Below are 275,301 nucleotides of genomic sequence, written 5' to 3' on the forward strand. Positions count from 1 at the left end.
CAGCAGCCTTGTTTTATAATCCCCAAGTCCCAAGAAATATTAGAAACATTTCACAAACAGGGCATGACTGCATGGGTCTCCTGCGTGCTTGTTGGGGAAGGGTGCCAGACCATCTTTGGAGGCCCTTCCCTCTCAGTTCGAACTCACTTCTCTAACAATCAGCACCTTGTTACAGGCCAGACTGACCTCCCCGTAATGCTTATGACACCTTGGGCTTTAGATGGCTCCAGTCTAAGTATCCAGCAGTTTTGAAATAAAGTGAGCTGTGGGGTTGAGGAGCAGAATAGTTCCCTGGGAGTGTGCAGCGCCAGCGCCTGCTGTGGGATCATTTTCCTCCAGTCTGGGGCACAGTTGCCATTCAGTGCCTTGAAGGTTAAATGCTCTGGGGGATATTTTTAAACAGCAGGGGCTGGTTAATCTAAAAGTGACATTTACAGACACAGCGGTGAGCTGCCAGCAGCTTGGATCCGGGCCTTGGCCAACAAGGAGCTTGAAAAATTGTCACCGCGAATATACAGCTAGGAAGCTATGGGGAAAGCAAGGCCGAGGTGCTAACACAGTAAGTGAGCCCACCCCTCCCCCCTCCCCAGCGTAATGCACCTCACAGCCAGTCCCCAAGGGACGGGTGTGTGTGTGTGTGTGTGTGTGTGTGTGTGTGTGTGTGTGTGTGTGTGTGTGTGTGGTGTCCGTCCCAGACAAAAGCAGCCACTTGAAGGTTTTAGGGGACATTGAGGGAGCTGCTTGTTATACAACAGTTTGTTATAAAGCCCACTCTGATTCTGTGCTGTCATGTAGTACACACCCCTTTCCCAATTGCCATTCTATTGTTTTAAAATATAAACGTACTTACATACTGGTGGGTGGCCATCTCAACTTGTTGAGAGACCCAGAATTATCTTTTGTTGTGTCTTTGGCTGGTGTTTGTTTGTTGAGGATGTCCTGGAACTTGCTGAGTCATCTAGGCTGGCCTTGAACTCACTGCAGCCCTCTGGCCTTTTTTAAAGAAACAAACAAAAGCACCTGGTTTCTCCGAATCTTCAATGGACTCCTAGGTGAAGGTCTGGGACTTCCTTTGTCCATGAGTTCAACCAGAAGCCCTGGGAGAGTGTTGTAGGTGTGTTTGTCCCTATACTGGAGTTGGGCGAACCATCTTGCGTTTTTTTTTGTCGTATTTCGGTCCAGTGCAGAAATGACAAGCAGCATCAAATGCCGTTTTCAGGCCGTGCAGGGGTATAGGCACATTAGTGTTTTGAAGTGGAGGTGGCCTCTAGTTCTTCCTCTATTAGAATCTGGGCTATCTCTTGCCCTAATGCTACCTCCAAATTTCAAGTCAGGAATTTCACTTCCAAGGTGGGCCCGTGTGTCCGCAGGAGTGTGAGAACAGTTCAAAATTGCAGCAACCTGGAAAGGGCACGCTTTTCTCGTTCTCTTCAGCTGTTGCACTGACTGCAGTGAACTTACTGTGGCAGGGGTGGGGGGCTCCCTCATTCTAGGAACCAGAGCTCCCGTCTCAGAGTCCAGGCTGGGCAGTCCAGGAAGCTGAGGGGTTGGTCGCTGTGTGGCAGGTATGAACAGGGTGCTGAATGACATGACCTTCAGATTCTGAGGGCAGGGGAAGCCACAGAGTTATTTGTTCCATTCCCCAGGTCAGAAAGCCAAGCTGCAGAGAATTTCCCTGACGGCTCAGGCTTAGGCAGTCAAGTGGTGGATGGTGAAGGTCCCACCCCCCCTCCACCCTGCTCCTGTCATGCTCGGTGGCCTCTTAGCCACTCCATGCCTGCGCCCGGTCCGTGGGAGCAGCCGCTCTCTAGGAAAGAAAGGTCCCTTTAGTTTGCCCCCGGTTGCCATCAGTCTTTTTCTCTTCCTTGAACTTTTTTACATTTGTTTATTTGCGCAGGTGTGGAACATGTGGAGGCCAGTTGGTTCTCCCCTCCCACCACGTGGGGTCAGAGGGCATGGCAGCAAGTGCCTTTCCTTACTTGCTGAGCAATCTCATTGGCCCTCCCTCAATCTTGAGAAGTGAAAATAGTTCGCAAGTAAGCATGGTATTGAAAGATGGTCCTGAGCTCTCCTCTGTAAACTTCACTACTTAGGATTGTCAAGCACAGGGAAGTGTTGTCACCTGTCTGGAAGGCCTTCCTCATTGATGAAGGAAGGAGGCTGCTCTCATTTTTACGCTCCCATCAGGGTGGTGGCAGTGGGTGAACATGGCAGAGCCAGGCTGTGGGCCAGTCTGGGACCGACATTGTCCCTGAGTGCGCAGAGCCTTCGAGGCAGGACCTCTTAAAGTCCCATTGTGGAGCAACCTAGGGATCCTGCAGGGTGCGATTTGGCAGAGATGGGGACCCTATCACCGGGCCTTGGCACCCTCCAAACAGTTTGGCTTCAGGCTTTCCTTGTTTCTCTGGAGAGAGCTGTGGGCACTGGAAAGAGCTGTGGGTGGAGCTCGTTCCTTTAGGCTTCCAGTTGGACCAGGACAGGGAGAACAGAATAGAGTTAGATGGACAGTACTCACTTAGCTCCATCCCAGCTCTCCTACTTCCTGGGGACATTGCTACCAACATGCAGATCCATGATCTGATTCCTTAGTTTCTCTGAATTCCAAAAAGAAATTAGAAAGCAGACACCAGTAAAGGAAAGAGATACATTTACAGTTGGGCTAGGCTAGGGAGAGAAAGCAGCTGTCCCGTGGGCCTGTGCCAGCCTCGTAGCTGGCAGAAGTTAGAAGGATCCATGGATTTTGCTGTGCCACTGTAGCCTGTCCTTCCCTGGGGAGGGAGGGAGGACTCCTCCTAGGCCTCATCCCATGTCAGGAGCAACAGTCATCACGGGCATGAGGTCGGCGTCTGTGCATATTTGAAGGGGAAGGAAAGGCTAGTGAAGCCTGCAGGCCGTGTCATTGGCAGGCCCCTGTGTGCGTCTGCAGTATCTGCTCTGTGCCTCCGAGTTTACTGGATTTGCGACCTGTAAACAGAGTTCTTTTCATCATTGCCTTTCAAGTATCTTGGTGGAAAGAGGCTGCGCAGGGTCCATCAACCGGGAGTTCTAAAGCGAAGCCCAGGTTTTAAACCTTGTCTGATCTCATGGGAGCTTACCCTCCAGTAGGGGAGATCGCCGCTGCTGTCTGGGACGAGTCATGCAAACCCAACAGCCTCACATTCATCCCCAGAAACCACAGGGAGAGGAATGACTCCCGAAGGTCGTCTGCCCACCCCATGCATGCCACATACACACATGCTCATATGTCACACACAATTTTTTTTTGAAAGTCTGTTTTCAGAATAATGAGTCATGAAAAATCACCTGCACTTTTGCGTGACACTGTGATGTCCTGATCTCTGGAAAGATTGGTGACACATTTTGATCCCCTGCTGACATCCTTTTAACCCTTTTTTTGGCATGGGAAGCCCTGGGGGCTCCTTGTTTTTACTTGGGACAAGGTATATTAACTTGCCACATATATTTCTGCCCTGGCCATTTTTTTGAGGGTCTCCGTTTGTTTGAGTGGGGTAAATACTTTTAACATCATAATGTGGGTCCCAGGCACAGGTGTGAATCTCTTCTTCGGTCACTTTTTTTTTGTTTTGTTTTTTTTGTTTTTTGGGTTTTTTTTGGTTTTTCGAGACAGGGTTTCTCTGTAGCTTTGGAGGCTGTCCTGGAACTCGCTCTGTAGACCAGGCTGGCCTCGAACTCACAGAGATCCGCCTGCCTCTGCCCCCTGACTGCTGGGATTAAAGGCGTGCGCCACCAACGCCGGCTTCGGTCACTGTTTTTGAGACAGGGCCTCACTGTATAACCCAGGCTGGCCTCTTGTGAGTCCCTCCTGCTTCAGTCTCTGCAATGCTTAGGTTTATCACCATACCCAGTTGTCTGTGACTTCCTTATGAGATATTTTTGGCTCCTCTGTGCACGATAGGCCAGACAGGAAACAGGGAATGGGCTGCAGGCTTGTGCAATGGCCCAAGGGCTCATGGCAGCGGCTTGAACTTGACCTTAGATTATATGCTCAGCATGGTGCCTGGAGCACCGGTGAGCCCAGTTAGTATCAGCCAGCCCTTCTGCCACCTGCTTTCCTCGTGTATGTGAGAAAAGCAAGAATCAGGATCTTGGCAAGAGCTCAGATTATGCAAGAATGAAGGAATACTTAAGCCCAGGCCCTCTAGGGGCACCATGCAATGTGTCATCTGTAGGGTCTTTGGGGTGTTTGGTTTTTTGAGACAGTCTGGTGTGGCTTAGGCTGGACTCAGACTTGTGTGTAGGTAGCAGGGGCTGGCCCTGGGCTCCTGCCTCTGCCTCCTTGCCATCAATGACTGAGATTGTAGGCATGTGCCTCCATGCCTGCTGGGTTCTTGGTTTTTTAATTATTTTTTTATTAAACAAATTGATGAGTTACACACGCCACAGTGTGTGTGTGTGTGTGTGTGTGTGTGTGTGTGTGTGTGTGTGTAGGTCAGGAGACAGCCTGAGGGAGCCAGTTCTCTCCTTACACCATGTAGGTTCCAAGTATGGAACTCAGGTCTGTCAAGCTTGGCAACACCCGCCTTTATCTGCAGAACCATTTCATCAGCCCCTGTTTATTTTTTTAACTTTATTTTATATGCATTGGTGTAAAGGTATCAGATCTCCTGGATAGGAGCTACAGCTAGTTGTGAGCTGCCATGTGGGTGCTAGGAATTGAACTCTGGTCCTCTGGAAGAAAAACCATTGCTCTTAACCACTGAGCATTCTCTGCAGCTCCTGTTTTTGGTTTCTGACACAGACCCTGTTCCCTCAGTGAGGCCACCCTGCTCCCACTTGATGAGGTAGAAGAGGAGTAGAGGAGTTCCAGCTGGAGTTCTGGGGCTTGGGTCACACTTGTCCTCGTACCTGGAATTTCCACATCACTGATCTCGCAAAGCTGAAGTGGCCTCAGTGACCCACACAACCTTCCGGCCCTCCTGAGCCTCACTGCCGTCGTCACAGCTGCCAGGTCAGCCTTGGAAGGCTGCAGTACGGGAATCTGCCTGACCGGCAGCGCTGCAGAGCTCTGACCCCAGGGAGTGGACCTAGAGCGGCTTTAGGTTTTGTGTCTGGGAAGGGGAGACGGAGGGACAGATTGTTCCCTCTCAGGGAAGCCATTCACCCTGGAGCTCAGTTCCCACCAACACTGTCACCTCAGTCTCTGGGGCTGGGGAAAGTCCTGGGTCTTCTCCACCGGCTTCTGGAGGTTATTCCACTACACACAGGTTACGTGTTGCAATAGTCCATCCCCAGGACCTGCCTTGGGGAGGCCTCCGCCAAGCACACTTGGTAGAAGAAATCCACCAGCTGATACCAGGTCAAGCAAAGGATGAGGTTTCCCCCAGGGGCAGCCAGCACTACCTTGAGGAACAATGTGAACTAGTGAGGTACAGATATCATGGTGATCACTGTGGTCGTGAACTATACTCATGCCAGGCTAAACAGTCCACCACGGTGAACTCCGTCACTCAATGGGCCCGTGAGGTTGCCACTGTCATTGTCCCTGTTTTGTTGCAGATGGGAAAGTTGAAGCTCACATTAACTATCTTACAGCTCGAAGTTCAGATGGTCCTGCTTGGCGTTAATTGGGCACCTGCCATGTGGGCGCCTGCCATGTGCAGGGCACCGTGGTTGTGTCTAAGTCAGCACTGCCAGAGTGCCCTGGTGTGTGTGCAATCACCTGAGACTTTTATCTAAAGTGCACTGGCTTTTCTCCATTGTGTTTTCCTACACCTCCAGCGCTGCACACGTCCCATGCTCCAGGGCTGAGGGCCCCATGCCCCAGCACTGCGCATGCCCTGTGCGCACTGCGCATGCCCTGTGCTCCAGCCTTGCGCCTGCTTATTTCTTGCTTGCTCTAGACCTGTCATCTGGACTTCTCTGGAGACCCATTGTCTGGCATGTGCTGAGTTTGGGAACTACTGGCTCTGCTGTTTGTGGGTTATTTTTCTTTTGGGACCTGAAAGACCCTGCCTGAAGCTCAAGCTGGCTTCAAACGTGATGCCGTCTTCCTTGCTTAGCCATCAGAGTGTGGGGAGAACATACATGAACCACCGTACTCAGCTTCTTCTTAGCCAGTCAGATAACTGAATCCACAGCCTTCTCCCTCTACATTTTAAATCATCCATGTGCCTCTAAGCTGTGTGACGGCAGGTCAGCCACTCCACCTCTGCGGTTATGGGGGTCTCACCTTTCAGGGGCTGGTTCTTGGCACCCCTCATCAAGGCAACTAACTGCTGTCTGTAGCTTCAACTGGGAGATCTGATGGCCTCTTCTGCTCTCAGCAGGCAAATGCGTCCTTGTGCATAAACTCACACATAGACAGACACATATGCACAGAATTAAAGTAAAGTAAATCTTTCAAAAAGTTTTTTTTGAGCTAGGGGTAATGGTGCAGGCCTGTAATCTCAGTACTTGGGAAGCTGAGGCAGGAGGCTACTGTTAATTCAAAGCCAGCCTGGCTACACTGCCAGACTCTGTCCCAGACCCCCCACCCACAAAAAGAAAAAAAGAAGAAGAAAGAAAGAAAATCCCACACATGATAACCCATGATTTTAATTCCAGTACTCAGAGGCAGAGATAGGCAGGTCTATGTGAGTGCAAAACTAGCCTGGTCTATATACCAAGTTCTGGGCTAACCAGGGCTACCTAATGAAACCTTATATCAAAAAAAAAAAGAGCTTTTCATTTGGGCAGGACACTCCTGTCACCCTAAACCCTTTCCAGGAAAGCCCAAACTGTGGGATTCTGTCTTGTTCCTGTCCCTTAGATGACAGAACAGATTTAAAGGCAAGCAGCAGTTTTAGAAAACCAATGGCACACCCAGCATGGCTTCCTTTGAGACAAGATGGTTTATTTTTTTAATCGTATTTTAGTTTTTATGTATATGTGTGATCTAACTACCACACGCCATTGCATATGTGTGGTAGTCTGACAACAGTTTATGACAATCGTTTCTTGCCTTCTGTCTCGTGGGTCATCAGGCTTGGTGGCAGATACCCTCACAGGCCAAGCCACCTTTCCAGCCCTGACTGTGTAGCCCAGGCTGTCCTCTTTCCTTTCCCTCTCAGGTCCTGAGATTGCAGGCCAACAGCACACGTGGCCAGACAGTATTTCCTGCTCTCATGAGCTAGGCCTTCCTTGGGGTTCAGGAGGAGAGTACCCCACATAGGAATCGGGGGGGGGGGTGAGGGCTGGGACTCAGACTCTTTGAGTGAGGCCACCAGGGGCCAGAGGAAGTGACCAGGTAGAGGGACAAGGAGATGAGGTCAGGTGTGAAGCCTGGGCGGGGTGTGACTGTCCCAGCCTCCCTGCCAGTGGCCCTAGAGTTAACTGTGAGGTGTTAGGAACTGCCTCTCTCTGCCACGCTCCCTATGCTCCCACTTTGGGTTTCTCAACGTTCTCTCTCCCAATAACCTGAAAAGTGGTCCAGGTCTTAGCAACTCCTGTCCCTGGGCCAGGGAGCAGATGGAATATTGATGCAACTTAAGGCTCAGCACCTCCTGACTTTGGAAAAAGCCCTATGCTGTGTTGTTCTCAGCAGCTCATTGCTGGCGGCTCAGACATCTGAGTCCTTGATGTGTGTGTGGGTCTTCCTGTCTGGGCTGACTCATCCCTAGTGAGTGGTCCTACAGCCTGAGTAGGACAGGGTGGTGCCCATGAACCCACCGCGAGCCTGTTTCTTTCCATTGGTGGAGGGAGGTGCTCGCAGCCAAAGCTGCCTGCCTTATTCTATTTGGGAGACTGCGAAGATTGACACAAAATGACTAACCAGTCTTTTTGTTGATTCTCACAGTAATCCTACCAGGTGGGTGAGGCTGGGGACCAGCTCCTAGGAGGTGGGGCACATTGTGGTTCAGAGTGAGGTCAACATCTGCCAAAGATAATGCTGTCTGTGAGCAGCAGAGTATCACACTCTGCCCCAGGCTCTCTGCGTGCAGGTGGCATGTGGCCCACGTGTGACATCGGGCTTCTGTTTACTCGGGTGCAAAGCAAACTGGACACCGTGTCCTCCTACATCAGGCTGCAAATGGGATCAGCTTTGGAGAAATTCCGTGGCCTGTGATACCCTTGTCCCCAAAGACAAGGGCACAGATCAACCATCCCCAGGGGCAGCAGTTTGTACCCCAGTAGCTACAGTTGGCTTTGTGCCATTCTCCCGGCAGTTGGGGAGTCCTCGGCCACTCACTCTATTCCGAGACCATCATCTCTTTTTCCACAGGGTCCAGTGTGGCCCATTCCTTCCAGGCAGGTGTCTGAGGGCTGAGGACAAGGGCTGCATCCTGTATTCCTGCCCACCAGATGTCACCTGTCCTGGTTGCGGGAACATTACATTTAAAACGAATCCCTGGAAGCAGGCTAAGGCAAGGAGAAAGATTGCGGGAATCTGAAGTAGGCTTAGGTACAAGAGTGTGGCGAGCTAAGGCGAGGTGGTCGTCTGTGCAGCCGCATCCCGGATCACGGAGAGAGGCAGGTGAGGCTGAGGCAGGGCCAGAACGTGGGGGCAAGTAAGGGTGCGCTGCAGGGAATTCCAACCCCGCTCTGCCTTGGAGCACGGGCCAAGCCCCTCCCCTGTGGCCTGATACAGCACACCACAGCCTCCTGCTGAAAGGTGACACTTTGTAGGCTGGGTTCCCTTAGTCACCCCGTGGGCACTCGTGAGACTCGGATGAGAATGGAGCTGGTGGCCATGGACCCAGTGACGGTAAGTGGCCCCAAACACTCGGGAGCTGAACTGGGTGGGAAGAAAAAGTCCAAGTACAGATGGGGACTGCAGGCCACGAGCACGCTGTTGCTGTCCCTCCAGTACCCCGACTAGACAGGCTGAATGTGTGAGGCTTTGTTTTGGGGGTGGGGTGGGGGGCGGAATGAAAGCATGCTGTCCACCTGCTGCACTGCAGCGTTGGCTGCTGGCCAGCACTTTCGGGAGCCCAGCCGCTTCCTGCATCGGTCACGGGAGGTGGGAGCCTCATGGCTCAGGCACCAGCCTGCTGTTGCTTATGTTTGAATTGCAAGAAATAAAAATAAGCTTTGGGGTGTGGCTTAGTGGTTGAGCACTTGCCTCACTCATGCAAGGCCCTGGGTTCCAGTCTAGCCCTGGGGAAAAAGAAAATAAACTAAATAAAAACTTTGGCTAGCATCCAGTTTGAGGGTCCGTGTCAGTTCAGGGGAAGGCTCACTTGGAACCCTCTTCTAGTCTCTGTTGCTCACTTCCCTCACTGGCAGCTGTGAGTTGAGACCTTGATCTGCCATCCCGTCTTAAAGGTACACAACCAGATGTGGCATCTCAGCACAATGCCTGGGGTCATATGATAATTATTTGTATCTATGTGTTGAGAACGGGGAGGTGTGGGTGCCGGGCCAGGGTTGCAGCTGGGTTGAGTGACTGAGCTCTGAGCTTCAGGTGTTTAGACTATAAAGGGAAGTCAGGTAAGAATGAGCTGGTGTTGCTGGGCGGTGGTGGCGCACGCCTTTAATCCCAGCACTCGGGAGGCAGAGGCAGGCAGATCTCTGTGAGTTAGAGGCTGGGCTGGGAGGCTGGAAGGCCTGAAGCAGGCACATGTGTGTGTAAACGAGTGTATGCAGAGATACCGTTCTAAGAGCAACTTCCAGGCAGGGGGGAGATTCTGCATTCTGTAGGGGGGTAGGGGACTGTGGTGATATATTATTTATGATTTAATAAAGATTGCCTGAAGGATCAGAACACTAGTTAGCTATAGAATCTGGGCAGTGGTGGCACACATCTTTAATCCCGGGACTCAGGAGACAGAGGCAGATGGATTTCTGTGAGTCCAAGGCCACCCAGGGCTACATGAGAATGAATCAATCTAAAACAGAAACAGAACTTGGGCCTTTAATCCCAGCGCTAAAAGAGATACATAAGGAAGAAGCTGAGTCTCATGTGGGAATTAGTCTCCAGCCCACATTGAAGAGAGCGTTGCAGTCTAGGATTCTGAGCCGTGGTGGAGAGCAGTGCAGTCTGGAGATGCAATCTGGGGTTTGGTGGACCACCCCATCAGTCTGAGCATTGATAGAGGTGAGAATGAGAGAGGGGGGGCACACCCTTAATCCCAGCGTTTGGAAGGCAGAGGCAGGCGGATCTCTGTGAGTTCAAGACCAGTGTGGTCTTCATATTGAGTTCCAGGATAGCCAGAACTACATAGTGAGACCCTACCTATAAATAAATAAATAAATAAGGAAGGAACAAACAAACGAAGGAACGAAGGAAGGAAGGAAAAGACCCTGAAGGTTTCCACACAGGAAATCCTGGCAAAGCTTGGTATTATAGAATAACTGCTTCCTACCAGAATAGGATTGATATCATGATGTGGGAGGAAGCCAGTCGTGGGGAAGGGCTGCTTTCTCTGTTCATTGGTTTCCAGATTTGAGTGTGGCAGCTTGGCCTACCAGGCCCTGCACCAGCCACCTGTGTGTCTGCCACCTGTGCCAGTCACCTGCCACCTGTGTGTCTGTCTACCTGTGTGTCTGTCACCTGCCACCTGTGTGTCTGCCACCTGTGTGTCTGCCACCTGTGTGTCTGTCCACCTGTGTGTCTGCCACCTGTGTGTCTGCCACCTGTGTGTCTGTCCACCTGTGTGTCTGCCACCTGTGTGTCTGCCACCTGTGTGTCTGTCCACCTGTGTGTCTATCCACCTGTGTGTCTTCCACCTGTGTGTCCTCCACCTGTGTGTCTTCCACCTGTGTGTCTGCCACCTGTGTGTCTTCCACCTGTGTGTCTGCCACCTGTGTGTCTGCCACCTGTGCCAGTCTCCAGCCACCTGTGTGTCCTCCACCTGTGTGTCTTCCACCTGTGTGTCTGTTCACCTGTGTGTCTGCCACCTGTGTGTCTGTCCACCTGTGTGTCTGCCACCTGTGTGTCTGCCACCTGTGTGTCTGTCCACCTGTGTGTCTGCCACCTGTGTGTCTGCCACCTGTGCCAGTCTCCAGCCACCTGTGTGTCTGTTCACCTGTGTGTCTGCCACCTGTGCCAGTCTCCAGCCACCTGTGTGTCCTCCACCTGTGTGTCTTCCACCTGTGTGTCTGTTCACCTGTGTGTCTGCCACCTGTGTGTCTGTCCACCTGTGTGTCTGTTCACCTGTGTGTCTGCCACCTGTGTGTCTGTCCACCTGTGTGTCTGCCACCTGTGTGTCTGCCACCTGTGCCAGTCTCCAGCCACCTGTGTGTCTGTCCACCTGTGTGTCTGCCACCTGTGTGTCTGCCATCTGTGCCAGTCTCCAGCCACTGTTGTGACCTTCTTTCTGTGCCAGTTTTTTGTCTTCTGCTGCTGTAACAAAGTGCCTGGTGCCAGATACTTTGTTTTTAAAGAGGCTTCTTTAATTCAAAGTTCTGGAGATCTAAGAGCATGGTCCTAGTTTCTGTTTGGCTCTGGTAAGGGCCTACTAGTGACTTCACGTATGGTAGATGGCATCCCAATGGGACACATGAATACAGTGAGGCAAGAGAGCAGGCGGATTCAGGGGCAGGCTCACTCTTATTTTATGATGATGCATTCCCACAAAGACTTGACTCCCCTGGAGACCAGCACTTAATCCCTTCCATAGTCGGTATCTCTATGATGGATTAGCTTGCACTGACTGCGCCGCTTAAAGGTCCTGTACTCACCAGCATCATCCCAGCTGGGGACAAGCTCCCAGCCAGGACCCTTGAGGGGCACAGCATAGCTATAGTCCCAGGGCACTCACTGTCTGTTCTCCCAGGCATCAAGCATTTCCTAAGTAGGTTCTGTGGAGTTGCATAACACAAAACTTGCGCCATCTCCCCGGTTTCCCGGTGGGAATGGACACAAAGGGTGCGTCATTAGATCACCAGAGGTCCACTCCATCTGGGTGTTTTTGTTCCCATCATGCTGTTTCCACAGCAACAATTTAAATACTTTTCACGCTTGTTACTTCTAACTTGACACTATTTTATATGTACACATGTACAGCTTGCCTGTACCGAGGTCTTTCTCTGGCTCCCTCCTGCAGCGCTGTGGTGGTGACATCAGTTCATTCACGTTGCTCCCCGGTGCACTTGCAGAAACCAGACCTCTAAAATGTACACGTCCAGCTTGGCTTATGCCATTGCTTGGTGCTCAGTGTGTGTATGGGTTCATTCATTCAGTGCCATTATTAAACACCTACTATACGCTTAGTGCCATGCCAGGCACAAGGATTCATAAGTGAATGTCCCTATGGGCCTCATTGTCAAAGACGATGACGATATCGCTCATCCTGCGCCCTACCCCACCCACCCCATCTGTGCATACAGGCCATGGTGAAGGTGGACTGGGCCCTGAGAGCAAAGGAATGGGGAGAGAGCATGGCTGCATGGCTGTGAGGCTGCTTGAGTGTGCAGCCAGCAGGGTGTGTGAGATGGGCGTGACCTCTCAGCAGAAGCCAAGGGATGACAGAGCCCTTGACCCCTGTCACACCTTCCCTCCTGAGGAACCTGTTGGACCTCTGAAGGTGCCAGGGTCACTTCTGCAACCTTTTGGCAAACCCATCTGTCAGTGAACCCAGGAGAACTTCTCCTGAGGGCTTGTGTGTCTTGCTGATGTTTCATTGCCCTTTTGTGACAATTTGCCAAGGGCAAGAAAGAGTTAGAAGTAAATCCCAAACTGGGTGGTTGGTGGCGCACGCCTTTAATCCCAGCGCTCAGGAGGCAGAGGCAGGGGGATCTCTGTGAGTTTGAGACCAGCCTGGTCTACAGAGAAAGTTCCAGGACAGGCTCCAAAGCTACACAGAGAAACCCTGTTTCAAAAACCAAAATGAATAAACCCCAGCTAGGCCGCATTCAGGAGGCAAAGGTGGATCTCTGTGAGTTCAAGGCCACCCTGCTCTACACAGTGAGTTCCAGGACAGTCAGGGCTGTGTAGAGAGACCCTATCTCAAACACACACAGAGAGAGAGAGAGACACACACACACACACATGCACGCACGCACGCACACACGCACACAAGCCTCAGAAGTTTCCCATTCAGCGTCCAGAAGGAGGAGAGAGTCAGATGGGGTGAGGCATAGACATCAGAAAGACTGGTACTCACCCCGGGGCCGTTTTTTACCCTTTGATACATTTCTTAATTTGTGGAGACATTTTTTAAGTTTTAAAATTACGTTTATGGATGTGTGTGTTCATGCACGTTGGCATGTGCATGCCACAGCGTTTGCGTGGAAGCCAGCAGACACCTTGTGGGAACTGGCCCCCTCCTGCCGTGTGCGCCCTGGGGATTGAACTCAGGTCACCTCGAGCTTGGCAGCAGTTGTCCTTTAGCTGTGGAGCCATCTTACTGGCCCTGGGGACGTTTTCGGTTGTCACAATGGAGGGAGCTGATGCTAACGTTGTCTGTTGGGCAGAGCAGGGGTGTATGTCACAAAGCACAGGACAGTCTTGTGGGAACAGCCTCAGATGTCAAAGGCACCAGGGTTGAGAATCCCGGGGAGCGGGGTGGGGGATGGGTCAGGAGGACGAGAAGTCCTGGTAGGGACACGGGTGCCTGAGATCTACCTAACAGTGGGATTGCTGGATCTCATGGTGGTTTGGTGTTCTGACTTGCTTGTTTATGTATGTATTTGAGACAGAGTCCCAGATGGGCTAGCTCCAGCTCATCCTAGCTGAGAGTAGCCTTCAACTCCCCATCCTCCTGCCTCCACCTCTCCCTTACTGGCAAGGTAGGCATGCACCTCATGTCTGGCACTGTGTTCTCTTTCTGTTTTTCGTTTTGTTATACAGGGTCTTTCTGTGTAGTCCTAACTGCCCTGGACCAGGTCTGCCTCAAACTCACAGAGGCTCACCCGTTTCTGCCTATGCCACCCTCTAGGCCTCACACACTGTCCCTTTTAAGGTCCCCCATCTATACTGCCGTCCTTAGTGCTTGCTCCGGGTTAAACTGTCAGCAGCAGTGGGCGGCACCTCACCCACACTTCTTGTTTTGCCCCTGTATAAGTTTTCCATTGCAAGTATGGAGAAAGGGTTGGTTTGGGCTCAACATATTGGAGGTTCTAGTCCACCTGCTTCTGCCTCCCGAGTGCCGGGATTAAGGGCGCGCCACCATTGCCTGTTGGGATGACTTTTGGTCCTACAAATTAAATATACTCCCTCTAGTAGTGCTCCATTTCTCTGTGTAGTCTCCCTCTCCAGCCCCTGGATCTCTGGGACTGTCTGTCTGTGTGGGGTCAAACCCCCTGCAGATAGCCTGTGTTTCCTTCTCCTCTTTGTGCAACTGTTTGCTCTGGCTAGAACTCCTGGACAGGTGTCTCTCCCAGGTTCATCTCTGGTCTTAAGGGGACATCATTGCTATTTTAAGAGCCCCTTCTGAGCTAGGCATTGGTGGCACATGCCTTTAATCCCAGCACTTGGGAGGCAGAGGCAGGTGGATCTCTGCCTCCAAAACAATACAGAGAAACCCTGTCTCGAAAAACCAAAAAAAAAAAAAAAAAAGCGAGCCCCTTCTGCCCTTCTGTTCCTGGTTCTATAAATGTCTTTTTTTTTTTTAAAGTCAAGAAAAGGTATTGGACTTTATCAATTTTTTTTGTGTGTGTGTCAGTTGAGACAACCACCGTTTTGATGCTGAGTCACTCTTGACTCGATTTTCTTTAAAAAGAAACTCGATGACCTTAAAAGAAGATAAAACCCAAGTTTGTGCCCTACCCAGAACTATACCCTGGCCAACAGTTCAGAGATCCAGCTGCCAAGAGGTAATGAAGTCCATACATTTCCAGGAAGACTTAAGAACACTTCTCCTTGCCCTAAAGAACATTGTGTTGAAATCACAAAAAGAGATGATGTTTAGCCTCTACAGGGATCTGCCTGTGCCGTGTGTCCTGATTTTGTGGTGTTTCTGACATAAGCACAATAGCATCAGTTCCTTTATTTCCTCTTTGCAGGTCCCTGTGCTCATCCCAAGGCTGCACACATGCTTGGCAAGCACCTGCTCCTCAGCTACAGCCTCAGCAGGCAGATTTGGTCCAACCATGTTGAGACATGTACAAATTAAGATTTAAAAAAAGATTTATTATGTATAGTGTTCTGCCTGTGTGTATCCCTGCAGGCCAGAAGAGGGCACCAGATCTCATTACAGATGATTGTGAGGCACTATGTGGTTGCTGGTACTTGAACTCAGGACCTCTGGAGGAGCAACCACTGCTCTTAATCTCTGACTCATCTCTCCAGCCCCCAAGTCAAGATTTTTTTAAAAATGTACTTATTTGTGTGTGTGTGCATGGTGTGTCTATGGAGGTCAGAGGACAATTTTCCTGGGAATTGGTTTTCTCCATCCTCCTGATTTTTTGTTTGTTTTGTTTTGTTTTTTGAGACAGGCCTAGAGTTCACTCTGTAGACCAGACTGGGCCTCTAACTCACAGAGATCCACCTGCCTCTGCCTCCCGAGTGCTGGGATTAGAGGCGTGCGCCCAGCCCACCTGCTGTTTTTTGAGGCAGTGTCTCTCTGATTCTACCATTGTTCTGCTGCACCCACAGGAGTGCTGGATTCCAGGCCTGCCACTACAGCCAGCTTTCATGTGGGCCCTGGGGACTGAACACAGACCTTTGAGCTTACATAGCTAGCACTTTTACTTGCTGAGCTGTCTCCCTGGACCCAAATCCCATATTTTTTTTAGGACATTTCCCTCAGACAGTCATTATCTGCTCATCAGAGGACAGAGCTGTGAGAGGAAGAACTGTGGGTTAGAAATCAGAACATTCGAATTCACTCATCCTACACACACGCTTGCTCAGCCCGAAGCATGTACTACACTCCAGACCCCAGGGCTGGCTCCCTGTGGTTCTGTCGAATGTCCATTCTAGGTGTGAACACCTGGATCAGGTGTACTTGCTTTGGGTCAGGATGCAGTCCGTCCTCCAGGGCATGAGGACAGCAGTGACACTAGGAGGAGGAAGCTAGCCACAGCAGTGATACTGATCCTGGGTGGTTTGTAGCCTTTCTGGACTCCTCAGCTGATTGTGGGAGCCTCCACAGTTACCAAAATCCCTCCATACAGTGGTGTGTTTACCCGGTGCCTACACACAGCCCCTGCATACCCCAATCTCTGGGTTATTTATAACACCCCTCATACGGTATAAATGCTACACAGAGAGCTGTTAGGCACAGAGAACCATGACAGAAAAGTCAATGTGCAATTCCATAGATCCAATTTCCTCCAAATGTTTCAGCATGGTTAGTTAAATCTGCAGAGGAGGTGTAGAGGGTCAGCAATGTAGCTTAAGTCATTTATGTAGCACACAAGCCATTACATAGCAGACCATCCATTTGCATAACACACAAGTCATTTACATAGCACTCAAGCCATTTATTTACAAAGCATACAAGTTATTTTCAGATCACAGAAGTAATTTACATAGTATACAAGCCATTTATATAACATATAATGCCAATGCAAATAAAATAAAAAAGAACAAATTAGTCAAGAGCCACTCTTGCAGAGAACCCAGATTCAGTCCCAGCATCCACATGCTGGCCCACAACCATCCCTCACTCCAAGAAGTCTGATGCTCTCTTTTGACCTCTGAGGGTACCAGGTACACACATGGTGCACATACATGCATGCAGGCAAAATACTTATATACATAAAATAAATACATCCTAAAGAAAATAGAGCAAGCCAGTGCTGGTAGTATGCTCAGAGTGTTTGTCGTCACAGTCGACATTAGAACGTTCTCATTTTTCGTCTCCCCGAACAGAGATGATGTATGTTTTAGCCCTCTCCCCCATCCCACTGTCCCTCAGTAACCACTAATCTCTCTGTCTGCATGGATCGGCCTAGTCTGGACATTTTGAAGAAACGGAATTATAATCTGTGGTTTTTCATGATCAGCGTGAGGTCTTCAGATTCAGCCGTGTTGCAGTGTGGATCACGGATGGCTCGTTCCTTTTTTGTGGCCAAGTAATGCTCCATTATGTAGACGTACCACATTTTGTTTATTCATCGGTTGAAAGATATTTGGCTTTTGTTTTTGAAACAGGGTCTCAGTATGCATCCTAGGCTGGCCTCGTACTCACGGGGATCCATCTGCCTCTGCCTCCTGAGTTTTGGGATCAAAGGTATATGCTACAATGCTGGGCCTTAAAAAACATTTGAATAGTTTCCACGTTTTTGATGTAGTAAATAATGCTTCTGGAACAAGGTCCTTTATGGTATATCCCTTCTCATGTGTGGCTTATGTTGAGCATATGTTGGTGTGTGATCTTAAAATATTGGAGAGTATAATTTATAAAGAACAGATACATCCTTTCTAGTCACCTCCCCGCACTGTTTAATTGGGAATCATAATGAACTTTGGGAGGACACATTCAAGCCACATCCAGGAGGTTAACAGCATGCCCTGGGCCACAGAGCATGGTAGGAACTGAGGTCAGAGGAGAACCCTATTTCTCTGCTCAGTGTTACTCCAGTACAGGGACCCCAATACCCTTGTCCCATGTGCTGCATTAGGAGAGAAATCTGTTGGTCATAACTGTGAGCTCTCTCTTCTCTTGACAGGTTGTCTGAATGGTCTTGCTTCTCTTCCTAACCTGCCTGGTTTTCTCCTGCCTGACCTTTTCCTGGTTAAAAATCTGGGGGACAATGACAGACTCCAAGCCACCTACCCAAAGTGAGGCGAAAGCGAGCCTCTTTTCAAGTGAGGAGACCTTTCCAGACTCAGACAGGTCAGGGGAGCCACTGCAAACACAGGACGACTGCAGCTCTCTGCCAAAGACTCCTGACCAGGAGGAGCCAGCCTCCCATGGAGGTCCCAAAGATGCCAGTTGGCAGGAGAACGCCCTGCCACCCTCACATCGGAAGCCTCCAAGGAACCCTCTGTCTTCCAGTGACAGCTGGCCCTCCCCAGAACTCCAAACTAACGGGATAGCAGCCCAGGGCCCAGAGGTCCCAGATACCAAAGGTTTATCCTTCCCAGCCAGGCCTCCAGGCCAGCAAGCCAAATCCCCCTCCAGAGAGGACAAGAAGCAGGCGCATATCAAGAGACAGCTGATGACCAACTTTATCCTGGGCTCCTTCGATGACAATTCCTCTGATGAGGACTCCAGCGCTGCCTCCTTTAGGGATTCTCCTCGGAAGGGTAGCAGGCCCAGCCTGGGCACCCTGTCCCTGGAGGCTGTACTAAACTCAAGTGACCCTGAGTCCCACGCACCTACTATGAGGTAACTAAGAACCTCTTTATACTGGGAGATGGGAGAGAACTCGGAGTAACATGTGTATCCTTGATTTGCAGTAGGATTTGCATCCTTCCCTGGCTCCTCCCTCCAATCTGCCAACACCCGAGGGTAGCTGTGTGGAAGAGAAGGCAAGACCTGACTTCCTTGCTTCCCGCTCCCTCCTTTCAGAATCACTAATTGAGCACCTGCTGTGTGCACAGTGCCCAGTGCTAGCAAAGTGGCTTTCTAGAGCTCTCAGTCTCCTGGGGAAGATGATCCCGTGGGTGACCAGTTACCAGCTAAAGAACCCCAAACAGCCGGGCGTTGGTGCCTCACACCTTTAGTCCCAGCACTCGGGAGGCAGAGGCAGGTGAATCTCTGTGAGCTCGAGACCAACCTGGTCTACAAGACCTAGTTCCAGGACAGCCTCTAAAAGCCACAGAGAAATCCTGTCTCAAAAAAAAAAAAAAAAAAAAAAAAAAGAACTCCAAATAGAGTGGTTTAATCCTAGCACTCAGGAAGAAGAGTCAGGTGGAGCTCTGTGAGTTCGAGGTCAGCCTGGTCTACAGACTGAGTTCCAGGACAGCCAAGGCTACATAGAGAAATTCTGTCTTGCAAAACAAAAAGAATTTCATTGGTTCTGAGAAGTTCAGGAGTGGGCTTAGGCCCTGCCACCTACCTGGTGTGGGCCTGGCATAGCATCCTAATATGGCAACATGCCAGCTCAGGTCCCACTTCCTCTTCTTACAAAGCCATCAGTGCCATCATGGGGTGAGGGTCACATCCTCATGCCCTCATCTGATCCTAATTCCCCAAGGCCCCGTCTCCAGACATGAGTTCAACATGAGAACTTTTCGGGGACGGGGTGTTACACTCACGCTCCTATAATCTTGGGATACTAGTTTGTGTAGAAGGACGCCCAGACTAGAGGTTTAGCTGATGATCTTGGCTTTTGCCCATTTTTGCCCTGGGAGATGGCCTGGGAGACGGCCTGGGAGGTGGCCTGGGAGATGGCCTGGGAGACAGTCTGGGCGACAGTCTGGGTGTCTGCCCGGGGCCCTGCCTTTCTGTGAGAACAGTGGAAGAAAGGACATGTCTGGGGCCTTTTGCGGTTTCTGTCAAGCCCTCTGGCTCCAGCTCTGCCGCAGGCGGTCACCTCCTGGATGGACCTCTTCCTGCTGGATCACCATGGCAGGCGGAAGCACCTTCTCTTCCTACTGTGTCCTTACCTTCCCAGAGCCTGCCCTCCCCTCTTGGCTCTGTGCTCCTTCTACACTAAAGGCTCCTTTGTTCCCACCAGGGCTGGCTGTCCCACAGCAGGAATCTGTACCCTTCTCTTCTCTTGTTTATTGAGACAGAGTTTCTCTGTGTAGCTTCTGCAGTCCTGGAACTCACTCTGTAGATTTAGACGAAGTCGCAGAGATCCACCTGCCTCTGCCTAGTGCTGGGATTAAAGGCCTATGACAACTATGTCCGGCTTGGAACTTGCACTTTCAGGGGAAGACATGTGCTTTGACTCTGCTGTCAGTATCTTAGAATTCCTGGTGGTGTCAAGGGAGGACTGGCCTCCTACTTTTCATTTTGTAACGAGTCCTGCCATCCGTGCTCCCTGTCCCTGACCCACCTTTAAAGTATCCAGATCCTAGTTTCTTTATCTCCCACTCTGTTTTTACAACTTCAGTTATGACTTTTATGTCTTTATTTTGTTCCTTGTGTGTCACCTCTCTCCTGTGCTGGGAAGCAAGTCCCTGAGTGCAGGATCTGTCTTTCCTCACCGCCTAGCCCAGCACTGGCTGAAGGTAGCCTTCGAGCATTTGCCAAATGCCCGGACAAAATAAGCAATGTGTGCTCTCTACAGACAAAATCTGCATTCTGGACATGCAAAATACTTGGACAAATGTGGAAACCAATAGATGGATGGATGGATGGATGGTTGATGGATCACTGGGTAGATAGGTAGACAGATGGATGAATTGGGTAGATGAGTAGATGGGTAGATGAATGGATGAGTGGGAAGTTAGATGAATAGATGGATGGGAGACAGATGGGAGACAGGTTGATAGCTGAATGTGTGGTGGTGACTAGATGGATGGACGAATGGGTAGGTGGATGGATGGATGAATGGGTAGATGGATGGATGGATGAATGGGTAGATGGATGGATGGATGAATGGGTAGATGGATAGATGGATGGGTAGATGGATGGATGGATGGGTAGATGGATGAATGGATGGATGGGTAGATGATGGATGGATGGATGGATGGGTAGATAGATGGATGGATGGATGGGTAGATGGATGGATGGATGAATGGGTAGATGGATGGATGGATGGATGGGTAGATGGATGGATGGATGAATGGGTAGGTGGAAGGATGGATGAATAGGTTGGTGGATATCCATGCTCTTTGGCCCTTTCCTGGACTTGCTTGGTCCTTGAGGGTTGAAATTGTCACATAACTCATAGAAACAGATCCAATAAGCACATCATGCTGTGTGCCAAAACATTTACTCATAAACTCTGAAATCCAGGTCCAAACCCTGTATGTACTATGACCCATCCTACTGACTATGCATCCCTAGTCTTGCTCCACAGTGGGTCTGGTGTAAGATACCTGGTTTCCAACCTGCCTCTGCTTCTTGTTTTCCTAACAGGGACTCACCATAGTGTTGACTGCGTGCTGTGGGGTGGATTGAGTGGGACAGGTTGGGTTCAGGATCACGACACTGTGGTGCTGAGTATAAAGCTATGAAGGGAACTTTCTCCGTCAGTGGTGAGATGTCTTTCCTGCTGGCCTGTCCTTTCTGTTGCTGAAACAGCAGTGTGATAACACGGAGAATGCCATTAGCCTTTCTAAAAAACACATTGCAATCCCAAAGCACACTGGGCTCTGGGAGTTTCAAAGAGAGGACCATGTGCTGTGTCATGTACTAGAGCAAGCCTTCAGCATGCAGTAGGCAGAGCAAGTATTTGGATTTTGTGGTCGTGTGTGTGTGGTTGTGGGTGTAGTGTGTATGTTTCAGTGGGTGTGGTATGTGTGTTAGTGTGTGTAGTGTAGGTGTGTGGTCAGGTATGTAGTGTGTATGTGGTTGTATATGTAAGTGCATATATGGTTGTGCTGTAGTGTGTGGTATGTGCAGTATGTGTGTGGTTGTACACATGTGCCACGGAGTATGTGGAGGTCAGAGAACAGTCAGGAGTCAGGTCTTCCACCTTGTGAGTCCTGAGGATCGAACTTGGGCTGTTGCTGTCATCCTGCTCCCCCAAGTGCTGGGATCACAGGCATGTGCCTCCACGAACCGTTTACACAAGGCAGGGCATTGAGCCTGGGCTTCCTGTGTGCTGGGAACACACTACCAGCTGAGCTAGAGCCTTATCCCTTAGTTTTCTTTTGGTGCAAGCAAATTATAGGATGGTTTCATAGATCAGAAAGTGCAGAGAAGTGATTCAGTCGAGATCACATTGGAGGGTAAGGACAGTCAAGCTCATCAATACACAGCTGTCCACCCCACAGCTGTCCTCTTGCAGGTCTGCACGTGTCTCGTCACTGACCAAGATTTTCTTTCTGCAATACCCAGAAGTTTAATTTAGCTGCTGATAGCCCAAGAGAAAGGCTTAAAAATGAGGTGGGGCCCAGCTCCATTAGAGCTGTTTCATTCAAAAGCACAGCGGCTGGAGGGATGGCTCACGCCTGTAATCCCAGCGTGGGAGGCTGAGGCAAGAAGGTTGGGAATTCAAGGCCAGTCTCAGCTACCTGACACCCTGTCTCAGAAAAAAATAAAACTAAAATAAAAAAAAGGGAAAGAAAAGATAAAGAGGAAAACACAACCATTGGTTTTCATGCAGGCAGAGTGGTACACCAGGGTCTTCCTCCCTCCCTCCCTCCCTCCCTCCCTCTCTCTCCCTCTTTCCCTCCCTCCTTCCTTCCCTCCCTCCCTCCCTCTCTCTCTCTTCCTCTCTCCCTCCCTTCCTTCCTTCCATCTTTATTCCTTAATAGTAAACCCAGCCAGGGTGTGGTAGTGGCACATTGAGTCTGGCCTTGCAGAATGGCTGAGGCAGGAGGATGGCCCAAACCCAAGGGTTTAAAGCCAGCCTGGGCAGCAGAAGAAAAACCAACATAGAATTTGACCCCAGTGGTTTCTCAGAATACATGGTTGTGCTGACCTTGGTGGTTTGGAGAAGTGCAGCCCCGGGGATCAGTTGGGGTGGGCTGCATCTGGTTCCTTCTCCACACTAGGCTAGAGTATGGGGCTGGGGAAGAAGACCCCAGTTGTAAAGCGCCACTCTTACTGGCTATAGTGAGAGTCCATGCTGATAGCATGGCCATTGTACCAGTGTCGAGATCAAATGTCTCTGCTGTATCACGACTTGCTGTCTCCTGTCAAAAAAGAATTCAGACAAATCCACGTCAGGCTTGGTGCTGATATTCCCACAGTCTTCCGGCTTCGTAAACTGCTGTCCCCGGGCCTGGGGTGAAAGTTACAGGTGCCTTTCACACTGTTAACAGGGAAGTTAGAATATCCACAGAACATTGAGGGAGACTTGGAAATATGGAGTTAAAAGTCTAGCTGCTGTCAGGAAGCTGCAGAGCAGGGCTCTTCTGTAGGATCCTGAGCTGGCAGGGATGGAGACTTTTGGATATTTATTGGTTTGAAACTTACAAAAAAGAAAAAAGAAAAATCAACCCAATGTGGGTTTCTTTTCTTCTTCCTTCCTTTTTTCCTCCCTTCTTTCTTCTTTTTTCTCTCTCTTCTTCTTTTCCCTCTTCCTCCTCGTCCTCTTCTTTTTTTGAGAAGGTAAAGTTAAAACCATAGGGCAGGGAACCTTCTAGAAAATCTAAATTGAGAATTTTGCCCACTCATTAATGCAGGGCACATCAAACCTCTGCTCTTGTATAACTGGGGCAAGGGTACTTGTTCACATGGTGGTGGGGTGCTTAGTGGTCCCCTAGAGGGAGACCCTGGGCATGGAGCCCATCAAGTGTTATCTAAGCTATGCCCTCAGCCCCCCTCCCGCAGGCTTCATTGTAGGAATGTTAAATGCTGCGCTTAGGGTCATACTTAGGTATAGTTCTGTCCCTACGAGGCCCACGCCTTCCTCCTCTGTGAAGCCAAAGTGTGGTGGAGATGACACAGGGGGCTCCTGGGCTTTTCCCGGTTTTGTAGATGCTTAATAGGGGCCCCCGGTGGCTTCGAGATGGCTTCAAGGTAAAAAACCCGAGTTCAATCCCCAGGTCCCACGTGGTGGAAGGCCAGAACCGACTCCTACAAATTGTTCCCTTATCTCCACACTTGCTGAAGGAGGTCCACTCCTCGCCCATAAATAAATAAATGTAACTTAAAAAAAATCTTTAAAGTGCTTGTTGGAAGCTTACAGGGGCAGGATTAGCAGGGCCGTAACAGGCCCAGGAACACCGCCCTCTTCAGATTCAGGATTTTCATCAGATCCATACCGTGCTTGTCCAACGTATGGACTGCAGGATAGAGGGCTGTGAAACCTCGGCCGCCACCTCTCTCGGGGCGCTGGAGAGGAAGACGACAGACAGATCCCCTTGAGCTCTCTGGTGGAGCTCAAGGTCAGGGTCAGGGACAGCGGGGGTGGGGGTGGGGAGCGGAGGACTGGGCGGAGCTGGGAGCTGCTGTAGGTGAGGCCCTCGGGGCGTGGTCAGTGCGTCAGGACTTGGGTGGAGCCTGGTGACCCGGTGGGAGCACGTGATTCTGGCAGGGCGTGGACAGGCGGGGCTTCGCTCTAGTTTCCAAGAGTAGGGAGCAGTTTGGGATGGCCTGCGAGGTGCACTGTCCCGCTTGTTGCAGCTATAGCAGGCTGCAACGCGAGGCCCTCCGGGAGGACGCTTCCGCCTTTGGTGGCGACCTGGAGACCCTGTTGTGCCTTGGAAGCGGGACTTGCTCCCAGGGACTAGGGGTTGCAAACTGCGCATCCCCATGGGAGCCGGCTAGGATTGTCCGGTGGGCCGGGCAACATGAGCCCCGCCAAATACAAGGTATGTTTCCCTGAGCGCACTGGAAAGTAAGTAAGCCCGCGATTTTAATAACTGCTTTTGCAAACTCGTGCACCCCTCCCAGTACAGGTCCGCTGTCCATCCCTGAGCACCCTGCCTTTCCGAATCCCTTTCCTCCCAAAGAGATGCGAGTTTAGCTTGGGCCGCTATAGGATGGAGCCCGCCTCGCAAGCAAACTTCCGTCCTAGGTGGGCACTCAGTGATATTGTTTGGATAACACTGCTCAGCACACAAGTGCCTCAAGATTAATCCCTGGGTCACGGCACCCCCTCCCCCCTTGTCCCTTTGGCCTTGAGAAAGTGACATTTGTGGGAGGCAACACTCTTTGAAGCTGAAGCCTCCGGAGAAGCCAGGCAGCTTGAGCAAGCTTTGTATTTAAGGTTTCCTGAACGGACTGATTAGGCGGAGCTTCTAGCCCCACCTACTTTAAACTGTTAATTTCCTTTTCTCTTTTCATTTTATTGTACTTTAAAACAATCACCAAAGGGATTCTGTATTCATTGCTGGGAATTCAGCCTTTTAGCCCGGAATGTAGCACACATTTGTAAAATCAGCACTACTCAGGCAGGAGGATTGAGTTTGAGGCCAGCCTGGTCTATATAGGAAAACCAACGCATATAAAGCCCCAAACAAACAAATGCACAAACTTAGAAAATTATAGATTAAAAAAGGGGAGGAAAGATATAATTCCACCTGGACTCACAGTAGATACTAGACAAGTCTTGTTTTCAGTGCAGATGTTTAATTTATAAAATCAAACCATACAGAATTTATTGTATTATAACTCACTTTTGGTCTTTTTTTCAAGTGGGCTTAACAAATTATGAGTCTATCTGGCCCAAGAGCAATGGTTCTTATGTATTTAAATAGTTGAAAACAATCGAGAAAAACACCATTTATGTGAAAACCAGGGGGAATTCAAAGTTCAGAGTGCACAAATAAAGTTTTATTGGCACACAGCTACACTCACTGGTTTCTGGAAAGCCTGTGGCACCACTGGAGTAGTGGGACAGAGGCTGTGTTGTAACACCTGCAAGTATCAACTATCTGGGATTTGACTTGCCAACCCTTGCTCTATGAGCCTTGCTTTTCCTGCAGATGGATGCATTTTAAAGTGTGCAGTCACTACACGCTGTAGACAGTCAAGCTGTGTCTCTTCTTTGTGATGTAGGTGCAGCACTGCCAGCTGCAGCCTGGAGCTGAGTCACTGCCTCCTCCGTTGCTACTTTCTTGGGGTAGACTAACCAGATCCATCAGGGTCCTATGTGCACATTGCACATGTAAAGCTTGCCTCTGCAAACAAGCAGTGGTATAGTTGTGTTTGGAAAGAGCTACTTGTATTTTCCAGAGACTCCCTGTCCAGTGGGTATGGCACATGTCCGGTCAGTTCAATAGCCTCCCCTTCTTTATGGTTTTGCTTTCTATTGATCATGGTCTGGAAATATTGATTTTAAAAATTCCAGACATAATTAATATATTTTAGGTTGTTGACTACCCCGAGGAATGTGAAGAAATCTTGTGAGATTCGATCCTGAGATTCAAAGCGTCCTTTGGTACAGTGTATTCATTCTGTATATGCTATCTGCTCATTATTGAGTGCTTCTCCCTTACCGCATTGGCCATCATGTTACCATGCTACTGCTGCTCAACTGACTCTTATTTTCTTAACAATGGCCTAAAAGCAGGAGGGTAGAGATGCTGGAAATTTTATTACAGTACCTTGTTACAATGAGTCTATTTATTAATGTTGGTGCCAATCTCTTTTGCTGTTTTTTTTTGTTGTTGTTGTTTTTGATTTTGAGACAAGAGTTTTTCTCTGTAGCCTTGGCTGTCCTAGAACTAGCTCTATAGCTCAGGCTGGCCTCAAAAAGAGATCCGCCTGCCTCGGCCTCCCGAGTGCTGGGGTTAAAGGTGTATGTTACTGTGCCACCACACCTGTTATTGTGACTCTCTTACCGACTGATTTATAAGATAGGTGTGTACATATAGGAAAACAAGCCAACCATCCAGTATCTATGGGGCTCAGGACTAACCATAGTTTCAGGCTTGCATGTCAGGGCAAGAAACAGGTTCCCTGAAGATCTCCTGCAGCTCCAGTTCATGGTCTGGGGCTCTCTAGGTGACCAGGATGGACAGAACAAATATGCGTTACAGGGAGACTTATTAGATTACTGTACACAGTCATGATACCAGCTATCATTTTTTAAAAGATTTATTTATTTATTATGAATACAACATCCTGCCTCCATGTATGTCTGCACATACCAGAAGAGGGCCCCAGATCTCATTACAGATGGTTGTGAGCCACCATGTGGTTGCTGGGAATTGAATTCAGGACCTCTGGAAGAGCAGTCAGTGCTCTTATCCTCTGAGCCATCTCTCCAGCCCACTAGCTATCATTTGTGGGGTGCTTTTACTGTGCTGGTATGAGTACTTTGTAGATGTCATGCTAACTTCATGTACTGTAGCCTTTAGTTTCTCTTTTCCTTCCTTTTTTTTCTTTCTTTTTCCTTATGTTTTCCAAGGCAGGCTTTCTCTGTGTAGATCTGGCTGTCCTGGAACTCACCCAACTCAGATATCTGTCTGCCTCTGTCTTCCATACACAGATTAAAGATCTGTGCCACCATGCTCGGCCTCCTTTGCCTTTTTTATCTCCTTTGCTTCCCTGTGGTCTGGGATAGAATCCAAGGCCTCCCGCACGCTTACATGAGAGATCTAGCCATGGTCTGTATACTGCTGCTTGTAGAATTTACAGGGATTAGAAAACTAGTTTCCTGGGTCACCTACCCTCTCCTCCTAGAGATAGGGTTCATTTTAGGCCTCGGCACCAACCCTTTCCCTCTCCTTCTTTTGATATTTTTGAGACTTGATTTCACATAGCCCAGACTGGCCTCGAGCTCCCAAGGATACCTTAAACTCCTGATCTTCCTGCTCCTACTTTCTGAGAGTTGGGATTACAGGTGTGTATTCAGGCATCAATACAAAAGCCCCCATGTCAGTCTAGCTCAGAGTCTCTGTGCTGTTTTCCTAAAAGACCAAGTAGTAAATACTTTCCACTTTGTGACCACATAGCTTCTTACAGCTACTCACACTGCCATTTCTAGTGGCAGTCGCTGCACAATTAAACAGGCCTGGCTGTGCTCATTAAAGGACTCTGAAACAGGACGTTTGTATAATTTGTTGTGTCACAATATAGAACTCTTTGGACGTTTCCCACCAGCCACTTGAATCTGTTAAAGCCATTCATGGTAGGTTGGTTTTGGCTCAGGGACCATCTTTCCTCACCCTTAACCTGGCATCATTCTAGAAGGCATCAGGTATGTCCTGAGAAATTCCCAAGGGCTGGGCTGGCAAGACAGCTCAGCAGATAAAGGTGCCAGCCACCAACCCTGACCTGAGTTTAGTTCTTGGGATCTACATGGTGGGAGGAGAGAACTGACTCCCAAATCTGTCCTCTGACCTCTGCATACACATAGTAGTTTATGCAGCTCTCTCCAAATACATTAATAAATGCATTTAATTAAAACTTCTAAATATTATTTGGTATCCTAGTTATTTGTAAGGTTTGTTTTTATTTCTCTCTTTGTGTCTGTATATGTGTATGTGTGTGTATGAATATATGTGTGAGTGTATATGTGTGTCTGTATATACTGTGTGTGTCTGTACATACCATGTGTATCTGTGCATCTCTATATGTATATGTGTGTGTGTATATATATACATATATATATGCCGAATATGTCTCTGTCTGTATATGCCGTATGTGTGTGTGACTGTATGTATATGCCATGTGTATATGTGCGAGTGTGAATGTGAGTGTATGTGTGCATGTGTTTGTGCTTGTGACTGTGTGTGTGTGTCTGTATATGCCATGTATGTGTATGTGTGCAGAAATGCTTGGTGCAGGTGCTATGTTCCTCCCGCTATGTGGTGGTGAGGGTGCCACCTAATGAAGATGGGAGGGGGCTTAAGTGTTGGAAAACACTGGGCCTGGACAGGGAGGGCTGCTGTACTGGTCTCTCCTGGGGGGAGTTTACTGTGGCCCTGTTCATTCTTTTCCAGATTGTTTATTCCCTGGTCCTAGGATGGTAACCCAAGGTCTCCTACATCACAGGCAAGAGTTCTACCATTGAATGGCACCTGCCTCTCCCTGGGAGCTTTGTGTTTAATTTATTCAAACATTTATTAGAGAGAGAGAGAAAGAGAGAGAGAGAGAGAGAGAGAGAGAGAGAGAGAGAGAGAGAGAGAGAGAGAGAGAGAGAGAGAGAGAGAGAGAGAGCAGGCGCTGTGGCAGTCAGAACAATTTGCATGAGTTGGTTCTCTCTGTCTACCTTGGGGGTTGAAGGGCTCAGACTCAGGCTCCTGGCAATCACTTTTACTTTTAACCTGCTGACCCATCTTGATCTTACTTTGCTGAGACAGAGACTTTCTATGTGACTCAGGCTGGTCTTGAATTTACAATCCTCCATCTTCACCTCCCAGCTGCTGGGATTTCAGGTGTACATCACCATTCCCCGATTCATATCTGAATATTTCATCGTGTGAGAGGAGGCGCAGGGTACCGTAGGGAGGAGGGATGCGGCAGGGATGTGCAGGCAGCAGGCGCCTGGTTCCCCATTAGAAGCCCGAGAGGACGACTCCAGGCCACCCAGGCTTCCCAGCTGGAGCTCTGCTGGTGCTCGGGGCCGGGCCGTCCTGGGCATTCCACAGGGCTAAGCAGCAGCTCTGATTTTGACCTCTTAGGTACCATACTCCCTGAGTTGTGACAACAAGGAAGGTATTGTCACACATCCTCCTGGGGAGCAGAGTGCCCTGCTTGAGGACGCCCATGCCACAGTGTAATTTCCAGAGGCGATGTTGAAGGATTTGTCTTTGCGTCCCAATCAATCTTTTCTACTTTAGTATTAAACTCTGAGGTTAGATAGGGCTGGATGACCCGTCCAGTTCTGCTACTTGTCAGCGCTTGAGCTGAGGTGAGCGGGCCTCCCTGAACCCGTTTCATCATTGGGAACAGCCCGCGGCAACCTCTCGTTCGCAGAGCAGTAAGCAGTCAGTGAGAAGGTCCAGGCCATCGTACACCTTTGACAACATGGATTTCCTCCCAGGACAGCACTGCTTGGGGTTGTGCCCCAGCAGCTGACTGGGGTTGGTGTTCAGCTGGCACCTATGTTGTTGATGGCTACTCAAAGCCACCATGGGACATTTTGGCCCTCACCCTTGTCCTTCTGTGTAAGGCCAGGGCTCAGCGCTGGGCCAGCACTTAGGAAGGTTCTCTCTCAATTGGCTCCAGCGCCAGGGCAAGGCCGTCTGTCTGGAGCCAGCGTTGCTTGGCCTCCAGCATTGTCACGGCCATCCCTGCAGTCTTGCATCCTTCCTTCCTTGACGGTCTTCAGGCATGGACTCTTGGCCTGCCTGATGAGCGGATTCTGTCACTAGCCTAAAATCAAAGTGACACCACAGATGCTTCTGGGCCTCAATGGAGTTTGTCTTTACTGCGCATTTTCCATCAAATCATGGGATGCGGAAGGTTTGTGTGTCTGAGAGCTGAGCGGTCAGACTTCCTGGGCAGGTCACCGACAGGCTAGACTAGACTTCAGATGGGGACTTCTTGGTGAAGGAGCAGGTGGACCCTGACTCTTTTGGTGAGGTTATCAATTTGGCATGCACCACATGTCACCCTGAGCCCTTTTCCTTCCCTCCAGACAGCCTCATTTAATCCTAGGGAAACGTGCAACACTATTGAGTGAGGTGTGTGTTATTGTCCCCATATCCCAGGTGGGAAAACTGGGTGCTTCAAGGGACAGTGGAATGGCTGTGACTTTGGAAACAACAGATGTCATTCAGGAGAGGAACTCGTGAAGCCGGGCCACTACTGTCCTCACTGGGGCCAGCAGGCCGCTGTGTGCCAAGGAGTAGGATGCTCTAAGGAGGGGACATTTGGGTTGGGACACGGCTCAGTCCATAGTGCAGGTTGTGGGAGCTGAGTTTGATTCCCCCAAACCCATCTAAAAATAAATGCCTGGGAGGCAGAGGCAGGAGGATGTGTGGGGTTTGTGTTCAGCCACTGCAGCCTAATTGGTGACTCCAGGTCACGGGAAGACTGCCTCCAAGGAGGTGATGGTGTCTGGAGGATGGCACCCAAGGTTGTCTACTGGCCCCCACATGCATGTGCACCCATGTGCACATGTACCCTGCACACATGTGAGCACACATGAATACACATGCTCTATGAAAACCAGAAGGGAACATTCACATACCCCCAAACAAACCCCTTTGTCACAGAGTCTGACCCCTCCACTCTCAGACACACAAGCCTTACTACACCTCTTGTGATTGATGGAAATGTACTGTATTGTGATGTGCTTTGTGTTTTAACTGTATTATTTTTTAGTGTGTGTGTGTGTGTGTGGACATATCTTGGTGCCTGTGTGAAGGTCAGAGGACAACTTTTAGGAGTTGGTTTTCTCCTTCTACTACATGGGTCCTGGGGGTTGAACTTAGGTTATCAGGCTTGGCAGCAAGCACCTCTACCCACTGAGCAATCTTGTCTCCCTTGTCATATGTTTTTCCCTTTGTTTTCAAGCTTTTAAGTTTCCTGAACCCTCAGCAGTGAGTTCTTATCCACACTGACTGTATATAGAGGGTTTTTTTTTAAAGATTCTATTTGTTTATATTTTGTGTGTAAGAGTGTTTGACTAATGTATGTCTGGTGGGGGAAGTCCTGTGTATATGTCAATAAAGCACTGTTGGCCAATAGGGAAGCAAGATAGGTGGGACTAGGAGTCCAGGAGGACTCTGGGTAGGAGAAACACAGAGAGTCAAGATGTAACTGCCATAGGGGTAAGAAGCCTGGAAACTTTTCTCTGGTAAGAGAAATACTTAGATTAACAATTATGGGGTAAATACGTAAGTCAGAGCTAGCCAATAAGAAACAAGCAAGGCCAACAGCTTTATAATTAATATAGCGTCTTGTGTGTTATTTGGGGACTACAACGCGGCAGAGCCCAGGCGACTGGTGGGGAAAACCCAAGCGGCTGGCAAGGAAAAGGCTTCACTCAACAGTATGTCTGTGAACTGTGTGAGCAGTGCTTACAGAGGTCAGAAGAGGGAGTTGGATCCCTGGAGTTGGAGTTACAGGAAGTTGGGAGCCACCTTGTGGGTGCTCAGAACTGTACCTGGTCCTCTGCAAGAGCAGCCAGTGCTCTTTTGTGACCGTGTAACAGGGACTTGGGTCACCCCGGTCCAGAGGGTTTGGTGACTGCTCATTCTCACAAATGCACAAGAAGTGACAAGGAAGATAATTAATTCCATCTTCCTTTGGCCCAGAAGCCTTGTTGTGTCTGCCGTCAGCGTGTACACCTGGAACCCCGTCTGCTTCACGTCAGTTTCCCCAATTTCTTTGAGTGTGTGTGTAGGGTGTGTGTGTATGTAGAGTGTGTGTGTAGGTGTGTGTGTGTGTAGGGTGTGTATGTGTGTAGGGTGTGTATGTGTGTAGGGTGTGTATGTGTGTAGGTGTGTGTGTAGGGTGTATGTGTGTAAAGGGTGTGTGTGTAAACGGTGTGTGTAGGGTGTGTATGTAAAGGGTGTGTGCGTGTAAAGGGTGTGTGTAGGGTGTGTGTGTAGGGTGTATGTATGTGTGTGTGTGTAGGGTGTGTGTTTGTAAAGGGTGTGTGTGTGTGGTGTGTGTGTAGGGTGTGTGCGTAGGGTGTATGTGTGTGTGTGTAGGGTGTATTCGTGTAGGGTGTGTGTGCGTGTGTAAAGGGTGTATGTGTGCACACATACTCTCAGCCACTAGTTTTGCCCTTACAGCACCAGCCTCCAACTCTGCCCTGGATGCCCCAGGCTTCCTCCCTCATGGCTCCCATCTTCCTCTCCACAGGCCCAGCATGTCTGGACTCCACCTCGTGAAGAGAGGCCGCGAACACAAGAAACTGGACCTGCATAGAGATTTCACTGTAGCGTCCCCAGCCGAGTTTGTCACCCGCTTTGGAGGCAATAGGGTCATCGAGAAGGTACAGATGAGTCGTGTGTGCTGGTAGGAGCAGGTCCCGTATGCTGGTGGGGGCGGGGCCTGTAAACTGGTGGGGGCAGGGCCCGTATGCTGGTGGAGGCGGGGCCTGTATGCTGGTGGGGGCAGGTCCCCGTATGTATGCTGGTGGGGGCAGGTCCCCATATGCTGGTGGGGTCAGGGGCCTGTATGCTGATGGAGGCGGGGCCTGTATGCTGATGGGGTCAGGGGCCTGTATACTGGTGGGGGCGGGGCCTGTATGCTGGTGGGGGTAGGTCCCTGTATGCTAGTGGGGGCAGGTCCCCGTATGTATGCTGGTGGGGGCAGGATCCCCATATGCTGGTGGGGTCAGGGGCCTGTATGCTGGTGGGGGCGGGTCCTGTATGCTGATGGAGGCGGGGCCTGTATGCTGGTGGGGGCGGGGCCCGTATGCTGGTGGGGGCGGGGCCCTATGCTGGTGGGGGCGGGGCCTATATGCTGGTGGGGGCGGGGCCCGTATGATGGTGGGGACGGGCCCCGTATGCTGGTGGGGGCGGGGCCCCGTATGCTGGTGGGGGCGGGGCCTGTATGCTGGTGGGGGCAGATCCCCGTATGCTGGTGGGGGCGGGGCCTGTATGCTGGTGGGATGGACTCCTTTCCTTGGTTGGAGGCCCAGCTTCAGGGCTTTTCTTCACACTTCAGAGGGAGGGTAAGCCACCACTTGGGACACTTGCTTGGGTACTTACTGGGTGCTTGACTTCGGGAACTTTTCACCCTTTCCCCCACGCCTGGGTGCATTACCTCATTCCTCACAAGGGGAGACTGAGGCCATGGGCTTGGTCAGGAGGCTCCTGGGTGCTTTGGGGGAGTGGCGCTGCTTCCTGGGCTGGTGGTAGGAAAGTATAGAACCTGCCCCCGCCCTCTCTGAGGTTAGGCTTTGTAGAGGACAGGAGATCGTGCTCTATACTATAGTGACATTACCATGTGTGAGGTTTCACCTGGTCCCTGCTCCTCCTCACAAAGCAGGACCCTAGTGACGAGGAATCAATGCAATGGGGAAACAAGTATTTTTATTAACAGGAGAAAGCGCTTACACACAAGCTGGGAAGACAGAAGCGTGGCCGGCTTCCGAGAGAGACAGGGCTTTTGCTTTCTCTTCCCCTTATATCCCCACCTGTCCCCAGACACCTGTCCATGCCCCTTTGGGGGCTCACTCCTACAATCCCTCTTTCAGTCTAAATAAAATATTTAAACTTGATACAAAACTCAAACATATGCAACATATATACATAGAAGGTGATAAGCGAGTTATAATCTACTTATATCCTAAACATATCTATCCCATCTAAATCCTAAACTTATCTGAAAGGGGTACCCAAGTCTGAACACCTCCTTCCAATCCCAACCCTTAAATAATTGAAAACTAACACTAACAGGTATAAACTATCCTGTAATGTCAACAGTAGGGAAGGCGGTGTAGTATTCTTAAAATTACCCCTACACCCTAGTATATGGTTATTCCTGCTACGTTCATGACAAGCTACAATCCAGAGGATGTCCAAGGTCATAGTAAGTGGAACGGAGGTTCATCACTTTACAAATAAGGAGAGCAAGGTGTTGAGAGGAGAAACAGATGAACCTGGCTTCCTGGTTCCTCCATCTTGCTACAAACACTCAGATTTAGAGTCCCTTGGGAAAGATCTAGAAATTGCTTTTTTTTTTTTAGATGGATTTTGTGTATCGCAGGTTGGACTCAAATCCCAAGGATGAACTGGAACTTGGGATCATCCTGCCTCTACCTCCCAAGTGTGTGCCATGATACCCGGTGTGCTGTACTGGTCATGGAACCCAGCCTCTGTGCATAGTTGGCAACAAGCCCTCAACCCACTGAGTTATACCCTTCTGTCCCTCACTTCTAGACACTGGGCTCAATGGGAGACTATTTTGTTGTCAGCCCCACTATGGGCTGATGTTACATTCTCAGAGTGTTAAATAGATAGCTTCAGCAGTTCCACTGTGGCTGGTGTTGTGTTCTCAAAGTGTCACGGCTAGCCTCAGGTAGCCCCACTGAGGCTGGTGCTGCATTCTCAGAGTGCCATGGCTAGCCTCAGGTAGATCTCGTCCAGAGCTTTTACACTTTCAGACTTAGGAGTTGACCTCTGCTTGCCCGAGGTGCTGGCATCTCGTGGGAGTTGCCTGGGGTTGTGAGCTGGAAGCTAGCCCCTCCCCCGCAGGGCTCCCAGAATGTGCCCTCTCTTACCACCTCTGTCTTTCCTTCTGGACCAAGCCTTACTTTAGCAATGAGGAAGCCACAGCTAGGGTGTCCCCATTCCTTCCTCAGTGATGTTCCCCACAGTTAGCGGGCTGTGCACCTGAGTCAGGAGCCTTGGCCAAAGCCTGGGGCAAGTCACAGGTGTGAGCTTACTGTTTCCCCATCTATCCAAGGAGGCTGGCCCTCAGCAGCATGGCCAGGACTGTATAGCAGTGGAAAAGAACACAGGACGGAATAGCTCTGTGAGCCAGAGCTTGAGATCGGAGACCTAACTACTTTTTGTATTTTTTATTTGTTTTGAGACAGGGTCTCATTATGTAGTCATGCTACCTGTGACCTTGAAATTTTTCTCCTTCAGCTTCTAGATCATTGGGGGTTATAGACATATGTCTGGATTCTGTCTTCTTCTTTTTTTTTCTTTTGAGACAGGGTCTCTCTGTGTTGCCCCGGCTATCCTGGAACTCACTCTGTAGACCAGGCTGGCCTCAAACTCATAGACATCTGTCTGCCTCTGTCTCCCAAGAGCTGGGATTAAAGGTGTGCAAATTACAGCTGGCTCAAATGATTTATGTATTTTTATTTTATGTGTGTGAGGGTTTTGGCTGCATATGTGTATATGCACCATGTGCATGCAGTTGTCTCAGAGGCCAGAAGGGGGCAGTGGATCTCTGGGAACTGGAGTTACAGATGGCTGTATAAGAACTGCCTCATGGGTACTGAACCTGGACCCTCTGAAAGAGCGGCCAGTGCGCTTAACCACTGAGTCATCTCTCTAGGCCTGAGAATTCTGATTATTTAATTGTCTTTCTTTAGTGCTGGAGGATCAGACTTTATGCTAGGGGAGTGCGCTACTCCCGAGCTGTTCCCTCAGCCCTGTATATTATATGTGTGTGTACAGTTATTGTTAAAGTTTGTTTTTCCGAGATCATACACAACACTGATTCCTGGGATCAGTCCCTCTCTCCATCCGTGTCTCCAACTCTTCATGTATCCCCCTCCTCCAAAATTCATGATCTCTTCTTTAACTATGTGTGTGTTTTATACACACACACACACACACACACACACACACACACAAAACCTACTGAGTCCATTGAGTGTTGCTCAGATGTACAGGTTCCCTGAGTGACCACTTGGAACCCGACAACTTACTCAGGAAGGCTCTCACCCCTGGAGAACAGATTCCCCCCATCTCAGCAGCCATTGGCCACCTATGGCTCTTCATCTAGGGGCGGGGCCTTGTGGGTCCCCACCCCATCTGTGTCTCAACAGCCGGCGTTCTGGTCCTCCAGCTCTTATGGTCTTTCTGCCTGCTCTCCCCAGATGTCCTGGACTTTAGATGTGAGGGGTGAATTGCAGATGGGTCAGTTGGAGTTGGGCCCACACTGGCATTTATCATCTACACACTGACCAGTGTGAATTTCTGCAGTAGTCTCCATCTGCTGCAAAAGAGTCGTCTTTGATGAGGGGATGAGAGCTACGCTTACCTGGCCAGGCTGGCGCACAGACTCCCATATATATAAAATTTATTGAGCCAGGATCTCACTATGTAGCTTTGATTAGCCTGGAACTCGCTCTGTAGCCCAGGTTAGCCTTGAACTCACAGAGATCCTCCTGTCTCTGTCTCCTGGGTGCTGGGATGATCGTTTTAAAAAACCAAACCCAAGCCTTCTGGTTTGAGAGATCTGGATTTGAGCCTGAGCTGTGACACTCTCTGTCTGTGTGACCTTGAGGAAGTGTCTTAACTCCTCTGAGTTTTAGTGTCTTTTTAGTCTCCGTATAGGACAATAGCAAAATTTCCTTCAAAGGGTTGTGGTGAGGGTGGAGTGAAGCAGAGCAGGTGAAACACACGACACTGTAACCTGGCATGTACTGAACACACAAGAGATGTCAGAGGGTGATGGCAGTGCCACCCAGGGCACCTTTGCCGTCCAAGTCCATCCTCCTGCTCCTTCACCCGCTCGCCCTGTCATCCCCGTACCTGAGCGCCAGTGCTGTGTGGGACCGTGTGCCCTGTGCAGGGCACTGCAGCCCTGCCTCGCCCTGCTGTCTCCATCAGGTGCTCATCGCCAACAACGGCATCGCTGCGGTCAAGTGTATGCGCTCCATCCGCCGCTGGGCCTATGAGATGTTCCGGAATGAGCGTGCCATCCGGTTTGTGGTCATGGTGACCCCTGAGGACCTTAAGGCCAACGCAGGTACCTGAATGTGACGTCTCAACCCCATGCTGTGTGCACCTCTGCCAGCCCTTCCCTCCTCCGCCCTGCTCAAGCAGCTGCATCCTGGGCTCCAGAGCTGTAGGGTCTCTTTCACTAGCTCATGGGTTTTTGTTTTTGCTTTTGAGACAGGGTTTCTCTGTGTAGTCCTGGCTGTCCTGGAACTCGCTCTGTAGACCAAACTGGCCTCAAACTCAGATCCCCCTGCCTCTACCTCCCGAGTGCTGGGATTACAGATGTGCACAGCCACTGTAATCTTACAAGTTCTTTTGCATGTGTGTGTGCATGCATGTGTGTCAGGAGTCAGCCTTGGAGACTGTGCCTTTTGTTTTTTATATTTTAAACATTTTTTATATTTTAATTGTCACACATCATATTAAGCTTCATTATGGCCTCTTCAAGCAAAATCAGTTCTTGTTGATTCTACTTCTTCGCTTCTCTGTCATTCCCACAACCCTCGCCCTTCCACCCCATAGCTATTTCTCTAGAGGTTTCCTGGCAGCCACGTGTGTTGTATTTCATTTGTTAATTTCCGTTATCTGTTTACCTTCAGTCCTGTTGAAATAGAGCACACTGTAAAACCACTGGCAGAAATTTGCTTTTTAACCCTTTTACAGGCCCTTCTCCACTCAGCGGCCAAAATGAACTTTAAAAGCAGGAGTCAGGTCTTGCCTCCTGCTTACAGCGCTTCCTGATGCCAACAACCTCGGCATTGTCCCCAGTCCCTCTGGAACATGCATGGGTCCTGGGCTGGGCTCTGCCCAGACATGGCCTGACTTGTTCCTTGGTCCCATTTAACAGATATAGCAGTAGAGGCACAGAGATATAAGTGCATCACTGCATGTCGTCCCATCACCAACATGTAGCGTTCTCCTGTGGGGCCTCCTGTGACGTCACACTGTCTTCTCCACATGGTTTGATCCTGTTGGCTCCTGACTCCAGTGTGGCCCTCTTGCTCTGTGAGTCTGGGTCCCTGCTGTAGGTCCCCAGCCACTCATACAGCTTTCTCTCAGCAGGATTACTCTATGGTGCTGCTCCTTGAGACACTTTCTGTGCCCCCCCCCACCTCTCAGTATCCTCCCCAAGCATCCCCCAGGCTCTCAGTTCCTTCTGGCACAGGGCCCAGTCTGTAGCTGTGTTTATCTTCTCTGGCATTAAAGAGGACCTTGGAGGAGACCCGGTGGCCTTTGTCAGGCTGTCCTCTGTTTCACCGTAACAGTTACAGGATTTTGGGGAGTTCCAGTTCCAATGCATCCACCCTCATCTTTAGATTAGGTCTGAATTTATGGTCCAAACGAAGCATGGTGACCGTCCTCCAACCTCATTCTTTGTTCTTGTCACAGTGGATTTTTAAGGAAAGAAACCCGTTCACTTCTGTAGTCCAGCCCCAGGGAGACAGGCAGGAGGACCAAGCACTCCAGGGTAATCTGGATACAGAACCGCTCTTTCAAAACCAAAAGCAAACAAAGCAAAAGATAATCAGGGCATGATCACTCCCCCACCCCCCAAGAGCTCGCTATGAGGTGAAATTTGTAGGGGTTGGAATGAGCTTCCAGAATCTGCAAGAAGGAAGCTTTGGGGAATTGTTCATGACCCTGGAGTGTGCTACCAGCGCCCAGCGGCACTTCCCCTTTTCCTTTCCTTTCCTTTCCTTTCCTTTCCTTTCCTTTCCTTTCCTTTCCTTTCCTTTCCTTTCCTTTCCTTTCCTTTCCTTCCTCCCTCCCTTCCTTCCTTCCTTCCTTTTTTTGAAACAGAATAGGATTTTTCTCTGTGGCCTTGGCTGTCACAGGAAGTTCTGTAGACTGGGCTGCCCTCAAACTTAGATCCGCCTGCCTCTGCCTCCCCAGTGCTGGGATTAAAGGTGTGCACCACCACTGCCCAGCTATGTTTTTGCACTTTTACATGTAATAAAAAATATTGTGGGTCTAGAGTACTTGCCTGGCATGTATGTAGCCCTAGGCGTGGTGGCGTATTCCTGTAATTCCTGTGCTTGGGAGGTGGAGACAAGAAGCTCAGAACTTCACAGTTCATTCTCAGCTTCCTAGAGTTTGAGGCTACCCTGGGTTGCAAGATACCCAGTCTTCAGACAAACAATACTATAGTCTGGGCATTGGTGGCACCCACTTTAATCCCAACACTCAAGAGTCAGAGGCAGGCAGATCTCTCTGAGTTCGAGGCCAGCCTGGTCTACAGAGCGAGTTTCAGGACAGGCTCCAAAGCAATACAGAGAAACCCTGTCTCAAAAAACCAACCAACCAATCAACCAACCAACCAATCAACCAACCAACCAACCAACCAAACAAACAAAGCAAACATTGTATTTAATGACAGAATATGAAGACAAATTCTAAGTAGTAATAACACCCACCCTAATCTCTTTCTTTCCATTCTACGGCACAGCTTTTGTCATATAACTGAAATTCTTGGTTTTCTTCTGTTTTAGTGTGCGTTACCCATTGTTGCCATGTAGTCTCCACAGCTGTGCTCTTCATGGGCAGATTGTGTCACACCTCACTGTTCTGTGTGTGACTTGTCTGTCCCTGGTTCGTCCCCCTTTCCTGTTTAATTGCAGAGTACATCAAAATGGCGGATCAGTATGTTCCTGTCCCAGGAGGGTCCAATAACAACAACTACGCCAACGTGGAGCTGATCATAGACATCGCAAAGAGAATTCCTGTGCAGGTGATGGTCACGGGGTGGGGACGGTGATGGCCCATTACAGTTCATGATGACCCGATAGGACACAGCAGATTGTTGGGTGCAATGGCTGGTGGGGTCTTGGAGTATCCTTGTTCACTGCCCCCCTCTGTGTTTGCAGGCCGTGTGGGCTGGCTGGGGCCACGCTTCAGAAAACCCCAAACTTCCGGAGCTGCTGTGCAAGCATGAGATTGCTTTCCTAGGTAGAGTGCGCCCTCTCTAAGAGGTGTGGGGTTGGGTGGTGTCAGGTCAGGGTCTCTTTCTTGTGCTGTTCTCCAAAGTGGATGTCACTTTGCTGCCTTGTGAAGGGCAGGGTGGAAGGCAGTGAGTGGGCCAGGCTACGGCAGCAGGAACCTCTGCCTTGGTTACTGCCGTGGAGTGATGCTGTGGCCAGTGACACCCTCTGCTGGCGTTTCCGTTGGTGTGAAGGGACTAGCCAAGCTGGCCTAGGGGTCACATTTCTGAGAGGGCCATATCTTCGGTGGCTTTTTGTAGAGCCAAAGCCCCTCCCATTTTGTTAGGTGACATGACTGTGTCTGATGGCATTTGTGGGTTTCAGGATTTTTATTTGTGGACATGTTGGTCAACTCTGTATGCACACAGGCGGTCCCTATATCCTCAGGTTTTGAGGATCCAAGAACACCCATAGACATCGATGCCCCTTCTATGAAAAGGCATAGCCTTTGCATTTGAGTCATCTCTAGGCTCCTTCTAACCCAGTTTAGCGACCATACTGGGTTCCAAAATACTAATTAGGTAATTATTAATTAGGTAATGAAGACAAGGAAAAAAGTCCATGCAAATTCATTACAGATGCATTTAAAGAAATTTCCCATCTGTGCTCATTGAATGCTCCATGCTGGATTCAGAGTAGAACAGAACTGAGTGTCCCTGCAAAAATGAAGGAACTTCATGGGGGATGCTGGTTGCACAGGCTGAGAGCTCTCCTGTCTGTCACAGGGAATGCACACTATGCCGCGGTCTGGCTCTTGTTTGCCTTCCTACAGGTTGTTTTTCCTTCCCAGAGTGAGTCTTGCATCTGCCACAGCTCAGTTTCTCTCCGATCAGGTTATGGTCTAGATGCTGGAAGTTGACCTGCACAGTAGCGAACTTACAGTCCCCGAGTGAGGGAGAGCGGACCTGAGCGCTTTCCTCCGTCTCTGTCTCTTTGCTCTCCCTGGCCCAGTACACTAGGTTGGCACTGGCTCTGCCTGTCAGTGGCTGACTCCATTCACTCTCCTTTCCCTACCTTGCAGGTCCCCCTAGTGAGGCCATGTGGGCTCTGGGAGATAAGATTGCCTCCACCATCGTAGCCCAGACATTGCAGATCCCAACTCTACCCTGGAGCGGAAGCGGTAAGGGATGCAGACCTTTGGGGTGATGGGAATGTGTTTTAAAAATCCTTTCGCTTAAAAGTTTTAGACAGATAGGAACGTGACTTCATTGTAGCAGATTTGGAAAATGTGGGAGGTATGAAAATGAGAAGCAGTTGGGGTGGCTCATGTCCCTAATCCTAGCTCTGGGAGGCTGGGACCACACACAGTTGCAGGGCAGCCTAGGCTACATACAGCGTGAGGCCCAGGCTCAAAAACAAAACACTACCACCACCACACATACACCCGCACAGCAAAAATAAAATAAAACAACAACAAAAAGAAGAGTCCCGTGTGACCCAGCGTTACACACCAAACAATAACAAAAAGAAGAAGAGTCCTGTGTGACCCAGCGTTGCACACCAAACAATGACAAAAAGAAGAGTCCCGTGTGACCCAGCGTTACACACAAAACAATAACAAAAAGAAGAGTCCTGTGTGACCCAGCGTTGCACACCAAACAATGACAAAAAGAAGAAGAGTCCTGTGTGACCCAGCGTTACACACCAGCTGTCTGCGTCTCAGCCTTTTTACGATGAGCTCTAGGATTCTCAGGCGGTCTTACCCATCATCCTCCTGCTTTAGCCTCCCTAGTGGCTGGGGTCACAGGCGTGCGCCCCATGCCTGAAGCCTGTGCCGGATTTTATCATGTGGATAGATTGTGATTTACTGAAGTTTTACAACTTAGGCCAGTTCCCAATTTGTTTCATAATTTAAAAATAGTTCAAGGTAGATGGGGCTTTGGCAGTCCTACAACTAAATATATGTGATTATAATCACCTCTGGATAAAACCCCCAAAGTAGAACTTTTAGGGCCGATTAAAAAACAAGAGAGCTGGGCAGTGGTGTCCCATGTCTAATCTCAGCACTTGGGAGGCAGAGGCAGGTGGATCTCTGTGAGTTCCAGACCAGCGTGGTCTACAAGAGCTAGTTCCAGGACAGCCTCCAAAGCCACAGAGAAACCCTGTCTCAAAAACCAAAAAAATAAAAAAATTAAAAAATTAAAAAACAAGAGAAATGGGGGCTGGAGAAATGGCTTAGTGGTTAAGAGCACCAGAGGTCCCGAGTTCAATTCCTAGCACCAACACGGTGGCTCACAACCATCTGTAATGGGATCTGGTGCCCTCTTCTGGTGTGCATGGAGACAAATCACACACACGCACATATATATGTAAATATTTAAGAACAGAAAAGGAGGAAAGTGTCAAGGTTTTGCTAATTTATTTAAGTTTTACATGTTTTGGAAAGCAGTGATTCCCTGAGGAGTGACTCCCTAGGGTAGACAGGGACTCTCTCTTTCTAGATTCAGGTTTACATACTGCTCGGTGTGTTTCTTTTTAAAGACCTCAAAAACTATTATTTGTGTGTGTGTGTGTGTGTGTATGTGTGTGGTGTGTGTGTATGTGTAGTATATATGTATGTGTGGTGTGTGTGTATGTGTAGTATATATGTATGTGTGGTGTGTGTGTATGTGTAGTATATATGTAAGTATGTGTGGTGTGTGTATGTGTGTGTGTGTACCATGTGTGTGCGGTGCCTTTGGAGGCCAGGAGAGGCCATCAGACCCTTTGGAGCTGGAGTTAGCGGCTGCTGTGAGCTGCCTGACTTGAGTGCTGGGAATGGAACTGGGATCTTCTGGAAGAGCAGCAAGCGCTGGTGACCACTGAACGTCTCCAGCTCTGCATGAGTCCTGCTCAGGGTCCCGAGACACGTGGGTGTGGCTGCGGGGCTGTGTTCCTGCTGTCCTCAGGAGAGCACAACTCTTTGTTCCCTTCAGGTCTCACAGTGGAGTGGACGGAGGACAGCCGGCAGCAGGGCAAATGCATCAGTGTCCCGGAAGATGTGTACGAACGAGGCTGTGTGAAGGATGTGGATGAAGGCTTGGAGGTAGCTGCAGCACGTGCAGGGCCAGCCTGGTGACTGCAGGCCAGCGGGACACAGCCTTCTCTACTGCCTGGTATTGGACTTGTCCCACATTTAAAGGGGCCTGTTTGTCCTTCTCCCTCAGGCGGCCAAAAAGGTTGGATTCCCACTGATGATCAAAGCCTCCGAAGGCGGCGGAGGGAAAGGCATCCGCAAGGCTGAGTGCGAGGAGGACTTCCCGATGCTCTTCAGACAAGTGCGTACTCTTGCCTGTGTCCCCTGTCTCCGCCTCAGTCCCTGGCTTCCTTGTCTTGGGTTGATTCATTCCATTGCTGGCTGATTGATTTGATTAGCAATACCATCTTTTTCTTATTTGTTTGCTTTGTTTTTTGAGACAGGGTTTCTCTGTGTGTAGTCCTGGCTGTCCTGGAACTCACTACCAGGCTGGCCTTGGAGCAATACCCTCTTAAGCGGAGATGACATTTGCAGGAACTGGGTCTATATAGCTGGGTTTTGTTGTTGTTGTTGTGTGTGTGTGTGTGAGCATGTTAGTGTTAGGGTTGAAGAAAGTCAGAGGACATCCCCAGTTGTCCATCCTCCACATGTTTGTGACAGGTTCTCTTATTGTTTTTGCTGCTGCACAGACTAGGCCAGTTGTCCCGTGAGCCCCCAGGGGTGCCCCTGTCGCCACCCCATCTCTATAGGGTGCTGGGATTACGGACACACACTACTATGTATGCAGGTTCTGGGGATTTGAATGCAGTTCTCACCACTGAGACCCCTCCCAGGGTGCGCTCTCTCCCTCCCTCTCTCCCTCCCTCCCTCCCTCCCTCCCTCCCTCCCTCCCTCCCTCCCTCCCTCTCTCTCTCTCTGTCTCTCTCTCCCTCTCTCTGTCTCCCCCCCCCCCAGTGGTGGTGCTGGGGTGGGAACCCAAGGGCTCATACCTTCTAGGCAAGCTCTCTGCCACTGAGCCACACACCCACCTTGTGTTGTGTTTTGAAGCAAAGGCACACATCATTGCTCACAGAGGCCCATGGCTCCTGCTCTCCGTTGCAGCATTTCTTCAGATGGGCAGGGTCTTGTAGTCTCTGAAATGGTCGCCTCTCTGCACAGGGTATTTTGTAAATCTTACAGTTTGGGGATTATGTTTTCAAGTGTCAGGATATAGAGTTTCTGTGTGGGCGTGGCTTCTGTGCTTGTTTATAGCTGGCTTCCCTCTGTTAATACCGCCTTTCATCACAGTGCATTCAAACCCGATACTGCCAGGCTGCAGGCACCTAACGAAGTGTGTGTGTGTGCGCGCGTGCGTGTGCATGTGTGTGCATGTGTGTGCGCGTGCGTGTTTTGGCTTTTCCAGGCAAAGTTTCTCTGTCCTGGCTGTCCTGGAACTTGCTCTGTAGACAAGGCACGGATCATACCAAGTTCCACCCAGTGTGTCGTCCTTAGGATGTAGGATTGTTGGGGAAATGTTACCCTTTTAACAGTGTTTGAGTTAAAAACAATGAGAAAGTATAGTATATGTCCTCGGCAAGAGCCCCTACCCATATCATTGCTGTTATCTAATGTCCTCTTCTGAGAACTTCCAGAAATTTCCCGAGTTGGAGTCTCCTGGGATCAGCCGTCACCTGTGCTTTCCCCGCAGGTGCAGAGTGAGATCCCAGGCTCGCCTATCTTTCTCATGAAGCTGGCCCAGAATGCACGGCACCTGGAGGTCCAGGTCTTGGCAGATCAGTATGGAAATGCGGTGTCACTGTTTGGACGAGACTGCTCCATCCAGAGGCGGCACCAGAAGATTATCGAGGAGGCGCCAGCCACCATCGCCGCTCCAGCTGTGTTTGAGTTCATGGAACAGGTGCCTTTGACAGAGCTGGGCTTGAGGCACCTCAGAAGAAGCTGGCTATGGGATGGTAGCCGGAAGATGTGGATGTGGCAGAGAGTCCGTGTGTGTGTGTGTGCGCGCGCGCGCGCGCGCACGCGCATGTGTGCATGCACACACGTGCAAGAGAGAGAGAGAGGTCGCAGCATGGCACAGATGTGTTGCTCACTGGTCACTGCGGGCTCCCAGGTGGCAGCACTCAGAACGCACTGGGGAGAAGTGGTGTCGCCACTGATAATGACTTTAGAGCTGCTGGAAATGCTTGACTCTGTCTGTATCTGCAGTGTGCTGTCCTCCTGGCCAAGACGGTGGGTTACGTGAGTGCTGGGACGGTGGAATACCTGTACAGCCAGGACGGCAGCTTCCACTTCTTGGAGCTGAACCCCCGCCTGCAGGTGGAGCACCCCTGCACAGAAATGATTGCAGACGTCAACCTGCCTGCTGCACAGCTGCAGGTGAGGACCTGAGGACGGCCCCAGGGCCTGGCGAGCGCTTCCCCAACTCTGCTTTTATGTAAAAGGAGGAAGGGTTTCTTTTTTCACTCTGTGTCATAGGGAGTCACGCTTTAGACTTTGAAGGGGTTATTACGTATACAGCAGATGGGAGAAGGATAAAGCAGCAGGACGATGGGAGAGCGCTAGACCAGTCGCATGGGCCATCAGGCAGGACACCCTGGGGAAGCCTAGGACCCAAACAGCCTATGGGAGCATTTGGCTGCTAAGAGGGTCCTGGGCAGAACATCTTCTCCCAGCCAAGGCAGCTGTCCCCACCCCAGGGAACAGTGTGAACTACAGCCCAGGCCTTTCTGTATTTCAACGTGAACAGTAGCTCAGGAGGCTCTCGCTTCGGGAAGGTGATGCTCAAGGATGCTGGTATCGCTTCCACTCTTTACTTTCCTTCTGTTCTCAAGGCCACAGTGACCTCACTCTTTGACATGGTTAGCATGGCTGGGCCTGGTTAGCATGGCTGAGCCTGGTTAGTGCAGAGTTTATCCTGACCTAGCCTGCATGCCAAGGAGCCAGGTACTGAGTAGGAACATAAATTTACCACAAGGCTTTGGGGAGGGCCTGCAAGGCCCCAGCACGGCACAGTTTCTTACCTGTGTTGGGGGTGTGTGGCCTGACTTCTGGGAGAGAAAGAGGCAGAGAGGGATAGGAAGCAACAAGTGGGACTGAGCCTTTGTGGCTGGTCTCTGAATACTGCATATAAAGGCATGCAGTGTCTGGGTGTCTGGGGCAATGTCACAATGTAGTTGTAACCCATCGGAAATATAGTGTTTAATTGATACACCGTATTAAACGTTTCTAATTGTCCCAGCAGTTCCCTTTATGGAAGTTTTTATGTCGTTTTTACAAATGCGATCAACCCGGAGATATAGTCCCTTTCCGTGTTGTGTGTACTCTTTTTTTTTTTAAGATTTATTTATTTACTACATATACACCAGATTGAATTGTAGATGGTTGTGAGCCACCATGTGGTTGCTGGGAATTGAACCCAAGACCTCTGGAAGAGCAGTCAGTGCTCTTAACCTCTGAGCCATCTCTCCAGCCCCTTGTGTGTACTCTTTTAAGTCTGGAATTCACCCAGTCTTTTCTTTCTCATTCTTTTTGGGGGGTGCTGGTCATGGGACCCAGGGCCACATGTGACATCAGTGGTTGTTTTTTAAGACTTTGATTGACTGACGTGTGGGATGGGTTTTTCCATTTAGATCGCCATGGGTGTGCCCCTGCACAGGCTGAAGGACATACGGCTTCTGTATGGAGAATCCCCCTGGGGAATGGCCCCCATTTCTTTTGAGAACCCTCTGAGCCCTCCCAGTGCCCGAGGTCACGTCATTGCGGCCAGGATCACCAGTGAAAACCCGGATGAGGCAAGTGTGGGTCCCCTGTGTTTCCAGAAACACAGACTCTCAGATAGACTCTCAGATAGACACGCCCACAGCGGTGAGTTGTTTGTTGATGCCCCGCCCGCAGATAGACATGCCCACAGGCAGACACACCCACAATGGTTGCAGTTGTTTGTTGATGCCCCACCCACAGATAGGCATGCCCACAGATAGACATGCTCACAACCATTGCAGGAATTGTCTGTTGATGCCCCTGAACTTTTGCTTGTAGTAGGCTTTCCCGGATTGTCGCAGAACTGAATCTCCACGAAGACGCAATGTACTCGGAGTAACGACTGCTGTCTTATTTATTTATTTTTCTGTCTGTGCTCCAGGGTTTTAAGCCAAGCTCCGGCACAGTCCAGGAACTGAATTTCCGCAGCAACAAGAATGTGTGGGGCTACTTCAGTGTAGCGGCTACTGGAGGCTTACATGAGTTCGCAGATTCCCAGTTTGGGCACTGCTTCTCCTGGGGCGAGAACCGGGAAGAGGCCATTTCGTCAGTATCTCCTGCTTAATTCTCTTCCCTCTCTGTCTCTGCCTCCCCTTCCCTCCCCTTCTCTCCCTCCCTCCTTCCATCTCTGCCTCCCTCTTTAAAAAAAAAAAAAGATATTTTATGTATACAGTGTTCTGCCTGCATGTATGCCTTCAGGCCAGAAGAGGGCACCAGATCTCATTATAGATGGTTGTGAGCCACCATATAGTTGCTGGGAATTGAATTCAGGTCCCCTGGAAGAGCTGCCAGTGCTTTTAACCTCTGAACCATCTCTCCAGTCCCTCCTTTAAGAAAAAAACACTCAGAAGTGCTGTGTACAAATCTGATCACCTGAGTTTAACCCTAGCTCTCACAAGTCAGCGGAAGGTCAAGAAGAAAGTCTTTGTGTTGGAGACGATGAAGAGCAGAGAGCTCACCAAGGCCACTGGGTCTTGAGCACACAAGAGGTCTAACTTTAAGTAGACACAAAACTATTCAATGGTGTCTAAGGGTGCCAAGATCTAGGCTCGGAGGAGGCAGAGACACCATAAAATGTCAACCTCATAAATAGTTCCATCTTCACTCTGAGACTTGTTTCTTCTGGGGGTGTCCTGCTGCTCCCTGGTCTCCACCCCATACCTGTGACAGTGGCCTATGTTCTCTGCTTAGTCAAATCCCATCACAGTAGTTTCTTCCGACTGAGAAACTCATGTTAACCAAGGACTCCCCTGCCGCTTCTCTTAAATCTCACTGCCTTGACATGGGCTCAGGAAGGAAATATCCAGTTTGTGTTGTAATTAAACATCCCCATGCAGCTAGTTAATCACTCCCCAGAGTGAAGAGCCCAGAGACATTGGGGATTGTTTCATTAAAAACAACAACAACAACAAAATAAAACATTAGACTAGGGGGCTGGAGAGATGGCTCAGTGGTTAGGAGCACTGACTGCTCTTCCAGAGGACCTGGGTTCCATTCCTAGCACCCACATGGCAGCTCATGGCCACCTCTAACTCCAGTTCTAGGGTACCTGACACCCTCACCAACATGCAGGCAAAACACCAGTGCACATTAAAAAAAATCATTAGACTGGCCCTGGGTGTTTAACCATGAATTAATTTAGTTCAGTGTGACAGTTTGATGGTGGCACACCTCTGTCCGCTTAAACTAATTCATTTTAATCACGTTCTGTGGCGAACTGAAGTCTTTGGAGAGTGTGGAGGGAGATTTGTAGCAAACCAGACTTAATTAACTGGAGGAGGTGGACCCAGCATTTGCCCAGTGAAAGCCCCGAGGCAAATCTCTAACTGTGGTGCTGTGTGCAGCTGCCTCGGACTTGGGAGGGAAACTCCAGCTTTTACTGCTGTTAGAATCTAGCAGAGGGGGAAGCACTTATCTCGTGTTCTGTGATTGGCTCTCCCATGTCAGTGCTAGAGGCAAGCCACCTGGGACAAGTTGGTCTCCTTCAGTCATGTGACCATGCCACATTCAAGTCCAGGTGCTGACACTACACCTGTGGCCTGTTGACATCTTCATTTGACCTCACTGTATCTTTGTTTTCCTCATGGCTAAAACCTAGATGTTATCGATTTCACTCCATAGCTGCTTGTGGCGCGTGGTGACACTGTCACTGGTTGGAACCTTCTCTCTAGGAATACGCTCAGCCTAGTGCCTGCCCCCAAAAGCATTCACTGCAGGCCCTCAGCCTTGCAGCTTGCCAAGCTGCTGAGGCAGGGCAGCAGACACACCTGCCAGGGGACAGGCAGAGTGGCTCTCCTGAGGACAGGAGACTTGAATAAGCCAAAGGCAGCCAGAAAGACATGCCCCTATTTATGGATCATTGCATATCAGGGCAGTTAGGGATTAGGCCCCAGGGCCTAATCACACACAGCAGCTGACGTGTTGACCTGAACTGCTTTACACAGAGCATCTCTTTGCAAACTTCATACTGCAAGTGACAGGGTTATCACCCCATTTTTTTCAGATGAGGTAACTGAGGCTGGGGTTAGTTTAGCTATTCATATGAGATCACTCAGCCAGTTCATGTGGAGCAGAGACTGAGAGCCTAGTCACCCCACCCAGAGGCTCTCAGGTGCTCCGAGAAACACATCACAAATGCACACAGGAACTGTGGGTAAGTGTGGAAAGGAATCATGTCTTTTCTCTCCAGCAACATGGTAGTGGCTTTAAAGGAATTGTCCATCCGAGGTGACTTCCGGACCACTGTGGAATATCTTGTGAACCTTCTGGAGACTGAGAGCTTCCAGAACAACGACATCGACACGGGGTGGCTGGACTACCTCATCGCTGAGCGGGTGCAGGTAGGAAGCCGCTTTGCCTGCCCTGGGGTGGCTGAGATCCACACTTCCCGCAGGTACCGAGACTTGGAGTCTTTCCTAGGCAGAGAAGCCGGACATCATGCTCGGGGTGGTGTGTGGGGCCTTGAACGTGGCAGATGCAATGTTCAGAACCTGCATGACGGATTTCTTGCACTCCCTGGAAAGGTAGGGCGGACAGTTCCTTTGTTTCCCTCCTGTGATGTGTGGGCAGCGCGGAGGGCAGGATGGGCTTTTTGTTATGTTTGAAAATAGACTCTCATTAAGTAGTCCATGTGGCTGGTACCAAAGCTGGATCCTCCTGCCTCTGCCTCCTGAGCACTGGAATCATACTTATGTGCCACCATACCTAGTGGGATGTGCTTTGAGGGTGACTCCATCACCAGGGAGCTAGGGTGCCTCTCCTTGGAGCTTACCTTCAACATTCCATGGATAAACATGTACTGCTTGGAAGAGACTGGGGGTGAGCTCAGAGAGGTTTTTGGGTGTGGAGGGTCCATAGGGTGCGGTGAAGCCTGCAAGGCAACTTGTGCCTGGATCATCGTTTGGGAGGACTGTCCTGTGTATTGTAGGGTGATAGCAGAATCCATGACTCCTGCCTGCTAGAGACCAAGGGAGGCTCATCCCTGAGTGTCCCAGCAATAAGAACGAAGTGCCCTCTCTTGAGAAGTATCGTGACAAAGAATGACGTCCCCACAGAGTGTCAAAGAATAAATAGTAGTGCTTGCTCACCGCCTTTGAGTGACAGTACATTCACAGCTCATGTGCTAAAGGGTGGCAGGCCCCCCACTCTCCCCCGTTTATATTTTTGTGAAACAGTTTGGGTATGTATCCCAGACTAACTTATCCTCCTGCCTCAGCCTCCCCAGTGCCAGGCTAATAGACACAGGCCACCACAACTGACTTGCTTACCCTCCTGTCCTCCCCTCCCACCACACCTGACTTCCGTGTGGGACTCTCCTGAAAAAGCCATCATTCAGGGTTTGAAGTCATTTTCAAATGTCCCATTCTTCATGGGTGCCAATTCCTCTCTAGGGTCCGTGTCCCACACCTTTGATAAGTCTCTGCTCTGCCTGGTTTGATGATTCTATGAAGAGCAAAAAGCTAGTTAACCAAGTTGGGAGGTGGTGGCACACGCCTTTAATCCCAGCACTCGGGGAGCAGAGGCAGGTGGATCTCTGTGAATTCAAGGCCAGCCTGGTCTACAGAGCAAGTTCCAGGATGATGCTGGGGTAGAGCCCAGGACTTCACACTTAGGGGCACCCACTCTTCAACTTTCTGGGGGACATCACCTAGCCCAAGAGGTGCTATAGGGATCTCTGTTCTTTCTTGGACTGATGCCGTATCTGTCTTCTCCATCAGGGGCCAGGTCCTCCCAGCTGATTCTCTGTTGAACATTGTGGACGTTGAGTTGATTTACGGAGGTGTCAAGTACGTTCTCAAGGTAAAGACACATCCTCTGTGTTCCCAGACGTTCCCACCATTTTGAGCCTGACATCTGGGTACATGGAGTGGAGTCTTCATTTGAGAGTCTGAGCTGTGTGTCCCTCAGGACTCTCTGTAGTCCATGTCATTGAATCCTAAACACTCATCTTAGGAGAGGAAGGCCAAGTGGTACCCAAAGAACGCTGAAATGTATTTCCCTATCTTTTATTGCAAAACATTTGTCTGTGTGTGAGTTAACACCTGTGTGCATGTTATGAAGACATGCTGAATACTGGCCAGGTTTGGGCTGGCATTTCATTGTAGTAGAAGTGTAGAGCCGGGTTGGAGCTCACTGTACACAGCTCCCTCCAGTGCCCCTCTGGTAAGCCACAGTCCATATTCAGGATTTTATAGAAGAATACCATAGACCAGGGGCTTGTAAGCAACAGATGATGTTGCTCAGTTCTGGAGACTGGGACATCTAGGATCAAGGCACAGGCCAGTTCAGTATCTTCTGAGGGCTCATTTCCTGGTTTTTAGTGGATGCCTTTTTGCTGTGTGTCTTCGTGTGGTACAGAAGAGGGAAGGGAGAGCTCTGAAGTCCCTTTAATAACTTTTAAATTGAATTTGTTTATTCATTCATGGTGTGTACATATGTATCTATGAGAGTACAAAGTGTGTGTGTGTGAGTACAGCAGTGTATGGGTAGGTATGTGTGTGCTTGTGTGTGTCTGTGTGTAGGTATGTATGTGTAGGTGTGCATGTGTGTGTAGGGGTGTGTGCACATGTGTGAAGGTGTGTATGTGTGCAGGGGTGTGTGTGTGTGTGTCTGTGTCTGTGTCTGTGTATCTGTGTAGGTCAAAGGTAGCTTTTAGGAGTTGATTCTCTTCCCACCATGTGGATCCCGGGGATCAGCTCGATGGCAAGTGCCTTCACCTTCTGTGTCATCTCATGACCCTGGGTCCCTTTTATAAGGTGTTAAGAAGGCTCTGTCCTCATGAGGTGTGCACTTGAACCAGGGTTCCCACTTCCGACTAAGCTCTCCTTTGAGGCTTGGTTCCAGCATGGGAATTTGGGAGGCACACACAGTTTAGTGGACCAGATCCCAGGTGAAGCCTCCACTGCGGCCTCACCCAGAGCACAAGCCGCAGTCCCTGCCAGCCCTAGTAACACCTGGAAACAGATCCCAAGGAAACCCAGCTCACAGGGCGTGTGTCTGCAGCCTGAAGCCATTTGTCCACATCCAGGGCAGAGTAGACAGCTGGCTCACACTCATCATCACAGGGACACCAGGGTTCTGATGTCCCCACAGGTGGCCCGGCAGTCCCTGACTATATTTGTTCTCATCATGAACAACTGCCACATCGAGATTGATGTCCACCGGCTGAACGATGGGGGGCTGCTCCTGTCCTACAATGGCAGCAGTTACACTACATACATGAAGGAAGAGGTGGACAGGTGCGTGAGTACTGTGGCCCGGGAAGCATGGAGGATGTACTGCTTTCTCTGTAGGAGCTAAAATGCAAAGCTGGCCTCCGTGCAGGCCTGAGGTTCCGGCTAAAGCCTGCTTTGGTTCATTCTGGGGCATTCTGAGAAAGTCTCCATCCTGGCTGGAACTCCATGCACCTGGCCGGTGTTTGAGGGTGGGGGTTCCCAGGCAGTTCCCATTTCTAGTTACCAGAGGATTCAGGGACAAACAGGACATGACAACCAGAGCCACTGTCCCCAGGGTAAGTGAGGAGGCACCAGCTACTCTAGGTCTGAGCTACAGGACCCATAGACCTGCAGGATGAGCATAGACTAGATCCACCATCCAGCGGTTGGCCACTGAGCTACCGTGGACGGTAGTGCTTGCCTAGGGAGGAGGATGGCACCTCTGATGTCATCACTCCTGGGCTTCCAGCCTATGGCAGAAGATGAAACACTGAACAGACAGTGGCAGGAAGTGGCTGGCTTTGTGTCCTGTTGGGTGGAAGGATGCTGGAAGCTCTAGGCATGGTGCATTGCAAGATGGGTACAGATAGTTCCAGCTCCTTTTTGCCTGACCATGCTGAGGTCATAGTGATACGTGGCTGACCCAGGCAGAGGAGGCCACTCAGACCCTGGCAAGTGTGGAGTGTGTGCATGGGTTAGAGCCCACTCCCGGAAGTTGGGTCAGTGAGGGGGACCCCGTTCTCAGTCCCCTATATTTTAGAAGAAAGTAGGTTAGAGTCGTACCCCAGTGTCACTTACTCTGCCTTCAAATCATGTTCTATCTGCTAAGAATATTCAAGATTCTTGTAGGCTCCGCCCAAAACTGACTTCCCCAGTTCAGTTAAGGAAGGATTTAGAATCGGGTGAGGGTTATTGAATAGTATTGATTGACTGATTGCCCTGTGCCAGGCTCTTGGGGATTATGTCAGTAATAGAAACTAGTTTTCAGCCACAGGAAATAAAGGTCCTAATGCCTCACAGAGGGTGATGGAATGCCCGCCCTAGGAAAGGGGTCATTCCCCTACAGTCTGGCTCCCTCGCTGACTTCATCTGTCTCCCATGTCCCTCTCTCCATGCCCCCCCCCCCCCAGTTACCGAATCACTATCGGCAACAAGACCTGCGTGTTTGAAAAGGAGAATGACCCCACAGTCCTGAGATCCCCCCTCGGCTGGGAAGCTGACACAGTACACGGTAGAGGATGGAGACCACGTGGAAGCTGGGAGCAGCTACGCTGAGATGGAGGTCAGCCTTGGGAATGTGGGTCTGTAGCCCGGAAACCCTGCCCCTCAGCCATCAGGCCTCACCTCTGTCCCTGGCCTGTGAGGGTCAGCCTAAATGTGTAGTAGTCAATGAGTATGTTTAAAAATAGAGTCCAGACCACCCACATCTCTTGGAAGGAGTAAGAACTGCTTAGTAAGCCAGGCGGTGGTGGCACATGCCTTTAATCCCAGCATTTTGAAGGCAGAGGCAGGGGGATCTCTGTGAGTTTAAGGCAAGCCTGGTCTACATAGCGAGTTCTAGCACAGCTTCCAAAACTACACAGAGAAACCCTGTCTTGAAAAACAAAACAAAAACAAAACAAACGAACAACAACAACAAAAAAAAAACCCTGCTTAGTAATGGTGGTGACAATGACTGAAGCCACGACCAGAACTGACCAGAACTGACCATGCACTGAGCGTCCAGTGGGCGCTGATCTAATGTGATGAGGATGGACCCTGAGACCTCCAGCACACTAGGCAAGCATGCTACCACTGAGCTACACCCCAACCCCGTCTTTGCCTTCATAACCTCAGCAAGTTGATGAGGTGGGCACATGTGTGGTTCCCGTGTCATATGCATGAAGAGATCAGACCCAGGAAGGCTAGCTAAGTCTGCTGTTGCCTGCGAGCACACAGAGCCACCCTGCAAGCCTGGCCTCCCCTCTCTGCTGTGAGAAAGGCGAGTGGCTCATCAGGAGAACTGTCCTTCTCCACTTCAGCTATTCTCGGTGAGGGAGGGGACTAGCTTCCCGTTTACAGATGGAGACATCCAGGTTCAGAGACAGGAAGGCGGTTTTTGGAATTCACGGAGGTGATGGATGAGGGGGACAGCCAAACAAGAAGCGGCATGGTACCACGGTCCACCGTTGGTGGTCGCAGATCTCATGTCTTTGGCATCTTTCGACACTGGGTTAGGTGAGCGAGTTGCAGGGTAGGTTTCAAGCAGGTGCTTCATTTTACAAAGCTCTCTCTAGAGGGCGCCCTCCACCATGGGCATGATGCTAAATGTCTGTTTTAGACAGCCGGGGTTGTGGAGGGAGGCTGAGAGTCCCGTGTTGTTCAGAAATGGTGTATGTTCTGAGAAATGTGTCCCCGGACAGCTTTGTCATGTGGACACTGTAGAGTGTATTTGCACAAGCCTGGAAGGTGTCTTTTAGTCACTTGAGGTGTTGACATGAGCTCTAAGCATGAGATGGAAGGGGCTGGCGCCAACAGTATCTCAGCATTACGTGTGAGTACTACACTGTGCTTCCCAGACGGCAGTGCGACAGCTCATCACACTAGCATCACCATAGTTTGGACATGGCTATGGTGTCATTAGGTCATCAGTCACTGAGTCAGCTTCCTTATAGTCTTGTGGCACGGCCATCATCTATGTAATCTCTCATTGACCAGCAACATCATAGTATGTACGTGACTTTATACTGACCACTGGAGGTAATAGTACTTAACAGTGTTTCTGAGGGACAGGCTTTCCTTTGAAAATAGTCAAGAGGGGGCTGGAGGTGCAGCTCGGCGGTAGGGTGCTTGTCTATCATGCATGAAGTCCTGGGTTCCATCGCCAGTACCACAAATCAAAAGGAAACGGTTCCCATGGCTGTGTAATGGGTGGCACATACACCAGCCTCCCTGGCTGGCCTCGTAGATGGAGACCATTCTCGGATGGCGCCCGTGCCTGGTACACAGCAGGGTGGAAGGAATGACAGGTTTCTTGTCTCATGCTTGAGTGGTACCCAGAGATTTGCTGTCACTGGATTGCATCCCCTGCTCCACAGTCACTAGTTGGGGGTGACTCGGGGTGGCAGCACCAGGGCACTCTGACCTAGTCTTCTTTCCTGCCAAACAGGTGATGAAGATGATCATGGCCCTGAGAGTGCAGGAGAGTGGCCGGGTGAGGTATGTCAAGCGCCCAGGGGTCGTGCTGGAGGCTGGCTGCGTGGTGGCGAGGCTGGAACTCGATGACGCCTCAAAAGTGCATGCAGTACGTAACACGTGGTCCCAGCATCTCTGGCTGGCTCAGGATCTCCCACTGTGTCACGCTGTTCAGAGCGAGCAGACCCGAGTCTCTGTCCCTGGGCTTGTCTGCATCATCTGTAGGCACACTGGGCCCTGGTGACCGTGTAATGTGGAGGCCCCTGGCAGCCATGTCCCCTGTCTTCTCCAATCCCTCCACAGCTCTTCATCCTCTTGGAGCGAAGCCCAGCTTCCAAGAGCCAAGCAGAGCTGCTGCCAGTGACCATTAGGCTTTCCCTTCTGTCACTGTCCCCAGCTTCAGGAGTCCACACAAGCCTCCCCCTGGAGCCTGCTTCCTGCAGCTGGAAGGACCTGCCCCAGGCAGTGCCTCAGCTCGCGCTCACCCTACATGGTTGCTTTTGCTTCTCACCCAGCCCGTGAAGCTGCTTTTGTTTTGTTTTGTTTTTCTTTCAGTTCTGGGGGTGAACCCAAGGTCTTTATCATGCATTGAACTGTATTCCAGCCCTTGGATTTAAAAATTACTTTATCAATTATTGTTATTATTATTATTATTAGTGTGTGTTTGTGTGCCATCATGTGTGAGTAGAGGTCAAGGGACAACTTTGGGGTGTTGGTTCTCTTACTGTGAGTTCAGACTTGTATGGCAAACATTTACCTGCTAAGTTATCTCACCACCGATATATACATACACATATATATTGGACAAGGTCCTGCTATGTAGCCCAGGCTGGCCTTGGCCCAGGCTGGGTTTGAATTCCAGGTCCTTCTGTCTCCACATTCCAAGTTGTAGGAGTATACCATCGTGCTGGGATCCGTGAGCCATCTGGGACTACCTTTAAAATATTATTTTATGTGCCACGCGGTGGTGGTGCATGCCTTTAATCCCAGCACTCTGGAGGCAGAGGCAGATGGATCTTTGTGAGTTCGAGGCCAGCCTGGTCTACAGAGAAAGTTCTAGGCCAGCTAGAGTTACACAGAGAAGCCCTGTCTTAAAGAATTATTGTTTTGTTCAATTAATATGTGCTATATAAGCCAGATTTTATATTTCATACAGCTTTAGACTTGCAGGATTACAGATCTTCCAAAGGGTTTTCATATTCCATGCACCCAGTTGTCCTGATAGTAATTCAACAATATTTATTAGTAATTACTATTCAGGTAATTTATATTGTTATCATAATAAGATCCATTAGTCACAATGGACTTCTACTGATGTGTTATTAACTAACATACATAATTTACTCAGAATTTAGGATTGTGGTTAAATATATATAGCTTACTCTCTCTCTCTCTCTCTCTCTCTGTCTCTCTCTCTGTCTCTCTCTCTCTGTGTGTGTGAGTGTGTGTGTGCGCGCTGGCCACCATCTACCATTGAGCTCCCTGCTCCATCCCTGACTTTGTCATTTTGAAATGGGCCATTCCGGGTGTTAGGCCTACATTGTTGAGCAACCATCACCGCTGATCAGAACACTTTTCTTTCTTACAAAATTAAAGCCGTGCCCACCAGATACCAACTTTATATTCCTTCCTTGCCCAGCCCCCAGCAACCACAAGTCTACATTCCCCCTGGGATCTGACTGCCCTAGGTTTCTTGGAGGGTGGGGATCGTACAGTACTTGCCAGCTTGTCGCTAGCTTATTTCACTTAGCATATATCTCAGTGGTAGAGTATATGCATAATATGTCCAAGGCCCTAGGTTCAAGTCCCAGTACCACATACAAATAAATAAATAAATAAATAAATAAATAAATCGGGGCTGGAGAGATGAATCAGTCAATGTGATTAATAACATTTGCTGCTCTCACAGAGGAGCAGGGTTTTGATTCCCACACCCATGCTGGGCAGCTCACAACCTGTGCCTCTGACCTCCACAGGCACTTGCATGCATGTGCACATACCCACCCCCACATGCACACAACTAAAACAAATATTACATTCAAAATAAATTTAGAATTTTAGATCACACTAATTAAGTCAGGCATGGTGGCGCAGGCCTGCAATCGCAGCACTCAGGAGTTCGAGGCATGAGAAGTGTGATTTCGAGGCTGGTCTGTGCTGCCTCAAAACAAAACAGGGCAGGAACCTACAGAGAAAAGCAAAAAGAGAATAAGGAGGTAATCTTTATCAAAAAGAAAATCATGGGCTGGAGAGATGGCTCAGAGGTTAAGAGCACTGACTCCTCTTCCAGAAGTCCTGAGTTCAATTCCCAGCAACCACATGGTGGCTCACAACCATCTATAGTGAGATCTGGTGCCCTCTGCTGGCCTGCAGACATACATGGAGGCAGATGTTGTATTCATAATAAATAAATAAGTCTTTAAAAATAAGAAAAAGAAAACCAGAATAAAAATAGAACGTCCCCTATAATTGTTTGCAGTGTAAGTTGCCAAATTTGTGTCATTTGCAAAGGGGATAATGTGAAGAGCTTGGACCCAGACCTGAATTTAGCAGTGTTAGGTTCCCAGGATGGTGTCTCTTGTTCTTTCTCAGGCTTCGACTGAGTGGGTCGGTGGGGTTTTGGGTCAGTTTTCTGCCCTGTCGTGAGCTGTCCTCGTGTCCCCCCAGGCGCAGCCATTCACAGGGGAGCTCCCTGCGCAGCAGACCCTGCCCATCCTTGGGGAGAAGCTGCACCAGGTGTTCCACAGTGTCTTGGAAAATCTGACCAATGTCATGAGTGGCTACTGCCTGCCCGAGCCTTTCTTCAGCACAAAGGTGAGAGCCGGCGAGCCCCTGGTGTACCCAGGGCCCTGTGCTGAGCCAGGAGGGTTTCCTGCCCGCTGAGTAGCTTCGGGTGACCTAAGTGACCTCTCTCCATTTTCATTTCAATTGTGAATGGGGAGTGATCATTCTGTCTGCCCGCTGTGGCTGTCTCTGAAAACACAAAAAGACAAACAAGAAATAGGTAAAGAAGGAGAAGAGGTTGCTCAGTGGCCCAGGGGTTGGGAGCACGTACTGCTCTTCCAGAAGACCCAAGTTCAGTGGGTTCCCAGCACCCCTTGGGACAGCTCACAAGCATCTGTAACCACAGATCCAGGGTATCAGACACCCTCCTCTGACCTCTGAGGGCACCAGGATTCATGTGCACACCCCACAATGCAGACACAAACACATGCACACAGTTTTAAAGGGACAAAAATAAGCTAAAAAAGATGGGGAAAAAAAGATTTTGGATTCTTCCTGGTGTGCTAATCAAGTGTCCCACGCGCATTAGCTTGTCACATGATCTCATTTGTTCTCCCATGCCGTGCTGGCTGTCCAGTTAACCAGAGGGACACGGGCCTCTCTGTGGGGAAACTTGAGCAACTCCACTCCAGACTGCTGGAAGGTGTGGCCTGCGTAGGTTGAGTTGGGTAGGGTGTCCATGGCAGATGGAGTTGTCCATACATACTTGATGCGGTAGCTGATGCCATTGTCCCTCTGCAGCTGAAGGACTGGGTCCAGAAGCTCATGATGACGCTCCGGCACCCATCCCTGCCTCTCCTGGAGCTGCAGGAGATCATGACCAGCGTGGCAGGTCGCATCCCAGCACCCGTGGAGAAGGCGGTCCGCAGGGTGATGGCCCAGTACGCCAGCAACATCACTTCAGTGTTATGCCAGTTCCCCAGCCAACAGGTGCGCTGCCCAGCCAGCTCCAGCCAGCCACACCTATGCTCGCTCCCTTGTCTGGCCGCTCATAATCTGGGCCAGCACCAAATGTGGTGGGCCCATGGTTTCTTTCTTTTTCTATAGAACTCCAGCCGATTTGATGTGCACCCCAGTCCCCAGGCCTCACTCTAACAGCTCAGGTTCAAGGAGTCAGGGAGAGTCATGGTGCTTATAGAACTAACTGCCTTAGCCCGGGCTAGCTCAAATCGTTTTTGGAAGTCCGGAGCTGTGGGGATGGAAACCATCACTGTATACATCCCCTTAGTACAAAAACTGTTCATTCTCTCTGGCCTGTCTCGTTTATTATGAAGGACGTTTTCCCACCTGCCTTCACCATTCCTTCCTGCTGTCGTCACCCACATCCCTCACGTTCCTTAGTCCCCGAGAAGCTGAGCCAGGCCATTGCCGGAAGTCAGCATCTCTAAAGGTTGAAACTGTTTGTGTTGTTAGCAGTGCTGGGCCTCAGGCATGCTAGGTAAGCACTCTATCACTGAGCTACACCCCGAGCTCCTGAGGGCTGGAATATTGTTCACCATAAAGAGGAATGGTGCTAAGAGTCAGCTCCACATGCACGAGCCTGGTGCTAAGGGAAAGGAGCCAGTCAAAAGCACACAGTGTCCGGAACAGGCAATCAGTGTAGAAAGGAAGTCCGTTAGTCGCTGCCAGGGAAGGGGTGGGGCGTGGGGGGAGAGGAGAGGATAGCGGCACAGTTGAGTGACTCTCTTCTCGCTAAGCCTATACGTCACAGCTGGAGGAGGGACCGGTTGTTTCCCAACCAGAAATAGAGGCTCCATGGAGAGACGGATGCGTTTGGGACTTTTCAGAAATTTCACATTAATGCAAGTTTTATTTTTAGTTTTCATTAAAAATGCCTTTTTTGGGGGGCCGTGAGATGGCTCAGCAGGGAGAGACGCTTGCCAAGCAAGCGTGATGACCTGAGTCAGATCCTCAGAGCCCACATAAGGGTAGAAGGAGGGAACCAACGTCACAGTTATCCCGACCTCCTCATGTGCTAGGGTGCTTATATCCCCCATATATCATGTACACATACCACAGTAATTGTAAAAGGAAACGTGCCAGTCACATGAACTTTAATATAAAGACAGGGCCCTTCTCCATCCTGAGCCCACATTTTGCTGGACAGTCCCTCCTCCCCTGAGTCCTGTCAGAGGGGAAGGGAGGAAACATTTCATTAGCTCATGTCTTTGTGTGACTGTTGGCATTCTGATTTCCTGGTCCCCAGAGAGACATCGAAGGGGTGAACAGGGCTGTTAGGGAGAGGCCAGGTGGCTTGGGTCTTTGAGTACAATCAGGCTGGGACCTCCCTGGGAGCCTGTGGTGGGTCCCTCATGATACTACCCTGTGGCAACTGGATCAGGTGGCTGGCAGTGACCTAATCTGTTTTGTGTTCTTATCTAGATAGCCACCATCCTGGACTGCCACGCTGCCACCCTGCAACGTAAGGCGGATCGTGAAGTTTTCTTCATGAACACACAGAGCATCGTACAGCTGGTCCAGAGGCAAGTGCATCCAGGGGCTGGAGTATCTCCTGCATGTGTGCGTGCATGCGCGTGCACGCAAACATAGAGGGATATCACATTGCATTTTGTTTCAGAAAGGAAGGGAAATTTACAAAAAGTGTTTTTGCAAACATTCTTAAGTTTGACTTCTGAAAACATCTTTCTATGTTACATAGGTCATGGGAAATTTTTGTTTTGTGATTAAAATCTGCTACAACCCACTTTCCTCTTTTAGTAGCTCAACTCTTAAGGTTTTTCCCTTCTCTCTGGGCTTGCCTAGAGGCTTAGTCCTGGGGACCGACCCGGTCTGGACTCTGGATTGATGAACAAGTCACGGCTATATTGACCTGCCTAGCTAGCACTAAGCCCACTCCATATTCCCCTAGGCCTGAGGAGTTGGAGTGTACTCCCCTTTTCCCTCCTTCCTCCCCTCCCCTTCTCCCTCCCCTTCCCCTCATTCCCCTCCTCCCTTCCCACCCTCTCTCTCCCTCCTCCTCTTCTTCCAATGCTGACTGTAACCAGGACTTTGCACATGCTAGGGAAGGATTTTACCACTGAGCTACATCCCAGCTCTTGGTTTTCAGAGCCGGTCTCCCTGAATCGTGCCACCCTCAAATTTGAAGTCCTTGCAGGAAGAGTGCTCTTGCAGGCATGGGTCACCATGCCCGTGCTTCCCTTCTTAAAGCAGTAACAGCGCTAGCTGAGACATCTGGTGTTCAGGAGGCGGTGGGCATGGTGACAGAGCTGATTTTGGTTCGCCAGGTACCGCAGCGGGACCCGTGGCTACATGAAGACGGTGGTGCTGGACCTCCTGCGGAGGTATCTGAGTGTGGAGCATTATTTCCAACAAGGCAAGAGATGCCACCCACCACCCGTGTCGGCCACAAGCTCTGGGCGGGGCAAGCGGGGAGGCGCCGGCCTCACGGTTCTGGGTCTCCTGTCTCCCCCACAGCCCACTATGACAAGTGCGTCATCAACCTGAGAGAGCAGTTCAAGCCGGACATGAGCCAGGTGCTGGACTGCATCTTCTCCCATGCACAAGTGGCCAAGAAGAACCAGCTGGTGATCATGCTGATAGTAAGATGGGGACCCGTGCCCCAGGTGGGGGTGGGATGGGCCGTTTCTCCCTCTCCCTCCCTCTCCTCTCCTTCCTTGGGTTGATCTTGAGCCACATAGGGAGTCATGATGTCAAAATTAATAACAACAACAATAATAAAATGGATTAAGTATATGAGCTTATAAACTAATACATGTTTAAAGCAGTCAAGAGGGTCTGGCACATAGTAGGTGCTTTGTGTCACTGCCTATTATTACAATAAGGTTTTATTGTGCCACCACACTGTAAGCAATGGCAAAGACAAGTAGTTAGGTCAGAAACAAAACACCTGCAAAGCCTAATTCTTTGCTTTCTGGCTCTTTCTTGAAAATAGTTGAGGACTAAGCTGGGATGTGGCTTCATGACAGAGCACTTGCCTAGCAGGACTAGGACCTGGGTTCCATGCCAGAACTGAAAAGGCGGGAAAGGAGAGGAGGGAGAGGAGGAGGAAGGACTTAGCTGACAAAGGCCACTTAAGAAGGAAAGGGTTCATTATGGCCCTCATGAGGGCACACAGTGCATCATCCCGAGACGTCTTGCTGGCTGGTCACTTTGCATCCACGGTCAGGAGGCGGGCACACATGAACGTTCAGCTCACTTTCTCCTTTGCGTTCAGTCCAAGCCCCCACGGGGAATGGCGCCGCCCGCATTCAGGATGGGGATCCCCACTTCAGTTAACCTAACCTAGAAACTTCCTCACAGGCAGGCCCAGAGCTTTGTCTTCTAGATCCTGTCAATCAGGATTAAGTTGAGCATCGCTGACACTTGCATCAGGGACTTTCCAATGGAACAATGACCCAGGAATGAACTTTGCTTCCTAGTCTTGGTTCTCAGTGTGGTTCAGAGGTCATAGGACGTTAGTGACGGTAAAAATAGAACGCAATGCTGTTGTCAAAATTGTACGATACCAGTTGCTTCCTAGACATGAACAAGAAAGTGTATTTTTAAAAATTTATTTATTTTTAATTTATGTGCATTGGTGTTTTGCCATGGGTGTTGGGTCCCCTGGAACTGGAGTTACAGACAGCTGTGAGCTGCCATATGGGTACTGGGAATTGAACCCTGGTCCTCTGAAAGAGCAGTCAGTGCTCTTAATCACTGAGACATCTCTCCAGCCTCTGGCAAGTGTATTTTGAGTTGTTTTATGTAGAAGGTGGTGACCTGGTGTTTTAATGCTCGTGTGTGTGTGTGTGTGTGTGTGTGTGTGTGTGTGTGCATGCTTGAATGCACGAGTCCACAGAGGCCAGTAGAGGGCATTAGATGCCTTGGAGCTGGAGTTACAGCTTAGTAACATGAATGCTAGGAACCTAACTGGGGCCCTTGACAAGAACATTACACGTTCTTTACCGCTGAGCCATCTCTCCAACCTGTACAAAGTGCATTTTGAATGCTGTACCTCTTAGAAAGCCTTAGACAGCACCTGAGCTTTGTGTGCTCCTTGCAGTCACAGGGGGGGGGGTGAGAGCTACTGCTCTCTGATCCTGCCTGGACCTGAGAGGGTCTGAGTGACAGACTGTTCTTGGGATTACACTTGTTATGATTGGAGCATAGCATGCACACAGGTGAGCGGTGACAATCTATAGGTAGCGAGGTGTCTTAGAGGACAGCATGGGCTGATATGGATAGTGGAGGCCAGCGGCTCAGCAAACCTGCTTCACATCACAGATCCAGTGACTGTTTAGGCGTCCCCTCCTCTGAGATGTCCCCAAGCCCCTCTTACAGCGAAGACACAGGAAACACAGGGGCCATGCGCACACAGCACAGTCTGCAGCGGAATGGCTCCTCGCTTGGCAGAGGGATGTGTGGCCAGGGAGATGGCTCAGCAGGTAGAACACTTGTTGCACATATGTGACCAGAGTTTGGACTCACAGCATCCACATAAAAAGCCAACGGGTGTGGTGGCCTACTTGTCATCCCAGTGGAAGCAGAGATGAGGGATCCCCAAGGCAAGCTGCCTAGGGGACTAGCCAGACCAGTGAGTTCCGAGTTCCAAGTTCAGGAGAGACCCTGACTCAGAAAATGCAGTGGAGATCAGTGGAAGAAGACATATGAGGTGGTCTGGTCTTGTTCCCCAGGCATGTGTGCACGTGTGCATGCTCACCCACACATGTAAAGCCCCCTGTACATGGTAAAGGGTTCTGCTGTACTTCTCTTCCCATCGGATGTTGAGGGTGTATGAGTCAGTGAATGAATGTGTGATGTGAGTGAGTGAATGACATGTACCCATGTAAAAAGAGGCAAGGCCTTTTTTTAAAAAGCTGGCTGGATGTGTCCAGAGAGTTGAGATTAGACTGCCACCCCTGACCAGCCAGATGCTGGCCGGATCACTTTAAACAAAGCCAACCTAGGTTCTGTTGTCTTCCCTGAAGGATGAGCTCTGTGGTCCAGACCCTGCCCTGTCAGATGAGCTGACCTCCATCCTCAACGAGCTCACACAGCTGAGCAGGAGTGAGCACTGCAAGGTGGCCCTCAGAGCCAGGCAGGTTGGTGTCAAAGTGTGTTGCCGTGTGTGTGTGTGTGTGTGTGTGTGTGTGTGTACATGTGTGTGCATGTGCATATGTGTGTTTGTGCATTTGTATGCGTGGCATGTGTGTACGTGTGTGTATTTGCCTGTTCATGTGTTGCATTTGTATGTGTGCATGTGTGTGCATTTGCCTGTTCATGTGTGTGTCTGTGTGTTCTCGTGTGAGTGTGCATGTGTATGTGTTTGTACATGTGTGTGTATGTGTGTATGTGTTTGTGTGTACATGTGTGCGCATGTGCATATGTGTGTGTTTGTGCATTTGCATGTGTGTGCATTTGCCTGTTCATGTGTGTGCTGTGTGTTCTCGTGTGAGTGTGCATGTTAGTGTCTGTGTGTGTCCCTCCCAGCTTCTCTCATCTGAGTCCTGCCTCCTATCACCTACAGGTCCTGATTGCCTCCCACCTCCCCTCCTATGAGCTGCGGCACAACCAGGTGGAATCCATCTTCCTGTCTGCCATCGACATGTATGGCCACCAGTTCTGCCCAGAAAACCTCAAGGTGAGTCTTTGGGACCATAGGCTTTTCTTCCCTTCAAGGAGCCCCCAGTTTAGCGACATGAAATTCAAAGTGGCTAGGATGGCCCCAGGGGACACCTGCAGGCTCTGGGAGTTGCAGGCATGGAAACCCGTTCCCAGGATGCACCAGGCAACAGGCTTGAGGCTTTCCTGGCCAGTACAGGGTTTAAATTAAGGTGTTCTGGAACCTTCCAGAGGGCATGAGTCCTTTGTGTGGGGCTGGGGGTGGGGCACTTGGCCTCCTCTTCCCAGGGTCTTGCCAACTTCTAGGCACCCATCAGCATTTGAAACTGGGACCTCGCCCTTGGCACAGTCACCCCCACCCCCCTTACTTGTCCCATCTCCCAAGGCTGTGTGCAAAGGAGTCCCCTGCATTGTGGCCCAGCCTACTTGTGCCTCCTGCCACTACCCAGCTTCTGGGTCAGACCTGCTCATTTTCTGTTTGCCTTTTGGCCCCTTCTGTTTCCCATAGAAATTAATACTTTCAGAAACAACTATATTTGACGTCCTGCCAACTTTCTTCTACCATGAAAACAAGGTCGTCTGTATGGCGTCACTGGAGGTAAGAAGAAGCAAGACATCTGGAGTGTTTGATGCCTGCCCACCGTGTGGCCCAACCCTGAGCTGTGTACCTTGCAAATGTGACCTATTCTCTCTAGGGAGGGTTACTATTCTGCTCTCACAGAGAAATGAATTGAGCTCAGAGTGGTGAGGTGACATTCTCAGTGTCACATAGCCAGAGACAGAATCAGGATTCATACTTTAGCGGTCTTCTTGCAAAATCTGTGCCAGGAATGCTGCTGTGTCTTGGCATCACAGACCCCTCCAGACAGGGCGCAGCTTGAAGCCACACCCCAGTGCCAAGCCAGACATATCTTGTTGTGTGTATTTAGCAAGATGTTCCTGCCTGGAGCAGAGAACACTGCAACCTCCCATGGGGCAGGGAAGGGCTTTTCCCGTGGAGCATCTAATGGGCTCCCTGAATTCCAGAGCCCAGTGGTGTTCACGTCCTCTCAGGACGGCTGTTTGCTTCCTGCAAATAGGAGGTGGCCACTCCTGTCCTCAGGACCCTCCTTAACCCTGGACTGAGTCCAGTGACTGATGGTTTTTTTGAGACAGTTTCCCTGTGTAGCCTTGTAGACCAGGCTGGCCTCAAACTTACAGAAATCCGCCTCCTTACAAAGTTGTCGCTTTGTAAGGAGTCCTTTGAGGCCAGCATGCACATCAGATATTGTTCTGACATGTGCTAATCCCTGGTTGTGTGTGTGAGGGCCTCTTCTAGGATATACCTTTTAAAAACTTTTAGTTAATAAATTCATTGTGTGTGTGTGGGGGAGAGGGCGCATGTACTGTGGGACGCACATAGAAGTTTAAGGTTAAAGGTCGTCTGTTCAGGTGTGGTTCACCCTTTCCACCTTGCCTTTTTGAGGCAGGGTCTCTCATTTCCATGGCCAGGCTGTGTACTAGACTCTGAGCTTCCAGCTGGTTCTTTATTGTAGGGACGCCGGGGTGACAGATGTGTGTCACCACATCTGGCCTTTTCTGTGGGATCTGGAAATCAAATTGGGGTCGCCAGGCCGGCACAGCAGTTGTTTTACCCACGAGCTGTCTCTGTGGCTCCAGGACCTGCTTTCCCACGTCCTAGTTCTGCATCAGCGTATTTATGACTCAGCCTTGTGACTCAGGAGCCCTGGGAATACACACACAGTCTAGGCTCAGTTTCTTGAGAAAACAGAGGGTTTTTTGGGGGAGGGGTTGTTTGTTTGTTTTGTTTTTGTCCCTAAATGGGTTGGGAGCCAAGCACACTCCAGGTCAATGATTTACAAGGACACACAGGACTCTGGTAGTCATGGTGATAACGGTCACGGATCACACAGAATGGAAGGCAGACAGCAAGGAGGAGGGCACATCTGTGATGCTGATGGGGCGAGGGTGGGGCTCCTGGCGTCTTCTGGGAGGGGCATCACAGTGAGTGAATTCCTCTGACAGTCAGTTATGACACATGGGCAATGAAGTGCACCTGGGCAGCTCATGCGACACCGGGTGTGTTTAGCATCCGGGGTTTTTAGTGGGGACTGGGCTCAGTCACCCTCTGCCTGGTGTGTAGTAGTCGAAACTATGAAGCCAAGATCTTGTGTCCATGGAGCATCAAGGCATTTAGGTCCCAGGAGGTTTATCTGAGAGAAGTGGGAATCTGCCCCCAATCCAAGCTCCCACAGCAGCCTCTCCCAGGACAGCACTAAGGCCCGCGTTGCTAACTCCATGGCTCTCCTGTTCCCATTTGAGCTGCAAAGCTCTGCTACCCCATGGGTCAGTGTGGCTGCCGCTCACTTGTGTTAGTGAGAGCTCGGAATGGGCCTTGTCCCCTCTGAGCCTGTGTGTTGTGTACATTACACGCCACTCTAGAGACTTAGTGTGCAAGAAAGAATGTGAAACACCCACGTTCTTTACTAAATCGATTGCGTGTTGAGATGAAAATATCTGGGGTATTTAGGGAAAGAGGAAACGTAGATTTTTTTCCCTAAGTGGCTACTAGAAATTTAAAATTTGTGGCGTGTGTTGTATTTCTGTTGGAGTGGAGTGTACAAACTGTAGCTCATGGGCCATCTATGCCACTACTTATTTCATTAAATGAAATTTTTTTAGAACACAGATACACACACTCACAGCGGAATGGGGGGCTGCAGCAGGACTGTCTCCCCCACTCTGAAATGTTTGTTATTGGTCTCTTGAGAAATCCCCTTTCATGCAGCCCAGAGCACCTGCAGCGGTCCTGTGTACAACCTTTCACCTCTTCAGAGCCCACGGTGACTGCCCACTGTCCCTCTGCTCTGACAGGTTTATGTGCGGAGAGGCTACATCGCCTACGAGTTAAACAGCCTACAGCACCGGGAGCTCCCAGACGGCACCTGCGTGGTGGAGTTCCAGTTCATGCTGCCGTCTTCCCACCCCAACCGGTATGGAGTGGTTTCTCCTTGATTCTTGCCTCACTGTCTCTGGAAGGTTCCGGCAACTCTGTCTGGATGCTGGGGATCCACAAAGGAGATCCTTTCCCACCTGGAGGTTTCCTGCAGCCTTGCGCCCTCGTTTGTAGAATGGAACTAATCACCCATGCCCATCTCCGTCTCCTGTCGAGTGACCCGTGTGTGCTGCCTTAAAAGATGGCAAATGACATGAAATGACAATGTAGAGTCTCAGTCACACAGCAGCAGATAAAGTGCGTGGCGTGGGCCTGCAAGATGGCGACACGGCAAGCCTCACTCATCGTTTAGGAAAGAGAACCTTCCCCAGGTCCAGTTTCCCATATGCCCCCCGAGGGCCGCCATGCAGCAGTCCTTCCCAGGAGGGGCGGGGCAGTTCTGGTCTCTGTGCATATTCTTTTCAGGCTTCATGGACTCACCCCTCCCACACCTGACTCCAGGGGGTCCCTGGGAGCAGTGGCCCTCTAAACCCCTAACAGGCACTGATGTTATCCCAAGGGAGACTTGACGGTAGGAGAGTGAAGGGAGTGGAGGCCTGGGGTGATCCCAGGTCCAAGTTTGCATCCTTCCCAGGTGCCTAGAGCCAGGGCTCTACAGGGGAAACTGAGGCTGGGAGCTTACCCCTCTGTGTCTTTGTTCACCTCTTTGGATTTACCTGAGAACTGTGTTGGGACTGAACTTTGAATGAATCATCCATCCACTCATTCATTCATTCATCCATTCATTCATTCACTCACTCTCTTCCTGGGCTCCTGGTCTACTCCTTGTCCCAAGGATTCTCACATGACCCCTCAGCACCTGCCCTTAGCTGCAGTCTCCGCCTTGTAGGCCCCCATTTCAGACGCCACCTAAGGAAGGCTCTTATCCTGCCTGCCCTCACTCCCCAGGCACCCTTGGCAAGAAGAGCCCTTAGGGCAGAGTCGGCAGCTGCTGCCTCAGCCTCTGTCTCTTGTCACCCCGCAGGATGACCATGCCCATCAGCATCTCTAACCCTGACCTGCTCAGGCACAGCACAGAACTCTTCATGGACAGTGGCTTCTCCCCGCTGTGCCAGCGCATGGGGGCCATGGTCGCCTTCAGGAAATTTGAAGAGTTCACCAGGTATGGCGCAGGAGCTGTGCGGCTTTCCCAACCCCCAGCCATCCATTCATTAACACTTGGACTCAGGGAAACCCAGACACAGGCACAGCAGTTAATAATTCCAAACTTAGTGGAGCCCACTCTCTATGGAGAGATGCCTTGCACAGCCTAGACACAGGGGTGTGGGGGTGGAGAGGTGCCTGGGTCCTGCCTCAGTGAGATGGTGGAACAGATTTAGTAGACATCCTCGGGAAGGCCTCACCCTCTGGGAGGAGCAGATGGGAGGTGGGAAGCGGGAGGAGAGGAGGGAGGAGGAACTGCGATTGGAATGTAAACAATAAATTAATAAAAGAAAAAAAAGAATTACAGACTCCTTAGGGAGCGTTGGGAAAGGCTGGTCCGTGGTCCTAAGGGACATGGCTAGGTAGGAGCCCACAGTTCTGGCACGCTGTTGCACCTCGAGGACTGACCACGCCCTCCTGAGGCAGGAGTCCCAGCTTTCCTCTGGCCCACACCCCCAGGAACTTTGATGAAGTCATCTCCTGCTTTGCCAACGTGCCTACGGATGCCCCCCTCTTCAGTAAGGCCCGCACCTCCCTGTACGCTGACGATGATGCCAAGGTGAGCCCCGTGGGTGGCGCGCACTGGGGTGGGGCAGACTGTGGCCCCGCCCTCTTGCCCCAAGCTCTTGTTCTTCTCCCACAGAACCATCGAGAGGAACCCATCCATATCCTGAATGTGGCCATCCAATGCGCCGACCACCTGGAGGATGAGGCGCTGGTGCCAATTTTCCGTACCTTTGTGCAGTCCAAGGTATCCCAGGGTCGGCTGTCGGTCACCCGCTTTGTGTTGCTATCACAAAATACCTGAGGGTGGGAATAAAGTAATAAGTTCATGGGAGGCTAGAGAGATGGCTCAGAGGTTAAGAGCTCTTACAGGTCCTGCAGGGGATCAGGTCCAGTTCCCTGCACTCACATGACAGGTCACAACTGCCCATAACTGTGGCACACAGATATACATAGGAGCATAACACTCATATACATAAAATAAATCTAATTTTTTAAAGCTTATGCAGCCCACAGTTCTGGAGGCTGCACCAGCAACCGTGTGTGGTTCTCACCACGGCCCTTGCTGCCTCACAGCGTGTGAATGGTGTTGCACCAAGGGGATGCATGCAAGCGAGGGAGGGGCCGCACTTGCTCTTGGTATACCCCCTCCCTGAACTGGCCCTTCCTGTGAGAGCATTGGCCTCTCCAAGGGTGTTGTCTCCAGGACCCACGGCATCACTTAGATGTACCCCCCCAAGCCTTTCACACTGCAAGGGACCACACCTGACAGTTTCCACGGTAACCATGGGCACATGTTTCCATAGTAACCAGGGAGGGGAAGGTTCCTTGGGGAGGGCGCTGAGCACCTGAGGTGGACTGGGGGAGTTTCAGAGGCACAGACCTGGTGTCCTGCCCTAACTCTGCTAGTCCTCGTAGCCAGGGTCCTTGTGCAGAGGACAGGGGTGGACCACAGCCTCTTCAGCAGGGATGCAGGAAGAGAGAGGCTCTCTCTCCCAGGATGACTTCATGATCAAATGACCAGAGTTATACACAGTTGCCTGGTTAGAAGCAGAGATGAGAAGTAGTTTGGGGGAACCAGGAGCTTCTAAAGTGGTCACAGGTGTGTGCAAGCCTGCAGCGGCTGTCCCTTGCAGATGTCCTCACACAGGGCCAGCTATTGTGTCTGTTCAAGACATACAGATACAGACAGGTGTAGCAGAGTTGTGGGTATGGCAGGTCACTTTCCCCTCTGAGCCTCAGTTTCTCTATCTGCGAAATGGGTTGTGTCCTGAGTTTCATCTGCTCTTGGGTTTTCTATACATAGCATCAAGTTCATACTCTTGTACACATCTCTTAACTTGTAGTGCATACAGCATTTTAATAAGCTATAGGTCACCTAGTGTATAGCACAGTCATTGAAAGTGTATAATTCAGACTGGGGATGTAGCTCAGTGGTAGAACTCTTGCCTGGCATACTATAGGTCCTAGGTTCAAATCCCATTACTAGAAAAAAAATCACAAAATGTACAATTTGATGCTGTTTAAGTATGTTCACAGAGTTGCATGGCCTTCATACTACTGTCAGTTTTAGAACATTGCCTCTCTGAAATCTAGAACCCAAAGCCTTCTCACAGCCTTCTCCACAGCCCAGCCTAGGCAGCCACTGACCCACTGCCCTTCTCTGTAGACTTGCTGATTCTGAGTGTTCCCTGCTAGGTGGTCTTTTGACTGGCTTCTTGCATTTATTACACTTGTAGGATTCATCCACATAGCAACATACATCAGGACACCAGCCTTTACTAACCAAATAATATTCCACCGTGCTTGTGGTTTTTAATGCAGAAACACATCCTTGTGGATTACGGACTCCGAAGAATCACATTCCTTGTTGCCCAAGAGGTTAGTCCCGTTCCTTAGTTCATTGTCCTCTCTGTTCTCCAAGCCTCTGGGCCAGATATTTGATATTTATTCTCTAGGGTGGGGTAGAAGCAGTTAGTTTCTAGGGAAATCTTTCCGGATGGCTCATTCTGGAAGTAGACCGAATCGTCTTTATTTAATAGAATAGACGGAGGAAGGGTTCAGAATCTTAATCGCTTCTTGCATGGATTTCTTTTTTAGAGAGAGTTTCCCAAGTTCTTCACGTTCAGAGCAAGAGATGAGGTATGATTGCAAGTGCTGATACTGTCCTCCGTGGGTATGTCACACTCCAGGCCTCCGGGCATGCTTAGAGCCTGAGGTGTGGGCCCTCACGTTTCCCTGGAACCATGCTGCCAGTAGGAGTGTCTCCTGCTGCGAGCTCAGACACACCGGGCTCCCAGTCATTGGATAAGTTTGCATTTGCTGTGTATTCAGACTGGCTTCCAGCTGCCTGCTGTATAAATGAATACCGGAGCACAGCTACAGCCATGTGATTAGACGTCACCGTGGCTTTCACACTGTCACCAAGTCTGCTGTGGTCATCACCCTAAAACACATAGTACCCAGCCCTTTCGGGCTCTGAGCAGGTGGCCACACTCTCAGTGCAAACTCAAGAACCCAGCAAAGTTCAGCATTTTGCATTTTGATTGATTCAGGATCTGCTCACTCAGCTAAACACCATCTTTTTGGATGGGATGTGGTGGAGACGTCTCTCTAGTTCAGTTTCCAAAACTGCCAGTTGGTTCCTTTGGGGGCACTTATTTGTATAAAGAAGTCAGGATTCAGAAGTTGAAGATAACAGACAGCAGCCTCATGACTCTGGCATGTCCTGGGGCAAGCAGGCTGCACCCAGGAGGTGGTGTAGCAATGTCTGTGGCCTCCAAATCTCGTCAGCCTCATGATGAGGTTGCACAATGAATTGGTCATTTCTGAGTACCAGGGGTTGGCAGCATGGAACTTGTTCAGGCGTGTCCTCACAGAGTCAAACCAACTTTCCTCTCTCTGGCCTGCCTACAGTTTGCAGAAGACCGGATTTACCGCCACCTGGAGCCCGCCCTGGCTTTCCAGCTGGAGTTGAGCCGGATGCGTAACTTCGACCTGACCGCTGTGCCCTGTGCCAACCATAAGATGTATCTTTACCTTGGTGCTGCCAAGGTGAGGGAGGGGCTGGAGGTGACCGACCACAGGTTCTTCATCCGTGCTATCATTCGGCACTCGGACCTGATCACCAAGGTAAGGCGGCCCCACTCTGAACTCATTCCTCATGCTCTGGACTCATTCTTCATGCTCTGGCCTCCTTCCCCAAGTCCCCACATGGGCTGCTTGCTGCGGACCAGGAAGTGTACTCTGCACACAGGGCGCTGACCTTGTAGACATCCCAGCCAGTGGCGTTTCAGTCGGATTCTTGTATTCTGTGACATTCTCTGTGTGAGCAGAGCCCGAAGGGATGGAAAGATACTGGTTTTCTCAGGAAATGTCTTGTTTGCTGATTGACCACGAATGATCACATTGATTTTAAAGTCACTTGAGGGGTAGGGAAGATGGCTCACTTGCCACACAAGCCTGAGGAATGGGGGTTAGAGCCCAGAACCCACATAAGAAACTAGGTAGGTGTGGCACCTCCTTATGATCCCAGCAGAGGCTGGGAATTCCCAGGGCAAGGAGGCTAGAGTAGCCGAATCAGCAAATTCTAGGTCCAGTGAGAGACCCTGTGTCAAAAAATAGAGTGGAAGGCTGGAGACACAGCCCAGCTGCTTGTAACTCCAGCTCCAGGGCATCTGACACCCCTGGGTCCCCTGGGCACCTGCACTCACACACACACACACACACACACACACACACACACACACACACTCAGCCTCAACACACATGTGCTCACACATCCTGAGCATTGAGACACACAGGTGCAAACATACATGCATACACCACACACACATACACATACACACACACATATACTTTTAGAATACTATGTGAAAGTACCAAGAATTCTGCTGTGGAGGGGCCGGGGCCAGCCCTACCAGTAACATTGATTCCATCCCGAAATGGAAGGTCAGAGCCAGTGTGAACAGACACCAGGACATTTTTCTTGTGAACCAGGCTCTATGTGAACAAAGACCCATTCACGATACCTGCTATTTACACGCTCATGGACGTACTGTGTGTGTGTGGGGGGGGTGGTTTAAAAAAAGTTAAATCTGCCACTGATGGTTTCTTAAAAAATTACAAAATTACATTTATATGTGTACTTATTGGTGGCGGGAACACTACTTCACGTGTATAGAGAGGTCAGAGAGTCAATTCTCTCCTTCTGCTGTGTGGTTCCAGAGACCAAACTCAAGTCATTAGGCTTGACAGCAAGCACCTGTCCCTGCTGAGCCATCTCCTGAGACGGGAGTCATTGCAATACGGATATGTTTATTTACCAGTGAAAGAAAGAAAGAATTACACAAGCTGGGGGGTCAGAAGCGTGGCAGGCTTCCAAAGAGGGCTTCCTTCTTCTTTCTCTTCCTTTTATCCTCACCTGTGCTAATTTCCTTATCTCCACCCTTATGGATGTGAAGAGTTTTGTAGGCTCACCCCTACAATTCCCCTTTTAGTCTAAATAGAAGATTTAAATTTGATACAAAACTCAAACATATACAACATATATACATAGAAGGTAATAAGCAAGTTATAATCTACTTATTTCCTAAACTAAACATATCTATCTCATCTAAATCCTAAACTTATCTGAAAGGGGTACCTAAGTCTGAACACCTCCTTCTAATCCCAACCCTAAAATAATTGAAAACTAACACTAACAGGTGTAAACTATCCTTCGATATCAACAGTAGGGAAATAGGGCATGGAATTCTCAAAACTATTTCCTGCTGAAATGGGACGATGACAATCTCATGGGGATCTGTGGAAAGAAAATGTTAATGTAACAAGAGTCTTAGGTAGGTTAACTAGTCTCTGATTGGCAGGAGATGCTTGATTGAAGTTCTTGACTGGAGTTCTGATTTTGATTGACGCTCTTATCTGAAGCTCTGATCAGATTGTAGATGATGCACTGTATCAGTTCCTTGTTCTGGAGTTGTGTCGAGTGATGTAGTCCCAAACTGGTTTCAGGATGGTACCTGTCAGGTGGAGTTGATGATTTGGGGCAGTTCAGATGTATCAAGTCGAATCAGGTGGAGTTGATGAGGTGGGGCCCCATTTTCTTTCCAAAGTGTTTGGAGATTGCTGTCAGGAAATTCCTTGTTCTCTGGAAAACTCAAACATTAATGCTAACAAAGAAATTTTCAACTTTTATATGTATGTATACTGGGAAAGGCAACCCTAAGGAAGATAGTAACGAGAAGGAGATTAGACTTTCAGAAACGGAACCGAGTATCCACAGATGACAGTCCCTAATTTTGTATATCAATGGCTCTTTGATATAATACAAAAATTCTGAATTTTATTTTAACAATACGCTTGGGTTTAAAGTAGGAGAGCCAATCCAACTCTAAAGCCAGCTTCAATTAAATGAATTGGGACTAAAGCATAATTAGAAGCAAAGAGAAATGGAAATTATAATAACAAGATAGATTCAGACATTGATACCACATGTTGTATTATTGTATGTTTGATGGTCCTCTGGGTAGCTATTCTTTCTTCTTTAGGTATCCGTACGTCCAGTATTTTTTCGCTGTTTGGAGCTGAGCTTTCCTGTAAAGACAAAAACAAAACACTTCTCTTTCCTTTTATATGGTCTCCTTACACATAGTAGAATATGACCTTGTAGATGAGCTGTCATCTTTCTTCCTCCTGAGGTTTCTTCTGTTCGGATCGAATCTTGATTAATTTTGATGGAATCCAAAGTTTTTCTTCTCCTGTGGAAACAAAAGCAAAACCCCTTCCCCAGTGTAACACATGTCTTGGTTTCCAGACTGAGGTCATATCATCCTTGAAATACACCGGTTGGTTCAGCTCAGAAGTCTTCTCTGTAGTCCAGTGTCTTTCTGCAGCTGTTTGTCCTTTTTCATTAGCATTAAGAAAGTTCAACGTTAGTAATGTATTATGTAACCTGCATTTGGGGGTCTTTGTTCCCCCTGGCTGTTTATGAAGCATTTCTTTTAATGTGCAGTTAGATCTCTCAACCACTGCTTGTCCTGTAGGATTGTGAGGTATACCAGTTACATGCTACATATTATATTTGAAAAACTGTTCCAATTTGCTGGAGACATATGCTGGAGCATTGTCAGTTTTTATTTGTGCAGGTATACCCATAACAGCCATCACCTCTAAGCGGTGTGTAATAACAGAATCAGCCTTTTCAGAGCTGAGGGCAGTAGCCCATTGGAAGCCTAAAAACGTGTCTATGGTATGGTGTACATATTTCAAACTGCCAAATTCTGGAAAGTGAAAAACATCCATTTGCCAAATTTCATTCCTGCAAATACCTTTGGGATTACTGCCTGCTCGTAACAGAGTTTGATTACAGAATGAGCAAGTGGGGCAATTTCTTACTATTTCCTTGGCTTGTTGCCAGGTGATAGAAAAATCCTTCTTTAAACCTTTGCTGTTGACATGGTGTTTCTTATGAAATTCTGAAGCTTCCAACATACTTCCTATTACTAAACGATCAATCTCTTCATTGCCTTGCGCCAGGGGACCTGGCAGACCCATATGGGATCTGATGTGTGTTATATATATATAGGATGAGTTCTGTTTCTGATGGTCGACCAGCATTCCTTGGTCCAGTGTCTGCCTTTGCCACACCTCCTGCAAAGACCAGAAGGGTGAGGCCTTCTGTTCTAAGCATTCCTGGTAGAAGCATTATTTCTAGGAATGCTTTGTCTACAGTTCCTACTTAAATGTCCTATTCTACCACAGTTAAAACATCTAGAGTTTTGATGTCTTTTGAAACTTCTGGAGATTGCTTCCCCAACCAAAGTCTGTATCTCCTCATGGTTAGGCCATTTGTCATCTTGATGCTACTTTAATCCTTTAGAAATGGCCTCTCCTACCCAGGCTCCTGTCTCTGGATTGTCATACTCAATATTAGTTGTATACAAGACCCATTCCTCCAATGGTGCTGATCTGAACTTTAGGGGCCACAGCATCTGTTTGCATTGTGGGTTTGCATTCTCATAAGCCAAAGATTCTGTAAGAAGTCGCCTAATATTTGGATCAGGATAATCTTTGTAAGAATTCAGAGAATCTTTCTCTTGGACCCTGTATCACTTTTGAATATGATTCAACTTTTTCTCCTGGTTCACGAACCTTATTCAACTTGTTCTGTGCCGCTGTTGGGCATAAATAAAATGTATGCTCATCAAAGCCAGCTTGGACCTGTGGGTCAGCAAATTCTCCCTCCCAAATAATCTTACTTTGGGGAGTTTCAAAGCCATCCTTCAAACCTTGAAGTTTGAGGGCCTTGGCTTCCTGTCTCCACAAAGCTTTCCACTGTATTTGGGAAGACTGGTCCAGCACCGCAGATATTAAAGCATGCCAATCTGAGGGAGTGATCTTATTAGCAGTCACCCATGTGCTTAATAACTGCTTCACATAAGGGCTGTGGACCCCATAAGACATTATCGCTTGCTTTATACCTTTCATTTCTTTCATGGGAATAGGTTCCCATTTATGTGTAGTGGAACCAGTTTGGTTCCTCTGCGATGCTGGCCTTTCTGTTATAGTTACTGGAAAGGCCAGTAACTTAGGATGTCTAGTAGCTATGATTCCTTTATTTCCTGGTAGCCTAGCATCTATTGCCTCAGCATCTGCTGTTTCAGACGATGTATCTTCTAAAGATTGAAATTTTGTGACCATGTCATCTCTGAGGTCTTGGATTTCCTGCATTAAAAATTGTTCCAAGTCCTTGGACTGTTCAGTTAAGTGTGATTCCAAGCTTTTCATACCATCCTCCCGTAAAACTCCAAAGGCATCTATTTTTTCTTCCAGAAAACATATTCGGTATGCTAGATGGTCATTATTGTCAGACACAGATTGAATTAACCCTGCTAATTTGGAAAGTTCCTCCTGCCTAGACTTCATCTTAGCCATAAATGCAGTGGACATTGAATTAAATGTGTCTCGAAGGTTGTTCTGATTAAATTCCAAATTATCCGTTTTGGTAACTAAATCCCCTTTTTCATGAATTTTTGACTCTAAATTTGTCTATTATCTGTCTGTTTGCCATGCTTCTTCCATGTGATTACATGTATTAACACACTAATCACAAGCATGGTACACAAATACATATGAAAAATATCATAATTGTCCTTTACTGCATAACCCATGATCTTGTTAACAAAATCTCTAAAATCCTGCGGTGTTAAGTTACATGCCATGCTATAATTAGATGTTCTTACCAACAATTAGTAATTCTTGAATTGGAAAAATCCCCATTAGTTTTGTCTTAGATTAAAATACCTGTAGTTAACCGCGCGTGGCCAGCAGATGGCGAAGGTGTACTGCCAAACACGGCTTCTCCTCGGAAGATCGCTCTTCACCAAAACGAACCTGGAAATGCTAATAACAGCCTGTACAAGATTAACGAACAGATATAGGAAGGGAAAGGCCTGAGGATGTTGAGAGACACAGCTACAAAATGAAACCCTATGAGCTGGGCTTAGATGGCGGACACTAGAACCCTGAATCCAGCCTGTAACAGCAGCCGCTGCAGGGACCCCGGCATCCAGAAAGCAGGCGGGGGAACCGAGGGGAGCTGTTTATCCTGAAGCTGGAGAAGCGGCCTGCCGCCACACTGTGTGCGCCGGGCCTTGCTCTGACTTCTGTGCTGCTCTGCTGCACCACTCCCATCACAAGGAACTCAGCAGGCAGCAGTGTGTGTGTGTGTGGGGTGGCAGCGACTCTGCAGCGGAAGAAGTTTGCTGGAGGAAGAGGCGGTAAAACACAGCGGTTGAAGGTTGGGGGTCGCCCGGCAGCTCCTGTGGTGGGAGCGCCTAATGGCAGTGCAGGCGCAAGTGGACACTTGAAAACTGAATTCCCGTCCTGCTGGCAACGGGAGGTGGGTACGCTTGCACTGCGTCCCTAAAGCCGGTGTTCTGTGTAAGTGTGCCAAGCAGAGTCATGCTCGCTGGACAGGTGAGAGAGAGAGAGAGAGAGAGAGAAAAGAAGCTCGGGAGAACACAAGCACACCGCCTTCCAAGGGCTGGCGTTCTTTGGCCCAGCCGTGACGTAGTGGGCTCCGGGCTGGGCAGGTGGAGGCTCCTACCTCTTTGAAGGCGTGGGCTTTCTCTCCTGACAGCAGCTGAGACGGGAGGCCAATGCAATATGGAATATAACATGTTTATTTACCAGAGAAAGAGAGAAAGAATTACACAGGCTGAGGAATCAGAAGCGTGGCAGGCTTCCAAAGAGGGCTTCCTTCTTCTTTCGCTTCCTTTTATCTTCACCTGTGCTAATTTCCTTATCTCCGCCCTTATGGGTGTGAAGAGTTTTGTGGGCTCACCCCTACAATCTCCCAAGCTTTCCCTGTTGCCACAGCCCCAGATATCAGAGCATCAGGGTGCAGAGGCCAGAAGTCTGACTGTGACACTCAGCCTCGGTTTCTTCCTGCTCTCAGCCGGGCTCTGCATCTCACCAGACATCCTAGGAGGAGGGAACCATGCTCCTCACCAGCTAGGTGCAGGCCCGTGGCTGAGGGTGGCCTTATTCCTTTGGCAGGAAGCCTCCTTCGAGTACCTGCAGAATGAAGGCGAGCGGCTGCTCCTGGAAGCCATGGACGAGCTGGAGGTGGCGTTCAACAACACCAGCGTGCGCACCGACTGCAACCACATCTTCCTCAACTTCGTGCCCACTGTCATCATGGACCCCCTCAAGGTCGAGCCGCTGGGGCTCTCCCAGGCTCTTGATGCATTTTCCCGTGGTTCTTCATGCCACAGTGCTTTGAGGTTGTGTGTGTCCGTCCCCCGTCCCGTTCCCCCCCCCCCCCCCCCGAGTTTCAGGATGAACTTGTAGTTAGCTGAGTCCGGAGAGAACAAACCTGCCAGTCTATTCAGATGCATGGGCTCGGACAACATGGGACTTATGTCCTCCGCAGGCGCTTCTGGGCAGGAAGAGAGCCTAAGGTCTGAGGCTGGGGCACTGTGTGCAGACCTCGGAGATGATAGTTCAGGGACCAGAGAAGACTTCAGAATCTGTAGGCTCACAGAACCCATGACTAGTACACACAGTCTAGAAGAAACCCGTGCAAGGGCCTGGGAGGCGGGGAAAGACGGGGTGACACGTGACAGTGACTTCCGTCCCTTGTCGCCCTGTCAAGGGTGGATGTAGCTCACCGGCTGTTGGCAGCTAACAGCTTGTGTTGGGTGCCAGGCCCCCTGCCTCCTGCGGCTTTACTGTCCCTTGCTGGCAGCATTGCCTTGTTGTGTAGGGTAGACTCTGATGGCACCACGTCTCTTAGCAGATTGAGGAGTCAGTGCGTGCCATGGTCATGCGCTACGGCAGCCGGCTGTGGAAGCTCCGTGTGCTGCAGGCGGAGGTCAAGATCAACATCCGTGAAACGACCACAGGCAGCGCCATCCCCATCCGCCTGTTCATCACCAACGAGTCCGGCTATTACCTGGACATCAGCGTCTACAAAGAAGTGACTGACTCCAGATCTGGAAATGTAAGGGTGGCCACCAAAGTGTCAGAGTCTAAGCAGATGCAGCTATCTGGCCATCAGGGAGAGGCCGCCATCGTGGCCCTCGCCTCGCTTTGTCTCGGATCATGGCAGCCTCCGATAGATAGCTTCAGGATGTGGTGGGCATCATAGTTTCCTGTGTGTTCACCCTCCTAGGCAGGGCTATACAGCCCCATGGCAGAGTCCATTCTGTGGCCATGCTGCAGGTAGAAGTGGAGGGTGTGACAGTTACCGTGCAGAACTCACACTGGGCCACTTAGATATACCCGTTTCCCCTAGCTGCCTTGCAGAAAAGAGTTTTATAAATGAACCCAAAGCTATTTTACATGTGTGTGTGCATGTGTGTATGTATGTATATATATGTATATTTATGTGTACATATATGTATGTGTGTTCCTGCGTGTGTGTATTATATATATATACATACATACGTGCGTATATGTGTGTGTGTGTGTACTTTTATTTTGAAATGAAACTCAAAACTCGTAAGTTACAAAAATAGTACAGAACAAAATATTGGATGGGGTGTACCCATCACTCGGCCTCTCAGAGGACATATTTCAGCTGACTACAGTATGCTACTGTAAAGTGACACAGGTATAGTGCCGGTGGCCTGATTTCCCCTGGTTCTTGTCTGCATACCTTGCGGGGTGGGTCTAGCTGCCATCAGCATATTGGAGCTCTGTCTCCTGTCTTCCACACCCCTCCTTGCTCTGGTAGTCACATGACAAGGGGCATAAGCTCTGCACTGCGGATCTGCCTCTCCATTGAACTTTTGCTGAGGACTTGCAACCCAAATCCAGGTCCTCTGGAAGAGCAGCCAGTGCTCTTAGCCTCTGAGCCATCTCTCCAGCCCCTTTCCCTTTTCTTTCTGTCTGCCCAGATCATGTTTCAGTCCTTTGGCAACAAGCAAGGAAGCCTGCATGGGATGCTGATCAACACGCCCTATGTCACCAAGGACCTGCTCCAGGCCAAGCGATTCCAGGCGCAGTCCCTGGGGACCACCTACGTGTACGACTTCCCGGAGATGTTCAGGCAGGCAAGTCCTGAGGGCTCAGGTGTTCACCACCTTCGAGGGCCCTTTCCCCTCCTTCTACCAGAATCGATCTCTTATCCCAAGTTACACTTCTGAGATTCCTTCTAGATGAGGTCTTCCTGGAGAAAAACTGATTAGTACAGGAATGACTTCATGGTACTTCACCCCCAAATGAACCTAATCGTATCCTGTTGATAAGTGATACTTTAGAAAACAAAGTACGCACTCCTTTAATCCCAAAACTCTGGAGGCAGAGACAGGCAGATCTCTGTGAGTTCAAGGCCAGCCTGGTCTACAGAGAGAGTTCTGGGATGGCCAGGACTGTTACAAAGAGAAACCCTGTCTCAAAAAACACACAAACAAACAAAAAAACCCAAGCAACCAAACAACAAAGGGAATTGGAGGGGCAGGAAGGAGAAAGTAAACTCAAAAGTCTATGACCTGTGACAAACTGCTCAATAGTTTAATGTTTGTTTCTGGTTTATGTATTTTGCATGTATTTGTGTGTGTGTGTGTGTTGGTGCATGTACACATGTATGCATGTGTGTGTGTAGGGGTCAGAGGTCAGCATCTGGTATTTTCTTTATTTGCTCTCACCCCATTTTTTTTGAGGCAGGGTCTTTCAGTTAAGCTGGAGGTTGCCAATTTGGCCAGAGTGGCCAGCCAGCAAGCACCCTGGTTCCTCCTCTCCCCAGCTCTGGTTTTTACTTGGGTGGGGATTGAACTCACGCTTGTGAGGTCTCTGCTTTACTGGCTGGGTCATCACCTCCGGCCCCTGCTTCTGATCTGTTTGCTCATTTATAAGTTAGCTGCTGCTTGCCAGGCCTCATTCTGAGACCTGGAGAGGAGGCTGTACATGTGTATATGTGCATATGTGTAGATAATGTGCATTTTGTTTTAAAGTAATTAGTCTCAAAATAGTCAAGAAGTCATAAAAACAGTGCCGAAAAAAATTGAACTGAACATTCCCACGAGCCATTTCCCCAGTGACAACAGCGTTACTCTGTTCCATTCCCCAGTGGCACGTTCTGGTCAGTCATGGTGTTACCAGGACAGGAGATGGGTACTAGCTTTGACAATGTCTGGGGGACTGGGTGCAGAGGCACCTTCCCGTAGTCTCAGCTGTTTGGGAGGCTGAGCCAGGGGCACCATTTATGCTGGCCTGGATAGCATAGTGAGACTCTGTCTTGGAAGGAAGGGAAATAATGTGTTGTTAGGTTTTCCTGAGAGAGAGAGTAATATAATATCTGCAACTCCCCAACTAGCTCCTGGAACACACAGGCACAAAGTTGGAAATGACCAGGCGTTCTTTATTAATTCTTACTTATGTGCCTGTGTACACCCTGAGTTTATTTGCACTACTCTACGTGAAGTCAGAGGGTGTTGGGTCCCCCTGAAACTGGAATTGTGGGTAGCTGGGAGCTATGTATCCAGTACCAAGTTGAGTCAATACTTTGAAAAGTATGACCTGGCTGGGAAAGCAACTCAGTGGGCAAAGGGCTCGTCATGCAGGCATGAGGACCCGAGTTCAGACCCCAGCACTCGCTTTAAAAAGCCAGGCATGGTGGTGTGCACACACAATCCTGAGCACTTGGAGGCAAAGGCAGGGTAATCCCTGGGACTTCCTGCAGCCAGTCTAGAAAATCAGTGAGGTCTGGGTTCAGTGAGAGACACTATCTCAAAAAAGAAGGTGGAGAGAGAGTGAGTGCAACCCCCGATGTCAATCTGTAACACACACACACACACACAAACTGGAGCATGCACCTACACATGTGCATGTGCACATACATAAATATAAAAATGCAATAAAAATCACCTCCACCAAAACTGAGCTCAGATGGTTTAAAAGAATGTATTTTCCTCCACATTATTATTAATATTATTATAATTTTGTGGAATATGCTTGTGTGTGTTTGAATGTGTGTGAATATGTGTGTGTTCTTTAAATATTTCACAGTTTAAAAAGAGGGTGAGAACAAGGCAGTGTTCTGACATGTTATCTCTAACTGGGAAGGGCAGTGCTTCCCTCCCCGTGACCCCAAGATTTTCCTCCCCCAGGCTCTCTTTAAACTGTGGGGTTCCCCAGAAAAGTACCCCAAAGATATCCTAACATACACAGAGCTGGTGTTGGACTCCCAGGGACAGCTGGTGGAGAGGAACCGGCTTCCTGGTGGGAATGAGGTAGGAAATGGGCGTGGGACGGGAGGTGGTCATGGGGGCAGGACGGGAGGTGGGTACGAGGTAGGATCTGGGTAGAATCCAGATGGGGTCAGCTTGCTTCAGGTGTCACCTGGAAGAACCGAAGTTGCTTTGCTTAGCATGTATCTCTTTCCAGATAGGCATGGTGGCTTTCAAAATGAGGTTTAAGACTCCAGAGTATCCAGAAGGGCGGGATGTCATTGTCATCAGCAACGATATCACCTTCCAAATCGGCTCTTTCGGCATAGAGGAGGACTTCCTGTATCTGCGGGCGTCTGAGATGGCCCGGGCAGAGGGCATCCCAAAAATCTTCCTGGCAGCCAACAGCGGGGCCCGTATGGGCCTGGCTGAGGAGATCAAGCAGATATTCCAAGTGGCTTGGGTGGACCCGGAAGATCCCCACAAAGTACGTCATGATGCGAGGGTGGTAGCACGGTAGCACTTACCTCGAAGAGACCATCATGCCTACTCCAAAAACCTCACGTCTGAAATGCTTCCAGACCCAAAGTTTAAGTGTCAGCATGATGTCCCAAGTGGAAGGTGCCCCCGACCTCATTCCCAGAGTCAGTCAAAATGCAGGGGCCTGAAGATGCTGTGTGTGAGGCATCTGTGTAACATAGATGAATGCTGTGTTTAGGCCTGGTGCCCACTCCTAGGACATCTCATTATTACATGCACATACGCCAGTCTGAAAAAAAAGTTCAAAATCTAAACTCCTTCTGGCCCCATGCATTCCAGCTAAGAGACACAGCGGGCATTGCATGGTGGGTGTTGATGGCTGCTGCACGACTGTGGGAAAGGATCTCTGTGTGCGGTGCACACATGCGCAGTGAGCATAGGTAGCCCGCCATGTGCGCAATTCACACTCACTGAGCCAGGCACAGTGGCACATACCCGTACTGACACTCGGGAGGCTCAGGCAGGAGGAGACAGAGAGAGCTCAGGATCAGCCTGGCCCAGGTGGTGATTCCTTGTCTCAAAAAAGAAAAAGAAGCAAAATAAATGCCCTGGGACATGGTAATTGGCAGAAATGTCCAGAAACACCCCCCTAGGGGGGCATGATAATGAAAAACTTGTGGACATATAGGTGACATGTGCCAGGTTCTCAATTCATGGGTACTCAGAATGCAAAGTGATTAATACCACTTAACCTTCTTTTTGAGACAGGTTCCCTCTTTGGCTTGCGATCCATCAAATCTGGGCTAGCTGGCAAGCAAGCTTCTAGGAAGCTCTCACCTCCCCATTGCTGTGGCTGTAGGCACGCACCACTGATGGGAGACAGTGGGACGGTCACTTTCCCACGGAACATGTTCCTCAGATATATTTAGTCCATCCCAAACCCAAACATCTAAAATTCAAAATGCTCTGTCATCTGAGCCCTCTTGGCCACTGACTTCATCCCTAAAGTAGTAAATTCTGTCCACACCTCAGTTGATGGGATGGGTCACAGTGAAAGTACACCAAATAGCGACAGCCTTTAGTCCACAGGTGCTTACAAAACGTGAACGATCTCACATTTAGACATGGGTGCCACCCCTAAGGTGTCTCATTAGGTAGAAGCAGGTATCCCAAAGCCCAGATGTACTTCTACATCTGAAGCGCTCTGGTCCCTGTCATTTGGGCTGTTCGACCTGTGCACATGGACACGCATGTCCACACATGAGTGAACGCACATTTCCTACACAGTGCATGACCGGGCAGAGCATGAGGCTGTGTGTGGGGAAGAGAGGAGCTCAAAGTAGCCCTGTGGGGCCGGGCGGTGGTGGCGCACGCCTTTAATCCCAGCACTCGGGAGGCAGAGGCAGGCGGATCTCTGTGAGTTCAAGGCCGGGCTGAACCGATAGCCTCTGAAACAATACAGAGAAACCCTGTCTCATAAAAACCAAAAAAAAAAAAAAAAAAAAAAAGTAGCCCTGTGGTTTGCAGGTGTTGGGAGTCTGCAAACTGCACCTGTGCAGTTGGTGATAAGAACAGCTGCCCTGGACGGTGTTGACACCTTGAAATACTTGGAGGCTGTCGAGTCCATGGAACTGGATTCGCAGACTCACTGAAGTGTGTTTTTAAGGGATTTAGATACCTGTACCTGAAGCCCCAAGACTACACTCAGATCAGCTCCCACAATGCTGTGCACTGCAAGCACATTGAGGATGGAGGTGAATCCAGGTAAAGTGGCTGGCGAGCTCTGGTGTAACCACATTTCATCCAGCGGCCTGTAAGGTTTGTGGGTGGTGGGCTCCTGAGCTTACGTGTGGGGTGCTGATACGCCACTTGGGACAATCTCCAGGTGACTCATCCTGGTCATCCCCAAATGACTTGTTGTTCCCTCCCTCCCTCTCCCTCTCCCTTCCTTCTTCCCCTTCCTTCCCTCTATCTCTTCCCTCCCTCTTACCCTCTCTCCCTCCTTTCCTACCTTCCTTCCTTCCCTCCCTCTCTCCCTTCCCTCCCTCCCCTCTCTCTCCCTTTTTTCTTCCTTTCCCTCCTCTTCCTTCCTTCTTTCCCTCTCTCCCTCCCTTCCTTCCTTCCCTCTCTCCCTTCCTCCTCTTTCTTTTTCTTTGCTGAGCCTTGTACATGGCAGGCAGGTGCTCTGCTGTTAAGTTATAAAGTTTCATCCTTTACTCAAAACATCAGCTCATTCAGGGAAAAGTAGACTCAGTTTTCATGATGTCTCAGGGGACACATTCCATGACCCAGCTATCCAAAAAAGATTCAGGGGTCACCTGGGGCTCGTTCTTGGAGAATGTCAGAGGTTGGCAATTTAACAAATGGACAAACCAACAGTCTCTAGGTGACTTCCTGGAATGCGAATGACATGAAAAACATTCTTAATTCCATAGTGAAATAAATTTGGGAAATACTCAGTTAAATGTGTCCGTCAGAGCACATTCCTACAGGCCTGATGAGATCCCCTAACACACCAACTCTGGCCAGTGTGTCACACCCTTTTGGGGTTATGAACTAAGTGTCTTCACTCCTGGTCCCTGGTGTCACCACAGGCCAAAGGCTAAGCTAGTTTTCTGTGTGATGTGGGGGTAAGGTTGTGGTGATATATTGTTTATGGTTTATTAAAGCCACTGGAGATCAAAATAGCAAAGCAGCCATATTAGTCAGCTATAGAAGCCAGGTACACACCTTTAATCCCAGGATTTGAGAGGTATAAAAGGTAGAGGCATTCTGTGTGAGAGTTAGTGTCTAGCCACATTGAGGAGAGCATAGCAGTCTGAGTGACTCCGAGGAGCAGTGAGGTCGGGAGCAGTCTGAGTGACTCCGAGGAGCAGTGAGGTCGGGAGCAGTGTGAGGATCCCGCTTTGGTCTGAGCTGAGGTACAGGTAAGAGCTGGCAGCCGATTGCTTTGCTAGACTCACTGAGCCATCCATCTCCCCAGGCCTGATCTGATCTTCAGCTTGAAGCTCGAACCCTAATATCGGTCTCTGGGTCTTTTATTTTTCCTGCTACTAAGGTGGCACCTCACTAAGAGCCTCTGTTTGGGGGAGGGACAGTCACTGGTCAACCGTGATCTTCTAGAAGCGTAGTGCCCCGGGGTCCTAAGCACTCCCACTTTGCCTCGGACTCTTCCATGCCCCAGGGTTTGTCTGTGCTCATCCCTCCTGCCCCAGCTCTGTGGGAAATGTGTGCTTCTGTTTCTGGTTCTGGAGAGCAGCCTTGACTTTAGCCGAGTTTGGTCCTTGCAGATATGTCATCGTGGATGTCATAGGGAAAAGTGGCAACCTGGGCGTGGAGAACCTGAGGGGCTCGGGCATGATAGCAGGAGAGGCCTCCCTGGCTTATGAAAAAATTGTCACCATCAGCATGGTGAGTCCCCTCCTGTGTCTCTTCCTTTTTTCACATTTTTTGGGGAACCGAGAGTCTCGCTGAATCTGGAACTTGCCGATTTGGCTATGGCTGCCAGCAAGCCCCAGGGATCCTCTTGTCTCTGCTTCCCCAGCACTGAGACTGCAGGCGCACACTGCCGTGCCTGGGTTTCCATGGGGACTAGGAATCTGAACTCACATCCTTACGGTTGTTTGGCAAGCACTTTACTGACTGAGCCATCTCCCCAAGCCCTCCCCTCTCTTCTTTGAGACATGGTCTCACTACATAGCCCTTGCTGGCCTCGAACTTGCAATCCTTGCTGCCTAAGCTTCTTGAGTGCCGGCACCAACCACACCTCCCTTATTCCTTAGCATGTAACTAGTTTGTCAATCCAGCAGCACCTGGAGCTCCTTAACTTCACAGAGCCCAGTCTTGTCTCACTTTTAACAGTTGTCTCAAAACTGTTTCTCTGGTTTGCAGGAATCAGATGTCAAACTTTTCCAAACTGTAATCTCAGCACTCAGGAGGTAGAGGCAGGGGGGTTGCTTTGAGTTCAAGTCAGCCTGCTCTTTGCAGCAAGTTCTGGGAGAGCCAAGGCTACATAGTGAGACCTTGTCTCAAAAACAAACAAGCATAAAATTTAAAAATAAGGGCCCATAGCTGGGCGATGGTAGCGCACACCTTTAACCCCAGCACTCAGGAGGCAGAGGCAGGCAGATCTCTGTGAGTTCGAGGCTGGGCTGGACTGACAGCCTCCAAAACAATACAGAGAAACCCTGTCTCGTAAAACCAAAATAAATAAATAAATAAACAAACAAACAAATAAATAAATAAGGGCCCATTCAGATGGTTCAGTGGGCAAAGGTGGTTGTCATTCAGTCTGTGAAATCTGCGTGCTAGAAGGAGAGAGCTGACTCTAACCTCTGACCTTCACATGTACACTGTGACAAGTACACTCACACATACAAACATATACACACAAAATAAATGTACACCCACACATATATACACATACACACAAAATAAATGTACACTCACACATACAAACATATACACACAAAATAAGTGTACACCCACACATATATACACATACACACAAAATAAATGTACACTCACACATACAAACATATACACACAAAATAAATGTACACCCACACATACATATACATACACACAAAATAAATGTACACCCACACATATATACACATACACACAAAATAAATGTACACTCACACATATATACACATACACACAAAATAAATGTACACCCACACATACATACACACAAAATAAATGTATACTCACACAAACATACACATACACACAAAATAAATGTACACCCACACATACATACACACAAAATAAATGTACACCCACACATACATACACACAAAATAAATGTACACCCACACATACATATACATACACACAAAGTAAATGTACACCCACACATACATACACACAAAATAAGTGTACACCCACACATACATACACACAAAATAAATGTACACCCACACATACATATACATACACACAAAGTAAATATACACCCACACATACATACATACACACACAATGAGATACCCCTCTCTGTGGGGGCTGAGCCCACCAGCTTCTGGAGTTCAGAAGGGTCCTGTCTCCACAGGTGACCTGCCGTGCCCTCGGAATCGGGGCCTACTTGGTGAGGCTTGGCCAGCGGGTGATCCAAGTGGAGAACTCACATATCATCCTCACTGGAGCCAGTGCTCTCAATAAGGTGCCGGAGGCGAGGCCTGGAGAGGGGTGGGGTGGTGTGGGGACCCAGCCAGGCCTTGAGTGGCCCCGCTGTCTTAGCCAGTTTCTGTTGCTGTGAAGACACCATGACCATGGCAACTCTCAAAAAGGAAAACGTGTAATTTAGGTTTGGTCCAGTTTTGGGGGGCATTGGTGGCTCCTCAATTGGGTTGCACATCAGAATTTCCTGGGAATCTTAAAGATGTAGGAACCACCAATGCCTGGTGTTCCCCCTGAAGGCTCAGAAGGTATGGGTTTAGGTACAGCCCTTTGCAGGTATTTCAGAAGCTCCCAGGTCATTGTGACAGGCGGCCAGAGCAGAGGACCCAGTAAGATGGAGTGGCCTTGTTAACTGTGCTGTGTCAACTCAGGTCCTCGGAAGAGAAGTCTACACGTCCAACAACCAGCTGGGGGGTGTGCAGATCATGCATATGAATGGGGTCTCCCACGTCACTGTGCCAGATGACTTCGAGGGAATCTGCACCATTCTGGAATGGTTATCATACATACCAAAGGTGCGCTATTCCCTGGCAGCCTGGAGCCTGTGAACCGGTGGGGTTAGGCTCATGGTGATAGGGAGGATGGGAAAGGAGCACCACAGATGGGACCAGGCCTGCTTGGCCTCCCACTCTCCCTCTCTGATGCCCAACCCCATCCTTTGCTTTTGGGGGGAGGCTCTGAGGTGTCATAAGGACTTAGGGATGCTGTCTGCTGATCCTTTAGAAAAGGGTGACATTGGACCAGAGCGGGCCTCTGAATCCATTCCTGGCTTCGTCTTCAGGGGTACTGTAATCCTGGGCCAGCTCCCAGTCCATCTGAGCCTTCATGTTCCTCCTCTGTGTAGTTGTGTTACCATGGTGATGAGGAGGACTGATGCTCATGACTCTGCTCTCTGCAGATCCTCCCAAGGCTACCCTGGACAGTCCTGATAGTTGTCAATAGTCCCACAGGGCTGCTTTACCTAGATCTTGACCAGCAGATGTTTGAGCCTCCATTTCTTCAATCATGTAGCTGGGAGAATTCTGGTCCTGTGTGGCTCCCAGACTCTATTTGAACAGCCTCTTAAAAGGTCTCAGAAGAATTTAGACAGGAGGTGCCTATCATTTTACAGCAGGAGCAGTGGCTTGGAAGCCCCGGTAAGGGCATAGCTGCACAGCTAGACGTGTGCAGTCTGGGGAAAGCACTCGGATGTGTGGTAGTCCTCCCTGACACACCCCAGGGACTGAGTGGGATGGCTTTGCCTTTCTTTCCTAGGACAATCACAGCCCGGTCCCAATCATCACTCCTACGGACCCCATCGACAGGGAAATTGAATTCGTCCCCTCCAAAGCTCCCTACGACCCCAGGTGGCTGCTTGCAGGGAGGCCTCACCCAAGTAAGTCCCAAGGTGTTTGCAGGGGACCCCAGATTTGGGCTGTCTTGCTGGGAAACTTTTATGTCTGTTCCCGTTTCCCAGGGTGGGTGCTGTGAGCCCAAAGGAGGGGGTGGAGACTGGACTTTGCTTTTCCTGAGTCACAGACCAACAAGGCTTGGAAACAGCTCTGGTTTCCGGAGCCAAGGCTTAGGGTTCAGCACAAGCCGGGCCTCTCTCCTACCTCTTTCCCTCAGCTAGACCCTCACAAAGGAAGTTGGCTTCTTTCACACACACACACACTTTCACACGCATGCACGCATGTTTCCCCCTTCTCCGAGGAAAGCCTCTCCTGGAGGTGTACTTTGTTCTGAGACCCACCCACATGGGAAAGCTGAGCTGTCCCATCACCCTGGCCCATGTTTAGAATTTCACGTACAGTTGCCTTCAGCTGTGCCGTGCAGGAGACAAGGATATCCTGTCACCAGCAGAAGGATCCCGATGGCTTCTTGGGTTTATAGACCCTTTCCCTCCAGCTGTATCTCCCTTAGAAGGCGTTCGGTTTCTTACCTACTGTGTGTTCTGTCCTGTGGAGCCAGCCCTGAGCCCCGAGCCCTGAGCCAGAGCCTGAAGCAGGGTTTATTCCCTGGCATCCAGCCTCTGCATCATTCTGAGTCACATGCTGCCAGGCCTTTTACCTCTTGTGAGAGGGACAGCCATTTGCATTAACTCCGGACCCTCAGCCATTGCACTGTCAAAGTGGCAGCCGATTGCATCACACACACCCCAACACCCTCCGCCTCCCCCTCATCAATGGCTACAGTGCCACTGTCACAATGTGTCTGTCCGGGACATGAGTGGCTGGCTTCCTCTCAGGGATACTGAGCTGAAGCTCAGGGCCAGAATCCGGTCAAAGATGGGCCACAGCGGTGTGCCCGCCAGGCAGACCCTGGGCCTCCCCAGCTCTCAGCTAGGACTTCCATCCTGCCCACAGCTCTGAAGGGCTCCTGGCAGAGCGGATTCTTCGATCATGGCAGTTTCACGGAAATCATGGCACCCTGGGCTCAGACTGTGGTGACCGGACGAGCGAGGTAACGTGAAATCGGGGTGGGCTGCACTTGCCTGCTTACCAGGCACGGGACTCTAGGCACTAGGCTGGGGCTGCCAGGGCCCTTTTCTTCTTGGTCCTTAGATTTTTCTGAATGCAAAATCCAGTTTAGGGAGTAGGGAGATGGCTAAGACAGCTAGCGTGTAAGCATACAGATCCCTAGCACCCATATGACAAGTCGGGTGTGGCAATTTGGGGATTCCAGCACCAGGGTTACAGAGTCAGAGCCAGCAGCTTTCTGGTGAACTCCAGGTTATGACAGACCCCGTATCAGAAGACAGGTGGAGAGGAAGAACCCTGACAGTGAACACACACACATACACACACACACACACACAAACACACATGCACAAATACACTCACTTACACACAGACACATACAGACACACCATACACACATACATCATACACACACAGACACAGACACACAGACACACACATGCACAAATACACTCACTCACACACAGACACATACAGACACACCATACACACACAGACACACACACATGCACAAATACACTCACTCACACACAGACACATACAGACACACCATACACACATACACCATACACACACAGACACACACACATGCACAAATACACTCACTCACACACAGACACAGACAGACACACCATACACACATACACCATACACACACAGACACACACACGCACAAATACACTCACTTACACACAGACACAGACAGACACAACATACACACATACACCATACACACACAGACACACACACACATGCACAAATACACTCACTTACACACAGACACAGACAGACACAACATACACACACACACCATACACACACATATGCACAAATACACTCACTCACACACAGACACATACAGACACACCATACACACATACACCATACACACACAGACACACACACACATGCACAAATACACTCACACACAGACACAGACAGACACACCACACACACACACCATACACACACAGACACACACATATGCACAAATACACTCACTCACACACAGACACATACAGACACACCATACACACATACACCATACACACACAGACACACACACACACATGCACAAATACACTCACACACAGACACAGACAGACACACCACACACACACACCATACACACACAGACACACACATATGCACAAATACACTCACTCACACACAGACACATACAGACACACCATACACACATACACCATACACACACAGACACACATACACATGCACAAATACACTCACACACAGACACAGACAGACACACCATACACACACACACCATACACACACAGACACACACACACATGCACAAATACACTCACTTACACACAGACACAGACAGACACAACATACACACATACACCATACACACACAGACACACACACACATGCACAAATACACTCACTTACACACAGACACAGACAGACACAACATACACACATACACCATGCACACACAGACACACACACATGCACAAATACACTCACTTACACACAGACACAGACAGACACAACATACACACACACACCATACACACACATATGCACAAATACACTCACTCACACACAGACACATACAGACACACCATACACACATACACCATACACACACAGACACACACACACATGCACAAATACACTCACACACAGACACAGACAGACACACCACACACACACACACCATACACACACAGACACACACATATGCACAAATACACTCACTCACACACAGACACATACAGACACACCATACACACATACACCATACACACACAGACACACACACACACACACGCACAAATACACTCACACACAGACACAGACAGACACACCACACACACACACCATACACACACAGACACACACATATGCACAAATACACTCACTCACACACAGACACATACAGACACACCATACACACATACACCATACACACACAGACACACACACACATGCACAAATACACTCACTCACACACAGACACATACAGACACACCATACACACATACACCATACACACACAGACACACACACACACACACGCACAAATACACTCACACACAGACACAGACAGACACAACATACACACACACATGCACAAATACACTCACTCACACACAGACACATACAGACACACCATACACACATACACCATACACACACAGACACACACACACGCACAAATACACTCACTTACACACAGACACAGACAGACACACCATACACACATACACACACCTTACACACACAGACACACACATATGCACAAATACACTCACTCACACACAGACAGACACATATAGACACACTATACACACACAGACACACACACCATACACACACAGACACACACACACATGCACAAATACACTCTCTCACACACAGACACAGACACACCATACACACACAGACACACACACACAGACACACCATACACACACAGACACAGACACACAGACACACACATGCACAAATACACTCACACACAGACACAGACAGACACACCATACACACACAGACACACACAAACATGCAGAGTTAAAGTTTTAAAAGTTGTGTGTCATTGGCCTTCAGTTATAGTCCTCCAATTTATTTTACAAACCCTTTTTGTACAACCCTGGACCAAACCCCCCACCAGGGAGCGCCCCCTGCAGAGGCTGCCCCACCCGGCTTCCCTGGTAGAGTTGTGGCAGGGGTAAAGGGCGGCGGTGCAGTGGCAGCTTTGGTTGTTAGCCTAGAATGATGGGCATGGATGTCCCGGTCTCCTCTGGGCCAGGCTCTGTGGCACTTGACTTGTTCACCCCTCCCTGGTCTTGAGTACTGGGGATGGAACCCAGGGCCCCATCCATGCCAGGCAAAAAGCTGAAACACCGAGCTACATCCCAGCTCTTTGCTTTTTATTTTAAGTCAGTATCTTGTTATATAGCCCAGGCTGGCCTCGAACTCTTGAACTCCCTGGCTAAGCTTCCTAGGTAGCTGGGTAACAGACCTATGCCACCAATCCTGGCTTGCTCCAGCCTTTTCCCTGGGTGACTTGGTTCAGCACCCAAGGTAGCCAGTGTGCAGCTGCTGGCCACCTGAGATGATTTAAGTCATAATTTAAAGCTGGGATGTGGCTAGGTTGCAAAGTACCTGCCTGGCATGTGCCGAGTCCCGAGTTCCATCCTAGCACTACGAAGGGGGACAATCTGAAGCTGAAGTGGGAGGAGGACGCTGGGAACTGTGTTTCACAGTCAATGTCTTAGATGCACAAACAGTTCCCATGGGTACCACCTGCCCTGACTGTCCTCACCCTAGCCGGCCACTTATAGCTCTGCCCTCCTGTATGGTTCTCCGTAACTTGGGGCTCCTATCTTGCTTTGCAGCCAGCTCCCCGACATGCCCTCAGTCCCACCTGGAAATGCCCGCAGCAGACTGGGTAGACCCTGGAGCCCTGAGATCTGCTTGCGGGGCAGCCCAGTGCTGAGCTCATGTGTGCTCACCTTGCAGGTTGGGGGGCATCCCTTTGGGGGTGATTGCCGTGGAGACTCGGACAGTGGAGGTGGCTGTCCCTGCTGACCCTGCCAACCTGGATTCCGAGGCCAAGGTGAGTGGCCAGGAGCCATGGTCACTGGACCCTTTCATCCAGCCCAGAGACGCAGCCACATTCCAGACAGCCAGGGAGCAGAGGCCTCGAGCAGGAGTTGGTCCCGGGGGTTCTGCCTGCTGCCCCGCCACATCTCCATGGGACACATAACATTCCATTCTGGGCTTCTTGCCTGGGGCAGTAGTGGCCCTTTGTGGACCCCAGCCCCACTTCCACACTACTCCTGCTGCTGGGGGTGGCAGTGAGGTCTTAACTGCTGTGGTGCCAGGCTGGGCATGAGAATGGGGGACTGCTGAGGTCCTAATCATGGGTTCCTGGGGGAGTCCTGGCTCTGGTACATGTATATGGGCACATGTCCTAGTAAGGGTTACTACTGTGATGAAACACCATGCCCAAAGCAACCTGGGGAGGAAAGGGTTCATTTGGTTTCTATTTCCAGATCATAGTCCATCATTGGAGGGAGTCAGGACAGGAACTCCAGCAGGGCAGGGACCTGGAGGCAGCAGCTGGTGCAGAGGCCATGGAGGGTGCTGCTCACTGACTTACTCTCCATGGCTTGCTCAGCCTGCTTTCTTATAGAACCCAGGACCAGCAGCCCAGGGATGGCCCTACCCACAATGGTCTGGCCCCTCCCCCATCAATCACTAATTAAGAAAATGCCCTACACCTGGATCTTAGGAAGGCCTTTTCTCAACTGAGGCTCCCTCCTCTCCAGGGACTCTAGCTGTGTCAAGCTGACATAAAATAGTAGAGGGCAAGGCCCTGTTGTCCCTATGTCTGACCTAAGTGTCCCTCGTCACAGATCATCCAGCAGGCAGGCCAGGTGTGGTTCCCGGACTCTGCCTACAAGACCGCACAGGTCATAAGGGACTTCAACCAGGAGCACCTACCCCTCATGATCTTTGCCAACTGGAGAGGCTTCTCCGGTGGCATGAAGGGTGAGTCTAGCCCTTCTGTGTCTCTCTCCAGCTGTGTCTCTCCAGCTGTGTCTCTCCAGCTGTGTCAGTCCAGCTGTGTCTCTCCAGCTGTGTCAGTCCAGCTGTGTCTCTCCAGCTGTATCAGTCCCTCTGTGTCAATCCAACTGTGTCACTCCAGCTGTGTCTCTCAACAGTCCCATGAGGCCACAGGTCAAGTAACTGCCTGGTTTATAGATGAGGGACTGAGCGCTGGAGGCAGGTGACTCCTTGGGGTCATGAGAAGGGCAGGGCAGGACGGTCCGCTCTGCAGGCTCCCTGGTGACCTGGGCAGTCAGTCACTTTCCCGTGTGGTTAGATGAGGCCCATCCACCTTCCTCAGAGCTGACCTCATGGCTGCACGAGTCCCTTTAAGTCACCCAGAATGTCCAGAGAGATAGTGGTACCCTCTGGCTGCCGAGGGAGGAGCTGAGGAGGGAGAGAGGCCCACGTGTGTTGGTACCTGGGTGACTTCTCTGAGCCCCGAACCCCTCGTTTGTGAATGGGGAGGCCTGCGGTGAGGGTCGCATGCGCTGGTTCCACACATGTCCCTGATCCAGTATTAAAGTGTCACCACATAGGGTGCCCGGGGACTTGGAGGGATCTCCTGGTGATGCAGAGCAGGGACCTGTTCTATGGTTGTGTGTACTGGATTCGTGGGTGGGCTGGGGCATCACTCAGTGCTGGAAGGCACTCAGGAAGCTGCAGTCCATGCTCTTGAATTCACGGATGAGGACATACCCATGCAGGAGAGCAACCTGCCCAAGGTCACATGGCCACTGAGGGAGGGAGCCAGACCCATTCCAGCCTCCAGATCTCCCAGTCTCCTCCAGGAGCATGGGGCAGAGAAGGCTGTATGCTTTGTGGCTGTGTCACTGGGACTCAAGTCCCCTAAGCAGGCTTCGCTTTGTAGACATGTATGAACAGATGCTGAAGTTTGGAGCCTACATCGTGGATGGCCTCCGGAAGTACAAGCAACCAATTCTCATCTACATCCCACCCTATGCCGAGCTCCGTGGGGGTTCGTGGGTTGTCCTGGACTCCACCATCAATCCCCTGTGCATAGAGATGTACGCTGACAAGGAGAGCAGGTGGGTGTGACTCACGGGGTCGTCTCTCCGGACAGGCTCCCAGAGGACACTGTCCGGAGAAGGGCGAGAAGCTGGGCGTGGCAGTGTGCGCCTGTAACCTTGGCACCAAAGGTCGTGGGCAGAGATAGGGAGGCCCTGGGGCTCGCTGGCCAGTCAGTTTAGCCAAATCAGTGAGCTCAGGTTCAATGAGAGACGGCAACAGGAAGACATATGACCTTTACAGGCATGCACACACAAGTACATATACACCACACATACAGTCATAATACATGCAAACATAGGTGTTGCTGGATTGGTTTTCTTTGTCACACCAGGTCCCACCACCCTTCTCAGCCCCAAATGAGCACACAGAGACTTATATCAATTACAAACTGTTGGCCAATGGTCAGGGTTTCTTATTGACTAGCTCTGTCTTAATTATTAACCCATACCCACTAATCTATGTATTTCTACATGGTCTTGGCTTACCAGAGAATGTCTGGACCTGTTACTCCTTTGGTGGACTCTCTGGCTACATTTCCCAGAATTCTCCTCATCCTAGTCCCGCATATCTTCCTTCCTCATTGGCCAAACTGTTTTATTCATCAACCAATAAGAGAAACATACATACAGAAGGCCATCCCCCATCAGATAGGAAAATATTTTTAGAAAGGAGCCATGGGCAGGAGAGCAGGGAGACCTGAGGTCTCTGCCCCCAGCCCCCCCACCTCTTCCCTCTTCTCTGTTCAGGGGGGGCGTTCTGGAGCCGGAGGGCACTGTGGAGATTAAGTTCCGCAAGAAAGATCTGGTGAAGACTATGAGACGGTTAGACCCAGTGTGCAAGAAGCTCGTGGGACAGCTAGGTAAGTGGGCACACAGGTGCCACCCCCAGGTCCACAAAGGCGGAAGTTGTATTGCATTGAAAGTAGGATGAGATGAGTCAAGCTGAGACCCTAAAGCCCATCGGTACTTGTAATCAGCGCCCTCCACGGGACACAGGAGTGGTCGGACAGGAACTATATCAATGACAGATATGCTGGAGAGTTGCGGTTTGTATGTCCACAGTGAGCTGTCTTGGCGAAGGGGCCAGATATAAACATGAAATTAATTTTCCGAGCTTCTGTGTTTGGATCACAGCCCCCATTTGTGGGGCCAGGGTGGAACATTCTGCTATGGCAGCCTATCTGCTCTCAGAGCTTCAAGCTTTGGAGTATTTAGCTGAGGGATGTTCATCCTGGGATCTCATAGTCAGCTCACTGTTCCATACACATAGAGATGATTGAGACATCTAGGGCCTACGGGGAACACCAGAACTTGGGTAATGATAATGTCTCTTTAGAGGGATGTCCCCGATCATTTCTAAATGCACCCATTTCATTTGCTTCACTCCTGATCTCTGACGCCGTGCTCCCCACATGTGGTGACTGTGTGTAGATGCGGACTGCACGTTTGTTACAGTGTGTGGTTCCTTTGGGTTCGCCTCTGAGAGGTGGGTCTGCACTTCATGACTCCGGGTTTGTGTGGAATTATGTCTTGAAATACCTCTGATGAGGTTTCTTTCCTTTCTTATTACATTTATTTTGTGTATGTTTGTGTATACACATGCGACAGCTCTTTTGTGGAGGAACTTACAGGAACTGATGTCTCCTTCTGCCACGTGGGTCCTGGGACTCAAACTCAGGTCATCATGCTTGGCACCAGGCACCTTTCTCCACTGAGCCACCTCGCCGGCCCCTTAGTAGGAATCTACTAACTCTGAATTCCCTCGTTTTATACAGTGTTGCCTTCACTACTTACTACCAGTTTCCGACTGGCAGAAATGTGTTGGTTTATGCATTTCCAGAATCTGTCTCGTGTTTTGTTGCCATGGAGTTGGCATAGCCCCACTATAGTTATTACATGTCTGCAGGCAGCAGCTGAAGCCTAGGATAGGGCTGGAGCTTCGCCCAGGTGCTGTCTAGGGGCTGTGAGCACGTTTCTGAGGCTGCAGGGCAACTTGATTTAGGAGTAGCTTTGGCAGACCAGACTATCGCAAGGCAAGGCCTCTTGTTTGGTTTTGTGACTTTTCAAAAGACAACAACAGCAATAAAAACCAACCCATCCCCACGTGGACATCTCTCACAGCCTCTGAAGTCCTGACCCGATGTCTGCTCACCTGCAGGGACAGCCCAGCTCCCTGACAAGGACCGCAAGGAGCTGGAGGGACAGCTGAAGGCCCGAGAGGACCTGCTGCTCCCCATCTACCACCAGGTGGCAGTGCAATTCGCTGACCTGCATGACACACCAGGCCACATGCTGGAGAAGGGAATCATCTTGGTAAGTCCCCCAAGGCCACCTGGGCCCCAGACACAGAGGAATGCATAGGGGTTTGGGATGGAGCCAAGCTCAGAGGGCTCTCAGGGGCTGTTCAGTCTGAGTGTATCAGCAGCAGCCCACGGCCTCTAGCTCCTAGGAGGCCCAGAGTAACTTTAGTGAGTTCAGACGAGATGGCTCTTAGTTTGCACCTTGGGTGAGGCTTGAAGACTTGTCTGTGCTGACATTGGCCCGTGACTTGCTCCTGAGAGGACATCCTTGTCCACTGGCCCAGATTCTTTTGGGAATCTGCGATTGAGTTTTGTGTCAGCAGAGGTAAATGTCGGACGCCAGTTTGGAACATGCCAGGCACTGTGGGGTCCTGTAGAGTCCTGCTCTGTGTCCCCCTATGCACAATATCCCTGCTTATAGGATGAGGTGGTGACAAGCCAGGTAGCCAGCCTGGGGCACAGTCTTGGCCGTTTTCTGTCCCTTCCCTCCTTTGTGTGTACTGAGCTGGACCTGTCCCTAGGACGTGCTGGAGTGGAAGACCGCACGCACCTTCTTCTACTGGAGGTTGCGCCGGCTGTTGCTGGAAGCCCAGGTCAAACAGGAGATTCTCCAAGCCAGCCCCGAGCTGAGCCACGAGCACACACAGTCCATGCTGCGACGCTGGTTTTTGGAGACCGAGGGCCCCGTCAAGGTGGGCCCGAGCAGGGGGAGGGGAGCTGTAGCACGTAGGCACTGGGGCATAAGGGCTGCCAGCTGTGTCCCTTTGCAGCATTGCTACCCGAGGTAGACTGAACCCATTGACCCCACCCCCCAGGCCTACCTGTGGGACAGCAACCAGGTGGTGGTCCAGTGGCTGGAACAGCACTGGTCAACTGGGGACAGCCTGCGCTCCACCATCCGTGAGAACATCAATTACCTGAAACGGGACTCCGTCCTCAAGAACATGCAAAGGTGAGACGCATGCCTGTGGTCAGCCCCTGGCTCATCGGCCTGTCACAGTGCCAGGGTCAGGCCAAGCCTCACGGGTGGGGTGACAGCTCGGGGTGACCCCCCCCCCGCCCCCGGCAACGGAGCTGTGGTCTGAGACTTTCTTGCGTCACAGCTGGCACCTTGTTGATTAGAAGCGCCCCAATCACAAACCCCGGAGGAGAGGATGCTGGCTCCCTCCCTGTCAGTCTCCAAGGAGGTGGCTCATAGGACACCTGGGACCCTATTTTTGGTGTGAAGCTGGGGCTCGGGTGTGTCACACCTGGAGTCATATCACACAAGCAGTGACTGGGAAGGGCTATGCCACCCCGAGGCATTCTGTTCCCCAATTCAGAATCCCTCCTGCTGCAGGACTGTCCCCCCTTCCTCTCCCCCACCCCACCCCAGTCTCTGAGTGAGGAAATGAGAATGCTGGGCTGGCCCCAGCCCCCTCAAGAGAAACACGTCTAGACTAGGACACTGCCACCTAGAGGCCACCAAGTGACCAGAGTGACCCTCCTGTCCTTCCCCTTCCTTGCAGTCTGGTTCAGGGGAACCCAGATGTGACCATGGACTGTGTGGCATACCTGAGCCAGCACCTCACCCCGGCTGAGCGCGTACGGGTGGCTCAGCTGCTGTCTACCACGGAGAGCCCGGCGTCCTCCTGAGCTACTCTGGCCATCCCCAGGACCCTGGACCACGGGAATGGTCGTTGGGCAGGCCTTCTCAGGACCCTGAGGCTTGTTGTGGGAAAGTCCACAAATGGATCCTGAGAATTCTGCAAACAAAGCTGCTGACCAGTGTCTTCCTGTACAAAAGGCCCCCGTCGTCCTGCCCGGCAGCCACAGCCTCCCCTCACCTGGGGACTTCAGGGTTTGTCCCAGTGGATAACTCCGCTGCATCTCTGAGGTGAACTGAACCGGGTACCCCGAGTTCCTTGTGTTCTGCCTGGAATGGGGGTCCAGTGTCTCGGGTCGCTGCCTGATCTGCAGACACTTGCACATTGGTTTGCACTCAGCACTTGTGCCTTCAGCAGAGTGAATGGGCCAAAGAGAACACCCCAGACGACACCCAAGAAACCCTCTTTTTGTGACCAGGCATAAGTCACTTAGTCACCCAAGCAGGGGCAAAAAATGATTTCCTTTTTTCAATTGAGAATAAAATGACATTTTGTTCTCCAAGTGGCCCGAGTGAGACAGGAAGACCGTCCTATGGACAAGCTGTCTCCAAAGATAAAGAGACAAATGGTAGGATGCTGGAGGAGTTGTCCTGCCTCAGATCCCAGGTTCTGTAAGTCCTTCCTTCCCAAGTGGAGCAGATGGGACCCCACACCATGCCTCCCGCAGATTGGCCACCCTTGGGTACCAAGTACCCTCCTCCTGCCTGAGTGCGGAGAGGCTGTCCCTAAACACAGTGAGTGTCACTGTCCTGCTTACCCCTACCCCGGGCCCCTAACCAATACACTTCCTCACCTTGTGCCTTGATATGACAGTGGCAGGAGCCAACAGCTCCGGACCGATGACCTGGGTCAGTGCTACGAGCACTGTGGATGTTCTCATGAGGACCTTATCAGCACCTTCAGGACCTGCAGTGTCAGGGTCTGAATGAGATATTCTGTGCCAGTGACAGAGGCTAGGGAAGTTGGCTGCCACCTGCTGTCCTTCTGGGCAGTGTCTGAAGATATGAAGCATCACTCCAGGCTGAGGCCACAGCCAGCCAGGGAACAGTCTGCAAGCCAGGCTACTTGAGGTGCCCCAGGTTAAAACAGAAAGGTCCAGCCATCAGCCAGAGACAGCCCTGGCAGCTGAGGGCCCTGCTGCTGCCATTCTGGGGGATGAAGGGTTCTTCTGGGCAAGGTCCTCTTAGTATCAGAGGAGAGTCCAGACCGTGGCTAGCTGCTACCCAGACCATCTGTGTGAGCTGAAGAGGCTGCCGGGAGATCTACAAAATAAACTATTTTTTGAAGGAAGCCCTTTGGCCTTGACTTATTCTGTGGACCAGAAAAGCCTGACAGGTAGAGAGGATGGAAGGTTCTCCCCATTCTCCCAGTCTCCCTCTTTGAAACGTCAGAGAGCTTTGCGCCAGCCGCACTACTCAGGGAAAGATGGAGGTCCAGGGAGCTTTTACTTGTTTCCATCCCTTCCCATCAGAGCGCAGACGCACACCCTCAGTCACACAGGGCAGACTGGGGTCTAGTCTTCCTTCTGTGACGACGGGCTGTGGTGTGTCCAGGCATCTGAACCACACTTGGGATCCAGCTGTCCCTTCACAGGAACCTCGTCCCCTCCCACAACAGCTTATCCACTCATAGGGACTGCTCATTCTCAACCCTCAACAACTATTACTTTAATTTTGGTCCAGCGTCTTTCCGAGGGGTGGGTCAACCCGAGTTCTCCAACACCCGCCCACTGGGTAGAGAGAACTTGACACACACAGGGACGAACCACAGAGAATGAGGAAGAGGCGCAGGTCTATTGGTGATTTTTGGATGCCTGAAGCCAGAGGCCTATCAGGAACCTATTCGTGTTTTTGTTTTAAAAGACTCTCCCTAGTTTGAAGACGAGTAGCCTCATCCTCAGATGGCTCAGTCTAGAGGCAGCTGTTAATGTTTTTATGATGCCATTCTGTGTCACCAGATACCTGGGAAGGCAAGTAAGCTGACACTAGGCTCTGGAAGACGGAGGGGGCTTAGGCAGACTTCCGGCTGGATTCCGGACACATACCTAGTCACTGTCACTGTAGTGGTGCTGACATTTAGTCTGTGTGCAGTCAGCAGCAAGCGCCGTTGTCCCTGACAAAGCCAGTGTTTCCATGACCCCTCAGGGGACTTAGCCACTACCCTCAGGGGAAGGGAGGAAGGACCAGCTACCTCTGTGTGGACAGAGTCCTTGTTGCCCAGTTCGGGTCCATATAAGGTGGCTATTTGGTCTATTTGTACAGATGTGGGGCCATCCTGGAGCCTCCCAGTGTGCACATTCCAGAAATAAGTCCTGATTCTCCCTCCCCTAACAGCCATCATCTATTTGCCAATACTTCCTCCACCAGGGTGGGGTGTGTGAGCCCACATCCCTTCAGATTGTTGACTGGCTTGGTCTTGTTCAGGTCTGGTGTTGTAGCCACATGTGCCATGTGTCTGTCATGATGAAAAAGATTTGTTTGGCCACAGTCTTCTGCTATACTAACCCCATGGATCTTATGATCTCCACACCCCCAACACACACACACACACACACACACACACACACACACACACACACACACACACACACACATACACACTGATCCCCGAGCCTTGGTGGTGAGTGTCTGTGACATACAAGACTGTGTATTGAACAGGTCACAGTCACATATTCTCTACACTTTAGCAAGTTGTAGGTCTGTGAACTGCTGCCCACTGCAAAAAAACAAAAAAACGCTTCTCCACGGATGGGGAGCTGCCCTCACCATGGAGGTAATGGTAACTATTTAGAGGGCAGTTTGATAATGCATCCATTTAGCAAGATGATAAACAGAGGTTCCACTTGGGGCCTATTTGCTTCCTCTGTTAACAGTGCCTAACCCTGTCATGGAAGTATTCAACTACACAAAGTAGGGATGTTTTATTGAGGGGGAATTCACTTTACGTGAGAAGTCAAGAAAGCCACACAGCCAAAGGTCTGCAGGCTGCTGCTCTCTGGGACTCAACCAGACTGCAACCGGAACCCAAAATGAGAGGGAGTCTCCTCCCCCTAGCTCCTCCCCTCCCCCGGCCCCGTACCTGTGACCTGTGACCACGTAACCCAGTTAACATTTCCAGGCATGACTTCAACCTTGAGGAGCACATCTGAAATCTGATTAGAATGCAATTGGTGACTTCCCTATCATTCATGCCACTGTTGTATGTGTGAGTGTGCCTTGCCAGGCTGGTTGTAGCTCACAGGGGTTTAAAAATTGATTAGTTTTCTTCCCGAGTCTTCGTGGTGTCTCTGGCACTGTCACAACTAGCCAGTACGGAGGACACTTCCGGGTCAGCACCAGCTTCAGCAACAAGCTCTGTTAACAAGTTCTGGTGGGCACCCAAGAGCAAAGCAATTGCCGGTGTTATTTGGTGGAGTGTCAGTGGGACAACCCAACCCAAACCTGACACTTTTTTTTTCCTTGGGTTTTTCGAGACAGGGTTTCTTCTCTGTATTGTTTTGGAGGCTGTCCTGGAACTCCCTCTGTAGACCAGGCTGGCCTTGAACTCACAGAGATCTGCCTGCCTCTGCCTCCTGAGTGCTGGGATTAAAGGTGTGTATCACCAACGCCCGGCTTTACTTTTTTTTTTTAAGTACTTTTCGCATCTTGCAAAATGGCAATTCTGTACCTATTGCAATGAATTCCTGTTTCCTGACCTCCCACCCCCCCTCCCCACCCTACCTTCTATCTCTGTGGATTTGGGAACCTTATCACTGAACTCGTGTTGGCTCATTTCACAATGTCCTCAAGGTTTGTCCGTACCATGGCATGTGTCATGATTTCCTTCTTAGAGACTGAACATTTCCATCACGAAGCTACCACACATTCCTTTACTCCCATGGGAGGCTACAGGTAGCTTCTGCCTTGTGGCTGTGGTGGATTATACTGCAGGGGGCTTATAGGGTTACTCTTTGTTGACTTTTAGAGGAACCTCCAGGGATCAGTGCCCAGCAGTGAGGTCCCAGAGTTCTCCTACACGTCCTTGCCTACACATGTTTTCTCAGAGATTTTTCTTTTTTTTTTTTTCCCCCTGATTTAGATTGTTCACTTATAACCATGCAAAGAGGTGGAAAGTGATTTAAACTCAAAAGTCACTGCAAGGGCTGGAGAGATGGCTCAGCAGTTCTGAGCACTGGCTAGTCTGTGGGAGGACCCAGGCTTGGCGGCCGGCACCCACTGGGTGGCTCACAACTGTATATAACTCTAGTTCCAGAGGATCCGACGCCCTCTTCTGGCCTCTGCAGCTACTACACACATGTGACCCACGTACATACAGGCAAAATACCAAGACACACATTTTTTTTAAAAAAATTGCTTATAGTTGGACCTTTAACCTGCTATGTCTGTTGCTTGACACTGTGATTGCAACGTCTGACAGAAACATCTGAAAAAGATGGGATTTATTTGGCTTGTGATTTCAGTCCATCACAGCTGGCGAAGCAGAGCAGTGGGAAGTGTGACCAAGGATGTTGACTTCTCCCTGGAACCTTCCAAGTCCCAGCCCTGTGGCCTTCTGTCAGCCGGGCCCCAACTCCTAACAGTGTCACAGCAGTGTCACAGTCTCCCTTCATAGTGCCAGCAGCTGGGAAACAAGTATTCAGGGTCACACGTCACAGAGGCCAGCAGCCTATATCCAGGCCCCTGATGCTCAAGGCTTTGCCCAACGTCCCTGCCTCTCTCCCATCCCTCTCAATTCTGGTTCAGTGAAGCCGCTCCCAAGGCTGACCCAGCCTGGTGGAGACAGACCTTCCCAGAGGCAGCCAGGCTCACCCTCATTGTGAAGGAGACTGTGGGATGTCCATCCTTACCCCGAGGCTGAGCTGGGGATGGCTCTGGTTTCTGCTACCCATGGATCTGCCTCACTGTGTCAGCAACGTGCCTGGTGGATCCTTGTGTTCTTTGCCTTGGAGTCTCCCTCCCTCCCTTTGATTTGTTCTTAAATTGAGCAGGTTGCTTGCTAAAAACTCGGTTTAGCTGAGCAAAATGGTTCATACCTGTCATCTCAGCACTGGACAGCCTGAGGCAGAAGGTCCAAAACATAAATTGTCCTTGGTTTACTGTCTCATTCAGGGTCTAGAGAATTATATCTTTAAAAAAGATTTATTTTTATGTGCTCTGAGTTTTTTGCCTGCATGTATATCTGTGTGAAAGTATCAGATGCCCTGGAACTAGAGTTACAGACAGCTGTGAGCTGCCATGTGGGCGCTGGGAATCAAACCCCAGTCCTATAGGAAAAGCAGCCAGTGCTCTTTTTTATTATTAATTTATTTTTTACATTCCAATCCCAGTTCCCCCTCCCTCTTTTCCTCCCACGCCCTCCACTCCGCCCTCCTCTCATGTGCTCCACAGAGAGGGTAAGGCCTCCCATAGGAAGTCTACAAAGTGTGTCCCATCATCCAGTTGTGGCAGGACCAAGGCACCTCCTCACCCCCCACACCCTTGTGTCTAGGCCGGGCAAGGTGTCTCTCCATATAGAATGGGCTCCACTAAGTCAGTTTGGACATTAGTGTTAGGTTTTAGCCAGTGCTCTCAACCGCTAAGCTGTCTCCAGCCCTGAGAGTTGTATCTTATCTAGGATACTAAGGGCCCAGGATTTACTAGTCATCCACAAGCTTGCCCAGGTGTACTGGTTAATTGTCATTTTTCTTCAGTTTGACACAGGCTATTGTCATCGGGGGCAAGAGGGAACCTAATTGAGAAATCACCTCCATCCAGATGGCTCATAAACAAGTCTGGGGAGCATTTTCTTGATTATAGAGGGAGAGCCCAGCCCACCAGATAGTCAGGTGGTCCTGGGTTCTATAAGAAAGCAGACTGAGCAAGCCACGGGGAGCAAGCCAGTAAGCAGCACCCTCCGTGGCCTCTGCATCAGCTCCTGCCTCCAGGTTCCTGCCCTGCCTGAGTTCCTGTCCTGACTTCCCTGGTGACGGACAGTGACCTGTAAGTCAAACAAACCCTTTTCTCTTCCAGTTGCTTTTGCCCGTGGGCTTTATCACATCTACTGAGAGCAACTAAGACACCAGGCTTCCATGTTTCCTCAGAGACGCTGACCAGTTCCAGGGGTGGGAGCATCAAGGAAGCGGCCACTGAAGATGCGGGGGGGCGGCTCAACACCCCTCAAGCACAGGGGAAGCAGGGAAAACAGTCCCCAGAACTAAGCTGACGCCTCCTGTCTTCCATCTGCTGGCAGAGCGGAGGGCTATACCGAGGGACAGGTGGGCCCAGCTCAGGGAAGCAAGATGGGCAGGAGGCCACTGAGTTGCCGTAGGTTGTGTTGGTTGCTCATTTGGTCTCTGTCTTGTCCTTCAACTAAGACTTGGAGACCTGAGGCCTGGCATCATGCCACAGGACTGTCTGAAGAGGACGTACCTACCAGTCCACTTCCAACACTTAGCAGGTCTCTAGCCCTTCTGTAGCCCCCCGCAACTGCTGTTGGGAGAAGGGGCAGGTATCTAAACACCCAGGAGTCAGTCCTGGGGGAGGTTTGTGCCTCTGTAAGTCAGTGGATAAATGGGACCTGGTGCTGCCCACTAGGGCACCTCTGCTTACTTAGCTTCTCCAGACAGCCCCAGGCTACCCCTACGGCACCAGTATGATTGTTTTTCTGTAGTTTAAAGTGCCAGGTTAATCCCCTCACTGAAGTTTCAGCGGGCTAAGACCATGTCAGTGGGAACATTAACTAGTCACAGTAGTGGCTGGGGACATGATGCCTCTGTGGTTGAGCCTGTGTCTCAGGGTATGGCTAATTGAAAAACCACAGCGTCGGGTCCCAGGTGCTCCTTACTTGGGCTTGTCCAAACCACATTTCTTCACCAGCAAAATGGTTAATTAATAAGCCACGGCCTCCCCAGGTGCTGCATGAGCTCATGGTGGTGACCATCCCTGGCCTGGCATGTCGTGGGTGATGAAAAGGTGGGAACAGCCCCACAGGAGCCCGAGGGTGGCGCATGAAGACTCAGTCCCCCTCCCGCCCTCTCCGAGTCACCGCTTTAGGAGTAGCTAACAGTTGTCTACAACTCATTCCCAAGATGCTACCTGCCAAGTGCTCATTCTGGGGGGCAGTGTGCCAGCCGTGTGAATTTCATTGATGACCCCGCCCTTAGGCTCAGATTCGGTGGGAACATGGTGTCAGAGGACCCGGTTCCTGTGCTGTGTCGTCCGTCCGTCCCCTCCCCCCCCTCTGTCTGCACTGAGCCACACGGCTGCTGTTAGCCTTTATTGACAGTTACTCAGTACTACACTTACAGAGTCTGGGCACTGCCCGGAAACAGGGTTTTAACACTTAAACAACACGACCTATTGAGGGCCTGGCACACACAGCAGCTGAGCAAGCCTGGCCAGCTGGGCTAGCCTGCACCATCTGGGGGGGGGGAGAGAGAGAGAGAGAGAGAGAGAGAGATCCACCAGGTTCTAGGTAGGGGATGGCCTTGAACACAAGGTCTCACAACGCCCTTCCAGACAGCCGGCCCACCAGCTGATTCTTCTGAGCATTGGGCTCTAGGGTATGAACCCCCAGATGTGGGGTCAGACATCAAGGTGGAAAAGGACAGGTGGCCCCCACCCCCACTCTCCTGCCTGCAGAGCCCTTACTGGAAAAAGCAGCCATGGAGCAAGAGAGCAATGCAAGAACAGACACAGGGGAGACGAGGCAGCCGGCTCCAATGATACTCCACGATGTACGCTGCACAGGGTGACGGCACTCCGGGGCTCACATGGTCCTGTCGCAAATGTTCCAAACCTGGCACAGACAGGTCTCTGCCTTTTCCTCCTCAACCCCACAGGCCCTAGAGAAATCCTCTCCAAACTCAAGGCTAGGGAACCTCCCCTTCTGGGTGTCCCCAGGAGTGGATGCGAGCCATGGCTAAAGGCTGAGGAAAAGATCTGGCCTGGTAGGAAAATGGCCAGGTGCTTCCCAGTAGCAAAAGAGCTCGCTCATTCTCTGAATTGCAGGGCTGTGGGGGAGGGGCCGCTGCCCCAGCAACCTGGAGATGCGACTCGGGTCACTAGGGAGTTAGGGTCTCTGAGTGGTGGGGACTCTGCCCAGAGTTTCATTCCAGGGACCTCAGCTGGGGTCACAATAAATATAAATAAATTTACACAAGGTCCCAGTGGTCAGCACGCTCTGGAAACTCCAGGAGAAAAGGGCAGGAGCCAGTGCAGAGGTCAACTGTCTCGCCTCCAAGGCAGGTCCAAGGCTGGCCAGGCCTTTCTCCAGCTTTGGGTCACACTCTGAGGCATAGGCGAGGGTCCTCTCCTGGGAGAATGTGTATGCTCGGAGCTTCCCCTCCTGTGTCTCTGTGACAGGCCACTGTGTCCCAAGGTGGGTCGCGGACCATCCAGGGCCGGCCAACACCAGGCTAAAAATAACCAGACCTCAACATGGCCGTGCCTGTGTCTCAGGCCCTGCAGGAGAAGGGGAGGTCGGGTGCTTGCCACTCTCCCATACTTCTGATTTGGGTGCCCCAGAAGTGTCCTGTGGTGGCGTGGGGGGAGCAGGAGGAACTAAGCATTGTCACTTTTCAACCAGCAGCTGGGGACGCTGTTGGAGCCACAGTGCCTTTCTCCAGGCTGGTGGCTCAAAGTAGAGCTATGGGCTTATTTCCTGGAGTACCCAGGTACTGAACAGAGGTGGCCACTGCTGGGGCCATGCTGTCTGGGGTGGAGTATGCAGCATAGAGACCTGTCACCTGCACATCAGGGAAGGACTGGTCACCGCTGCCAGACACGGGGGTCAGGCTTGGGGCTCCCAGGTCACAGCCAAGTGGGGAGTCTCCGAAGGCCCCCAGCGTCTCCAGGCTAAAGCTGTCCTCCTTCACCTCTTCCCAGAGGTTACCTTGCAAAGACAAAAACATTTGGGTGAGCTGGCTTAGGGTCAAACAGCCCTGAGTTCAAATCCCCTTCCTAGAAAAAGAGGCAAAGATCGTGCATGTGTGACATTCAAGGCCTTGTGTTTTCACAGAGTGGAGGGAAGGTAGAATTCTAACTCTGGTCGTCTCCTGCTGCTGTGTGTCCCTGGGGAAGCACTTTAGTCTCTGAGCCACGGTGTAAGAGATGATGGAAACGCCCACCTTTGAGGTAAGGCGGAGACGGTGAATGGAAAGAATTTCATTCTCGTTGGGTGAGAGGAGGGACAGGAAGATGGCATGTGCCTTTCGACTGTGACAGAGCTCTCGGCTGACTCCCCCACCACCCGATTCTGCTCCCTACTGAGGGACAGGACACAGCAGGCACATGCATGTTAGGGGTCGGATGAGTTGGGAGCCTTCACCAAAGCACATAATACCCCGGTTGGTTCTTGGATATGTCTATCCGCTTATCCACTCACCCTTGACCTACTGAAGGGGGCGCTGTGCCACAGTGTAACCCCCCCCACCTTAGCATGCATAGCTTTGAAGCAATTACTGAAGAAAGTTTGAGGCAGTAGGCTTAAATCCTAGATTTGTCACTGAGTAGCCAGGGGACCTAGGCTGGTAACTAGACTTCTCTTTGTTTCTGTGTCCTCATCGGCAGAATGGGGTCCTGAGATGCCAGGGCCTTGGGGCTGTGGCAGGTGATGCCTAGGAAGTGCTTGGTTGGTATACAGCAGGTGCTTTTTAAGTGTTCAGTGGGTGGGGTGGTTGTCATAGTGATGATGCTAAGTGCGGGCAGACTGCTGCTGGGCTCCCATCTCTGTCCCCAACCCCGTCCAACCCCCATCTCTTGCATCTCACCCTGTAGAGCAAAATCCATGATGCTGGGGTCCAGGGCATCCACCTCCGTGTTCATGTCGGTGCTGATGTTGAGGAAGTCCCCAGGAGGCCTGCCCATGGATGGCTGGGGGAGAGGCCCTGGGCTGAGATTGGCCAGGGCATGAAGAGGTGGGGTCTGGGCTGGTGCCGGGGAGTCTGGGGCCAGGTGTGCCTGGGGTTGGACCTGGTGGTGCAGGGGAACTGATTGCAGGGACAGGGTCATCAGTGGCTTTGGTGGGAGTTGGGAGATGCCCAGGCAGCTGCGGGCCATGGCCACCGTGGTGGCGTGAGTCAGCATAGGGGCCTCAGGTTCTCCTGGCTTGCCAGGACGCCGGCAGCTTTCTGGCCGGTCTGAGATGAGCTTGTCCAATTCCTCTGCAGACAAGTAGGAAATGTCACTTAGAAGCCCCTGCTGTCACCAGGCCCTAAGCCCCTGTGCCACCACCCATGTGAGTTTAGCAACCATCTTAGACCGTCTCCTCTTTGAGACTGCATGATACATTCCACACAGGGTTGCTATGGAGATATTATGCCCTGCCAAGCCATTAAAAGGACTTTGAGGAACAGGAGTTGTCATGAAATCCTAATAGCCCCTCCCCTGCAGGTAGGACCTTACAGCACAGACCTGTGGCCCTAAGACTTAATGAACTCTCACCAGTCCCTGAGGGAGCTGAGGCAGGGACAAAGGTCCCAGGAGACAGCCAGCCAGATCATTAATGCCTGTGGAGACCTCCCTACTCTGTGTGTAGAAACACTGGACATCATTGCTACCGGCTAAGAGCTGGGTCTCCTCCCGTGACAATGCATACAAGCAAAAAGCAGACATCACCCTTCTCTAAAAAGCATGCATATGCGTGTGCACCATGGAGCACGTGTCAGGGCCAGAATACAGCCTCGGGTGTGGCCCTTGCCTTCTGCCTTCCCTGAGACAAGGTTTACTGGGGCCAGCTCGCCCTTCTCTACCATCCGTCTTGCCAAAGGAGCGCTAGCATTACTGATATGTACTGCCACGTCTGCCTTTACCTGGACTCTGGGCATCCAAACTCGAGTCCTCGCACAGCAGTATGTACCTTTCCTACTCAGCCATCTCCCCAGCCCCGGAAATCACTCCTGTTTGGCTGTTGCCTTTGTCTCACAGGAGTCCTGGGATGATTGCCACGCTGAGCCCTCCTGCCACTTTCTGCCAACACCCTACTCTCTGTCACTCAGTGTAGCATTGCTGTCCCACCCCAGCCCTGTCATTTGAACCTGGAGCCTCCACTCTGGCTAGACTGTCTGGCTAGTGAATCCCAGAGATCCTCCCATCTCTGCCTCCCCAGGACAGGGCTCACAGACACGTGCTGCCAAGCCCCCACCCTGGCTTTTACATAGAGTGTCTCTCTGTCTCTGCCTAAAAAAAAAAAAAAGCCAGATGCTCTGTATCTGGAGCTACAAAAAGTCATGAGTAGCCCAAAGGGTGCTAAGAACCAAACTTCTGCCCTCTGTAAGACCGGGAAGTGCTCTTCACTGCCCGGCCGTTCTCCAGCCCTCCTATTATCTCAAACACCCATTCCAACGCCATCCTACAGCCGTGAAGTTAGAAACTGGGGATGGCAGATTCGACAGTCTTTCCCATTTCTCACCAGGTCCCTGCACTTGCCAGCTTCTAGACAAGGGCGGGAGCCCTGGAGGCTGGGGAGGAGGTGGGCGTGTGAGTCAGGGGCTCACCCGGGTTGGCCATGCTGCGGTGGATAGCCGCAAGGTCCTTCCTCTTCCACTTGTGCATCTCCTCCTCCATCTTGTCGATGCGTGCCAGGTTCAGGGCCCACAGGCAACCCTTGCGTGAGGAGCCACTGGACTTGGTTTCCACCTTCTCGAAGCATTTGTTCAGTGACAGGTTGTGCCTGACCGAATTCTTCCAGCCGTCAGGCGCTGTCTGTGGGGACACATGGGTACCCAGTAGACTCCTCAGGTGACCTCCCTAGCCATTGTTTACCTGTCTGGAAACACTCAAACTCATGCCTCTCAGGGTGGGACACAGGGAAGTCCGTCTACAATACAAGCTGTGGAGATGAGAGGGGAGCGTGGGGAATGGCACCCCAGAGGTCCTCTTGCCTTGGTATCCTGGGACCTGTAGTTGGACCACAGCCCAGGCTTCAGAAATGTCCCCCCTTCTCTCCCACTGGGTAGGGATTAGGGGAGACTGATCCTGGTGGTTATGTAGCTGCCCAGTAAGTTCAATGCAAATCACTTTCAAATGCTTATACTTTGTTGCTAGGCAACCAGATGCCGGGACCCAGTTCACCCAACCCATGTGTTCCAGCATTTCTACTTGGGATGCTGTCCAGGCATGAGATCCTGTGATCTGGGACTCTTGGCTGCCTGTTGGTCTTTGGGTTTGAAGTTTACAGGGTGGCTCAGTTTAATGTAGAGGAAGCCCTGGATGGTGGCGGTGCCGGGGGGGCCGGGTGGTTCCAGCGCTACCCCACCCTGGGCCAGAGCCCTCACCTTGAAGTAGGGGAAGTGCTCCTTCATGAAGCTGTAGATCTCACTCACAGGCAGGCTGCCAGTCTTGCTGTTCTTCAAGGCCATGGCGATCAGACAGCTGGGGCCAGAGATGGGGCCCGCAAACAGCTCTCAGGTGACAACCTAAAGTCCCTCTACCTGTACCAGCCCCGCTACACTCCTAGTGTTAGCTCCCTGTCCACACTTTTCCTGGGCCCACGCCTGTCCCCTCCCTACCCTTGTCCCTGCTCAGCCACAGCAGTGAGCTGAGAAACTACTCTTGCTCTTTGACCCCCCCCCCACCCACTCCCAAGGGCTTTTAGACTTCACCCAAGGTGCTTTCTTCCCCACCCCACCCTTGAACCCCAAGAAACATGCTCCCTCTTCTGTAACTGACTTTTTAATCTGAAGAAGTAGGCTGGAAGAGGCCAAGCCATACAGCCTGTGAAGATGGAGAACCAGCCTGAGGCAGGGTCAGCAGGCCACATGCCAGCCCCTCCTGAGAGTGGGTCCTACTTGGGGGTTTCCCTTGGGAACCAGATCACCTTTCCTATCTGCCTAAGATGCCCCAGTGGCAGCCTCTGTGCCACCCTTCTGGGCAGTCAGACCTCACCTGTAGGAGTAGATGGGTTTGGGATAGTGTTTGGGGTGCGGCTCCTGTGATGAGTGCGCTGCCATGTGGGCCTGTGGGTAGGAAGGCCGCGCTGCGAATGGAGAGCCATAGAGACCTGCAGGAGGGCACTTCACAGGAAGGGGCAGGGCCAGGCAGCAGAGAGAGAAGGGCGGTGAGACAATGGGGAGGTGAATTACAAACCCCAGCCCGGTTCCTAACTGCAGGGACTTAAACACAGAAGCTGTTCCCATGTCCCCAGCAAGGCACGAACGGTGCCAGCACCATGGGCACGGCACGAATGAGTGCAGGATGGTCTATCTCCGAGCCCCTGGTACCTGCTGGGGCCCTGGGGGCAGAGGGAACTGGAGTTGGGTGGCAGGTGAATACAGCTGTGGCACTTCCGGTAGGCCCGATGGTGGTGCTGACTGTCCTCCTATGGGGAACTGGTTCATCTGCTCAGCCTGGAGGGCAAAAGACAGAAGGTCAGGGAGGAACAGTCATCCGCCCCCTCCTTCCCAGCGTGGCACTTACGCTAGCTCTGTGGCTGCCTATGGGGCCCAAACCCAGCATGCCTCTGGGGGCCATGGCAGCCTGGCCTCGGAGCAGGGGACGTGAGGCTGCACCCACATGTAGGTCTGCTGCTCTGGCCAGAGCACCTGTAAAAGGAAGGTCAGGATGGTGGCCACAGTGGGAGTGGGGGCCGCCTTCCACCCCAGCACCAGGCATACAGCAAGCACCTCCAGACACTTTTCTGGAATGTGGTGGTTAGCAGTGGGGTTCCTTTAACCTGTATGATCAGGTGCCAGCCTCAGTGTTCCCTTTTCTGCTGACCCCTCATCTATTTACAAAATTGTGGTGGTTAAATGAGATGCTGCCTACCAGGCGCTTAGCACATGATCGGGCAGGTGATAAAATCCTGATTAATGTGACCCAATAATGACAATGACGATAGACTACCTTGGTTCCTGTCCTTTATGAGCTAAAACACCAATTTATTGTTCATCTCCTGAAAGGCTTCATGGCTCCTTGAACTCTAGATTTAGATACAAGTGCTTTTGTCCCCTCTTCTTCACTGAAGCTCTGCTAGTCACCCAAAGATTAGCCCAAGGACAACAGATGTGCACCTGCATCCAGTGCTGGGCCTGTGACAGACATTACTAATCCATCACAGATTCTCATTGCACGGCCTCTAATCAAGTAAAAGTGACCTGCAAAATGCTGCTAGGCTCTGGCTTATTTTACCATGTACCAAACCTCAACAGCTTTAAGATGTCTCCCGTATGGACCACTGGCAATACCCTGTAAGAATAGTTCTGCACACATTCCCTGAAGATGAGGAAACTGATCGAAGGGGCAGGCGCATTCCAATGCCACATAGATGTCTTCCAGAATTCTAGATTAGAGTTAGAAAACTGACCAGCAGGCCAAATCTGGCCCATAGTCTGATTTGTCAAGCTTTATTGGCACACACCTATTTGTTTACATATAGTCTGTGGCTGGGTTTTCACTGTCAACATCAATACCAAATAGCTTCAACTTATACCTTATGAATTAAAAAGTCTAAAATAATTTATTTCCAGCAAAGGTATAGCAGAGCACACCTGTAATTCCGACACTAAAGAGCTGAGGCAGGAGGATCTAGAGTTCATAGCCAGCCTGGGATATTTAGGGAGAGCCTGTCTCAAAAGTAGATATTTCCTGGTCCTTCATGGGGGCATACGTTAGCTGCCTTTTGCTGTGCACATTGCTCAAGAAAACTTTGCCTGCAGAGCCGTCCTGCCAGACACTGATGCCCACTTTGCCCTGCTCTTACATGGTGATAGCTTTTCTGCCACCATTCTCCATCAATGCTGTCTTTGGTCCACTTCCTTTGATTATAGCTCCCTGTCATTTATGGAGCACCTACTAGGTGCCAAGATTATCTCAGAATCTTCTACAACAGAGGGCAGTACACTTGTTTTCTAAAGGGCCAGACAGCAAAGGCTTTAGGCCTTGCCAGCCGCCTGGCCTGTCATCTTCATTTTCTTACAATCTTCAGAAAATCTAAACCCCACCTTAGCCCTTGCAAGGATGGGGCCTCAGCTTGCATCTGGCCCACCATGAGTTTGCTGACGGCGTGAGGTGTTGGAGATGTCCCATGTGTTGTCTTCTCCAGGGCTTGGCAAATCACTAAGGAAGTGTGGGCCTGTTCCCATCTTACAGATATGGACAGAGAGATCAGACAGAGGGACCTCTCCAGGGCCACCCAGCAGGCTGAGGGCAGGGCCAGGGGTCACCTCCTCCCCTTGAGCCTACCTGGGTGCGGCTGTGGCACACTGGGGTTGCCCAGGTCTATCCGTCCGCTTGCCATCTGCTGCAGCCTAGGCACGTCCACGGCTGTGAGCCACGACAGCGACTGAAGGTCTCCAGGGAGGTCATCGTCACCCATGGTTGGCAGGAGCCTGTTCCAAAAACCAAAGCCTCAAAATACAGAACTTCTTGAGTGCCCCCATCATGCCACAGTGGACAACTCCACACCTTGGATCATTTGGGGGATCACCATCCAAATGTGGGTCCAGTGAAAATAGGGTATAAAAATCCCTTCAAGCTGGCCATGTGAGACACAGGAGACATCTGTGAACCCCATCTTTAGCCTCCAGCCTCTCTGCAAAGATGCCGCACAGCGCCTGCCTCAACACTCTCCAAACGGCCAAATCGAAATTTAAAACACTTCTGGTCTCAAACACTTTGCCTGGGTATATGCATAGTGTGTCCCCTTTTATTTATGGTAAGCTGAGGTTCAGCACAGTGAGTCCCTTGGTCAAGACCACTCAGCATGGGACAGCCTGCAGCCAGGGCTCTTCACTGTGGCCCAGGGAGCCCCTGGAGCCCCACAGGCCTACAGTCCTCAGCAGGCCAACACATACATGGAGTACACATCCATTTCTGCAGGAAAAAAAGCTGTGCTGTACAAGGACCCCAACTGGGGGGATGCCTCTGGTATCCCTGAAGTCCCATGTGTCATGTGGCCAACAGCTTTGTGGTGGCATCTTGTGTATTCTGTACTGGGATGCCCATACTGCACCCCAGCACTATCTACATCATCAGTACCGGGAGCTGTTTGCTCTGTTGCCAGGAGACTGCCCACACTGGAGTTCAAGCCGTTGTGAGACAGGGTCTCAGAAAGAGGAATGAGGAGGACTTGTGTCCTAGAGCCACAGCCTCTAGGTTCCTCCACATCTGTGGGGGTTGCCACTGGCCTGTCATTCCTTCGCTCACATTCCTGTCACCTCCAAGCTCACCCTCTCCTCTTCCATCTCTGTCCTCTTGTGTTTTGGAGCCACAGTTAGTGTTGCCGTGAGTACCACTGCTCAGCTGTCAGAGGCCTGGGACATCAGCCCATGAAGCCGCTCTCAGGTGACTATTGGCTGCCTCGGCCATTGGTTGCCTCACAGAAAAACAGGGCCTGGAAATCATTTGAAAACTGGCTGGTCCGTGTCAGTGGCAACAGTTGGCCCGGCTGCTGTCCCCTGGTGGCCCATTGTGCCACAAACGACTGTTGCCCCTATGGCACGTGGCTCCCATTGTTCCCCGTCTCGATGCTATTGTTTCTGTGGTTTCCTGAGTGCCACCCCTTTGGCCTGCTCATAACTCATCTGAGTGACAGTCCTGGCCCTGGCCTGGGCCACGCCATCTGTCTCCTAGGCCCCCAGAGACTACGGTGTGAAGGGAGGGGCTGACCCCTCTCTCGTCCTCACCCCACAGCCAGCAAACCTCCCAGGGCCGGCTCTGCGTAGGACTAGGGAGATGGAGAGGCGCGCCTCTGCCATCGGGTTTCACAAGGCAGGAACTCTGCAAGGCTCCAGGACGACAACATGGACTAGAACCTGCCAGGGGTGAATCCAGGAAGCAATGCACACAATGGTGGAGGCTCAAGCTTGGGGTTCTAATCCCGGTCTCCCTTAAGTCACTCAACCTCTCTGAAAACCACAGACAACTGTCACCGTCACAGGACGCTTTAAGTGTCAAGCCTGTGAAACACTGAGCAGTACCTGGTTCCCAGCACATGCACTGATACCATTTCTTTGGCAGCCGTTAACACCAATGTTAGCATCGCAATTAAGAATAGCCAGGCTCAGAGCCAGTGAACACACACCCAAACCACTGTCTCTAACCCCTTCCACTCATTGAGACACCTTTAAAGTTAGGCCCTAAGCTGTCCCCATTTTCCATATGGAGAAACTGAGTCCCTGGTCTGTCTGTCCCTGTGCCATGGGTGCTTCACCGGAGTGGAGCAGGTGCTTGGTGGGCTTGGTGCTGTCCTGGTGGCGGCCTCCTTTCCTTGCATTCTTTTGTCCCTCCCGTGCCTCCTGCAGCCACCACCATGTGCCCAGCTGCCACCTGCTCAGCACACCCAAACACTGCCTGCGTCTGCACTTCTGCCTTTGCTGTTCCCCAGGGGCCTGGCCCTTTCTTGTCCTACTTTCCCAAGACCATCCTAACCGCCTTCTGGGTATTTCACCTAGGATGCCCCTCGCAGGTCCCCTGCCTGCGCTCTAAGGTGGTCCAGGGAAGCCAGTGTCACAGGGAGACATCCACACTATGACCCCAACTCTGCCAGGACAGGGCGGGATCATGAGGGTTCCGGGCTCCTCGGAGAGGGTTCTTCCTGTGTCTGTGGACAGCCGTGTCACCTGTGCCTCAGCTCAGTCACCATCTGCCGTGAGTGCTTCCCACTGGTCCTCCGTAGCTCACCAGTCTACCCTTAGCCCTCCGGGGGCTCGCTAAAGACCCAGACCCCGTGTGCAACCAATGCAGCCTTTATGTGCCTGCATGGCTGGTTGAAATAGGCTGAGCCCAGGTCACCCACCCTAAGAAAGGCACAAGAGTGACAAGTCAGTCCTTGGCCCTGCTGGAGCTGCCCTCTTCTCTCATGAATTCCTTGTGTCGGAGCACCAGGGTGGCTACAGATAGCAGAACACCTTACTTTACAGATGGGGAAACTGAGGCTGGCACAGTAAAGGTCCCTTTGCATTCAATTGAGGCAACAAGGACTTAAATCTGGTTTCTGCTGTACTTCGCCTTTTCTCCTGAGCCCTGTTCTCCATTTTGGGTTTTTTTTTGCTATTCATTTTAGGGGTCCATGATAACCCCTGCTGCCTCAGGCATGTAAGAGGCCATCTGCTCCTTCTTTCCCCCAGCCCCTAGACAGAATGTCCATCTCTGTGTGCCAGCCCTGCTCAGCCCAGCCAACCCTGCTGCGTTCCCTTGACGGAACACTGGAAGGAGCCCACTAGCTCCAAGCCTTGTCCCCTCCTCTCCTTAGCATGCAGGGTACCAGGGACTGATGTGTGGGAGGGCAAAGGAGAATGGACTGTCCTGACTGTCCAGTCCAGGAACACAGCAGGGTACCCCTCTTCACAGCAGCACAGGGCCCTCCAGACTTCTTCCCCACCAATCCCTGCATCTCCCCATCCAGAAGGCACCGGGTGTTCAGCCTCGCTTTTCCCCGGTGCCTCGTGGAGTGTAAACTATGGGCCCAGGGCACTGCTACAGGAAAGGAGTCCTGATTTTAGGAGCTACCTCTGGCTTCCTGCCACCAGCCAGAACGCTCGATCCCTAACCTTGGTTTTCCGAACTGTAAAGTGGGTACGAAGAGTGACGCCTCAGACCCACAGAGTGGTTTGGAAGGGTGACGGAGAGGTGGTTTGGGATCAAGAGGGGGCAAAAGCAACAGGCAGATGGGGAGACAGAGAGCAAGCAGCTATGGCCAGGCTCAGGAGTTCCCGTTCCCTCTACTGGACACACAGGAATGAAGCTGAGGGCAAGGGAAGCCTGGCCTGGCCCTGGGGCCTCGTCAGTCTGTTCACGGTCTCTCCTGTTCCTCCGTGAGGAGCAACCCTGGGGTCGCATGCCTGCCAACTCCAGGGGGGCAGAGAAAAAACCACCCAAGAGCAGCTCTTCCGACCCGCGCCCCTCCCCCACTCTCCTCTGCACCTCTCTGAGTTTCTGTCACTGACTGACAGACTCTGGGATGAAGTCCTGGCCCCGCTCTTCCTGTGGACCCATCTTGTCCCATGACCACCTTCCCCCACCTGATTACCATGTCCCTGCTGCTCATCCGGCCACCACTACACCAGGTTTTTGGATCTGGGACTCAGGCACCTGCAATTAGTGATCACCCCGTGTCCCCTCTTACACATCTTCAGGAGTTGAGTCAGCCTTTGGCTGACTGACTGGGTGACCACACTCTGACCCAGGAGTGGTGTGTGTCGGCTGCAGGGACACTGCAAGTCCCTGGGTAGGGTGGAAGTCACTGCCGTGGTCTCCAGTGACTCTGCTGTGTTTTCTCTGGGGGCCCCGGCCTTCTGCTTGCTCACGGCGTTTCTGGGTAACCAGGCCTCCCTGTCAGGCGCCGGTTTCTCTGAACCCCAAAGAGTCAGTCCTATAGTTGCCTACAAACCTCCATTCTCTTGGGCCCCGCTAGAGTCCCCAGCTAAGGCAGGCACCACCCAGGTTTTTTGGGGTCCTTGAGGGTTTAGAAGCGTGAGGTTAATACAGGAGTGGTGCCTCGTGCTAGGTACAAGCGATCCCAGGAGCCCCCACTATCTGTAGTGGGTTAAAGGGACTTTGTCTCCTCTGTAGGAGGAGCCACAGCGCCCAACACAGGTCTTGCTTGGCACACAGTAGACACTCAACATAAATGCACCCCACTTTCCAGATGTTCAACTCTTACTCTCTTGGGGCCCAGCAGGGGTGGGAGACCCAGGTGTCCCCCATGGCAACAGCTCACCCTGATCTTACAGCCTCCTCCCTACCCCCCAGTGCCCCCCATGACTGCGGCTGGTGAGAAACTGTTACATCTCCACAGACCGTTCTTGTAGCCAGTCTCCAGGATTAAGATTCTGAAGGCCGTGTTTACCCAGCTCACATATCCTTTGTAATAGCTTTCAGAACGGTTTACAGAAAAAAAAATTAAATGCTACTTAGCATGCTCAGAAATTCCCTGAAAGACAAGAGTACACTATGCTGTCATGTGACTTGGGGGGAGAGGATGGTGCTGTTCCCCTTTAGAACAATAGCTGGCGTAGAACTGTGTGTGTGTATGGAAGGACGTGTGTACATTTGGGGGTGGGTAGCATGACTGGACTCCAGGAAGGCTACTTCTTGCCTATGCAGTAGCTACTGCAGCTGGGCTGCTATTCAACATACTGAGGATGGAGTATGTAAAGATGTTAGTATCCCCTGCTAGTCTACCCGCGAGGTTCCGGCTGGTGGGTGGTGATCCACCTGCACACACAGCGAGGGGACTCTTCAACAGTTACCCATCACTATGCAATATTTGTCCGCTCACCCATCCACTCAGTCAACCCTGAACTAGCCCACTGAAGAAAACTCTGCCTACTCTGCCCACTGAAGAAAACTCTGCCTACTCTGCCCACTGAAGAAAGAAAACTCTGCCTACTCTGCCCACTGAAGAAAGAAAACTCTGCCTACTCTGCCCACTGAAGAAAGAAAACTCTGCCTACTCTGCCCACTGAAGAAAACACTACCTACTCTGCCCACTGAAGAAAACTCTGCCTACTCTGCCCACTGAAGAAAACTCTGCCTACTCTGCCCACTGAAGAAAACTCTGCCTACTCTGCCCACTGAAGAAAACCACTGTGTGTGTGTGGGGGGTGGAAGTGGGAGCGGGGGGGGGGGCACTTCCTTTCCCCAGGATCATTTCCTTTTTGGGGGCAGACCCTGACATCTTGGGAAGTCAATGGTCAGGGCAAGGACTCCCCGTGGAGCACCATGAGTGGGTGTGGCCTGAGAACACACCAGTGAGTTTTCCTTGCTCATCTCCCACTCTTCGGAGGGAAGGCGCTGGGTCTGACCTCTCTGAACTAAGTTCCAAAAGTTGAGGCATCTGCTCAGGGTTTTTCCCCCCTCCTTCCTCTCCCCAAATATAAGCTGTGGGCAAGCACCACTGTCCGTGGTTTTCTTGTCTTTGCTGGAGTGGGATCGTCTCTGTAAGGATAACAGAGGAGCACTTGCTGGGACCGAGAAAGCACCTGGTAGGTACTTTAACACCCCATTCCTCAGCTTCCCTCCTACCCTCTGAGGTAAGAAGAAACCCAGCTAAAGCTAGCAAAACTCAAGGCTGCGCTGGGACAGAGCTGTTCCCTGGCTGCTCTGGTGTCAGCCACTAAGAAGAGGGACGGGCTAGCGACCGCCGCTGTCTGGCTTCCACCACTGACCCGACAGCTGCCCCAGAACTGGGCGGTTGGCTGCAGTCAGCAACTCGCCCTCCCGGGATGTGAGCATTGAGGGTTAACTAACGGCCAAAGTAGCCCCAGGGGGGATGGAGCACCAGGCAGCTGCTTGTGGCCTGCATGGGGGCCCCAGAGGTGGCTGGATTCACAGCCTACAGATCCAATCCTCAGAGCGGTCCCTGGAGACATAGGAGTGCAAATGAGAGGCCCATAAACTTCTCCCGCTGTTATTCAGGGAGAAAAATGGGAGTTGTTGGAAGCAAAGCAATTACAAAATTTCCCTACCAGGAGTAGGCACTATCTGGAACTGGCCCACCGCCTTGTCTGCCTGTAGCAGGCATGACCCCGCCCCACCCCCCATCCCCAGGAGCTTGCTGATTGGTCCTCAGGGGTTCCATTTGAGAAGAGGATCAGAGACAGCAGTACCCTGTGTGTGTGTGTGTGTTCGCACAGTGGTGAGGTAATGTGTTCTTTACCTGTGGGGGTGTGGGGCTAGGGGCACGCTGACTATGGGGTGTGTGGCAGTTTCAGGGTTGAGTTCCCATTCGGCCTGTCATTACCAGACTGGCACAGGAAGGTTGCAGAAGCGGTGATGGCCTCAAGGGGGTCTCAGCCGCTGCAGTGAAGGTTAAGGTGTTCTGCTGTCTGGGTGCTCTAACTGTCCAAGGGCTGGGTCTGGCAACCTCTGGATCTGGAGCTGACAGCACTGGGCCTGCTTCTAGACCTCACATGCCAGCTGGTCATGAACAGGCTATACCTGCCACCCCCACAAGGGCGCTCTCTGTCTGTCTTCCCCTGGCTTTCGAACTGGACAGGGCACGGTGCGGCAAGCAGTTTCTGGGCTGCGCTGGCCTGGCCGTGTAGTCCAAGCCTCATGGGCACCTCCATTAGATGGCACGTGTACAACCCCATCCCCAGATTCCATCTCCACACTGCCCGCAGCCCCTCCTTGGTTCTGACGCCCACAGAGTCCATCCAACACGGCTAGGTTGGAAGCAGCAATAATGACTGGTTAAGCAGCCCGTGCTCTGCAAGCTTTGCCGTTAATCCCCGTGGCAGCCTAATTGCGCCCATTTAAACTTTTATTTGGGGGAGCACGCATATCGAAGTACATGTGTAGAGGTCAGAGGACAGTTTTGTGGAGCTGCCTCTCTCCTTCCACCTTGTGCGTGGGCTCTGGGGATGGAGCTCTGTTCACCAGCTTGTGCCACAAGCACTTTTATCTACCAAGCCAGCTCACTGACACCCCGGATCTGCTCACCTTAAGGACAGAAAGTGACCCCTCAGCAGCAGGCCCAGGAATTACCATATATATGTCTGTGCGAGACTGTCATATGACAGTCTTTGTCCATCCTATTCCCTTTCCTGACCCTTCTATGGAGGTGGGATCAGAACCCATGCCTTGAGCTCTTATCTCCAGCCCTGGGGAGAACTGGCTCTCTCAAGGTCTTGCCCTTGGAGAGCAACGGTAGCGTCAGGCACATGCCAGGCCTGCTGGGTGTCTGTTGATTTCATAGTAGTTTCTATTGTCCATTGCATTAAACCAATGAGGGCTCAAAGGTGATATGGCCCAGGAGCGTCATACCTCGGCAAGTGGCCGAGCCAAAGATGGATGCTTGGCTGCCACAGCAACCCCATACTGTGGGTGCCATTTATCTCCATTTTACAGATGGAGAAACTGAGGCTTAGGAAGTGCCAGAGAAGCCGGAATTACCCAAGTTAGAAATGCTCCCACAGACTCCGCTCGTGATTATTTATCCCTGACAGCAAGAAGGACACCCAGGGGTCATGGGCTATGCGATGCTGGCCTCAGTTTCCATACCTGAGTGGTGGGCTCAGCAGAGGCCAGGAATGACAGGTATAGGAACTGCCTTTTCACCTGGGCCAGGTGCTACATACACCCACACACAAGCACACGTACACACACACACACCCCAAAATAAATGAAGCCCTTTAAATCCTTGGCCTCCTTTGTGCCCACAAGCAGCCTTCTAATTGGAGGCAGCTTGCTGCCTCAGCAGGCACTGCTGGTGCCACAGTGGCCCCTGGGCCAGACAGCCCTGGGTAAACAGGGTTGATCTGAGGTGACAGCCTGCCCTCCCAGGGCAGCCCCCACCCTGGCCCCACTCCTCCACCAAGACATGGTGCTGGCTTTAGGGCCCTGGGAACCAGGTCAGGCTACTCCGTCTCAAGGAAGAGAGGCTTGCAGGGGACCTGGGCCATTCCTTCTCCTCCTCCTCTCCCTCCCAACTGTGTGTACTTGACTGAGCTCCTTTGGGCCTGAGTTCTCTCACCTGTAAAAAAGGTTTCGTTTTGGTTTGGTTTTTGACTGAACCTCTCATGGCTGTCCTTCAAAGAGGCAAGGTCCACTAGGCTCCCCACCCACGCCTGAACTTTGATTTTACTTGGGCTTCACTGCCCGTCTACTTGGCCCATAGAGCTCAAAAGAGATCCTGTGACCACCTAAATTGAGCAGCGTCATTTATTTACGCGAGGAGGAAACAAGACCCAGAGGGGGCAATGGGCTTGCTAGAGCTCACACAGCCGGGCAAAGAACTCAGAGGGTTGAAGTCAGTTTTGGGGGCACATTTCCTGGAGCCCCTGCTAGGGTCACCGGGTGGGAAGCACCAGTTGCCGCTGTCACCAGGCTGCCCACAGTCTAACCCAGGAAAGACTGTCCCTTGGAAGGGACACTGCAGAGAGATCCACTCTGAATTTGAAAGTTTCTAGCATTCAGCACACAGACAGGGCCCCTCACCTGTATTCCTGTGGAGAGCGATGGTGACTGAGCCCGGAACTTCTTATCATTCCTGACATTTTGGGCAGGATGTCACTTTGTATCATCTCCTTAGAGGGGGGGAAAGTTCCCATTAGCATCCATGTAGGCAGGGCAGAGACCCACAGCCTCCCACAGTCGGAAGCCACTGACAAAGGGTCGCAATCCCAGGAAAATCCTACAGGAGTTTAAGAGCCAAGTGAGGAGAATGGGTGAAATTCCAAGTTCTTTCAAATTCAAGGAGGAGGGGGAGGGGGAAGCCCCTAAATGGAAATGTCAAGCTTTGGAAAGCCCTGGCAAAATTGAAATCCGAAGGACTCGGTTTGCTTCCAAGCCCCATTCTCCATCGCTATTCAGCCACAATCAGCTTAAAAATGCGATCATCAGAAAAGTGGGATTTAGTGGGTCCGGGAACCATCCCCGGGGTTAGCGCCCTGGAGGAGACTCCAGGCCAGGTGCTGGAAAACCAATCCACGCAGTACGCCCTGCACCGCGCTATCTACCCGGCCACCCACAAACACGGCATTAAATAAGATTCCCGGTCCCCCCTTTAGTCCTCCAAGTCAGGCCTGAGCAGGCGTGGGAAACTTCCAGCCTCACTGGGGGCCTCCCGTAGGTCGGACGGGGCTCACAGCAAGGGTTGTACCGTGGTACCTGGAGCGGGTCCTGGGTGCGCTGGGGGCGGTGCTGGGGGCGGTGTTGCGGCAGGGGGGGACTCCCTTGTGCTCGCCCCTTGCTGTCCACAATTTGGCCGCCGTCGCAGCTCGAACCGTTTTTAAATTTCCCTCTCTGGAGCTGTCCAGCTCTGAGCATGCGCGATAGTGTGACGGGGGTGGGGGGTTGGGGGGCTTTTTTCTTTCCCCCTCCTTTTCCCCAGGGGTCAGTTACGGGGCAGGGTCAAGGGGATCTCAGCGGGCGAATCCGAGCAACTCAGCCTCCTGCGCCCCCCGGGACTCCCGTGCTTGGGGTGGGGTGGTTACTGGGGGAGAGACACCCCTCTTCCAACTTTGCGAGCATGCGTGCGGGGTGATGGGCAGGGCTGAGATGCAGATGCTGCAGACAGAGGAGGGCAGAGGAGGAGAGAGATGCGCACTGAACTGGTCCCCCACCTCCACTACCCGGGGAATGTTCCGGGCCACCTGTGGCTCCGAGAAAGTTGAACCGACACCACACAGAGGACCTGGAGCTCCACAGGCCGTTGGAGACAGTGGCCCGCCAGGGCTCCCGCGTTGCTCTGCGCTCCGCCCCTCTCCCGCCGCGGGAAAGGTGGCGGGCAGTGCAGGAGGCCCTCGGACAGGGTGCGGCAACTCCACACCTCTCTGTAGTGTCGCTCGAGACATGAAAGGGCATAGGGCCCTCTCCGCTTGGGGATGCCCCCTGCCCCGTACCCCCTTGCGTGGGCTCGGGTATCACTGCTGGCCCACGGGACAACTACACTCTGCGTGCGCTCCCGCCCAGCCATTCCTGATTGTCCCCATGTTGGGTGTCCTGAACTGTGACCTTAAGTTCAGGTTGAGCCCCGGCTTCTAGGGCTGAGTGTCGGAGTTTCAGTCCTATCTAGTTCATGTCCCCACCCCACCCCACCCCCAAGACACCTGGCCACAGCTTTCTTGTGGCACCTAAACGATTCCTCCCTTATCCTCTGCACAGAGTAAATATGTGGACTTGGGCTTCATTTCCAGAAGTTGATCCCAACTAATAAATTGGAAAACTTATTCGTTTTCCTCTCTTTGACGGGCCCATGGACTTGGGTTGGTTGCAAAGGTGGACGAAATTGTTCACATGGTCTGTGTTGCTTTGACCGTCCCCAGATGGCGAGGACTAAGTCACCTGTTTGGTTGTATGTATCCCAAGCGTTTGTGGGTGTCTTAGCTTCCCTTTGAGGTAATCCTTTTCTTTAAGATGGGATACGGCTCCTTAAAGGGTCTGGGAAAGAAGTTCTGTGTTCTGAAGGCTGGTGTGCCCATTAGCAATTAAACCTGTAGATTGTTAAAGGAAAAAGGGCCAGGGGTGGAGAGGGAGGGAGAGAGGAGGAGGAAGAGAGGGGAGGGAGGACAATACTGTCTTTGAAAACTCTGGCTTCACTGAGTTTTGACTGGGAACTGTCATCATTTTAAACTAAAGAACAGAAATTTGGAGCTCGTTGCTCAGAGATCAGTTGGAAGAAATAATGACACCCAGACAACACTGTTAGGATGATTCGGAAACACTTTGATAAAATTAATGTATCTCCTCCCTTAATGGCATCTCTGGTGACATTGGAACCTTGGAGGGATGAGCTGGGGACAATTATTCTTTAACAAGTGTCAGGGCTGTTTCTATAATCAAGGGGAGTTGAGGCACTTGGGCTGGGGGAGGGGACCCATCTTGAGCCAAGGGTGACCAGCGCTAGGCTGTCTTTCTTGGTTAAGTGGAAAAGGACACAGTCCACCTGTCCCCACAGCTTCCTGTGTGGGGAGGGGACCCCAAGCCTCATACTGAGTCTGATTTTGCTGGCACACTTACGATTCTCAACAGCAAGAGCCCCATAAGGCCTCACAGACATCTCCCTACATAGTGAAGTCTCAAAGGGAGAAGGAACAGGGTTGGGTGGCTTTTGTTAGTCCTGATCTAGGGCTGTGTGCCTTATGTTTTGAAGGTCAGTCTGAGGAGACTTAGGGATGTGGCTGGGAGAAAGTATTTGTCCCTGCTGTTGCTGTTGACTGAGCTGGCCATAGCCAGTTCAGTGGTAGCTGGGAACATTCATTTATCCTATGAAACAGGTTTGGACAGCATTCTCACTGAACAACCGACAATGCTAACTCACTAGTGAGGTTGAACAAGCCAGGTTTTCTTTGGCTGAGGGGCTCGGTTTCATCACAGGTCATGAGCAGTTCTCTGGCTTTCCCCTTGCTCACTGCTCTCATCTTTTTAGTGAGAAGGACAGGTAATCTGCAGCATCAGGACCAATTCTCTCTCTTCCTACCCAGGAGTCACCCAAGCTGCTCAGCCTAGTGAACTGCAGGGCATGTCTTCGAGAGGAGTCACCAGGATCTTTCTTCACTCAGAAGCGTCCACGGTCACAGCCCCGCCCCGGGCTGTGTCAGGCACAGGGTGGGCACTTGTGAGCCAGGGGTATACTTTTTCCTTGGCTCTGTCAACTGCTAGAAACAAAAGCTGCTTAGGTGACTGGAGAAATTTCTCCATGGAAACAAACTCTTCAGCATCCTCTTCAACAGGTGACCATGACGCTGATTTCTGAATCGATTTCTTCAGGTTCAGTAGCTCAGGGAGACTACTGCCAAATGTCTGAAAACAGTCCTCGAATACTGAAACATGGATTCTTTCAGGAGAGATGGTGGAGGTCATTGATCTCTCTTACTTCAGCCTGTGTGTCAGAGTCCCTTTGGGGCATGCCTGTAGAAGGGCTGCCACTAACTTAAGTTACTTATATTTCACCTTTATGAGATCGGGTTGTCCCCACCTAGACCCAGCTTAGTGGCTGTGGCGTTCACATCTCAAGAAAGGGCACCGGTCATTTATAAAATCAATCAATCCAGCTAAGGAGTGTGGGACAAATTGCAGGAACTTCTGTTTGGTTTTGAAGATTTTCCCTTCCTTCTCAGCTTAGAACAACCTGTTTGGTTTTGTTGGTGTCATCAGTGTGTCCAAGGATTCCTGTATGGTCATTTTTCCTGTGGGATGTATTGCTTTAGAGATTTTTTTTCTTTAGGGTCTAAAGAACAAAAAAGGGTGGGGGCTTTTTCCCTGGGGACTTGAGAGAAGCGTTAAGACCACTGAGTTGAGTGAGGAGTCCTTTGGTCAGGTATCAAACCTCTCAGGCTTCCAGAGCCCTGGGCTGTGTGTGTGCGCGCTCCGGCCTGAGCGGTGGTGCAGTAACAGAGGGATCCACAGGCTGGAAATGGGTCTGTGATAGACTGTGAAGGTTCTTAAAGTTCAGAACCAAGTGCAAGCACGTTGATAGCAGATTCCCCACATAAATAAAGAGTACTTTGTTTTGGGGACGAGCTTCATGTTGTAGTTCCAGTGAATATGGTCTTGGCTGTGATAACACCTGAAGCACGGAGCAGTTCGCCTATTTGGCTTAAACCTTAAAAGGGCTAAATAAATTAACGTCGGAACTATAATGGATGCCTACAATCAAAACGGTTTCACCTTGGCTATTGCTTGGTGGCTATTGCTAAATGCACATCTCCGTTATTATGCTGTTAAGTGGCAGTCATTAGTCAAATTTCTGAGACACCTTCCAAATCTCTGCAGACGTGATGGGTTGGTTGTGTGGCATAATCTTAGCTGGAAGCGCTTTGGGGGAGTGAAAAACTTGTCTTGGCATCTCCTGCAGAGCAGCTTAGGGCAATTTGGCCTTCCTGAAGGAGTGGCAGCCCTCAGCCTGCAGGACTGAGGCTGAAGGGGGGGGCACAAGGCCCTCCATGGTCAGGGTGGAGTTTCTGGGTGGTTCTGCAGCGTGGGCCTCCCAGGCAAAGGCAACAATCAACGTCTTTGTTTTGAGAGGGATCTCGACTTTTTCAACCAATAAAATCGGGTTTTCGAGGATGTGGCCAGGAAAGTGTGCTACAGCTCTGCCACCAGGAGGGCTGGGTCCTTCAGGGCGGCGTCCTAGTGGCTCTGTGCTGTGGTGTGCTCTGTTCTAGCCCTCAGACCTCATCAGGAGACACATTCTACTGTCAGCAGTGAGGACCACTGTCTTGCCTCTGAATTCCATAACAGATTTCATTTAGCCACTTTGTGCATCTTTTACGGTGTGGTTTTTCTACCACGCAGGGCTTACTGCTCTTCTGCCTCGAGAGTGCCAGGAGCCTGCTCTCTTCAGTATCACAAACTGACTTTGGGGGCTCCTCTTCTGTTCATAAAGGTCCCTTAGTAGTTCACTGCTCAACAGACCATCCGAATGGGTGCTTTCCCTGTGAGCACTGTGATTCCTTCCAACAACCTTTGGAGAACTGTGTAGAACTCTTTCTCAAGCCTGACAGCTGCTTCTTGGTCTGACAGTGCTCCCTATAACAGAGTCCCCTCTGACAGTGCTCCCCAGTAACAGAGCGTCCCCTCACTAACAACCTGTTCCCAAGGTTCTAGACTGGGCTGTCTCCATCCTTTTCCATTTATTTCCAAAGTGAAGGTGAAGAGTAGCATGGGAACTATTTAGATGCAGCACTTGGCAGCCTCCTCTTTATTGCAAAGTAGCAGTTCCCCGGCTGTTTGTTTTAGAAGTGGTAATGTCTCATTGTAACAAATTATACTTAAAAATCATTTAGTGTGAAATTGCAGATTAATCCCACAGGGACCGGGTATTAACAATCCCCCAGCCCTTTGGAGCATACAGATGGTGAATCTGGAGTTTACAATGGGAACAATTGCTGATTACATGCATGGGTGTAACGGACTAAAAAGACCTCCCCATCTCAGAATGGAGAATACGGTGGAGGTCCTAGTGCCTGGCCTGTTCAGGACATTTCAGTCCCTAAGAACGTTGTTTACTACATGTGGGCTTCTACAGCCATTCTGTGTGCTCTGAAATCCCTCAAGTGAGTGTATGGAAAGTCTTCTCTGAGTGTGCTTAGCTTTAACTCTTCAGAGTGCTTCAGACTGTTTAAGCACGGTGTGTCATGGAGAAGCCTGTCATGACGATGTGGTAGATGTGTCAGCTGAGAGTCCCTTGTGGGAATAGATACCTGCTGCCCGCTATCAGAAAGAGAGTCCCTTGTGCGCTCTGTGGATGGAGGTGAGATTGTCACTGACTCAAAAATTAATCGGTATCTGACCTAAAGACAACTTGAGTACAATGACCTACCTGGTCTTGAGACTGTCGACCAGCTGAGACCCCAGCTGAACAGTCCTGATGTTGAGAATGAGTATGGCATGCTTGGACACAATGTGTGATTGAATATATAATCACTCACATAGTCATCTGGAATTTCAATAAATTACAGATGGTCATAAACAGGCTGGGTTCAATCCCCATCACTCATCCGTAACTCCATTCCCAGGAGAATTGAAGCTGTCTTGTGACCTTGGGCACCATACACACCCACATGGGGCACAGACATATGTGCAGGCAAAACACCCTTACACATAAAGTAATTATTGAAATGCCTGAAGTGGGACCAGGAAGCCGGACATTCATCCTTGGAGAGATGAAGAGGATGCTCTGTCTGGGGTTCTCTGAACTGGGGACTCAATAGACAATACGATGACTAATCAAGAATTGTGTCCAAGCATGCCACCCTCATTTTCAACATTATGAAGGCCAAGGAAATTTCAGTTCCACCCAGGTCCTCTGGAAGAGCAACCAGTGCTCCTAATTACTGAGCTATCTCTTCACCCCGACAAGCATTTTTATTCCAAGGGGTAGAAACTGTACCCTCTGTTGAAACTGGGCTGCTCTCTACCTGTTCCTGAGAAAACAAAATTTTAACCCTTTACAAGGCTTGCTGTTTTCCCCTCTCCCTGTCACAGGGTCCAGGGATCAGTCTGACACAGGATAGAGAGTTTCAGAAGACAGCTGATGCAAACATGCTGGAGTCTGAGATCGGGAGGCCCTCTCCATCCCCAGAGTCCACTTTGAACAGGCTGAACAGCACAGACAGTTTGCCAATACAACATTACTGCTGCTTATCCCCGAAGCCAGGGATTTGGGACAATGTTGGGCTAGCTCAGGAATAATGGCAATGTCCTGTTTCCTGGGCCAATTAATGACCTCCCCAGAAGGGGCTTTACAGTCCTGTCTTGAAGGGACGCCTATAAAGCGTCTCAGGCTAATGCCAGTGGTACCCAGAAACTGTGCCTATTAACTGTCCCTCTGGCAATGGACTGGATAATGTCTCATTCAGAGAAGCCAGCCAGCCTTTGCTGTAGAAACCAATGACACAGTAACCCTGACTATGACAAAGACCCATTCCTCAGAATGTCTTTTAAAAAATAAATTTATTTTGTATGTATATGCTATAGCACATGTGTGGTTGTCAGATGATATCAGTTTTCTCACTTACCATGTAGGTACCAGGACTGAACTCGGGTTGCTAGGTTTGGCTGCAAGCACCTTTACCTTCTGAACCATCTTGCCTGCCCCAGAAAGTCTATTTCTATCCAACTGGAATATCCATTGAAGTGCCAAATGCAACATTTATAATCTGCTGGTGCACTGTTTAAAACAGGAAGAGACAGCCAGAGGTGACCAAACTCAGCTTACACCTCAAAGTATTAAGTAAATATCCATGGACCTACACAGACAAAAAAAAATACTCCTGATGGAAGAATTTCAATTTGGGTGGTGGTGGTGCATGCCCTTAATCCCAGCACTTGACAGGTGGAGGCAGGGATGCTACAAGCTTGAGGCTAGTATGGGCTACAGAGTGGGGCCCTGTCTCAAAATCTCAAAACAAAATTGGGACATACCAACACAGGCTTCTTAGTTGAGCAAAACACATCACATAAAGTTGGGTGACAACAGGTGGGTAGGGGAATCTATGGAAACCCAAAACTGACTTTGCAGCTGCTTATATTCCAAAGTTACTGCAAAACAGTTAATTGACCCAATGCAAACCCAAAGGAACGGGAAGCAGGGACAGGAACAGACACCTGTCCATGCTCGCAGCTACATTACAACAGCTCAAGCTGGGAGGGAGACGTGTCTATGGACAGATGGATGAATGAGCAAGATGCGGCACATCATATATGCTATGGAGTATTATTCAGCTTTGAAAAGGAAATCTTTGTTATTTGTGGCAATGTGGATAACCCTTGAGGGCGCTGTTGAAAAATTTCTATACCCCGACAAGCCTCTCCACAGATGCAGCAATCCAAGTCAGACCAAATCAAACTGAATTAGAAAAAACCCATGTTTAATGGATACAACACTCCTGGATGGCCTTCCAGCCCCCCAGAGAGGAGACAGGAAAAACCACAAGTCCGTTCTCTGGGGGACAGTTTAAATACCCTGTGGGAGTGGTCTTGAGCATCCCTGGGGGAGGGACCATCATTTGGGAATTTTCTGAGGTGCAGCAGGGTTTGAAGGGAGATAGGGGAGTGGGGCTTGGGAAGAATTTCTACCGTAACATCCCAGACTCTTTGGGTATACGGATGCCAGGGGCTGGGGTGACGCTTTCACCTTAGCAGCTGTGTTCACTGGAGTAAGCCAGCCACGAAAAGATAAACTCAGTCAGTGCCACTGATGTGAGGTTCCTACGGTCGAGATCATTGAGAAAGGAAATGGAGTGGCGGCTGCTGAAGGCCGTGGGTTACAACAATGATTCACACTTAGAAGCTGAGCTAACTCTGCTGCTCCATTGAACGGGAATGTGTGCCACATTCCTGAACTACACGCTTTAAAATGCTGAAGGTGTGAGATCAGGCATGGCAGAGCAGGCCTATGACCCTAGCACTCAGGAGGCTGAGGCAGGAGGATGACAAGTTCAAAGCCAGCCTATGCTATATTATATCCCATTTTCCTTTTCTTTCTTTCTTTTTTTTTCAAGACAGGGTTTCTCTGTATTGCTTTGGAAGTTGTCCTGGAACTTGCCCTGTAGATCAGGCTGGCCTCGAACTCACAGAGATTCACCTACCTCTGCCTTCCGAGTGCTGGGAATAAAGATGTGAGCCACCAATGCCCGGTTTATATGTCATTTTTAAAGACAGCAAACTTGGGGATTTTCCTACTATGATTATTTTTTTTTCAAGACAGGGTTTCTCTGTGTATCCCTGGCTGTCCTAGAACTCTATGTAGACCAGTTGGCCTTGATCTCAAAGCTTCACAGGCCTCTGCCTCCCAAGTACTGGGATTAAAGGCATGCACTACCACTGCCTGGCTTGCTTTATTTTTTTTAAGCAAAGTAAATTATTTAACGATTGTAGTATTTGTTCACCGGGAAAAGATGTCTGGGGGTTCAGGCTGAGGGGTAACTGCCTCTTTCTCTTCTCTATTACTGGAGTGCTGCAAATGAACCCAGAGCCTCCTGTCGGCCAGGCTCATACCTTCCCTCTGCACTCCTCCCCCAGCCCTCGGGCAGGTTTTTAACTGACATTACTAAGTGTGCATATTTACAGTGCAGGTGATGGCAGGCACTCTTGTGCAGTGATCAGAGTGGGGCCGTTGCTGTCTCCACCTCCTAACATAGCCAGAGCTTTAAATGGTATTCTCATTTGGAAGTCTCCGTGGTGCAGACGCCATCTGGCCATGTGCATCTGGGTGCAGCAGGGTGCCAGAGGCTGAAGGGTGCACACCTTTGTGGGGTGACTTCAGGGCTCTGCTAGTCAGAGGATTTCCTGTTTCCTTATTTAATAACTGGAATCCTAAGGGCTTGCTAAGCTTGAGTGACCCCCACTTTGTTGCCGGACCTCCCTCAGTGACCCCTACCAAGATCTCTGTCCCAGTTCGTCTGTCAGAGCAAAATGAAGGGACTTCAGGAGCCATCAGCCCTCATTCCGCTAATTGGGTCTGGTGGCTGGAGCCAGGCCTCGTTATTTTTAATTGGGGCCCATCGTTCTGGAAGGAAACGACATGCAGATCATGCCTGGATGTTTGCCGTTTGCAAGTTCAAAGTGAAATTGCAGTTGGGGGCTTCCAAGAACTCGCACCATTTTCAAGTCTTTTCTGTTGTCGCTCGAGTTGTCAGGCTTAAGACAGCCCTTGGGTTGGACTGGCCCATGTCTGTGTCTGCAGACCTGGGCTTCTAGGCACAGTCTTAGCCTAGAATTCACAAATATTACAATTGTAGGCAGTCAGATAGATCCCTCAATTAAATATCATTTAGATGTGACTGTGGGCGTGGCATCAGGGATGAAGCAAACTTTGTTGTGGAAAGGAACCTGTTTCCATTAATTAACTTCCAAATGAGTGACTCTTCCAGCGACACAGACCCCTGTCATTTTTATGGCTCTTCTGATGGCACAACCAGGCAGAACTAGGAAATCCAGTTTGGAGAGGCCACGGCCACTAATTTACTTGCCTAGCGACAGGGTTTTGATACATAGACTGGGGTGCTCTTCCTCAGCCTCTCCAGTACCACCATGTTTGGCCTTCCCACTATGAAGAGCTTTGAATTGGATGCATGCCTTGGAGGCAGAGTCAGGTGAATCTCTGTGAGTTCCAGGCCAGCCTGGTCTACAGAGCGAGTACCAAGACTACACAGAGAAACCCTGTTTTGAAAAACAATAACAACAACAACAACAAGATAGTTCTGAATTTTCCCAGCACAATTACCCTAATAGTTAAAATATTTATTAATTTTAATATTTATTCAAAATATTTAATGAAGCTAAATATTAGTGTCTGTAATTAAAAGATATAAACCAGCAAAGAAAACAAATAATTTTATGGCTAAATATCTGAAAACTCTGTTATAATGTGATCTAATTTCTTTTAACAATTTTTTATTTAAAAATAGTTATTTTTAAATAATTATGTATGGGTATTTTGCCTGCAGATACATCTGTGTACCACACGCATGCAGAGCCCACAAAGGCCAGAAGAGGGCATCAGATTCCTCATAACTGAAATTATAGATGGGTGTGAGCTACCACATGGTTGCTGGGAATCGAACCCGGGTCCTCTGCAAGAGCAGCTGGTACTCTTAATTGCCAAGCCGTGGCCAGTCCCTGATTTGTTGTTTCTTTTGAGTTTTCATACCCGTTGTTCCCTGGACATTCCACTGTGCTTTCATACTGAATACATAATATGATTTTGTATGTCTATATAAAATGTAGGCCCACAGACGGGAGAAAACACACACTTCCGAGACTGGCCTAATTTGTACAATACAATTCTCTACTTGTACCTAAGTTCAGCCTTCAAAAGACAGCTGTCCTTGCAACGAGCCAGGTGACACTGAAGGAATCCCATTTTGACCATGTGATGTGTATCTTCAAACCCATCCTTCATGTTCGTCAGCCTTCCATTCCCCAGACACGTGCCAGAGACCCCAGACACGTGCCAGACCTCCTCTGACCTCTGTGGGACCAGTGTCATCCTCGGTGGGAGTTCTGAGTTTGGCCATGAAGTGGGCAATGAGGAGCCATTCTAAGATCCCTACACACTTTGCCAAACATCCAGACACAATGTCTGAGTCTCCTTGGTGACAAGAGTCTGTTAGAGAGAGATCACTCTCCAGCAAAGAGACTTGCCTTTTGATCACCTTGCTTCCTCAGGGAACAGAGGCCAGGCTCTCTAACACCATGACTGGCTTTTGTCTCGTGTGTTCTTCCTGCCCTGGCATGGGGAGGAGAGCAAATCCATCATGTGCCCTGCTTAGTCTCATGGGTCTGTTAAAAGCTTGTGTGGGAGTATTCTCAGAGATCTTATCCCCTGGGGAAGCGGCAGACTGGTACTGCTGGAGAAGTAGCTGAGAGTTTTACATTTGGATCAGTAGGCAGCAGTAAGGGAGAAAGAGAGCACTGGGATTAAAGGCAAGCACCACCATCGCCTGGCTATGGTGTGTGTGTGTGTGTGTGTGTGTGTGTGTGTGTGTGTGCGCGCGCGCGCGCGCGCTTTGGCATGAGTTTCTGTGCATTGTGTGTAGTACCCATGGAGGCCAGCAGAGGGTGTCAGATTCCCCCTACCCCCGGGAGCTGCCTTTTTTGTTGTTGCTTGGTTGGTTGGTTGGTTGGTTGGTTGGTTGGTTGGTTGGTTGGTTGGTTGATTGGTTGTTTTTTGGTTTTTCAAGACAGGGTTTCTATGTATTGTTTTGTAAGCTGTTCTGGAACTCACTCTGTAGACCAGGCTGGCCTCGAACTCACAGAGATCCGCCTGCCTCTGCCTCCCGAGTGCTGGGATTCAAGGCATGTGTCACCAATGCCCCGGGGAAAGGTGTGTTACTTTTGTTTATGCTCATTTGTTTAATAATGAAAAGATGTGTAGCATTTGTTTCACCTTGCCTGTCTAAGGCACCTGATTGGTCTACTAAAGAGCTGAACAGCCAATAGCTAAACAGAAAAAAGGATAGGCAGCCTGGCAAGGAGAATAAATAGGAGGTGTCATTTAGGCTCAAGGGAAGAGAGGAAGGAAGAGGAGGAAGAGGAGAGAATGAGGAAGATGCTTGGGGCCAGAAACCAGGCAACTGCCAGCCAGCCAGCCACGAGGGTCAGTGAAAGTAAGACACACAGAAAGAAGGAAAGAAAAAGAAAAAGCCCAGAGGCAAAAGATAAACAGGTTATATTTTAAAAGCTAGCCAGAAAAGAGTTTAACTAAGGCTGAGCATTCAAAACTAATAAGTCTGTGTCATGATTTGGGAACTGGTTACTGGTACAATCAACTCTTTAACGTCTTTTAAAATGTATTTGAAATACCTGTAGCTCAGTCCCAGGCTTTGGTGGGTAGAATGGACGAGTTTCTGTGAGGAGACACGGGGATAAGGTCTCCCTGTGATTCAGCTCCTTGTTTGTTATGAGCAAGGAGAAGCAACACCCCTAATCCCCCCAGCAGTTTTTCTGACTGATGCCAACCAGAAACCAGAGCTGAGGAGGGGGCACTGCCTCTGGCATCCAGTGACCTGACCATTGTTCCTGGAAGGAATGTGGATCTGCATATCTGAAGACGTCCGTGTGTGTGCACACATGGGCGTAGAGCCTTAGGAACTGCTCGTTTGTCAAGTATTCTACCGCTGAGCCAAGGCCCCAGCCCAAAACTCTTATGCCTTCAGTGTGTGTTTGCTTTTCCTTTTTCTTTTCTTTTTTCTTTTTTTGTATGTGTGCAAGTGTGTGCAGAGGCCGTTGGCATCCGTGTCACTCCTCGGATGCCCTTCACCCTGTGTTCTGAGGCAGACTCTCTCCTTGGCCTGGAGCTTACTATAGACTGGGTGGCTGACAAGCTCAGAGATCTATCTACCTGCCTGTCTCCCCAGTGCTGCACCAACAAGCAAGTTCTGCAATTCCCAGCTTTTGTAAAAGTGTAGGTTCTGGGTATTGAACACAGGTTCTCGTGTTTGCAGGACAAGTGATTGCCTGACTGAGCTCCAGCCTGTCTAAGCCCCACCCCAAAGCTGTCCAAGCCCCACCCCTAGCCTGTCCTCGGGAGTCACAATGTGCATGTGTGCGTGCGTGCATGTGTGTGTGTGTGTGTGTGTGTGTGTGTATGCATGCATGCATGTGTGCATGAGGGCGTGCATGCGGGCGTGCATGCGTGTGTGTGTGTGTGTATGCGTGTGTGTGTGTGTGTGAGTGTGAAGACCCCTGAGCATGTTTACTTATTTGTAAATAACAAGTTGTCACTCCTGAAATTGGGTGGGCACCGGCTCATACTGCAGGTGGGTGCAAACGAGCCGGGGAGGTGGGAGAGAGAAAGGAGCTGATTGGAGATCACTGGTGACTGCAAGGATGGCATGTTCTCCTTGTGTAGCATGCACACTGTCATGTTACATCTGAGACGAGATGTTCGTCTAACTCAAGTTGGCTGTCGATCAGTTTATCAGAGGTTTGCAATCTGCCTTGTGAAACTGAAAATCCCGGGGAGAGGATGGGCTTCCGGCACAATTTGATCTAAGCATTTCCACAGGGGCATCAGGTCCCCGACTTGATTTCTAAGTGGTTTTGTTCGGTTCTGCACCCCTATAAAGCCTTCATTCTTGGGCTGTGCCAGATTTCTTTGTCAGCTTGACACAAGCCTAGACACATCTGGGAAGAGGGCTGGTCAGAGGAGGAACAGGCCTCCTTCAAGTGGTCATGTGAGCGTGTCTGTGGGGCATCTAATTGATTAGGAGGGCCCAGCCCGCTGCGGGTGGTGCCATCCCAAGAAAGACAGCTGAGCGAGCCGGGAAACCAGTGTGCCCTCCATGGTCTTGGCTTCGGTTCTTGCCTCCAGCGCCTGCCCTGGTTTCCATTGATGATGGACTCTAATCGGTAACCTGTAAGGTGACATAAAGCCCTTCCTCTCCAAGCTGATGTAGTGTTTCTCACAGCAACAGAGGAGCAGACTGCGGCAGGCTGGTTTGCTCTGGTAGCACTGATGGCTGTGAGGGCCACATGCTCTGTACCACCAACCAAGGGGAGGAAGGACTTAACGCTGGCCCCTCCTTTCCCTTTAAGGAAGTGTCCACCTTGTGCTGGTGGAGTCAGTTGCTGGGACAGAATCAGGCAAAACAGTAGCAGGGAGGTGGAACCATGCCCCACAGTCACGTGACTGGGGTGCTGTAAGGACAGGGAGGGGGGACCGTCAGCATCGCCACCTTCACCGTTAGAGGATGATCAAGGCTATCCAGTCTTGAAAGAAAGCCTGTCTTGTGTGTGTTGGGTAGTAGAGGTGGTATCCAGAGCCACAAAGGCCCCCTTCCAAAGCCAGCACCCTCACTAACTGCAGGGTGTAGATGGAGAGTTCCTGCAGGTGTCTGTGGAACTAGAGTAGGTGTCAGCATAGCCCAGGGAGGGCTCCAGCTGGTCTCAGCAGTCATCCGAGGGACCAATCAGAGGTCAGCAGTGGTTGTAATGTGATCCAGTGGGGGTCCGGTTTCCAGTTCTTGTAACCTTGAAGGGCCTGTGTGTCCTCAGGTGGGCAGCCTCAGGTGCAGTCCCCACCCCCCACTGTGAATTATTCACCATTCTCTACTTGGCCATCTGGAATCTCCACAGACCTTGACGCTGAGTGTCACATGTCACAGGATCGCCAGCCACTGCGAGGCAAGTTTTGTACGGCTAAAGCGAGCAGTTCGAACTACAGCTCTCTCTCCAAGCACTATGGAATCCCAGGTAATGGGCTCCAAGGTGTCCTCACTGGGGACCTCTCTTCCACCAGGTCTGAGTGGCAGTCCCCATGGGCTTCCAGCAGGCAAGAACGAACTGGGTTAGCTTATGAAAGTCTGTACTTGTTGGGTGAAAGTTTTGTCTCCATCGCCCAAGGGACGTGTAGTTCTTTAGAACAAGAGTGGGTGAAGGGGGCAGAGTTTCTTGTCAAACTGGGGACAAGGTAACATCCTCTGATAAGAGTGTCATCTGTCGTCATACTGTCCAGTGCTGGACTATGAGCCAAGGGTGACTTCTGAGGACTTGAAATGCGGCTGGCATGTCTGGGGGATGGAAGCGCTGTTTTACCTAACATTTATGAGTTGTATAGGCAGCTAGTGGTTATAGTGTTGACTTAGGTAGAGCATTGAAGAGAGTCATAGTGATGGTTGGCTCCTCCTCTAAGAGTGCCTGTGATTTATGTGCCCCAGAGACTCTACTGAATTTAAATACAGCAACTTGAAAATGCCTGGGGCAGAAACAGTCACCGTGTAAACCCATTACCCTTTTCTAGGAGTTAATTATGCATGTACGTTCAAGGACAATTTTTCTGTTTGTTTTCTTCCCCCAAGAATAACTCAGCATTCTATTTAGAAAACATGATTTACTGATGGACTGTCTCGTCCTAGGCGACCAAGGGGAGGGGTGTGTCACAGAAACATTCACCTATGTAGTCAGGATAGTTTAGTAGTCACCCACAGGCACCACCCACACCAGTAATACCAGCAACAGTCTGCCATGGATCCATTCAGTCAATTATCCACTTCTATGGCACCAAATACTGTTGCCTTGGCAACCAGCACTCACAATGGTGTCAGCCATGCATCTGAACACCCAGGTGTGTGCATGGGGGATGGCTTTCTGTGCCATTGGCCATGTGAAACTTCTCAGTGGAATCTGCAGGAGGCTGCTTGGGTGGGAGAAGATAACCTGGTTGCTCGGTAGAGAGAGTTCCTTCACAGATGTGCAAGTGACAGGCATGTCCTCAAACAAGGTGGCAGGTAGCATTTAATGTTATGGCTGTGTGCGTGTGTGTGTGTGCCTGTGTTCTGAGTACTTGCGGCACACCTGTGGAGTCAGACGACAACCTTGGATGTCTGCCTTCACCTTCTACCTTGTCTCTCATGGGGTCTCTTCTGTTTGTCACTGTGTGCACCATGCCTGCTGGGCCATGAGTTTCCTGGGGGTTTGCTCTGCGTCGGTCCCCTCTTGCTGTGGGAGTGCAGAATTTACAAGGTGAGTGAATGTTTCCTTCCTTGCCTGGCTGTACTTGAGCTCTGGGGATTTGAACTCAGGTCCTCAAGCTTGCACAGCAAGGGCTTTGCCCGCTGAGCCATGTCTGCAGCCTGAAATACCATCTCTCAGCAAGCGTATGGGCTTGGCTCCCTGTGGTTTCGTGGTTCTAAGAGAAATCCTCCTCCATTGTGACTCCCCAGCTTGCCTTTGAAAGAGTCAGGTTGCAGCTGAAAACACCCAAGGACACACAGCTTTGGGAAGAGACAGCTGTCCCTAACACAGCAAGCCATGTTGATTCTTTTGGAAGAAGCATCCCAGTGCCCCTCCAGTCCCTCCCATCCCTCCCATAACAAGATTGGAAATGAGCCTTGTCACCTGAAACCTGGGCTTAGGGGAGCAACGTGGGAACCCTAATCAACCACGTCTGGAGGGAGTCTGTCCCCAGCAAGCTTCTACCCAGCGTGTTTCTCATCCCAAGAATTACCTGCCTGGGCCCAAAACCATTTTATCTAACATCCCTTCATGTATAACGCCATTCCATCTCTAGAATGAATCAAGGCACAATTTAAAAGATGTTTTTGGGCCAGGTGGTGTTGGCACCGGCCTTTAATCCCAGCACTCAGGAGACAGAGGCAGGTGGATCTCTGTGAGTTGGAGACCAGCCTGGTCTACAAGAGCTAGTTCCAGGACAGCTTCCAAAGCCACAGAGAAACCTGTCTTGAAAAACAAAAACAAACAAACAAAAACAAACAAACAAACAAAAAACCCAAAAAGATATCTTTGGTTATATGTAGTAAATATGTAGTGTGTGTGTGTGTGTGTATGCATGTGCCTGCGTGTGTGCGCTCATATGTAGGGGTTCCAACACAACCTTTCTGTAAGGCAGGGTCCCTTGCTCACCACCGTGTGTTAGTGACGCTGTGGCTGACAGAGAAAGCCAAAAGAACAAATGGTGTGCGAGGTGCTGGTAGCTCCCAAGTGCTTGATCTATGCCCCGCAGTGGTGTTCAGGGTGACTCATTTTTTAAAAAGCCTCATTTTTAAGGCATTTCAGGAGGTTGACTGTTCCTCCCAGTGAACTGGTAAGAAGTTGGGAAGCTGTGTCAGTCATTGAGCAGGAGACCTAGGGCTTGCACGCATGTCCGAGAGCCCCAGCCTACACCTTGCCATGGCTCAGGGGTATTATATGACTTTCTAATGCGGTAGGCTGAAGGCAACAGACTCTAACATCTTATTGAAAATAAGTACAGACACACACAATCTATAAAATGGAATGTAAAAGTCCACACACTCTCGAGACCAGCCTGGACTACCAAGCGAGTTCCAGGACAACCTCCAAAGCCACAGAGAAACCCTGTCTCGAAAAACCAAAAAAAAAAAAAAAAAGTCCACACACTCTGGCCCTGCAGGTTCCTTTAACCTAAGTGTGCCTGGATTTCTGAGTGTAAGCTCTATGCCGTGTGACACAGAGCTGCGGTTCTGTGAGACAAGCCTACGATGGAGAGGACATATTTCTGCCCTGAGTGCTTGGCACTAACTCAGGTATTTTCTGTCCCTCATTAGTAAGGGTTCCCTCTAAGGCAGCGAAAGGGTGTGTGACAAGGAAATAATGGGTCATAAGTCCCACAGGTGTCATTGCAGGTGCCACCTTTAATTTTGCAGCTGATTTTGGTGTGCCTAACTTAATTGATACTACATATTTTTGTTTTGTATTTCAAGACAGAATTTCTCCGTGTAACTGTCCTAGCTGTCCTGGAACACTCTGCACCAGACTGGCCTCGAACTCACAGGGATCTACCTGCCTCTGCCTCCGGAGTGCTGGGATTAAAGGCATGTGCCAACACTGCCCTGCTAACGTGTATCTTTTTATAGTCTATGTTTGTGTGTGTGTGTGTGTGTGTGTGTGTGTGCGTGCGTGCGCACATGCATGCAAACAAGGCTGTGCATGCCACAGCAAATGTGTGGAAGGTAGAGAACACGTAGGAGTCAGTTCTCTCCTACCGTGTGGGTCCCAGGGATCTAACTCAGGTCATCAGACTGTGGACAAATGCCTTCCCTGGGCCATCTTCGTATTACAGAATTGTTCGACATTAACAGCGACAACAAAAAAGGTCATTCAAGGCTCCCCAACTCAGAAGCAACTACTCAGCTGTGTTCGGGGCGCATCATCCATGCTGGGAATAGCTGTGGACAGGAAGTCGACACATTTCTAAGGTTCGGATAAGCCATTTCTAACGACCATCTGGTTTTACTTGACTCCAACAAAAGAGAAACAGAATCGCTGTGTCTCAAGCACAGCACCAGAGAGGTCATTTTATCAAAATAGCCTCAAAGTAAAAAATTACTTTGTCAAACATTAAATTTTATTTATTTATTGTGTGTGGTGTGGGGGGGGGGCATCACAAGATTGTGTGACCAGCAAGCATGTGGAAGTCAGATGAAAATTACAGCAATTGTTTCCTCCCACCGAGTGGACCCCCAGGATGGAACTTGGGCAGCAGCTTCGAGCCAAGCTCCTTTTACCGGCTAAGCCATCTTGCCGACCCAGCGTTCTGTATAAAGAAGACACTGAATTACCTGAACCAAACAGCTCAACCTCGGGCCGAGCTCTGAATGTGAAAATGGAGGCTGTGCTCACCCTATACTCGCGCTGATCTTTAAGTAACGTGTCTCTCATGGTTAAGGCCCCGGTACATTCTGTTCTGACAGCAATGTTACTTAAATGCTGCCGTCCGTGGCTCCGTACCATTGGCTGCCATTGGAAGCAGAGCTCTGTCTAGAGTGTGCGGTGCGTTTTTACATAGCTGCTGCGAAAAATGCTTTCGTCCAGTCTTTCCCTCCAGTCAACCTCAGCTGTGAAATCGTTGTTTTATACTTGGAAGGAAAGCCAGGCCCCATGTCATTTGACCACGGGAACTGAGGACACTGAGTGACTTCCCAAGGAAGCGTGCTTTGATTGGCCTCCACTTAAAAGCCGGGAGAGGGGAGAGCCAAGATCCCAGAGCTCATGGTCCAGTCAGGAGAATCGGCAGCCCAGTCAGCTCTGGGTTCAGTGGAGACGGTGATAAAGGAAGGGGCCTGATGCACACAGGCAAACATGCATGCACACTTTCACACACACATCCACACACGTGCACAGCACACACAGATTATAAACTTCTAGGGACTGGGTACCTCCCATGGTGCTTTGTATGTGTGGCTCAGAAAGTATCTGTTGATTTGCTTGGGTATTAGAAACAAAACCCTTAGAATATTGATTGTGGCCTTGATTGCATTTCTAGCAATTATAATTACTCAAACTTCCAAGCTGAGGCTATTAGGTTTTTTACTACTGGAATGGAATACTAGAGGCTAGGTAACTTTATAGAAAAAACAACAACAAAAAACCCAGAGGTTTGCTTAGCTCACCCCTCTGGAAGTTCAAGAGCAGGAAGCTTGGAGAGAGATCACACTGCCAGAGAAGAGACCAAAGCACTGGGAACCTTCCAGCCTCATCCCCAGATGACCTCTACCCCAAACTGACAAAGGGTCCCTTGAGAAGGCCTTTAACCCCTTCTGGGGGTGTCACCCTCAGTGACCCATGGACTACCACTAGGTGGCTCCTCTTTTAAATGATTTATTTATTATGTGTATGTCATTCTGCCTCCATGTATGCCTGCAGGACTGAAGAGGGCACCAGATCTCATTAGAGATGGTTGTGAGCCACCATGTGGTTGCTGGGAATTGAATCCAGGTCAGTGCTTGGAACCTCTGGGCCATCTCTCCAGCCCCTAGGCTGGGGCTCTTAAATGTATCACTATCAAACTAAGGGCCAAAGCTCCAGCACGTGAACTTTAAAGATGCATCCAGGCCACTTGCTCTTCAGGTGACAACAGAGAGACTAAGGCAAACATTTGCCACAGCTACTTTAGACCTCACAAAACCATCCCATTCTGTAACTGGGAGACAGCTCAGTCAATAAAGTGCTTACTGTTCAAGCTTGAAGATCCGAGTTCAGATCCCTCCCACCCACATAAAAGCTGGCATGAGGGTGCATGTCTATACCCCCAGTACTGAGGGTGGGAACAGGAGAGACCCTGGGGCAGACTGGCCAGCCCAACTAGTGAGTTCCGGGTTCAAAGAGAAACGTGGCCATGCACTTGTAAATATTCTCCCTCTGTAACTCTCATGAGCCAATTAAGAAGTCTTGAATTGTCCTCAGCTTCACCAGTGACCCACCTAATCCTGGAGGTAATTTAGAGGCATCATTTGGTTTATTTGGTTTGCTGATATTTGTAATTACACTCATTGGTGATTAAGAGGCTTCTGGATAGTAAACTGCTAACTGTCTGCCGGTCGTTAGATCAGAAGATAATCCTCCACTTCAGTCCCAGGCTGCCAGTCTCGAATCCATCCTTACACAGACCTTTGACTTCAGCTGGCCTAGCATTCAGAGTGGGGAGAGCACTGTCCAAGGGGCTTCCTGAGAGCCTGGCCTATCTGTCTGTATCTGACGTAGCTCAGTCTGTCCTTAAACTCATGTTCCCATCTTGTCTCAGCAGCAGTCAGGCTCCCCCAAGCCTGGCTGGGATTTAGCTTAGAAGCGTTACAGCTCCAAGGGGCATAGAGAAAACCTTTGAACTGTTTTGGCATGGTTTCATTTGCCATCTCACTTTTTTCTGTTAGTGCTGTGACTTTAAGTGCCATTAATGCAAGGATTGGGTTCCTAAGGGAACTTGACTACACAGCAAGTCTATGCCACACATATTGACTACAAGGCCCTAGAGAGAGGCTTGGAAGACTTAGGAGAGAGGGTGCCTCTGTGACAGCCACACAGCTCTACAGTGAGGCAGTGGCATGCACACATACCACATGCACAGAGTTACGCACAAACAAACACACCACACACAGAGATATATACCACCATACACAAAGACACACACACACACACATACTACAGATGCAGAGCATGCACACATACCACATGCACAGAGTTATGCACAAACAAACACACCACACACAGAGATATATACCACCATACACAAAGACACACACGTACTACAGATGCAGAGCATGCACACATACCACATGCACAGAGTTATGCACAAACAAACACACCACACACAGAGATATATACCACCATACACAAAGACACACACACACACATACTACAAATGCAGAGCATGCACACATACCACATGCACAGAGTTACGCACAAACAAACACACCACACACAGAGATATATACCACCATACACAGACACACACACACACACACACACTACAGATGCAGAGACACAGACAGAAACACACAGACATACACACCACACAGAGACAGAAAACAAAGACACACCACATACAGACACACGCACTTGCCAAAGAGACTCACATGGAAACAGACATAGTCACACACAGACACGGAGACACACACCACACAGAGAGAGGCAGAAACACACCAACATATAAATACACCACAGAGAGACAGACACACAGAGAGACAGACACATGTGCACATATCACATACACAGACATATATAGAAATACCACACAGACATACACACCACACAGAGACATACACACCACACACATTCACACACACCATATGTACACACAGAGAGATAGAAACATACGCACATACATATCACACACAGACACAAGCGCATATACACACTATACACACAGAGACAGACACACACAGGAACAAGGCTAGCTGTGCTTCATTGAAGATTCACACAGGGAAATTGAAATGTGACACCCATGGGGTGGGCTTTTCTTGTTACTAAATATTATTTCTTTGATGTCCTCCAGTCGTTTTAAAGGTGAACGTGTTCTTGGCTTTCAAGACAGGCAGTGTCTGGACCAGGCTTTCTGGCTAGTTTGTTGGCCCCTGCCTAGCACATGCCGCAGACCCCTGCCTAGAGCCCGCTGCGTATTCCGTCTAGAACGTCACTAGCCTGGCCACGTGCCGACAGCCTCATTAGGGATTTGATTCCTCCCTAGCATGCAGCACGCCAGCTAGCATATCCTTGCTTGGCACCGGCAAACCACTGGCAGGGTTTATTAAAGTGCTTACTGTATTTATTTTTACATGTGTGCAGGCCAGAGGACAACTTGCAGGAGTCAGTTCTCTCCATGGCACCCCGCAGCAGGCTCGGCAGCAAGCGCCTTTACCCGCTGAGCCGTCTTGCCAGACCCCAAGAACAGACAGTAGTTGATACCACGTGGATATAATCAGAAGCGAGTGAATGACGCATGGGATTGCTGTGAGAGGGGCAGTTGCAGTACAGGCATATGAAAGCCAGCACCTACCGATGCCAGAGAGCTCACTTCTCCTGCCCCCATTATCAGTGCTGTTGCTGCTGACCGTTGTTGCTCCTGTTTTTTAGACAAAGCCTCACCCTCTGGCCCAGGCTGGCCTTGAACCCAAAGACCTCTTGCCTCAGCCTCCTGGGGCATTACAGGTATGAACCACCAAGTCTGAGTACCTACTGATTTCTTCTGGGTACATCACTGAGTGCCTGTGGCCGGCAGTGTGAGCATATATAGCATGCTAGAAGCCCGTTGTGTCTGAATGTGCATGTGCACACACACTCGTGCATGTTTGCTCAGCCCCTGTTGGATGCCCTCCCTGACAAGGCATTCAGGCTGCGTGTGTGTGTGTGTGTGTGTGTGTGTGTGTGTGTATGTGTCTTAAAGGCTCTAAGAATTTTCCAGTCCCTCCTACCGGCAGGCCTCTGGCTTGGGACACAATGTTTTCTTTCTTAGCAAATGTTTGGAATTGCAGGCACGAAGGGATATGCACATAGCTCTTCGTTGGGTTGATACGCTATCTCTTGCCATGATAGCAAACTTTGGCTGTTGTCCTTATTAAAGGTGATTTGCAGCCTCCCTGCCCAGGAGGAGGTAGACTAAGAGAGTGCAAGAAGGGGCTGGGGAGCTGGCTCACCCGCTAACTAACCTAGCCCAGAGCAGGGTGTCTGGCCTCAACCCAGACATTTGAGTGTGCGTAGGGAACCTGACAGGCAGTTGTGTTATGGAAGCTGACATGCTGAATAGACCCTTTTCTCATAGTTCTCCACCTGTCTCTTTGTGTTAAAGGGGGAGCTGGCAAAGAGGCAGAGGAGGGAGTGGATGAGGAGGGAGGGGGAGGCAGGTGGGTGAAGTATCAGGCCGGTTCCATGTGCACTCTGATGTAGACGGCAGGCAGGCACGAAAGGGCTGCGTGGAACAAAACTCTATTGTTTGCTGTCATCTTGAAATGAGTGTCAGAGTAGGCGGGGGTGCTTTGACCGTTAACCGCACAATTTAGCCAGCCTGTTGTGTCCTTCGGGCCCCACCTCCTTGGAGTCTCTCAGATTAGAAAAGAAGGCTCCAGCCCCTTCTAAATGGGCCATCTCTCGTCCTTTGTGCCCAGACTGCCCAGTGTGAAATCAACAGTGACGTTAAATGTTTTCTAATGAATCATTACTGAAAGGAAATGGAGGGCTATATGTGTAATGGATTGTAGCGCATTAAAATGTTTTATTTTGCACACAAAAATGTTGTCCTTCACAGGCACCATGATTGTCGCAGAAAGGCCTTTGTGCCGGGAACCGTTTCAATGGATTATCGGCCAGTATTTCCATCGCAGATGGGAATCAAAGGGCGCCTTTGGCTAACTAATGTTTTTCAAGATGGCAGCCATGAAACACATTTAGTATTTAAAGTTGTGGTTGTAAAGGAATGTTTGAACTCAGGCGATTTTCTCACTTACTTCCCCCCCAACTTTGGGTTTGGGAAAGAGAAGCAACTCCGACCTCTGTCCATTCCAGAGGGGACAGCCGCTTCTCAGCCACAAGCCCTTGGCCCCAAGCATGGGGGCCGAAACTTTCCCTTCGCTACATTTGGTCTGTCTTTTCCTTCTTCCTTCCTTCCTTCCTTCCTTCCTTCCTTCCTTCCTTCCTTCCTTCCTGCCTATTTAATGCCTTTCTAGGACAGAGTTTTGGTGCTCATATCTGAGTGATTACCTCTCTGTCTGGAAGCATTTGGAGTTTCTGAATTGGGGCAATGTGAAATCAGTTCAGTGCTTTTTTGTTGCTAATGTGACAACCAAGGTGCGCAGGGTCTAACCCACACTCCTCCATCTTCCTCTTTGTGTGTGTGTGTGTGTGTGTGTGTGTGTGTGTGTGTCTATCAAATTTGCTAATATTGGGGAGTTAGTGGATTGGCTGCAGCCGCTCTCTGATGCCCGAGGCCACATGCACCTGTATTTGGCACTCTCTGAGGTTGTGTGAACTGGAACCTTCAGCCTTGTAAACACTTTCATGAGTGTGGCATTTTCCTTTCTAGAAACTTCAATTCACAAACCCCAAACATCTTCCATCTTGCTTCCCCTCTCCCACATAGGACAAAACCACACTGAAAACATATACAAAGAGCGACTCTCTCTCGTCTGTGCATTTACAGCCACGGACAGACATGATGAGTCTTGGTTGCAAAGTGAAGTCTGAAAGCTTTGCTCTCTGAAAGTTTGGAGGAGACAGACTCAGGACTTTGTGTACCCAGAAAACATGAAAGATATTGGCACAGGCCTCAGTAGAGACAGTGATCTCATCTGCTTCCCTCTGAGTGTTAGAACTGAGATGTGTCAGCTTATAGAGTCTTTTGGTCATGGGGTGTCACCTGCATATGGGAAGTATGTAAAAAATGTGGAGCTTACTGGATTATTGTTATAAACCATGTGCTTGTCTAACTGTCTGGGTCTAGACAGAATGTTCTAGTACCCCAGAAAGCCTCATCCTCTCGCTTCCCTTGACACCAAACACAGTCACAAGTTGGGTTTTCATGCACTGTGCATATCTGTCTGTCTGTCATCCGGAGGGGACAGCAGCTCTTCCTAGGATACCAAGAAAAACAATGTATCAGGCCTGGTGGTGCACTCCTGTCACCCCAGTACTCAGGAGGCTGAGGCAGGAGGATTGTGACTTAAAGGCCAGCCGGGGCTCCACAGCAGTTTGAGACCAGCCATCTGAACCATCCTCTGAACCCCAGCAGCTGGAGAGAACTCAGCAGTAGAGCCTTGCCTGATGAGCAGGAGGCTTTGCAGTTGACCCTCACATGGGGCGGGGGAGTGTAGAGGGAATAAGGATAAAGAATCAGCGAGCTGAGCCACTGGGAAGGGTCTTCAGTTAAAGCGAGACAAGTAGAGGCCTCTGGGTAACCCTCACCACTGGAGTCATAGCAAAGGGCATTTAACCACAGCAAGCATTGCGACTGAAGTGGGGGGCCTGACATTGGTCAAGGTGGGTGTCTTTCTGTTTACATCTGGGAAGAGAAGGTAGATGTGAACAATATTTGTCATTCAGCACCCAGAGGTTTTGGAGCCTTTTAAGCTCAAAGGAGAAATATACCCCGAACTGTGAGTCACCAAATACTGAGGAGCACCCCTGAGCCTTGTGTTCCTCACTGTTTCCAGGGGGGACCCAGTCAGGGGACCCAGCTCAACATTCTACCTCATCAGCACACGGTTTGAGATCTACTTTGAGACAAAAGATGATCTTTTTTTTTTTCCTCCAATGTCTTCATAGTTCCAAACTTCCATCCTGGGCTAGAGATAAACCGGAGGATTGAGGGTGCAGTCTCTTCCAGATGACTTGGGTTTGGTTCCTGGTACCCAAGTTGGGCAGCTCACAACTGCCTGTAACTCCAGTCCTGCGGGCCCAGTAGCCTGGGGTAGGAAAATGGCACAGTGGGTAGCGCTTGCTGCCCAAGTATGAGAGTTAGGCACAGAGCACCATCTATAACCTCCCCTCCCCATCCTGGGGGACAGAAAAGCAGCTCCTGGGGCCTGCCAGCCAGCCAGCCAATCAGTGAGCTCCAGGGTCAATGAAAGAAACTGCCTCCAGATATATGGTAGGAGGGACTAAGGAGATGACTCAGCTGTTAAGAGCACTTGCTGCTTTTGCAGAGGACCTGGATTAAGTTCCTATAACCCACAGGGTGGCTCACAACCATCCAGAACGCTAGTCTCACCCTTTTCTGGCCTCTGTGTGCACTGTACCCTCATGGTGCACATGCATGCATGTAGGCACACATTCATGCACATCAAATTAAAAGTAAAACAATCTAAGGTGGAGAGCAATAGGAGATGCATTAACCTCTGGCCTCCATGCATACATACATGCACAGGCATACATGCACAGGTGATTGCCTGTGTACGCCTGTACATGTGCACACATGTTGCAGTAGGCTGGACTGGGGCTCAGTGGCAAAGCACATGTCTCACTGCATGAGGCTTGAATTTGATCCCAGGACCAGAAATGATGATGGTAATTTCATGCATTGTTGTGTTAGGGGAGAAAAAGGACCGTCTCACCCACACTCATCCCAAGGTTCAAATCACCAGACTGAAGACAAACCTCGTATCTGTAAAGGATACCAACACCTCCTTTCCACACCTTAAGAATATGTTCACTGTTTTCCTTCTATTTATTTTTTTGAGACAGGATCTCGGCATGTAGCCCAGGCTGGCCTTGAACTCATGACTTCTCCTCCCTCATCCTCCCACGTGCTTACTTGCATGTGTCATCAGACACATCCAAGACTATGGTCTTAAACTTAACACGTAAAATTTCCATAACTGGGGGCCGGAGAGAGAGCATCTGGTGCTCTTGCAAAGGACCTGAGTTCAGTTCCCAGCACATACGTCAGGTGGCTCACAACTGCCCATAGCTTCAGCTCCAAGGGATCTGATGCCTTTTTCTAGCCTCCAAAGGCACCTTCACACACACAGCATCCAGTTACATGTAAATGGTATGTCAGCGTTTCTAGCAACATCTCTTCAGAGTGAGTGAGTAGGCACAGCTTCAACTTTTTTTTAAGGATTTTTTTTCATTTTTATTTTTAGAAACACTCTTATTTACATATCCATGCCCCCATTCCCTCGCCCTCCCATCCTCCCTTGCTTCCCACCAACCTCCCAACCCACACACCACCCACTCTCCATGGGTAATGACACCCTCCACGGGGGATCATCAGAGTCCATCACATCATTTGGAGGAGGGCCAGGCCCTCCTTTCCGTATGTGGTCTGCAATAGTATCCTTCCATAGGGAAAGGGCTCCCAAAGTCCATTTGTGACCTAGGAATAAACCCTGGCCCCACTGTTAGAGGTTCCATAGACTGCCTTGGCCTCCTAGCTGGTACCCACATTCAGAGGGCTTGGTTCAACCCAATGCTGGTTTCCCTGCTTTATGACTAGAGTCTTCATGCTCTCATTAGGTCAGGTCAACTGTTTCTGCGGGTATCTCCAGTCCTGTCTTGGTTCGTTTGGTCATCTCTCCTCCTCCTCCGCAACTGGATTCTGGGAGTATGGCTCAGTGCTCAGCTGGGGTACCTGTTGCTGCTTCAATCAGCTACTGGGTCAAAACTCTAGGAATGGTAACCAAGGTGGTCATCAATCTCATTATAGGAGAAGGGCATCAAAGGCAGCCTCTCTGCCACTATCTAGATTCTTTGATAAAGGGAACCAGTATACGTTTAGAGAGAGGGAGGTCTGATACATAAGAAATGCAACTTTTTTTAACATATAGAATTAACAAATATTCCACCATTAGCACTCTAAAAGTCGGGTTAATAAAAGCATGGCTTACACCAGGCGGTGGTGGTGCACGCCTTTAATCCCAGCACTCGGGAAGCAGAGGCAGGCGGATCTCTGTGAGTTTGAGGCCGGGCTGGACCGATAGCCTCCAAAACAATACAGAGAAACCCTGTCTCGTAAAAACCAAAAAAAAAAAAAAAAGCATGGCTTACATTATTACATAACGATATGATTTATGGTAAAATTCGATTTTTAATAAGATGCCTCTGAGGTCAGTTATCAAATAATAAATGCTGTATGATTGAGATTAGCTCTGTCTTCCATCATTCTTTCTCCCTGAGCTCGTTCCCTCCCTCCCTCCCTATTTTTGAGACAGGGTTTCTCTGTGTAGCTCTGGCTTTCCTGGAACTTACTCTGTAGCCCAGGCTGGCCTTGAACTCAGAGATCCTCCTGCCTCTGCTTCACAAGTGCTAGGGTTAAAGGCAAGCTCTACCTGAGTGGCTTCTGTTACTGTAATATATGTGTTGCCAGCAAGATAGCTCAGCAGGTGGAGACCCTTGCTGCCGAGCTGACGATCTGACATTGAAGCCACTGATGGAAGGAGAGAACTGCCTCGTACAACTTGTCCTGTGACATCCACACATGCACCACGCACGTGCACTTCCCCAAAAATGAATGAATAAATGTAATGTGAACCATCACAAAGGCCCATCTGCCTTCACCACCGAACAGTGTGGAGGACCATCCTTGGCTCCCTGTAGCTGCCTCACACATAGGATGCCTTGTAACACAAAAAAGACCCAGAGACCGATATTTGGGTTCAGTCCTCAAGCTGAAGATCAGAAGCAAAGTAGCCAGCCACTAGCTGAAAGAGCTGATCCGCGCACGAGCTCTTCAAGTCTCAAATTGCTGCCTCTCAGTGTGTCGGGAGAACAAATGCCTCTTTGAGACCTTGCTCCTGCTTTATATACTTCCCTAATGTTGGGATTAAAGGTGAGCTATGATTCTCTTTTAGACTGATTTCACTCTTGTGTAGATCCGGGTGGCCTTGGACGCACAGAGATTTGCCTGTCTCTTAATCCTGAGTCCCAGGATTAAAGGTATGTACCACCTGTCCTAGATTCTGGCTGCTGGGGTTAAAGGTGTACATCACCACTGCCTGATTTCTCTAGCTTGAGGCTGACTTTGCTTTTCTGAACCCTCAGGCAAACCTTAATAAGTCATGAATAATATATCATGACAATGCCTTGTTGATTCTCATCAGAATCTTTTTTGAATAGACTTGGACTATACACACTAATGTGACCTGCTGTCCTTGAATGTGCCGTTTCTGGAGACTGGGTAGGTGTTGAGAATACTGTGTTGCCTTCACTCTAGCGGCGGTGTGATTTGTGTTTGTCAATTCTTCTACATCAATATGATGCGTGCTTTCCATTCTTGAAGTGTGAATGTGAGGTCAGCTTGTTTCTGCCTTGTCTCAGGTGACGCTGGCCAAACGATGAGTCCTTTTCTCCACATCTGATTTTCCACCTTGTAACGCGTGTGCTCTTCCCGTGATTTCTCCCTACACCACCTGTAACCTCAGGTACCCTCCCCCATCCCCACAACTGAGTGTAGGCAGTTTTGAATCAATTCACAGGCGCCTGGTGTGGTGTTCCACTGTGAGACTGGGGAGTGATCTCTTGAAGTTGTCATGGGTGTGTCATTGTGGACATCTCTTCTTGCTTCTTCTCCACTGCCTGTGATGGAGGAGTGGCTGCCGGTCACTGTGTTCACCAGGCCTTGATGAATGACTTCCCTCTGAAGTGGTATAAGATTCCCAACCCCCCACCCCCATGCTCAATCCTGCAGCGGGCAGGGCTTTCTCCAGCTCATCCTCGTCAGTCTGTCCTTTGTGGCAGAGCTGGGTTTGCCATCCATCGGTGTGCTAATTTGCATATTTGGCAAGTCTGTTTGATTCTTCCGTGAAATTTTTTTTCATTTGTCCCCTCTGAGATTGAGCTGTTTGTTTTTGTTATTTCCAAAGTATCTTTTTGGGGGGTTGGGTGGGGTTTGAGACAGGGTTTCTCTGTGTAGCTTTGGCTGTCCTGGAACTCACTCTGTTGACCAGGATGATCTTGAACTTACAGAGATCTGCCTGCCTCTGCCTCCCTAGTGCTGGGATTAAGGGCGTGTAACACCACTGCCTGGCCCTAACATCTCTTTAGACAAAGCGTTTCCCCATTCTGTAGCTTTTACTCCTTATATTGTGTGGGGGTGGTGTGTGAGGGAGGGCGTGTATGTGTGGTAGTTTGAATGTAATTGGCCCCCATAATCCCAAAGGGAGTGGCACTATTAGAAAGTATAGCTTTCCTGGAGTGGGCATGGCCATGGCCTTAGCGGAGAAGACGTCTCTGAGGGCGGGTTTTGAGGTTTCCTATGCTCACAATACCACTTAGTGAGTCAGTCAACTTCCTGTTGTCTGTGAGGTGTAGGACTCTCAGCTTCCTCTCCAGCACCACGTCTGCCTGCATGCTGCCATGTTCCCCACCATGATGATAATGGACTGAACCTCTGAAACCGTGAGCTGCCACCCCAACTAAATGTGTTCTTTATAAGAGTTGCTGTAGTCATGGTTTTTTACAGTAATAGAAACCCTAACTAAGACACAGCCACTCCAAGGATGTACAGTATAGAAATCATTTCAAAAGGCAGGACACTGTAAAGATTATTTTTAGGTTTGTATCTCACTATATAGTTGAAGAACAAGACTTAAATTATAAAGCTTAAAACTTTGGAAAATTCATCAGTGTTCCATGAAAGTTAAACAATTGTGTTTCTGTGCTGGAAAACTAAGCTTGGGGGATAAAGTAAAGATAATATGTTTTAAAAGACTTGGCCTTAGCACTTACTATTTTTAACATCATACTTTCAGTGAAACGATAGACCAATCCACCAAAATTTAAACATTTCTAGGTTTAAAAAAGCTGTGAAGTTATTAGAGTTACTTGTATGTAATGTGTAAACATTAATCTGAAATTTTAAATGTTTTCAAATTATAGCATTTCTCAAGAGGCATCTTCTTGGGATAAGTTCATTTTTTAAATAAGATGTTTAGAGACAGTATTTGCTGCTGTCTTAAAAGCAAAATCTGTTATATAGTCTGTACTAAACTTAATAGGATTTTTATTTCGTATAAGGTCTTTGCTATTTTGAATACCAAAGTTACCCTCAAAGTTGACTCTCTGAGTTTTTAAAGTCAGTTTTACAAAAAAAAAAGTTTAGTCAAAGAAATTAAACTGTTTAGTGTGCATGTGTATTTAGTTAGAATGGCTGACTGCTGTTGAAAGAAATGGCTGTTAGGATTATAACGCACATTAGAAAAATACAGAAAATAGACTATACCTTGAATTGTTGTATTAAGTGTTTAATATATTTTAAATAGTATTTCCATGGTACATGCACTACAATTTTCTGTGTATGACATACAAAGTAATTAATTTGTGACCTGCCATCCAATTTAAGGGAAAAAAACCTATTTTCTATGAATTTACCTGTGTACACTTAGTATATTTTTCTAATCCTAAGCCTCTTTTCAAAAGCAGCCTCTTGGTTGAGTTCATGTTTAATTTAGTTTACAAATAGTTTTGCTATAGTGTTTGCATTTACAATCAATATATAGCCTGCTTTTGCATTTTCATATGTAAATAAAATCATATAGCTTTGTAAAAAAAAACACAGCCATACACATACCACAGAGCTACACACATATACATACCGCACACACAACATACACACACTCAGAAAATTCAATAAATGGACAACATTTTTTAGAACTTCATTTGAAAATAATAGCTTTTTTAAAAAACTAGAAAATCGCCAGGCGGTGGTGGCGCATGCCTTTAATCCCAGCACTTGGGAGGCAGAGGCAGGCGGATCTCTGTGAGTTCGAGGCCAGGCTGGACCGACAGCCTCCAAAACAATACAGAGAAACCCTGTCTTGAAAAACCAAAAAAAAAAAATCCTAGAAAATCGGTAGTTTCATTCACATGCATGAAATTCACGTTCCATTACCGCAGTGTGGCTGTAGTGTGGAGCCTGCTGGGTCACAGGGTGATTCTGGAGAAGCTGGTGGACCAGTGACTGCTGCAATCTGCATTCCCTTCAGCAGGGGGTGGCGCCTACCTTTCCTGCTTCCTTCCCAGCAAGTCCTCCTAGCTGACATTGGCCATTGTTGCCATCTTGGCAAGAAGGAGGTGGTCTCTCCTTGTGCTTTCGATGTGAATTCTCATCTCTTAACTCACAGGCTCCCCAGTGGTGTCACAGAAACTGGATATTTATTCTGTAGAGCTGTCCATGTGTTTCAGGGTGATCACGTACACTACTGACCTGCAAAGCAGACCTAGGGCCACAGGATGGCTCAATGGGTAAAAACTCGTAGTGTGCAAGCCCAATGGCCTGAGTTCAATCCCTGGAACCCATTGCGGAAGGAGAGACTTCACTCCAGAGAAGTTGTCTACTGACCTCTGCATGCATGCTGTGGCATATGGCCCCTCTCAGCCCTGGTGATGGTGGCGGTGATGATGATGACAACTAAGGTAGACCTGTACTTAAATGTGCATTTAGTGGCCACTCCAGCCACAGAGATCAATTATCTCGAGGGGAATTAAACCACAGCACTGTGTTCTGACTGGTGAGGTGTGTCTGGAGAACAAAGAACTCATTAAACTCAAATTACTGCGCCTGGAGAGATGGCTCAGTGTTTAAGAGCACTGTCTGCTCTTGCAGAGGACCTGGGTTCAATTCCTGGCATCCATATGGAAGCTCACAGCTGCCTGTAACTCCAGTTCCAGGGGACCCAGTGCCCTCTTCTGACCTCTGTGGGTGCCAGGCACATTGTGGTGCACAGATATGCATACAGACAAATCACTCACTCATATAAAATAACAATTTTTAAATCTCTCAAAATCCAAACCATTGCTGGCACAGTGGTGCATGCATGGAATCCTAAGCCTTCAGGAGGCTGAGGCAGGGGGACTGCAAGTTTAGGATCAGCTTTAGTTACACTTTGAGAACCTGTCTCAAAAAACCAAAAAGCCTCAGTGGATTATAAAAATAGGATATGAAGGTAAAAAAAAAAAGGCATGGGAGTTGGAGTAACATGATCATGATACATTGTGTATGTGTGTGAGGTCAAAGAATAAACTTCAGATATCCCTTAAGAAACCCAGGTGCTCAGTGATTGCATTAATGACAATGGTGATACTGCTTTTACAAGTCTATTGTATGTATAGTGTGAGGCGACACCAATGAAAAATTTCTCAGGTCACCAAGCTAGAATTTAGATGAGGGAGACAGGGGAGGAGTTTCAAGACAGGTACAGGGAGGGGCAAGAGCTTCGGTAACCGACTCAGTAGGACCACCGTTGTGCACATATGCAGACGTGCCAGGGCTCTGGTGTCTGTGGCATCCACCCATCTTCCCAGGGAGACCCAGAATCAGGGCCTGCAAGTCAATAAATAAGGCTAGAGCATCTTGATTATTCCTCCTCCTCCATTTTATTTTGTGGATGATGTTCATTTTGCCTTCCCATGTGACTATGCACCATCATATTTGTGCCTGGAAGTTAGAAGAGGGCACCACATCCCCTAGAACTGAATTTATGGATGGTTATGAACCACCATGTGGGTGCTGGGAACTGAACCCGGGTCCTCTGTAGGAGCAGCCAGTGCTCTTAACCGCTGGGTCATCTCTAACAGCCCCCATCTTGGCTACTTGGCAAGCAGTAAAGCTATTGAAGAAAAAGAAGCCATGTCACAGAATCCCAGAACCCACTTAGAAGATTCCCAAGAATAAAAAACTGGGCTACTTTGAGCATCAGTGAGGATGACTGGCATAACTGAAACACATGGGATGCGTAAACCAACCTGTAATGAGTTTATTGTACATAACTGAAACACATCGGATGCCCGTAAACCAACCTGTAATGAGTTTATTGTCATCTCTGGGTTGCCTGATGTGGACTCCCCATGCACGTGCCTGCCTGCCCTTTACTGCAGCATGCGGCGGCTGGATACTGATAAGGGACATTTCTCTTCCTAGGAAGTGTCCAGCTGGGGCTGGAAATGGCTCCACAGTTGAGAGCACTTGCTGCTCTTCCAGAGGACATGAGTTCAGTTCCCCCCATACCCATACGGTTTTGTTTGGATCTTGATTTCAGTAGACCAATTATAAAAGACAGCAGGGAGGGTAGATTTGTTTTTTCTGGCTCCAGTGGGTTAGTGTAGGGAGACATCTGCTGGCCATTGTTTTAAAAACTTTTTTTTTGATATAAGAAGCTTTTTAAAAAAACCAAACAAACAAAAAAAACCCAAACATATGCAGACAGGCTAGCATGCTGCCCCAGCTACTCCACCTTGCCATGTATTTTCGTATGTATGTTACCTCCATCTCTCTCTATCCAGGTCCATCATTTTTATGGTTCCGTCTAGTAAGAACTGATCGTGCACACCCAGGCTGAAAGCCACACGTTAGTGATGTGTTTGCAGTTTGCTGACGTGCACAGCTCTATTGAGAAAGCTTCTATTACTGCGCAAATGTCCTTCCCCCTGGCAGCTCCCACCAGACGACAATTGTTCTGAGTGTCTGCTGCAGATTAGCTCTGCTTGTCCCAGACAGTCACACAAATGCAATCGCACGGTGCATGCCCTATTGTATGTGGATTCTTTCACAATGTCCGGGAGGGTCTTCCACGCTCTCTCGAACCCTTTACTTGGCTTTTATTGCTACATTCGGTCTTCAGTGCAGATGGCCACACCCGTTCTCCAGTTGATGGGTCTTTGGACTGCGTCCAGTTCCGGGTCACTCTGAATGAAGCTGTACATGGGCTGAACTTGGTGTTCCAGGCTTATGTGGACCTGGGCTTACATTGCGCTTGTGTAAATACTTAGGGGTGGAAGTACTGATCAAAGGCTAGAGATGTGGCTGACTTCATTAGAAGCTGCCAGACCTTGTCTGGTGAAATCTCCATGGGTTTTTTCATTGCATTTCCCTGATAGCCAATGGCCTTGAGCACTGTGTCGAGTGATCATTTCTCTATTTTCCTTTGTAATAAGGTCTATTCAAGTCTTTGGTGTACTTTTTAATGATTTTTTTCTATGGCTCTCTCTCTTGCCCCCCCTCCGTGTGTGTGTGTGTGTGTGTGTGTGTGTGTGTGTGAGAGAGAGAGAGAGAGAGAGAGAGAGAGAGAGAGAGAGAGAGAGAGAGAGAGAGAGAGAGAGAGAGAGAGAGAGAGAGACTAGAGGAGGGCATGAGGCATCTTCCCTTAGGGATCTCCACCGCTTACTGTCTTTGCTATCTGTAATTATTTTTTAAATAGTTTAGTTTTATTTTATTTGCATTGGTGTTTTTCCTGCATGTATGTCTATGTGAAGGTGTCAGAACTTAGAGTTACAGACAGTTGTGAGCTACTATGTGGGTGCTGGGAATTGAACCCAGGTCCTTTGGAAGAACAGTCAGTGCTCCTAACCACTGAGCTGTCTCTCCCCCCTGCTATCTGTAATTGTATCTGGGCCAGATGTTTCTGGGTTCTTGGCCTTTTATTCAAGGAACTGAAATAAAGCCCCCAAATATTCAAAGGAAAGAGCTAGAACAGCTCAGAAAGAAAATAAACTGTTGATATTAGCATTAGGCCCAGTGGTGGTGTCATGTGATGCTAACCCAGCACTTCAGAGGCAAAGGCAGGCAGATCTCTATGAGGTCAAGGCCCACATGGTCTCCATAGCGAGTTCAAGGCCAGCCAGGACAACATAGAGAGACCCTATCTCAAAAAAATATTGACAGCAGACCACATAAATAGGGGTACTCGGGTCCTCAGTTATTGCAGTTTCTTTCCTTAGTTCCTAGGCTGCTTTCATGCCTTGGTTCTGCCTTTATCAGATCTTGGCTGTGGTTCATAACATCCCTCAGTTTCCTCACCGACAACAGCAGAATCAGAATTAATATGAGATGAGACACGACAAGCCAAGCCTTTAGAATGGTATTGCACACAATAGGTGCTGGGTTTCTGTCAGCTGCCTTTGCTGTTTACACACACACACACACACACACACACACTCTTAACACACACACACTGCACACACACACACACTGCACACACACACACACAGACACATGTATATGTCATGTGCACTGAATGGTGGATATGTTCTGAGACATGCACCATTAGTCAGTTTTGTTACTATAAGCACATACTATAACCCAATGCAGGCTTGGACTATATGGTATAGCCCGTGATCCCCACATACATACACATATGTGCACACACATTGGCTCCATACCCAAATAGGGTCAATTTCTGCACAATGGTGAGGATTTGTGAATCCAAGCATTACCTAAGCATGGAAAAGCATGGTAAAAACACCAGCGGAAATACGTGCTTGAAATAGCTTATCGGCTCCATCACCATTACTGTTCCAGGGTTTAGAATCTATTTGTTGCAGGCACTAGACTCTAGTCAGAGTTTCTGGCCCACTTGATCCCACAGCCATTTAGTCCCAAATAAACACACAGAGGCTTATATTAATTATAAACTGTTTGATGATTCAGGCTTCTTACTGGCTAGCTCTCTTAATTTTTAGCCCATTTCTATTAATCTAAGTATTTCCACGTGGTCTTGCCTTATCGGAGAATGCCCAGACCAGGACCTTTTACTCCTTTGGCAGCTACATGGCCTCTCCCTAGTAGCTTCTCTCTGCATCCTCTCCCCAGAATTCTCATCTGGTAGCCCTGTCTATACTTCTTGCCTGGCTACTGGCCAATCAGCGTTTTATTCGTCAACCAGTAAGAGAAACATATATACAGAAGGACATCCCCATCACTAGACTCGCTAGACATTTCTGGATAAATAAACTGCAGCGGGAATGTTCTGTTCCCCACAGAAAGAAGAAGTGAGGAAGAGACATATTCGTCTGCACATGGAAGGGACGCTCACCGCCCGGGACAAGGTCGGAGTGCAGGACTTTGTGCTACTGGATGCCTACACCAGCGAATCCGCCTTCCTGGAGAATCTTCGCAAGCGTTTCAGAGAGAACCTTATCTATGTAGGTAGCCTTCCTGAGCCGTCCCCTCCCTGTGCATAGCCTGGATGATGTTGAATGACCTCACCACAAAGGGCCTGTAGGGGGCGCTCTCCACCCAGTCCTGGAGAGTTGGGAGGAACTTAAACGACCCTAGGCCACAGGAGATGCTGCATCAACTTAAGTAGCTTCAGAATCTAGGAACAGACTAGGGTTTGCGGCAGCTACTGCTCTCTGTCTTCCCTGCACCTGACTCCTCCTGATGCAACTTCTCCTGGCTGAGCAGCAGGGCGAAGCTGGTTCCTCAGCTTAGTGTTGTTTTCAGGAAGAGAGCAGTGTCTTTCAGGAGACATCTCTAGCAGATGTCCAGAGTAGATGCTGGCTCTGATTGGCCCATCTTAATGGAGATTGGATTGGTCAGGCTGGGTTACTCTGGGGGTGAAAGCGTAAAGTCCCAGCATCCTCAATGCATGTGTATTGACAGCTGGGACAGGGTTCCTTAAAGGAGACTTTTGGAAGAAGGGGAATAGGTGCCAGGCCAGGAACTAAGAGATCGCCTTTGTAAGTCTTCAAGGACCAAGAAAACAGCTTTTTACCAAACCACCACCAACAGGTCTCATCCTGACTGGCATGGACAGAGACCTGGGCTGGGTCTCCAGGAGAAACAAAAATACTTGTCTTTGTGTGTGTGTGTACTATATATATGATATGATATAATCCAATGTGTTGAAATCAATGTTACTAGAAAAAATCTTTTTTATCCTTTTTCTTTAAAAAGCAGATGCTCGCTGGGCATTGATGGCGCACGCCTTTAGTCCCAGCACTTAGGAGGCAGAGGCAGGCGGATCTCTGTGAGTTCGAGACCAGCCTGGTCTAGTTAAGGGCAGCCTCCAAATCCACAGAGAAATCCTGTCTCATAAAACAAAAACAAAAAGACAAAACAACAACAAAAAGCAGATGCTCTGCTTTTAAGATTTATTTGTTTTGTGTATGAGTGCTCTATCTGCAAGTACACATTTATCCTAGAAGAGGGCATCAGATCCCACTGTAGATGGCTGTGAGTCACCATGTGGTTGCTGGGAATTGAACTCTGGACCTCTAGGAAGAGCAGTCAGTGCTCTTAACTGCTGAGCCATCGTTCCAGCTCAGAAAAAAAAAGCAATTTCTTAAATTATATGTTCCAACCCTGACTTTAAAAAATTATCACCCGGCACGCCGTCTTCGAAGCCCGAAGGAACACATCGGGAAACAGTACTCTGTCTGGGAAACGCCCGGGAATGGTTGTCTAGGAGCTTGGAGGGCCGCTTAAAACGCGGTTCCCTTATACTTACCAGGAGGGAGCCCTGTAAAGGTCAGAGGTCAACTTTCAAGAATTTGGGTCTCCCCTTCCACCAGAAGTATAAAAATGAATTTTAATGTCTGGAATATCAAAGAGATGCTCAGTATTCCCTCAGGCTCTGGGATCACTAAGCCATCTAACTGGAATAGTAATCAGACTGATTGTTCTTCTCCCAGTGATTCCCAGTTCCTATTTGGATCTCAGTTTTGTCCGGAAAATTCAGAGAGTCTGTCTGCATCCTTGGATGTTGGTGTCTACTCAAGACATCCAAAACAAACACAACATAATTCTGTAGATGTGAGTCTTATTTCCAGCTAGTTAAATTTTCTGAGGCAGAATCTTTCTGTGTAGACCAGTCTAAGGTCCATTCTCCTGTCTCGACTTCTTGGTTCTTGGGGTTATGGGAATAAGCCACCACTTTAGCTCTGAAAAATAAAAATAAAAATAAAAAATTATCACCCTTAATTGTAAAAATGGAAACAAACAAACTTTCTGTACAAGCAAAGTGTAAATGACATGGGTCATTAGGGTCATCGGGGTTGACCCTAAGACCAAAAGCTGCCAGTTTTGGTGAGTGAACTTCAGGGACAACTTCCCACCCCCAGGGTCATTGATTGCATTGATTAAAATAGAATTTTTATCAAAATACATTCTCCCTTCTTGGTCCACAGTTGATTTTTTTTGTTTTGTTTTGTTTTTTGAGACAGGGTTTCTCTGTATTGTTTTGGAGACTGCCTTGGAACTCACTCTATAGACCAGGCTGGCCTCGAACTCACAGAGATCTGCCTGCCTCTGCCTCCCGAGTGCTGGGATTAAAGGCGTGGCCACCAACGCCCGCCTCCGCAGTTGATTTTTGTCGTAGTAATTAGAAAAGTCAGCAGCAATCGTTTGATTGTGTCTGATGTAGACGTCTCCCCGCCATGGTGTGAAATAGCAAATTTAGAATCTGAAAGCGCCCCACGTATTTTCAAAGGGAACCACGTGTTTTTGTTTTTGGTTAAGACCTTAGAGTGCCTCATTTATTTATGATGGCATTCCAAGGGGTCTTTTGTCAGGGGTTGGATCCCAAACATGAACACTTGGAACAGTTTGACTGTAAATGGAGTCAACAGCTGAAGTCTGGGAAAACACGGTGATGGGAGGCTTGTGTGGGGCTGTAGAGCTCAGGCGAGCAAGCTCGCCCTTCATGTTCAGCCAGCACTCAGGAGACATCCGTGAAGCATTATTGGGTGCCCACTCAGGACCATCCACTCCTGAGAGAGTAGTAGGCTGGGCTTCATTTCACTGGGAAAGAGTGTCTTCCCCACCCATTGTATTTAGAACAGGGTATCGGCTCCGGCAGCGCTCCGGCCGTCTCTCTGACAGCCCCCTCTTTCTCCTCACTCCCCACACCCACGGGCTTTAGCTGCACCGGCCTAGCGCCGTCCATCCTTCTGTCTGGACCCTTTGTCCTGAAGCACACTTCTTGATCACAACTAGCTCTTATCCTTCAAGCTTCTATACAGATGCCCGCCCCTCGATGGAATCTTCTGGAAGCCCGCTAGCTGATGCAGCCCTCCTGCTCACTGCCTTCTTTCTGCACACCTCTGAACACTTTGATGCTGAGGGGCCCGGGCTGTTTCTGTGCTCTCATTTCTCCGCACACAAGCTCTGCGTCAACAAAGCACACAGCTGTTGGTTTACATCCCCAACGTGGAGTCAGCCCCTGGGAGTCTGAATGTGGGACACTACTTACACACAGACTCCCTCACATATGGTGTGCTCCCGTCCTTCAGACATACATTGGGACGCTGCTCGTGTCTGTGAACCCGTACCAGGAGCTGGGGATCTACACCGCCAGCCAGATGGAACTGTATCAAGGGGTTAATTTCTTTGAACTACCACCACATGTGTAAGTAGCTTCCCCCAGGGTCACATCTGGGCCCAGTTTCCTTTTCCTCAGTGTGTGTGTCTGTCCGTCCGTCCGTCCATCCTCCCACCTCCGTGATAGATGTTCCTTTAGGTCTTGCAGTCTTGCATGTCAAAGCAGTAGAAAATGTTAGCAGGTCACTTTAGCATCTCAGCCTACATGGAGAAGAGGAGGGATCTTTGTGGAGCCTCAGAAACTTGAGTTATCTTCTCTGGGATGTTGCTGCTGTGGTGCCACCTGCTGGTGCCTGGGAGTCACTGCAGCTAAGGGTGCCTTTGGTCTGGCCCTGAGCAATTTCTTGCCTAGCTTGCACAATGTGCTTTTCAGCTTCCTGCTTCCCTCTGCTTGACTTCTAGACTAGTTCATCCCTCGTGTGTCTTGGAGGCTAAGCCATTCCTCTTAAAACATCACAGATTTTTCCTCATCAGTACCATCAATGATTCCACCACTGAGCCCTGAGCTCACCAGCTCTCAGGAGAGCTTCAAATTTGGTTTCTGACCTGGGGATAAAATGCTCATAGTAGTTTCACCTCAAGGGCTGATTGTATCAGAGGTTTCCATCTTTGGTTTCCTCTGCAACCCCAGGTGCTGAGAAGAGAGAAAACAGCATTTTATCGTATTTATGGAGTTATCTAATACAGTTTCTACCTACGGTTAGCAGAATGTCTTACAGGGATGTGACTTAGCATCTGGGTTTATTCTCAAAAAATGTAAATGGATAAAAAAATAAACTTGTTGGGGCTCAAGATATAGCTTGGTGTGGTGGGCAGTGTGCTTGACTAAATCTCTAGAATCAAGTCAGTTAAGCTGTGTGGGTTACTTTTCTGTTGCTGTGATGAACTCTCATGGCAGAGGCAACTCCAGGGAGAAGGGCAGAGTCCGTCCTAGCGCAGGAGCTAAGGAGGCGGGGGGCGGGAAGCAGCTGGTCACATGGCATCGGCAATCAGGAAGCAGAGAGTGCTGAACACTCACCACTGCTCAGTTCTCTGTCCCTAGTTACACAGTCCAGATCCCAGGCGTCATCTTCTCCCCTCAATCCCCCACAGACCCTCCCACCTCCCAGGTGACTCTAGATTCTGTCCCATGTGCAGTTACCACCAGCTATCACGTGGATAGATTTTGAAAGTGCATCCCTGGCCTTTAACTCCTGTGTTACTGAAGGTTGTCATCAAGCGCTCTTAGTACTAGGCTACTTAGGTGATCTGGCAGAGAGGCTCTCTGGGGTGGCACAGTCTACTTGTGGCTTCCCAGAGGCAGGGCATTTGGTCTTTCTGCCCAGCAATATCAGAGCCGGGGCAAACTAGCCTCGTTAAGAACCAGCATGCACCGGGCGGTGGTGGCGCACGCCTTTAATCCCAGCACTCGGGAGGCAGAGGCAGGCGGATCTCTGTGATTTCGAGGCCAGCCTGGTCTACAGAGTGAGTTCCAGGACAGCCTCCAAAACAATACAGAGAAACCCTGTCTCGGAAAAACCAACACAAAAACAACAACAAAAGAACCAGCGTGTTTCTGTCCACGCCCCCTCCAGCTACGCCATCGCTGACAACGCCTACCGCATGATGTGCTCGGAGCTGAGCAACCACTTCATTCTCATTTCTGGAGAGAGTGGGGCTGGGAAGACAGAGGCCTCCAAGAAGATCCTCCAGTATTTTGCAGTCACCTGCCCGATGACTGAGTCACTCCAGATAGCCCGGGACAGACTGCTGCTTTCCATCCCAATCCTGGAGGTGAGTGGCCTTGAGGACCCCTTGAGGGGACTTCCAGGAGGCCCCCAAGGAAAAGGAGTCCTCTGCCCAGGTATAGCAATAGAAATAGGCATGTGGCTCCTGAGAGTGTGGGCTTGACAGGCGTTGTCAGAGTGAGTGACATGACCTGGAAGCGAGGCGGGCAGGCTCGGATGTCATCCAGCAGGCCTCCACAGAGTCATCTTCCCAGCTGTGGAGTGTGTCTGCTCCACAGACTCTAGAGGCCTTTGGGGGGCTGGGGGGGTGACAACGGCACAGGGGATTAGTGTGACTAGTATTTACCTCTTATTGAAATCATCTGAATTGTCACTTCTGCCCTGACAATGCACCGACCTGCTGACTGATGCAGAGCAAGCCACTGTCCCGTGTGGCTGCCCTGACTGTGACTGTAAGAGATGCTCGGCTAAAGGGGTTTGCACCTGGCCCTTGGCTATGAGAAGGGTGTGGTGACAGGCCGCCCGCCAGCCGAATCCTCGAAGCCGCGCATACTGTGCTAGCTGATTTTTAATAGATCTCAGGGATTCTAGGGGGACTCCCAACCTCCCCCGCTTTCCCTGTGTTCAAATACAGCATTGGAGCTGGATCCTCTGTGGCTAAGGACTGTTTTTTAGAAGATAAAATACGATTCCCCGCCGGGCGGTGGTGGCGCATGCCTTTAATCCCAGCACTCGGGAGGCAGAGGCAGGCGGATCTCTGTGCGTTCGAGGCCAGGCTGGACTGATAGCCTCTGAAACAATACAGAGAAACCCTGTCTCGTAAAAACCAAAAAAAAAAAAAAAAATACGATTCCCCTCACCGCCCTCCATTTTCATAGTGAGCATGTTGTTTGGGGGCAGGGATTTGCTGAGCTTAGTGAGTCAAAGTCACATTTGTATTCAAAGGCTTTTGGAAATGCCAAGACACTCCGGAATGACAACTCGAGCAGATTTGGAAAATATATGGACATACAATTTGACTTTCAGGTATGCCGCAATTCCTGTGCTTGCTCTTGGGGATCCTTTACCCAGGGAACTTTCAGGAAAGGGGCATTATTGACCCAAGCGGTGGGAAAACACAGGGTCAGGATAGTGTTTAAAAGTCTGTGTGTGGCCGGGCGTTGGTGGCGCACACCTTTAATCCCAGCACTCGGGAGGCAGAGGCAGGTGGATCTCTGTGAGTTCGAGGCCAGCCTGGTCTACAAAGCAAGTTCCAGGACAGCTTCCAAGACAATACAGAGAAACCCTGTCTCGAAAAAAAAAAACAACAAAAAAAGTCTGTGTGTGTATGTGTGTGTGTGTGTATATATGTATGTGTGTGTGTATATGTGTATGGGGTGCACTGATGATCACTCTACGGCTGGCGAGAGCTCACAGTGCCACCTGAGAGAGGACTTTTCGTCTACTTAAAGGCACAGCAGGAATGTATGGGACAGTGTTTTACCAGTCTCCCCTTACAAATATTCCAAAGTGAACAGGACAGGTGAGTTGGTTCAATGGGTAAAGGGGCCTGCAGCAAAGCCTGAGGACCTGAGTTTGATTCCTGGGACCCACATTGTAGAAGCAGAGAACCCATTGCTGAAAGTTGTCCCCTGACCTCCCCTTACAAGTGCTGCAGCACGAGTGTGCCCACATGCACATGCACACGCACACTAAATAATTCACATGGACAATTTTACCTACAGCAAATAGATTTCTCAAATGTATCGTGTTAACTGAGGAAATCTAGGCATAAAATATATAATTCAGTGTAATGCCCCACACTGTAGCCCAGCCAGACCTAGAACTTATTACAAAGCCCAGGCTTGCCTCAAATTCATGGCTATCCTCCTGCCTCAGCCTCCTGAGTGCTGGGATTGTGTGCCACAGTACTCAGCCATACTCTGGATTACACGACAACATCCTCACTATACACGAGCCTATCGTTGGTACAATCTGTCACTTTCTAATGGCTTCACCTAAGAACCCCAGCAGCTGTGTGAGGATCCTAGCCGCCAGTGTCTCTGCCCATACCCAACATTGTCAGATAGGATTCTTTTTTAATTTTTTTTTTTGTTTTTTTTGAGACAGTGTTTCTCTGTGGCTTTGGAGGCTGTCCTGGAACTCTCTTGGTAGTCCAGGCTGGTCTCGAACTCACAGAGATCCGCCTGCCTCTGCCTCCCGAGTGCTGTCAGATAGGATTCTTGTCCAGGAAGACGTAGAATTATGGTTCACTGGAGCCTCAAAATTAGTGTGGTGGTGAGGTGGGGATGGGGGGAGGGCTCAGAGGAGAAAGTCACTTGTCACCAAGCCTGACAGCCTGAGTTCAGTCCCAGGACGCACATGGTAGGAGGGGAGATGACCCCTGAAAATGGGGGGTCCTCTGACCTCCACACCCGCACGGAGGAGCACGTGTCCTCGTCCTCCCACCACACACACAGATAAAGAAAATGTGCACTTTAAAAAACCCGTGTTTACATATGTGAGCATGTGCTATGTGTGGGGGTGCCCACAGATGCCAGGAGGAGGGGGGTCAGGTCCCCGGGAGCTGGAGTCACAGGAGGTTGTGTGCTGTCTGGGATGTGAACTCCCTTCTGGAAGAGCAAGAAGTGTGCTGTCTCTCCAGCTATAATTTAAAAAAAATCCTATTTAAAATCGCACTGACAGTCAGTAGGGATGATGTTATCTTTCCAATGAATGAGGCGCTGGAGAGATGGCTCGGAGGTTAAGGATGCTCTTCTGGGTTCAATTCCCCATAACTGCATGACGGCTCACAAGCATAAAAAAATAAAAAATAAAATGAAAAACTCATTAAATCCAGTGAATGATGCTTTAATTGACACTAAGGTACTAATAATGATTTTAGAAGATCTTTGACCCCTGCTTCACACTATGTACAAAAATTAAATTGTGTAGGTTGGCAAGATGATTTTGAGTATACAAGCACAGGCTACACGAGCCCAATGGCCAAGCTTGGATTCCCCAGAACCCACATGGTGGAAGGAGGGAACAATGAAATCCTTGAACGTTCTCTCTGACCTCCACATATATGCTATGGCACATGTGCACACATGCTGGCACACATGCGCATACAAATTTTAAGTTATTTTAGAATTACCATGATGGACCATAGTCTAAAACATTGAAAGGTAAGACAAGCAGAAAAAGTATCTTCATGACCTCGGAGTGGGCAAAAGCAGAGTCTAGGAAACACCAATCATTGACCCTGGGAGCTTGTTATTCATTCAAATCTCAAAGCGCTTGGGAGATGAGGCAGGTAGGTTCAGGGCTAGCCTGGACTATACAGTAAAACTGAAACCAGTCTGCTACTGAGACCCGTCCTCTGCTCCCCAAGAAACCACCCTAAGCTAGACCACTGCTGTTGGTCAGGTTCGAAGTGGGAGGGGCTTTTCATAGCCATCACCCTGCATTTTTTGTTTTGAAGGGTATCCCGGTAGGTGGACATATCATCAGTTACTTGATCGAAAAATCCCGAGTTGTGTATCAAAACCACGGGGAGCGGAATTTCCACATCTTCTACCAGCTGTTAGCGGGTGGTGAAGTGGAGCGCCTCACCTCCCTGGGACTTGAGCAAGACCCCCAGCTGTACAAGTACCTCTCACAGGTTAGAAGAACCAGGCTTTGGTAGCCCTCGGGAGGAGGGGCCGGGGCATTTGCTATTCTGGTTGTACCTTCCTTCGTGACCCTTGTCACAGCAGACTGACATATATTCTCTCCTGCCTGACAGTCACCTTACCCTGGTAAAGCAAACCAATGTCTAATTCCTGGTAGAAATTAGATTCCGTTGAACAATTTTAGAAACAGAGGGAACACCACTAGGAGTAGAGCTCTGGCCTCCTATGTGCAAGGCCCTGGGTTCAAAACCCAGCATCAACTAAATGAGCAAACAGATGTTGGAGCCATCCCTCAGATATTTAGATTTGGTCCTTCCAGGGTGAGACAGAGCTGCCAGAGCTGTTGAGATGTAAGCACCCACGCTTTGAGGATTACAGGTCAGTGGTCCAGCGCCTGCCCAGGACGCAGAGCCCTAGTTTTCAGCGTCAAATACACTCCCCGTAGATTTGGAGCACAGTCAAGGTGCGAGTTGCTGGTGCAGGGGTGACAGGCATTGCTGTCTCCTGTGCCCCCATCCACCACTCCGAAAAGAATTCAGCCCGGCTCCTGCCTTCCCCTTTGAGAATTCTGCCGCTGAGTGAAAAGTGCTCAGCTGTCCCTGGAAGTGGGCCTGGCCGCTAGCACTGTCAGACAGAAGCTCGGAGTTTAACTCCGAAGAATTACTTTTTCTGCAGCCTAAGACACCTAGGCTGTGTGAAGCATTTGACCCCACTAGCACCTTCCTTTGCCCAAAGCTTTTCTTCCCCTTTCCTTCTCCCTGGGCCTGGGTTTGCACTGAGGTCGCCAGGCAGGATGCAGGTGAGAGAGGGCAAAGGTTTATAGACTGAAGTGAGGACAGCGTGGCAGGAGAAAGGCAGGAATGACTTTAAACCTGGAGCCAACTGGAAAGAGCAAAGCATCTCCTGATGCCGCCCTGTGTCTGATAAGCCTGCAGCTGGGTCTTAGAACACAGCAACTGATTTGGGCTTGTTTGCATTTCTTCTTAAGGACCTGGTTTTCCCAGCGTAACCACATGTCTGCCTCATCTTGGTGCATGACCAGGAGGGACTGACTGGAACAAGAGTGAAGTGACATAAACTTCAGTCAGTTCCCCAAACATTTTGTTTTCCCTTTGAGAATCACACCTCTCTCTTTTTTTTCTTATTATTTATTTATTACATATACACCAGATTGAGCTGTAGATGGTTGTGAGCCACCATGTGGCTGCTGGGAATTGAACTCAGGACCTCTGGAAGAGCAGTCAGTGCTCTTAACCTCTGAGCCATCTCTCCAGCCCCCACACCTCTCTCTTGGAGACAGACAGACAACACCTTTATTTTATAGGATTTTTCCTCCTGGCCCTACCGCTTTAATCAGACCCTTATGCCCCATTAGCTTTGCCAGCATGTGTGTTTTTAATCCATTTCCCGATGCCCCACAACGTCAGGGCAGATCTGCACACGCTTCATATGGGAAGGGACAGCTGTTCAGGTTCCATGGAGATCATTCTAGGACCCCTCATGGATGACAACATCCAAGGACGCTCAAGTCTTACATAAAACACCAAAGTGTTTGCAGATGACTGGTGCACCCTCCCGCATATGCTAAGTTGTCTCCGAATACGACACAAATGCTGCTATAGGAAGATATGGGGCTGTGGAGACGATTTGGTCAGTAAAACACTTGCCACACAAGCATGAGGACCTGAGTTTGAATCTCTGGCATCCATGTCAAAAGTGAGGAGGCAGAGACAGGAGAGGGACCCTTGAGGCTCACTTCCAGCCAGTCTAACTGAAGGGGACTCCTGCACAGTGGGGACTTCCTCCCAGACCCCAGGTTAGGCACAAACCCCTGTTTTCACAGAGAGAGACCCTTTATTAATCGGGGAAGAAATGTTAAAGTGGCTGCTTTCTGCTCAGGCCTTGCAGGTGTCACTTTTAAGAGGGGAGAGAGGAGAGAAAATAAGGAGCTGTCAGCATACGATCTGTTCGGTGCTTTAAAACCTTGTCTACAGGCCGGGCGGTGGTGGCGCACGCCTTTAATCCCAGCACTCGGGAGGCAGAGGCTGGCAGATCTCTGTGAGTTTGAGGCCAGGCTGGACCGACAGCCTCAAACAATACAGAGAAACCCTGTCTCGTAAAAACAAAAAACAAACAAAAAAAAAACCTTGTCTACAGTTTGGGACACTACAGAAGTGGGTTTTGCATGACAGGTGGCTGCATGCTCAACTCTCCTTAAAATGCCACTAACTGATCCAATTGTGTTCCAGGGTCATTGTGCCAGAGAGTCACCTATCAATGATAAAAACGACTGGAAAACTGTGTCCAATGCCTTTTCTGTCATTGATTTTACAGAAGCTGACCTTGAGGTAAAGGCCCCGGGGGTTCTGTCTGGGTGGGAACTACCCTGTTTTTTTTTTTTTTTTGTGGTTTGGTCACTGTAGGATCACTGGACTCAGAAAATAAAGTTATGTGTCAGGGCTGGAGGAACTGTTAAGCAGTTATGTCCCAGATATGGCTGTGGGACGGCACAGTCGGTGGAGATATCTCCAGTGTTATATGGTGGGAGTTGACATGGTCCCTCTCCCAGGTTAAGTCCAGTCTCAACTTAGATCCATTGGGCTTGCTCATTTATTCTTTATTTACTCTTCAATTTTGAAACAAATTGCATCATGGGTAAACATTGAATAGAATTTCGTCTTTTCGATTTTCCATTCTGATTATAAATCTGTTTATCTTTCAAGGACCAAAATGTAGTTTTATAAAATGATAATATTTGAGAACTATGTAAAAACTGGCTTCCCTGTGGGTTTAGTTTGTTTTTGAGACAGGGTCTGTGTAGCCCAGGCTAGTCTGGGACTCTAGTGATCCCCTGCCTCAGCCTCCCAAGTTCCAGAGTTACAGGCATACACTACCCGTGACAGCTAGGAGTTTTAGAAACTGCTTTTTAATAAGGGTGTTTTGTTTTGTTTTGGTTTTTGGAGACAGTATTTCTTTGTGTAACAGTCCTGGCTGTCCTAGAACTTGCTTTGTAGATCAGGCTGGCCTCAAAGTCACAGAAACCCACCTGCCTTTGCCTTCCCAGTGCTGGGATTAAAGGTGTGTGCCATCATGCCCAGCTTATAAACTGCCTTTATAAAATGTTTATGTAGTTGGGGCTGAGAGTGACTCCCCTCCAGCCCTGACTCCTCATTAAGATAATTAGTACTGTAAGTGACCAGAGCCCATTTCCTGGGAAGAGGTCTCTGGCTCTGTGAACTGGGCTGGGATTTGGGGGAGGAGACATCTCAGTGACGTTTGTCAAGGAGGTGCTGCTGACCCCACTGTCACTGTCCCCTGCCTGCCTCCATATCTAGAGTCTCTTTGGGATCATCGCCAGCGTCCTACACCTGGGCAACATTTGTTTCAAGGGGGACAAACAAGGCTGTGCCAGCGTTCCGGACACACACGAAATCAAGTGGATTGCCAAGGTGACCTTGCTTTTCTGAAGAGCAGTCTCCAGGTGTCCACGGCAGCTCAGATGGCCAGCACTACGTTCTTTTGCTGGTTGAGGGAACTGTGACCACTGAACTCGCATCTGTTTGTTTTGTTTTTGAGCTAAGATCTCATTATGTAGCCTGGGCTGGCCCTGAACTGGCATTATCCTGTCTCGGCCTGAGTGCTGAGATTACAGGAGTGAACCACCATAGCTGGTTCAGTGAGGCCCCTTTCTCCTGGAAGCACTGTGGTGAGGGCAGGGGACCCTGGGGGACCTGGTGAGGACGCAAGGCTCTTGATGGTCACTGAATAATGACCGAATTCTTTCATGCAGCTCCTGGGGGTCTGCCCGGTGGTTCTCCTGGAAGCTCTCACCCACAGGAAAATTGAAGCCAAAACAGAGGAGGTGAAATGGCACCGGGGAGATTTGTGTCCCCCACCCATGACTGTCTGACCCAGATGGTAGCTCTCTGGTGCCCTCTGTGGGTAATATATACCCAAACCCAGCCCACCAGGCCTGGAGTAGTTCAGCTCTTGCAGTGTGTGTGTGTGTGGGGGGGGTCTCAACCTCATCTCCCCAAACCCACACCCCATTCCTCTATCTCCTGTTCCTCCATCCCCCATTAATCATCTCTATCTCCCATCCCTCAGGCCCCTCCCCCTTTCCCCCTCACCCACCCTTCCCTTCATCCCCTACCCTTTCCTTTTATCCCCTACCCTTCCCCTTTATCCCTACTCCTCCCCCATTCACCCTACCCCTCCCCCCTCATCCCCCCCTCTCCCCCCCCCACACCCACCACGTCAGCTCGCTCATGCCTGGTACTCGCTGCCTTCTCCACGGGGTCTTTGCAGGTGCCGTTCCCTCCCTCCGCTGGAATGCTTTTCCCTCTCCTTCATCCTTTAGCCCCCAGAGCCCTGAATCAAGGCCCCATCCCTGATCACCTGCCTTGACTCCACCCTTCTCCTCATGACCCCTGTCACCCCGTCTGCACCACGGCTGTCCTTCGTGTGATTCTTCACGTGTGCACCAAACTGAGTCCGCACACTCCAGGACACAGGACTGTGACTGGGTCCTGGTCTCCTAACTTGCATTCTTTGCCCAGTCACCATGGAAGAGTAGTGTCAAAACTGGGGGGCAGGGCTCATCCTGCCGGTAATGACATACCTTGCCCTTCCTTCCAGGTGATATGCCCACTGACAGTAGAACTCTCTGTTTACGCTAGAGATGCCATGGCAAAGGCCGTGTATGGACGGACATTTACTTGGCTGGTCAATAAGATCAACTCCTCCCTAGTCAACAAGGTGGGTCAACACATGTTGCATTTCTTGTTCTCACTGAAATGGTGATGTCATAATCGTCATAGTAAAGTGGCTGTGAAGGATGGACTGTAAGCTCCTCACGGGCAGGGGTAATGTCTTATCGAGTCTACCAATGCGCTGCACACAGTAGGCCAACATGTGTACGGACCAGATGGCTTGGCAGTACTTCCCAAAGTCTGGTACCCACAGCACCTGTGGTATACCAGATGCTTTGGGTGCACGCATCAACTTTCCACAGCCATAGGATTTTAGTATGTCTAAGATCACACACCTGACCTCCAAACTCCTGCTTAGGTCAAATTCCTTTTTAAAGTGGGATCAGATAAGATGGAAGTTTATTTGAAGCCAGAAATCAAGGCCTGATTCCAGGGCTGGGGTGCAGAATGCAGACTGGGGAGACAGCATCTCAGTCCACTCAAACAGAAGAGCCTGCTGTGTCCTGTTAAAAAAATTTGAGCGGTGCTAGATGGTCTAGCAGTTACGAATGATACTCTGCGGGCACCTGCAAACAGGTGGCAGACACACAGCAACACACACACACTAAAGTACATGTTTAAAAAATGAAGTTTCGGGAGCCACACAGACGTCCCCAGCCACAGTCCTGCAGCTGATGGCATGCATTTTTTTCCCAACTAGGACTTCACCCAGAAGACAGTGATTGGGTTGCTGGACATCTATGGCTTCGAAGTCTTTGACAAGAATGGGTGAGTTGCCGCCGTCTGCCTGCTGTGCTTGCCTCTTTGTAGTTTTAGTCAGAGTCTATGCCATGGTTAAGGAGCTGGAGTTGGTTTTCCTCTCCCTGGAACTACAGATCACCGTAGCCTTCTGTTCACACACTAGGCAAGTGCTCTGCCCACAGGCTGCATGCACAGCTGCTCGAACACTGACCCAGAGGCAGAACCAGAAACCACCTGTTTCCACTTGATCCTTCCTGTTTATTAGTGGAATGCTCCGTAGATAAGAGCTGTGTACTCACCAAAATGTGGGTTGGCTGTGCCTGGCCTATCTAAATGATCAAAACTCCTGCGTCTCTAGTTTTGAACAGTTCTGTATAAATTACTGCAATGAGAAACTGCAGCAGCTGCTGATAGAGAGGACACTGAAGGCCGAGCAGGCCGAGTACGAATCCGAAGGCATCGAGGTGAGCACTGGACGAGTCTCCGGGTTTGAGCGAGTGACTGTATCTGAGAAGAGCGGGAGGAGGGCACAGGGCTGTCAGTGGGCACAGGGCTGTCAGTGGGCACAGGGCTGTCAGTGGGCACAGGGCTGTCAGTGGGCACAGGGCTGTCAGTGGGCACAGGGCTGTCAGTGGGCACAGGGCTGTCAGTGGGCACAGGGCTGTCAGTGGGCACAGGGCTGTCAGTGGGCACAGGGCTGGCAGTGGGCACAGGGCTGGCAGTGGGCACAGGGCTGGCAGTGGGCACAGGGCTTTGAACACGCTGGTGAAGTGCTCTAGCCCCTAGCTGCACCCCAACGCCACCTCATTCACTTGGGAAACGTTATTTCATTGATTATCTCCTGGATGGAGGGTTTTAGTTCTCCCCTGGGGAAATACTGGGGATATTTAGGAAGTATTGGTAAAAGATTTTAAAATTGTGGTGGTGTGTCTGCGTGATATGTGTGTAGGTGCATATGCCAAGACACAGGCCAATGTCATGGAATCAGTTCTTTCCTCCACTTTTACACGGGTTCCAGGGATTGAACTGAGGATATCTTGCCAGCCCCCAAAGCATCACTCTAAAGATTTTAAGTGGTATGTGTGTGTGTGCGTGCGTGCGTGCGTGCGTGCGTGTGTGTGTGTGTGTGTGTGTGTGTGTGTGCTCGGGCACCTCAGCACAGGCACCTGTGGAGACCAGAAAGGGGGGGAGCAGGTCCCCTGGAGCCAGAGTTACAGGTGGTTATAAGCCACATGATGTGTGTGCTGGGAACTGAATTTGAGTCCTCTGTGAGAGCAGCAAATGTTATTAACTGCCAAGCCACCTCTCCAGTCCTCCAAAGTGTGATTTTTAAGGATGGATATGAGAATCGGATTGTGAGAAATTATCTGGAGACTCCCAGTGAAACCTACGTGCTTGATGCCCCTGTGAATGCTGGGAGAACTCTTCCCTCTTGCCCTTTTAGTGGGAGCCCGTTCAGTACTTCAACAACAAGATCATCTGCGATTTGGTAGAAGAGAGACATAGAGGGATCATGTCTATTCTGGTAAGAAAACAACGACCCAGTTCCTTCACTGGGTGTCTGCCATGGGTGGATAAATGTTCCCAGGGCTTGAAAGGGATAGAGGAAGCCATGGAACCCCAGCAACTCAGGCAGATTGCTGAGGCCAGCCTGGACTACATACTAAGTTCCAAGACAGCCTAGGCTACAGAATGGGATGCCTCAAAGTGTGTGTGTGTGTGTGTGTGTGTGTGTGTGTGTGTGCATATGCATATGCATGCATGCATGCAAGTGTTTACAATGACCAATGAAGTAGTATCATTGCTGGAAAAAACCACAGATTGAGAAATTTGCTAATTCAGGCTCAGGGGCTCTCACAGCCTTCACTCCATGAGGCCTCTGCACTGTGCATGCAGTTGTTCCTGATGCTTGATGACCGGTTAAGAGTGTTTAAATAAGCCGCCATGGCAACCCTGAGTGTCTTTGAGAAGTCCAAAAACACAGCCCAAGCAAGGCATGGTGGGGCTTGCCTGGCATCCCAGCATTCAGGAATCATGAGCTTGAGGCCAGCCTGAGCTACATATCAGGACACTAACTAGGGAGGGAGGCAGGGAGGCAGGGAGGGAGAAAGTTAAAACGGGTTAGATTGAGGTGTGGTGGTACACTCAGGAGGCTGAGGCAGGAGGATTATGTGTTTGAGACCCACTCCGAGCTACACAGCAAGACCCTAACTAGAGGCAAGGGAGAAGAGGAAGAGAGGAGTGGGAAGGGAGAGGAAGGGAAAAAAACGTAGGGCAGAGTTTGTGCTGGTGGAGCGCATGCGATCTTAGCACTGGGAAGGCTAAAGCAGAGTTGGAGGCAACCTGGATACACAGCGAAGCCCCGCCTCGAAAGGATAGGTGGGAGATGGGAACGGAATCAGGACAGTGCAGGTGAGACGCAAGGAGAGTCACTGTGTGGCATTTCCGGTCTCTCTGGGGCAGAGACTCCCTCAGCCAGCCCCAGGGTCCAAGCACCTGTGATGGGTAACCCCTTCCTTCCAGAGGTGCACCTGGTCTCACGGGAGGTGACAGGAATTTAATCTAGAATATAAGAGTCTGAATCGGCTAGCGTATGCCATGGTGTGGGGCTGAGGTGCCTTTTCATTGGAAAGGATGAAGAATGCATCCGTCCGGGTCCTGCTACAGACTTGAGTTTCCTGGAGAAGCTGGAAGAGAAAGTGGGCACGCATGCGCACTTCCAAACGTGCGTACTTTGTCTGGCGGGCTGTCCTGTGGGGAGAATGTTATGTCTGCTTTCTTGGACCTGTGTCCAAGTACAAGTACTTTGGGGCTGTAGAGATGGCTCAGTGGGTAAGAGCATTTGCTGTGTGAGCATGAGTCCCTGAGTTCGGGTCACGGCACCCACATAAGAAGTTGGGCATGGCTGCACACATCCAGGGCTGTGAAGGGTGCGAGAGGACAATCGCTGGAGCTTGCTGGCCGCCAGCCTACCTAAAAGAATAAGGCAGAGAGTGACAGAGGAGGATATCAGTGTCCATCCTCCTCAGGCCTCTGTGTGCCGACCATGTACAGATGTCCACATATACCACACACAAGCATACACACAATACAGTGACTACAAAAAGAGCATCCTGGAAACCAGTTGATAGGTCAGCACGCCCTCGTTAGTAATAATGAGACTGACCGGAATTCCAAGTAGAAATGTCTTGCTTTGTTCGGCAGTGGTTATGTTTCCTATGTGGTGCAGTTGCGAGAGTCCTTCTGAACGACTTAGGCATAGTAGGGACAGTCAGATGCAGTGACACAAGTCTGCCATCCCAGTGCTCAGGAGGCAGAGACGGAATCGGAAGTTCAGGCCAGCCTGGGCTACGCAGAAAGACAAACATCCTAAAATGAAGGGACAAACGAGAAAAGCCTGGGGATGTGGCAGTAGCTTAACCTAGAATGTGCAAAGCCCCAACTTCATTCCAGTACAGGCAAAATAAAAATGAAAAATGAGTTGTGTCTAAAATAGCGCAGCAGGGTGTGTTTGTGTGTGTGTGCACATGACCACAGAGGTCAGAAGGGGTTGTAATATCCCCTGGAGCTTGAGTTACAGGCAGTGTAAGCTGTCCTGTGCGGGTTTTGGGAACCGAGCTTGGTGGGCCTGCCTCCAGGAACAGCAAGTGCTCTGAATGGCTGAGTGAATTCTGCATACCCTGAATGTTTACATCTGTATGTAACTCCCATGCCAATCAAAAGCATTCACAGAAAGGAAATTCAGTTTTTAACTTAAGTCTTTGAGACAAGTAAGAGAAAAATGTAAACATTGTCTAGACCCAGGAATAGGCATTCCCTTAAACCCAAACTTGGGAGGCAGAAGTAAGTGGATCTCTGAGTTAGAGGCTAGCTAATTCTTGGTCATCCAGAGGCCTGGATTTAATCCCCAGCACCAACAAACAAAACAAAACAACAAAAGCCTGGCTTGGCATCCCAGCATGGCCACTTACTGAGTGGGCAAAGCTGATGAGAGAACCTCTTCTGCCTTTGGCCCTCATTTCTGCAAGGTAGGAATCACCACACCTACCCAACAGCTGTGTGAGTGTCCACAGACATTGCCACCCAAGTGACAGAAGGATGAAGCTGTGTATGCAAATGAAGTGAGTCTAGACAACTAACTGTGGCACAGTCACAAACCGTCGCTCTTCAGCTAGGCAGGCTGCCCTGTGAGCTCCAGCAACCAGCCTGTCTCCAAATCCCCAGGACTGGGGTTACTACCAAGCTGACTTTTTTTTTAACCTGGGTTCTGGAAATCAGATTCAGGTCTCATGCTTGTACAGCAAGCATTTAGGCAAAAGAACCATTTTACCATACCTTTTAAAGATACATATATTAGCCAGGTGATGGTGGTGTACACCTTTAATCCCAGCACTCAAGAAGCAGAGGCAGGCGAAACCCTGAATTCGAGGACAGCCTGGTCTACAGAGCACGTTCCAAGACATCCAGGGCTACACAGAGAAACCCTGTCTGGAAAAACAAGAAAGAAAATACATATATATTAATTTACTTATTTGTATGTGTGAGCATGCCCATGAACACATGTATCACATTGTGTGGAGGTCAGAGGACAACTTGGGGAAGTCAGTTCTCTCCTTCCACTAGGTAGGTCCCCTGGATTGAACTTGGGTCATCAGACTTGGTGGCAGGTGATGGGGAAGTCCTGTGTATATGTCAATAAAGCACTGTTGGCTAATAGGGAAGCAAGATAGGTGGGACTAGGAGTCTAGGAGGATTATGGGAAATGTAGTGAACTGCGCTGTCACCATGTGATCCCTGGAGAAGAGAATGCAAGTCTGGCGTTCTCGAAAAGATAAGTCCTTATAAAAATATATATTGATGATTATGGGTCAATAATTAAGTCAGAGCTAGACAATGAGAAACAATAGCAAATGGCCAACAGCTTAATATAGTGTCCTGTGTGTTATCTGGGGATTCAGACAGCTCGGCAGGGCCCAGGCGGCTGGCGGGTTACAGGCAAGCACCTTTACATGCTGAGCCATCCCATTGGATCTTCTCCTCCTCCGTTTTTTTTTTTTTTGTTTGTTTGTTTGTTAGTTTGTTTGTTTGTTTTGTCTTTCTGTGTCTCACTGTGTAGCCCTGGCTGGCCTGAAGCTTACTATGCAGACCAGATTGGCCTCAAACTCACAAAGATCCTCCTGCCTCCTGAATACTGGGATTAGAGTCATGTGCTATCACACCCAATCCTTATTTGTTAAATAAAAACAAACAGGGCTGAAGAGGTTAAGAACACTCATTGCTCTTCCAGGGGACCCAGATTTGATTCCCAAAGCTCACACGGTGACTCACATCTGTCTCTGACTCCAGTTCCAGGGCATCCAACACTGTCTTCTGGACTCGACAGGCCTCAGCACACATGCGGTGCACAGACATACGTGCAGGCAAAACACGCACATACACAAAATTAAAGTGTAAACCAAAAATCCCTGCGTTGTTGTCAAGGGAGCCCCAGGGTTCCCGCTTGCAGGCACATGCTCTACCGCAGACATGCCCGGCGCCAGGTTACGTTATCTAAAGGACAAAACTTGAATGTTTCTCACAGACATGATGTTCTTCTTCCTCACTAGCTTAGGTGAAGGGAGACTCTAAGAACAGGACCTAGTGCCAGGCGGTGGTAGGGCATGCCTTTAATCCCAGCACTCGGGAGGCAGAGGCAGGCAGATCTCTGTGAGTTCAAGGCCGGGCTGGACCGACAGCCTCCAAAACAATACAGAGAAACCCTGTCTCGTAAAACCAAAAAAAAAAAAAAAAAAAGAACAGGACCTGGTACACAGCCAGGGCCAGGCATAGGCGGCAGGGCTCATGGCAGTCTCCACGGGGGGGGGGGTGGGGGGGTGGGGGGGTGGGGGGGGGGGGGTGGGGGGGGTGTCAGCTTCAAGGCTGATGGCAACGTCCCCCAGTGGCTGGTCCAGGATTTCTCTATCATTCCCACTGCCTTGGAGGAGAAAGGGTCCAGCCAGTCTGTGTCTGTGTCTTGCAGCAGGAAGCTGGCTGGTCCAAAGGGCCGGAAAAGGATTGGCTGGCTGGAGTTCTGCCTCCTGCACTATGCAGGCGAGGTCACCTACAGCACCAAAGGTGAGTGGTGGAGGTTGTGGGTCACGCCATTGGGGTGCCCGAATGTGCAGGCAGGCCACCAGGTAATCCAAGGAAATGCTGTCTGTGGCCACCCCAACGTTCCCTTAGTGTTACATTCAAGCATGCCACCTGAAAGGTCTTTCTTGTTTTACTCATTGTTTTAGATATAACCACCAATGTTTAAAGACTAACAAAGGTATTCATATGCCACATAGTTCATCCATTAATGCGTGCAACTCGAGGGTTTTAGTGTATTCAGAGTTGTGTAACCGTACACTCAAGTTCATTTTAGACACACTGCCCTTTCTCACACACTCTGCCTCTCCCCCTCAGTACTAGAGAATTAAGTAATCCCCTTTTTTAAAATTTTTTTTCTTTTTTTGAGACAGGCTTTCTCTTTGTAGCCCTGGCTGCCCTGGAACTCACTCTGTAGACCAGGCTGGTCTCAAACTCACAGAGATCCACCTGTCTCTACCTCCCGAGTGCTGGGATTAAAGGAGTGCACCACCAGTGCCTGGCTGATAATTAAGTTAACATATTTTCTAACTCTACAGCCTTTCTGTCATGAACTGGAGAATCACACATGTGGTCTTCGAGGGTCTGACATCCCTCATTTAGCATAACGTTTCAAGGTTCCTCCATATTACCCTTCATTTTCACTGCTGAGCGGTTTTTATTTCTCCGCACAAGTTTGTCAGTGCTCATAGTTTCATAAGTGTTTAGGGTGTTTATCCTTCCAGCTGTGGCAAAAACTGACACTCAGAACATGACTGTATGTCCCCTCCCCCAACAGTTCCTGAGATTAAGTTTGGGGCCCATGCACACTAGGTAGGTGCCCTGTCACTGAGCTATTCCCTCAATCCCTTTCTGGAAAGTTTAAGAATTTTGAAACAGTCTCACTAAACTGCCCAGGCTGGCTTTGAACTTGCAGTCTTCTTGCTTGGCTCCTGGAGTAGCTGGGATGGCCTGGCTTGCTTTTGCTTTCCTGGGTAGATAGTGAGGAGGTGAGTGTCTGGGTCCCAGGGAAGCACCTTACTTAAGTGTTTTGAGGGGCCTCCTGACCATCGTGGTCCTAGTTTCTCTACAACCTCCCCAGCACCCACAATGCTCTACCAGCTGCCTTCTGGGCAGATGTGAAGGCCTCTCTCCTGGAAACATCATTGCACTGGGCTTCTGGGTTCTACCTGAGTTGCAGGTTCTATTACAAGCTGGATTTGACTATTTCTGGGTATAGAGCTAAAAAAAATTGGGGGTACACAAGGGTGCAGATGTGTCTGGCCACACATATGTGAGGCAGCATTATTCATTATAGCCATGAGCTGGAAGCCACAGGAGTAGGCAAACAGCAAAGTAACTTGCTGGATATACAATGGAACTTAGCTCAGCCTTAGACAGGAAGGAGTTGTGTCCCGGAACGAGATGGCAAAGGGGAAGAAGCCAATCACACAGTGACATCTGCTGTGTGATTCCTCTCACTGGAGGGGTCTCCAGGAATCAACTCCTTAGAGACACAATGGGGCTGGGAAGCAGCTAGTTTGTGGTACAGGGTTTGGGCTTGGGATGGTTACAAAGCCCCAGGTGGTGATGGCTACATGTCGGTGGCCTTAAAGTTGCTGTACTGTGCACTCAGTGACCATGGAAAATATTTTTGTGCATGTGTTCATGTGTGGGCATGCGCATGTGTGGAGGTCGGAGGTCATCAGGGGTCCTCAGTCACCCTCCACCTTGTTTTTTAAGACAGCTCTCTCTCAACCTGGAGCTCACTGCCCATTCAGTCCTAGGATTACATGCTTGTGCCACCACACCTTGGTTTTTACATGGGCACTGGGGATCCAAACTCAGGTCACTCCCCCTGAGTCATTGCCCGCTAAGTTCCACAATGTGGTAAATCATGCATTTTACCAGAATAAAAAGGCCTGTTTTGAGAACTCACAATCACCATCTGAGAAGGCTGCTTACTAGGCAATTTTTTTTACATCAGACACATTTTATTATAATCTTAATAGAGTCTACATAGATTTGAACTGGCATTTATTTGGGTTCAGTTATAACATAGCATCATAAAAAATCAAAGCACCAGCTGTCTGAAATAAAGCAAGCATCAACATTCAATAGACACATGATTTATTTTGTATAAAAGGATTAAGTTTACAACTAAACTTTTATAAAAAGTTTAGCATAAGCACATCATTCATTACATTTTTATGCAGAAATGAGTATTTCTGCCATTATACAAGAAAACTCTAGTTAAAGAGTCCACAAGGTTTCACTCAATATATATATATGTATATGTATATATTTATATATAAATATATACGCAGAATTCAGTAGACTCGCATCAAATAGGCCATTTCTGACCAAAGACTTCATTTAAGTAACCGAATATTAAGTCCTTTGGGTAGTCACACTCCACCTTTGAAAAAAGGTAAAGTCTGCTTTGATTAGGCAATTCCTTGTGATTTTTAGCCTTTTTCGCTTCCCATGGTGGGAATAGTATATAAAAAAAACCTTCCAATTGTAGAAAGGGCACTGAAAGTCTTTCATAAATAACAGTATCACAGTCAGGGCTGGAGAACTCCTGGGGAAGTCACTCTCCCTTTTCCTTTGGTTTGCTTTTCTTTTTAAAAAGGTCCACTCAAATTGATCTCCATTTATTCAGCCACAGAGTACTTTGCTATCATTCGACGTAAGCTCAGAAGGGAATTCAGACAGCTGCAAGGACAGAATGCTGATGTCTGTGTTCAGGGTGGTCAACGATGTCTGGTGGCCTGGCTCTGTCCAGGTCTCTGGTGGTGCAGGCTGATGATTGTAGGGTGCGAGTCCAGGGCGATCTGCAGGTTCAAGAGATAATCAGTGACATACTGAAGGATTTCCATCTTGGTCCCCTTGTTCTGTAGGATGCTGGGCACCAGTTCCTTGAGCTTGGAGTAGCAGTCATTCATGTTGTAGAGCAGGCTCATTGGGTCGTCCACCAGGGTTTTGCTCCGGGAGATGCCCAAGTCCTGGTCTGACAGGTTGCTTTTCCTAACGGACTGAAGGCTTTCATGTTGCTCTTAGGAGGAGAGGCCAGCGGGAGCTGCCACAGGGGGTTGAGCTGGCTGTGCGGCACCTGGCTCGGCTCAGAATTATTAGGCATTTTTGATGTGGCTTTTTGATGTACATTTATTGCTGGTTTTACTTATGTCATTCAATTCCTGGGTTAGCTACAAACCAATGAGAGTTTTTTGTTTGTTTTTGAGGCACGGTTTAACTGTGAAATCTTAGCTAGCTTGGAACTTGCAGGGATTTGCCTGTCTCTGCCTGGGGAGTGCTGGAATCAAAGGCACGTGTCATGTGTCATGCAGGACTCCTGACTCTAGTGTATCATGTATGTTTTTGAATGATACAAATGAAGATGTCAGGCTGGAGGTGTGGCTCAGTGGGTAGAGTAGTGTCCTAGCATGTGTTAAGCCCTGGGTTCAGTCTTTAGCAGTATAAACCGGGCATGCTGATAAATGCCTATAATGTCAGTGCTTTTCAGATAGAGATAGGAGTGTAAGCATTTTGACATCGGATGGGATGGATTATGGCACTTAGGAGCCAAAGAATACTGAGTGTTACAGCTCAGATGGAAAGGTATTCCTGCAATCAGGAGCCAGGCAATACCACAGGTCACAGTAAGCATAGCAGCTTACAGCCCTGCTTCAGGGAAAGGCTTCCCCAGTGTATCTGCTCTGCCCCAGCAGGAGAGTGTTTCCCCAGGGAAGTTGTTACAGTTAGTCTCCATTCCCCCCAAAGAGCAGAGTGTAGCAACTTTGCTTTGCCAGGGAAGGTTTTCCCAGTAAAAGTGTTACAGCCCTGCTCCACTTTGCCCAAGGTCATCTCTGCTCGGAGAAGGAAGGTCTCACCAAAACCTCATTCAAGAGATGTATTGGGATAGAAGAATCTAGGAGAGTGGCTGCCTTCTCAGAGGACAGCAGGGCCGGGCAGCCCGAAAAGCCACAAGCACAGACACAAAATTTATATGGGGATTCTTAGAGGGCAGAGTTTTCCAGGGTGGGGATTGGTCAGATTTCAATCCCTGAGCTCAGAATGGCTAGATCTCCTGCTCAGGGATTGGTTGGTTTTCTGCACAGGTTTAGGGTCAGATTTGGCTCTGGTTTCAGGGCCAAAGTGTGTTTCTTTGGCTCTACTCAGGGTGTGTTTCTTTGGCTGGACCTTTTTCCTTACAAGGATCATTAGCTACATAGTGAGGGGGATGTCAGCCTGGGTAATAAGAGTTCAAAATATCAAGGGAGAAAGGTCTGACATCATGACTTACACCTTTAATCCCAGCACTCTAGAGGCAGAGGCAGGCAGATCTCTGTAAATTTGAGGCCAACCTGGGATGTGTATCAAGTTGTAGGCCAGTCAGAGTTGCACAGTAGGACCCTGTCTCAACAGACAAACCAATAAAAACAAACAACCCCCCAAACCAAAGCCAAAATAAAAAACAAGGACATGGAAAAGGACACCAAGGGAGTTGGCCTTTCTCAATGGGGCTGATTTTCCTAAGGCACGTGGCCAACTGGGACTCAGTGCTCTCCACTGTTTCTGTGGGTCGTAAGTCATTAAGGCACATGTCCTCAGTTGGTCACCTGGGCCTCAGTGCCCTCCACTATCTCTGTGGGTCATAAGTCATTGTTACTGGATCACTTAGAATCAAGGCCACATATCATACATATATAAACTTGCTGTAAATTCCCCGAAGACCTGACTCTCAGCCTGGGAAGTTATTCCCAAGAGTATTCGGCCCTCTACGGAGGGTGTCTCCCCAGAATGTCTAGCTCTATCTGGAAGTATAAAGGAGAGTGTCCCCAAGGGTATCTGGCTCTGGGGATATATGGAGGTGGTATCCCCACAATATCTGGATATGTTTGGGAGTACTTAGGAGGGGGGTGTCCCCCATGATGTCTGGCTCTGTCTGTTGTATATCACTGCAGCTAGAGGGCACTCTCCTAACCTGAGTTGAGGCCTGGGTATTGCTCCATGCTTAGCTCACAGCTTACTGCTGGGATCTAACCCTGTCTCAAGATTGTGACAGCCGGGAAACCCCATGCAACCTCAGACATCATCAGAATGTGTCTTAGCCATCAGGCAGTGTGGGATTGGACTGACTTGCAACTTTTTTTTTAAACAGGATTCTTGGAGAAAAACAATGACCTGCTTTACCGACACCTGAAGGAGGTAAGTTTGAATCTTTACCTCACGTTTTTTAATGGTGAGGACACAGACTATGACAGAAATCAATGGCGGCTCTAGGGGTTCTGGAACTTTCTCCTCTACGTATTGCCTCATAAACTGGGACTACAGGCAGTCTGTGATCCCCCCTAGCACTAGCGAGGTGGAGGCAAGAGGAGCAGGAGTTTGAAGCCATCCTCAGCTGCACTGGGAGTTGTTGGGCAGTCAGGATGACACCAGATCTTTCTAAGAAAAGCAACAGGGGATTTCCTGAATGACATTCTATTAGATTAACACAAGAACACTTTTGTATAGTCTTAATGCAATTAAATTAAGGACTTCTTCCAGATGTGTGGCACACACCAGCACTCTAGGGGCATGGGAGGGATATGGGAGGATCTTGAGTTTAGGGCCAGCTTGGGCTATCTAGTGAAACTGTGTAAAAGAAAAAGTCAGAGATGAGAAGAGGAGGAAGGGTGGCGATGACAATGGCAGAGGCGGGGTGAGCACTTAGCCTGTGCAAACCTTCAAGTCTGATTTGGAAACAAGAATAAAAGTGTCGTGCATTTTTCCTATAACCGGTTATTTTGAAAATTGGTGGAGCAAGACCAGATAATGTCTTTGGCTTTATGACCATGTCTGTTTCCTGAAAGCTAACATCTGCTGGTTTCTGAGCCCCCTCCAGATGGCTGAGGCCAGGCTGTGTGTGCCTGGTTTCCTTGCTCTGCACAGCAGTGCACCGCACCTTGCACGATCTTATGATTGACTGTTTGTAGGTTGGTTTATTCCACAGCACTAAGCTGGGCTGGGGACCACTCCTGGGCCATCATGTTAGAGAAAACTAGATGCCTCTGCAAGTGTGCCAGGCAAGGGGGGCTGCAGCATTTGAGCTCCTCCTGGTGTGCTCTTTGGCCATGCTGAGTGCTGGAAAGCAGGGTCTCACCTACGGGGGCGGGAGCAGGTGGCTCTGCTGTCTCCCGGTCTCTAGTAGGGATGCCCAGAGCAGTAAGCTCCAAGCTGGTCCTCTTCACACAGGTGCTGTGCAGGTCCAAGAACAGCATCCTGAGGGAGTGCTTCCTGGTGACCGAACTTGAAAACCGGAGGCGGCCACCGACGGTGAGTCAAGGGAACAAAAGTCACAGGGGACAGTGACTACTCGATTCCTGCCCCTCTGAAGTCACTCTCTCTCCCCATTCCTCTAACAGATAAGTCAAAAACACGTGTGTAGGCTTTGTATCTGTTCATTCTGTTGCAGACATTCACTGAATACCTCCCATGCAGGCAATTGTACTGGGCTGGGGGTTCCCTGCCCGCAAGGGGCTGACAATCTGGGAGGCAGAGAATGTAAAAAAAAAAAAATGCCGCCAAATGAAGGGACTAGGAAACCTAGGGGAGGAGACTGGGGCTGGACCAGTGGTATCCTGGCTCCAGGAGATGCTCCGTATGCATGTGTGAGTCAGGTTCCCTGCACTGTGACAAAACCCTCAAGGAAGACAACTTTAACAGTTGATTGGTTCCTGACTTTAGGGATCACACTCATGGCCTCTTGTTGTGGGCAGCATGGCACACCACAGCCACAGCTGGGAAGGTTTGCGGAGCATGCACAAGGGAATGGGGGGATGTATCCTTCAAAACACAATTTCAATTTCAGGAACTTACTTCTTCTGATGAGGCCTCGCCTTTTAAAGAACCCACGCCCCTCCTAAAGAGCCACCACCACCAAACACAAAGACCTTACCAACCAGAGCACCCATGCACTCTGAATCCATCAGGGATCCCTGTCTGTGAGGTCAGAGACCTCCAATCACTGTAGACACTGCTGCACAGGGATCCATGGCTTCAGTACAGGGGCCTTTGAGGGACATATCAGACCTCAGTAGAAATACTGTGGCTACTTCGCTCCTGGGTCAAGAGCCTGGGTGGATGCTTGCCTGGGTGGATGCTTGCCTGGGTGGATGCTTGCCTGAGCAGAGAACCTAGCGTTCCAGGCACAGCACTGTCCCCGAGGAATGGCCCTAGCCTCTCTCTGCACATTTCTGTGTTTCCTCCCACTGTCTCTCAGTAGGAAAACTTCATGTGCCTTAGAAGCTGGTGGCTCTTGTCTGGCACGACCCAAAGCAATGGGAACTGACCTTTCCAGAACAGGGCATCTACAGCCTCCAGTCAGTGGGCAAAACACTAACAGGCAGAGCTCAGGCCTCGGGGGCTGGGGCCTCACGCTGTGCTCTGTCTTCCAGAGTTCAGCTGGAAGCAGGGGTGTGTGCTCAAGGTGTTCTCACCACACAGGTTGGGACTCAGTTTAAGAACAGCCTGAGCAGCCTCCTGGAACTTCTCATCTCCAAGGAGCCGTCGTACATCCGCTGCATCAAACCCAACGAGAGGAAGGAGCCCAGTGAGTTACCTGCCCTGAGTCCAGAGCTTAGAATGGGGGAGCAATGCAGGGGGTCATGGCTAAAGAACCTCAAAGCCACCACAGCCTCGTCCTTGAACATGAACTCTTGTCCTTCTCAAACAATAGGAGGAGGCTGGGATATGGCTCAGTGGGTGAGCACTTGCCTTGCCAGTGCGAGGATCTGAGTTCAAATCCCCAGCCCCCACATAAACCCAGATGTGGCAATCCGTGTTTGAGACAGAATCCCTGGAAGCTTGTGGGCTAACCTGGTGTCCCAGGGCACACAGCAATCAGCAGGAGGTCCTATTTGAAACAAGACAGGAACTGAGGACTAATATTTGAGGTTGTCCTCTTATTAATGGCTCTAAAATTAAGAGCATGTACTCTTCTTGCAGAGGTCCCGAGTATGAGTCCCAGTACCTACATCAGGCGGCTCACAACTGTGTGATTTTGGCTTTATGGGACCCAGTGTCCTCCTCTTCTAGAGTCTGAGGGAACTGGCACACACACACTTAAAAGTAAAATAAACCTTAGGAAAGAGCAGGCCATGATGGCATACCTTTAATCCCGGCCCCAGGGAGCAGAGGCAGGCAGGGGAGAGAAGAGGAAAAGAAAGAGAACAGGAGAAGACAGACATACAAAGGAGGACTTCTTTGCTGGTCCAGAGGAAGCAGGTACTGCTCAGAGCCTGGTGATGCCAGGCAGGTGTCCAAGGTGATAGGACTCAAAGTGACAGATGACAGGAGAGTCCTCTGCAGCAGTGAACAATCTTCCAAAATGACCTTCGACTCTTGGGGACTTTCTAAGATCTCCGAGCAGAGCCCCCTGGCAGGTGATGCACAAGTGACCAAAACGTGCACAAGGTGACAGGCCCTGGAGTGTGTCCTCCCTGAGGGGTCACAACAGTAAACCCTTTGGCCGGTTGTTGCCACGTGAGATTCCAGGCTGCATTAGCAGACCTCGGGATTGTTTCATCAGGAGAAAGGAGAATTTCCTACCAAATCCCTCCACCTAAGAAACACATCTGAGGCCTAGTAGCCAGATTCTGTGGCTAGACCTGGCCTGGAGCAGCCTGGAGCCTTGGTTTAAGTGCAGCTGAGGGAGCTTTTCCGGTCACTCTTCTGTTTCTCTCCAAAGGCAAGTTTGATGACTTCCTCATCAGTCATCAGATCAAGTACTTGGGGCTGATGGAGCATCTGCGTGTGCGTCGTGCAGGCTTTGCCTACAGGCGCAAGTACGAGCACTTCCTGCAGAGGTGAGGTTCGCTTTGAGTCCCGCCCTTAAAGCTGGTCTCCTGGAGACAGTGTGGTCAATCACATGGCATTCCCTAGCGAGCCAGATCAGATGTGAAGCAGAAGACGCTAACACATGTTCTTCTGTGAAACCAGGACCCAGGTCCTCATAGTTCACTAAGCCCTAACTCAACTCCCTGCAGCCTGGGGATGGGACTGTGCATGCAGATCCGCTGCCAAGGGGACTCACTGTCTATCCAGACCCCTAAGGGCTAGTGAAGGGCAGTGGGTACAATGACAAAGGTGCCGTGGAAGAACCAGGTTCGAAATACCCGGACAGGTCAGAGTGCGTCCCGAGCTTCAGAGCGGTGCCCTATCCTCTCCTCTGAGCCTCCGCAGGAGTCCAAGTGTCAGGTGTTTAAAAAGGTTTAATCCCACACCCACAGTGGCTTTGGTGATTGGCAGCACAGGACCTCTCTACAACAATGGTGAAGCACTCTTGGGGCAAACATCCCAGAGTGGCTGTTTCTGTTAAGTCATTCATTACAAGGCTGCTTTTGAGTTCAAGCATCGTAGGGAACAGAGCATTTCCCACCGCCCTGTCCCTGTGGTTCTCAGCTGCAGCTCCGTTGCCCGCCATCTACCTGTCATCAATCCTTGCCTAACCTGCTTTTCCTAACCTGGCATCAGGTGAGGTTGCAGCCACTGCCTGCTGTATCCTCAGCACACACCAGACATTTCTGTCACCCCACAAAGCTGATGTTTCCACCATGCCTCATCTTATGTCCCTGCTTAATACATCCCGGATACCCGCTTCTCCCACCGATACTGTGAGTTCCTCCTGAGCCATCCTAGGGGCAGAGTGACAGACACCTCCTGACCCTCATGCAGTTTACTTTCTGGAGGAGGGACATGGGTGCAGAGAGTGTGAAAGGGGGAGAGTGACAGGCTAGCCATTAAGGAGTGTGGCTAACTTTAGAGGGGCCCCGAAGCTGTGTGCTGGGACTGGATAAAGCCGGCAGTGGAGCCAAAGTTACTCTGAAAGAATCTTTCCGTCTGTCTGCTGTGATTCACACCTCTAATCCCAGTACCCAGAAGGCAGAGGTAGGCACATCTGAGTTTGAGGTTAGTCTGGTCTACGTAGCAAGCTCCAAGGCAGCCAGGGTTATATAGGGAGACCCTGTGTCAAATATATACTGGGGAGAGGCAGGCTGAGGAGATGGCTTAGGGGAGAAAGTGCTTGCTGCACAAATATGAGGACCAGAGTTCTAATACACAGTGTGTACCCCATAAATGCTAGGCAGGTTGAACGGTCCACTGGTAACCCCAGCACTCAAGGAGTCAGAGATGGGATTCCTATGGCAAGCTGGCTATCCAGCTCAGCAGACTGTGAGTTCAATGAGAACCCTGCCTCAGTGAACGGTGATGAGCAACTGAGAAAGACACCCAGCATCTGACACATGCACACACACGTACACTCACCCCTCCACACATACACCTACACATCCCCACATACCCCACCCCTACACACACACCTACATACCCACATACCCCTACCCCTACACACACACCTACATACCCCCACATACCCCCACCCCTACACACACACCTACATACCCCCACATACACCCACCCCTCCACATACACACCTACACATCCCCACACACCCCCATCCCTACACACACACACCTACATACCCCCACACCCCCATCCCTACACACACACACCTACATACCCCCACACCCCCCCCACACCTACACACACACACACCTATGCCCTCTTGTGCCCCCCCCACATGTAAACACATGCTTGTGTACACACGCACATGCTCTCACATGAAATCTCCGTGTTCTAAGCATGGCACTTTGATCCCCGTGTGAGCACGTGCTGCCTTTCCGGCCGCCCACTAGGCTGCGCCACTTTGGGCTGTTAGTGAACAATGGCGCTCGAGGCTGTGTGGACGTGGGATGCAGCTCTTGAATACAGACACGGGAGGGACACTGAGCCACCGTGTCCACTGAGTGTCCCGTGATGGTGCTGCTGTGAGAGCGCCTTCTCTCCTTTCTTCCACACCCTGTATGCATTGCTGAGACTGCACTGTGAGCGGCTGATACTGCGGGGCATTGTGGAGGGCAGTGTAGGGTGGCCTGATGGCTTCTGCATGTCCTTCTCCATTACTGACAGGTACAAGTCTTTGTGCCCAGACACCTGGCCACACTGGCACGGCCCCCCAGGAGAGGGCGTCGAGCGGCTGATCAAGTATATCGGCTACCAACCTCAGGACTACAAGTTGGGAAAGTAAGTGGCCAAGAAACCCCCAATCTGTCTCTTCCCTGGATTCAACAGAGTTCATGCGCTGACCTGCGTGGAACAGGCATGTCCAGACTTTGACATGGAGGAACAGTGCTATCATCTCCAAAGTTCTTACTGAGAACTGCTCAGTTGAAATGGGAAAAAAAAATCTTAAAGATCCTCACTAACAGGTGTCCATGGCTGTACCAAGTCCAAGAGTCCCCTGGTGGTTTTGGGGAGACTTTGTTTGCAAGCCAGAGCTGCTACTCACTAAGTTGAATGCAGTACCACTCCTGCTGGCTTGGCTCCCACGTCCTTCTCTAGCTCTTATGAGGGACACTCACCCGGATCTAGGTCCTACTCTAATTACAATCTCCCCTCTACCCCTCCTTTAATCCCGTATGTGAAGACAGCCACTCCTCATAAAGATCACATTATAAAGTTCTGACTGGACATGCATTGGGGGCGGGACACTACCTAACTGACCACCATGGGTGGCAAGTGACTAATCAATAATTATGTTTCTTTTTGCTTTTGCTAGAACCAAAATATTCATTCGCTTCCCCAGAACCTTGTTTGCTACTGAAGATGCCTTTGAATTTAGCAAACATCAATTAGGTATGATTTTTTTTTGTCCAACTTCCAAGAGAAATGAGTAAGTTTAACCAGGGAGAGGGGGAAGGAAAGCCTTAGACATGAGTGTCTGATGTGTTTAAAGACCCCCCACTTAAGAACCAGGTATAAGGCATGGGGCTATGGGGTTACGACGGGATGTCTCTGCACTGATGGGCTCTGAGGGCAGGTGTAGACACGTTATATATTCAGGGTGTCTCATCCTGTGACTGTGCCCTTATGCACAGTGAAGTGTAAAGTCACGGGAGACTTTACAACTTCTCTTATGTATGTGACGGCAACAGGTGTGCTTTCAAAGCCCAGTCAGGGTCTTTTTGTGATGTGAATGGCGAGGAGGAGGATTTGGATGGGGGACCAGGAATTCTCTAACTGGAAATCTAAGGTGGCCTGAGCACTATGCACACCGAGTTAGCTGGGGTCCTTGACCAACAGTCATAGCCCCCGCCCAAGCCTGTGACTAGGTACTGCTGTCCCCACGTCACATTCAGGGAAGCTGAGACACACAGATGCCAGCAAGCTGCTCACTATCACACAGCTAGTCTGCAGCAGAGGCAGAACTGAACTTGGGCCAGTCTGGTTTCAGGGTTTGATGGTTACACACGCTAGGCAAGCTCTCTACCACTGGGCCACTCTTCAGCAGCGGGTACCCAGGGCCACCCACCTGACTGAGATGCAGGCACTGGCTTAGCCAGGCTCCAGAGGTTTGCTCAGCACCTTTTCCTAGAGGCTGTGCTGTTTCTGGTGTGCACGACCCTCTGTGAACTTGGTCTCTGGTGCGATCTTTCACTATGTGGGGGGTGGTGATGGGTGCTGGAGCTTAGGGGTGCCCTGGGGTTCACACTGCTCAGTGTGGTGCCACTTTGAAGCCACTAGAATCTCCATTTGAGCCCACATGCTTCTTTTTGAGGTGTGCCGATGGCCTTTCCGTCTTGTGGATGGGTCGTGAGGGTGATCTATGAACTGGGTGCTGTTACCCTGCTCCTCTTCCTCACCCCGTGGAAGCAAAGAGAACCATACGGTATCTGGGAGTCAGGCCTAATGGAACCAGCTGCCCCTGTCTTTCCAATACTCAGCACCCTGAGAATGGCCACACTGCAGGCTCTTCCTGCTTCTGGAAATCATGATCACAAAGACATAGAACCAATTCACCAAAACTTTTGTTTTAAGTTTCAAGAATCCAAGCTGCATACAAAGGCTGCCTACGAAGGAGAGAGTATGTGATGAAGAGACAAGCAGGTGAGGACTGGAGTGTGAGACGAGCCCTTCCCTCTGCCCCCCATCCTTACACCCTTGTCTGGGGCTGGCGTGGGTCTAGTTCTGCAATCATGGCACAGTGGTCTGCACTTGTTCAGATCTTATATGTAAATAATGTGCCAGGTACTTGTGCTCATTGTGTGCTTGTGGAAGCCAGAGGTCAGTGTTGAGCATCTTCAATCTCTTGCCACCAAACTTTGAGACAGGGCCTCTTAACCTGGAGCTGACTGACTTGACCAGAAAGTCTGGTGAGTCTCAGAGATCCCCTAGCACTGGGAGCACAGGAATGCTATGCCCAGCTTTTTGTATGGGTACTGGGGACTTGAACTTGGGTCCTCGAGCTGGCAGAGTGAAACACTTTACTACTAAGATAACTCCCTAGCCCCTAAGAGAAATTTCCTTTAAAGTTTTACACGTCACTTAAACTCCTATGGAATGACTTTTTCAAGCAATGTTCCCATCCCCATTTCTTAGACTTTCTGTTAAATTTTGTGGTCCTTACGCCTTCATTTTTCTTTATAGTTGTACCCTTTATGGATGTCCCCAAACAGTATAATTTGACAGGTGGTGGTATTTTGTGACTGGATTTTTTGTTTTCTGAATTGTTTTTGAAATTCAACCAGAAGGTATATGTTTATTTCATTTCAATGCTGTATACTACTCCTTTGTGACAGAGACTGGCCAGACAGGAACATTTCCGATCTGTGGGTTGTATAAATTCCAGTTACTCAATCCTGCTGCTGCTGACTCAGAATTGCTTTAGGCAGTATGTAAACAAACTGGTTTAACTGTTGGTGGTGCACGCCTTTAATCCCAGCACTTGGGAGGCAGAGGCAGGTGGATCTCTGTGAGTTCGAGACCAGCCTGGACTACCAAGCGAGTTCCAGGACAGCCTCCAAAGCCACAGAGAAACCTGTCTCGAAAAACCACACACAAAAAAAAAATAGCATGAAAACTTTACATAAACAGGTAGCTGGTCTTCAGATCACAGTCTGCTAGAACATATTATCTCCAATTGCCTGTTCTCCAGTAGAAACACTGCTGCTCTGGGCAAGAAAGGGCATTTTGAAATTCTCTCTCTCTCTTGCACACACACACACACACACACACACACACACACACACGAGAAAAAATATTAAAACATGGAGACAAGCCAGGCCCTCATTTCTCATGTCCCCATTTGTTTATGAACCCCCATCTTTCAATGTGGCAGCTGAAAGCACTGGGTTTGAGAAACTAAACACGGGGACAAGACCAGGCTGTGGTCTCAAGCATAGTCCCCAGCAGGGACCTCGGGATGGTCCCTCTCGGAACTTTCAGTGTCCACAAAGGTTCTCTCAGCCCTTGCTGTCACTCTGCTCAGAGTAGCATGTAGGAAAACGACAGCATGCACCCCATTTGCACTTCTGAGACCAGCAGAGCCCTCAGGTGGGCAGACACACTGAGCGGATGGACCCTTCTGGAAAAGCCTTCCATGTTTCTGCATGACTGCCCCACCTTCTAATGCCAGCAGTGAACTCTTTTCAGCCACCACGTTAGAAGCCCACTGGCGTGGAGCCCTGGCTCGGAGGGAGATCAAGAGAAGAAAGTGGGCCGTGCAAATCATCCGGAGGTAAGGTCTCAGCACCAAGGGGCCCAGTGCGCTGCAGTGGTCATGGGCTTGGTGGGGTTGCTGGGGGTTTATTGTTTTTTTGAGACAGGGTTTTTCTGTGTAGCCCTTGCTGTTCTGGTACTTGTTCTGTAGACCAGGCTGGCCTCGAATTCACAGAGATCCTCCTGCCTCTGACTCCCAGTGCTGGGATTAAAGGAGCACGCCACCATGCCTGGTTTTCTGTGATTATTTTTAAGGGTAGGAGTATCTGCATGACAGGAGAGGGCCCCAGTTCTCTGGAGGTGTTCGTGAGCTGCCTGCTGTGGGTGCTGGGATCTGAACTTCAGCCCCCGTGACTGAGCAGCAAGTGCCCTTAGCCATCTCTCCAGCTGCGGAGATCTGCCCTCAGAGCATGCTGGGAACCCAGCTGTCTCTGCTCTGAGTTCCAACTGTCACAGCTCAGCTCAGCGTTGCGATATCCCTCTGTCAGATGACTTCCAGAGCCAGGCAGGCAAAGTGAGCGAGTCTCGCAAATGGGGATGGGACAAGCTGCTGTGGGGACTACAGCCAATCAGGAGGCCATCTGTCATGTCCTGCCCAGTGGTGATGAGCCCAGCACCGTGGCCAGCTTTCCTTCCTCTGCAGGGAAGACTGAAGTCTGGCTTTATGTCATGCTGTTTTAACTGGCAACTAACTCAAGCTCATTAGAACAGGAAGCGGCGTGAGCGGAACAAAACTCGCCACTGGGGCAGGTGTGGCAGGGTGGGGGCTCCTGGCCCACGTAGCTGTGTAATCCGCCTTTGTCGCTTTCCTCTTGAGGTTCATCAAGGGTTTTATCAACCGTGACAGACCCCTTTGCCCTGACAATGAGGAGTTTGTAGTGCTCGTGAGGAAGAATTACATCTTGAATCTTCGCTACCACGTGCCGAAGAGTGTGCTGGACAAGAGCTGGCTGAGGCCGCCGGGCATCCTGGAAAATGTAAGGCTGCTGATGCTGCAGACGATGGGAGCTCTGAGAGCTCACCTTCTGTGCCTTCCTCAGCTGTTTCCCTCTGGCTCCACAGGGTTGCTTTTCAAAGCTCTCTGAAGAAATGGAATGCCTCAGAATTTCAGTGGGGTTATAACAGACAGAGCCTTTTTAAATACACAGGGACTTAATATATAGCCTGGGCTGGTCTTGAACCTGTAACCTTCCTGCCTCAGCCCCCCACCACTGAGATTACAGACATGTAACAGCACTCTGAATAGTTTCCAAGCATGCCGTAGCAGTCTTGAAGCTAAGTGACTGCCATGGGTTCCACAAAGAATGTTCTAGAACAGTAGTTTTCAACCTTCCTAATGTTGTGAACCTTTAATATGGTTCATGTTTCGGTGACTTCCAACCATAAAATTACTTTCGTTGCTACTTCGTAACCAGAGTTTTGCTAGTTATGAGTCATTGCAGGATATCTGATAGGCAACCTCTGTGAAAGGGTCATCTGACTCCCCAGAGGGGTCATGACCACCGGTTGAGAACTGCTGTTCTAGACTATAGTGGTAGCTTTTGTAAGATTCCTAGGCTTCACTGCAGCCCCTCTCTGCAAGACTCTCTACCTTCAGTGGTTCTGATCACGTTAGCAAAGTCTAGTGCAGCAGTGCTGGCCTGCTGAAGGAACCAGAGAACCACCTGCCGTGAGTGTGGGATACTGATGTCTGACTTAAATCACACCATGTCCCGTCTTCAAAGCTGCCAAGTGGGTCAGCACAGCCCAAGGCCAGGGAGTGAGGCAGGTGGGAAAGACGCATGTTCTCCATGCAGGCTTCAAATCTGCTCAGGAAGATGTGCGTGAGGAACCTTGTTCGGAAGTACTGTCGCGGAGTCTCAGCTGAGAGGAGAGCTGTGGTAGGACCGAAGACGTGGCGTCTGCATGTGGTGGGGACCAGTCTGCAAGTTAGAGTCTCAGTTCTAAAGTTGACGTTTACTGTCTGCCTATGAGCCGAGGGTGTCACTATTGTCAGGACTTACAGAGGAGTTGAGGAATACCAGCTGCTACAGTTAGCATCCCTGTGTTACCACGGGAACAGACTCCAGATGGTCCTTGCACTGCAAGGCAGGACTGTCTGTGCTGGGGGGGGACTCTCACCCTGTGGTCTTTCCTGTGGGGCTGCGGAGTCAGTTTAAGGCTTTCTGGGCCATATGTCCTGTTGTTCCTCTGCTTTCTTGTTATAGGAGGAAACAGTCACAGATATATATATATAGTCCCAACAAAGCTTTACTTAAAGACACAAGCAGCTGGCCACAGGCTGCCTCTGGGTTCAGTTGCAGAGCTCTGGTTTAGGAGAGAGATGCTCCCTGTCTTAGGGTTTCTATAGCTGTGAAGAGACACCATGACCACGGCAACTCATAAAAGAACAGCATTTAATGGGGGTGGTTTACATTTTCAGAGGTTTATCCATTATCACCATGGTGGCATCACCACATGGTGGTGTGCAGGCAGACATGCTGGAGCTGAAGAGTCCTCCATCTCCATAGGCAGGCAACAGGAAGTGGTCTGTGTCACTGGGTGTGGCTTGAGCATCTGAGAGCCCTCAAAGCCCACCTCCACAGTGACACACTTCCTCCTAATAGTGCCACACCCTTTGAGGGCCATTTTCTTTCAAACCACCACACCCCTAAAGCTCTGAAACCTCCACCCTTGAGAAACGGCGTGAGCAGGGGTACCCACAAAAGTATCAGCCCACTCTCCACCAGTGGAAGCTGTAGGGCGTTTGTAACAAGGCTCCTGTCTGAAGACCGCCCAGGACTGCCTGCTCTACACTCTGCACTATCTGTCACCAGATGCAGCAAAAGGTGGTCACGAGTGACATATTCAAGGGGAAGAAGGAAGGCTACGAAGACAGTTTAAACCAACCCTTTGCCAGCAGTCGGCTGGGTAAGGTGTGCTTTTCACTTTCTGGCAAAAGTCCTGCCAGGGCTCGGGCTGGATTCTCTCCCCAGCGGAGGGCTCAGCAGGAAGTACAGACCCAGCAGGTAGCAGGTCTTCCCCACTGGGCTGGTGATGGCTCATTCTGATCTGGTTCCTTCCCCAGGTGAAGGTGACATAAATCCCAAGGTGCTTCAACTACTTGGCAGTGAGAAAATCCAGGTACAGCCACCCTGTGTATGACCTCTACCGGAACACACACGGCTGAGGACAGGGTGTGTTCTCTCCATGAGCGTCTAGAATTCTGCTTAAACACAGGGGTGCAGCTGGGTTTGCTTGGGCTCCCCATTGCCATGCTGGGCACTTGAAGACTACCAGGTGGCATTGCCGACAGAAGCCCATTGCCACTCCTGCATTCTATCTGCCATCTCCCAAATCACATTGGTTTGCTTTTCTATGAAGCAGAGATAGTCAGGACCTTTATTGTGAGACGCCATATTGGTGATGACCCCAGTACTGACACTTGTCAACACAGCCACCAGTTCGCAGGCAGGTTACCGCTGCTAATCATATGTGGCTTTGTGGCGTGGCTGGGGGTGGGGGTGTGTAGCCTTTGATCATGTGTCTGGTGTTGTGGACAAAGGCATCGGGACAGAAGGGAGACTCCCCTCTGACTGGGAAAACCCAGGCACCATGAATGCTCTCCTCTCTGCTGGCCTCTCAGAACAGACCTGGGAGGCTAGAGCCTCAGCCTCAGTTTCCCCAGAGGGCTGAGTAGTAAGGTAGGACTCAGAATGGAAATCTTCCAGAACCAGGGCAGCAAAGCAAAAGCATTAATACAAAAGCTGAGTGGGTACCACTGGGTCCCAAGAGGAGAGGCTCTGTCCCATGCCCTCGGGCGAGGCAGCCTACCCCTCCTGGTGACACTAACCACCTTACAGTATGGCGTCCCTGTCATCAAGTACGATAGGAAAGGCTTCAAGGAGCGGCAGCGGCAACTCCTCCTCACTCCAAGGGCAGCATACGTGGTGGAACTTTCCAGAATCAAACAGAAGATTGAGTATTCGGCCCTGAGAGGTGGGTGAGCAGTCCAAGTGCATGTCTCTCACATCCTGGGATGGGGTTGCTCGCTGAGCTTTGGGGTTCAGTGGATGCACTTATCTCTGAGCCCCGGCGTCAGGGTTACAGATGCCCTCGATATGTCTCACTTTTATGTGGGTGCTGGGTATCCAAAGTCAGGTCCTCATGCTTGGCCATCTTCCAGGGCCCTGTGGCCTTTATTGATGCCAAATTCTGGATCTATCCTCAGGTGTCTCCACCAGCAGCCTGAGCGATGGAATCCTGGTCATTCATGTTTCGCCAGGGGACAAACAGCACAAGGTACCTGTCTGTGGCTTCCAGCCTCTGCTGGAACGCAAGTGAACTGCTATGGCTGAAATTAAGTTGGACCCTGCCAGAACCTCCATATTCAAACCACTCATCCTGAACCTGCCCTGTCACCCGTCTCCACAGGGGGATGCCATCCTGCAATGTGAGCATGTATTTGAGGTGGTCACTAAACTAGCCATGCTGATTAAGAAGGAACATGCTGTCCGCGTTGTTCAAGGAAGGTAGGGGCTTACTCACTGTTGCAAGGCTGCCACCATGAGTCCCACCTGCTTTCTCCTGCAAAAAGGTGTGGGGATCCTCCAACGGGGACGAGGGGGCTCCAGAGACTCCCCTTGCCTCTCTAGTACAGAGCATGCCTCTCTCCATCCTGACCTTGAACTCAGGGTACCCAAGTCAGCATCACTGACCTCATCCATCTTCAGTTTTCACTCACCCAGTGTGCCCAGAGGGTGCAGGCTTGCCTCTGCTGTGGTGGGATGCCTGTTCAGATACAGCACCACAGGTGCCTGTGGACTGACTGGCCAGCAGAGGGCTGGAGTTGTTTTCTTTGGGCGGGGAGAGGGGTAAAAGGCCTGGCACTGAAGGACAGAGAACTGTCAGTTCTCAGTAGCAATGGAGCAGCCCCTTAGCTGTTCAGCTCCCCAGCAAGCCCGAGGTCCAAGGCTGCCAGCGAGGCTGTGTGGACTGAAGCCCACACCGGAATCGGACTGTTCTCTGCCCCAGCTTTTACAGCCTAATGGGTGAGCCTTCAGGTAGAGAAGAGAGGAGTGCGTACTCTTAAAGGTGCCCCTGCTCTGATGGAACTCGGACGAGTCCTTGGGCAGCTGTGAGCTTCTGCAGAAACCATGCAGGCCATTATCTATGCATTGGATGGCCCTCTAGAGAGCCCAATTGTAAAAACATCCTGATTGGCCACATACATAGCAAACAGTGTGATAAAGCAGGAATTCAAAAGTCAGCTAGGATAGTTAGCCAAGGGAGTTTCTTTCGCAGACTAGAAAGCATGTCAGTAATAGTCACTCGCTATGTTTTAAGTCTACAGTTTTACATCGGTCCTGGGAAAGAAGGCACAATAGTTTTTGAGACTGGAGTGGAAGACCAAGTCTATAAGAATAAAAACGGACAGTTAACAGTGGTGAGTGACTGGGAGGGAGGAGGTACTAGATGATATGTATATGCATGTACCAAACGTGATCTCATATCCCCCTCTAGTCCCGACTGGTATGCTGGGAGAAAGGAACAGAGTGACCCTTGAAATAGTGACCCAGTAGTGAGATGGGGCAGCCAGGTGTCAGCAAGCCAGGAGGCTCACACCACAGTTGTCATTCTAAGTACTAAAGCCTCACCCTCGTGAAAACTGGGAGCTGAATTCCCACACTGGTCACAAGCTCTTCACAGTCCTTCTGGGTTGCAGCAAACTGAGGGTCTTTTTCTGTGCCACGTTGCAAGAAAGGGACATGTTGAAAGCAGATGGGGTGGGATCTGTGAAATGCATTTTCTCAACACATTTGAGTTTTTAGGTAAAACTGGTTTGCAGGTATAAATGGTTCACAAGTGCCTTTCACAACACAGTGGCCTCCACCCCAGTCAGTGACAAGTGAAAGGGTCACTTTGAAGGAGGCAATTTTTCAGTGACCTGAGGTGCTGCCAGGACTCTGGGGCCACACAGTCCATGCTCCTCTGTGCCTTCCCCAAGGCTGAAGCTGCACTGATGAGTCTGTGCTATTCACTCTCTAACCCTGCTGGTCCCATAGGAGGTAGAAGGGGCTTCCTCCCCCAGGGCTGAGGCTCTAAGCCAGGTGTCCCTCTCCTTAGGTGTCGGCAAGGAAGAAGACCTGACAGAGGATGACCTTTGCCCTCCCAGGTCACTATTTCTGCTCCAACCGAGCAAGTACGAATTTGATCCAGTTAACCCCATCTTCAGCTCCTGGAGCCTGGATTTCATCAGCAGATCCTGTGCTATGGCAAAGCCAGACCTCAGCCACTTGGGTGCTAGGTGGCACTGCATCCAAACGTTTCCTGAGAGTCAACCTCGAGTCATCCACCTGTCCCCAGTAGAACCCAATTCAGGTACACCAAGAAGTCATTATAGGATGGGTGGTAGACTTTGTACCTCTGCTAAGCTGCTGAGACATGGGAGTGAAGGGAATTTCATCGAGAGTCCAACTTGAATTCTGCTGTAAACGACAGTGGGCCAGCTTCCCACAGGCGCTTTAGCTTCTAGAAGGTGCTTACGCATGCCCTACTGAACAATGACTCGGCTCTGGAGGAGGAGCAAGAGCCCTTGCTCTCTGCTGGTGTTCCCGAAAAGACCAGAAGGCAGATGTGAGTAGAAGCACAGTTGAACTTTTATTTTACATGTGTCCACAGACGCTTGACAACAGTGAGCACGTCTAAACTCCCAACATTGTTTCCGCAGTGCAGACAGGAGGTTAGTGATGAGCTAAGGTGACCAGTGACTTTGGGTGGAGCCCTCTAGCCCGCATGCACCCCGGGGGAGGGCAGAGTACCAGCAGTGAACAGCAGGTACAGAGGTTGCACCTAAATGTGACTTACAGAGAGATCAAAGCCCTTCTTCCTTATCCTCAGGAAGGCGACAGGAGGCCATGCCAGGACCTGCTGGGGGTGTGGGCCCCAATCGCCACACATATTGAATCTGGTTACCATGGACAAAAAGCTATTCCAATTTATTTTGACTGTGAGCCATTAGTGTGCAATAAAACTCCAATCTTTACACCAAACCCAAGACCAGTGATTCACTGGATGGCTCTGAACTAGAAATGCTGACTACTGCCCTTCATGCTAGCCCAGGAAATCTAGAAGCAGAGCTTTGGAACGACTGATGCTGGGTCAGGCCCTAGTAGACAAGGCTGCTGGCAGTATCAGGCACCATGGAATGTTTGCCAGGCCTGTTCCCATCCCTGGGAGCCGAGGTGCAAAGCTGCAGGCACAAGGTTTGAGGAAAAAGGAAGCTAGGGAGAGCTGCCAAAACAGTAGCTAACCATAAGGCGCAGGGGCCACGGCAAGTCAACTGGACCACCAACTCATTCTGCACACCAACATTTAAACAGTGTATACAATGGCTTTTCCATCCCTACAGAAAACACTAGGACTCAACATTCATTTTTACTTCCTAAAAAAGCTGAACCCACAGAGCAGGGCTGACGTTTCAAACAAACAGTATAAAAACTCATAAAACATGATTTGTAAGCTCCCTTTCTTGGCTCGTAATACAAAAGTTTCACCACACCACTGTGTAAAAAGCATCTACCTGGTACACGGTTCCTCGATCCAGTCGGGATTGTTTATTGTTGGCGTTGCTGCCAGATACAAAAGGTATACGACTGTCAACGCACAAAATGAGCTGTAAAAACCGTCACAAAATAGAAACTTGAGAAACACGTCAGAGATTATCCACTTCATACCTTTGGTCTAAAAAGTCGTAACAATTCCTTCATCAAGCATCCTTGCCTTACCTTGTAACTAGTGTACTCACCCACCCGCGTCAGTCGGGACATCTGCACAGGCGCATGGGGACTAGAGGTAGCTGGCACGTCCTCCACAGGCTCCTGTGCCCCACAGCCACACATCCCCACCAGCAGTCACACACATTCTTCAACACAAACGGGACTGAAAGGTACCTGCACACCCACTGCATTCTGTAGAGAGATAAAAACTGAAGGGAGCTCTAGGAGATACGCAGGGAAGTGCCCGGAGACAGCCTACCAGCTCCTAGCGGTGTTCAAGTCTAGGGCTACACAGTTCCTAACCAAGGGCAAGGCACCTACTTGAGGAAAGGAGGCCTCGCAGGGAGCAGACCCTTAAGGCGGCGGCGGTCTGGAGCAGTGGCTGCAAGTGTTCAGATGACCTGGGATGGGGTGTGTCAACAAACCCAGCAACGGGAAGGACATGGATGACAGCAGTCTGCTCCTTGCCAGACAGTGGGGCTGGCAAAACACGAGGTCCCCAGTCCACTACTACAGGCTGAAACTATTGGCCAATGAGAAACTCGTGTACAGAACACACTCCCAGCATGGTCAGAACACACAGGGCAGTTTGGTTGTCAGGTTGCCAACCACACAGCCTCTCAGAACTGTCAAATGAGCCCTTGAAGGAGTGTCACTTAAGAAGCCCTAATAGGTAGTCAACACCCATAAAAATAAATACCACAAAGGCTCTTGCATACATGCCAAACTCACTCATACTTTTCCTCCAAGAGCCGAGAAAGCCCGGGTCTGGGCTCTCAAAAGAAGTCAAGCCCTCAGACAAGCTTGTTCAGAAGGGGTGCACACCTGGGTCAACACAGAAGCAATCCACCACGTCGAGAAATATCAAAATCATCTGGCTTGTTACAAGTGTCTCCAGACCTCAGGGGAAGTGGGAGGCACCCTAAAGCCTGCACAGGGTCTGAGGGGGCAGGGGCAGAGAGGGTGGAGGGCAGCTCTGGCTGGCCTGCTCACTGGTGGAGGTGGGCCCGGTCTTGTGCACAGGGTCTGAGGGGGCGGGGTAGAGGGGGTGGAGCTCTGGCGGTCCTGCTCACTGGTGGAGGTGAGCCCGGTCATCTGGGCGCTTGATGTGGATCCTCCGCACTCGCTCGATCCTCTCCCGTTCCCGCTCCTCGTCCTCATCCAGGTGATGGGAGCGTCCAGCCGCCCCGCCTGTGGCCTCCAGGAGTGCATTGTCAGGTCCTCGGCCATCCTGGGCCTCATACAGCAAAATGTTCAGGGTCTCCTCATAAATGCGAGCTTCGGGAAACTCAACCTGTGCTCCAAATAGACAATGAGTACATTAGCAGGTTGCATAAGGCCCCTGTTTCACACTGCATTTCCCAGCAGGACCATCAGGCTAACAATGAAGACAGTCACAGGGTAATCCAGTGTCACAGACTTGGGGGATACCCCCTTTGTCCGCCGTTTTCTTACACCGGAGCCTCCAGCAGACTCATGGCTGCACCCACAGCTTATAGTGGCTCAGGTGATGCCTTCCTTCCTGATGGATGGCTGTGGTCTGAGCAGGCTGGGTGAATGAACACCTGCTGCTTGTTCTCAGCTTCCTGTCAGGTGCCCTCAGACACAGGCCTAGGCAGGGAAGACAGCAGTAGCTTGAAGAAGCAAAGTCCCAGCTTTTGAGCAAGTGAAGCAAGGGAGCCCAGGACAATGAAAGTCCTTGGGGACTGTAAAGGTGGGAGCCTTGGAAACTAGAAGTACCGGAACGCCCACGGTGGCAGGATCTGCTCCTCCTCACACAGACCAGCAGTGGACACTCCCCATCCAAACAGACTGGCCACACACAGCAGCACAAGAGGCTGAGACTGGGAAATCCAATTGCCACTAGAACCCCATGCACAGGGCTGATTGGAGCTTGTGGCCTGAATCCCACAGCGTTAATTGCCAGCAAAACCAAAACAATATATATTGGGGCCCATGAGATGGCTCAGCGGGTAAAGGTGCCAAGTCTAATAACCTGAGTTCAATTCCCAGGACCCACATGAGGTAGAAGAAAACCAATACCCACAAATTGCTCTCTGACCTTCATCCACATGCCAAGGGAGAGAAGACAGAATATTAAAATCAAACAACAACACAGTTCCGTAGCATATCCTATAACTAGTACTCAAACCAGTTAGGAGATGGTTCTAAATTCTTCAGAATTGGGAAGAAGCAAGAAAACCTCAATTCAGCCGGGTGTTGGTGGCGCACGCCTTTAATCCCAGCACTCGGGAGGCAGAGGCAGGTGGATCTCTGTGAGTTCGAGGCGAGGCTGGACTGACAGCCTCCAAAACAATACAGAGAAACCCTGTCTCGTAAAAACCAAAAAAAAAAAAAAAAAAAAAAAAAAAATCTCAATTCATGGGAACTCTCACTCAACAGATGCCGGAATCACCTGACAAAGGTCCGAAAGCAGCCGTTACTCAAAATAAAAGCAGCAGCAGCAAGAAGTGAAGACAGAGAAGCGAATGCGTTCGCAGACCTGAAACACGACAGTCCAGTCAGGCTGGCGACAGTGCTGACCACAGGAAGAGCTCATGGAAGTCACACAAAGGACAAACAAAGCTCTGCCGGATTACCATCTACTCTGTAAGGATTAGGGACCCGATTAAAGGCTGCACAGGGACAAGTGATGAGAAGAGCACCAGGAATGACCTGGAACACCATCATCAGGTCACCACCATGCAAAACCCCAGAAGAATGGCTTAGATCACGACTCAAGTGTGGCCCCCACAGCTCAACGTCTGGGGAACAAGGAACTATTATCACTCAGGGCCAGTCCTGCTGCAACCAATTACCTGGGAAACCAAGGCCTTGGGCTCCCCTGAGGGGCAAGGTCATCACCAAAGGAGCCAAGGAGAGGAGAAAGGCCCTGACCTTAGGCTGCCTCCTGGAGACCTCCACTTGTCTGAGACCACTTGGGTTGAGCAGGTGCCTGCTGAATCCCTTTGCTCTCCATTAAGCTCTAAAGTGAGAACTGGGAACCTTTAAGAGCTCACTGGAAGCATGATGCAGCTTGCACAGTGAGTGAGTGGATGGCTCTGCCCTGCACCCCCCCTCCCTTGTTTCCAACAAAGATCATCAGCACTCTTTCCTTGGCTACCTCAGAAGCAATCTCTATCTGTCAGGATAGATTCTGAACACCTATGCTTAGCATAGGCTGCTCAAGTCAGACCTGTGCAGGGGAGAAACAGGCGTACAAGGGGAGCCATTGTCACAAGGTGGTGGCCCTGACACCAGGTGATGTGTAGCACATGGGACTCTACTTGTCAGATCCTGTGATTTCAATTTTTCATCATCAATTAAAGAATCCTGCATCTCTCTGCTCTGTTCTTGTATCACCAGTATTCTGCCAGCTCTGGGACCCCACAGAACTACATCTCCCAAAGCTGGAGGGGTGACAGTAACCCGATCCGGTGACTGATGGACTGTACATAGATGACTAGAACCGTGGCAATCTGCTTTTGGCAGAATCAATGTCACAGGTAATCAGAGAGAAGTGACAGAGTGCACACAGCAAGCACAAGGGAAAGTGGGAAGGAGGGAGGTCACGCACTCGCTAATGGGCAAGCGTGTCTAGAGAGTGCAGCTCTGACAGCCAGTCGGGCTCCAGCAGTGCTCTGCTGTATGATTCAGCAAGAGGGGCAGACACGATTGGCTTGAGAGGATACAAAGATAACTCCAATACCCAGCTCTGTTAGGAGTCAGGTAGCTGGGAAAGCTGATATGTGGGAGGCTGGAGGAGTGCTCAGGAGACAAGAGCACTGGCTGCTCTTCCACCACACCTGAATTTGGTCGCCAGGATCCATGCCAGGTGGCTCACAATCCTTTGTAACTTCAGCTCTAGGGAATCCGATGCACCTGCACTCACACACACATACCCACATGAAGAAAGACACATCTACAGATAATTAATACTTTAAAAAGGAATGGCCTGTGGGGCCTATGACAGTGGAAGACAGACCTCAGTCAGCAGACAAGAGGACAGAGGGTGGACAGCCAAGGATAGTCAGAGCCAGCCTGAGGAGGCAGCAATGCTACCTGAGCCTTGACAGGGCCATGCTGGTGGAAAGTATTCTTACATGGAGGACGACAACCCGGCAGGGGCTAGCAACGCCACATGGAGGACAACCCAGCATGGGCCATTGGAAGGGCCACCAACGCATAGTTGGCCCATGGAGGCACGAGCAGTCGGGTGCATATGGTGCATGAACAAACCTTAGCTAGTGGGGGAACATGGCCATCCCTGCTTGCCCAGTCTCAGCAGGACCCACACTTGTTCCTGAGACCTACATACAGACCTGCCCTAGCTCAATGGGGTGGACAGGGAGGGTATACATGTCAGCACACACTTAGGGCCGTCCACACAGCTCTTACCTTGGTCTGCTTCTTCTCGGTGGCATAGACGATGGATGTGCAACAGACTTCCGCAATTTTTCGGCCCTGGCCGTAAAAGGACCAGCAGCAGATTTCATCCCCGATGACGTCCTTTATGAATAGGACTCTCCCATTGAAGCGCAGGGAAAGTTTATCAAAGAGCTCAATGTTCTTCAACATATTGTCGTCAGAGTTGCTGCAAAGAGAATTCAGTGAGGTGAGCAAAGGCTGCAGATGTCTGCCCAGTGCATCTTTACACAGGCCTCCCTGGTTCCTTCTCCTTCTCTACTTCTACTTAGTGAGCTTTTGAGAAAGACACTGTAGTATCTACTGCCCTAGGAGAAGAAAGCCCAAAGACATCAGTTCAAGTCTCAAAGTGTACAAATGGCAGAGCTGGGTCTCAAAAGATAGTTGTGGCCTGAAGGCTGTGCTCATAACACATGGTTGCATGCCTGCCCTACACAGGCCTAAGTAAATTACTGAATGCAGGACCTCTGGGCACAGGCTGAGTCTGCCCTAATCTTCTCTTCCAAGCCCCATGAGATACACAACAGCAGAGTCAAGGAAGACCTTTGTTTTGTTTTTGTTTCTTTGAGACAGGGTAGCCCCGAATGGCCTGGAACTTACTCTGTAAGATCAGGCTGGCCTCTGTCTCCCAAGTGTTGGGATTAAAGGCATGCGCCACCACCGCCCAGGTCAAAGACGACTCTTCATTATATCCCTACATCTCTCAAGTCGCTCATTTACAGAGTGTGTTTCTGAGAGCCAAGGGGACTCTAAAACACCCATCACTTGCTGGTGGCATTGTTCAAACAGTGTAGTCCCCAGGAACTAAACAAGTCACAAATGACCAGCAGCCCACTCTTAGTGTTTAAAAGACAAAACAGTAAACTTAAATTTCCAGCAGCATCGTTCCTAATAGTCAGAAGCTGCAAATGACCCAATGCCCGTCCATGCGGATGAGCGAGTAAAGTGTAGCAGTTTGCCATAAAGAAGAATGACATACTGATGGTGCTACAGTGTATGGACCCTGAAACATTACAGTAAGTAAAGAGATCGGTCACAAAATGATGACATGTTTAAAAGAGGCAAATTTACAGACATAGAAATGTAGGCTAACAGCTGCTCTGGCCAGGGAAGATGAGAGAGACTGCTAGTGGGGTGAAAAATGTTCCAATACTAGAAAGTATTGGTGGCTGCACATTGTGGATATGTCGAAACCACTCAACTGTACAACACAAAAGGTGAATTGTGTGGCATGGGGAATTCCACGTGAAGTTTCACCTAGCCATCTATCTACCTGTCTATCCACCCAGCTAAGGTGCAGAGGGTCCTTCTGGTGTGAAATGGACACAGGCAGAGCCTGGCATGACTGCTGGCTGACGCTTACCTGGTGTAGGAGTATTTGTTGTTACTTCTGTTGTAAAGCAGCTTCACGGCCGGCTGCGGTCGGATTAAAGGAGAGGACAGTCACTAGACATGCAAGTTAGTACACACTGGCTTCCCAGCGGCTGTGGGCGCAGGCTTGCAGAGCTTACAGGAGAGGGGTTGCTGCACACTCCAGGGGCAGGGGTAACACTGGAGATGGGGCTTACCACTTAGAACTGGTACTATCTCAAAACACAGGCACTACTGCCCCCCACCCCTGCCTCTGAGCCTGGACAACCCCCCAATACACACACACACCCCACTTGCAAGCCTCTACACACCTTATTTGAAGTCGCTATAAGTCTCTGTTCTTCCTTGGAGGAGGTGATGACAGGAACCTTGCAGAAGGGTTCGTAAGTATCTTTGTTCTGCTGGAACAAGACATGCTTTCAGCCAGGGGTCTGCCTAGCACAAGCTGTTTAAGCTGGCCAGCCAAGAAGCCAGGCCCTGATGAGGAGACAGACGACAGTCATGGTGGGAGGAGAGGACAACATTTTTGCATCTGATAATTAGGAAGGCTAAGACTAGGGGAGGAGTCTGCTGTTAGGGCTGTGGTATGCCTGACTGCCCAGTAAATACAAGAATGACACAGCTCTCTCTGCCCAGGAAGCTCTCAGTACAGCAGGTGGTGGCATCAGAAGCCCTTACAACCTACCGGAGAAAGGTCCACATCCCTGCAGTGGTGGCAGAGGGCAGAGATGCGTTACTGCTTTAACAATGTACAAATTCCCCAAGCCTGCCAGTCTGGTGACATTCAGCCATGCTCACACCCCACAGACGGAAAAAGGGTTTTAACGAGAGTTGCTATGTAGCCTGGGCTGGCCTCAAACTCATGATCCTCCTGCCTCTGCCTTCTGAGAGCCCAGATTTCAGGCACTGCCACAGCTGGCAGTGGAGAGCTCCTTACAGGGTATCATCTTCCCCTTAAGGCTCACAGTGAAGAAAGTCAGTCTGTTATCCAACCATGAAGGCCCCGGAAGGCTAGGACTCCAACCCCACATATGTGGCTTTTCCTTGGGCCTCAATAGAAGCCAAGGGTCATCCAATAATGTACGAGAAGCTTCTCAAACATGACATCGGAACGAAAGGAAACAGTGAAAATGCAAAGAAGAAAGCCACTGAAGGAGCAGACAGACAGAGCAGACCGAAGGACAAATGATCGGGGAGGGGCACCTTCTGCCACAAGGGCAACCCAACATGAAGACAGCTTTCAGACACGGTAGGGAAAGGACAAGGAGCCAAGTCCTGGAGGCTGAACCTCAGATCTGTAGACAGAAGCCAGAGGACATGTCCCGACACAAAGGTGACACAGAGGATCTTGGAGACATCTGGACAGTCCAGCATGAGACTGGCCCTCCTATCTGTGAACCTGGGGATCAAGTAGGGACAGAGATGCAATCAGAAATCAAGCAAACAAAACAAAAAGAAATCAAACAAAATGCCCCAGGGCACAGCAAGAGTGACAATGACAGGGGGAACTAGGACACTGTCTAACCCAAAGCTGTGATTAAACTCTTCTTCAAGAAGGAGCATGCAAGCTTGGTGGAGGGGAGGGAGTATGTGAGGAGAAGTCTAATTTTCCAAGTCCAGTAGGTCACATCTAAAGCTAGGAATATATAGCAGAGCGCGCCTGCCTGGGGAAAGGGGTGTGGGAGGTGGGAAGGCTATGTGGCAGGAGTCCTCCATCATGGAGTACGCTGTACTTCCTGCATGATGTGCCTGCACAATGTTATAAATGCAAGAATGAATCCAGTGAAATTTATAACGATTACCAGGGCTCACAGGCAAGAGATGCGTGTGGCAAGGCCACTAACTTGAACTCGGGACAGTGAATACTGTCCCAGTGAGGGCTAGACACAGCTCCAAGACTCAGGGAAGGTGCAATCACAACCCTATCTATCACAGCACAAAGGGACCTTGTGAGGCTCCAAAGTAAAAGCTACTGACTACATGTGCTCTGTGGACTTGGTCCTTACTGGTCCTGCTTCAGGACACACGAAGAGTGAAGGGACTGTGTCTGGAGGTTTCTCTGGGCTTCCAACGATAACAAACGTAGGGAGTCAGTCACAGGGTGGAGTCAGAAGGATTGCAATCTAAGGAGATGATGCAGCTGCGCAGGTGCTAAGGTAAAGATCTGAGCACAAAATGTTTCTGAAGTACTGTCAAGTTATCCCCTAGACAACAGCATCCAGGTGGGATGTACAAACGACCACATGCTAATGATGGGGGAATGGTTCCCTGATGGCTTTCGGAAGCAGAGACCTGTTTGAGCAGGTAGGTCTCAGGGTTACTCTGCAAACGTCTCCCGGTGTCTCAATGAGGCAGGGCCCATTTGCAGGGGGAAAGGAGGTGGCAGACAGGTCCGGTGCCCGCATGTGGGGCACATAGAAGGGTGCCTACTTGTAGGGCCGCCTGGCACTCTTCTAGCAGGCCCTGCACCAGGTAGTACTTGGCCTCCGCCAGTAGCTCCTCGATCTCCCGGCGACTCTCAGGCAAGGGCACAGAACCGTCTCGAAGATAGTTGAGTATTGTCCCGAAGTGCTTCCCACAGCGGTCAATGAGGATCCAGCCTACAGTGGGGTGACAGGGTAACTGGTCACATGGCAACTTTTCAGGGGAGGTGAGCACGATGGCTGGGCACAATCACTCCAGACTCCTGCGGTCATTAGCCCATGAGGCCCTACGGCAGCTAAAGCCTGCAAATGTGCTCTGAAGGACCTGGCAAACCCTGAGAAACTCAAACCTGACGCCAGCAGCAGAGCCAATCCAGCAGACATCCCTGACTGTGACCTCCAGTCGGCAGAGACCTATCCATGACTCCACACAGCAAGCACGCCTGGGCAAGGGGCAGCAACCCAACAACAGAGGGCATCAAAGGGCTCAGATGGCGGGTGAGCCTTCGCTGGATACGGAAGAATGCTCCACCTTCTGGCCAGCACCAGGCATGAGGGTAAGGGCCAAGGCTAACCCTCTGCTAACCAGTGTCCTCTCCAATCATCACTGGCTTACTCCTCCTCCACCTGGCCCCTGGTTTTCAAAGCTCCTCTCCTGAAATGTGACATCTCTGGAAGGCCTCAGAGGAGACCAGGCCTGGAGCCTGGTGACAAAGAAGCAACAAAAAGAGGTACAAAGGGAGAAGACCTGTGATCTCTCACAGCGCATGGGAAACACTCAAAAGCAGTTGAGGGGGAGGGGCGCCTGGCAAGAAGCAGTGAAGAGCACTGACTACTCATCCAAAGGACTCAGGTTCAATTTCCAGCACCCACATGGTGGTTCACAACCATGTCTCAGAGTATCAACAACCTCTTCTGACCTCTGTGAGCATAGGGCACTCACGCGGTACACAGACATATGTGCAGGAGAAACATGTGTACACACAAAACAAAAATAAAACTAAAGCAGCCAGCCAGCCGGGTAAGCCAGCCCTCACAGGGACTGCAGGCCAGGAGTCTTGGTCATGCCTGCTGACCACAGCATGGTAAGGAGGGGTAGGAGGAACCCGGCCCCCACTGCCTTCCCACTCTCACCCCTGTTGGGAGCAAGAATAGACACCTCCACTGCTGACCCCATCATGTCCTGCCCCGGGGGTCCTCAGATCCCTAAGCCAGAGGGAGAGGACAATAAAAGTACCTTTTTCATGTCAAGTCACACACCTGGCCACCTCATTTTGCCCCCATGTCTACTATATCCAGCCTCTGCCAATGGTCTTTTGTGGTTTTGGAGCTGACAGAGATTTCTGTACCCCGACAAGGCCACCCCCATGTTCTTCTCATGGGCCTCCTCACACTGCTGTTACTGTGCCTTCTTCTAAGAGCAGTCTCTCCCTCCAGAGCCTTCAGTGGGAAACTGCCACACACTGTGTTTCCTGCAAGGAGCAGGAAAAGGAATGCCCCACCCGAGAACACAGATATGTCCTGCTAAGCGAGCTGGGAAGGTAAACCCTCCCACAGTGACCTCCAGGTGCCATACAGCCCTCTTTCTGGGTCTGAGAAAACAAGACAGGCACTTTCTATTGTACACAATGCAGTCAGCAGCCTAATGTGTGCAGCTGGGTGGTCCAGGTCAGGGACTGGCTAGGAAGTACACCCTTTTCCCAACCCTTTCCCCCGAGTGCAGCCTCGATCAAGTCAGCCAGAAGTGGCCAACAAGGAAAGTGGGTCCAGGTTTCTTAGGCTCTAGCATTCCAAGCAAAGTCAGAACAATCTCCTCATTTTTAAAGGATGGCAAATTAAACAGTTCTCAACCCATCAAAAGGCAAATGAAACATGGATATATATGTAAGTTGAATTCAGCCTACGTGCATCCGGCCTACAGCCCCCAAGTTCCCTAGACCAAATGAGGATACAGTATGAACCGACTGGATTGCTCCTCAACTGCTCTTCTTGGGAGAAACACTCTCTGCATCTCCACAGATAGAGTCCCCAAGATGCTTGGTGGCATTCCAAAGAGGGGGTGCAGGATCAGGATTCAGCCACTAAGAGTAAGGACCCTCAAGCTTCAGCAGAAATAGCAGTCAGTGACAAACTTGGCTGACCGGGAAGAGCCTGCCCATGTCCCGCCTTCCGTGCATGATCAGCTCAAGCTGCTGGGTAAAGGCCAAGAGCCCCCAATTCCATCACCCAAGCGACAGGCCAGAGTTTCCATAAACGAACAGGCGAACTGTGACACTGGGCTCCAGCTCAGGAACATCAGGAAATGCTTGCGGGGAAGGCATACTTTGGACAAATAAGGGCAAAGGAGCCAGGCACACTCTCCATGTGGTTTCAATTAGCATTTTGACTGGAAATATTTTGGTTGCTCTCAAAGCAGGACTCTATCCCTTACAGTCAGCTTGAGCGCCTGCACAGAGAACAGCAGTCAGCCAGCCAGCAAGCAGCTCCTTGTTCCTCGGAGCACATGGCACTTAGGGCAGTTTACAGGACACAGGATGGGCAGTGCAGCCCAGAGACTCTGACTACTCCAGGATGCCTCGGTGCCTACACGGTCCTGACAAGCGGGCCCCTGCTAGAGCCCCAGCTCTGTCACTGCCTGCTCCACCCCTCGGTACTCCCCTTAAGCTCTCTGTCAGCCATCTCTGTACAGACAGAATGCACAGTGCTGGCATTCAAGCATGACCAGAGAAGGGACAGAGAGCATAAAGCACAACACCGGCCTAGCGACATCACTTACAGCTAGTGATGGGTCAGCGACAATGAACACATCACATCCTAGCTGCTGGAGAGGACAGCAGTGGGACCCTCAGGAAGCAGCAAGTCCCAGAACCCAGGAGGGAGTCAGGCAGAGGGTTGATGGGGGTGGGAGCACTGCTGGGGCATGGGACTACTGGGCTCACCTCATGCAAGCACACTGGCGTTTCCTCTCTGGGGAAGTCAGGCTGTCCATCCCCTTCCCGTCCTTCTCTAGGAAGCCTTTCCTCAGCACACTCAGGTCCTTACAACTCCAAGCCTGCCCAGTCTCCACAGTCACTCAAATTCCCGAACCGGAGTCTCAGGACCTCCAGCACTGGCTCTCCTGCTCAAGTGGATTTACTTGTGACATGGGGCCTGCCCAGAGCACTGCAAAGGTCGAGCAGCATTCCCGGCACCCAGGCTGTGACAGCCAAAAACATCTCTGGACACTGCTAAATGTCCCTTAGGGCACAAACAACAGCAGTCCTTATCTGAATCACTGAACCAGATCAGGACCAGATCAGAGGATGGGGCTGAAGGGCAGACACTCCTACCTAGCAAGTACGGTTCCCAGACTCTTTCCCAGTACTGGGAGGGAGGAAGGAAAAGGAGGGAGGAAGGAAGCAGAGACCTGACTGTAAAAGCAATGTGTAAATGATGGAAGCTGAGTACGCCAGGCTGGGGGATGCTGTCCACAATCAGCCACATGGAACAGGATCCAGACACATGCCTTTACAGAGCAGCATGGCTTAAGAAAAGGAAAAAGTGCAAATTACATGTATGGTGTGGACTAACTTTAAAGATGTGTTACACTCGTTTATGCTGTGGACTATTTAAGTGTGTAAAGGTGGGTTACATTTGTTTCTGCTGTATTTGTTCAATTATGAAAAAATGTGTTGCTGTTTCAGCTTGCCTGCCTAAGGCACCTGACTAGTCTAATAAAAAGCTGACCAGCCAATAGCTAGGCAGAGAGAAGGATAGGCAGGGCTGGTGGGCAGAGAGAATAAATAGGAAAGAGAACGAGGGAGAAAGAGAGGGAGACGCCTAGGGTCAGCTGCCAGCCAGCAGACACAGCAGGACACACAGAAAGAAAAGGCAAAAAGCTCCAAGGCAAAGCGTCGATGAAGAGACCCAGGTTAAGTTATAAGAGCCAGCAAGACAGGAGCCTAAGCTAAGGCCGAGCATTCCTAACTAGTAAGAAGTCTCCATGTCATGATTTGGGAGTTGTTTTCAGGCCCAAAGGAGAAAGCTGGTACAGACACAGTCAAACCAATTACTATAAAAGGGACACACACCACACCAGAAGTTAGGGAACGCAAGGCAAAACAGACACTGGGGCAGAACGGCAGCTTGGCAGTAGTTAAAAGGTTCAGCAGTGCCTGGGCAGGCACAAGTCCAGACCACTGGGAGGCATGAAGACTGACACAGCCACCTGAGTGAAAGCTCTGGCAATACCCAATGCAGTGGAAGACACTGTCCCCAGCTGCCTCTGGGAACACACGAGAGGGACAACTAGGGGTGGGCCAAGAGCTGAATGCTGCAGACCCCGAGGTTGTAACAGGAGAGTGAAGTCCAGCCCTTGCCCCACATCCCCAGAGAGAAGTCAACACTCCTACACTGAGCACTGGAAATAATTTGTTGGGCCATCAGCCAGACATATTCCATCAGCTGCAGTGTGTGTCTAGAAGGGATTACCACAGGGAAATACCTGAGCAGGAGCTATTTACTCACGACGGCATAAGCATAATACTGAATGAACAAGAGCAAGAAAGAATGCCAAATACTGTCTAAGGCCACACTAAGGGAACATTGCTTAGTAACTCCACAGCAGTTAGCAAACGTAATACCTAAAAAAACGTGGCTCCCAACGCTGGCTGCACGCTGGAGCCACCTGGACATCTATCGAGCCAACACCGGGGCGGAGTCCTCTGGTGAGAAGACTGAGGGCTGCACTGGGGACCTTGAGTCAGGCTAGCAGCTGCCACTACAAAGGAGAGCGGCCAAGAGACGAGGCACAGATGCCACACTGTATTAGATGACTTGGCTTTCTGAGAGGATGTGCAGGTAATAAAATGACTCTGCTTCGGCCTGTCTCTACACTCCCAATTCTGAACGCGTTAGTCAGAGGTCTAAACCTCGGGGAGTAAGGGGCAGGGAGGGTGTTGTGTACCAAGAAACACAGCACTGCAGGCCAGTGCTAAAGAAACGGGATGTGAGAACAGGGTCTCACCATTCCAGGCTGGCCCTGAACCCTTGATCCTCCGGCCTCTGCTTCCTTAATGGCAGAATTACAGGCGTGTGCCACCATGCCCAGTGTTTTATCTGGTGCTGGGGATTGAACCTGGCTCCAGGAATGCTGGGCAGGCACTCTATCCACTTAGCCTGGCCCAGTCTCAGACTCTAATTCTTACTGCAAGAGCTGCTGCATAAGCCCACTGGGCCACTGGAGATGTTGACGAGAGCTCACAGGAAAATTCTACCACGGGCAGAACTCAACTTTTCAGAGAAGCAGGGAAAGCTCTGCTCACTGCCATTGTGTCCTCTCAGAATAGGCACCCTGAGGGCACAATACCAAACCGCAGCACATCCACTCCTGAAGGGCAAGGTGGGCTCCCCGCCTCCCCCATGGAGGCAGGCTTCCGTCAACCTGCTATCTGCACGCGGCTCCTCTCCTTCCACTCTCCAGTAATGCCTGCTGCCAGTCGGCCCAGAGCTCCCAGCACCCACCACGTGGCTCTCTAGCGGACTCATACACTTGGAACTGTCAACTACCATGAGACGAGGTTCCAAGAAAGCCACGTACTCAGTGTCACAATTCCAGTAAATGGCTTTCGAGGCAAAAGCTGGCACCATGACGGAAGGAGGTAAGACTCCACAAACGCCAGCTGTGACTTTGCCATGTGGCAAAGACAGGCAGAACTGAGCCCATGTTCTTTATTCAGGAGCTGTGTGCACAACGTGCAGCGCTCAGGCAAGTGGCAGTGAAGGGGACGCTCCCATCAGCCTGGACACAGGGCCTCTCCTTAAACCATGCTCTCTCAGCCATGCGCCAGGGATGTCTAGCAACAGGACACACACACTACCAGGACTCTGAAACCTCCTTCCCTTTCTGGTGGGAAGCCCTACCGTGGGTCCCTTGCTCAGCTGCTGCTTTTAACATTAGTCTTTTAAAGACAGGGTCTGTGGCCGGGCGTTGGTGGTGCATGCCTTTAATCCCAGCACTCGGGAGGCAGAGGCAGGCGGATCTCTGTGAGTTCGAGGCCAGCCTGGTCTACAGAGTGAGTTCCAGGACAGCCTCCAAAACAATACAGAGAAACCCTGTCTCGAAAAAAAAAAAAAAAAAAAAAAAAAAAACAGAAAAAAAAAAAAAGACAGTGTCTGTGTGTCTATATAAGCATGTGCATCTGGGTGACCAGAGAAGCCAGAAGGAGGCATCCAATCCCCTGGAGCTGGACTTACAGGCAGTTGTGAGCTGCCTGACGGGGATACTGAGAACCAACTTCAGTCTTCTACAAAAGCCGTGTCATGTGTCCAGCTCCAGCATTTCTGTTTGTAGCAGATTTCAATGCAGCTGGCAGTGAGATGGATTCCCAAATCAGGGCCAATCTTGAAGATGTAGGAAGTCTATCCCTATTTGTACCTAAGAATGCTCCTGGGGCAGCATGTAGGCCACGGGTCGGGCCATGCAGTCCCTCCAAGGACAACAGGATGGCTCTGCCTGGCATGGGTGAAGATGCCTCCATGGAGCTCAAGGACTCTGGCAGCAAGCCAGTGGCTGACCCACTGTGATCTGGCCTGCGATGGCCCTGTGTCCAACCACAGAGAATAAGGATCAGGGAATCTCTGGGTTGGTGGCTGCACCTCCTTTGCTAGCAATGTAACTCTAGAAAAAGCATTTAACTGGTTCCACAGCAAAGGGCTACCCTGAGGATTAACAGAAACAATATCTGTTAACTGCTGGACCCAGAGTTCTCCTAAGGAGGTAGGAGGCCTGGTGACTGAGGGGTACACATGACATGTCTGGCATGTTGGCGACAATCCTGCTTCCCCAGATGCTGGATTACCCAGACAGCATGGAACAGACGCTGCCCTTAGCATGTGTCTACAACAGAAGCAGGTCTGCTGGTCCACAGACACTGTTCATGTGAGCAACAAGGGCTGTGAACCCTGTCTGGCTTGCAGTGTGGCCTCTGGCCACCCAGATGAGGGCTTTCTTCAAGAAGTTTACCCCAGCTGCTCTTCCAGAACCCTGCCAAGACTGCAACAGGGGGGACCAAAGCACACAATGACCCTGGTTTCTCAGATAACATCTGTTTCCTCCTGCAGCTGGGGGTCATTGTCTTGATTTCCACAAACACTCGCAGTATGGGTGTGACTACAGAAAAGGGCACCTCCCATCATAAAACACTGTTTCTGAGCACAAGCCAGGGGGCCTGGGGCTCTGACCCACTTCACTGGAAGGGGAGCAGTAAGGGAAGCTGCCCTGCCCTCCCCACCCTTCACAGAGGCAAGCTGAGGCCTGGAGCAGGAAGAATCCTGATCACAGTCACACAGCAGAGCTGCCAGGTCAAGACCAGTCTGGTCTCAGCTCCAGTGCCACTTCCGCAGGAAGATCTCCCTGACCACACCCCCCAAGTCTCGGGCTTCCTGCACACAGCTGTGTGTACAACTACTCTTGAAGACCAGGCTTCTGGACAGACAGACATCCTCAAGCACTAGTGTGTCTGTGGCACTGAGCGCAGTGTCAAATTAGCAACCACCAGCTGACAGCTGGTGGATGGACTCACCTTCACTGTCGGTGAGAACCTCCATGCGCCCACTGAACATGGCCTTCAGCATGGTGTCCTGCTTGGTGAGCGTTTGCATGGTGGTGTAGTAGAGGGCGCCCCCGACATTCAGCTTCACGTACTTGGAGCTGGGGCTGGCGCCTTTGAAGGAAGTGGTGCGTGTCGCAGCCGCTGGCACCGCTGAGCTCACCACGCTTTCTCCTGACATCTCTTCCTGCCAGTAAGAAGACAGGATCAGACACCAGCTCCCCTATTCCCGTCAGCCATAGGCTGAGCTCACACAGAATTCACTCCAGATAGTGCTCTGCTTTGGCCCAAGTACTCATTACATTTAAAATTTTCAATGTTGACAATAGTGTCACTAGACAGCACCTTCAGATACAGGGTACTCAAACCAGGGCTAACACCTGTCTTTGCCTACTTCAGGAAACTGACTTTTTAATATGAATCTATCAAATTCTAGAGCTCAAAGGAAAAAAAATCTGATTTCTGGTTTCTCTTAAAATCAGAGGCTAACCGGGTCGGTGAACAAATGGTGGCCGCTGGGGGACTGGCTGCCCCCAAGGTGAGGAATGCATCCCTTAGTTCACACCAATCCACACCTAGTCTAACAGGCCAGCCTGGCCTGCTGACCCTGTGGTATGAGTTTGCCTCTAAATCTGTCTGTATCCGCAACAGATGGAGGGCATATCAAGAGCCAAAGCCATGCCTGGGTTGCTGTACCTTCCCTCACAGTCACCAGGAGCAGTTAAAAAGACCATCTTTAGATGAACTGCAGACTGACATGCTTTTGTGAACTAGGCAGCTGCCCTACTCCTTCCTGCTCCTACAACTTCCTATGGGGAAAGTGACCCCGAGCCCAGACAACAGCCAGATGAGGAAGCGAGTTCAGAAAAAGGAGCAATTTCCCACCTTAGTGTCACCAGACAGCGAGATCTACAGCAGTCCAGACAGCACCTTCAGACACAGGGTACTCAAACCAGGGCTAACACCTGTCTTTGCCTACTTCAGGAAACTGACTTTTAAATATGAATCTATCAATTTCTAGAGCCTGAGATGTCTAAGGGTGGACTGGGTCTGTTCCCTGAATCTGAGGCAAGAACTGAGAAAGAGAAAAGCAGCCTCCATAGACAGTGCAGGCTGCCAGCACTGCAAGGCCTTGGAAATGTCACAGAACTAACTTCACCATTACATGAAGCCACTCTGGGCCAGGCTACTGTAGGACAAAAACAAGACCATTCCACCATCGCACCCAAACACATGAAGGACACAGGCCTTATCCAGACATGACCACACACAGCCTCTCCTGGCTGACATGTGTTCCTGCTGCTGCCTGCTGGTGCCCTGAGTGCCCTACCTTCAGGGTGGAATTAGCTGTCTGCTGATGATATTGCACACAGCAGGGCCACTTCTCTGAACACTCCTGTTCCTCCTCTTCCTGAGGCACCTTCCTCTCTCAGTGCAACCTGGCGGTTACCTGGTCACACTGGGCACAGGTATGCTCCTGGTCTCTTTTGGCTAGAGGGCACTGACAGCACAAAACTTCAAACTACCTGAAAAATGGTGGTTTTCTTATTTTTACCAGAAAGACTGTTTCCACAGTGAATGCTTATTTACATTATAAACGACAAAACATACCTAACAGGCAGGAGACTAAACAGAAGCAACCTGTTGTTACAGCAGAGACAGTAAGCAAGGGATGGGAGATATGGCTAAGCCTTCCCACCGCTGGCCCCTAATCCTCAAGGGTGGCTGGGAATCACACTGGGGAACTTGTGTCAGAGCCCTGCAAGGGATTTCCTCAAATGATTCTTCCTGATTAGCACTCACACACAGACAGATACACAGACTCACCCACACACCCACCTCCCAAGGCGGTTTCAAAAGTTCGGGCGGGGCTCTCCTGGGGTCTATGTCATGAAGCCAAAATAAAAGATGCCAAGAAGAAAGCAGAACATCACCCACTGCTCCCACAGCTTTCAAACCAGCCCCTAGAGATGCTATATTAACAGTTATGGCCAAACATATCCTCCAGAAATAATGTCCACTGGCGGCAGGAGATTCTAGGAATAAAGCATTTTCCAAAACTTTGATGACCTAGAGGGTGAAAGAAAGGCTTATAGTGTGTGTCTAGAAATACTTTATATCCTTTCAGATGTAAACTTATAATACACACACACACACACACACACACAGAAAGTATAGTCAGTGGAAGCAGTCTAGCATCTTGCAAGGCACCTGACAGGAACACGCCTGTGCATCTGCGCAGCCGCACTCTGAGGAAGTCAAAGAACAGATACCCTAGACATACCCATGTCCTTCACCACTTGGTTTCTGCCATTCTGACTGTGACATCCACACCACGGGAGAGGCAGGGACAGCCATCTCCATTTTATGGCCCATAGAGGGTCAGTCACTTCTCAAAGCCACAAGGGTCAGTGACAAGCAAGCAAAGGATGTGGGCAAGGCCCGATTGACCCTGGGCTGTTCACAATGCTTGGTATATTAGAGCTGTGACATGTAAGTCAATAAAGGAAAAAAAAGATGAAAAGCAACATGTAGTTAAGGACTCAGCTGGCCCAGTTCAAGGCTCCAACTCTGTCACTTAGTAGTGGCAGGAACACGGGCTAGATACCTGAATGTCCCAGCTATCAGAGACACTGGCTTCCTTCCCTGCCGCAGGAGGCCAGGTGGACAGAAGCACTCAGCATAGCCCCAGGCTAGTTAAACACTCCAGCAGAAAACACTCAAATCATGATCATCAAAGTCTCAAGTCACTGTCTCTTCTTCTCCAGCTATGAAGTGCAAAACGACAAATATCACAACAGAGTCTGTGACACCATGTGGAGCAAGGAAAGCCTAGAAATATGGCAGACTTCCTCACCCCAAATTAACTAATTGGCCTAATGCCAGAAGGGACCCTCGGGGAGCAGATCTTGGCTGCATCCATGTCCCCAGGGCTCAGTGTTGGTGACCTAAGGGCAGGAAGCAGTGGCTTGCTTTAGCACTCTTCTCTGCAGAGACCTACCCCGCCCTCCACTCAGTAGGACTTCCCTTCCCTGTCTTTCACAGTGGTGCTTTTTAGAGGCTGACTTCACCAGTGAGGGCGCAAGTGGAGCATTAAGGACATGGTTACCAGTCACAGGAGGGAAGGCATCCTGAGATTCGGATTTGTTTGTTTGAAATTGTCCCGGTGCAATGAGTGAATCTAGGCTTCTTTCCTCCCCAACTGCTTAAAGATACCGTCACTGACTCTAAATGGTGGCTCTCCCTGGCCACACACTGGCACCCCAGAGGAGTTTGAGAAAGACAGTGACGTCTGGGTCCTACTCATAGATATTCTGGTGTTTTCCCTCTATTGGATGTGGCCCGGGGAATTCTTTAATTCCCCCAGTTGGTTCTAATACGAGGCCCAGATGACAAGCCTCCATTCTAAAAGGTTCTGTACCCCTTAATTCAGCTATAATTAGTTAGCTCTGTGGTCTTAAGAAGCTCTCTAACTTCTTACTCTGCTGGCCCAGTGAATCCCTGACCCGCACGTAAAAACCAACCAAAGCATCATAAATTAAAGCCTTGCTGCCCAGCTTCAGAGGCCAAAGCAGGAAGCAGCCATCTGCATGCTCGAAAAGATTTTTAAAAAATCAGCAGAAAGGAGAGAACTATTGACTTGAAGGGAAAACCAGACAAACAAGACAGGAAAAACGAAACAAAACAAAACAAAACAGAAAATAGCAAATCCCTGCAGCCGTCTCGTGTGAGCAGAGGGAAACAAGCCAGAGGATGCTCTGCTCTCCGGCCATCACTTTCCATTCGACGTTCACAGGATCGATTGAACCCAAGTCTCAGTTCCCCCATTAGTAAAGCAGACTCTTAAAGCTAGAACCTAATCCTACTTCTAGAACTTTCCTACCCAGAAACAAAGTTACTCGCCACCTGTGCTTACCAAACACAGGTGCCCACCCCGATTAGACCCCAAAGAGGCTAACTGAAGGTTGGCAAGCAGCGGGTGATGTTGCCACTAATTTGGGTTTAAAAGGCTCTTTCAGGTGATTCGGATGCTAAGTAAGATCAGACGGCCAGTTTATCTAATAGCCGCAGGGGATCTGAAGGGGATTCTTCCTGCAGGGAAACACCAGCGAGGCACTAAGCACTCACTCCTGATGGCTAAATCTTAACACCTTCCTAAACTGAGGTCTCTGCTACACCGAAGTAAAAAAAAAATTAAAGGCTGCAGCTCCATTCGAACCAAGCCAGGTAAAGAGGGCAAATAACAAGCATTCTGCACCCCGAACTTGCTTCTAAGGCAGTCACCACCAACTCCAACAGCCTGAGCAAACGGGCGCTCTCCTGCTGATTTTTAACAGGCTTCTCTTCACAGTCTAGTGAGGATATTGTCAGTCCCGCTTTCTTAGGGAAGGAAGCTAAGAATTAGAACTCTTCAGGGGCTGATGTCAAATACCTCCATTTCACAGCCCAAATCACTGATGACTTGCAGCTTGTGAAAGAAATCGGCGAGTCTTGTGCCCAGCTTGTCTGTGGTTAGGGCTGGAAACCTAGCAGCTCTTAACAAGTCCCTAGGTTAGGATGCTAGCCTGGGGGCCAGCTGAAGAGCTACTGGTGTGGCTGGCCTTTTGCCAAACCATTCCTTCCTTATTTTACACGAAACAGAGCTGATGGAAGCTAAATGCATGCTGACTCATTCGTCCTCGGTTTGGGATTGACCTTCTAAGAGAGTGGGTGGCAAACAAAAAGGGCCTGGGTTGATCTCTGCCGGTCCTTACCCAAGGACACGGAACCACTCAGGGAACAGACCCTTGAGAATCCCAGGTAAACAGGAACCATCCCACAGCCCGACAGCAACAAGAGACATCCTGGGATCCCGAGGTGTGGTCACCTAAGGCCTCAACGGAAGTGACTAGATAGGTACCCAGATGCCTCCTGAGGCTGGACTGAGGGTCACGATACCCTGACCTCAGACACCTGGCATCCCTCCCCAGAATTCCAAGCACTGGATTTACAGTCAGTCTCTCGTCATCTCGGCTCCAGACTGTGGGTTTAGAGGAACGTGGAAGGCCTTTCCTGTCTTGCCTGGTACACACCCACGCAAGACACGGCCCCCAAGATGCCAAAAGCTCGGCCCCAAGGATTCCCGCTCGCCCCTCTCCACCGGCCCTCGAATCTTCATTTCCCACCCCGAGCGTCGGTCTCGATCCCGTCTCTTTGTTCTAACAATCCTCCAAGTACCGTCTCCAACCAGCACGGGAGACTCAGAGCCCGTCCGCTCTCCGCCCCGCACATCCCCGCGAGTCCAGACGCCCCTCGCAGAAGCCCAGGTCTGGACCCGAGGCCCTTCCCCCGCCCCGACCTCGCCCGCACGCGCTACCCAGCACCCCTCCGCTGTCGCGCCCGCCGCGCACCGCGCCTGGTCCGGCGGGTCCCTGCCCCTCGGCCTCGCCGCCGCCCTCGCCGGCCCGAAGCCCCCCGACAGCGGCCACCGCCCTCACCATGAAAAGTCGGAGGACGCCGGAGTCTCCAAATCCGGACTGAAAGGCAGGAAACACCCAGCTCACTCAAGGCAGGGGGCGGAGGCGGGGCCGGGGCGGGCACTTCCGTTGTCCACACCCCACTTCCGCCCCGCAGAGGTCTCTTCTTAAAGTGTCCCCTGTAGCCCGAGAGGACCACTCTTTTTCCTTTCAACCACTCCCCTCTCGGATGGGTTCCACCGCCCCATAGCTGTGTTAGGCATTTATCACACTTCTGGATTTTTCTTCTTTCCTGCTGCTTAAGAAGAGGACAGGATGAAGAGACGTTTTCTTTTCTGGACGACGATACTGTGCGGAACTGTTGTTTCCCGGAACTGGATAATTGTTTCTAGGCGGAATTCGGAGCACAACACCCGGGGCAAGATGGCGGCCGGCCTTCGGCCGCTGCCCCGGGTCCGGCCGAACTCGGGGGTAACGGGCTGAGGCGACGGCAGCTGCGGCCCGGACCCCGATCGTGGGGACCTCGAACGGATAAAGATCTCCGGCCTGCCGGTAGCGAGTGGGAACAGGATGGTCGACTCTCCGGGTGGTGGCACCAAGGGCTAAGGGAGGTTGTCGGGGGTCGAGTCTTGGCTTGGGGAAGGCGGAGGGGGAGGTTCTGGGGGTTGACTTTCTGGCTCCAGGGATCTCTCCGTGGCCCCTTTCCTTCGGTTTTCCTGTTCGAGGCAACTGGCCTTAATAGCCAACTAATTAAGGGCGAGACGGATTTGTTTTGTCGTTGTTGATGTTTCTGCCAAATGAAAGGTGTTGGGCCATAGGAGTCACCCGAAGTGGAATTCGAGTTCTGCGCGCTCGCTGTGTGACCTTGGGTGAATTCAGTCACATCTCTGACCTTCGGTTTCCTCCTTTGTAAACGGAGTACTTAGATTGTTTCACAGAGGTTACTTTTTAATACGCTTTAGTGAGGTTCCTGACAGCTCTTAATACAGACAAACTTGACCATATTTTGACGTCAGCCTAGCCACAGGGGAGCCTGCCATTCTCAACTTCCCTTTGTTGTGCCATTCCGTGAGTGGAGGAATCCTGAATTTTGTCTGTCTGACTTGCCAGTAAGTAATTCTTTTGGGGTTCAAATTCAGAAACCCGGAGGACACCGGCAAGTTACATGCCCCTCTCTGCATATCGCTGTAGATTTCTATGAGCCATACCTTGGATTATTTAAGACCTATTGCCTATTCTTCGGTGTATGCTTTCTTTAAGACCCATTGCCTATTCTTCAGCTTTTAAAATTGGGGTATTGTAGCCTATTAGATAGAGCTGATGTAAAGGAAGCACTAGTTAAATATCTGTATAGTGTCTGTTCTGCGACCCGCCCTTTATAGTGGTGGTCATTAAGCCTGGCAACCTAGCTTTTTCCACCATAAAGGAAAATCAGGGTGTGTATTTTGCTTCACAGTCTGGACTCTTGTGTGGTTTTGTTGAAGTTAGTCTTGTCCAGCATAAGAAGAGTTTCAGGCAGGTGGCCTGGGAATATAGAGGTAATGCAAGTACGAATCTTGTCTGTTTGCACTGAAAGCGTGACTCTGCTGCTTACTAATTGTATAGCCCAGACTAAGGGGAGGGGATTGATCACAGATGCTGGGGGGGAGGGACGACCTCCCGCCCTGCTCCCCTATCCTGCCTGCTACTTGAGATCTCTTTATTCTTTTTTTTTTAAGATTTATATTTTTTGTTTTTATTTTAGGTGTATGAGTGTTTTGCTTGCCTGTATGTATGTGTATGCCCATGACCAACAGAGGGCACTGGATCTTCTAGAACTGTGGGTGCTAGAAACTGACCCTGGTTCTCTGCAAGAAGAGCCAGTGCTCATGGCCACTGAGACAGTTCTGAAGCCAATAGTAGTGTCATCTTTTCTTCTACCCTGCCCCCCCTTTTTTTCCTGGTTTTTTCAAGACAGGGCTTCTCTGTAGCTTTAGAGCCTGTGCTGGAACTGGCTCTGTAGAGCAGGCTGGCCTTGAACTCACAGAGATCCTCCTGTCTCTGCCTCCTGAGTGCTGGGATTAAAGGCGTGTGCCACCACTGCCCTGTTAGTAGTACCACCTTAAGGAGAAACCTTGGTATTGTAGTCATGTCTCGAGCCCTGCTTACACCTCTCAGGAGCTTGGCTGTTCATAGTTTAAACAATAGGCCTAGGGGTTCGTGTCCCATGTGCTAGGCCTGGCAAGCCTTAGTTCTTTTGAGGACAGGGAAAAGCTTAATGGAATGGTGCAGATGGGAAGATTAAAATAATAATAATAAATGGACTGGGGAGAAATCAGTGGTTAAGAGCACTTGCTGCTCTTGCAGACGACTCAGTTTCTGTTCCCACATCTCATGGCTCACAACACCTGAACCTCCAGCTCCAGGGGATCTCCTGGACACTGCCCTCACATCCTCACAGACAGACGGAGACACAATTACAAATAATGTCAGAAAGAGAAAAACCCCTTTAGTGTCTGTAAAGGTGACACACCCCCTAGGCTTTGTAACTGCTCTTTTAGCAGCTCGGTAGAACCATGGTGCATGCGTGTCTGTTCTCATGACAGGCATCAAAACAGATGATCAAAGACAAGATTCTGAGACTTCCTGCCAGCAGGGTTGACAGAGCGGGGGAGGGGGTGTTTGTGCCAGCTCTGGGTGACTCAGGTCCATGTGCTCCTCTCTGTGAGAAGGAGGGGCTCCTCATAATCCCACTGGCCACTTTGATTTTTTTTTTTTTTGGCTCTTACCTTTTACCATGCTAGAGAACAGATGCGCGATCTCAACCCTGATCTGCCGCAGTATGGTCTCCGTGTGTGCATACTCACTTTGTCTTTTTACTGAGGATGGAAGCCTGTTGTCTCACAGGCGGCCGTCTTTTCACGTCTAAGTCATAAATCCTTTTCCAGAGCATTGAAATAACATGAAGGGTAATCGTCTTTTAACATTGCACCACCAAGTGGAGTTATTTGAAGTAGGGTCACATTTAGAGCAGACTCTAACTAAAGAGGGTTTTAAGGATTTAGTTTTATGTGCGTTGGTGCTTTGCCTGCATGTGTGACTACATGAGGGTGTTGGATCCCTTGGAACTGGAGTAGCAGAAACTGTGAGCTGCCATGTAGGTGTTGGGAATTGAACCCAGGTCCTCTGGAAGAGCAGCCAATGCTCTTAACTGCTGAGCTGTCTCTTCAGCCCCTAGACAGTTTTTTAAAATGAACCACAGTATATTACTTACACTCAGTAACATTGGGATGCCAGTACTAACTCTGAATTTTTCTTATGCCAGAAAACCAACTCCTCTGAAACCAGAGCTGTGCAAGGTCACTGATGGTCACCTAGCATCTCTGCTGTACAGGCAGGTCCTCAGGTGAGCTCTTCAAAAGAGAGGTCAGTTAGGAGCATGGCTGCCTCTCCCTGTGGTTAGCAGACTTTGCTGGTCTGTTTCAGGCATTGCTGATGGGACTGGCTGGTAGTAGAACTTCAAGGTAATGTGTCTGACTAGCCTGCACAACACAGTATTCCCTTGAGTATTGCTGATGATAGCCCAGGCTGTGGCAAATCCCTGGTGTCATTGGACAGGTGTGAGTCGGGTGGGGAAGGGACTAGAATTCCCTGGATATGTTCATGTGACAGGAATCTAGATGTGTTTCAGAGTGGCTGCTGCTTTGAGTGGATTAACCTAGTGAAAGATGCTTTTCCAAACTCAGCGTTTCTGCATGATTCATGTTAATGTTTGGTCAGCTAAGCTGATGATGCCGTGTTTTGGGGTAGCTAAAGAAATCCCCAGGTAGGAGGCTCAATGGGTCAATGCTGCATATGTTTGACTGTCAGCCAAAACTCTTGTGTGGCCTGGCTGCCGAGTATGTGATGTGTGATGTCCCCTGTCCAGATTAAATAGGCTGTCATGGGGGCTGCTGGAAACATGGTCGGTGGTAAAAGCCTTTGCCATGCAAACAGGAGATCCAGAGTTCAAGTCCTCAGAATCCACCTATGCTGGGCAGATGTGGCCCCTGACTGTAATCTCAGTTCTTCAGAAGCAGAAATGGGGTCCCTGAGGCCACTTCAGAATAGGTAGTCCAGGGGCTCAGCAGTTAAGAGCACTGACTGTTCTTCCAGAGGTCCTGAGTTCAATTCCCAGCAACCACATGGTGGCTCACAGAATAGGTAGTCCATCTAATTTGGGAACAGTGGGTTCAGTTGAGAAACCCTATTTTAATAGATAAAATAGAGAGCAATGGAGGAAGACATGACATCAACTTCAGCCTTCCATGTGCATGTGCGCACACACGTGTCCACTCACACGGAACACACAACACACACAAGCAAAAAAACCATGACTTCTTAAAGAAGGCCTCAGGGGCTGGCAGGATGGCTCTGTGGGTGCAAAGGTGCCTGTTGGCCAGCCTGACATTTGAGTTTGATCCCTGGAATCCACATGGTGGAAGGAGATAGCTGACTCCTACATGTTGTCCTCTGACCCCACACACATTCCATCTACGTACATACTCACACACACATACTCATGTGCATACACACACATATGCTCATGTGCATACACACATACATATATACTCATGTGCATATACACACATATACTCATGTACATACACGCACATGCTCATGGTGCATACACACACACTCATGTTCATGCACACACATACTCATGTGCATACACACACATATGCTCATGTACATACACACATATACTCATGAGCATATACACACATATACTCATGTACATACACACACATGCTCATGTGCATACACACACACATACTCATGTTCATGCACACACACATACTCATGTGCATACACACACAAGACAAAAATGTAATATTTAGATGTGTTTTATTTTAAAGATTTATCATGTTATGTATCTGAGGGTTTGCCTGAATGTGTGTATGTGCATCATGAGTGTGCAGTACCTGCACAGCTAGAAGAAGGCACCAGATCTCTGTAACTAGAGTAGTTGTGAGCTACCATGTGGCTGCTGGAAACTGTCCCTGGGTCTTCGGCAAAAGTAGCAAGGCTCTTAACTCATGAGACATCTTTTCTGCCTCAATAAATGCAATTTGTAAAGAAAGGCCTTGGTTTGCTGAGGTGGCTTGGGAGAGGCTCAGATGGATGGAGAAGTGCAGGTGGACCAGGGGTACAGGTGCAGGCGGACCAGGGGTACAGGTGTAGGCAGCTCTGGGGTACAGGTGCAGGCGGCTCAGGTACAGGTACAAGTGTCTTGGGTACAGGTGCAGGTGGACCAGAAGTAGAGATGCTTGCCCTCTGACAGCCTGATTTCAAACTCCAAAACCCATGTAAAGAAAATTTACTCCTCATATTGTTTTCTGATCTCTACACATGCACAATGGCACGCTTGCCCACACAAACACACCACACACCCACGTGTACAATGATATCTTTTTAAAACTGACAGCAGATTGGCACAGCAGGCCCTCGCAGCCTGGCAGTCTGAGTTCCATCTGTAGGACTCACGGGGTACAATGAGAGAACCGAGTCCCCTACCTTGTTCTCTGATCTTCACACAGGCGTGACAGACATGCACTGTGGCACCGGAATATGTGCATGCACATACATACCTGCTCATTCATTCTTGCTCAGATAAAATATAATTAAACATTTTAAAATAGTGATTTTTTTGTTTTTTTTTTCGTTTTTGTTTTTCGAGACAGGGTTTCTCTGTAGCTTTGGAGGCTGTCCTAGAACTCACTATGTAGACCAGGCTGGCCTCAAACTCACAGAGATCCGCCTGCCTCTGCCTCCCAAGTGCTGGGATTAAAGGTGTGTGCCACCAACGCCCGGCCAATAGTGATCTTTTTTTAAAACCTTTTTTTCATATGTTGTTGGGCATAGCAGAGGCACCAGTAAACATTTGTTGCATGAATGGGTGACTAAAGTGATGACAACATAATAATAAGTTCCTTCACGTCTTTACCTGCCCAGATGGAAGGTGGCTGTTGTGCTGCCTTCTTTTTTGTTGTTGTTGTTTTTTTGTTTTTACGACACAGGGTTTCTCTGTGTTGTTTTGGAGGCTGTCTGTCCAGCCCGGCCTTGAACTCACAGAGATCCGCCTGCCTCTGCCTCCCGAGTGCTGGGATTAAAGGCGTTCACCACCACCGCCCGGCTGTTGTGCTGCCTTCTAAGTGTGGGGAATGTAAGCAAAGAAGGTAGATGCCTGGGAACCTTTGATGCATGGTAGAGTTAATTGGCGCTCTCTCTGCATGGGCATGCCACAGTCCTTGTATACTTTAAACTTGCAGGAGCCCACCTCTGCTGCACCCGCCCGCCCGTGGTAGGAAGGGTAGGAAGTTGAGACTTGGGTCGGGAGAGCCATGAGCTGGGGGTTGGGGGGGAGGAGGCTGCCGAGTGCCTCTGCTGCTGCCCAGGTGCCACCCACCCTTTGCGCCCCAGCCCCTACCTCTGTGTCCACAGGTGACCTCCACCAGCTCATCTCTTCCTCGCAGGGTTCGTGTCGGTTGCAAACATGTTCACCGTATCTCAGACCTCCAGGGCATGGTTCATTGACAAAGCGCGGCAAGCACGGGAAGAAAGGCTGGGGCAGAAGGAGCGGGAGCGCTCGGCTGTGATTGTTCAGGCCCTCGTGCGCAGTTTCCTCTGCCGGAGGCGACTGCACAGAGACCTCAGGTGAGAGCAATCCCGCAGCGCAGGTTTGCCTCCCGCTGCACTGCCGTGAGCAGTGAACGAGTTTTCCCTCGTGGTGCTGAGAAGCCTTCCCGATGAGCAAGGGAATTAAGGATGTCTTTTATTTTGTTTTATTTTGACCCTTCACTATCTAGGAGAGAGATTGATGAGTTTTTCAACACAGATGACTCTGGGTCCAGTAAAAGAAGTGCACTTTGTATTTTTAAGATTGCCAGGAAGCTGCTGTTCATATGCAAAACTAAAGAGGACCATGAGGTAAGCCCCACTATCTTAGAGTTTCTGTTGCTGTGAAGAGACACAGTGACCATGGCAACTCTTATAAAGAAAACATCTAATTGGGGCGGCTTGCTTATAATTTCAGAGGGTTAGTCCCTTATCTTGATGGGGAGCACAGTGGCTTGCAGGCAGACGTGATACTGGCTACATCTTGAGCAGAAGGCAGCAGAAAGTCCACTGACTGTCACACTGAGGGAAGCTTGAGCAAAAGAGACCTCTAAGCCTGCCCCGCAGTGACACACTTCCCCCATCAAAATCACACCTCCTAATAGTGCCACACCCTTTGAGAGTCCTGACAGTCACATACACGATTCCTTCCCTGCTCCAGGACCTGGTGTTTGATAAGCATGGACCTCCTTGTTCTTACGCTCCTGCATGAGACAGGTCATGGCTGCCTGTGGAGATTCAGCTGTGCTTCTGGAGGTCTCTGCACATTAACTGTACACACAGGAACTGTCCTCAAGTGTGCATAAGAATCAGGCAGCTGTGGCCGGGCGTTGGTGGCGCACGCCTTTAATCCCAGCACTCGGGAGGCAGAGGCAGGCGGATCTCTGTGAGTTCAAGGCCAGCCTGGTCTACAAAGCGAGTTCCAGGGCAGTCTCCAAAACAATACAGAGAAACCTTGTCTCGAAAAACCAAAAAAAAAAAAAAAAAAAAAAAGAATCAGGCAGCTGAGGGGCATGGGTGAAGAGGCTAGGGGAGAGAGAGCACAGTAGGAAACAGAAATCAGTAGTCAGCGAGTGGTGGGGCTCGAGAGAGCAGTGGGGGTCTGCTCTGTGCCCTGGCTAGAGGGGCCAGGGGCTCTGGGCTTCCAAAGAGGTGCTGGAGGCTTGAGTTACGCTGGATACTCTGATTAAGATTAAATGCTGGTATCTTGTTTATCATTATTTACATCGTAAAACTTAACCGCTTTGCTGCTGTGGCATTAGTACAGCTGGCCTGGAAGACAGCCAAGGGTGGTAGGTGCCTATAGTCCCACTCAGAGTACTACGGGGAGCCCCAAAGGGAAAGCAGATAGCCAGGCTCCCTTGTGGAGCTCCTAACCCAGCAGAGAGGAGAGAACAAATGGTCACAGAGATGAGGGCCTGCACGGGGTGGCCCCATCACGGGGGAGAAAACAGGATCTGTGCCCTTTTCAAGGGCTAGAGCAGCCCGAGTGTAAGCAGTTTTTCCAGTTTCTACTTGTTCTTGATTTGCATATTTGGGTAAAGGCGGTGGCTGAAGAGCTTTGGCTAATGGCTGTGAGGCAGAGATCAGTGCTTGGTGTTCCCAGAAGTTAGGAAGATGGCTGCTAGGCAGCAAAAGTCCAAGCTGAGCTTTCCAGAAGTAGTGCCGTGGCTAGGAGTGGTGGCCATCAGGAGGCCAAGGTGGGAATACCGCCGTGACTCAGACCAGCCTACGCCACAGAGAGACCAAAAGAGGCACCATTCTGAATTTTTATGTGAAGCATGCTAATTTAAAAAACACATTTTGCTAGGCTGTGATGGCACACGCCTTTTATCCCAGCGCTCAGGAGGCAGAGACAGGTGGATCTCTGAGTTGGGGGACAGCCAGGACTACACAGAAAAACCATGCTTTGACAAACAAATAAAATCCCATCTCTAGGGCTCGTGAGTTCTGTGAGCCACCAGTGTGACACCTGCCTGTCTGGTGTCAATGTTTGAAGAAGGAATTGAGTACGAATGTGCATGTCTGAACCACCTGACATGTTGCCTGCGTGCTTCAGGTGCCCACCAAACATATACTCCCTCTTTCTCGTGTTTTCATTAGTTTGGAGACTTCGTAACCTGATTTTCTGCCTCTGCAGAGACTGGAGAAGTTGTGCCGTAGCATCCTGAGCAGCATGGATGCAGAGAATGAACCAAAGGTAAGTGGGTCGGAGCTGGAGAGTCTCCTATGAGTTCTGGAGGGTTCGCCTACGAGGTCTGAAAGGTCCTGCTCAGTGGATCTCACAGATGTGCACTTGAGTGTTGGGTGGATGGAAGATGCCGTGATCCTCATCTATGAAGTGCTTTGCTCCCGCCTCTTATTCAAGATAGTTACTGCCTTTCCTAGGCTCTGATCTCTGGGGTTCGTGTTGAAGTTCACACTGCTTTCCCCTTACTCAGACATTCAGTCCTTCTGCCTTGATAGACCCTTGTGACGTGGCCCCGCCACTGCCCACACTCCTCCTGCTCTTTTCGCTGCCTGTAGGTATGGTACGTGTCCCTGGCTCTTTCCAAGGACCTCACTCTGCTGTGGATTAAGCAGATCAAAAGCATCCTGTGGTACTGCTGCGAGCTTCTTGAGCAGCTCAAGGTAAACCAACCCTACACCCAGACCACTGCTCTCAGTTCTCTGTGTGCAGGAAGCCATTATTCCTCACAAAGCCCCGTGAAGAAAGCAGGGCCACTGTTCCTAGTCGACAGCTAAGGAAACCACAGCACAGAGGGGTTAAGAAACTTCTCCAAGATCATACAGCCAGCTGTAGCCCCTTGTCCCTGTTGGTGTGTGTTGTAGCTGTCCTCTGTCACTGCCCTGTCCCAGCATACAGTCAGCTGTAGGCCCAGAGTGAGGCAGCCTGGGACCCTGTTTCCCAGGTATGCTCCGTTCTCTGTTTCCGGCAGCATTTGATCCCATGGTTAAGCACTGAAGGGCTAGAATATATTGTGTGGACTCCGGTGCACACTGCGGGAAGCGTATGTGCCGTGGAGTGGACTCATGGGTGTAAGTGTTAATCTCACTCCATTACTCCATCATTTGCAGCCGGAAATCTTACAAGACTCCAGGCTCATCACACTACACCTCACCATGCTTGTCACCTTCACAGACACGTCAACGTGGAAGATTCTCCGGGGAAAAGGTGTGTGGACCCACTTCAGAAATCTTTCCCAGCCAGCATTCCTACAGAAGAGGGCACCTCCAGCTCACAAGAAGCACTCTGGCCACACAAGCTCAGGGAGGCACTTCCCACCGGGTGTTTTATAGGATCCAGTGTTTGTTAGCATGTGTGGAGACCCTTCCTGTCTGGAGTTTTCTGTATAAAGGCATTGTTCCCTGCTCTCCTTTCTAACTCCCCCAGCACCCCAGCCTGTGAATGTTGGACTCCATTGAAACCTTGTGGTATTTGTTTAAAAAAAAAAAAAACAGGGGCTAGAGAGGTGACTCAGTAGTTAGGAGCAGCAGCACTGTGCTTGCAGAGGCTTCCCAGTTGGATTCCAACATCACATGGCTTATAAACCACCTGTGACTCTACTTCCATGGGATCCAGGCACATGTGTCTCTCACACATGCTCTCTCTCTCCTCTCTCTCTGTCTCTCTCTCTCTCTCTGTCTCTCTCTCTGTCTCTCTCTCTCTCTCTCTCTCTCTCTCTGTCTCTCTCTCTGTCTCTCTCTCTCTCTCTCTCTCTCTCTGTCTCTCTCTCTCTGTCTCTCTCTCTCTCTCTCTCTCTCTCTCTCTCTCTCTCTCTCTGTTACACACACACACACAGAGGCAGAGCACTAATATACACAAAAATAAATCTAAATGTTTTTAATAGTACATTCACTGAGCAAACAGCCTCGTACATGCCAGACATTGTGTTAAGACACTGGAGGAGCAGTGGTGAGCAGGCCTTGAGAGCTGGAGTCTGGTGAGCAGACGGGCACCAAGCAGAAACAGGTTCCACAGCCATAGAGTCAACCAGGTGCAGATTGGAAATACATGGAAAAAATGCACCTGTAGGAAATAGGCAGGCTATTCTTGCCATTAGTTCTCAGTGCGCCGCAGCGGCTATCTCCAGAGCATTTATTATATCAGGTACTATAAATTATCAATGGGTGATCTAAAATACGGGAAGATGTCCATCCGCTCCGTGCAAATCCTCGAGTGAAGACGAGGTTTTGCTTTGTGCATTTCTCTGGACTTTGGAAGCTATTGAGTTCTGAGCCCTGCAGAGGCACATGTGTCATGATAGGGAGAGAAGGCAGGGCTAGCAGTGTTCCTTGTGGCTGGGAGTCAAATGATTCGTACATGAAATAACACTTGAACCAGACCGGGGCCTCCCAGTGCTCTGGTTTGCCCTAAGGCACTAGGAACTTAGGCTGGCAGAGTGTCCCCTCCCCTGGGGTTGTGGTCTGAGGCCTTGTGTCAGGTGCTTGTCTGTAATGTGCGAGAACATTAGCAAAAGCACCTGGGAGAAGAAGGGGTCCCTTTGGCTGATAGTTGGGGGCACAGTCCACCATGACAGGGAAAGGTTGGCTACAGGAGCTAGAGACTGTTGGGAACAGAGTGGGCACATTCCAACTGAATGCAGAAAGCAGGAGGGGCAGGGAGTGGGGGGAGACTGTAAAAACTCAAAGCCTTCCCCCATACTCCGTGACACACTTCTTCCAGCAAAGTTCCACTCCCTCAAGGTTAAGTTCCACACCTTTCCAGGCAGCACCGCCAATCACTGGGGACATTTCCAGTTCAAACCTCTGTAGGTCTTGTCCTCTGCCCTGTAAATTGCCCATGTTGTGGCAAGAGATCGCCTTCTCAGGCTGTTTTGTTTTCTTCATTTAGGTGAGAGCCTTCGACCAGCCCTGAACCACATTTGTGCAAATATAATGGGCCATCTCAACCAGCGTGGATTTTACTCTGTGTTACAGGTCTGTGGCCCCATCTTTAACGTGCCCGTCAGCGCCTGAACTGGGTTTTCCCATGGGTTTCCACGTGCCTTGTGTCCTCCCTTACAGGGAGAGTTGAGGAGGAGTTCAGGTCACTGCAGTTTTGGTAGGGAGGATGGTGATACTCAGCCCCTAGCATGTTGTAGCTAATGGAGTCAAGGGTCATCCAGAGTCTTGATTGACTGTTCAGGTTCCCTGGGGGAGGAGGATGGTGCGTTTCTAACTCAGCGTCCTCAGATGGCTCTCTGTCTACTCAATGTGCAATGCCAGTTCTCAGACCGGAGAGTGTGCAGAGTGGGTTACTCTTGAGCTGCTGTGGACTTTGCAGGGTTTGGGAAGAGCACTGATGGGACTCTTCCTTCTACCTGATGCTGGCATGGGCCACCTCCTAGTTCAGTTTCATGTCTCCACAGCACAGTGGGGTGTGTGGGCAGGAAGTGTCTTTGGCTAGAATGATGAACAGTGACTTAAGTCACGTTTCACATGGATTTTTAAAACTTACTGTGTTTGAGAATTTGCTGTACTGCCAACCTCAATCTCCCCCCCCCCCCAGGCTTGAGTGCCTCAGCCTTCTGGGAAGCCAGGACTACAGGGGGGCACTGCACCCAGTTTTCAGACACTCCTCTCCTTAGCTGTTTGTTATGAAAATGCTTCAGCATATTTGGGGTGGGATGAGCAGAAGGAACCTCCACACCCAGCAGCTTCCTTCTTTTTGAGCAGTGTCTATTGTAAGCATTCCTGTTACCTTTATGTTTCTTTTTCTTTTGAGATGGGGTTTGCTGTGTAACCAAGCTTACCTGGAACCTGCTCTGTAGACCAGGCTGGCCTCAAACTCAGAGTCCTTCTGCCTCCGCCTCTGAGTGCTGGGATTAAAGCATGTGCTGCCAAAAAGCTATGGAGACTCGATATTCAGGCTGACAGCTTGAATGTTCTTTTCAGGTACTGCTGACCCGAGGCCTGGCCAGATCCCGGCCCTGTCTGTCCACTGGCACGTTAACGGCGGCCTTCTCTCTGGCATTGCGGTAAGACGCCAGCGACATTAGCAGTCCCTAACAGCTGGTGTCAGCTATGTTTTCGAGTGTTTACTAATCATTTGTATGTCTCCTTTGGAGAAATGTCTGTTGAGTTCTTTTTGTCTCTCCCTACCCTGATTTTGTTCTGTGGTTTAAACATAGTGTTAAACTAGGTAGCCAAAGCTAGTCTCAAACCCTTGCCCTTCCTTTTCCTGCCTTCCACGGTGGGACTGCAGGCATGCCCTACCTGTAGTTTGTTCAGCCATCTTCAGATCGGGTTGTTGTTTACCACTGAGTTAGTGAGTTCTGTCTGTGTTGCAGACGCAAGCCTGCTGGCAGATGACGCGGCCGGCAGGCACTTCCGCTTGGTGCTCATCTTTCTGCCTTCTGGGTGGGGTGTGTGATCACACACCATTCTGGCTTTGATGTTGTGCAATTAATTACTTTTCCTTTGTACTTATACTCTTAGTGTCATATCTAAGAAATCATTGTATAACTCCAGGATTCAAAGTGTCTGGGTTTTTTTTCTACAAATTTGATGATTTTAGTCATAAATTATTTTGAGTTAATTTTTGTATATGGCGTGAGATATGGGAGTCACTATCTTTTTGGTAGTTTGGTTTTGTTTTCTATGTTTGGGCGTTGGTATGCCAGACAAGTGCTCTACCGTGGGCTCCATCCCTGTCCCTTGGTTTTTGTGTAGCCCCAGCTGTACTTGAGCATGATTCTTCGGCCTCAGCCTCCATGTGCTGGATTACTTGTGTGCACTGCCATACCTAGCTTGGGCCATTATCTTACTCCAGTAATTATCTTCTTATGGAAATAATGCATGCTTATTGTAAGAATCCAGATAACGCAGGAAACAGGAAGAAGGGGCCATTTCCCACAGTCACGTTGCCCAGAAAAGCATGTTGTTGACCTACTTTATACTTTCATATTTTGCATCTTGTGTGTACATTTTAATTGTCAATGTCAGGCTGTAGATACTAAAGTAAACTGTGTGCTTACAGTGTGAGGTAATGTCGAGTTGTGCCCCAGGGACACACTGGGACGGCACTGCCCAGCTGAGGAGTGGGCTGTACCAGAAGCTTTCTCCATCCTCATCAGAAGCCCTTCCCACCTGTGGAGTGCTTTATCCCGGCTTTTCCCAAATGTCTTAATAGTACCAGCATTCTCTCACATCGGCTGCTGCAGAGCTGACCGTTCCCAGCCGGGCAGCGGTGCCACCCCGCCCCCACCATTCCATTTGCACTTACCAGCTAATCTGCCCTCTTTCTAGCCCTGTAGTTGCTGCGCAGTTCTCAGACAACCTGATGCGACCGTTTGTCATCCACATCATGTCGGTACCTGCTCTCATGACTCATCTCAGCACACTGGCCCCTGAGGTGAGCGTGCCAAAGATGTCTCTGGTTTGTTTGCTAGACTCCAAAAGCAAAACAGGTTCCCTGCTGATTCCCACTCCTTCCCCCAGTAGCTGGTGTAGACACGTTCCTGTTAGCAGTCAAAAAATCAGGTTCCTGTTGTCATCTTCCATCTCCCTGCTGCTTGAAAGCAGTGTTCTGCTTAAGTGGGGGCAGTGAGCGCTGTCGGGTCCTTACTCTTGGGAAAGCCCTGCCTGGCTCCACGCTAACTGTCTGCCATTGCTTTCAGCGTCTCAGTGTTTTACAGTCCCATGACATGCTTCGCAAATTCATCGCCTTTCTAAGAGACAGAGACCGATGCCTTGATGCCTGTGAAAGTTTAGAAGGGTGCCATACACTGTGTCTCATGGGTGAGTCTAGGTGGCTGGGTTTGGGTTGGTTATGGCCATGGGGGAAGCCTACGCGTTTTCTTAAGGGCATTAGTTACACTTGGCAGGAGTTAATATAAAACCAGACTCATCTCCATAGTGCAGATAGATGATGAACAGGTAGACTCACACGTAGAGCAGGAGTAAGTAGATGTTATGTGGTAAGTTGGCCGCAGAGTTCTTCCCTAGGGGGAGGGAGCTTTTGGGTGGGGCTCAGATCAAAGCAGTATCACTGTGTTACAGTGTCTGTGGTAGGTGGGTTTGTAGGTGGATCCATTTGATCATAGAGCAGACACCCAATTCTCTGATAGAGCTGTTCTTAGAGCTTGGCACCCCTTGGACCAGTCAAGCTAGCCTTAGTTATAGCTCCTGTGTCTTGGGCTAGACCCCAAGGGGAGAGTACTTCAGTAAACACTGATTTCAGTCATCTCCCGAGACATTTTGCTAATGCCACATCTTGTGTTCCTCCTGACTTTTAGGTTTTACTGTCCTATTAAAATGTGATTCTCTAATCCCAGCACTTGGGAGGCAGAGACAGGCGGATCTCTGTGAGTTCGAGGCTAGCCTGGTCTATAGAGCGAGTTCCAGGAGAGCCTCAAACAATTCAGAGAAACCCTGTCTCGAAAAACCAAAAAGAAAAAAGTGATTCTCAGTATCATGTCCCTCTGTGTGCCTGGCAGTTCAGTTTCCCTATAGTAGCCACAGGAGAAAGGGTAGGCGTCATCACTCCTGTCTTATAGCCAAGGATGTGGTTTCAGGCTGGGTTGAGAGCTGTGTTGCTCATATGTGACCATGCTGAGATTTAAAGTCAGGGCAGCCTCATTCTTCCAACCCCTGGCGCTGACCGAAATCCCTGGAATAGACTCTCCTCCCTGCTAAGACACAGCTGTCTGAGCCTCAGGCAGAGAACAGGGCTGGGAGACCCCACAGTGCGTCTGTCTGGCATCACGTTCAGCCCTGTCTCTTCTTAGGCAACATCCTCCACTTGGGCTCCCTCAACCCCAAGGTGCTAGAGGAAGAAACAGACGGGTTTGTGAGCTTGCTCACGCAGATGCTCTGCTACTGCCAGAAGTACGTGTCCCAGAAGAAGTCCAACCTCACCCACTGGCACCCTGTGCTCGGCTGGTTTTCCCAGTCTGTGGACTATGGGTATGTCGGAGAGAGCTTTCTGCCCTCCCTCCCTCCCTTCCTCCTTCCCTCCTTCCCTCCCTCCCTCCCTCCCACCTCCGTCCCTCCTCCCTCCCTCCTCCCTCTTTCCTCCCTCCCTCCTCCAGTTCTTTTTCCAGCTTTCATGATTTGGTTTTACTATAGAAATAATACATATTTATTGTCTAACATATATACTGTCTGGGGTTGGCTCACTGTTGGAGGGCTTGCCCAGCAGGTGCAAGACCTTGGGTTCCATCCCTAGAGCCAAGAGAACATTAAACATCCTAGAGTCCTCATATACAAATGATTATCCTTGTCCTTTATTGATAGTTTATGTATAGAAATGAGATTATGATTTTCACTTCTTTTTAGTTAGTAAATCAGGAGCCTTGTCCATGATACTTTTTCTTCTCCTGTATCACTTTCATTGATTGACGAGGCAGCCATGCTTCATAGATGCTGAGACAGGGCAAATGATTTAAAGGGACAGGTGTCCCCTTGGCCTTTCCACAAGGTAGAGTATGAATGTCTTAGATTCAGAACCATCAGAAAGCCAAGAGTGGAAGAGCAGAGGTGAAGGTAGGCAGCCACCCAGACAGAAGCGTGTGCCCTGGGATGGCACCAGGCTGCGGCATCTGGGATTCCCTACTGGTCTGTCAGGTTTGCCAGAGGCTCGCCTCATTCCTTTGTACCTGAGTAACGACCTTAAGGCCCATCCAGACATTGCCCCAGGAAGGCCACTTCTGTGGGACACCCCACCTGGAGAGCGAGAGCACATGTACTGGACAGGCCTTGTCTTTTTTACTGAGGCTCTCCTCCAGAGGCCTGTAGACAGCTCTGCTCCACCCGTTTCCTCATCTGCTGCGTGGGTAATGACGTCACACTTCCAAGAAGGTGCCTGTGGGCCCATCGTGCATTGCTGAGCACTCTAGACCCTATAGGTTTGTCTCAGTGTCTAGATACTACATGCCAATGCCTGGCTTATGCCCAAGGGGTATAACTGATCCCACAAGATGGTGGGGGCCAGCTCAGTGTCTTGATGGATTCTAGGAGCGGGGGGTGGTGCTGGGAATACAGCCTGCAGTGGAGAGGTGCCTCTGAGGCAGGGAGACACTGGAGGTGTGGAATCAGCTTAGGCTTGGGGCTGACTGAGAGCAGAGCAGAGCCGCTGGCAGGAGTTCGGGAGATTGGCTGGAGTGACAGGCAGATGTAGATTGAATGCCTGTACAGATCCAACTGTCCATGGCGTTTCTTCATTCTGTTTCCTTTGACAAGAAGTTCCTTTGGATTATCTTGTTTGTCTGTTTTTAGACAGAGGCTAATTATACAACATAAAGTAGCCTCTAACTTGCAACCCCCCCAGCCTCCTAAGTGCTGGGATTGCAGGCACGTGACCTCTCAGCTCTGTCTTTTACTATGTCCCCCATATGAAGGCCACCCGCAATGAGAGCATGCTCTCCCTGGCAGATAAGGGTAACACTGACATGCCTGTTTCCTGCTCTGTCCTAGCCTCAACGAGTCCATGTACCTGATTACCAAGCAGCTGCAGTTCCTATGGGGGGTGCCCCTCATCCGCATTTTCTTCTGTGACATCCTCAGCAAGAAGCTGCTGGAGCACCCGGAGCCAGCCCCTGTGCAGCCGTCCTCCCCACAGAACGTGCTCCCAGTGAAGAGTGAGTGCCACGCCCAGCCTAAAGGCGGCCCCTGCGCCTTTCTGCCTGTGGGACACTCACCCCTCCCACTGCCGTCTGCAGGCTGCTGACGTCCACATTCAGCCAGTGACGGGTCACAGCGTAGAAATGAGAGCCAGTGAGATAGAACGAGGCAGTCAGCACACTCGGGGTCACTCTGCTCTCTCTGAGCTTCAGCTTGTCTGCGAACTTCCCGACAGCCAGAGGGCAAAGGGTTTTGTGGACCTTTTCTTTCTTATTATCAAGGAGGAGCAAAAAGTCCTTTTTGTAGGGGACTGTAAATTTTTTTAGTTTAGTTATAAATCTCCCACACAGGACTCCTCCAAGGAGCTCCTGAGGCCCAGGCCAGGCTGGCATCTCAGCAGCACCTGCGGGTAGAGGCCGGCACTAAAGAAAGGAAGGTGGGTGGTGGTGAGTGTGGGCTCTGCGCATGCCACTTCCACTGCCTGTGAACAGAAAAGCCAGAGGCAGAAGTGGAATGCCACTCAGCCAGGACTCAGGGCCTGAGGGTGTCCATGGCACTCCCTCCACAACACAGACACAGTGCCTGGACCCATCCCTCCTCTAATACAGTCCTCAGCATTTCCCCTCCGTCTTCATGGAATTTGGTGATACAGTAAGAGAATGCCATGTCAGAGCTGAACATGCCTAACTTATGCTGGCAAGCACTGAGGTGACCTGAACAGGTCTCTGGGCTGCACTGAAAACCCAGTGTTAGCTTTTCCCCAGTTTATCCCACAGGAACGCGTTGAGCCTGCCAGCAGCCCCACCGCCCCTGCCGTGACTGGGGTTCTCCCCATGCTCTTCCTCGACAGGTGGGAGCTGGCAGCTGGCTGAACTTCTGCTGTGCGTCTTCTTCCCTCGTGCCAGGTCTCCTCAAGCGTGCGTTTCAGAAGTCGGCCTCAGTTCGCAACATCCTCAGGCCTGTCGGGGGCCGACGCGTAGACTCCGCTGAGGTCCAGAAGGTCTGCAGCATCTGTGTCCTCTACCAGACCTCGCTGACGACTCTCACCCAGATCCGCCTGCAGATCCTCACAGGTCAGGCAACCCGAGCCTGCTGCTCCCACTCCCAAAGTTGGTGGCCAGTTTGTCCTAGAGAAAGTTGACCTTTTCCTCCTGGTTTCCTTGATTCAGAAGACAGACTTTGCAGGTGGGCGTTTCTGAGCTGTTCTTAGAGATTGGGGAGCCTCCGATAGCTCAAGCCAGCCTCATTTTAGCCCTGCCGTCTTTTCCCCCTTGCCAGCTCTTTAATTACCAGGCACAGCTTTCTTAAAGTTCTCCTTTGTGAGGAGAGCGCAAAGACGAGACAGGAGGAAGATGATAACAGCACTTGCCCCATCACATCCCAGCGATGACCTTCTGTGCCCAGTGTGCTCACACAGTGTAGCTGTGCTCAGACACATCTCTCTACCCTTTGCTGCCCATCACCAGTCACTTATCATGTCAGTCCTTCAGAAACCTCATTTCTATTGGCTGCCTGATACTCATCCTGTGGCTGAGCAAGAAAGTCTCCTCTCTAAGGACAGATCTGGGGGTCAGGGGCTTTCCATTCAGTCGCAGCCCAGGCGTTGTGGTATGAATTGATTTGAGCATAGATGGTCCATTCTAACCGGGCAGCTGTTTACTTCAGAAAAGGATCTAGACTGCTATTTGTGGGTTTTTAAATCTCCAATTGCTGCTGCCTCTGTCTTTAATGCCTGTCTATTCACTCCAGATAGTCAGAGTCTTGTCTGTGCAGGGCATTGAGGATGCAGAGGTAAACAAGACTGTCAGGGTCTCTGTCCCGGGCTTATAGTCTAGAGACAGGGAGACCAGCAGTCCACAGCAACAGTAGAGTCCATAGCAGGTGAGCGTGGGAGAGGTGGGAGGGGCCATTTGTTGGTCAAGAGTCGAGTGCCTCACCTTGCACTGCTGCTGCTGAGGGCTGCACAGTTCTAGAGGGCAGTCTGGTACCGTAGGTGTCAGCTGAGGCGGCAGGTCCCCGGCACATCCTGCTGCCCTTCCGCTGGGGCATCTTAGCTGTGTCTGCAGCACGCTGGAGCCCAGGCTTTCCTAGTCACTGCCATGCACTGGCGGAAGGTGTGCCAGTCTGTAGTCGGTGTGTCCAGGCTCTGTAGCCCCCAGGAAGATGAGAAGGTTCCCATTGCACCTGTTGCTTGCCCCGAGGGTTCATTTTGGAGTCTCTACTGCAGTCACTCGTTGTTTTTCTATAGCATCTCAGGAGCACATGAGCCTGCAAGACAGCTCAAGGCAGGGGTCTGCCCACAGACCAAGCCGGTCTATCGCTTGCTGTCATAAATACTCTTCTATTCAAGTCCTTTATTTCTGAGTCGTTCTGCGGCCAGCACTGAGTGTAGTAACAGTATCCAGGTAAGCTGGCCTGTTCTTATGAAGACTGAGAAGGCAGTTGACCTGCTTGAGTGCTCCTGTAACAAGTGACTGCATCAGAGCCATGGCAGCAAGCCTCAGGCAGTCAGGGTGGCCACTGACCAGACTAGTTCAATAAAGGAAGTGCCAGGGATGCACGTTACTGCCTGTCCTGGAAGCTGCGCTCTGAACCCCATGTCCTGAGTGCTGCCAGTGTGCAGTTGCTCTTTGCTCAGTTAAACTCAGATAAATTTGTCTCGAGCTTTTTAACAACAGAGATCACCTGGCCTGCAAAGCTTAGAAATACCCTCTGACCTTACCTGGTTTCCTGATTTAAAACATGTCTGCTGCGTCAGATAGACCCAGGTTGTCTCTGGCTCTGACTCCAGCCATGGGATTGGGACAGTAACCAAGCCTTGCTGTGCCTTAGGTCCTCTTATAAGGCAGAGCTGCGCTGCCTTGCAGAGTGGAGTCTGGGCTTCTGAGCATCCACCAGTGTCGGCTGCCCCTACTGTTGGGACTCTCAGAGTGGGAAAAGCTTTTCCTGACAGACCTTCTCTTGCATGCTGGTTTCAGGGTTCTTTCCCAATGGAAAGGAAGAAATGGCAGGGCAGCTGGAGTCTCCACCTGAAGCTTGGGTTTCTCTCCTTTTCCAGGTCTTACGTACCTTGATGACCTGCTGCCCAAGCTGTGGGCATTTATCTGTGAGCTGGGGCCCCACGGAGGGTTGAAGCTCTTCTTGGAATGCCTGAACAGTGACACTGGAGAGTCGAAGCAGCTCCTGGCCATGCTGATGCTGTTCTGTGACTGCTCCCGGCATCTTATCACGTAGGTTGATGTGAGCTGAATGCCCTGGCTAGGACTCAGCGGGGCCATCTACAATGTGGGGAAGCAAGTAACTGTGTGGCAGGTCACCGTACCAACTGGGCGTGGTGGTGCACACCTGTAATCGCAGCTGCTTAGGAGGCTGAAGCAGGAGAAAGCACTTGAGCTCCTAAGTTCCAACCCAGCCTGCTCAGCACAGCAAGAACCCATAACCCCTTGCACCTCCCACTAAAAAATAAAAACAACATTCACAAAGCAGCTGGCACGTGCCAGGTGTTCAGCATTTGCTAGGTAATTTCAGGCCAGCAGCTGTGGCCCTTGGAGGTCTCTGGAGATGTGTTCAAACCATACTTCAGTCATTTATTCACTGATAATTAGATTACAGGAAAACTCCATACTTAGATACCAGGGTGTGTAAAACCCAGGCCAGTTTACTGAGACACCAGTTTCCTCGTCTATAAATGAAGTAGTGTCCACACCTACCTCTGAGGCATGTAGTAAGATTTAAAGAAGTTAGTCAGTGCCCGGTGCTTACAGCCCAGTTAACAAGCTGACTCTAATCAGCTGAGTTGAGCTCGCTGAACCCCCATTTCCTCATTGGTGGAATAGAGGTAACATCACCTATACGTAATAGGAACTAAGAAGGCATTATTTAGAACGTGGCCAGGCCCAGCCTGGGACATTCGCAGGAATCCTTGTGTTCCCTTCTGCTTTGGCTGCTGTCTGTCTTGCACTCTCCGCAAAGGTCATTGGAAAGATTTAGAATGGACCTTAGGCACCAGCGTTCAGACTCGAAGATCTGGTATCAAGGGGGTGCAGGGGCGTGTAGCTGGCCAACTGGTGCCCTAGAAGAAAGGGTTTAGTAAGCAGGACAAACACCCTGATGGCTGAGGCAAGGCTATCCTAAAGCATGTGAGGGGTTCCTGGGATTTTCAGTTGAGCCGGGACATGTCTTCATCCGCTCATCCGTCCATTCATTCTTTCATGCATTCTTTCAAACATTCATTCACTCACAAGCACCAAGTGCCACCGTCTCTCTCCTAGATATGGGACCTAGTTTCATAGTATTCCTCAGTAAGCACAGGCACGGATGAGGCATGGCGGAGAATGTGCCCCAGGCAGCTCACTGGGAAAGCCCTGAGTAGAACTTACTGTTTTCCCTTAATTGTTCTGTCTGTCTTCCTACTCTGAACAACGTTGAGTAAACAGAAGGTAGAAAGATGTGTGAGTCCTCAGGAACCATCTCCAGCTCATGGCCAACTTGCTTCATCTAACACTCAGCACAGCAGCTCCCTTCCTGCAGCCTTCTCTGAGGCAGGTCCAGCACGCTGTGTTGTCTGCGAGCCGTGCAGGATGTATCTAGAAAAGCCAGTGCTTTTTTTCACCTTGTTTGTTTTGTCTAGAAGACAGTGAGGTCTCATTTGTTTCCTTTTCTCAATGGAAAATTCTGAACAGTTTTCTGCCCCATGTAGCATCCTCGATGACATTGAAGTATACGAAGAACAAATCTCATTCAAGCTGGAAGAGCTAGTCACCATCTCCTCTTTCCTCAATTCCTTCGTGTTTAAGATGATCTGGGACGGGATTGTAGGTAAGGCGAAGGTGGCTGCTGTTCTTTGGTGCTGCCTCAGGAGGCCACTCTGTACCCTCAGCTCATGCGTCTCAGCTTCATTGTTTACTGAAGGTGCTAGAGAGTGCACATCTTCTCACATGGCTGGGTGAGCTCATGAGATAGTGTGACTGCACAGGTCTCTGCCAGCTCCTTCAGGCTGTGCACATGGGGTTGTTAATAGTGACGAGCTCTGTCCGGAAATGTCCTTTACATCTATACTCGGTTTCCATGGGGATGGAGCCTGTGCCAGTTCCTGCTGCAGGCAAGTCTTCTTTCTGACATGTTTCTACTAGTCTAGTCCAAAGCTCCTTAGAGGAAAAGGGGCCTTTGGATGGTGCATTCTTGGGATGCAGCATGAGTGAGTCCCCTGAAAGAACCCAGGCCCTAGGGACATTTAGAACACTGAAGTGGAGTGCAAGAGCTCAGGCCCGCCGTACTGAGCGCTGCCCTCCAGATCTGGCCCTCTCCTCTTTACTGCACAGAGAATGCCAAGGGCGAGACCTTGGAGCTGTTCCAGTCTGTCCACGGGTGGCTGATGGTGCTGTATGAGCGAGACTGCCGGAGGCGCTTTGCTCCTGAGGACCACTGGCTGCGAAAGTGAGCCGGGTGGGGAAGGGCTGGTGAAGCCCGAGGCCTCCCCCATGCATTTCTGTCAGTGACTTGTCAGACCTCAGGAAATGGTTGTAGTTGTGACACCAGAGCAGGGCCTCACAAACTCTGCCCTAAACACTCCCTCTGCTGTGGGGCCCTCAAGACAGCCACTGACCATGCACATAGGAATGAGCTGGTTTGGTGACATCTGTGTTTCTCCTGCAGGGATCTCAAACCTGGCGTGCTCTTCCAGGAACTTGACAGGGACCGCAAGAGGGCTCAGCTGATCCTGCAGCACATCCCCCATGTTGTTCCTCATAAGAACGTGAGTTGACCTCTGCCCCACATCCTGCTGCTGCCTGCTCTCCGTTATGATTGGAAATGTCTGCAGGGCATCACGCATCTGCACACACAGTGGTGGTCTGTCTTACTCAGGCAGCTTATGGGTGCTGAGAACCAACCTGGGTCCTCTGTGTGCTCTTAAGAACCATGCTGTCTCTTCCACGCCCAGCTCCACTTTTGAAAGCACAGCTGTGACTGGTGCCTGTGCTCGCCCAGTCAACTGACCTCATTGCGATGCTGTAGTCCCTGCACCTGTGGTGCTGCAAGGGCCTGTGTTCTCGATCCTTCCTGAAAGGTCTTTTGCTGGCCTCACTGGCTCGTGCATGTGCTTCCGGCTACTTGGGAAGCCAAGAACATGGCTTGAGGCCAGACTGAGTCTTGTACTTATCTCGTGATAAAGTAAAGGCGTTTGTCAGAATCCTGAGGCTGAGGAGGCAGGGTTCTCTCCTAGTGGTGACTGAAAACCTACTGTGGCAGGCCTGAGGACACAGGAGGCAGACAGAAAGGCAGGGATCTTTATACTGTAGGCTCATTTTTTATATCTGACAATGGGAAAAATTGTCTCTAATGGTTTTTGTGTCTGAAGTTCATGATATTGATTTCCTTTAGAGTAGGCACATCTATCAAATCCAGCCCATGATACTGGCTGTGCCCCACCCCATGTGACTGGCTGTGCCCCTGGGCTTCTGAGATCATTACTGACTCTGTGAGAATGGGTCCTAAAATGGACTAGTCCTAGCTGGACTCCAGCTCTGGCCAGGCACCTCTCTCAAACATACCTGTCTTGGTGCAAGTTTAGCTGTATTTCTAGTTCCCTGAGGTTCTTTGGAGGATGCTCACTGTTCTCAGGGGACACCTCTGAACTATAGCTTGTCCTCATCCCGTCTCAGTTAGCTTGAACGTTGGTCATTTTGTATAGTGAGTCTTGTTTGCTTTGTTTTTGATATTAGTTGCTGACCTTGTTTCTGGTCCCACCTTTGCTCGTTTCAGAGAGTTCTCCTGTTCCGAAATATGGTTACCAAGGAGAAAGAGAAGTTGGGGCTTGTGGAAACTAGCTCTGCCTCCCCTCATGTCACTCACATCACTATCCGAAGGTCCCGGATGCTGGAGGTGAGTGGCCACATGCAGTGAGGAGTGATCTCTCGGGTGGATCTAGCGGATGGCTACTGCCTCCAGACTCTTGTCACTCTGGTATGAAAACTCTGGTATGAAGGGTCGTTTAGCCAATCAGCTGCACAGAGTATCTGCTCAGCCTAGCATGTGCTCAGTGTCTTCCTTTGCCCTGTGAGGGCCCCTGGGGAAACACAGGCTCCTAACACTTCTGTGAGACAAGCATAGGAGCTCAGTGCAGTGACCGCCATGCCTTCCCCGGGTCTGTGCTGATTCTGCTGTCCTGGCCACCGTGTCCCCAGGCTCACTTTTGAGGATGCGATACAGATGGTGCAGGCACTACCCTGCCTGAGCCACACACATACTCTCCTCACAGAGCTCAAGGTCTCTGGAAACAACAGGAGATGCAAGCACTGTCACCCTCACAAGCCACACCTTGTGCCGCGCTGTGGCCACTTCCCAAGTTAGAAGCAGATGCCCTGTCCTTAAGCACTTTGCCTCTGTCACATTTTTACCATGTCTTGGTATGTTTTGAGATGAGCAGAAAGGTCTGTGGAAGCCTGCGCAGATGTGTCCTCTGTGAAGCAGAGATTTAAATCTCCTCGACTGCACTGCTAGGGCATTGCAGAAGGACCTGTGGTGTGTGTGGTGTCTGTGTACCACGCAACCCCATAGGCTGTATAGTGCACAGCCTTCCCGTGTGTCTGCCAGCGATGCCAGTGACGAGTCACGAGTCTTCCTTTTTTGTTGTTGGCTTTCCCCCCCAGAGACAGGGTTTCGCTGTGTAGCCCAGACTGTCCTGGAACTCAGAGACAGATCCGCCTGCCTCTGCCTCCTAGGTGGCTGGATTAAAGGCGTGGGCTACCACCGCCCAGTCAAGCCTCCATTCTCAGTCGGGCTCATCTTCATTCACTGTCACGTTGTCCTCAGACCTTTGCTGCTCTGTCCACCCTTTCTTGCTTGCATTTCCTGCCTGTGCGTGGCAGCCGCATTACCAGCCACCCGCATGTGCTGCAGCCCCGCTCTGGTAGCATGTTTGCCGTTGATGCCACTGCTTGCTGGATAACTTATTGTAGCTCCCAGTACTTCTGGTGTTTAGGAGCTGTTCAAAAAGTAGCATGTACAACAGTTGATGATTTTACCTTCTTAAAGGTAAGGGTCTAGGGGTGTGACTTAGTGGTAGAGCACCTGCCTAGCATCCGTGAGGCCCTAAGTGCCAGCCCCAGCACTGACCCAAAAATAGAAATAAGGTCATGTACCAGCAGGGTTGGCTGGGTGTTTGGTTTGTGTGCTAAACAAGGAAGAGTTTCTTCCACTCCCACTGCTCCCGCCCAGTGCTCTCGAATAGAACCCTCTCATCTGACTTCCTCAGGAAGATAACTGCCACAGGCAGCAGGGAGGGACCTGTTAGCTGACACCTGGTTTCAGTGCTGGGGAAGTGGGTGGGCAAGAAGGTGACATATCAGTCACCCCAAAGATCACATCTGCTCAATGTCTCCAGACTTGCCATGTGAACATGTGAGCATTGTTTCTATATAAATCTCAATCATTCGATTTACCAATAAGGATTCTGGAGCTAGATGCTGGTGTGAAAGCCTGATAGCTCAGAGAAGCAGAGAAAGCACCCAGCTGACCTTCCTCCTCAGCCAACATCCCTGAAAAAAACACCCTTTCTCCTTCACCATCTCAATCAAAAAACCTCAAACTGAACGTCCCTCCCATCTACTTCCTGTGAGTCTCTATCCATCTCCTGACTCTCTTTGTTTTTTGGTTTTTTTCCTGTCAACTGGTTGCATGCTGTACCTCTTGACCTGCGGTTGTTTTTATTTAATCCTGTTTACAATAAACAGAAAGCTCTTGGATTAAAAGTGTGTGCTAGGGCTAAGCCACACGTCACAACTAGAAACGGGTATTTCCAGTAAATAATGCAATCTTGAGGTTCACATCCTGCAAAATATGAGTTCCAGAGGGCTTTACATTTTTAAGAGAAGACCCCCAAATTCAGGGTCTTATGCTAAAGCTTCAGACCTGTTAACATTGTGAACTAATTAAATTTTGTCAGGCGCCTCGAAGGCCAAGCTGTGGCCACCAGTAGCCTCTGTTTTGACTCACACACTCAGCTGTGTTAAAAGCGTCTCTAGCTCTCTCTCAGAACCGGGTGTAGCTGCCCTGTCTCTGGAATCTGTCCTCCCCTGGTCAGATACGGCACCCACCTCCTGGAAGGATTGGGAGGTGTGGACTGTGGTGTGTACAGGAAGTGAGGCTCCTTGGCACCCCCTCAAGTGCACTTCTGAAGGGAGGGTCACCTAGCACCAGCTCTACAGGGCTAAGGCCCCCCTCAGGGGAGTCACAGGAGACATTCTCTAACTTAAGCAAAGCCAGTTTTCCTCTTTGTGTTCCATGAAAGCCTTCTTTGTAGTGAACCTGACTTGGAATGTGCTGGCGTCATTTATTCTGAGATTCCAGGTCTCACCAGCCTGGGGTCTGAGTGCCCAAAGCCTTTTCTTGCTGTGGACACGGGACATCAAGAGACTGATGCCTCTCTGGCTTAGATGTGAGGCCGTGCTTGTAGATTTCACCATCCTACAGAAACACCCCTTCTTCAGGTGAACTAGTCTGTCATTTAGCTAACCAGGACTGGGGAAAACTCAGACACACCCTGCGTGCCCCTCACCCCTTGCCCTGTCAAAGGCAGAACCAAGGCCATGTAAACCTAGACTTTGAATCTAACCGATTCTGGTACTGGTGACAGCCTGGCCTGGTGACCTGACCTAGTTCACCATCCTCCAATTCAGCATGCCGTGACCCCCGAAAGGACACTGACTCTGTCCTGTGGAGTGTACGCCTCACGTGACCACAGCGGTGCCCATGGGGCAGGGGTGTGTCAGAGGAGGCAGGTGGCACAGTCGTCTAACAACCTTGAAGAGACCAGTGTGATGCAGGTCGAGCAGAGATGAGTCTACATCCAGCATTGCCGCGTGCTGGCTAAGAGCCACATGTGCCATCCCATTCAGTCCCCCAATGTCGCTTATAGCGGTTACTCAGTTACAACACTTCACAATCGGGCCAAGGGCTAAGGATGTAAACGAAGACAAAGACAGTGGCTCATTCTTGCAAGGAGAATGGCCTTCATTTTAACAAGAGCGGAGCATTATATACCAGTAGCAGGCATGGTGGAAAAACACTAAGGTCAGAAGCCTATGTTCCCAGGGCCCTCTGGCAAAGGATGGGCTAATAATAGGAATTAGCATTTAGACAATAAGGATGGACAGAAAACAGGAACTTGCATTCAGGCTTAACTGGAAGGAGGGGACCAGAGGTATTTTGCTAGAAGCTCCTAGTCACAAGCTGGTCAGCCGACCCCCATGGGGGAAGGGTGCAACAGCCACACACCTTCTGCCAGGCTGTAAGAGAAGAGAGAGAAGTCCTCAGGTACCAGGAGCATCCTCGGGTGGGTCACGCCCAGGTGCAGGTTCAAGGTACGTTCAGTGCCGCTGCAGCTGAGTAACAACTCTCCCGGTTTCATCCCAACTGTTCTCGAGGTGGGTGGTTTTGTTTGGTCTTTGTGACTTGGGCTGGTCTCGAATTCACAGCGATTCTGCCTCAGCCTCCTGAGTGTGCTTATCTTTCACGTGGACATGCCCACAGCTGGCTTCTGTTCCCACAGGTGGCCTGGGGACATGGGTCATTCTTCCTTGGCTCACCACAGGAGGGACCTGTGCATCACTAAGCATGGCAGGAGGGCACCAAGGGTACCCAAAATAGGGCTCATGTGCTGCTGGGTTGTTGGTGGGCTTTGTGTCAAAGGCGACCAGAACAGCACATGGATGGATGAGTAGATGCCATGGATGTGGACTGTCATATCAGCTAAATATAACTGCTGCTCCAGAATAAAAACCTCAGTTCCCCAGGCCCTAGGATACACTTAGTGATGGTCAGATGCCAGGAAAACTTCTGCAGACAAGAGCCCAGAGGCCTCGGCCTTAGTCAGGGTCACTGTTGCTATGATCAAACACCACACTGACGCAGAGGCCATGGAGGGAGCTGCTCACTGACTTGCTCCCCATAGCTTGCACAGCCTGCTTTCTTGTAGAACTCAGGACCACTAGCCCAGGGATGACCCCACCCATCACTAATTAGGGAAATAGCCTACACAGACCTTATAGAGATAGTTTCTCAGGTGAGGTTTCCTCCTCTCAGATGACCATGGCTTATGTCAAGGTAACAGAACTAACCAACACGTGTGTTGTAGTAGACTTGGAATGTGTGGGGGGTGGGGGGGGGCTCTGAATAGGAGATGTGCATTTGCTATCTGCATTTATTGCTCTTAGCTTCAGAGCTGTGGCCCACACCAGGGCCTGACGTGGGCTAAGCACACTTTACTGCATACTCTGCCAGAGCCACACCCCACAAACGGCCGTGTTTTGAGGGAGCTGACCACAGTCTAGCAAAGCTTAGACCTCCCCCCCCATCACTCTCCCTATTTACCCTCATACAGATCCAGCATCAGCACTTTACCGGGGCTCTGGCTCCCACCTTGTCTTCTGCTGCTGTATTTCTGCTGCCAGAGGCCTTTCTGGTTCAGAAAGCCAGCCCAATTGCTCTGACTTCTCCCGCCCGCTCCCCACAGTTGCCCTCAGCACCAGGACCCAGGGTTTTCATCTTACTGTGTCTTGTAAGCCTGACTACCCATGAGCTGAAATATAGTCTATATTAAAGAAGAAGAGAGATCCATCTTGTCCCTTCCTCCACCTTTGATGGCCAGAGCTAGCACAATTCTTTATAATTTCCCCATCTGACTCAATGTCCTCCTGGGGGCAGTCTCCTCATACCAAGGAGTGAGACATCATATCCATCAAAAGAATCCTCCTGTGGGCTGGTATTCTGACTTGCATGGTTACACTCCTGGGTTTGCTAGAGCTGTGCTCCTCAGGAGTTGAAATTCTATCTTGGTAGGATGGCTATGAACAGCTCCGACAGCTGTCCCAGCATGCTATGAAGGGTGTGATCCGAGTGAAGTTCGTCAACGACCTTGGGGTGGATGAAGCTGGCATTGACCAGGACGGTGTCTTTAAGGAGTTTTTGGAGGAGATCATCAAGAGGGTGTTTGACCCAGCACTCAATCTGTTCAAGGTGGTCAAGGGGGCACGGCTGGGGCTGGGCGCGGCTGGACATGGAACCAATGTGGAGTGGGGACGGCTCGTAACTTCCACCTCTCCCTCCTTTCTCCTGGCAGACAACCAGTGGAGATGAGAGGCTCTATCCCTCGCCCACATCCTACATCCATGAGAATTACCTGCAACTCTTCGAGTTTGTGGGGAAGATGCTGGGAAAGGCTGTCTATGAGGTAGGCCCTCAAGGAGTGTGGAACAAATGTGAAGGGATGCCTGAGACTTGGGCATGGTGGCACCCTGTAATCCCAGCCTGGGATACATATCAAGACCCTATCTCCAAAAGAAGAAAAACATGGTCTGGGTGGTGGCGGTGCACAGCCTTTAATCCCAGGGCCCGGGAGGCAGAAGCAGGTGGATCTCTGTGAGTTCAAGGCCAGCCTGGTCTACAGAGCGAGTTCCAGGACATCTAGGATTGTTACAAAGAGAAACTCTGTCTTGAAAAACTGTTTAAAAAAACAAAACATGCAGTGACATCTAGGAGGTGGCATGTGAGAGGTTTGTTTTGAGGATGGAACCCAGTTTCACATGCTTAGTCAGCACTCTGCCGCTGACACACCCCAGCCGAGTGCTGACATTTATTTGATTACTTTTTACTTTTTATGTGCATTGATGTTTTCTCTGCATGTATGTCTGTGTAAGGGTGGCAGATTCCATGGAACTAGAGTTACAGATGGTTGTGAGCTGCCATGTGGGTACTGGGAATTGAACCAGGGTCCTCTGGAAGAACAGCCAGTGCTCTTAACTGCTGAGCCATCTCTCCAGCCCTGAAATCTGTTGCTTGGGACAATACTTCAGAAGAAGACGGAGCTTCCTGGGAGTTAGCAGAAAGATTGGGTGTAGCCTCAATGTAGGGGCACCTGATACCTTCCTCCTTTAAGCTTGTTACTTCTTCGGTAAAGTGGGATCTCATCCATGGTGAGGGCTGTAACTGGCACTAGGTCTGCATCTCAGGACTTGTTGGCTTCTGCTCCTTGGGCCTGTGGGGCCACGGTAGTGGGGGCTTCTTCAGAACTCATGGCAGCCCTCACAGCTTCTGCTGTCCATGGACACCCAGGCTGTGGGAGCCGCCTGTCCACTGAGCTGTGGCTCCAGGGCCTCTGCCCAAGAACATTGACCCCTCCTTAGGTCATCTCTTAGATGGCGGGGAGGTGCAGCTCCAGACTGATACCTAGACACCACTGGTACCCTCAGGATACCTCTGAAGCCCAAGCTGCCCTGGCTGATGGCTGAATCCCTGTCCTCTTGTCTCTTCTAGGGGATCGTGGTGGACGTGCCCTTTGCCTCTTTCTTCCTGAGCCAGATGCTCGGGCATCACCACAGTATCTTCTACAGCTCTGTGGATGAGCTCCCGTCACTGGACTCAGAGTTTTATAAAAACCTTACCTCCATCAAGGTGAGCGCTGAGTGGCTGGTAACTGAGTGAGTACCAGTGTGAATCCACCATTCTAGTCACGGGAACAGCCCCCAACCCCACCCCTCAGGCCCCCCCACACCTGAGGCTCACAGCCCTTACATACACAACAAGCGGCCTCTGCCTGGAGGTGGGGCATCGCAACTGTCCGTGACCTCGAGGAGGGAAGACCTCCGCCCACAGAAGCCCCAGTGCTTTCTCTCTGTTCCATTAGCGCTATGATGGAGACATCGCTGACCTCGGGCTGACACTGTCTTACGATGAAGACGTCATGGGTCAGGTATGTGGGCTGATCTGGCAGACTTCTTCCAGTCCTAAGACTTGCCAATTCATGGGGCTTCCCTCAGAAATCTGCCCACCGAGGATATGTCTGTCACCTGGCCAGGAGGGAGGTTTTCTTGTTTCTTCTCTACCAGCCTGGCCTTTGCATACTCACCTCAGCCAGCTCCCACAGAGCCTGTGTCACGGGACTTGACTCTGCATCCGCCCAGTCTTCCTGTTCTAGTTTGTGGCAAGCTGTGAGCCTCAGTATGGACATCCCTGCTGAGGACTGGCTGTACAAATGGAGGTTTCTGACCTGAAATGGAGGGACAGCACCTGAGGAGAAATCCTCTAAGGGGTCAAACCCTTGTCACAGTGTCATCGCGAGCAGAGGACAGGCCCTAGAGGGAGGCCGGCAGGCAGAAGCTGCTCCTGTCACACTTCCTGGCACGACTCTCCCATGTCCTCTGCCGCGCCTCTGTGTCCCTGCGGGAGGCTCTCTGTCCATGTAGCCTCAGGGTCTGCTCTGGAGAAACCATGCACCCCACTGCAGCCCTCAGTGCTAACACGTCTCCCGTGGGTGTTCACACCCCACTGCAGCCCTCAGTGCTAACACGTCTCCTGTGGGTGTTCCCATCCCACTGCAGCCCTCAGCACTAATCACACCTCACTGCAGCCCTCAGCACTTCTCCCTCTGTGCCCAGCATCCAGCATCCTTAGTGCACACGTTTGAACAAGGATTAGATGAGAAACCTTTCCTGTGGATCACATGAATCCTGCTTGTTGATGTTTCAGCCCCAAGGTTTTGTTCCCAAACACACAGCATCTTAATTCCATCATTATGGTGGTCATTTGTGCTGGGCCCTTGCATCTTCACTGTTTAGAATTCTCCCTAGTAATTACTCCCATCTTCTCCCCTAGCTTGTCTGCCATGAACTGGTTCCTGGAGGGAAAACCATTCCTGTTACAAATGAAAATAAGTGAGTATAGCAATTGGACGTTTAAGGTCAGCACTTGAAAAGACTTCATTCTGGCTCCCGGAGTTATGCTGAGAATTTATTAAGATAGATTGAGGTGGGAAGAGGCCATAAATATCATAATGGGATTTTCTGGTTATAGTTCATAGGCTGGAATTGTATTAAATTCAATTTGCAAAATAAGAGTGGATGGTTTGCTCTTAGCAGGAGCACTTTGGAAGGTCAGAGGCACTGGCCACTGTTGTTAGGAATGTAGTGATAACCCTACCGAAGCAGGGACTGGGGCCTCAGCAGCTTAGGATGCTGTCCTGAGGGCAGGTGGGCAGGGACACTTGAGAGTGACCGTGTGGCTGCTCTCATGAGGACAGTGTGAATGCAGATGTGGCAGACACGTACTTAGAGGTGGGGGTTGAAGGACGCGCTGAGATGCAGCAGCTCCTGCCACAGTTAATGTGCTTTTAGGACTCTGTCATAATGTCAGTCCCTTTGATCCCAGACACAAACCCCTCCACACATGGTCTGCACCCAGTCCGTCCTGCCTAATTAAAGGGGTGGAACTTGGCAGGAGGAGGGGCACTGGGCCTCTTGTCAGTTTTCTGCCACCCCTGCTCGGGATTTGAACTGTTTGTCTAAGCATTCATCTGGATGAGGACAAGAGATGGCTCTGTCCCTGCAAGCCGCCTGGTCCCAGCGCAGACCCCTGCACCTTGTTCCTGTGTACTCAGCTAGTCTGGTAGCCCATGTGCTTGGGGAGTTTTGTGTTTTAACATTGAGAAGAACAGACAGTGGTCAGCAGCATTGGAACACATCAGCATTGCCTTGTAGCCACAAGGCATTCGCTTGAAAACTTATAACAAGAGGAGATGGCTGAGGTTTGGGCCTTGGTGCAGGGGTGAGACCTAGTCCTGCCTGTGTGTGACCTGTGACTGTTCCTCATGGGGCAGAGTGTGAAATAATGTATAGAACCTCTTTTTGAAATATCTAGCTGAAAGGGGGCCATAAAACTTTTCATAGCAGATATGGGAAGTGTCCTGTAGATCTGCCCACCGTCAGGGAGCTGTAGAGAGGGTGGTGGTGTGTGTGTGTGTGCATGTGTGCACTCAAATAACAGTCAGCAAAGGTAACTTCACACAGGCTAAAAGGCCAGGGGAGATGAATCTATGTGGGCTGAAGGGTCAGGGAGGTGAGTGAGTGTGTGCAGGCTGTGCTGGAACAAGATTCTTACCCTGCCATGAAGCCTAATGGATACTGTGTCATAACTCTGGCCTATGGTGAAGCCTTAGAATATGGCATGGATTCCCAGTCCTGTACGTGACTCCGGAACCTGGCAGTATCTGCTTACCCCCCAGGCTTCCGGGCATTGAAGTTTCTCTCTAACACACACACACACACACACACACACACACACACACACACAAACACACACACACAGTATTGGTAACCTGCTTCATAGAATATATGGAAGGAGGAGATAATAAAAAAATTAACATTTGCAATGTATTAGTATATCATGTTTATTGCTGAATGATTTTTAAACTAGAACTATTTTAAGGTCAGTAACTTTGACCTGGGCATTGTGGGGCAAAACAGAAATATTTGGGCTATAATTAACATGGGGGTTTTTGTTTTATTTTGTTTTTCCAAGACTGTTTCTCTGTGTGGCCATTACTGTCCTGGAACTTGCTCTATAGACCAGGCTGGCCTAGAACTCAGAGGTCCTCCTGCGTCTGCCTCCTGAGTGCAGCATGGAGTTTTTAACAGTGTGCTCGGGCATGTTTGCCAACAGATCAAGAACACCGGCAAGCTTGCTGGAGTGTCAGCCTGCGGCTGTAGATGAGCTAAATCAGGGTGTATGAGATACAAGCAAAGACCCTTTGCCCATCACAATTAGTTCACCTGACCTCCCTGTTTAACCTTAGAATGGTACGGCTGCATTTTCAGAGGACATTGGGCCCATCTAGCACCACGGGCTCTAGTTGAACTTTGAATGTGAAGCTGTTGGAGCACTAAGCTGTGTCCTTGAAAGTGAACAAACGGGATTCACCTGTGCAGGTGGCTCTTCAACTCCTGAGAACATGGGGGGTCATCCCATGGTGTTATATTGGGGACCGTGGGGACAAGTGAACAAGGCCATGCCTTTGACTCTTGATGCTATCTTGTGACTTGGGAGCTACCATCCTGGGCATCACCATCATTTTTCTGATAGTTGCTTGAATGTGGTTTGTTTTTTGGAAAATGGTTCACAAGAGTTAGGCTTATCTCTTACCCCATCTGGCGGCAGCCGGCCCTGGACTATTGGTTCCATTATTTCTCTTTCTTGTTAACAGAATTAGTTACATCCATCTGATGGCACATTTTCGAATGCACACGCAAATCAAAAACCAGACAGCTGCTCTCATTAGTGGCTTCCGTTCCATTATTAAGCCTGAGTGGATCCGAATGTTCTCTACCCCTGAGCTTCAGCGTCTCATCTCTGGGGACAACGCCGAGATTGATCTGGAAGATTTAAAGTAAGGGGCAGTGAGGAGGGAAGGGTGACATGCTCAGGCCTTCTAAAGGAGAGTTGTTCCCCTCACTGGGCTTAGTCTAACACAGAGTTCTTCTGGGAGGTCACTGTGGACTGGGTGCCCTCTGAGGCTCCAGCAGTGGTACCCTGATTGACAGCGGAGCCGTTCTGGAGGCTCTGCCCATTTAGTTTCCAGGGGATGAGGTTGTGACATGTGAACTTGTGTCAGTGCAGCTGCCTGCCTGTCCCCATGAGGGCCAGCACACTGCTGAGCCCCCCTCTGGATTACTTTCAGGAAGCACACGGTGTACTATGGAGGCTTTCATGGGAGCCACAGAGTCATCATCTGGCTCTGGGATATTCTGGCTTCTGACTTCACGCCCGATGAAAGAGCCATGTTCCTGAAGGTATCTCATTTACAACTTCTGTATGCATTCCTGGATGTGCACAGTCTTCAGGCCACTCTGCAATTCACACTGAGCACAGTAGAGGGCCACACAGTGTCAGCATAGCCTTGCTCTTGTGCCAAAGGCTGAGGCACCAGAAAGGGACTGGCGAGATGGGGCCTGGTGTGCTCTCAATTGGAGCAAGCCGTGTGCCACTTTGCTCCACCATCTTCAGTACTGTCTCATTAAAATAGTGATGCACATCTCTAATCCCAGCACTCAGGGGGATATCTGAGTTCAAGGCCAGCCTGGTCTACAAAACAAGTTCCAGGACGGCCAGAGCTACACAGAGAAACCATGCCTCCAAAGAGGGGGGGGGGGGAGGAAGGAAGAAAGAAAGAAAGAGACAATCCTAAATATTGCTGCTCCATCATAGAGTTTCTCCCATATAAGGGACTAGCCCCGGCACCCTTTCTCAGTGGTGTAAAACATGCATCACACACGTGCACAGACAGACAGTGTCTCAAGGAAACACGGTTGTCTACACTGACAGCACTGTGTCTTGTTTTGAGGGAGTACAGGTGTTGAGTCGGGTTCTCTCTATGTAACCCAGCTTGGACTTAGTAGCCTAGCCTACTTCAGACCCAGGGCAGTCCTCCTGCCTTGGCATCCTGAGTACTGCAATTCTAGGTGTTGCCTCTATGCCTGGCTTATTTATACTTTCTCAAATACAGTATGTGTCATTAACTGCTTGCTGCCCCAGTATCAGTGAAGACATGAGTGTCTACTATGTCCCTGGGTGTCGTTGGTTTTGATGCGTGACCTCTGCTAATGTAAGCATTCATAGGACACTGAGTGACACACGTGCCTGTCTCTGTTATATGTGGGTAGATTGTCATTAAAAATGCATCATGGTTTTGCCACTGCTTTCTCTCTGAAATGACATAATCTAGGAGTACATTTAACACCTTGGAATCTTTTCCCTAAGGCCTCCTGGCTGGCTTGCACACTTTCTCTGTCTCTGTGTCTCTCTCTGCCTCTGTAGATGGAGTTTGTTTCCTACCCAATACCACAGCCATTTAGGCCCAAACAAACACACAGAGGATTAATTTAATTGTAAAGTGTTTGGCCAATGGCTTGAGCTTCTTACTGGCTAGCTCTCTCTTAATTATTAACCCATTTCTATTTATCTGTGTATCTCCATGTGGTTTTGGCTTACCAGAGAATGCCCAGTGTCCTATCTTCCTGGTAGCTACATGGCATCTCCCTGCCTGCTTCTCTCTGCCTCCTCTCCCCAGAATTCTCCTTGTCTGGTAGCCCCGCCTATAATTCCTGCCTGTCTACTGGCCAATCAGTGTTTTATTTGTCAGCCAATAAGAGAAACACATATTAACATCATACATGAGAACATCCCCCATCAGTCCCTCCCCCCTTCCTTCCTGCCCTCCCACTCTCTAGGCAGGGTCTCAGGTTTCCCAAGATGCTCTCAGATTTGCCATGAAACCCATAGCCAAGGCTGACCTTGAAGTCCTGATCCTCCTGTCTCCACCTCTGAATGCTGGTCTTACAAATGTGTGCCGTCACACACAGCTTGTGCATGTGAGTTTGTATGACCACTATCGTGAAGACAGTGCGGTGTGATCACCAACCAACAGCTGGTCATCTTTCTGGCTGGCCATGCTGAACGCAACCAAACCAACAGCTGGTCATCTTTCTGGCTGGCCATTCTGAATTCAACCAAACCAACAGCTGGTCATCTTTCTGGCTGGCCATTCTGAATTCAACCAAACCAACAGCTGGTCATCTTTCTGGCTGGCCATTCTGAACTCAACCAAACCAACAGCTGGTCATCTTTCTGGCTGGCCATGCTGAACGCAACCAAACCAACAGCTGGTCATCTTTCTGGCTGGCCATGCTGAACTCAGTTCCCTCCTGCTGAGGAGGCCTTCACCCACTTCAACCAACCAGTATACACACAGGCTCCATTCATTCATGCCAGTGCATGCATGCAAGGTGGTAGTGTGCATCAGTGCATGTGTGTACCACACCAGTGCATGAGGTCATGGGTTCAGGCTCTACCAGGACTCACTGCCTCCAGCCTTGGCTCGTGGGCAGCACTAGCATCTGCTCACCTAGGCTCCCTCAGATGCTACTACTGCTGTCTTCCCTGAGGACAGAGGTCACTAGTCTGTTCCTGCTGCTGCTCACTGTGTGACAGTGCAGTTAGAGACTGCTCTAAACTATATGGTGCTACACACCAGGAGTTAAAGGACATTTTCAGCTAAAGATCATGTAGAAAGCCAGCTTAGGTTGGAGGAGTGCCTGTGTCAAACAGTAGCATAAAAGGAGACCTGCTTCATGGCATGTCACTCCCAGTTGCCCTACAAGCCACCAATCTTGTACAGTGGACCACGGTTTCATTAGCATTAGTTCCAGAGGGTGGCACTCTTGAGACATGTAATGTACTCTGGGCACGTTGGGCAAGCACCTCCCTGTCACCCCTAGTTCTAGTGAAAGGTCAGTGAGCAGCACATGGAGGCAAAGCCCAGCTGGCTGTACAGCAAGAGACTCCTGCCGTCCCACTGACCCCGCCCTGTATTGCAGTTTGTGACCAGCTGCTCCAGACCCCCACTCCTGGGATTCGCCTACCTCAAGCCTCCCTTCTCCATCCGCTGTGTGGAAGTGTCGGATGACCAGGTACCTAAGGCCACGCTCCTTTCCTTCCTTCTCTGCTGCCCAGTTCTCTGCCATACCCATCATGTCCCCCACACCCCTGCCTACGTGGTGGCATGACAGCCACCCACAGTGGGTACTCAGACCCAGGCCAGTGTGGGCTGTTGGCACTCTTTCTCTGAGGTCCCTCCTTGGGGAAGGCCTCGGGGAGTGTGTGGTTAAGATGCTGTTTTCATGGCTGCTGATCTAGCAAGGTTCAAGGTCCAAGAGGCAGGGTTGAAGAAGGGGTGAGACTCAGAATAAGGGCAAATCAGGTCTGCTCCCCAGCTCCTCCCCTGCTGGCTACACACACACCTTGGCAAGCTGCCTGTTGCCTGCAGGTTAAGAGAGAATGTCCTAGGATTCATGTGTCCAGTGTGGTACAAGCCTGACCATGAGGATGCTCAGATGTACCTACCCTGTGCAAGCCCACTGGTCTCAGCAAGTCCCTGCCTCACCACCTCTCTTCAGGCTGCACTCCCTTCAGTCAGACACTAGATGGTCCTCCACCTCCAGGCTTAGGGAAAAGTTGAGCCATGTGCTTGTCAGCCATGGCCATGGTACCTGCAGTCAGAGAAGGGGTATTAGGCAGCCTTAGTTAGCTGTTAAGTGTCCATTAGCCAGGAGCCCCTAGTCTGAGGTTGTTGTAATTTACAAGGGGGGGGGGGGTGGCTTGAGAGAAAACGCAGATGCCATGGAACAGAGTTCAAGTGGAGGGGTTTTTATCGAGGGAAAAGGATCATAAAAAGGGGAGAGGGGAGACCAGCCTCCGGGGACAGGAGCATCGGGAGAGAGAAAGAGAGACGGGGTGGGGGGCACACAGGGGGATGGGAGGTGGGCAGGGCCCCTTTAAAGGGGAACATAGTGAATAGGTGGTGCTCTTAGCTGAAGGCGTATCCTGTCAGGACCCCAAGGGCAGGCCAGTACAGATGCCTGAATACTAACGGGACCTAGCACAGGACTCCCGTCAAGTGTTCAGAGCAGCAGGTGTTCCTCCTCAGCCTCTCAGGCCAGTGGCCTGAGCTGGGCTTACTGTGCGCCTACACAGGCACTTCTGACCCTCAGCTGTGGTGTGTGTTTGCAGGACACTGGGGATACCCTGGGCAGTGTCCTCAGGGGCTTCTTCACCATCCGCAAAGCGGGAACCAGGTGGGCGTCTGCCCACTTCTTCCACTTGCTTCAACCTGCTCAAGCTGCCCAACTACAGCAAGAAAAGTGTCCTCCGCGAGAAACTGCGCTACGCCATCAGCATGAACACAGGCTTTGAGCTATCCTAGCCCAGCTCCAGTCTCCGCCCACCTGCCCTGGAGAGCACCCAGACTACAGAGCCCTTCTGCTCCCGGAGGCACCGTGCTCCCAGGGGTGTGGCCAGCCTACTTGAGTCCTCAGACTCTCTCAATAGCCATGAGACGCCCAAGCGTGGGGATGCTGCACGGCACACTCAATGTGCTGGGAGTGCTGCTGAAAATAAGCCCCTGGGTTTCCCCCTGTGCGCCCCTTCCTGCCTTCTAGCGACTGCAGAGGAGCTCCTGGTGGTTCTGTGAGGCTTTCTTCGTCTGCCCTCTGAGTACACACAGCCTATGCCTGTGAGCTCCTCCTTCCGTTCTGAAAACTCAGGTAAGGCCTCGCCAAGCCTCTATGCACGGCAGAGTCCCTGCCTCTACCCTGCCCACAGCAGCCTCTTCCCAGGCAATAAAACCCAGCTCATGCCAGGGAGGCTGCCAAGCACAGTTCAGGGTCTCCCCTACAGGGGAGCAGGTGTTCCACACCACAGCCCTTCCTCCCAAGTCCTCAGCAGGCCACGCTGTCAGGGAACCCTTGCTGTCAGCTCCTGGCCTGCGCACTGGTGTCCTAGCTTAGAAGAGAAACTTGCCACCCTGGAGAGCTGCCCCAATTCTGGAGTACCCAGGACCTACTGGCTCTGAGTGTCTGCCTTCCTCGTCACCTTACGGAGAAACACAAGAGCCTACATCTGGGTAGTGCTTTGTTCCAGGGACTGCAAAGCGCACCCTCGCCCAGGAGCCCTCTGCATTGAAAGGCCTGGGAGGCTGAGGTGCATCCCGTACGCCTTCGCACTGCCTCTGTTGGCTGCGCTCTTTGTTTGGACCTCCTTCTGTTTTCCCTCCATTGTGCTCCTGGGCCCTCCTTTCCCCCTTTATATCGTTAAGAACTTTCTGCAGGTTCTGGATGCTGAGGCAGAGGCTCTGGACTCGGTGTCTCTTGCCTCATCTAGTTCTTACAGCCTCTACCCTCTTGGAGGCCAGGAGTCCTGGTCTTTCCTCCACTCTGTGGAGCCAGCTTAGGGCTATAGCGCTCAAAGCATGGAAACCCCTTCCATCAGGAACCTGCCCACTGTGGGAAAGTGGGCAAGTCCTGTTCCCACTTCAGCGAGAAGCTGTGGCTGGAAGCCTGGGAAGGGCCCCTGGGCTTCTGGAGAGCGGTGCAAACCTCACTTGGATGGAAGGATGACAAGGTCCTTGGAAGATGTCTGGCAGTCATGTGTGTACTCAGCTTGCCCACAGATCCTGCACGAATAACATGGAGCCTGAGAATTACGGCGGGGACATGGGGAGAGAGTGGGTTAGAAACACCAATGTCAACTTGACCTGTTGTTTTTTGACCTAGGGTTGTCTGTAGTTCACTTCAAGCCTGTTTTCAGCACTTAGAACATCACACTATCCAAGCACCAAGTCTGTCATAGCCGGTAGTCACTGGCACCCCATCTGCTCTTGGTGGCTCCAAAATAGGAGTGGGATTTCTGGTTTTGTAGGTAACTTGTGGACTAAGACATGTCAGGGCTTTATTAAATTTGTACTTGAGCATATGGTGACTGTGTTCTGGTTTGTACTCAGCCCTGTGCCTGGATGGCTCAGGCCACTTAAGACACCCACAATACCAAAAAGACATGGTGTTTTGACAGACAATCTGGCTTCAGAACTGAATTAGGAGAGCTGGGCAGTTATCACATGTGTCCAGCTTTGTTTTCAGAAGTGACATTTATCGCCGGGTAGTGGTGGCGCACGCCTTTAATCCCAGCACTGGGGAGGCAGAGGCAGGCGGATCTCTGTGAGTTCGAGGCCGGGCTGGACTGACAGCCTCAAAAACAATACAGAGAAACCCCGTCTCGTAAAAAACCAAAAAAAAAAAAAAAAAAAAAAGCAGCGACATTTATCTCCCTCTGCCCCCTTCCCATAGGAAGTGGCACCAGGATTGCATGCATGGCTTTGAAGTTTATGATTTACATGATACCTACAAAAGCCAGCTTGTTTGATGCAGAGAGACAAGATAACTCAGACATGTCCCTTGCTTGGGACATCTCCTGACACCCCAATGTCCCCACTAACAGAAAAATGCTGCAAAGCTCCAAGACATGTCACGTACCTGCAGTGTAATACACACCCACCTAAAACCAAAGCCTGGCTCTGGTGTAGTTTCCAGAACTGAAGTCAGTGCAAACGGCTAGCCTGTTGATGAGGGAAGCAAGCAGGCTCTTGTTTGTGGTGGTGGGACCTGTGCTCGTATGTGAACATGTAGATGAAGTCTGTTTGTGGTGGTGGGACCTGTGCTCGTATGTGAACATGTAGATGAAGTCCAACACCCTGGCCACTGTGGCTTTGTCCGTTGGCTGTGCTTTTCTATGTGGAGATCATGCTGACACCCCTAAAGTCTGGCCAGTGACTGGATCCAGTGTACTCTAGTTTGGGTGTGTACTATGTAGCCTCCGCTGCTTGAACACCAGGCTCACAGGTTCGTGTCACTGGAACCTTAGGTTGCTCAGCTGCCTACAGGACTAGAAAGAGGTTCGCTGTGTGGACTGTGGAGTCAGACTCCTGGCCCTGAGTCCTGTGAGCCCAGTTCCATGCCCGTTTCTTTCTGGGAGACTTTGGAGATGTCTGGGTCCTGGGTCTGGCTCAGGATTAGTTTCTAGATGGTAGTCTACTTCCCGATTCTCACCCATCAATTTCGGAAGTTAAGGCTAAACCAGGCAAGGCAGTACACACCTATAATCCCAGAGCCTGGGAGCCTGAGACAGGAAGATTTAAAGGTTCAAGGCCAGCCTGCCTGGGATAAACAGCAGACTTGGACTCAAGCCACAAAAAACAAAAACAAAAAAACAAAACAAAAAACAAGAAACCAAGACTACTCACAGGCCTGATGTGGCTCTCCAACCAAGCTTCCAGAGTGGCTTCTGTCCCTCACAGAGTGGTCAGTGGGTACAGGTCACCTGCCATTTCTTCATGCAATTTACACAGGCTAGAGACTCATCTCTGTTGGACACTGCCTCGGCAAAAGATGCTTCAGCCAGCATGGGGCTGGCCTGAGGTGTTTGCGCACCTGTGCATCCCGTTAACAGGGTTAAGCCAATGTTGGAGAGGTTACATCAGAACCTAGGACAGGCCAGCAGTCCCCAGCCCTTGGCACATGGGTCCTAATGAAATACTTTCCTCATTGTGGTCCTGACAGCCAACACTGGTGACAAGCATATGTGTAACAGATGGAGTAGTACAGGAGCCTGGGCTGGGGACTTAACCATCCATCCAGGACCGAGCGCTTCCTGCCACAGGGCTCATGTCCCAGCTCTGCCGCCCACAACTGGGAGTTGAGGCCAAGTTCCCTTGCCTCTGAAAGCTGCGGTCCCCACCCACCCACCCAGGACAGCAGAGAATGGGCCTGAGACCCTGGTCTGTACCATCTGAGGACAGCTGGTGACTCCTGGTGGCTGCCTCGAGAGAGTCGACATTCTCTCTGAAGTTCCTTTGTTCTTTAAACTCCTGGGTAGGACCATTCGCTGATAACAGCAGACATCTCTGAGGGTTGCTGTTGGACCAAACACAATGCCAGTGCCCCTGGGCCAGAGCCCTGGCTGCACCCCAAGCTCCCACCGCACCCGCCAGACAGCCCTCCTAGGTTGGATGCTGTGGCTGCTTTTCCTTCGTGCTTCCCTTAGACCCTGGGGAGGTTGGGGGAGAGGATGTCAGAGCACCAGGTGGTTTGAAGCAAGGTCAGGGCTATGGCTCAAGCAGATGGACTAGAATGCTGAACTTGGCCTCAGACATACTCAGATCATCAGCTGACCTGGGCAATGTCTAACCCAGCTTCACTCCATACTCGTGCCTGTGGGTCACCTTGCAGACGACAGCTGGAGTCACAGAGTGGGCAAGGTCAGTCAGCAACCACTGGCTCTGGGTGCTCAGCCACCTTGCTTGAGCCTCTCTCCTCATCTGAGAAAGTGGGACCGTGAGTCAGTTTTCAAAATCCTTGCCTTACCAGTTGCACTGTGGGTGGGCACCCCGGGAGCCCCAGTACTTGGGGACCTGAAGCAGAAGGATTGCTCCAAGTTCAGGAATAGCCAGGGGTACAGAGTGAGACCCTGTCTTTAAAAAAAAAAAAAGGTTCAGGTGTGGTAGTGCACTCCGTTAGTCCCAACACTCACTTTGTGAGTTCAAAGCCAGCCTGGTTTCTGCATTCATGGGGCAAATCATGCCCAGGCTCAGTGAAGAGGCTCAGAAAGGAAGTGTTCGTATGCCCTCCCACAGCAGAGTCTTCACCGCAGGGGTGGGGAGGGAGGCACTGTGGCAAGCAGAGCGAACATGTGGAGGTGAGGCGGTGGGTGTACAGCACTATCGGCCCAGGGACAAGTGTGGGTACCACATGCCAAGTGGTGATGGCCAAGCCTGTCAGCCCTGCCCCACCCACTGTCCAGCCTCTGCAAAGAGCATTGCTACAAATCCACACGGGGACCTTAGGAACAGGGTGTGGCTTGCCTCATTCTACCTATGTCTGGGCGGGTGAATCGGCTTGTGTGATCGCAACTCAAAACCACCCCAGCTGAGATTCAGCCCTGGGACTGCATGACTTCACTGCCCTGGGGGAGGGGCTGCGCTATGTGAGGAGCAGGGGCACAGGGCTCAGGCTGTCGCCCAAACTGGGATTTTAAAGCCAGTGGGAGCAAAGCCAGACTTGGGAGCGAGGTCCCAAGTGGGAGCTAAGCCAGGGACAACATGGTGCTGCTTTGCCCACTGGATATCTGCATCCATGATCCTTTGCTCATAGTGGCTCCTGTGAACTCTGCAGCCAGACACCGTCCTGGACAGGGCGTATCCCCTGTATGTGCAGTGGGGGCTTTGGTGTACAGTCTGCAGGGTGGTTTTGTCACTGGCCCAGATGGTGCCAGATGGGCTGCCCAGCTGCTAGGTGTTCCAGCCGAGAGCTGGCCCGGAAGCCTGACGGGCATTCACTCACCTAACAAATAGGTCCAGAGAACTTCTGTGCCTCAGGCTGGGGTGGGTGCTGCTACTCCAAGGGGCTGTGACCAATCCAAGGGAAGAAATGTGGCATTGTGTACCCTGGTCACCCCTTCCAGTGTCACCCTATTCTGATGCCCACTTAACAGCTAGGAAAGGTGAGGTTCAGGAGCTTTCACCCTAGTAGTCCAGGTCTGAACAGTGCTGTGCCACACCCCAAAGCCCTGGGACTGAGTGGGCCGGAAGATGGCAGAAGCCTCTAGGCAAAGCTGATAGGCTGCTATGTCTCCAGTTTCTGTCTCCATCCCCTTACAAAGGCTTATGGAAGCAGACGCGGTCACACCTGTGTTAAGAGTGCTCCTATAGTGAGGACTCCAAGCCCTGGTATCCTGGGTCCTGCAAACTCAGAGAAAGTGGCTGGCCCCAGAGCAGCAGTTGGCCTCCACTTCCCAGCCAGAGGGAAGCACCAGACTTGGGGGTGTCACCCACGCCAGCTGTCAACTGCCCACCCGGCCCTCCAGCAGATTAAACTGGCCACACATCACCTTCTGGTAAGGATGCTGTCTCAGAAACCTGTTCTCGGCTATCTTATCAACATATGAACATCACATAGCGTACTCACAAAGCTGTGATGTCACACGGTCTGCCACTGTCAGAGGTGTGACTCTTCGTTGATGGAAACATCACTGCACTGTGAGCAGCATGGCTGTGCAGCCTTGGATCATTGGCTCCTCACTCCTAGAAAAAAAAAGGATGTCTACTTAAAATAATCATAGAATTAGTCCTGTTTCCTGAAATTATCCAATCTGGAACCCCTCCCCAAGTCACCTGGCTTGAACCAAAAGCCCCTGTTCCTCAATGGTGTGCCTGTCCCCCAGCAGCCAAGTAACCTACACAGAGGTTTGCTTCATAACCTTTGGCTGCAGGACTTTGCAACCTGTAAGTCCCCAAATGGCCCTGAACCAAAATGTTTGCCCCACCTAAATCCAGCCATCCTCCAGGAAAGGAGCTGGCACTGGTCCCTCACCACGTTGGGCACGGCACGGCACAGCACAATGGAGGCCAGGGAGACAAAGCAGCAGAAGAGAAGATTCTAGAACTTGCACCCCGAGGAGCCAGTGGTGCAGGGTGGCAGAGGCTGGAGGGGGTGGGGCTGTCATAGCTTTTCTCACTGGCTTTAATCTTGAATTTGCATGCTTTAATATGAAATCTAATTGCAGATGCTGAATTATGGTGGGGAGCTCGTCAGGGCTGACTAATTAATTAGTCAGATTTATAAGCATTTGACTCTTAGAGATCTATGGCCCTGATTTGTCACCTCAAAGCTCTTGGAATTTTTTTCCTCTGCTAGTAGTTCTCCTGGGGTGTCTAGAATTATTTGGGGGGGCTGCTTTGGAGGACCACACCTCCTTACACAGTCTCCCCCTCCTCTGAGATCAGTGAGGGTTTTACCCTAAGAATGCACAAGTATCAAAAGCGTGTCTCTTATTGTGTACTTCGATGAGGCCATGGCAGACATTACTATCTATAAACCCCAGCCTCCTGACTCAACCTTATTCCTTATAACTGGAAACCCACTGGATTAGCGTCTCTTCCCCGGCCTGGGGTCAGCCCCTCTCTGCTCACAGCAGAACAGAGAAGGAACTGGGTTTTCTACTGAAGGCTGGGACTGAGGCTGTGGCATGTTAGCCTTATCTTTCCACGTGTCTGTGTGCCCCTTTGTCCTGAGGCGACATGGAAAGCCATGAGATAAATACAGAAGTTCTTTGTGGGTCTGGACAAATAAAAGACGCTGTCACAGGAAGAGGAGAGATGACTTCTGGCTGAGATGGTGGTGGAGACTCCTGTCCAATGAGGCATCTCAGAAGGGATGGGAACACTTTCTTTTCCTCCTCAGTTGCTCTAGAGTACAAGCCAAGTCTGCATTCACAGGCTGGACCGCAGCCAGTCAACTGTCTGTGGCAGGAAGGCACAGCACATATTCCCTAGGCTGGATACCCTTGGTGGTTTGGATAAGAACGGCCCCCACAGGCTCACAGATTTGAATGCTTGGACACCAGGGAGTGCCACTATCTGAAATGATTAAGAGACGTGGCCTTGTTGGAGGACTTAAACTTTGAAGTTTCAAAAGCCAGTGCCAAGTCCAGAGTCTCTCTTGGCCTGTGGATCAGGATGTAGCTCTCAGCTACTTCTCCAGCAAACCACATCTTCCTGCATGATGCCATATTCTCACTATGATGACAATGGACTAAACCTCTGAAACTGTAAGTAAGCCCTAATTCAATGCTTTCCTCCGTATGAGATGCCAGTCATGGTGTCTCTTCACAGCAATAGAACTCTAAAACAGTATCAGAGGGCACCTGTGGGTAGTGGGGAGGCTCTAGAGGTTGACATCCTCCAGGGACTACCGTGACCCCAGCCGTCCCAAGGGAGGAAGGTGATTCAGTGTAGGCAGGGACATACCCCCACTTCTTTTTGGTCTTTCTATTTATTTTTCTTGGGCCAAGGTCTTATGTAGCCCATACTAGCCTCAAGCTTGATACATAGACAAGATGACCTTGTCCTTCAACTACTGATATTACCACTCCACCTCCCAAGTACTGAGATTAGCAGCATGTACCAACACACACACACACACACACACACACACACACACACACACACACACACACACGGGGAACTAAACCCATGGTTCCGTGCATGGCAGACAAGCATTCTACCAACTGAGCCACATGCCCGGGCCTGGCTTTCACTTTCTTTCCATTCTCCCTCGTGTCTCTTACATAGCGAGCCCTTCTCAAACCTAACCTAAACTCATTGCAGGAAAGTTAGAAAATTCAGACAAAAAAAAAAACCCGAAGTGTTAACACAACCCATGACACCCCATGCACTGTTAAACACGCAGTCTTCCTGTGGTGTATACACACGGATGTCAATTTCACAGAATTCGGACTGTTTGCTACACACCATTTTGGAACAGGTCCCCATTCCCACTTCCCACAGGTCACAACATTTCTTACGGTCCCTTATTGTTAAACAGTGCACGCACTGAGTCGCCAACTGCCTTGTCTCCCACACAAGGGTCCAGTTTTTCACTGTAATGAGCACACTGCTGAACACACCCCTTTGGGCTCTGCTGAGACACATTTCCCTCTGAGATGTTGGGGGCAGGGGACTTGCAGGCCCAGGACATGCACTCTGCACTCTCAGGACTCTGGTGAGTGTTGCCAAACTGTCCTCCTGAAACTCACAGCCACCTGCACTCCCCCACACTGGAGACACCTGCTCTTCCCCCACTGATATTGCCAGGTGGAGAGCCACAGGCTCAAAAACTCTCTCCAGCCGCTGGGGTCCTGCAGCTGGACCCCAGCAGCCACAGAAATAAAGTTCTCTCGCATCTTCCCCAGCTTGACAGAGGCCATGGTTAGTGGACACATCTGGCCACCTGGCATGGCCACTCCAGCGGTTAGCCGCCGCTTGCCCACATGCACGCCTGAATGTATCTGCCCAAGGCCTGCAACTCACACCTCATGGCAGGACAGCGAGCTTGAGTTATAGCGGACCTGATTTCCCTGTACAGCTCCCATGGAGTTAACAGATGTACGCACGTCTGAAGCAGTCAGGCGGCTAGAGGCTTTGGGGCCGATCCTTCCCGTTTTGACAGTGTGTAATTGAGGTGAAGCCATAAATTTTATAAACAAGAATAAATGCCCCTTTAGCAACATATGTCTGCTCGACCCTTCCAAGGTGATCATAAATAAAGGCACCTACTAGCTGGGGAGGGATGTTGGTATTACAGATGGCCAGTGGGGGGGGGGGACCAGAGGGCCTGTGACCTGAGATCAGCCACAGGAGCTGCTTCTAGGATGTTGAAATGGCGAGGTCACCTTGCACCCCAGGTCTGGAATCATCAGGATGTTTTTGTGCCTCTATTGGGTTGGTTCTTTGGGGGCCTTTGTGTCACATTCAACTGGCACCTATTTCTCATTTTCCTTGGAATGGCTACTTGTGGCTGGGACAACCAGGGTCCTCTGGGAGTTTTTCAATTTTTTCTTGCTCTCCTGGAGAAGCAGCCTACCCTACTTAATTACCAGCCATACCCTAATAGCTAACTTCCCAAGGAGGTCACCCTGGGGAACCCGACAGGCTCTGCTGCCACCACAGCAAGACAGGTATAATGTGATCCCTGTGCATAGGTAAGCAGGCTTGAGGAAGATCCAAGCTCAAGTCCCAGAGTGGCCTCTTACTGCATGGCACCAGCCATGGTGTCATTTCCCAGTGCCCCAGCTTCTGTTTGTAACACAAGGATGCTCATGGCAGCTGGCTGGGGCTGCTGTGGGCAAGATGCTCTCTCAGGGTTAGTTACAGTGTAAAGGTTTGTTTTGACACTTGTCTGTATGTTTATGCACAAACACATACTGTGCATGCATAGAAGTGTGTGAATGTTTATGCACACAGGTATTGTGTATGCAGAGAAGTCTGTGTATGCTTATACACACAGGTATTGTGTATGCATAGAAGTATGTGTATGTTTATACACACAGGTATTGTGCACAAATAGGAATCTGTGTTTATGCACACACATATATTGTGCATGCGCAGAAGTCTGTGTGTGTTTATGCACATACTTGCATTGTACATGCATAGAAGTCAGAGGATCCTGTTCTCTCTTCCCACCATATAGATTCCAGGTGTCAAACTCAGCTCTGTGCTAAGTGCCCTTACCTGTAGAGCCACCTCACAATCCCACAGTGTGAGAATTTACAAAGCTGTGTGTGTGCAGTGGCAGGATCTCAAATTTAGGTCAGTTGGCTCTGTGGCAAAACCCTGTCTCGAAGCCCGGCTCCACTCCTGCAGCCCAGAATGGCTTTTTAAGAGGCCAAAGCTACTTGGCTACTACAGCTACACCAACCAGACCCATGGATTCAGCCTCGAACTCCAGGAAGTTGCTGCTATTCTGTTACGATGAAGAGTACCAAGCACGGTGGTACTTGCCGCTTATCCCAGCACTCTAGAGGAAGAAAGAGGCCAGCCTGGGCTACACAGTGGCTAAATGAATTGTCCAAGGTAACAAAAGTAAGATGTGGCAAAGCGGGAATCTGAATTCAAGTAACGGTAGCTAGCGTTTGCCAGGGACTTGTTAAACACTGCCTGAGTAAGTAAGCTCTCCCAATGACCACAGAGCATGAAGACTGGCATCATTTTACCAGTGATGCGGTCAGTATAAAAAGATGACCAATGTATCCAGAATTCGGGGCTGGAAACTGACAGGCCCTTCTCAGGGTTCGGGCTAGTGTGGAGCTGTGTGCCTGCTGATCATTCCCTGTCCTTCCGGGTTCCGCAGATCCGGCATTCCTTCTCACCTTCAAGGTTGGAGCTCCAGGAACCCTTAAGTGGCCAATGGAGGAAGGTGCCCCATGAACTCACACTTAGCTCTTGAAGAGGGTGTTGTTATTTTTGCCTTTTTGTTTTTTGAGACAGTGTCTTGCTATGTTGCCCAGACTAGTCTTTAACTCCCAAGTTTGTCAGATAATCCACCTGCCTCAGCCTTCCAGGTAGCTGGGACAACAGGCATGTGCCACACCCCCAGCTTGCATGGGAGTCTCACCTTGGGGTTACACAGACTTCCATGATGCACACAGCTTGACAACCAGCCTAGAAAGAGCATGTGCACCACCCTAAAGAGCTTGTGCGCAGTTTTCTCCAGGACTCCAAAGTGACAAATGATGGGAGCTCTGATTCCATAAATGACTATGAGATCCCTCCCCAGAGCTCCCAGACCCTAGTCTGCTTGTCCTCTGCTCTGCCTGGACAAAGCACTGTCTTCCAAAAGGGACTCAGAGATTACCTATAGGTCATGACAGCAGAAGCCACACCCTATATACCCCAAAGGCAAATTTATTCCTCTTGGTGATCAAGACAGGACCAGCTTGGGCTCAGCACTGCCAGCAAGATCCTCAACCCCGTCTGGGGAGAGAGATGAGCCACAAATCCTTCCAGGCATTGATTTATGTAGCATTCATGCGGAATTTATTATACAAAGAATTTTATTCAATTAAACTTGAAATGCATCTGGATTCTTAAAGGTTCAGTCGTGATCACTGGGACAGAGGGATCATAAAACTGGATGGGCTGTCGAGAGGTGCTGGGGAGGAGGTAAGGGTGACATTGCAGCCGACAGGGGACTGGGAACTGGGGACGTTTATCACTGGGATGTGCTACAAGTTCAGGCTCTGGAAATTACTCAGTGAAAAATGCACATTAACAACAGCCATGAAATATCTGTTAAGGGAAACTCGGCTGAGAAATGTGACAGCAGATCTATTAGCACCTGACACTGCTCGACACAGCCCAGGTTGTGATTAAAATGACTGTCAAGTGCCGGTAGGCTTGGGGTGGGGGTCCTGAGACCACAGTCTAGACCAGTTCTAAGCCTCAGTTTCCCTTCCGTGACTGGGGCCCTTCTGTAGCACTGGCGCTGCTGAAGGCTGGCCTCTGGTAACAATGGTGAATACTGTTCTGATGAGCCTGTCCTCAACTACAGGGCAGTTTCTTGGGTGCCAGTTATGGGTGACGAAAACTGGGCAATACCAGAAAACTCACAGGACTGTCCACTTTAAAAAGAACTTCCTGGTATGTGGGATTGTATCTCAGTAAAATAGCTATTTACAAAATTTTAGAAAAAGACAGGAGGCTTCCTGCAATATTTTCAACGGGTGAATTATGCAAAAAGGGAGAGATCAATGATAAATGGTGATAATTT

At 50.2% G+C, this 275,301-nt stretch overlaps 5 protein-coding genes, 2 long non-coding RNA genes and 1 pseudogene across 9 annotated transcripts; 4 read left to right on the forward strand and 4 right to left on the reverse strand.

The window, feature by feature from the left end:
- Window positions 1–304: 304 nt before the first annotated feature.
- Acacb (acetyl-CoA carboxylase beta) lies at window positions 305–101,864 on the forward strand. Its single transcript, XM_040731305.1, is given in 54 exon segments — window positions 305–559; window positions 17,500–18,161; window positions 32,052–32,184; window positions 36,491–36,629; window positions 39,220–39,329; window positions 39,466–39,547; window positions 40,601–40,699; window positions 42,495–42,604; window positions 42,726–42,836; window positions 44,223–44,432; window positions 44,741–44,911; window positions 46,165–46,326; window positions 46,677–46,840; window positions 48,984–49,134; window positions 49,214–49,317; window positions 50,512–50,593; window positions 51,887–52,032; window positions 53,139–53,208; window positions 53,210–53,290; window positions 55,157–55,291; window positions 57,850–57,996; window positions 58,708–58,896; window positions 60,349–60,449; window positions 61,212–61,300; window positions 61,402–61,526; window positions 63,915–64,028; window positions 64,454–64,567; window positions 65,057–65,146; window positions 67,423–67,541; window positions 68,529–68,666; window positions 69,167–69,266; window positions 69,351–69,458; window positions 71,036–71,092; window positions 71,312–71,353; window positions 72,128–72,343; window positions 78,773–78,928; window positions 79,515–79,718; window positions 80,617–80,772; window positions 82,828–82,950; window positions 83,105–83,374; window positions 85,034–85,131; window positions 86,658–86,778; window positions 88,424–88,534; window positions 88,923–89,066; window positions 89,806–89,926; window positions 90,897–90,993; window positions 94,506–94,602; window positions 95,405–95,540; window positions 96,469–96,646; window positions 97,376–97,488; window positions 98,787–98,941; window positions 99,450–99,620; window positions 99,744–99,880; window positions 100,437–101,864. Coding segments are annotated over 53 exon segments (7,377 nt in total). The 5' UTR covers window positions 305–559; window positions 17,500–17,508; the 3' UTR covers window positions 100,564–101,864.
- Window positions 101,865–106,502: 4,638 nt separating this feature from the next.
- On the forward strand, window positions 106,503–120,997 carry LOC110342605. The gene is made up of 3 exons (XR_002384731.2): window positions 106,503–106,552; window positions 109,572–109,687; window positions 120,242–120,997. It is a non-coding gene; the product is annotated as an uncharacterized LOC110342605 (long non-coding RNA).
- Foxn4 (forkhead box N4) lies at window positions 107,814–125,566 on the reverse strand. The gene is made up of 10 exons (XM_040731561.1): window positions 125,105–125,566; window positions 124,433–124,521; window positions 115,733–115,878; window positions 113,969–114,093; window positions 113,773–113,898; window positions 113,438–113,565; window positions 112,828–112,924; window positions 112,048–112,255; window positions 110,323–110,715; window positions 107,814–109,445 (listed from the first exon to the last, which is right to left on the reverse strand). Exons 1-10 carry the CDS (start codon window positions 125,261–125,263, stop codon window positions 109,189–109,191), a joined length of 1,728 nt encoding a protein of 575 aa, XP_040587495.1. The 5' UTR covers window positions 125,264–125,566; the 3' UTR covers window positions 107,814–109,188.
- A 35,343-nt stretch (window positions 125,567–160,909) lies between these two features.
- Myo1h (myosin IH) lies at window positions 160,910–202,768 on the forward strand. The gene is made up of 31 exons (XM_040731164.1): window positions 160,910–161,041; window positions 164,132–164,247; window positions 165,794–165,992; window positions 166,892–166,972; window positions 169,410–169,589; window positions 171,849–171,947; window positions 172,935–173,048; window positions 173,390–173,461; window positions 174,238–174,357; window positions 175,012–175,079; window positions 175,411–175,516; window positions 176,497–176,577; window positions 177,686–177,777; window positions 181,072–181,166; window positions 186,325–186,371; window positions 187,401–187,481; window positions 188,652–188,757; window positions 189,895–190,012; window positions 192,174–192,287; window positions 192,823–192,899; window positions 194,082–194,150; window positions 195,696–195,780; window positions 196,579–196,738; window positions 197,558–197,641; window positions 198,578–198,671; window positions 198,829–198,884; window positions 199,604–199,739; window positions 199,972–200,042; window positions 200,175–200,272; window positions 201,087–201,186; window positions 201,867–202,768. The coding sequence occupies exons 1-31, from the start codon at window positions 160,916–160,918 to the stop codon at window positions 201,888–201,890; spliced, it is 3,069 nt and encodes a 1,022-aa protein (XP_040587098.1). The 5' UTR covers window positions 160,910–160,915; the 3' UTR covers window positions 201,891–202,768.
- On the reverse strand, window positions 183,822–186,175 carry LOC106021844 (annotated as a pseudogene).
- Window positions 202,378–224,908, reverse strand: Kctd10 (potassium channel tetramerization domain containing 10). 3 transcript variants are annotated; one of them, XM_013119794.3, is made up of 7 exons: window positions 224,804–224,908; window positions 219,300–219,513; window positions 211,745–211,914; window positions 209,626–209,712; window positions 209,307–209,359; window positions 207,917–208,112; window positions 202,378–204,812 (listed from the first exon to the last, which is right to left on the reverse strand). In XM_013119794.3, exons 1-7 carry the CDS (start codon window positions 224,804–224,806, stop codon window positions 204,588–204,590), a joined length of 948 nt encoding a protein of 315 aa, XP_012975248.1. In that variant the 5' UTR covers window positions 224,807–224,908; the 3' UTR covers window positions 202,378–204,587. The 3 variants fall into 3 exon arrangements, with proteins under 3 accessions (XP_012975248.1, XP_012975247.1, XP_021087971.1); XM_013119793.3 differs by having other exon boundaries at window positions 209,626–209,715; XM_021232312.2 differs by having other exon boundaries at window positions 209,626–209,715; window positions 224,717–224,805.
- A 123-nt stretch (window positions 224,909–225,031) lies between these two features.
- Window positions 225,032–265,115, forward strand: Ube3b (ubiquitin protein ligase E3B). The gene is given in 29 exon segments (XM_005078939.4): window positions 225,032–225,334; window positions 228,087–228,167; window positions 231,277–231,457; window positions 231,610–231,730; window positions 233,559–233,618; window positions 233,945–234,049; window positions 234,497–234,593; window positions 236,274–236,359; window positions 237,317–237,399; window positions 238,670–238,775; window positions 239,041–239,161; window positions 240,151–240,328; window positions 241,838–242,001; window positions 242,890–243,057; window positions 245,043–245,214; window positions 246,684–246,802; window positions 247,306–247,420; window positions 247,640–247,739; window positions 248,747–248,866; window positions 253,823–253,999; window positions 254,103–254,213; window positions 255,296–255,433; window positions 255,666–255,731; window positions 256,634–256,692; window positions 259,017–259,199; window positions 259,491–259,602; window positions 262,186–262,278; window positions 263,378–263,428; window positions 263,430–265,115. Coding segments are annotated over 27 exon segments (3,207 nt in total). The 5' UTR covers window positions 225,032–225,334; window positions 228,087–228,167; window positions 231,277–231,296; the 3' UTR covers window positions 263,571–265,115.
- Window positions 252,126–263,087, reverse strand: LOC121133927. The gene is made up of 4 exons (XR_005870944.1): window positions 262,712–263,087; window positions 258,956–259,185; window positions 255,888–256,028; window positions 252,126–252,270 (listed from the first exon to the last, which is right to left on the reverse strand). It is a non-coding gene; the product is annotated as an uncharacterized LOC121133927 (long non-coding RNA).
- Window positions 265,116–275,301: the final 10,186 nt, after the last annotated feature.

The sequence above is a fragment of the Mesocricetus auratus genome, unplaced genomic scaffold (assembly GCF_017639785.1).
Source record: "Mesocricetus auratus isolate SY011 unplaced genomic scaffold, BCM_Maur_2.0 Super-Scaffold_100025, whole genome shotgun sequence".
Classification (NCBI taxonomy): Eukaryota; Metazoa; Chordata; class Mammalia; order Rodentia; family Cricetidae; genus Mesocricetus; species Mesocricetus auratus.

Coding starts and splice junctions, on each gene's coding strand:
- Foxn4 (XM_040731561.1), bottom strand. CDS start 125,263: ATGCTCAGAGCTGGACAGCTCCAGAGAGGGAAATTTAAAAACGGTTCG. Junction 124,522..125,104: donor GCACCCAGGACCCGCTCCAG/GTACCACGGTAC, acceptor CCCCCCTCTAAG/GAGATGATACAAAGTGACAT. Junction 114,094..115,732: donor TGTGCCACAGCCGCACCCAG/GTAGGCTCAAGG, acceptor TTCCTTTTACAG/GTGCTCTGGCCAGAGCAGCA.
- Myo1h (XM_040731164.1), top strand. CDS start 160,916: ATGGAAGGGACGCTCACCGCCCGGGACAAGGTCGGAGTGCAGGACTTT. Junction 175,517..176,496: donor ACGAATCCGAAGGCATCGAG/GTGAGCACTGGA, acceptor TTGCCCTTTTAG/TGGGAGCCCGTTCAGTACTT. Junction 200,043..200,174: donor CAGGGGACAAACAGCACAAG/GTACCTGTCTGT, acceptor CCGTCTCCACAG/GGGGATGCCATCCTGCAATG.
- Kctd10 (XM_013119793.3), bottom strand. Junction 211,915..219,299: donor GGTTCTCACCGACAGTGAAG/GTGAGTCCATCC, acceptor ACCCCACTGTAG/GCTGGATCCTCATTGACCGC. Junction 209,716..211,744: donor AGTGCCAGGCGGCCCTACAA/GTAGGCACCCTT, acceptor GTCTTGTTCCAG/CAGAACAAAGATACTTACGA.